Here is a 288,358-nt window from a genome sequence, read left to right as displayed (position 1 = left end):
ATGTTATGCTTCTGTCCGAAAGCAGAATTGTGAAAAGATTTCCATGGCCATTCCAATAGTCAGATATTATTTCCTTGAGTAACTAGGTATGTAATACACTGAATGCGTATACCGTCTGTGCTTAACATCTACAGTATTGCATGTATTCTTAGGGGTGGGTAAACATTTTTTGTGCAGTATTCAATGCTTGTACAGTGTTACAGATGCACAACTAACCAAATCCAATAGGTGTTAAAACTCAGATTTATTCTTCAGCAAAAGTTGGTTAGAAGTCCGGTAACATTTTATAAAACCACAGGCTCAATGATGTAAAGAGAATTCATACTACACGGCTGACTTAAGAATCCCCAAGATTTAAAGTGATGGCTCAAAATGCGCATATCACTCACATAAAAGCTGAGGGCTCTCTCCCTCGAGGAGTTACCTCGGGCGGTGCCCCGACCCGAGGGGGAGTCCCCGACTGCAGACCCGCTGCTCCGAGGAGGACTGCCCACGTGTCCTCCCGCAGGACCCCGTTTATACCCCTGTCGAATCTGACCTGTGGTCATTTAATCCTATTGGCCAGGAGGGTCACCTCGGTGTACCTGGTGCATCTCAATTGGCCAGTTCAAATTTCAGCCTGCAGCTTCCAGGGTTTCCTTCCCCTTCTCCTTTCCTGGAGAAGTTTTGTTTCCTGCCGGACGGATTGGGGGGGGGGGGGCGTGGGGGGGGGGGCGGGGGGGGGGGGCGTGAAATGTACTGCCACATACAGTCCTTTACAGAGTTCTGCCAAAAATATTTTATGTTAACTATCTTATGTTTAACTATAACTACCAAGTAGGTTAACTAAACCTGATACGTAACGTATTGAATTTTGGCTCACACTACAATTAGTAAAGGGCACTTAGATCTAGGAAACATGTGTTGTACTCCTGACTCTGCTTTCAATTCTGTGATTTTGGACAATATTTCTTAACGTTTAGTCTTCATGAGTGACATAATTACAGATATCTAACTGCATATGTAGACCTTAACTTTAAGGGGCAGTGTGCTCAGCTGACTGCAAGTTCTTCTAATTCTAGATGCTCTTGCAGCAGAATCATGTTGCTCCAGAAACTCTCCCACTATATCCCATTAGAGCTAAAATAGTCAGAAAAATAAAATGTCCTGGAGCATCAAGGAGAAATAGTGTCAGCAAAGCGGAGTGGTAAACATACAGGCAGGGCACTTAAAGTTTAGATTTTTATCAGCATAGCACCCTTAAAAGTTGCACAATTTCAGCTAATTTAATAATTTCAGTGCATTTTCTAGTATCTCTAGCTTTCTAAAATCTTTTGCCAATATGTTTCTTTTGGAATCTGTACAGATGAAGAATTAGACTTCTATTTCTTTTTCTTACACATGAAAACTTGCTTGATAGACTTTGTGTTCTTCAAAGAGACTAAGAATAGTAACTTTGTTCTTCCTTCAGTCTCATTGTCTAGATAAACCTTTTTGCAGAAAACTAGCATGAAATCTAAAGCAGCACTAAGTTGTCCAAAGCGCAGGCATTAAGGGCTTATGTGCAAAAAAGCCTGACAACTTTTCCCATGTCTCCCACATACACTGCTTATTTGTATATGGCTCACCAGGAAATTAAGCTTTCTGAAGGTGCTTGAAGTTCTGCTACTGAAGGCAGGCAACAGCTGACAGCAACCAAGCTGACAGATCCTTTGCTTAGAGTGTAAGAGACAGCTTCCCAGCTGAGTGATTTAGGTATCTGGTTCCAAAGTTAGTCTAGGATTCTCTCCACCTCAGCACAATGTTTTAGCTTGACCCTCTGCTGTGACGTAGGAAATCTGATTCCATCCAGGAAATGCAGGAATCAAGCCTACATACTGACAGCCAGAGAATGCCCTAACTACAAAGCTCTTCTGCAAAAAGCAGGCAGCAACTTGTTCTCCCCTACTGCAGACAGAAGACTTTTTACACTCCTGCTCCTGGCTGTAGTGGCATGGAAATCCAGAAGAAAGGTGGCTTATTGGATAGAGCCTTTTCTTTGGCACTCCCTGTTTGTTGGTTTAGCTATTCTCTGCTTAGTCTATCCACTGTTGCAAGCCCCATTCTTCAGCATCCACCTGTCCCCATTCACTGTACTTCAGCTTTGTATGAATTGCATTCTTGAACCTAGGCCACTACACCTTCAGTGCTGTAACACTGACTGCCACAGCAGGTAAGCCCCTCAGGGGGATCTACGCTTAAGCACTTGCATTGCCTGTATTTGTGTGTTCCTCCCTTTTCACCCCAGTATTTTTTCAGTTCACTGACTAGTTTCAACCATACTTCATGGAAAGGTAGACATCTTAAACATATCTGTATATAAAACCCTTGTAGCAGCGATCAAGCAGAGGATCAAGCAGATGTTGAAGCAGAGTAGAGAGAGCCTATAAACATCCCAAGTAAACACTATGGTGCTGCATGAGCTAAAGATGTGATAGATGCTGGAGAACCTAAAGGGGATAAAGTTCCTCCTTCTCCCTCCCCTTTCCTCCAGCATACTAACCATGGGAAAGCTTCACTTGGATATCACATTTTCTTAGACACCAAAATGAATCAGCCATGGGATGCAAATCTGCATTAAGCCAAGATTATTTAGTTTCCTGTACTCAGAATGCTACTTGTAACACCCTACTCCTGATAATGTTTTCACACCAGAACATCAGAAGTGGCCATCACGTAGGTAGAAGGAATAATAGTCAACAGATAGTTTACAGGAAGGGGTTTGAGTCTCTCTGCTCACACACTGTCAATCTACAGCCAGATTCGTACTAATGAAGTTATTCACCAGGTATTTTTCACTCTTTAAGAGCATACAGGACACTCACACATTCATACATTAAGAGATCAAAGGGTTGTACCTGTTATCCCACAGTTAACTGTAGTGACTTGTTCAGGTAGAAGAGAATCAATCCTGATGTGACATGTTTTCACAGTGGCTAAAAAAAGGTTCCCAAACTTGTAGTGAACAACTTGAAAATGCTTCACTGAATATTTTCTCTTTTTCTATCTTAGGGCTAGTGAAGCAGGTTGTTCTGGCAATAGCTGGAAGGATGATGGCCAACACTTGTACCTTTGTGTTCTGGACCCCTAAAAACAGGTGTTCTAAGATGACATATGCAGTTTATAATCCCAGAGATTATCAGAGTGATCGGAAAGCAACAAATGTTGAGAAAAGTTGTAGCATATATAATAACAGCTTCTGTTTTCTCTCTGGAAGAAAAAAGTAGACCTGTTTCTGAATTCAAGAATAAGATCAGAACGGGACTTTTGACAGCAAAAAGTGAGAGAATGTTACCTAGTTCCCACAGGAAAAAAAAACCAAAACCAACCAACAACAAAAAACCAAAACACATTAAGACATAAGAAGCCAGGGTAAGAAATACCAGAGAAACAAAGATGGAACTTAAGTTTGTTGCAGGCATCTTGATTTGTAGATTTTTTGAGGCCAGATATATGGTAGAGGATGAACAAAAAGGACAGTGAGAAACCAAGGAGTTTTCTAGAAGTCATGCAGCTATCCCTAGAAGTCCAGAGGCTTGAACAGAAGTCTTCTTTTTAGGTTGGCCAGATGGGTAAGCTAATGAAAGGAAAAACTGAAGCAACAGATATATATAATGTAAACCCCAACAAACTGGTTTACAAATAAACTGAAAATTTACCTTCAGCCTTGAGTGATAGAAAGTGCAAATTTAATAAAGAATGATGCTTTGTCGTTTTCTAGCTTTGCTCATGAATGTGTGTAGGAATTACTTACTCTACCTCAGATTCTCATGAAACATCTTCGTTTGATTTTCTGAGCCATGCAAATAAATACATATTGAAAAGAAATATAGTGTTTATTTTCAGTACTTGGGATTTTTTCACTTTTATGCAGTAGTTGGTACCGTGTAGGAACTCACCACTGAATCCCTGGAAGACAGGAAACCAGGCCTTAAAATGTCTCATTTCAGCCATTGTCCTTGCCACTATACTGAATTTCCTACAAAGACAGCAGTAGCACAGATGATTTTTCATTTAAATGGAGTAGTATAAAAAATAAAGGAATTACTTAACCCACTGAGGTACTGTCCATGCAGAATAACAGTTGCCTGTAATCTTTTCTTTAAAGATGCATCTTTGCAAATGCTTCCAAACATTCAAAATACAACTAATTTTTTTATTTAAATTGCAGTAGGACATGCAGTGCCATGTTTTCTTCCAAAGTCAGAGGAAAGCATGGTTCTGCCTATAAGAAATCTAAAAAATTCAACAAGACAAGGTTCCTCTGACATTGAATTACATTGCACTGGTGTTATTATTAGTGTTATTTGGAGGAAAAACAGTAGCCTGCTAGTTGGTGTGCTACTTTCAGAGGTCAGAGGCCAGCATCCAGCTCTGCTCTGCCACAGATTCAGGTAAGGCAAATCACTTAATCTCTCTGTCTGTATCTAGTGCCCATCTGAAAAGGTCCAGGCACTGGTTCAGGCCCTGAGGCCAGTGGCTCTAACCAGCTCATCTGAACTTTGCTTAGGGCCTGCCTTCTCTATTTATCTAGGAGCAAAGTAGTTCAAATGGTACAAAACTGGGCCATGGAAAGAGCAAACAATTAAGCAGTACAGCTGATCAGGGTCCCAGTGCTTCAAATAATTTTCTGGCTTGCTTATTTAGCATTATCAGCACACGTCTCTGTGCTTCAGTCCCTGTATGTACAACAGGTATACATTCCTATAGTGGAATGATGACATTAAATATGAGAGAGACAATGAAGCCATCAAGCTATTAGACATAATGGTGTATGGGTCCATATGAATGACTCGAATCAGTAGTCCCTGAGTTACTTTGACCCTGGCATAACAACACCAGACACACTACCATCATGGTCTGTTCTCCCTATCAGCTTCAGCTGTAAACTCCTACAGCTACAGTAAAATAGGAAGATCTTTCAGGCAGCACATTGGTTACGAGCAGGGACTTGAAACAATTGCCTTAGGCAAGAGTCACACCTTTTTCAACATGTATGCTGAGAACCACCTGTGGTCTGCAGGTAAAAGAGCAAGAGCAGATGTGTGACTAGGTACTATTCCTTAATGCTGGGTTATGCCCACCATATTTGCTGGAAGGAAAGACAGCGGGTCTACAAGTCTTTGATAACCAGTGGCCAACTGAGAAGATGGGAAGAAGGGAGAACAACCTGTTTCCAATATCCATTTCATCAATTTACAGCCACTGCTGCAGAATAAAAAGCTGCCTGTTTTCTATATCTATCACCCATAAGTTGTTCCAAAGCTAAGCTCAGTAAACACAAAATGGAGGAAAATATGCACAGGCAGGATTTCAGACTCGTGAGTTTAAGGTGGAAAGTTTGAACCCCATTGTGTTTATGCCCTGGTTTGGGGCCCCACCAAGGTAAAGCTCTGCCAAGGGAAGCTCTGGCTCCCTCAGGAGAGAGGTTGTTCCCTTCACTGAGAGCCCTCACCTCAGTGTTGCTGGAGAAGCCCAGTTCCTTCTCAAGTTCTGCTGTACTGACTGATGACTGAGGTCATCTTGCCTCAGCTCTCCATCTAAAATAACACAGGAGTAACGGTACTACTGTAACTCACAAGGGCAGCAGAAAAAACAGGCACTGTGAAGCATCCAGATCCTATGTCATCATATAGGGAAAGAAGGGGAATAAATTTTGGCCTTTGTTGTCAAAACACTGGAGGGAAGCAGAACTGCTTTTTTTTTTTTTTTGACAAAGCATTTAGGAAAAGATTTGTCCAAATTCTTAGGAAAACAAAGCAAAGGAAAACAGTCTTTCCGAAGCCACAGCTAGACAAGCTCAAACCTAGTAAAAATGTCAACCTGTGTAAAAATCAACTGTCTTTTCTCTATTACAATTTCGCAGTGAAGCAAATCATGCAAGCCATGACCTCACTGAAAAAACACACTTTTTTTGACAGTTGAATATACAGCCTTTGAGCTTTCAGTTTTAAATAGTTTGTTACCACTCTACTATGTTTTTCATGTTGGGGGGGGCACATATTTCCAAAAAAGCTATGGCTGCAGATGGCTGAGGTACTGGAAGAGAGAGTCAGCTGAGCTCAGCTGAACTTGGGGAGAAACAATCCCCTTGTGGGTGTCACCGCATGACTGAAAAATACCACTAGTCTTACAGCTCACATACAGCTTCTCAGCATGCCTTTCTGCCCCTGCACACTAATGTAACAGACCCACTTTTTTCATGCCAGAAGCCCATAGCTCACCCAATAGCTAGTTTCAAATTCTCTACATGGGGTGGAGCAGAGGCACTGAAGTCATGAGTTAATCACTGGAGAGGGGGAAAAAAAAACAACAAAAAAAAACCAAAAAAAAGAAGGGAAGGTTTTATTCAGAGAGTTTTAGGCTGAACAATAAAAGTTTCGGAGAAAGTATTTCTAAATACTTTACAATGACTATCTTACACAGTTTACATTTTATATGATGTGCCACTATGATTAGCTATAACTTCACTGAATTCAAATCAAACCAGAAATTTAGCCCATTGTAACAGAACTTGTGACTCTCATAGGAAACTATCCAACATTTTCAGCAGATTTGATGTCCAAGTTTATTTTGTCATCAACACAGGATGACCTTGGCTACCAGATAACAGGGGACCTTGTCTACTTAATAAAGATGACAAAAGGCACATAAAGAAACTGGACGTATGTAACATGTTAACTATGACTAAATCACACATGGCACAACTTTAAGAAAGAACACTTGTGTTCTCTGATCTTTCATTATGACCGAGGGGTTTTATTTCTTCTACGGGGTCAGAAAAATTGGCATACAAAGCCTCTGTCTCTATGAAGTGTATAAATATAAATGAAGTTTCCCTGATGCACTGAGATTACAACCCAGGAAAAAAATGGAGAAAACAGGCAACTAACATAATGGAAAAGTAAAACATAGACCTACAAGGAAAATGGAGAGTGTAACTCTTGGCAGTATGTGAGAGAAGCTACCTAGAAAGATGTTGTAGAACTTGGACTAGCAGTTGACACTTGGCTGCACCACCAATGCTGGCCCTGCAAAGGCACATATCACTTCTCAGTTCCACCATAATAGGCACAAGAGTACACAACTGAATAAATGTGACATTGAATAATTTTCTTATATGTATACAAGAGGGAAAACAATCCACTTTGTGAAGGGAAGCATTAAAGCATTTCTCTTCCCATTACTCTTCTCCACATTATTTGTCCTGTCAGACCATTACCTGAATAAGTGCACTTGAGTATCTCATGGACTACATTTATGAAGGGAAAATAAGTCTTTCAGATGTCATCCCGAAAAGGGGAAAAAGGGTACAGCAGGCAGTATGTGACCTGGTTTCTGAGTGTAGAATGGGGGATAATAACTCAGAGACACCACAGTCTTTACAACCCACATTGTTATAGCTGAAGAAATGATTTCTGATCATTCAACTGTTGGTACAGCTCCTCTGAGCCCAGTGAGATCCAAAGGAGTCCCAATATGATCTTTTATAATCTGAAAGGCTAAGTATAAGCTCCAGAGGTGCTGATGGTATTATCCAACAGAGCTGCAGAGGCTTGATTTCAGAGAAGAGTGCACAACCAACTGTTTTCCATCTATTTTCTAGATGGAGAGATTTTTCAAGCTTCAGACAAAAAGGGAAGGAAAGTGTTTATTACATCTGGGAAAGAAAATCCCTTTTTATCAGGTGTTCTTTATACTTGTATGCACATATTGCCCCAAAATTAAAGTGAGAAAATACAAATTATTTAAGATGCAGTATAACCAATATAATTTGTTTCCCTTCCCTAAGTTATATTGTCAATACTGGGGAAACCTGAAGCAGGTAAAAAATCAAGTTAATTTTAAAAATGCTGTATTTAAAGTGAAGCTCCTCTAGCCACTGGTAACATAGCAATATATCACCACACACAAGCTGGTTTTAAGGAACGTAACTCCACTGATTTCACTGATTCCAGTGAGTGAGTTATCACATTCTTATAGGCCCAAACTCTCCTCTTTGTAAACAGAATATTTTCTAAATTCTAGTTCCAATTCCATGAAGGCTGATACATAAATAAAAATTAAATAGTTGAACAAGTATTTGCAGGACTAAAACCTAAGATGCAGCCTACATGAAGTTTAACATAACGTTGCATGAGAGCTCTAATTTGCACCCAAAATGACATTGCTGTCAGAATCTTTAAAATGCCTGTTTTGAACAGCCTAGACTTGGATAGTGGTTAAGGCCCTTTTGTAGAGTGAAAGGGAACATTTTCAATGAAGAGTAGATGTTTAGCAAAAACATTTTTTTTAAGTTTCATTCCTATACAAGCCTTACTGTGTAGCATGCTTAGCTATGCACATGCAAACATGGAGGGTTTGTTTCCAGCTTGCTCTTCAAGAGTGGCATAGTTACGGCTTTAACTTCCACCCTTAGATGGACACAAATTGCTTTATCATTACTTTTTTTTTTTTTTTTAACAATCATTCCAACCTAAAATTTCCTCTCAGCAGTGTGGCTTTTTATTAGCCTTTTGAAAACATCAGGTCAGAAAATTCAAACTATAAAGCGGCCATTACTTGGTTATTGATGCTAACCCTTTGATAGGTCTGGGGAAGTCAGGTACATTATGTCTGGGCCTTTGAACATTTTTTCCTTTTCATTTCAGCAAGCAATAACATCAGAGACACCAAGCTAATCCTTTCAGTTTCTAATCAGTATTGTGGACACATTTATTTCAGTGACTGAGCCTCTCTGCAGCTATTGAGAATTTCAAGTTGAAACATTAATGATTATAAAAGTGTCACTGAGATGACAGAGTGCCCATTTCTGCTGCCTACAGTTTTGCAGGAAAACAAGTTAGTGGAAGTAGCACTTGTTCATCCTGGTGAAGTACAACATTACTGCAACCATTTTACATGCATAAAATGACTTTTTATGAAAGAAACTATCCTAAAGTACTACTAGTCATAGTCAGCATAGATCTGTCTGTTCTGGTCAGTTCCCTCTTTCTTCATCCTCCAGAAAGGAGGAGATGGCCTTTCTGGTGTTGGCAGATCTCATATTACCCATTTCCTTCCAGGGTGAGCTTCCCTGATGCAAATGAGAATCTCAGACCTCAAGACTAGACTTTTCCTATGGTCTTATTTTTACCTCCTCTAGAAGATATCTTTGCTGTCCACTGGACAGATCCCACAGAGAAAGCAGAGAGAGTGGAAAGAACAGTTATTTTCTGACTGAACATGTTGAAAGTCAGCATTTATTCTTAAATGATCAAGCTTGACTCAGCTTTCTGTTCCTCCTCTCTTGTGACAGAACATCATGAAATAACAGCAAATAAGTTGCTTTAAATTGCTTTTTGAGCTCCATGGAGCTGTTAAGGATTACTCTTTAAACCACCCCACAGCAAAAAAACAAACAAACAAACAAACAAAAAAAACCCACCCAAAATTCCCTTGGTAAAAGCCAGGATTTTCATGCAAGTCCCTGATTCCCAGAGTTCAGACTCCAAAGAGAATATTAAATCTTGTGATGATTAGAAAACCCCAATAATATATAAAAATCATAAGACCTGACAATACTGGAAATTTTAAAATTGTTGTCCATTACAGGAGTGCACTAAAGAGCTTAAAAGCTCTTCTTCTTTTAGCAGAGAAGAGAACCTCTTTTCTACCTACAAGACAACCTTGATGCAGGGTGAGAGGAAAGACAGCTACTGATGCTTGAGATATTTAAATGAGGCAGAGCAATTATTCAATGTCCCTTCTCCTAAAGGCACAATCACTACTAGAAAGGAAGTAAAAATAATCATTAGTCAAGACTTCTAAAACCTTTAACCAACTTCAACATGTTACCATATTGAAACATTGGTCAAATATTTTTTGCTTACTAGCTCTTTTCTTATATTAACTGCAGACTACTTCAGCACCAGTGGAATTTTTGACCAACTTGTCTGAAAGCATATATCCAAAACAAATGTTTTTTCAAAGATAATGCAGAGTTATGGAAATGTAGATCCCCAAAGCCATTTTACAAGCCAGCATTTTCATCTGTAATCTCTGCTGCTAAAAATATTTTTTAAAAAGTTTTATTAATCACCTCTGTAGTAAAAATCAGCAGCAAAACTATTTTTTACAATGCTAATACAAATTAATTGAGATAACATCTGCAAAGACTTGTTATGGTGATTTATACCCATATTGAGCACTGATAAGCAAAACCAATATCCCTCCGTCACACTTTTATATAAAAATTGCCATGCACCAGAATACAGTCTAAAAGAATGTCCAGCAAAAGCCGAAAAAATAGTGATGGTTATCTGCCATATCACAGCTCATTTTGCTATGCTAATATTAGTTAAACTCTTAAACTAGACCTCATGCTTCAGAGTTTAGAAACTTATAAAGTTTCCAACAGCTTTAATTGAATGATACAAAAGGACTTGGTTATTTAGAAGTATATAATTTTATTATACTTCATGAATAAGTGGGGTTGAAACTCATTATTTCTGGAAGTGCAAGTCAGATACAATTCTATTAAAATCTGTGGGCATTGGTGTTTCATTCCCTTCTGCTCTACACTATATACACTGTACGGTAGAAAATGTCTTCATTTTGCTTCTTATTCTCTTTCTAGATGGGTGGTGTGTTTATTTAGTCACCAAATCTGGCTTTCCCATCATTTCTGTAAAAAGACTTCAGACTTCTCAACAGAATACTCATTTTTATTTCCCAGCCTTTCTTGCAGTAATTGCAAAGAAATATGGGTGCACAAATCTGGGAATTAAATTGATTCTGCCTGGTGACATTTGTCATTGGCAAAAGTCTGCTGTGGATCTAATCACAAGTTCTCCTTCTCTAAGCAGAGACAGGGCTGGTTTCCCAAACGTCCTTGGCAAAGCACAAGACATGCAGACTGGATCTTTCTGGATTCATGCTTGGATCTGTCACTTTTCTGACTTAAAGACAGACATTGTATTTTTCCCCGAGATGGCTACTCTTGGATAGCTTTTTATGCCAGCACCTTGTTCCTGTGTTCTTGAAAGAGTATGTTTCAATTAGGTAAATATATATGCATATAGTGACCAATTTTGTCCCCAAACCATTTTGAGGATATTATTTACAGTCTTTCATTGTTCTAGCTTATGAATTCCAGCCTTTTAAAGCATTAACTTTTTTTTGATGAATATGTGTGCTGGTTTTGGCTGGGATAGAGTTAATTTTCTTCATAGTAGCTAGTATGGGGCTATGTATTGGATTTGTGCTGAAAACAGTGTTGATAACACAGGGATGTTTTCATTACTGCTGAGCAGTGCTTACCCAGAGCCAAGGCCTCTTTTGCTTCTCACCCCACCCCACCAGCAAGGAGGCTGGGGGGGCACAAGGAGTTGGAAGGGGACACAGCTGGGACAGCTGACCCCGACTGACCCAAGGGAGATTCCAGACCATACGACGTCATGCTCAGCATGTAAAGCTGGGGTAAGAAGGAGGAAGGGGGGACATTCGGAGTGATGGCATTTGTCTTCCCAAGTAACCATTACGTGTGATGGAGCCCTGCTTTCCTGGAGATGGCTGAACACCTGCCTGCCCATGGGAAGTGGTGAATGAATTCCTTGTTTTGCTTTGCTTGCATGCATGGCTTTTGCTTTACCTATTAAACTGTTATCTTGGCCCACAAGTTTTCTCACTTTTACCCTTCTGATTCTCTCCCTCATCCCACTGTGAGGGAGGTGAGTAAGTGGCTGCGTGGTGCTTAGTTGCCAGCTGGGGTTAAACCATGACAATATGGAATTCCAGTATTAACATTTGGTTTATTCTTTTCTAAATAAGGAAAAACTTCTTCAACAATCTCTATTGACTAAAGTTTCCAAAATAATGTTTACTTGCTCAACTTTGCAGCGAAATTAAAAGTCAGTACTAGCACAAGAGATAGTTTGCCAATAAATGCAAACTACTTTGGCCTTTCCTAGTCCTTCTAAGACAGCTGACTCCTAGAATAAATGACAGTAGCATTTTCAAAGATGCTAAATTACTCTGATCCTACTGAAGCAGATACTGTCTGGCATGAAGGATCCTAGAACTGGTGAATATGAACATACAGGAATAACTGAGTGAGCAGAATTCACTATTAAAACCATGATAAAAAGCTTAAGATAAAAGGAGAGATTTATATTGAAATAGAAGCTTACAGTAGCAGATCAGTTTAATTTACTCTGCCATATCGTAAGCAAAAAGGCATGTAAAAGGTGGGTAGACAGATTTGACTTGCAGATCGATATCCTGTTGATCTCTGGCCACAAAACAATTCATCTCTGCAGTGCAGGGCAAAAGTAAAGGGGAATTTAATGTTAAATCAGTTAACCACAACCTGAAATTGAAAAAGCATGCAGTATTGATAATGATGGTTAGCACAAGTTCCTCCTATTAAGTGATATCATCCAGTGCATTCATTGCAATGTATTAATTACACAGTGCAGTCAGCTTGATCTCCTAGGCTAACACCATAGCAAACAATTGCAGCAGCATCTCCACCATTCTGTTTAGAACTACATTTTCTTAGCTGAGTCTGAACTTCTTAGAGAAAAATTTAATTTCAGCTATCTACTATAAGCTCTCTTTATCTACACAACTCGCGTTTTGGAGGGAACACAACTGTTCGGGAAATAAAATGTAGGCATAATACCATCATTATGTTAATGTACTTGGAAATTCAATTTGGAAACCATCTTTATTTGTCATGTCTCCAGACAACAATTAGTAGACTTTAAAACACATATGCATTCAGTGTTGTTTTTGTTTTTTTTTTTTTTTTAAAAAAAGGCGTGTGGGGATTGATAGCAAAGGGGAGGATAGTAAAAAGGACAAAAGGAAAGGAAACAGATAATTAACCTCTTCCAAGAACAGGATATTTTTTCAGGAACAGATACAGATACAGCATGCATATTAAATTGACAATGGCAGCTATTAAAAAAACACTATGCAATGGTACTAAAAGAATAACTGTTTGAAATTATAGGAATATTCCAATAGACTAACGTTATTCTTACTTCTGGGTATCCCCTCAAGTAGTTGAAAACTAATCCCTCATTTAACAAAAGTCCGACCTACCCAGTTCTCTCCTGATCCTTTGCAGTTTTACCATGAGTTGCTCACATGACTAGTTCAAAGATTTTTTTGTTCCATATCAGAGCACAAAAACAAGACTTCTCAGTATTCCTCATGAAACTGGGGAGATGAACAGACACACTGGCCACCTGGGACTGGGAATTATCCCACTTAATTTCAGGCAGCTACCTGATCAAGAAGTGTCGCTGAGGTTCCAATACCACCATGGAACAGTGTCGCCTCCCCCTACAGCCGTAAATCAGACCTCATGGCATCAGCTCAGTGCAAGGGAGACCCTCACTAGAGCCACATCCATGTGGATGAATTTGGAACAAAGCACCTTCACTGCATCATAGCCACTGCTCTAAACCTAAGCCAGGTAACATCAAGACTCATGAGGTGGGACACCTCAGTAGATGTCTGCTGTGACGCTAGTCACTCAAGGCTCTCCCTGTAAACACACAGAAAAGGGCATTTTTTAGGGTGCAGTTCATCTGATCTATTTTAGCTGTCTACTTTAGGACAAGACAAGCTAAATCTTAGAAGCTCCTGTTTCTTTCCACTGACTACAAAAGGAGGCTAACCAACTTAGGTGTAAACAGCTGTATAAGAAATATGTATTTGGTCAGATAAATGCACTGCCTCACCATGTGTCACCCTGCATCCTACTGCAACTTCTCAATAAAAGTTTTTCCCTATCATGTATTCTTCTTTTTATTAAAGGACCAGTTACTTAACTGCTACCTCTGTCAGTACTGATCATTAACACTTCTTGAAAAGGACAGGACATGAAAAAATATTTCAGACTGGCTAGGAATTCAGGAAGACTTTTTGCATCAGTTAAATGTATTTCATATTTTGAAACTGCTTCAGATGCATCAGTTAGATCAGTCTTTAGAGATTAATGAAAAGTTCTCAACCCACCTCTAACTTATTGTTTACACCTATAATCCACCTTGAGGAAGAAATGTGAAACAGAGCTACAGATAGAATACTCAAAATTTGCAGTGGAAGACCAGTGGAAAGGAAAAAAAGAAAACAATGTAAGTATATAAAAAAGGTAGTACTATCAATTAGAAATCATTTTTTAATGGACAATTCTTTCAACGTAAATAAAATAGTCACAAGACAAAGGTATACTGCCTCAGCTATTAAAGAGGATATGTACATATATGTAGCTTCACTGGAAGAGGTAGAGAAAGAGAATTATTGAGCCTTCATCATGATCTGCCATTATTGACTGGACAGAATTATTTCATTTTAAGATACTTACCAATTTTGGCAAAACTCTTCCTGAATTAATTACTGTACTAGAAATCAGTGAAGAACTGTTTAATCAAGGCCACTGGCTCAAATGCAGGTAAAACCCCAAATCAGTAATTTCTGAACTGAAGCATATTGATTAGCCAAAAATGAAGTGAATTACTCCTGAATGAATTACTACTGAAATGAAATTAATGTTATTGAGTACCTGCAAGACAGGAATATTCTTAAGTATATCTTGCTAGCACAGCGATAACATAAGACTATTCCCACTTCAGAGGCACTTACAGCTCAGCCCCACAGGGCATCCTTTTCTCCCCAGTTGCCTCAAAATGCCAAAGGAGGTGCCAAATATATGAATACCTCCTCCAAAGTGCCAGAGCAAATGTTACTAGGTGGGTTCTGGAGACAAACAGTGGCAGAATTAATAAAAGAAACAGAAAAATGTATTAGACAAGTAATCAGGTTACTCAGCCAACTCTCAGCAGAAAGCAATGCCAAACAAACTGTTTTACACCAACTCTTGGTGGATATTCAGTGGTCATGAGCTCATCAGTGGTTACAGGCAACATAGTCTTCAAAGCAGCTACTCCCATACCTGCCAAAGGGACTTTTAAGTCAGATATACACAGAGGATGATCTCATCACAGAAGCAGCAGCCAGAGCAAACAGTTCAAATTAAAACCCATCTCCAACATTTCATTTTTAGACTAGATCTCATTGTTTTTATTCCTTCCAGGTTTTTTCCTTTGGGGTCCCAGTGTAAGCTGGAGACATGAGAAAACATGTGGATGGTTCAAATGTTCAATAAAACTAAATGATGGACAATAGATTTCTATTCTCCCAACTGTGTACCAAACTGTTAAAACATTTGGGGTTAGATTCTTAGCTGCTGTAAATCTGAATAGCTGTACTAAATACCACAGAGGTGCACGCACTTATACCTGTAAAACAATCTGACCTCCTTCAGTGATGAGAGTTTGCCTGCATATCACTCAGGTCAGATGCACTTGTCTGCATTTTCTTGGTTTCTACCTTTTAATGGCTGCACTTTGCCCTTTTAGCCAGAGGGAGTTAGCAAGTGAACTCAGAGCAATATATTATTTTTGAATATGAATCATGTTTATGTCCCATCAGTCCAGCAACACTTCCTTTTACACTAATGAGCCATTAAAATCTATGTTAGAGGATCACTCATCTTTCAAGAGGTTAACACGTAGCTCATCCAATTCTAACACTTCCATGACAGAAGTGGAAATCTGGGAGCAGAGCACATTTTATTAAAAAGAAAAGAAAACACACATGCAAAGAGAAATGCATTGTCAAGACTTGGGACTGCGTGTGTTGTTATTTCAGATATTTATACTGGAATAAAAGCTTTCACTCTGACCCCATTCTTTCCACTGTTCTGCCCTGCAATGACATCAGTCTTTTGACATGATTACAGCCTTAAAAATGCACAGTATCATAAGGTCAAAGATGAGACAGAGAAGCAAATGTTAATAGCAGTGATCCATCACAACAGCACCTTGTAAGAGGCATCTGCTGTGTATCTGCCAGGCAAGAGGCATGGGCAGAGAGAGGCCCACTTTGGCAGAATCAGAAAAGCCCGGGTCATCAAGTGACGCCTGGTAGACTTAGGTGGTGATGAAGCTGGTACTCAGGCTCTGTAACCTGAGTCTTAGCCACCAGGGAGAAAAATCTCTCCAGTGCAAACATGAGGCTCAGAGAGGGTATACAGTCCAAAAGTGCAGCAAGGGGAATGCATGTGCTCTCAGCAATTACAGCAGTACAGTGAGAAAATTGAATCCTCTGCAGAGATAAAGGTAGAACGTGCCCTTGCTTTCAGCAGAGGAAAGGGAGGTTTGGTCTTCTGCCTTCCTTTTGCGTTAATACTCATTTGTGCCCTTGGTGACCCCAGCAGGCATGTTTATCAACAGCCAGTGAAAAAACAGCCTCCAGGTCACAGCATCCCACATCAAGTCACATGCACTGAAGCCTCCTGTCTCAATTGCAATCATTCCTGCTTCAGCTATGTCTTGTCCTTTGAGATGGACCTTTACATTCTAGCCCATCTGCGAGACTGACTGGAATTATTCACAGTGTCCAAAAGGGGTTCAGGATACCCAGCCATGCTGCATGTAGTATAAGAAAACCAAAAATCAAATAGGCTTACCAACTCTCTGCTCTCTACAGTAACCTGTCAGCACTGCAGCTCTGCAGCAAGTGACAGCAACAGGAAATAATGGGATGCTGTCTGCTCTGTGCGCTGCTGGGACCCAATAAAATAGTACTGCCTTTGTGGTACCAGAGAAGCTACCTAGACCACAGAGATGAATGCTCTAAAGGGCCTGCAAAACATTAGCAGTGTCTTTCTGAGGCATTTGCAAAAACACTGAAAAATAATTTAGTGATCTCCTGCTGCCTGTAGCTGATATACAATTTGGTGAGCTCTGCAGACCTAAGCAGAACAGAAGCATCTGTATGTTTCCTGCTACTGCTATTCTATCTTGGCTGTATCACTGTAGCAAAGTAACAAAACACATACTGAATAGAAAAATTGACTGTGGCTGTTACAGAGATTACTTTAATATGTTACACATGGTATTCTCCCATAAAATTTCAGCTCATGAATTATCCCTTAGCAGATCATGGTTTTCTCAGTGGTCCAGTCATTACTCAAAGTTCTTTGTAAAAATCACATCCAGTAATCTACTCTGAATAGCAAATTAAGAGTGTTAGGAATAGGAATGGTTTTGACGCCATGGTGAGCACGCCGCCTCAGTTCCCAAACTACCTGAGTGCAACTCATTGCAGGCACTCATCAGAAGGAACTGGATGGTTAACTTCTCAAAACTCTCTGTAATTTTATGGCACAGCCTGATTTATGAAGAAGCAAAATAAACCTCTTTATGTTCTAGAAGAGAGAAAAAAGCATCAGTTCAAAAGCCCCTGCATGAACTTTCCATATGGGCATGGCAGCAAACAGTGAAGTAGAAAGAAACATCTGTCCTGTTGCCGTGTCTCAGTTTCTATGAGTAAGGAAAGGCAAAATACAAGAACAGTAAATAAATCAAAAGTCCCAGAAACTCATGAAGAAGAAAGGTGAGAAGATTTATCTCAGAGAAAGGGAGAAACAAGATGGGGTTATAATAAAGCCTATAAAATCATACTGGGATAAAAGATGGTGGATTATGCTTTCTAGTTCGGAGAACAGTGTAGTCAAACCTGTGGAGAGCACATCTTTCCTCACCGTGCAGCGAGGACACCTGAGAGAACAGACCAGGCCTTCAGAGGCCCCTTTTGGTCCACGCGCAGGATGTGGCAACGGCACACTGCTCTTTGCCTCTGCCTCCAAGTAAAACCACAAGTCATTGTTTCTGCAAGTGTCCTAGCAAAGGGACATTAAATAAATACACATGAATATTGGGAACCAGTCCTTTGCAGTAGCTGCCCAGTTGCTGTGGCTACATAATATTGCTGCTAAACAGCTCTAGTGAATCTTTGCCAGGTGCCCAAAACAATGAAGAGAATTTGAAAAAATCATCAATAAAATAAAATAAACCCTCAACATTAAGCAAGTGCCAAAGCATTATTTTTTTTAAATCTTTTGTAAGAGAAAAACAAGACTATTTTGTAGGCAGAAACACCTTCTGTTTCTTGGTTTCTGCAGAAATATTTTTTTCCATAAAGCAAGCAGGAATTTCAGCCATTTCTTATCAGTAACTGGAGCTGACTGAATCATTCAGAGAACATCTGTTTTAAAAGCATGCTACATCATATTGTAGACTTCAGTGAAAAAAGTATTAAAAAAATTCAGTTACAGCTAGATGTCTAAGACATTATAAAGCTAAGGAGAAACCTATGAGGGGACACAAGAGGCTGTGGTTTAATACTGTAGCTAATTTTGTCAAACCAACTGGCCACTTTGACACACACTCTATTAGATATTGAGATACAGCCTTCCCAGTGTTTAGAATCTGAATATAGTTCTGTTAAGTATTAAAGGATTATTTAAGTGTATTTCACTCAAGATGGCATTACTGTTGGAAGACATTACCTTCAGTGTGACTGCAACAATGATAAATCATTTGACTATCTGATCCTCATTAAGCAATGGTTCAAATGCTATTCTTGCTCCTAGACTTCAAATGCTACCAAAAATTTTAGGAAAAGAATGCCAAAAAAACTTGATAAGTGGGATGTAGGGGGGGGGGGGGGGGGGGGGAAGCCACCTAGGTGTAGTTTGTCTAGAATAAAAACAAATGTCATGAGCTGGTAACAGTTTACAGTGCAACTCCATAAATGGATGGCATAGAGAAGAATAGTATCAATTGTCAAGTGTAAATCTATATGTACTATGTTCATACTGCGGTTAAGGAAATTTAAGATTAACTGTTAAGAATACACTTGTTGCTGCAAAAGTAGCTTTTACTGAAATATAAGCATTGAGACTCCCTTCCCCCACCCCCCATGAAGAAAGAAATCCTGACCCTTATATTACATTTAAGGTGGTTTAGAATGCCTAAAGCAATTTTTTCCTGTGATTCCAGCAAATGGACTAAAGGAGACACACAGCTGCTTCAAGCCCAGACACCTCCATTTACTCATCCACCTCACCTATTGCAGAAGAGGCTGGGGCTGCATTTGATGTATTAGCACAATACAGAAAATACTCCAATTTACAGAAAGTCATTAGATGCTCATCAGAAACATGTGACAAACAGACTTGAGAGGCATACAGTAAATGAGCAGTCATTACACATGAATGGAGTTAAAACCAGAACAAAGTATATGATCACCTAAACCAACCTCCTCTATAACACTTCCTGTAATTCTTCCATTTATCTGAAAAAAACACATCCCCCAAGAAAGCGTCCAGACTCTCAATATCCAAAAAGATGAAGAACCCACCACTCCTCATGGCAGTTTGTCCACTTTTGTGGTCAGAAACACAAACCTTTAAACAAAGCTAGCTTTCACTCATAGCCTCTGGTTCTTGCCTCTTCCCCACATCACTGATATTGATCCTCCTCTGAAAGTGTCTCCTTATCACCGTTTGTTTTGAAACCATGAGTAACATCCTGTCATCACCTGCTTAACTCCTGCAACCTGTTTGAAATTGGAATTTAACAGTGAGCACAGGTGTTCAGTTTTACTCAAGAGCAAGCCACAGGGAGAGAGACATTCAGAGCTGAGGCCACACACACCATCATGGCTCCCTGAAGGAAGGAGTTCTGAAATCCTCAAGCTGTAACCACCAGCGCTAAGGGCTGTGTCCTCAGCAACCAATGGGCAGTAAAGCATCATCACTCCCCACTCACTATCAGAACCAGGACATATGAGACAAATGTGGCTTTGGTCAAGACGGCTAATTGGAAGTATGTAATTTTGTCAAATTCTCCTTCTTTTCACAGAAAAGATACCAACAAGGAACCTAAAGAGATAACAGCAACTGTAGTGTACTGCAGAGGAGCATTAAAAGTGCTAGACAGAGTCTGAAACCATCTACCTTCAAATTCATGATGTTTATACCTTCTTCAATGATAATTATTCTCATAGTTCTCCAATACTCCTACCAAAGCACCATTGGGTTACACTGGTGTTACATCTGGACACTGGTATTCTATCCTACTGTAATTCTTACTTCTTATGCCTTTTTCTAATAATGCAGATAGAGCAGGTGTTCCTAGTTTATAAATTCAGCAAATAACTGCACGGGGGGTGGGGAGAAGAGGGGAGAGAAAAAGACTCACATAATCAGGGGGAGGCACAGGGAAGGGGGGGAGAGAAAACAAATGTTCACTTGTGTAGCAATCTTAAAAAATAAAACAAAGTTTTAAAAAAAAACACTTAAAAGTTTGCAAACTCCTGATCTTGACATCTTAGGGTCTCAATATAACAAATGTTAATAGGTTCAATTGCAGTCAAAAAATAAAGGATTTTCTAAAATACTTTTTGTGTTTTTTAAGAGACTTGTGTATGTCAGGCAGAGGTGGGTGTACTCTGAAATATGTCTGGGTAAAAACAGCATCATTAAATTCAGTGTGAGATGCATTTAAACAAACGAGATAAGGGGTTTCGATGCTTTTGTGTGGTTAACAGTATTTTGATAACACAGCTTGTCTTTTCATGAGATGTATCATGATCTCTTAGCAAGCATAAATAGTCAGTCTCTTGCAGTCACTAAGGCAGACAGATCTGACTTAACAGATATATCACAGCTTTTCTACATACAGCCCAGGAACATGGTGTTGGACACATGCAGCTGACTGTGGAATCGGAAAAAACTTCATTTGACCAAGGTAAAAGCAATATTTGTCATGCCGGGTGTTTATCCCTAGTAAGAAAATAGGAGTCACTATATGAACAGCACACAAAAAGCCTGATGCAAAGCCTATTAAGAAGTAATAGAAAAATTTCTACTGTCATCAAAAAGATTCGGATCACACCTGAAGTGCTTTTAAAGCGCTTGATGAGACTCATCACTGAAATTCTTACAGAAAAAGAGAGAATGAGTACAGCTTTTATAAACATATACAAAACAGCATAAGCTCTTCAAACTTTTTGGCCAAAATGTTCTGATTAGTCTCTTGTGCAAATTGTAGTGCTTCCTTTCCAAAGTGTTTACGAAATATCAGAAATTCTGTCAGAGACTTCTGTAGAGGTCTTCCAAAGTAAAGGCACCATTAATACAAACTGCAACTATACTGATAAGACTATCACTAGGAACAATCATTCTCCATACTTACATGATTCCTGGACTCCTCCAAGGCCTTCAATAAAGAGACATACAATGACATAACTCCCAAAGGGAGGCCATGTAGTCCATCCTCCTGTCCCTGGGCACAATCACTTCTGCCTAAATCACTCCTGACCAATGTTTATTTACCCTGTTTTGAAAAACCCCAGAGATGGAGATTTCACAGCTTCCCCATGCAATCTATTTCAGTGCTCAACTTCCCTCACCATTAAAAACATTTTCTGTTTCCTAAACTAAATCTCTCATATTTCTGTTTCTGCCCGTTCACTTTCTTCTGCCCAAGTCTACTGTGAACCATTTATTTCCAACCTCTTTGCTGCAATATTTCCCATATTTAGGAGTATCACATCTCCCCTCTATTTTAACTTATCTAGACTAAAAGAATACAATTGATGGCTGTTTCTTGGGATTTTTTTTTTTAAATGTCCATATATAGATAATATACTAATTTTAGCTTCTGGATAGTAATTACCACACTTGGTTGTATTGGCTTGATTAGCATGATATTCATATCATGTGTGTCTTATCAATAACTTTTAGAGACATCCAGCATCCAAAAATATTTGAGGAGATTCATTTGTATTTTTGTACTGATAAACAATAATTTAAAAAAACAGCTGCCAGCAACAAAGAAACAGAAACATAGTTTGTTGATGTTAATGGCATCAAACACTCATTTTTAAATTCTTTACAAAGTTTTTCCTATTGAAGAATTATGAGTCATTGTTTTGGAGCAGGAAAGACACAAGGATGCCATATCACCACAGGCACATAATCAGTTTACCACTACATCAGCTCTGCATCAAATGAAGCCATAATAAATCTGGAGAAGGGGGGGAACCCAACCCAAAACACACACATATTTGGGGTGCTAAAGTATAAAATAGGTCACAGAGAAAGTCTGAGCCTATAATTCAATTCAGTTGTACTGTAAAGCTCAAGCAATGAGATATCAGTAAAACACCATAAATGGTGGTTAGACAGCTTGAACTTGACTTTCCACAGCCTTTAAAAAAGTGGATTCAGATTACTATATTGTAAACATATCCGAATACTTCATTCTTCATTTTTTTCCAGCTTCATTATATAAAATTTCCACATATAACAATACTGTATTTTATTTATTAAAAACGTGTCTTCCTATCATGTTGCAATTTTTAAGTTTATTAGACAAATGTCCTAATCCATCTGAAAGAAGATAATTGGTAAGTAAATCTAGTCTGACTGTGTATGAATGTGATATACATGTGTGCATGTATGTGACACTTGTGTATAGGATGTGTTAACTGTGCATTGGTAAGAACAGATTAGCTATAAGTAAACACAAACTCTGGAACTTAGTCCCAGCCTCAGCGAAGGTTGCCTTGCACAACTGCATCACACCAAAGCAGAAATTATGCTCTTTTGTTACAGGAACATATTTGGACACAGGAGAAATCGTCTTGAATGTTGCTGCCCTACATCTTGAAAGCATGGAGTTGGTTTGTGTGGCCCCCTAAGACTAGGCAACTGCTGCACTACCAGTCAGTTGCCTTAACCAGAACTGTTCTGTCAACTCATCACTTGTTGAATACTTGAGATTAAGTGTTCCTGCTGAAATCAAACAGCAGAAGGCTTCACGCATATGCCACACTGTGCAACTTGAAGCTTGTCTTCTTCGCCAGCACTGGCTCAAAGCTTCTTGGCAGCAACTAAATTCATTTTGGCATTTTCCCCAATGATGAAAGACTGGAGCCGAACAAGGGTCAGAGTAGTGAGGGAAAGAGAACAAGAGAGAAAGGATGAAGCTAAGCAAGTCAAGGAAAGAAACCTGGAGAGCCAGACTCACTGCTCTGGATGTGGAGAAGCAGATGGATACAGTGATGCCAGAAACTTCTCCTTTCAGGAAGCATTACAACTCCATGGCCTTTCCAACAGTGGGAAAAGGAAGGTGGTTAACCTGATTTTCATAGCTCTGGCACAAGTTAAGTAAACAGATGTGCTATGGCTGTTATCCCACTCAGGACTGACAACTGCTGTAAGCTACTACCTACTTTGACTGTATTTGGAGCTACTCCCGGCAATTGAAATGCGTATGGTGTTGACGTTCACTCCAGTGAAGAACCAACAGAGCTCTGAGCTGTGTCCCACTTGAATATAAATACAGGCCTTTGCCCTAGGAAAGTTTCAAAGTCTAAAGACTAAAACAGATTGGTTACTTCCCAAGTCTTCCCAAGCCTAAAAAGATACTCTGAGGTCATCAGATGTATCCCTGCCTATTACAAACATCAGAAAACCCTTTTCATATTTGAGGACCATCTCTGGACCAAAAGCAGTTTGGTTCCTTCTCCTCCTCCCCCAATATATTTATATACAGCACTCCCATATCCTCTAAGCTCTTGTTTTACTGGATTAAAAAATATGCTGGTTTAGTAACTTAAAAATTTTGCTGTCTCTGCTGAAGTACTTCCCTCAATGAATCCTACCATCATTTTTTTCTTATTCACAGTTTATTCTTCGATCAATTTATATACGCTAGTCAATCTCCTCTTCAGTTGCTTGAACCTGTGCTTCACTTTTGTAAAGAATACACCAGTAGTATGTGATACTCTACAGTTACAAAAAAAAAAAAAGACACACTGCCCTCGAGCACATGCAATGTCATTCAAAGAGATAATAAAAACAAATTGGAGCCTACCTTCTCCACAAAATAATAGTCTCATTTTAAAATTAATCTGTGATGATGTTTCAGTCATGTCAACTCAAGCACATTTGCATTTTCCAGTTTTGACTTTGCCAGCTAACTTTCCTAGTGACTCTTTACATGCTGGGTCACTACTAAGATTAAAGTCATCTTGACTCAGTAGGTGTGCACACAGATGAAGCATGTAGGGGCACATTGACCATGGTAAGGGATGTTAATAATAGTATGCATTCATAACAAGAACACAAAGCACTGTGGCTCTCTAGCCTATCTTCTAAAGGTGCCACCTAATGGCAAAACCATCCAGAGCAGAAAAATATTCCTGTAGATCTCCCACAAACTTACATCCTTCTCTTTTCTCTTTCTTGAATGACAGGAATAAAATGATCCTATGACAGTAAAGGTTTTGAAGAAGTAAAAAGCTGCATAAGTGAATTTTCCAAAAGAAACTAAGATGCCTAAATTTAACATCATTTCAACCAAAACTATTTTCCTATTATCTTTTGAAAAATCTTACCCATTATCAGTCTACCCAAAGCTGTACAGCAAGGAAATATCTGAACTGTTCCTTAATTTATGCCTCAAATATAAACTATTTTTAACATGGTGAAGAGAGATACTGCTCTTAAAGTCATCCACTAGCTTTCCCATGAGTTCTGCCACTTTTATAAGGGAGCCCAACTGACACAGTAAATATGTTCCTTTTGAAGATGTCCCATAAGCCACATCTTCACTGCTCTCTCTAAGCGATGTTACCTCTGGTGTCACAAGATCTATATACTATTTCAGTAACCTGTGTGTGTAGGTATGCAGAATTTTTTGTTAATATTATGCCAGACAGGTGGCCACAAAAAAATGAGGAAAATCACTCATTTTCTGTTTTCATAACTTGTGGTTCTGTCTCACCTACCCCCAAAAGCAAAGGCGCTTAGACTACAGCCTGAGGGACATCTTGCAATCTGCTGCCAGTCTATACCAACTGCAGATTGGATACATGCCTTGGATACCTTTTGTCTGGAACAGGTTCTCTGAGACACAGGACAGGGTTTCCTGGAAACAACACACACTCTCTGCACTCCTCAAGCTCCTTTTTCTTGCTAGGACTAAAGAAAAGCCTCACTAAACAGCAGTAGCACAATGTGACTAAGGAAAACTTGTTCGCTTCAAATGGAAAAAATTATTTCCTGTGGTAGACACCAAGTGCTCTCATTTGTGCTATGTTCTGGACCAAAACACTGACTGTGCCCAGACTTGAACATTATTATAGGAAGAACTCTGACTTGCAAAATAACTCCTTTATAAAGATTGATTAAATCCTGAGAAGTTATTTTAAATGATTTGGCCGGAGAGGCAAAACTATTTGAGACTAGGTCATGTTTTTGAGAAGCAGATGCCTTCTGGAGCTAACTAAACTTCATGCGTTTCTTCAGGAAGAGCTAATGCAGGCAACACCTTTGTGCCACAGGTGAGGAAAGGAAGGAAATCACAGGTTTATCCTTGGCTGGAGCCATCCTGCTTCCTCAGCCTGGGAGAAAGCCCACGGGGCAGTCAGGTCTCACCTGGCTGTGGATCATTTGCTGAATGCCCAGGACTACATAGAGAATGTCCTCCTGAGTGCAGAAACTTCAGCTGTATCACATTAAAGTATGGGACATTTGACAGCACCAGTACTTGTCTAGCACAGAAAATCCTAAAATCAGTCACGTGCTTCTAGGCACACAAAATGACTGGTACCTAATTTCCACTGAGATGCCAGAGTACTGACTTTGCCTTCTCTTCGAAAGCTAAATTAGTTCAGGAGTGATACTTAAAACATACCAAGGAGTTCCCTAATTTTAGTTTGTTGTGTCTAACTTTCAGAGTTACCACAGGCACATTACACAGCTGTGAACGCTAGAAAGCAAGGGGTTTGCTCCATCCTGACCTGACGTCCTTGAATTGCTCTCTATTGGAGCGCCTCCTGCTCTGGGTAAAAGCCCTATGAAAATCCCTATTAACTAATACCTGCACACAAAGAAATATTGCAAAGGGAAACTACATCATCATCACCAAAGCTTTGAGATAGAGCAGTCCCTCACCTTTCTGTAAACACAAACTCTCTAAAGGGCTTCAGGCCTTAAAAGTCAGGCCTTACTACAATACGTCTTTTACAATAGCAAAACTCAGAGTGACTAGATAAAACAGTACAAGAATAGAGGGCATATAAACAACCCTTACCTCTCATTGATAACATCCTTTCCTCCAGGCTTCTCTCAGCTCAGCAGCTTCCTCACAACAACTGACACAGTCGGTCACCTTCCAAACCCACAGAGAATATGTCTGTCTTCCCATCATGTCTGAGGTCCAGCTCTATTCTTACGCTTGTCCCCTCTGCAAGCTCTCTGTCACCGCTGTATTGCCTGAAGAGGGAAAATGCCTTCCTAGGGCTCCCTCTGCTTGTACTAATTGAGCATGACCCCCTGACCATGCCCAGTTGCTCTCAGGGAAGAACCTCTCCCATCTGAGAATTCATCTGGTTCAGGGAGCAGCAGCCAGGACCAGGTAAATGAGTAGATTTCCTCTCTTTCCCCTAGCTACATCCTAAAAAAAAAAAAAAAAAAAAAAAAAAGAGACTGGCAATAAAGTAATGTATTGGGTTTACATAACAAGGTGTTGGCAGCGGGGGTCTGCAGGGCGGCCTCTGTGAGGAGAGGCCAGGGCTGCCTAGTGCCACAGAGAGCTGTTTCCAGCCAGCTCCAACAGACCCGCCACAGGGCACAGCTGAGCCCCTCAGCCAAGATGGTGGTGCCTCTGGGAAAATGTATTTAAGAAAGGGCAAAACGCCTCATGGCAGTGCGAAGAGAAAAAGTGTGAGAAACAACTGTATGAAGAGCAGGGCCAGAGAAGAAGGGGGGCAGCGGACGTGCTCCAGGTACTGGAGTGGAGATTCCCCTGCAAGCCATGGAGGACCATGGCAGAGCAGATATCCACACTGCAGCCTGTGGAGAGACCATGCTGGCGCAGGTATTCTGCATCACTTTTTGAACACTGCATGTGCAAGGCAATCACAGCAAATTCTGAGCAGCCATTTCTTTTAATGGAGTTAAGTGTTTTGCGTTCATCAATGGCTTTCATTAAGATCAGCTCTAGTTCAACATAAAATGCAAAGTGTTAGTCTGAACCGTAGAAACAGAATAACTAAAGATGGCATAAGCATGTGTGACACAGGGTCCCTTATATCGGTCAGTCTGCGAGGATGGGATTAATTTCACTGAACTTTACCCTTTTATGCTTATAGCGGAGTTATGCCCAAGGCTTACTTCATAGTGAGTAGAGAAGAAAAACCCGTTCTAAGATATGATTCATTTCATCCTAAATCAGTGTCTGAAGCAGGTCAAATGAATGATCCCTAAAAGCACCTGTTTCTCTCCAATGGCTAAAAAGGAAACCTACTTCAGAAGGTGAGAAATTTGCATCGTACATACTGAAAACAGATGAGGTGAGTCTCACCTCTAACTGCTTGGTCCATTCTGTGTTGGTTTACCAATACTTCTAGCAGATGCATAATGCAATACCTCCAGGGTCTCTACCTGAAAGGGGGTTGTAGTGAGGTGGGTGTTGGTCTCTTCTGTCAGGTGGCTGGAGATAGGACAAGAGGAAATGGCCTCAAGTTGAGGCAAGGGAGATTTAGGTTAGATATTAGGAAAAATTTTTTTACTGAGAGGGTTGTCAAACATTGGAATGGGCTGCCCAGGGAAGCGGTTGAGTCACCATCCCTGGAGGTATTCAAAAAGCGAGTGGACAGGGTACTCCAGGGCATGGTTTAGGGGGCGTGGTTAATGGTTGGACTTGATGATCTTGAAGGTCTTTTCCAACCGAAATGATTCTATGATTCTATGATTCTATGATTCTAGCACAACCCACAAAAATAAGCATTTGTACTACGCTACGTCATAAAAGATGTGGTCCACTGAAATGTTTTGCAAAAAACCCCAGACTTCAGAGTTTATCATTTGACTCACAAACTCTCAGTGGCCTGTGAAGATGACCTGCACACCTAGTGCAGCATTTACTACAAGTAGGATAGTAAAATATGAAAACATTGATCGGCAGTAAGGGAAAACATGTTCAGATGTCACACAAGGCTTGGTACCACAGAAATACAAGACATCAGCTTTGCAGACCATACTAGAACTGAAACTGAGTGATCAGGCAGTCCTCATCTGATTAAGTGACCTGATTTCATGGTTTTTAAAAAGTAATCGAGTTGCATCAAAATATGAGTTGGGTGGTTTTGGTACCTTATGCATCACAGGTCAGTAAATCATCACTCATGAGAGGTCCCTTAACCCTGAACTCCACAGGATTTGAGTCAGGTTTCAACTCCGAGGAAGGATTTTGTTTCAAAGCGAATTCAAAACTCTCTCCTTTGCACTCTTTTTGTCCTTGGGCGACAGACTGGGGCAAGGCAGCTTTCTGTTTAGCTTAGTCCAGTCTAATCCACTGAAGCCTGCGCTGCACCTGTCCTAGAGTTACTTCAACACTTCCAAGTGATATGTATTGCAACATGACTAATATTTATTATGATAGATCTTTTTATAACACCCTTCCTGTGTTAAACCAGTATCTTTTCTCAACACGTTCCAAGTACCTAGCTTTGCAAAACATGACTTTTATGCACTTCCTTTACATGCATTGACATTTCTGGGAGAGTTGTGGTCTGAAAAATCAGAGCAGAGGGAAAGAACACCACAGATGTTAAATTGCCAATGAATGTAAGGCTCTGAGTCTCCTCTAGACAGTATTCTATTCCTGTATACTAGTTGCATCATATTACCTGATTAGCAATCTCATTGATTCGAATAATAAAAAGAATCATAGAAAGATGGCAAATGAGATTCCACTACGCAGGAATTAAAAGACCGCTGCCCCAGCTCTTGTGACATAGTTGACGATAGAGACAGCTGATTCACAAAAAATTGGCTTACATATTTTGGCAAAACTTAGATTCTACCATGACTTGGGGAAGTTAACAAGATACCAGTGTTGTCTTAAGATACCAGTGTTGTCTTACCATTATTGACTTAGATTTATGGTTTTCTGAGAATTTGAGGTTTTTTAAAAAAAAATCTTTATAATGAATTATTGGAAAAAATCTTTAGTAATATCTGCTCTGGATTTGATGCAATATATGGTAATATTTCAATCAATAAAATCAGAGTAGCAGAAATATGCATCTTTATGTGAATCTATAGGGAATTCCACGGCTAATGGATGTTTTCTAGGAGACAACAGCTAAGACAGGTAAGACTGCCATATTGGCAGTCACTGCACAGGATGGATTGTATTCAGTTAAAGAACAATGACAAAATTTTGTTCAGTATGCAGCCCAGTGAATTGTTTTTTTGCATGGTACTCTTGTCCTGATGCAAAGCTAGTGTACATATTTTTTCCCCTGGTCTTTCTGTGATGATTGTCAAAATTATACAACTTCACAGACTTTATAACTACCTTCCAAGGTAAGCCAGTACTATTTTTAGTCCCGGGGACAGATGGGATCTTTAGGCACAGAAAGTTAAAGGTGACTGCAAATTGGGGGTGCCCAGCCTGAGAGTCTTAAGGCCTGGTTTTGCAGGTCTCCTAACACAATATTTATCACTCATCTCATACTGACTTTGTTTTTGTAATATTTGTGTACCAACAAAATCCTTAGGGACTGGTATTCGTCTCCTTTCACCACAGGCAATTACACTACAGATACATTTATAGAGATGTCTGTCTCTATAGATACGTAGACAGTTGAGTCAGTGGTGAGTGATCAGTACTTCTGTGGCAGATGACCCCTTCGATTAAGACGAATAGCAACATTAAATGTTCCTGTTTCTCTCCATTGACTGTAACAGGAGTCTAACGTAACTAGTCCTAAGGAGAAAGGACGCCTCTTTAGCATCACAGCGTGGTGGTTGTGGAGCAAGTTCTGTTCCCTCACTGCATGAACTTTGCCACTTCCCAAAGCCTTGATCCTGTAGACTAATGTTTTACACACTCACACAAGAGCAGGAAGTTCTGGGTGTCACCAGGGCTATTTATGAAGTCTGCATGAGACATTTATTGGATAATACATACAAACAGTAGCCTCAAATACCTTGGGTTTTTGTCGGTTTGGGGGTTTGGGTTTTTTTTTGTAATTTATCATTTTGTATTCTGCCCTAACATGACTCTGAGTCCTAAACAGTAAAAACACATCAGTACCATCTTTATAGCTCCCCTGGGTTCTTGTACAATGATGCAACCTTTGTTAGGATAAAATCTGAGCAGGAAGGGAACATGTCAGGACCTTAATATGAACAGATTTCCTCTCTGCACTATTCGGAAAAAAATGTGCTTTCACACAGCAGCAAGGTGAATGCAAACGTCAACAAAAATAAGCAATAGATTGCTTCTCAGACCTGCCAAATCTACTGTTCTCCCCTTATCATACCCTTGCCTTAAAAGAACTTTCCATGAACCTATTCCAGGTTTTTGAAGCCAGATTCCACACACAGAGATTTAACAGAAAGTGTAAGATGTGTGTCAGTGGTTTTTAGCTAGTACTTTTGGTCCCAGAAAATTTGACTTTTTTTTCTATGATCTCTTTTCAAATATCACTATTTTGATTATCCAAATCCAAGTTTCTTAGACTGTCTTACACATGTCAAACAAACATGGGGGGGGGGGGTGTTCCCCAATATGTATAATATGTTATTCCTCAGACACCAAGCAAGTTCAGGATCCCTTCTCTCCTTTACATGGCACAAAGTATGTTACTGTGTATGGTGCAGGTCTTATCTGTTCCCACCTTTCCCATGTATCTTGGCAGAGAGGTCCCTGTAGAGCCTGCTTCCCTGCTGCCTGGCATCTGTTCCCTTGCACAGGAACATCAGGCTAGTAGTCATAGTCTGTAGCCTCTAGCAAAAGAAAGTCTTATCCCAAACAGCTTTTAAGCTAAATACAAAAGACATTGAGAGATGGTGTATGGGAAATAATATCACTCCTACTTTACAGAAGTCCACTTTTTTACTACACCCTACTTGCGTGCAGCTTGACATGGGTCACAAAAATTTCTTGTCCTCTCACTCCCCATAGTTCTTCCTTCCCTTCAGGAAAAACGCCATGTGGTAGGAAGTAGAAAAGGTATGTGAAACCCATAAGATGCTAAAGCCTTCTGTCCTGTGGTAAGCCATTTCCCAACATTTCCGATTAAGAGCTTACCATTTAATTAATATACAACATCAGTAGCACAAAATAGTCCCCTTCACCACTATTACAAACACTTTATGACCAATTACTTGCAACTCATTTCATGCAGGCTTATGACAGGATGTTGGCAGATATAATTGGTAGTAGACCTCAATATGGAGGCTGAAGACACCAAAAATGATGGGAAGGAACACAGGAAAGGGGAATAGAGAGGTCAGCATCAAGTGAGAAAGAAACGTGTGAAGGCAGGTAATATGTAAACCAAGGAAGAAATTAGGGTCATTGCATTTGCAAACCCTTGTCCTCAGATGCATTTCCTTCTTTCTAGGACAATGTAAGACAGTCCATGAAAAGCTTCTAGCAATAGAAATAATTAATAATTTCTACTTTCCTAGTATCTAGTTCCCTATTATTCACTATTCCACCCTATTCCCTAGTGAGCTGGCACATCACTGCAGGCCAGAAATAGAGGCAATCAGAAAGACCGTATTCTCCCTCTATTCATTAAACTCTTTGGGGATACTTAAATTCTCTTTCATTCACTTTCTTACTTTTTCCTGCCAGAAGGTTCTGACTTATTAAGGGGAAAAACAAGACAGCACAATGCTAATTCATTGCATTAGTAAGTGTCATCCAAATACAATTTCTTCTTCTTTAGCAATTAATCTCTACCACTGGAATACTTCTGAAAGTTTTTCTCCTGGTTTTAATATAAGTAGTGTCCTGAAAGGGCGCTACTATATACCAAAAGAAATAGCTGATTAACACCCAGTGGTGTATTCCAGTGTCCCAGTTTCCAGTAAGGAATTAATCCTGTTGTTCTACTGCTTCTGTGTTATCTAGCACCATGAATAACTATGCTCCTGTAAAGTGACTGCAATGTTCTCACTAATCAGAATCTTCCAGTCAACAATTTTGGTTAAGTAAGTAAATCTATAGATATCGTGACCTCTTTTTTATATGTTCACTAATTTCAACAGTATTTCCAGATTCATATGTTGTGTAGAAATCAGCTTTATGGTTATAAAGACTGGAAGAGGAAGGCAGGCTTTCCTGTGACTTTCATTTACCATTTCTCCAGACTGTTTACTCAGTGGCATTGTAAAGAACAGAAGTGATGAGGGTCAGGTGAGATGGAGAGGAGAGAATGCAACTGATTAGTTCTGGCATCTTAGCTTCCAATGGAAAGCTTTTTTAAAAAGATCCAACTAGTTTCATTTTGCTATAGAAATAAGATGGTTTTGTCTTTTGATCTATATTATTGCCTGAGAAGGCATAAATGACCACACTGATATGTATTTTATCTTACTCTTCAGTATTTCATTTCAGAGTAATATCTTTGTTAGTTTTTCAGCATTACTGAAAATCCCCCGAACATGTCTGAAATGGATATTGTTGGGTTTATTTATTTGTTTAGTTGCTTAGAATTTGACTAATTCATTAGTCATACATCTTGCTAGAGCATTACACTGATTTTTAAAGTAAGCAGTTCTACCTGACACAAAACCAATGCTAAGAAAAACATCCCAGTGGAAGTCATTCGCTATTTGGTCAGAGTGATTTCAGTTATGGGAATGTGTACCTTCTGATGAAGACTTCTTTGTAACTTTGCACAAAAAAAGCAAAACAAAAATCAAGTTTCTTAGTTATACAAAAGGCTAAGCTTCTACTAGGGAAGGGACTGGAATCAGCTGATGGAATCAGCCAGCATTCTGTCGTGGTTTAACCCCAGCCAGCAACTAAGCACCACGCAGCTGCTCACTCACTCCCCCCTACCCAGTGGGATGGGGGAGAAAATCAGGAAAAGAAGTAAAACTCGTGGGTTGAGATAAGAACAGTTTAATAGAACAGAAAAGAAGAAACTAATAATTATAATGATAACACTAATAAAATGACAACAGCAATAATAAAAGGATTGGAATGTACAAATGATGCGCAGTGCAATTGCTCACCACCCGCCGACCAACACCCAGTTAGTCCCTAAGCGGCCATTCCCCGCCCCCACTCCCCCCAGTTTATACACATGATAAACATGCATGATAGATGTGACGTCACATGGTATGGAATACACCGTTGGCCAGTTTGGGTCAGCTGCCCTGGCTCCGTCCTGTGCCAACTTCTTGCGCCCCTCCAGCTTTCTCGCTGGCTGGGCATGAGAAGCTGAAAAATCCTTGACTTTAGACTAAACACTACTTAGCAACAACTGAAAACATCAGTGTTATCAACATTCTTCGCATACTGAACTCAAAACATAGCACCGTACCAGCTACTAGGAAGACAATTAACTCTATCCCAGCTGAAACCAGGACACATTCACAGAACTTATTCAGCTGTAATGTCTCCGTAATGTCTCTTTAGCCATCTCACAGCTGGATCCAGTGCCCATCACTGAGGTTTCAAGGTACAACATTAATTATTTTGTGTTTTCACCGTACTTATTGCAAGCACTCTGTCTTTCATTAACACCTCTTCTAACTCAGCATTCACATAGTTTCTGATCTTATATACAAGATTAAGGTATCTCTTATGCCTTACAAATCTTGCCCTTTTTTTCAGGAATCCAGTAACAAGTGGTGTTCCTCAAGGGTCCGTACTTGGGGATACTGGTGGGTAAAAAATTGGACATGAGCTGGCAATGTGCACTTGCAGCCCAGAAAGCCAATAGTACCCTGGGCTGCATCCAAAAAAGTGCGGCCAGCAGGTCAAGGGAGGTGATTCTGCCTCCACGCTCCCTGCTCCCATGAGAACGCACCTGCAGTACTGCGTCCAGCTCTGGGGCCCACAGTACAAGGAAGACATGGACCTATTGGAGTGGGTCCAGAGCTGGGCCATGAAAACGATTAGAGACTGGAACTCCTCTCCTGTGAAGAAAGGCTGAGAGAGTTGGGGTCGTTCAGCCTGGAGAACAGAAGGCTCTGGGGAGATCGTATTGCAGCCCTCCAATATATAAAGGGGGCTTATAAGAAAGATGGAGAGAGACTTTTTACCAGGGCCTGTAGTGACAGGACAAGGGGCAATGGTCTTAAACTGAAAGAGGTTAGGGTTAGACTGGAGATAAGGAAGAAATTTCCTACAATAAGGGTGGTGAGACACTGGAACAGGTTGCCTAGAGAAGTTGTGGCTGCCCAACACTGGAAATGTTGAAAGTCAGGTTGGATGGGGCTTTGAGCAACCTGGTCTAGTGGAAAGTGTCCCTACCTATGGCAGGAGGGTTGGACTAGATGATCTTTGAAGGTCCCTTCCAACCCAAACCATTCTATGATTCTATGATTCTATGACATGAAATCTAGGGCTTGATCACATTTTATGGATGCAGCTGTGCAATGCAAACTACAGTGTGTCAGTGCTAACTTGGTCTGTCTTTGAGCACATGGGATGTGACCACATCCCTATCTGGAGACCCATTTATAAATTTTAGTACAAAATTCTATGTAATGCTGTGTAGCTTCCTCTCAGAAAATGTAAATGTCACTACTGCCATGGCTGGAATGGATTTAGTCTTGAAAGTCCAAAGTAATAGTTTTTAGAGAAAGCCTATGCTTTCTCGGATGCTCAAACTAGGAGTCCTTCTGCTCATCTCAATGTGAGGGTTTGAGCTGGCAGAATTGGGAGGTTCTGAGGACATACATTCTGAACCCAGTTTCACACAAAGTAAAAAAAGTCCCAGAATCTGTAACAGAAATGTTAGAACTGTACCCACCACAAGGATCTGAATTACTGTTCATACTCTGTAATAACTCTTTCAGTAACAAAATAAAACTCTGGCCCTTCTATTGATATTTGAACTTTGTTACCACGAAGCAAAACCCATGGACATTCCAGGTCCTGCCCAGAATTTACCTGCCTATCTCAGACAAAGTGAAGCAGCTTCACTAAAGTAGCTGTTTGAGTGCCCTACCCAGGAATACGTCTAATCTACAGAGGTAAGCCACTGCTACAGTTCCCTCACATGGAGGAATAAACTGGAGCTGGAAGTGTTTTACACATGCCGGATGAGTACAATAATCTCATAATCATTGAATAAATGTATGTTGAGCAGTTCTTCAGCCATGTTTTGTGATAAAAACTTGAGTGAGGCACTTTTAACTTCAGGAGATGTTTTAAGATTTTAAGTCCCTTTCTTCAGTGTGGAGAAACTTTCCTAAATCCTTGGGGAAGAAGGGTATAGTTTAAAACACACTCCCCTTTTCAGGGGGTGGAAATCACATTCTTGCTTTCCATAGACAGATCCCTGATCAGATATAGGCTTTTGCAGATCCCTTTCTTTTCCACCAATCACTACATCTAAGTATTGCTCTTCGATCTACAAAATATATGGAACATACGAACCTGGCAACTGAAATTCATAACTACTGGAGCCACAGACTGAATAGAGACATTGGTTTACAGCCCTTTACAATTTTCCTGCCACTTCTCCCGTCTGCCCCACAGATGCCAACCAACCTTTCCTTTCACACAGTCTGTTTTTTCTCTGGTATACAAATTATATCCATATCAATTGTTCCTAGCTGGAATTTAGCTTGATACTTGCTATGTTTCTCCTAGAGAAAGGCTTGTTCCTCTGAAAGCTTGTCTGCTTTTAGCTATATATATACATATGTATATACACACAAGCTAGGCAAATAAAAATATTGCTTGTTCCCACAAACTTTCTTTTTTGTATGGGAATCCATATATCTAATCTAGGTTTTTGCTAAGTTTTCCTGTGCAAAAAGGTATGTGCTTCAGCCTCTTTTCACTAGAGAATTAAAACAAAGGCTATATTACTTTATGCAGTGGTGTTTTCAGGTCATGGTTCTCAGCATGATTCATTTTCAAGCTGACCCCATATCAGGGTGTATTTTTGTTTACTTGGAGTTCTGGTTTCTGCACAAAGGGAAACTGTGTGGTGCAGACAGGAGCCCTCTGTGCTCTGGATGTTCTGTGGATTCAGTATGTGGGTGACCCATGAATTTATACACTGACATAGTTTTGTTTTCTGTTTTGTTCTCAAATAATTTCCTAATAAGTCCTAGGATTTGATCTGTTGGGTTTTTTTGGTTGGTTGGTTGTTCATTTTGCCATCTGGCAGGTACTGAGCACATTTTTCCATTGATCTATCTCTTATAAACCCAAGTCTCACCAGTGTAGCATTAAATGGTCACCTCAGAGCCTGTCATTTTATACAGGAAGCTGAGCGAGCATCTTTCTCCTCACATATATCACTTGATATTTATCTATGCTGAATTTAATCTTTCATTTTATTGCCCAGTTAGTCAGTCTCATAAGTTCCCTATGTAGTTCTTCACAGTGATCTCCTGTCTTTTTTACTTTGAATAACTTCATATAATCAGCAGACTTTATCACCTCAGAGCTCACTCTCTTTTCCAGGTCATTTATGAATATGCTGTCTGGAGAACAAATGTATGCTGTATAGAGAACAGCTCTTGTGGAAGGCACTGTGAATCCTTCAATACTTTGACTTTAGTACAAAAGCATCCACCTGAGAATTTTGTGGTAGAAGTGCCTGTCGAATGCTAACGGATGGAGAACTTTGCAAGCCTTCATTTGGATGTTCCCTATGGAGACAGGTGCAGTGGGCTGCGATGATCCAGGCAAGAGAAAGGGATTCCACAAAGACACATCAGAGGAGATAAGGAAATAGTCATTCCTGGATAATGTGGGAAGGATTGCTCAATATTATGACTGCATACAGCTTTCTTTAAATGCTGTGCCTATAATTTGTTAGGGTGAGGAAGACACTCTGGCCACTACTCTAAAGGCCAGAGTCATATGCATTATGAACTCATTCCAGATGTTTGTTTGAAAGTAGATTTCTCCATTCTTTGAACTATTTTCATTGGGTATTAGTTTGGGTTTGGTGTTGTTATCCTGCTATCCCATTGCTTTAAATCAAATAATACAAATCTGGAAGCAAAGAGCATGTATCATACTGAAATGGAGTTATTATTGGATGGAATTATTACAAAAGGGCACCTTCCTCATCATCAGGGTGATGGAATGTCTTTGGAAGAAAACATCAGTCATCAACTGAATGTGTAACCCCAAAGCAGAGCTGCAGCAGCTAACTGGGCAAATGTAAACTTTGTCTCTTTAAGCAAGACAGTAGCAAGTAAGAAGGTGATTTTCCCTCTCTGTCTGGAGATGACAGGACTACTTGTGAAAAGCCACTAATGTCTTCATTTAAAAACATATGTTGGAAAATTGAAAAGTATCAAAGGTCACAAGAATGTTACGAAAACCTGCATTACAATAAAAGAAGAAACTCAGTCTATTTATGGAAAAAAAAAAAGAAAGAGTAAGAAGTAATTTGAAAATGACAATACGCAGAATCTGAAAAAAAAAAAAAAAAGCAGAGAAATCCAGTGACTGGAAGCTCAAGCAAGACAAAATTAAATCAAAACTAGAATTGATGCTTGAAGTGAAGTAATTGTTCGGTCAAATGGATGTGATGGACTCTATTACTTCATATATTTCAGTTGTGAGTATGTATTTTTGTACAAGGATGATCTAACTGAAACAGAAGTTACATTCTTGTTATGCAAGCTGTATTGTAGTTGACACTGCCTTTGCCATGCTTAGGGCTTTAAAATATACAGATATATAAACTCAGCTTCAGACATGGGAGTAACTGTGTCTGAGCTAATGTTTATGGAGAGGAGTTCAATTGGTCAGAATATATGTTTCTTAAAATTAATTTTAGCAGCAAAAAGATAATTATACTGCAAATACAGGCTCTATAAAGTGGCAAGGTATTCACAGTCCTTTATTTCTACATCTCTGTGATCAAACTGCAAAGTCTTCCTCTCACAACAGCATGAAGCTCTCTACCCATTTCAATCACCTGTTTGAGAAATGGTTTCACATTAGTATGAGCCTTCATGCCAGAATTTTAATATCTAAGAATAATTTTCTGCACGGTGTTAACTCTCAGGTGTACTCCAAGTCAGAAATACCTTAGGCATAACAGAGAAGCAATCATTAGTGGGGTTTTACTACTTTTGCTCTCAACTCAAGCACCAGTATTTTCATATTCTGATCAGATGGCAAGATACAGTTGTTTCTAAAGAACTAGATTTAAAGGACTGTAATTGGTCTTAGTGTAATGACTTATCTAAACAGTAACTGAGAGCTTCATCTCCCATGATTCCTTATTTCTTCAGTATTTCATAGATATAAGTAATCCTCTTCCTGATGGCTGAGTTTGAATGCAACAGCCCCAGAACCAACACTGCAGTATCTTTCCCAGCTAATCTGATTTAAAAGACTTGTTCCACCTAACTGCTTTATCATTGTATCTTTAAATATTTTGGTACAGTTTCATAATTTCATAATTAATCCATTAACTTTTGTGTTGTATGATGTATTTCTCCTAAGAAAACTCTTATCCTGAGGGATTTTGATATTTGTGTTAACATAATTGAAGTATTATGTGTAAGTTTTCCTTGATCTTTAGAATTTCACTGAAAAATGCCATTTGGGAATGCATTGATTAGTTTTAATCACAGAGTTGGATCACTAAATAACATGTAACTAGCATAAACAATTATTTTACCCCTTGACTATTTTATGCAGCTTATCAATAATGAATAATTTGGTACTAAAAAATAATTAGGACACCAAAGGTAATGTATTTACCACACAAAGACAACTGACTACATTTTGCATGGCTGCTATTAGTGCCTGCAATAACACTTCAGCTCTTACTTTTGCTTGTAAGTTTTAATGTATGTAATATCTACTGTGCTAGGTCATCATCATGGCTCTCTTTTTGATTCCACAAAGCAATCATGCACATGATTAAAGCTGTGTGCTTAATGTTTCAGGACATCCAAGGGCTGTCACTGTTACACATATTACAGTATTACATTTCAGTGACTCCATTTACTTGCAGGCTTATGTGTTGCCAAATCACAGCCTTTTCTTCCTATATGCAATATTGGCTTCCTAGAGCTAGAACCAGTTGAAGTAAACTAGCATAGCTCCATTTATTTCAGTGCAAAACTTCTTTTTATATGTAACTGATTTTTATTACCTGATCCACTCGTTCTTACGGTTAAGACTTAGAAAGGTCATATAGTAAAAAAGATCCCATACAGGAATCAATTCTCTAGTACAGTTATCAAAAACTAAGGAGAAAAACCCAACCATGTAAAAGAACACTGGTAGACTCCAGCTGTTCAGAAAACCATTTGTTACCATTTGATTATGTGTTATTCCCAGGTTTCATTTATCAGCCTAATGCTTCTTTTTAATGTCTGTAATAACCTAACAGAAAGTCCACCCAACTGTATTCCTCACTGCATTGAGATGATGTTGCTTTCTGGGAAAATTGTACCATTCCATGATTTTCCTCATAGTTTAAGAATTTTTTTCTGATGTCTGACTTTTCCATTTTCTAACTCTAAATACTCACAGATACCTGTGAACTTTCTGCCTTTTGTTCCACCCTGCATATCTTTTCTCTGCTACTTTTGTGCACTGGATCACAAAGCCAATGGTACAAAGAAGACCACTGCATTGTTAATTGTGCTTTGGGGAAGGCTGTCAGCTCTCAGGGGCAATGATCAAACGCTTACTTTTCAAATATTCTTTTTTCCACCCGCTCTGTGGAATCCAGTCTAGTCAGGATATGATTCAGTAATGGGTGGTGTTACAGTAAAAGAAAGGCTTTTTTCCTTCTTCTTTGGATGTGAATTCTTCTCCTAAAATTTATCTGTTTTCCAATGAATCCAACAGCTTAAACAGACATTCTTAAGGGCAGCTAAAACCATGTCTTGCTCCTCTTAAGTCAATGTAATTTTTGATCTAAAGAGAAGAAAGAGAATGTTTGCTATGAAACATATATCACACTAATGAAAAGAAGCAATTAGTTCAGTGGATATAAGAGGATTGGTTTATTTATCCATTGGTTCTTCAGGACTGTGCACCCAAAGTACCCTAAAACAGTGCCTTTTAAATACTGAGATCCTATGTCAGTTATTCCCAACAAGTTATGCAGCTAGTAGTAATAAAAATAAGATCCAAAATACATATAACAATATGATTTCATGGGAAAATATTGGTGTTTAAAAATAACCCCTCAAGCTCAGTGTCCATCAATAAACGCAGTGAAACTCCCATTATTATTGTGACAATTAAGAATTTTCAGGGGGGTTTATTTTTATTATGAGGGTAAACCTAATTAAAGAAAGCAACTTCGTGATTTAAAACTGCTTAAAAATGACTGACTGGATGTTTTGCCCCAGAATCTGCGCTGTGGACTGGTGTCTTAGTGAAGCACTAGGCATGGATTCCATTTTCTAGAGGTAGGTATCTGGTGCCATTTGAAATGCCTTTGGTATCCTGCTAGGCCTTCAGATGCTACTACAGAAGGGCGCAGCTCTTCTGCAAGTCCTGAATGGTACCAGTCAGCAGTAATGGATTCTTTAGAACATTTCCAATCTTAGATACATCTAGATAACTGAAGCATACCACATATGCTCCAAATAATTAAAAAAATTTGTGTGACATCCAGAACAGTTTCTGCATCACTGCCATTTCTGTGCTGCTGAGCTGTTAAGAGCATGAGGTCAGCACACCTCTTCAGCAAACTCCTCCAGCCTCTGTTGCCCCATCTACTCCCAGGTGTATAAAAGAGATGCTCCAATGATTCCTCTGTCACTGGAGCAAGTTGCAGCTTTGGGAGCTAAAGAATTGCACAGAATGCTCCATCCTATAGAATCATAGAATGGTTTGGGTTGGAAGGGACCTTCAAAGATCATCTAGTCCAACCCTCCTGCCATAGGTAGGGACACTTTCCACTAGACCAGGTTGCTCAAAGCCCCATCCAACCTGACTTTCAACATTTCCAGTGTTGGGCAGCCACAACTTCTCTAGGCAACCTGTTCCAGTGTCTCACCACCCTTATTGTAGGAAATTTCTTCCTTATCTCCAGTCTAACCCTAACCTCTTTCAGTTTAAGACCATTGCCCCTTGTCCTGTCACTACAGGCCCTGGTAAAAAGTCTCTCTCCATCTTTCTTATAAGCCCCCTTTATATATTGGAGGGCTGCAATACGATCTCCCCAGAGCCTTCTGTTCTCCAGGCTGAACGACCCCAACTCTCTCAGCCTTTCTTCACAGGAGAGGAGTTCCAGTCTCTAATCGTTTTCATGGCCCAGCTCTGGACCCACTCCAATAGGTCCATGTCTTCCTTGTACTGTGGGCCCCAGAGCTGGACGCAGTACTGCAGGTGCGTTCTCATGGGAGCAGGGAGCGTGGAGGCAGAATCACCTCCCTTGACCTGCTGGCCGCACTTTTTTGGATGCAGCCCAGGGTACTATTGGCTTTCTGGGCTGCAAGTGCACATTGCCGGCTCATGTCCAATTTTTTACCCACCAGTATCCCCAAGTTCTTCTCTGCAGGCCTGCTCTCAATCCATTCATCCCCCAGCCTGTATTGATAATGGGGGTTGCCCCAACCCATGTGCAGGACCTTGCACTCAGCCTTGGCATGCATTGGGCTGCAGAGAAAATGCTCTACTGCTGTCACTGCTCTGCTAGTGATTATGCTTAACAAGAGAGCAAACTAGATAGATAGATGAACATGATGATGCTGAAAAAAATTGGACACAGTTAAATAGAAAGTAACAAGCTATCACGATATTTTAATTTAAAAATGCCTATAAAAGAAATTATTGGACTTAGTTATCTTACTTGTCTTCATTATTCATCTTACTACCTTTTTTAACTATTTTGTAATAGATATTGGCTAAGTATAAAGATTATGTATCTGCAAAATACTGTGCATCACCTGATTACTTTTTCATGCACATGGAAAAGGGTGTTTTTTTCTCCTCACTGGAAGTCTTTTGGATTTGAAGAGATGATAGTTAAAATTCTGCACATGCTCTGTCTTCCCTTTCCGCAGCAGTCGCAATGAAGAAATTGTTCTGTAAAACACTTTCCACTGTTTAGAAAACTTCTCTTTTGTACTTTGTTTGATAACTTTTCCTTTCCTATGAAATCCTTGTTCTTTTGCTTGTAAAGCATGATAATGCAAAATTATTCAGTAATTACAAAACCAACATCTTTATTTTCTAAGTCCTGTCTTATTTTTGTATTTTAGAGGGAATAGGGTACCTTTTTAAATATAGCTAACTCAATGGATAAAATCTGTTATGACCCATGTTGTGACCTGCATTTGATATGTTTCTGGGAAATGCTTTAACCACCATGCTCTTACACAAAAGGAAAACTAGTACTTCCTCTTCTCAAGTTCTGTTGTATGAATACAGTGATCACTGGGTTTGATGCTGTGCATGATTCTGTAGGTCCTCTTAAGATAAGCTAAAAGCACCCCTGCTGGGCTGGGCCACTGGGCACTTACGAGTATCGACTGTGGGAATGCCTGTTCTCTGGAAAACTTTTCTTAATGAGTCAAAAGTCAAACCTTTCAGCCCCCATGAAAGATTGACATGTGTCTGGTCTTGCCCAGGATGAGAACACAAAGTATCTGCCGAACGTTACTGTTAAAAGGGATGGGATTAGGGTCTGCATTTCTGCACTTGAATGTCTAAATTCCACCCAGCTCTGGAGAGATGTCTGAACCTTTCATGGATTTGAGCATTAATATTCCCATATATCAGTTCCACCTGAAAAATAATGTAATCAGGTTCTTCTCCTAGAACCCCCATAATGCATCAGAACCCCTTAAAACCAGTGGCCAAAAATTGTACATGAGGTACAATACTGACCTGATGCAATTCATAAAAAAATGACAACAGGGATGGATTTCTAACAGCAGTGAGGCAGCTTGGATCTTGACAGTGGCATCAATCAACCATGAAAAAAATGGAAGTTATTGCTTTTTACCACTTAGCAAATTTTGTAAAAAATCTATGGAAAGAGTAAAAGGAAAAAGAGCAGAGAGGTATACTTGGCACATCTAAAAGAGCTCCTGGTAGATTTTCAGAGGAATTTGGAGTTGGCTTAGCTCTTTGAAAATAATCCATTTTTAGTCACTGCAGCTTTTTTTTTTTGGTATAGCACTCTAAATACATTTTCAAAAACTTCATGTTCTTTAAGACAATTATATTAGTTTAACCTTTTAAAATTTACTGTTTTCTGTTCTTACCCAATTGCAGGCAGCAAACCTCTAGCAAATCTATTGCCTGCCACTTTGGTTTAGGTTAGTGCTCAAACAAGACAGGTAGAAAAATATTCAGCATCATTCATGAATTTTGATGTTTCCCATTTAATACTCAGCAACTTAAATCCAATGGATAAGAAACTGACAAAAATAACTAAAATGAATAGACAAATCACCTGGTCCAATCACTAATAATAAACAATGATAAAGTTTGAAAAACTGTTTGAAAGTCCACTGAAACATGGCTTTTTACAAGCCACTGAGTAAATGGCTTTGCATACTTATGGTAACAAAAAATAATAATAGCTTACAGGCTACAATGAAAAAATGCACTGTGGCATTATAGGTTGTCATGGTGAATGTCAAAATTCATGTTTCTCTTCACACGACAGTACAACATGTATCTGAAGAAGAGGAAGTATTTATTTATACATATTTTTTAACATTTTTCTCTAGTAGAGATTGCTCAAAATGATTTTTTTCTTTATTTATTTTTACCCGCAATTGTTTTTGGTTTTTTTTGTTTTGGTTTGGATTTTTTATGTTGATTTACACCATTGGTGTTACAATATCCTGAGAAGTTGGGACACAAAGCAAAGCACATTTAAAACCTTTTAGTAAGGTTTCCTTCTCTTATGCCACTGTGGCTCATCAGCATTCTAAGTCAGCAAAGTAAGTGAGTGAGTGCCTAAACTTAGGCTTGTAAGGGGGTTCAATTTGGAGATGGATGCTGCAGGGTTTAAAATAAGGCTTAAGACATTTTTCAGATTCAGGGCCTCATTATTTTCACCATATTTGAGGTATGCTGTATAAAAGTGCCACAGACAAGTGCCCAGCAGTAACGTAATCACAGCTGCCTGAGAACATACACAAGGAAAAGTCTGTATATAATGGCAATTAGTCCAAATAGTATAGCTGAAAAAGTAGGAAAGGTGAAGGGCCTTTTCATACAATGCTTTATAATTTTACAGCCTGCCAGTGTTGCAGAATTTGCCTGCCTTGAATAGATATGTAGTGAGAAAACTGAGGTGACTTGCATATCGCTTAAGAGGATGCAAGATACTACAGCCCAGGAGCTAATGTTAGGTGAGCAATATGTATGAGTTCCTTTAAAAACTACATTTGGCTTTTCTTTGCCTATGCAGAAAGTTTCAAAATTTGTATTATAAAATTGTCTTATGCATCTTGTAGAATTTATACTATTATGAATGCCATTTAGCATTCAATGATAAGACACTTTGCAACTGAGGTGATTTGTAATATCCATTGTAAAGCTACAAATAGAAACAGATTTTAGTATCTTTCCTATTTCTATTTTGCTGCGAATGAAGTGAATTTTGCCATCTCTAACCTTTGGCACTGTCTTCCTACTGTCATCCATAAAGCAAAGAAAGCTGCATAGGACAGCTCCATGTTCTCTAACACTAAAGATTACCAAATAATTGCACAAAAGACTGAAAAATAACCCCCACAACTAACAGGTCACAATAAACTCTAGCAGCAAGATGAGCTTTGGAAAAATCCTACTTACACCTTAAGAACTGGGATCGCAACTATTTATACATCATTTGTCTTGACTTCTAGGAGACCATCCATGTACTGAATCTCTGGGAGAGCACAAAAAACATTATTAAATTGCACTTTGTTGGGGCTTTATAAGATATACAGGCAACTTTATAAAGAAATGTTGAATGTAGAGGACTAGAATTTAAGTCTGCTAGGTACTTGACACAGCTTTTCTACTGATGTGCCTTATCATCCATTTAGCACCTTTGAACTTGCATGTACCAGTCTATAAAATGGCTGTCCTGAAGTCTGCCTAACTCACAGGGCCCTGAGAATTTAATAAATAATATTTGCAAAGTAGATTCCTAACTTAGGATAGCAAGTGCTTGATAGATGAATGTGACTTGATTAGGAAAGGTACTAGAGCACACAAGGCTAAGAATTAGGTGCTCAAGTGCCTTTAAAAATCTGTCCCCTGCCCTATATGTGTATTTAAATTTACATACTTGTTTATATACTGAGACTGGGACAATGATGGTTTTGCTAAGTGTGGCAATGTCATTTCCAAAAAAACCAGCCATGCTAAACTGTATAGAAGGGGGGAGTAAGAAACCTCTACTTCATGAACAGCAATTAATTTTTAGTTTCTCACATTATTCTACTTTTCATTATACATGCCATTTGATACTAAACCTGAGCTACTTCTAAACAGAAATATTATCTAAAACACTGGTTCCAACCACTAAGTTTTTTATCCTGTTTCATGGCAGGAATTCAGTCTAACTGATCTTCTGCAGTCCTTTTGCCCTATTTTTTTGGACACCTACTCTATCTTCAAAGAATTTTCACTTCAGTTTTGCATACTAATAGCAGATGGATTGATTCATGAACTAAATCAACCATCTTGAGCACAAGTCTTATGAGGAGCGGCTGAGGGATCTGGGTTTGTTCAGTCTAGAAAAGAGGAAGCTGAGGGGAGACCTTATCGCTCTCTACAACTACCTGAAAGGGGGTTGTAGTGAGGTGGGTGTTGGTCTCTTCTGTCAGGTGGCTGGAGACAGGACAAGAGGAAATGGCCTCAAGTTGAGGCAAGGGAGATTTAGGTTAGATATTAGGAAAAATTTTTTTACTGAGAGGGTTGTCAGGCATTGGAACAGGCTGCCCAGGGAAGTGGTTGAGTCACCATCCCTGGAGGTATTCAAAAAGCGAGTGGACAGGGTACTCCAGGGCATGGTTTAGGGGGCATGGTTAATGGTTGGACTTGATGATCTTGAAGGTCTTTTCCAACCGAAATGATTCTATGATTCTGTGATTCTATCTTTGAGTCAAAAGAGAGCCAAATTCATCACCCTTTTAAATCCTGAATAGAAAACTAAGTGCACAGCAAATTTCTTCATGGAAAATACTGTAGAAGCTATGTTGTGAGAAAGAAATAACATTTATGCTCAGTGGGTCTTACAGAACTTGCAATGACAGCCTTTTTCTGTGCTAGCGGGAAAAGTTTGAGATGATACTATGCATTAAACTTTGAAGACTTCCTGGTGCATCAGGCTGCTGCTCTGTCACTTATAAGTCAAGAATCATAGAATCATAGAACCGTCTAGGTTACAAAAAAGACCCTTAAGATCATCGAGTCCAATTGTTAACCTAGCACTGCCAAGTCTACCACTAAACCATGTCCCTAAGCACCACATCTACACGTCTTTTAAATAACTCCAGGGGTGGTGACTCAACCGCTTCCCCCAGCAGCCTGTTCCAATGCTTGACAACGCTTTCAGTGAAGAAATTTTTCCCAGTTTCCAATCTAAACCTCCCCTGATGCAACTTGAGGCCATTTCCTCTTGCCTTATCACTTGATACTTGGGAGACCGACCCCCACCTCACTACAGCCTCCTTTCAGGTAGTTGTAGAGAGCGATAAGGTCTCCCCTCAGCCTCCTTTTCTCCAGACTAAACAACCCCAGTTCCCTCAGCCACTACTCATAAGACTTGTGCTCTAGACCCCTCACCAGCTTGGTTGCCCTTCTCTGGACACGCTCCAGCACCTCCATGTCTTTCTTGTAGTGAGGGGCCCAAAACTGAACACAGTATTCAAGGTGCAGCCTTGCCAGTGCTGAGCACAGGAGGATGATCACTGCCCTAGTCCTGCTGGCCACACTATAGGTCATAAGAAGAATTTAAGAAATTTTAAGAAATTTTAAGAAATTGTCATGATGGGAGAAGTTCACACTTTGGTATTTATTACTGGTTTTTCTTCCAAATATGGAAGCATGCCAATACATTTATTATTTTTGCTCCAGTCCAAACTGTTTCACTATTTGCTCATTTCAGATACAAATAAGGGCAGAAGTAAATGTAATCCCAAAGTCCCCAAACCAGGTATCAATTCACTGTAACTACGACTGAACACACTGCAGATCTCATAACTTTCAGTCTGATTACTAGACTATTAGGCAACATTTCCCATTATGTAATTAATTTCATTTTGCTTTATATTTCCCAATCAGAAAAAAGAAAGTAAGAATATTTTTGACAAAGAATATTTCACACTTATACATACTAGAAATTACCACAGGAAAAAATCACAGTATGATTACCGTTAGGTTTTGTCTAAAGTTCCTCGTACAGCAGATAAAAGGCTGTAGTTGTAATACTTGCTGCTATGCAAGTATGAAAGATTGATTTCATGCCACAATAGTCCTTACCTCTCACTTACACAATAAGCACCATCTCCTGATCATACTGTCTCACCCTTCTCCTATAGCCATGAAATAATTTAACACAGTGATATTCTCGTTCCCATCATTCTGTGGGAATATACCCTGAGTAATTCCAATTAATTATGCTTTTGGTTTGGGTTTGGTTTAAATTCTGTTTTAAACCTTGATACTCTCATTACTCATCAATCATCCAATGCTTTCTGTTTGCTCCTGAATTCTTAGATTCAATACATTTTGTGGCAATGAGTTATACTGGTAGTTCACCTTCCTATCTACTTTTTTTAATATCAGCTTTACTGTTCACATGTCTGCAGGTATGCTTCCTCTGGCATCTCTGAAAGTCCTGCAAATTTGGAGTCAAACTCTGAAAATTCTCCCCAGAGCATGAGATTAGGCATTGACAGGTTACTGACAGAATAAATTATACACAAGAACATTATATTCGTCTCCTGTACATAATAATGCTACAAGCATGAGAGAGAAAGTAGCTTATTAATGTCACCTGAAGTCTAAGAGTTTTAAGAGATAGTCCTATTCCTCTTTTATGCTGAACAGACTGTCTTCTCTGATGTAATGCTGCCAATCTGCCCTTTCCATTTTCTCTTACAGCCAGACTAATTTTTATGTATCTCATGCCCTTTGGGTCTAAATCTGCTTAGTAGTACTTAGAAGCCAAGTTTCTAGGTGCCTTTGAAATGCTAGAGAAGAGAAAGCCAGATTGTCCAGGGTTCCATTTACCTTGTATCTATTTTAAAGGAACATTAAATCAAGGATTTAAAGCACTCTTGTTAATTACTACCTGCTATAGTTAATTATAGGACAAGATGGCAAAATAGCCTACTGAGTCATTTGGATAGACCTTGCAAAGACTTGATCTTCTGCGATGCTATGTCTTGAATTTCAAGTTGAACAGAAAATTCAAATCTATGATCTGCATTAGTTAAACACTGCAGCCTTTCGATTCAGGGCTAATACCTGTGTACACATGATAATCATCTTCAGCCTTCTAATAATTTTGTGAACACTAACTGGCAAGTTATAAGATAGAAGGCCCAATAGCTACAGTATTACTGTGGGATATGGAAATAGAGAATTTAATTCCCTACTTTATCACATACCCCCTGTGTGATACAAGGCAAGTTACCTAGTCTCAGTGATGGCATCTATACTGAACCTTAGCTGCCTGGTCACAGCAATGGCACATGCTCATATACTCTGGAGACCTGGTTCCAGGTACCAACCTTGTCCTTGTAAGCAACCAGAATGAGGACTGACTAAAAATCCCACTTTACCTTGTAAATGGTAAATCAGTCCCTTCTAAGAAGAATTTTGGTCTCTCTTGCATGCATGATATTAGTCCTATGATGTCACTGGAAAGGCAGACAAGAAATATGTAAATGGCCAGACACATGCTGCTGGGGTGGATCTGCTGTCACTGCAGATAACGGTGCCTTTGGATGCACTTTACAATGCAGAAGGTACTAGAGATTTTCCTACTGTGTGAAGCAGCTGGCTTACCCTAAACCTGGCCCTTGCATCACTCCTTGTGAATAACATGGCCAATTGGTGAATCTGCTTTCAAAAAACAGTGTACACAGAGCCTATGTTTTCAGTTCTCCTTCTGTAAAACCATGGCAGGTTATAATTAATAATCCCTAACAGAGGTATTATGGAGATGAACATATTCTGAAAACAGCTCAGATACTATTTCAGATGGGGACTATAAGTATATATTACTGATTGTAATTGCATCCGTTCCACATAGTATATTACATAAAATATACTAAATGCATGATAATTCATTATTATTTTTAGTACTAATAAAAAAATAACTATAGACAGTTACAATGTGTTATCTGTAAATATAAATATTTGCATAATGATCCAAGAGGAAATCTAATACTTCTGAAATGCATCCAGATGGTGTAATCTCTAAAGCATTTGGATAATAATCCTTATAGTTAGTAGAATCAGATCTCCAACTTCTATATGTATGTTCTCCAGTACTTACAACCCTAAAAACATAAGACACCAAAATCATAATCTTGATTACAAAAAGAATATAATAAACTGTCTTCTTCCATTCACTTAGACAGCTAGGGTCCAGCTGGGTTCATCCATGAAAGCTTTTCCATATGCAAAAAGATTAGGTCTTACAGTAATAAAAGATGAGTCACTGATGATTTCATGAACTGAAAACAGGAGAGGATGGCTACAAGGTCTTCATTAAGTTGGCGATAGGCATCTGGCTAATCAAATAATAAATCCACAAAAACAAAGTTTGCAAGGCCCTGTTCTTTAGAAAATACTTAATTTATCAAAGTTAACCTGACACAGGGGGTTATTACTAATCACAGTAGTTTGACCGACTGAATTAGCCACACATTTTTGGCTAAGGGAATGGTAATGCATTGTGCTGAATATGGTTGCTCTATTATCCAAGGATTAACGGCCTGACTGACAGACCACTGAAATGAGCAAAAAAAAAAAACCCTTTGGTTTGGTTGGGATTTGGATTAAATACTAAGAAAATATGTATTCGGGAAATCAGTTATAAGTGATTTTGTTGTGGTCCATAATTAAATTGGATTTTATATTTCTTCCTCTGTAGATCACTGCTGATAATTTATAGCAAGATACCAAAGAACTAACTACTTTGCTCCTATATTTTTTAGAGCAGAGCTCATTTTGCAGCTGATGACACATGAAGAAAGAGCTGGACTGTGTAAAGGCAATCAAATATAACCACAACACAGGAATTTTCAGTTGTCTAGGGATAGCTTTTTTCCTTTAATCTAAAAGAAGTGATATACATTATGAGCCTTGTAATGAAGATGAAAACATAACGATCCCCAGTATAAAACCAAGTTGCTTTTCAATTACATTAAAGCTCATTATAAATTAATCTCTTTTACAACACGTTTTACAGAAATCAAAAAGCTTCATGAGAAAGCTTTATGGGAACATGATGATGGCACGGTGTTCTGATTCTGAATCACATCCTTTTCTTTAATGAATGAGTAGAGTGGAAAATACAAAGTAAAATACCAAGAAAAAATTAAGGCACTAAAAATAAGTTCACCAAAGTACTAAATGGGAATAAAATGAATCAAACCTTTAAATGTCATCTTATTAAGTAGAAGAATGCCATGCAACAACTGCCTTAACCAAAAAGAGTAGAGAAAATATCAGAAAGGCCAAGCATGGAGATCTCAATATTTGGAAGGTTTGCGCTTTGTACCTTTTAACACTGCAAACGTGAGGGAAGATGGGGCAACACTCAACGGCTAAGAATATGGTCTCTCAGCACAAAAAGAGCAAAGGGATAAAAAGAATGCAAAAGATGACAGCTTTGGATAAAAGCCAGTCATATAAAGATATCAGCACAGAATAATAGAAGAGACTGGCAGACATCCCAAATCAATTAAGGAAGATTACTACAGCACAGGCCAATGTACTTGCCTTCAAAAAGCCTAAGATGTGGATAACAAAGTTCAAGAGTAGCTACAAAAAAAGGAAGAAAATGTGAATTTGGGGAGGTAGGAGGAAAATTAAGGCAATGTTAATTATAAATCAAAGGAAGGCACAAATGTATTGTGATTCCACTGACTGACACCTCTGTATGACCTACACAAGGTCTCAAATTACTGATTATAGACTGTACTTAAGACAGTAATTCAGTGGGGGTGGAACATATTGAGACACCTCATCCTGCAACCAGGTAGACTGTCACTTGAGGTTCAGTACTTCTGAAAAGATACAAATTGCTGCAAGCTCCCAAGAGCTTAATCTACTCAAACTGTGAGGTATTCTTACCAAACCAGGCATGTCTAACATGGTGGATTTCCATTTTTTAAATGAATAATGTTTAATGGACACTAACAAAAAACTACAAATAAATTCGTGCTCATACAGCAGTTCCAGTTGTAAATAAGCCCAAGACTATTTCCATAACTCCCTCAGGAAGGGAAAAATGATCACCATGGGTAAAACTCAGGATGAAGGTGAAGTAACCCATAAATGCTGTGCATGGTAGTTCAACATACATTAATTAATGGTTACTTGCGCTACAGATAATAATTACTTAGACTACAGCTGATGGCTGGCCATTGCATTGAGACTGTATCTGAAAATACACATCAATTGACAGGAAGTAAAGCTATTAAAATCATCTACTGTTCAACTTTTATGAATAACAAACTAACATTCCTGATTCAGTTCTTTAAACCATAGCTCCCTCCACTGCAATTATGGACTGAATTCTAAACTAAGAAAGCACATCTTCCTTGGGTTCAATTTTTTCTTTGTGCTTCTCAAATATCTAATATAAAAGCAATGCTTCTCATTTTTAATCTAAATCTCTGTTTACACTATTTAAAGTGTAAAAGACTTAGAAGGGAATTGTCAGGCAAACAGAAATTGTCCCTTACAATTAATTTGCTTTTTCTTCTCTGCCTTCTGCAACAGAATTTAGAAGAATGCATTATTACTCCTTCTGTAGAGTTATTATCCTCATTTTGTTTATGAAAACACTAAGAAAATATGATAGAAAAAAGGTCATACTGTAAATCATAGGCTGGCTACCTGCCTCAGAGTCACAGAGCTAGGTTACTGGAACTGAGTTCCTTTTCATCACTGACTAGATCTGATGATGAACATAAAATAGGGTCTCTCTTCTGCAAATATATTAGAAGACAGTGTGCGTGTGTGCAGGTGCGTACAGCAAATTACTCTAACAAACAGTAAATAACCAGTACTATGTGGATAGGTAAAAGTGTCAGCTGTAAGAATACAGCCAAGATAAGCACATAACTTCCAATACAGAATCTTACACAAACGCCACTGTTTTCAGTTACTTAAATAAATTCCTTCTCTGTTAAAACTGTGAGGTTTGATCAGAAAACATTGTTCAAATGCTTTCATAAAATCTGTAGTAAACCTCTTTTAATCCAAGAAACAGACCAACCATTTTGCGCTCTGCAAATTGTTCTTTTCAGATCTCCGTGACGCAGCTGATTTTGTTCCGGATTAGTTTACTTTGACAACTGACTGAAGACCAGAGCAGCAGATTCTGTAGTCCTGAAGTTTTGAGCAAGAATATTTCTTTCATAGGTAAATATCTGTAAGGTTTTTTATTGGAGTTTTTGCTTGGTGTCTTAGATTTGCACCAACATCACAATGGGCTCAGTCTAAAACAGCTGTCTCTGTATAGCAGTCACTGTGTGACATGTCACTTTTCAGCCATACAGATTTGCACAGGGTAAATTCAGATGTCAGATTGCTAAATACAATTCACTCCCACCTCCACTGACTTTTGATATAGGGCAGCTGCCAGTATAGCCATACAAATAGCAGATCTCTCCAAAACATCTTTCTAACACAGTGAGTAGTCCCACAGTCCTTATTTAAACTGAGGGTGGGGAATGATAGTAATGCAAATATGCCTAATTATGTGCTGAATTGGTCAGTGTTAATGAAATGACTAAAAAGTTCATGGTCCATTTCTCCTCTCCCTTCCCAAGTAAATTTGCAACTGCAATAGACATGCATTTGTAATGCCTGGGTATCTACTGTGGCTGCAGATGATGCACTCTTCCGAAAATCAGGTTTCCAAAATTAGTAGGCAATTTTGGAAATACAGGTCTAAATCAGTTTTCTGGCGTCCTGCAGTAAACTAAATCAAGTCAGGCTTAGAATTCTTGTCTCCAAGGCCCATTTCCAATATGTTAGATGTTAATGCCCTGCCTAGGAAGGTCACCAAATTGTCATACACTGTTCAGTGGCTTCATAATGGCTAATAAGAGGCTCACATGATCTACCCCTGCTTAATGAAAGTTTCCATTGTGATACAGCCAGAGTGAGACTACACCAGAGCCTCTAACACCTAATCCTGCTGACCTCCACCATCCAGAGCAGCTTCCGAGCAAGCAAAGTGCAGATGAAAGGAAGTTAGGAAGGAAAGGCAATGGTAGCTAATGCTGTTTGGTGAGTCTGAAGGACTTCTTGTTGCTCATACAATATCCCTGAGACTTACACCAGGAGGACACATGAAAGATCCCTTGTCCTGCCAGACACTGCAATCCTTAGGATGTTTTAAGTGACAATATCTCATAAACAGTTTTAAGTGCTTAGTCAAGGTCCTTTTCCTTTTACACAAGGCTGTAACATCAGCATGCAAAGTCATTGCCCTACATGAAATGGTACAGTGCAGCTTTGCCAGGAAGCATCAGAGAGAAAATTTTGTTAGACATTTTAGCCTAATGAGTTAAACACTGACTTGGACTGCCATTTTTTACTTGATAATTTTGTTGTCCTGGTTTCAGCTGGGATAGAGTTAACTGTCTTCCTAGTAGCTGGTACAGTGCTATGTTTTGAGTTCAGAGCGAAGAATGTTGATAACACTGATGTTTTCAGTTGTTGCTCAGTAGTGTTTGGACTAATGTCAGGGATTTTTCAGCTTCTCATGCCCAGCCAGTGAGAAAGCTGGAGGGGCACAAGAAGTTGGCACAGGACACAGCCAGGGCACCTGACCCAAACTGGCCAACGGTGTATTCCATACCATGTGACGTCCCATCCAGTACAGAAACGGGGAAGTGGGGGGCAGGGATTCGCCGCTCGGGGGACTGGCTGGGTGTCGGTCGGCGGGTGGTGAGCAATTGCACTGCGTATCATTTGTACATTCCAATCCTTTCATTATTGCTGTTGTCATTTTATTAGTGTTATCATTATCATTATTAGTTTCTTCTTTTCTGTTCTATTAAACCGTTCTTATCTCAACCCACGGGTTTTGCTTCTTCTCCCGATTTTCTCCCCCATCCCACTGGGTGGGGGGGAGTGAGTGAGCGGCTGCGTGGTGTTTAGTTGCTGGCTGGGGTTAAACCACGACATTTGTGCAATGTGACATTGGACAAATAATTTTAACCAATATTTTCCCTATCTCTACAGTGTGAATGTTAATAAACATCTAGCTAGTTTCCAGAGAAAAGCTCTGATGATTGGGCCACTTTTGTAAAAACTTTTGAAAGTGCCATGTCCTTACTAACTCCTGAGGAATGCTGAACAAAGAACTAGAGTTGAGAATGCACAGGCTTACAGGGCTGCCATACAAGCTCTGTTGCCTCCCACAGAACTGAGAAAGGCTGAAAGTTTCTCAGGGAGACCTGGTAAAACCACCTATTATTAATTTGCCCTCCTTTCCTACTATAAGACTCTCTTTTCAAACTTCAACTGTTTGAACTGAAATGCAACATTCCAAGTGTCTGCCTCAGGCTGATGTCTTTTCATTCCCAAGAATAACTATTAAACTGCTATTAAGATTGCCATGCCAAGCTTTCAAAAGGCATTCTGCGCAACCTTAATTTCATCCCTTGTGCATAGTTACGAAGCCAACTAACAAATAACATGATTGGAGACTATTTTTTCTTACACAGTCTCTGCCTCATTCAGTGCCCAAAATGGAGGTCATCACAGAAGGCAGGATTCACCTGCCCTGCCTTCAGATATCTGCAGCCCTGATGTCTACACCTGAACTAGTCACTTTGGCCTTCCCTTAGTGAAAAAAGAAACGGGTACTTCTAGGGTACAACTCAGCTTACTCTTAGACATCTAAATCACGTGAACCCTGTTCAAAAACTGTCTATTTTTGTCTATGTTACAGACACATCTATGGTTAGATGCAATATTTTGTTTGGCAGAATATATACCACGCATTTAATTTAGGTGCTACAGTGTATAGCGAAGTATGTCTCATCCCCTTTCTCAAATGGGATTGGGGTGCAGAATGATTAAGGTAAATTGTTTCCACTAGTTTTAGATACTAAGATTTATAATGCTTGGCATTATATACCACCACACATATTCAAAAAACAACTTCTGTTAACTTCAAATATAGTTATGCATGCTCTGCACTTCAAGTCAGACCCTACTGTCTCCAGCTGGGCATCCAGAAAATGAGAAACATAGCACTAGAGACCAGCTGTGAGAAATCTGGTTTACGTCATCCTTGTAGCAGCACAAACGGGGGGTGTAGAAACCCTTTCACAGCACTCAATAGCCTTAGGGATTCAGTTTTCTTTTCCATCCACCTCCTGCCCCACTCACTTCATAACTTTCAACTCTGCTACAAATGAAGCAAAGGTTCTACAGACTACCTCCCTTTGTACCGTAAAATCATGATTCATCTCCTCCATTGTGTTTACTGAATCCTCTGAAAAAAGTAGTTTGCACACCTAATAATTAAAGCATATGTCCTACATATGTAAGAGGAGGCTGAATTAAGATTCACAAAGCATTTTATCTCTGAAATTTTCTAACTCCTGATTGCTATGATTGTTTGGGCTGAAATTCATCTGCCCTAACTTATGTTTCCTTAAGTTAGACATCTATAGTCTGTGCTAATCACCCATAGTTGTCTTACAGTCACTGGGGAAAGAAAAAGCCCTTGGGGGGGGGGGGGGGGGGCAAGGGGAATTCAACACTTCCTAAGATAATTATGAAAATGGCATGTTACATTAAGCACCTTCTGGTGGCACCTGTTTCTCTCACAGACTGTAAAGGGAGCCTATGGTTTCTACATCACATTTAGCCTTCTACATTTTGTTTACCTTTCTAAGTTTCCTTTTCTAAGTCTAGGTTTAGTGCAGATTATTCCAACACTTGTTAATACAATACATCAGTACTTTAAAATGCCCACAATGACTGTAGGTGTGCACAAATCTTTCTTTTGTTTGTCTTTTTTCAGTGCATGTTTTTTTCTCATTCTGCCATTCTAGAGGCCTCTGGAGACACCTCGGTATTTAATGTAGAAAGTACTTTTGAATGAAAATGGAGCTAGATAAATGACAAAATGTATTTTACTGTACATGCTACTTCCTAGGAATGCATTGAATTAGTATGCTTTGTTGGGTTCTCCCCCACGAGACTGATTTAGTTTAATGATAGTGCAAGGTCATTAGCACAGTATCAGCATAAATTCTGCTTAACCAATGCCAGGTGGTTAACTAGTTTATGTTAATGTGTTGTGCGCATAAAACTGTGAACTCAATTCCTCTGTATGACAACGTGATCTGAAGAAAGAGTTGGGCAGCCTGAATGTATTCCCACTAATTTGGAACCAGAGATAAATCATTCTCACTGCTGCCCTTAAGGTAAGATGAAGACTCTCATGCATTGCCATCTAAAGCAGATTGACAAGAATTTTTTCTTAACAAGCTGATTTACAAACTGTGCATATTTAAAGGAAACAAATTTAAATATGCTTAATGTGCCTTCTCCAATACTTACAAATAAACTCAATTTGAAAATCTTGTTGCTTATATATTGTAGTCTGTTGTATATGGGTTCTATTTTTGGTATGATGTAAAATTACTTTCCCTGAAAAAAGACGGACTATAAGCACAGAGTACATTTTAAGATATACAACACTGAGTGCAAGGTCCTGCACATACGTCAGGGCAATCCCCAGTATCAATACAGACTGGAGGGATGAATGGATTGAGAGCAGCCCTGTGGAGAAGGACTTGGGGGTGCTGGTGGATGAACAGCTGGACATGAGTGAGCAATGTGTGCTCGCAGCCCAGAAAGCCAACCGTATCCTGGTCTGCATCAAAAGAAGTGTGGCCAGCAGGTTGAGGGAGGTGATTCTGCCCCGCTGCTCCACGCTGATGAGACCCCACCTGCAGCACTGCATTCAGCTCTGGAGTCCTCAGCACAGGAAAGACATGGACCTGTTGGAGTGGGTCCAGAGGAGGGCCATGAAAATGATCAGAGGGATGGAACACCTCTCCTATCAGGAAAGGCTGAGAAAGTTGAGGTTGTTCAGCCTGGAGAAGAGAAGGCTCTGGGGAGACCTTATTGTGGCCCTTCAATATATAAAGGGGGCTTATAGGAAAGATGGAGAGAGACTTTTTACCAGGGTCTGTAGTGACAGGTTAAGGGGCAATGGTTTTAAACTGAAAAGAATAGGTTTGGATTGGATGCAAGGAAGATTTTTTTTTACAGTGAGGGTGGTGAGATGCTGGAACAGGTTTCCCCAGGGAGTTGTGGATGCCCTATCATCGGAAATGTTCAAGGTCACATTGGACGGGGCTTTGAGCAACCTGATCTAGTGAAAGATATCCTTCCCATGGCCTGGGGATTGGACTAGATGATCTTTGAAGGTCCCTTCCAACACAAAACATTGTATGATTATATGATATAAGCTCCAGGAGGCAGAGTTTTGAACCTCAGAGTTTTGAATTTCTGACTTATGTTCTGGATTTGTCCATTTAATGGTGTCTACTTATTGATTCTGAAATGACTGAAAAGGCCTCATTTTGCTATATCTGTGAAATATAGGCATGTCAAGAGGAAGTATGACAAATTTGCTTTCCAAGCACAAAACTACACACAATACTAAGATGGTGAGCAATGGAAAAGTGGTTCTCTGTTTTGCATTGCACATTTCTTACTGCAAGCCAGAAATTTCCCTCTTTGTAAAATGGTGTTGGAAAATTCTTGAGTGGGAAAGAAGAACAGAAAAAAACAAGGCTGAGGTTTTTGGTCAATCAGATTTAGTAAGTATCTCCATTGCACATGTGCACCCAAACCTCAAAGAGGAATGAAATTACCCATGAAGGAAAGAAAAAAAAAAAGCCCGGAGTCATGGCTCAGCAGTTTTGAAACACTGTTGACAAGATGAGTAAGTGGTGTTCTGTAAAACTGAAGACAAAGGATGAAATGCAAGCTGTAACTCAGGAGGATGTAACTCAGGAGGACAAGGAAAAATTTTACGTAACTAGAAGGTTCAGTCCTTATAAAATCCTGAAAATATTACATAAACTTCTGATGATCTAGATAGCTGAATAGAGGACTTTGTATAGGACACACGAGTGTGATGGGTGATCAGAACTTCAACTCCCGGGAAATTGAGGGGGAACCTTTAATCGACAAAGGAACACATTTGATCTCTTACATATTTTCTCATTGAGCACAAACTGCAAAATAGTAGATTGCAAGAAATTCATGTGCCATCTTTGTGGTGCCAAGACCCAAGTTACTCTGCCCTGAGGGTTCGGCACCGAGGTGCATTTCAGTCTTTACAACATTGTTCAGATGGTATGCTTTAAGTTGTTCACAAGATAATAATTTACAGAATTTTAGAGTGTTCCCATGCTGAAAATGTGCTGGAGAAGGAAAATGCTGAAGACAAGAGAATGAAAATGCTTCCTGTCCCAGAGGAGAGAAGAGAGCAGTTCAGAGGGAGTGTCTGGGCAGGATTACACACAGAGGAACCTACACCATACTGTTCTCTGTCATACTAAAACTGGATGCTTTATTTCTTAAGTAATATCTACAATGTGCAGACAGAAAGCATGAATTATCATGGGAAATTTCAGTCTGAAACCTCTGATTCTAGAGATCTCAGGCTACCAGTAATAAAACATTCCTAGAATTTCTCTAAAATTCTAGGTGACAGTTTTCTAACTTGAATATATTATATCCAAGACAAACAAAATCTGACCTCATTTTGACAGGTGCAAAGTAATTGATCGCAGAAATAACAAGAGTGGTTAGGTAGAAGTTACTGTGGTTTGAGGACAGCTGTTTTGCAAAGTCCAGAGTAGTAGGTTCAGATTCCTTGTATCCAAATATTTTGAAAGACGAAGCAGAGGATCCTGATAAACAGTTACTGTTCATACACAGTACAGGTTCCAAAGGGAAAAAACCCCCATATCTGTAAAATTGTCATTAATCACTTTAATTACTTAACATTGATGTTGGGGGATTCTCTGCTTCAAGATACTGTAAAATCGAGTTTTCTCCTATTTTAAAATCAAGTTTTGATCTTTTTTTCTAAAAGATACCGTGCTAACTATTGAGAAATCAAAGCAGGAGGTCACACAGCAAAATGCTGTGGCTTATTTATGCAAGAAGTCAAACTATATCATGTCAGAAAGGTCTCTTCTATCCTTTAAATTGAGGAACCTGGGAATTGGGATACAGAAGAAATGTAGTCTTATGGAAGGTATTATTTTCTTATTAAGAAAAACTTATGAGAAAGCATAGTCCATTATTTTTAAACCTGAATTTAAATCTAAATGCTGGTTCTACTTATATAGATGGGGAAAACAAATCCTACTTAACCTCAGGAAGGCAACATTTCTTTTTTCATTTATACTCATTTTTTGGAAGCATGACTCTGAATATTGCATGCACACTACACGTCAGTTGGCCCTGACACTAGGTACCAGTGGGAGAGTCAGAGTGATTATAGCAGTTTCTCAAAATGTAATAAATGAACGTGTTCAGCTTGGGACATCCTTTTTCTCTCCCTCCCTACGTGCATGTCAGTGGTGCGATATTTGTCTCTAACACTTTGTGGTGTGGAAAAGTGGACAATTTACAATTAATCCACCCCTCATCCCTTCACCACAATTACAACAACAGAAATTCCCCACGATCACTCCACTTCTCACTCTCTAGCTGTGTTCAGTCCATGTTTTGCCCGCTACCTCTACAATTACTATCCTTATCTTGAATTCCTTATGCCCCACATTGGGTACCAAAAAAGGACTGTGGTGGGTTGACCCTGGCTGGATGCCAGGTGCCCACCAAAGCTGCTCTATCACTCCCCTTCTCAGCTGGACAGGAGAGAGAAAAAATATAACAAAAAGGTCGTGGGTCGAGATAAGGACAGGGAGAGATCATTCACCAATGACCATCATGGGCAAAACAGACTTGACTTGGAGAAAAAATTAATTTAATTTATTACCAATCAAATCAGAGTAGGGTAATGAGAAATAAAACCAAATCTTAAAAACACTTTCCCCCCACCCCTCCCTTCTTCCCAGGCTTAGCTTTACTCCCAGTTTTCTCTACCTCTTTCCCCCGCAGCAGTGCAGGGGGACAGGGAATGGGGGTTGGGGTCAGTTCATCACACATTGTCTCTGCTGCTCCTTCCTCCTCAGGGGCAGGACTCCTCACTCTTCCCCTGCTCCAGCGTGCTGTCCCTCCCACAGGAGACAGTTCTGCATGAACTTCTCCAATGTGAGTCCTTCCCATGGGCTGCAGTTCTTCACGAGCTGCTCCAGCATGGGTCCCTTCCACGACTGCAGTCCTTCCCGCACAGACTGCTCCAGCATGGGTCCCCTGCGGGGTCACAAGTCCTGCCAGCAAGCCTGCTCCAGCCTGGGCTCCTCTCTCCACAGGTCCTGCCAGGAGCCTGCTCCAGCGCGGGGTTCCCACGGGGTCACAGCCTCCTTCAGGCACCCACCTGCTCCAGCGTGGGGTCCTCCCCGGGCTGCAGGTGGATATTTGCTCCACTGTGGTCCTCCCTGGGCTGCAGGGGGACAGCCTGCCTCACTGTGGTCTTCCCCACGGGCTACAGGGGAATCTGCTCCGGCGTCTGGAGCACCTCCTCCCCCTTCTTCTTCACTGACCTTGGTGTCCGCAGAGTTGTTTCTCTCACATATTCTCACTCCTCTCTTCTGCTGCAGTTGCCATTGCGTAGGTTTTTTTCCCCTTCTTAAATCTGTTATCCCAAAGGCACTACCACCGTCGCTGATGGACTCGGCCTTGGCCAGCAGCGGGTCCATCTTGGAGTTGGCTGGCATTGGCTCTGTCGGACACAGGGGAAGCTTCCAGCAGCTTCTCACAGAAGCCACCCCTGTAGCCACCCCACTACCAAAACCTTGCCACACAAACCCAATACACGCTTGCAGTGGAGAACTAGCCAAAAGTTACATACAGCCAGCAAAAGTCATTTAACAGTTGGGAAGGTAAGCAGGTGTACGTTGAAAGGGAGAAGGGCACAGCATCCTGTAGCAGTGCAGACACAAGAGGGAAAACTGAAAGACTGGATAAATCAGAGCTGCCTGCAGCTGTTTTCAAGAATGGGCGAGACAAGAGAGCATGTACAGCTGGCTGTTGGAGGAGGACAAACAGCAGCACCAGTTGCAGGTCTGTGGCCCAGATCTAATGTTCAGAGTGTTTTAACATGAGTTCCCATGAATCAATGCCAAGTTTGTAGTGATACCAGGCAGCAGTTCTTGAACTTGTGTTTGATAATCTTAACACCTGAAGTGATCAGGTTCACTGGGGATTTTCTTCGTATGTTGTTGAACTGCTGCCTGTAGCTCAGATAGTAAATCTGGGCCATGGATCACTGTGTGGCTCTTCTTTTCTTGGTGTCTTGCTTCCTGTGGGGTATTGTGATTTTCTTAGCAACACACAACTCTGCCCCTATTTTCTAATTCCAGACATATAATGGCTTTGGTCTACCTTTTCCTTGCATTGTTTTGGTCTGCCATCATTGTTACATTCATTTACTTAAGACATATATTTTAGCAATTGTGAGATGTTTCTCCATCCTCTCTATGCACCTCTGCTCATTTTCACATCATTCACAGATTATAAACTTGGGGACGGGGCTGTTGCCATCACTTGCTTGCCCGCCTATATAACAGAAATCACAGTGCTGCCCTGAATTAATCCCTGGAGGTACATTTTATTAGTTGTCATTTTCCAATAAACTGCAGAACCACTTAGAAATTTCATCTGTGGCTTGTAGTATGGTACATGTGAACATGCTTTTCTCTGTCACCTTTACAGACCTTTTAGAAGAGATCAATAGACCCCACGAGTTCCTAAGTACAGCTTGAAACCACTTGATTCATTTTAGGAAAACATCAAATCTTGCCTTTCAAGTTTTCAGTGATGAAGAATATACAACTTTGATACTTCCATAGCTTTCCATACTGAAAAGTATGCCTGTTACTTCTAATTTTAATTTGTCTTACTGGAACTTTCACCTTGATATGTCATTGTCCACTAGACAGAATAGCCTTCTCGAATCAATATCCTACCTCCAGGAGGTAGCTGTGACCCCTCTGATTTTCTCCTTGACAAGCTAAACATCTTGTGATTTTTAAGCTCTTCCCTGAATAGCATGTTTCTCAAACTCTAACCAATCCTGTGGTTTTCCTCTCAGTGTTTTTCACTTTATTATGGTCCTTTTTTAGACTATATTCACAGGAACTTGATGCAGCAGTCTAATAACAGAAGAAAGCATAATGTCCCTACTCTAATTGATATTCCCCTCTTTAAGCAAATATCCAAGGATCCCAGTGGTAACGCACAAAGGTCTTTGGTTTTGCTACTTGACCACCATATTTCCAATGTTCTGAGGGGTGGACACACATCACATCTGTGCTCCACAGACAAACTACATGACACTGGAGTATCTCCCAGCCAACAAATTATAACAGAGAGGGCTACAGCCCATTGACTTCCTTGATAATCCACCCCTGTAATTTTTTCTGCATCAGTGCTTTCTAGGATTAACTACTTTATCTAGTAACTATAAATGTATTTGTTCCCTATGCTCTCTCCATAGCCAGTGGAGAGCAAGTGGACCTTCCAGAAAACAACTTATCCCATCCCAGCACAACTGCCTAAAACCGCTGGGCTAGAGTGCCCTCTGATGGGTATCCAATTCTCTCAATGAACAATGAGAACCTGTGTGACTGGCTTACACCAGCCACTTTCAAAGGACTAAAATGCAGTGATTTGGATGCCACAAAAACTCGGTAGTGCTGCCATTGGCTATTTTAAAGCATAAGCTATGCCAGGGCTCAGCTTTACAGTTCTACCCGGTATCTACATGTCTATCTCCATATAACACCATTACTATAAATCAGCCTATTACTCCCCCAAGATTTTTGTCATCTACAAATGTCATGAGTAATGACTGAATTTTTCCCAGGTCATTGTTGGAAATGCAAATCAATGCAGAAGCAAAAATTAGCTAAAGTGGCACGCCCTCGAAAAGAATCCATTTAATAATGTTTCCCTTTTTAGTAAACATTTTTAAACCTGTCATTTAATGAGTTTTGAAAACATTTAGTATGCATGACTTTCATTTCGTATGATTTAAATTGTGTGGTACCAAGTCGAATGTCTTATGAAAGCTGTAATTTGATGCTATTCTGTTTGTCAACCAGATTTACAAGTTAGCATGACAAGATTTTCCAGGTTGATTAGCATTAATTATATTATTTTCCTTTTAATTGGTATTAATTGAGTCTTATATCAACTGTTACATTATTTTATCAAGATCTCAGTCAGGCTGACAGATTTGTAATTACCTAGGTCATCACACTTATACATCAGTATGTCCTTTTATGCAGTAACCATGATTTGCTGTAGGTCTTCATGTAGAAATCACCTGATGCTTTAAATTGTCCCAGACCCTTAGAATACAGATTAGCCAATGTACTAGAATGTTCTCCAGAAACTGAAGATCCAGTCATCTGCTCATAAAACCATCTGAGCGTAATCCAAACTTCTCACGCTTTGACATGGGGTTCTATGACACCTTATTATAAAGATACTGTTTTGTTTTGTAGTAGGTTTAGTGCTTTTTAAAGTGAATTGAAAAGCTGCAGCAACAGCCATTGGAATGCAGACCTTTTCTACAAAGGTCTACCAATGCATGTCAGTCTTGGTGCTCTATCCCAAAATCTTTCTGTACACCTGTACATCAAATGGAAAAATCTGGGATTTTTTGATATTGGGGCTAAAGTAAATACCTGATAATTGATAGAGTGAGGCCTGTGTTTGGAACCCCACAGTAATATTCCCTGGTTGTTTTCTGACCTGAGAAAAAGACTCATCCCTTCTGCTACAAGAATATTTTTGGCTTTAGAACAAAGATGGCAGCTTCTCATGCTTTGTACTGGGAGGAATAGAAATGTACCATAACCATATGATAGGAGTTATACAGAGTTCCTCTTGATATATATCAAAGCCACAGGTGGTGGAATCCACTTTCCTGTTTTCATCACTGTCTAATTTATGAGGCCCCATGCTGTTTTGCTTTAGAGTTCTCTAAGCAACAAGTACCTCTGCTCCAGAAACAGGAATTTCATCTTATGCATCGCAAGCAGTATGTACTTCTTTAAAAGAAAAAAAAAAATGCTGCGAAAAACCTCAGTTCTGTAGCTGGGTCAGCTTGAGGAAGTTTAAATTTATAGTCTATATCAAGCCAGGGAGCACATCAGCCAAACAGCTGTGGAGTGTTTTAGGTGAAAGCCTGTTCCACTCTTGTGTCAAAGCTGGACCTGTGCAGCCAGGCAGGCATGGGGCCAGAAAGACACCGCATGACTCTAGCTCCAGACTCAGCTCTTGGGAAGGTGTATGAATTTTATATAAGAAAATTTATACAGGTGAAGCTGGGTACAGAAACAGTCTTGGAAACAGTGCCCTTTCTTGACTGAATTATATAACTGCTCAGATACTGTCAAAACACCTTTTGTCTGCCTTCTGGATGGAAGATAATCTGTCCTTCCTTCTCTTCCTCCTCCACCGCCTTAAAACGGCCACTGCACGCCCCCAAGGGGAAGCAATTATGGGTTCTAGCTCCCTAAATGTAAGAGTGAATGAGGGCCTCAGGACACTGAGAAAGGGAAGACTTCACCACGGGGGTTGTGGTAAGGCCAGGGTATTGACCACCTCCTTTTATCTTACAAGGTACCTGCACTCAGAAGAGAGCTAGGTAGCTGGGATCCTATTGACATTTTCTGCCACTTCCTTGTAATGCAGTTGGAAAGAGACAGACACATTGACTGGATGAACAGAACACATCTTCACAGCTCCCCCTGTCTTCATTTGCTGTATGTCCTCTGTTTGACTTTCTGCTTCTATTAGGATGATTGGGTTGGCCACCTTCCCTCCGTTTGCCCAGTTTCCCCCGAAATGGGCACGTAAAATATAGGCACATCTGCTCACAAATGAAGCACTGTTGGAGCCTTTCCATTATCTACCACATGGGAGCAGGATTAGGTTCGCTGTCGGTTTGGGGGAACATGAAAGGGATAAAGAACCATGAATTATGCATAACAGAATTGCACCCTACTGGTTCCTTAAGACATACAAGATGTTTCAGTCCCATTGTCATCCTAACATGCTCTTGGAGAAAATGTTTCATACAGCCAGAGGCAGTCTTCTGAGTGTAGCAGGACTCATCCAATATTCCTCATATAGCACTATATTGACATTTTTCTTCTGCTAGTGAGGTGTTGTTTCATGTTGTTAAAGGTCCGGCAGCATGTTACAATTTGTCAGACTGGCTAAGACTATATAAAATGCCTTAAGAAATAAACTGAGTAGGTAAGAATTTATTAGAGAACTGTTAAAACCTGATTGTTTTTTCTACGTCTTCACTTGATTATTTTCATTGCAGCTAATGGAAGGAAAGAGTATTAAAAGAGCAATCTGATCACAATCCTCACATGCCTTTGGTTTAGACCTGAACTCTCCCAGGCAGCAATAAAATCTTTTAATACCAGACCCAACTTAATGAGGGTCTAAATTAGCAGGAATTAACTTTTTATGAGAAGCTTTGGACAGTGCTTGGCATGACAGAAGAGCCCATATATTTCTCCCAGGGACAGCTGCCGGCTTGCTTCAGCCAATGTGTTTTCACCAGTTATTCCACTAAGTCTCCACACCCGCCCTGGTGCAACTCAGTGATTTGAGTCATTCCAGCCCAACGGATAACCTTTACGTGGCCACTGCGGGCCCGAGGGTGACGGGTGCGTGGCTTCTTTGCTGGCGGGGAGCCCCCGGCACACGGCTCCCACCGCACCCACCCGCCGGGTGCCCCGCGGTCCCGGCAGGGCAAGTTCACTCCGCACCGGGGCCAGCCCCCCCCGCACCACCCCTCCTGCCACTTTCTGCCCGGGCTGGAGACGGCGCGGCCGGTAGCTCACGGAGGACGCGGGCACCGCTCCCTGCCTCCCCGGCGCCGGCCGCTCCCGCCCGCCTCCCTCCCTGCCCCCGGGCCGCCCCCTTCCCCCGGGCCGCCTCTCCCCCCCGGCCCCCTTTCCGCGGAGCGCGGGGCGCTCCCGCCGCTCCAGACCCCAGCGGCGGCTCCTGCCGAGCGGAGCGGCGCGGCGGCGGTGCGAGGCGGCGGGCGCAGCCCGGCAGCGGGGCGCGGAGCTGCGCCGCGGCGGCCGCAGGGGAGCGCGGCTGCGGCAGCGGCAGCCCCCCCGCCTGCGACGTGGGGCACGGCGCTGCCGGCCGAGGGGAGGGGGCGGCGGTCCCGGCCCGAGGATTTCTCACCTTTGCCGGGTTTGGCCGGCCCCAGAAAGGCAGCAGAAAGTTCAGCATGCAGGAAGTTTGGGGGCAGCTCGGAGGGTAACTCGGCAGCCGTGACTGCTGTTTCGGGTGGTGTGGTTTTTTTGTTTTTCGGGGTTTTTGTGTGCTTTTTTTTTTTTTCTTCCCTTCATACAACTCCCCCAAACACGCAAGCAACCCGCAACAACAACAACCAAAAAGTCCGGGAAGGGGGAGAGAACACGAGAGAGGGAAGCACCCTGGGTGGGGAGAGCCGGGTTTCTTTGCAGAGACACGGTCCCGTTCACAGCGGATCCCAATGCAACTGCTCATCCTCCTCCTCCTCTACGCTGTCGTCTGTGCGAACTTTTGCAGCCGTCAGGGCACCACTGCCCCTGCCCAGAGCGGATCTATAAAAGCCTTGCGGTCCTCGAATATCAGGCGAGATGGTAAGCGTCTCTCTGTCTTCTTTATTGCCAGGGGCTGCACTTGCAGAGGGAGCCCCGAGCCCGGAGCGCGCCCCGGGGGCTGCCGTCCCCCCCCTTCCCCAGAGGCCGGCGGCGTTCTGTCCGGGCGGGGGTCCCGTCCCTGAGAGGCCGGCGGGGTCAGCCGGGGCGCGGGGGCCGGTCCCCGGAGGCCGGCGGGGGTCGGCCCGGGAGCGTGCGGCCAGGTGGAGGGAGGGAGGTGTGGGCTGAGGGGGCGGCTCTGCCCGGCGGCTGCTCCTCCGGGCGGTCCCAAACTTCTCAGGGCAACTTCGGGGAGGCTTCCTGGGAGCCGGCGGCGCTCCCCGCGTGTCCCCTCCGGGCTGCGGGCGGCACCTCGCCCCTGACGGCGCGGGGCGCCCGGTCCCAGCTGCCGCGGAGGGCCCCGCCCGGCGCCCCTCGGCACCCGCGGGCCCCGTCTCGTCTGTGTCCCTTTGCGGTGCCGACGCCGGGGGCAGTGCGGGGAGGGCGGCGAGTAGGTGGCGGCTCCGGCCTGAGCGGGGCCGCCGCCGTGTCCCCCCGGGGGCGGCGTGTGGTGGGCGAGGGAGGACGCGCGGGCGGCGGCCGTTGGGCCTCGGGGCGGGGCGCGGGCGGCGCCGCCGTCGCCTCAGGGGTGCTCGGCGGGAGCGCGGCTCCTCTGCCGGCCGCGCTGCGGCCTTTGGCCGCTTTCGGCTCCTGTAACGGCTCTCGGGGAGCCGTCCTCCGGGTGGAGGGCCGCCTTGGCAGGAGGGTCTGGGCCCAGGGCTGGGCGTTCGCCCGGGTCTGCTGGGCAATGCCCCGCGAGGACTGGCCTCGTCCCTTGTGCCTGCCGCACCGTTGGCAGGAGGAGGATGCCCAGTGATGGTGGGCACCAGGGAGGGTGGCTGCGGGCTTTCAGACACAGCCCAAAGAGCGGCTTCAGTCTTCGTGTTTGAGCTCTGGTGCGTTTCCCGCTGCGAGCGGCCGGCAGGGGATATCCTCGACAGCTGAGGTGCTGTCGACGGTCTGCAGCACAGCTGCGTGGGGCGCAAGTGCCTCAAGCGGGCGGTCAGGGTGGCCGTGTGCTGTGGCCCTGTGGTGAATGAATGTGGAGGCTGCATGAAAATAGGACCGCTGAAATTCGCCTTTGGAATCCACTTGTGATTAAAGATAACCAGGTCTTTTGGTTTGGGAAGGGCGATGAGCCTCTGGTTGGGGAGCAACCTGTTGGGTTCCAACTTCATGTGGGAGGACCTGCTTTTGCATGTTGCAGTGTACCCTCTTGCAGAGTGAAATGCAAGATATTCTCCCTGGAAATGAACAGGGTTAAGTTCAGTCTTCAAGTTAACGTCTTCCAGTTGCCAGGATTTATGTATTTTATAAACCCTTTTCAAAAACCCAGTCACTTGAGCCATTTCCAAGATTGTACTCTGTATTTGCCAGTGTTTATTTTTCAGCATGTATACAATGTGTATAATGGGTATACAGTTGTTTTAGGAAGATGTTTTTGTTTCAGCTTTGGAGCCATATTGAACTTAATTCTCTGCCTTTCCTGGTCACTGAAAGAAGGCATAGAGAAGGTGAAGAGGCCTTTTCTTAGAATTGAGATAGTGAGTCTGGAAACAAGACAGAACTGGAGTTCCTTCTGTCTCAGAAGCCAAATTTAATGTGATAAAAATATATGTGTTCGTAATAAAAGCATACATGCATTATTTCTGTTTCATCCTTTAAAACTATTCTGTATTTTATCAAGCCTCATGACTTGTTAGCCTGTCATCTTAAACTTCATAGAAGAACTGACACCATCACTGAACTAAGCTAAGCCAGCTTCCTTCCAAGTCAAACACCAAACACACTTTTAGGAAGACCGCATGCAAACCCTTAGCACGCTGCAGCCTTGCTCCCTCCTTGTGCTTGGGAATCCTCTTGCTTTTTGGCTGTAAAGGATGGCGTGTTCTGGTATGGTCAGTGGAGCTGGCCATCGGGTCACAACATCTGAAGCAGATAAGCTGCTGATGGTCCTGATTTTAGTCAAAGGAACCAAACTGTTGCTTGAGTTTGTTGACTAAAGGTCTATATTTGTGCAGCCAAAGGTTATGAGCTGTATTCCAAATGTTGCATGCATGTGATGAGCTCACAAGCAAAGTGCTTAGACCATAGTTGGCTGTAGGCCACTATAAGTATTTCTGTCTAATTTTCAGTGGTGTTTGTGTCTTGTTTTGGTTTGCAGCACTGATACAGAATAGCATTAAAGACATGTGGGTTGCATTGCTGAGTGAGACAGTATTTTTTGCATTGTAAATATTTGCAGATATGATAATATGGAAGAGGATCTAAGAGCACACAATACACTGGGGCTAATATGTTCCAACAGTCTCTCTCAAAGCGCGCAGCAGGGATAAAAACTAATTTAATATTATGTCCTGGGTTGATGATCATGATTATTATGTTGTGAAATTAAGAGAGATACTGAAGAGGAAGCAAGGTCTGTTCAGCTCTTTAAAAAAATACTGTATCTTGCCAAGTCCAAGACCACCTGCACATTTCATTAAAAAAGAAAGCAATCCTTTGGATTCCAGTTTTCTGTTACCTCCAAGCAGGATAAACTAGTGATACTGCATACACAGAGCTTTAATATGGAGGCTTGGTATTGCTTCCAGCCAAAACAAACCTTTGCACTGTGCACGATTCGAGATTATCTTTCTTCTTTTAGGCTAAAAGAGATTGGCCTATTTGTAATTGCTCTTACTTAAGACTGAGGTTGCTCTGGGAAGAAATCTATAGATGAAGGGCAGCACATACAAAAGAAGTGCCATGTAATGTCTACCAAACCTAACCAGCCTGTACTTCCTGCTGAAGATATTAAGAATATAAATAACCTGCTTACAAGACATCCTCTTGTCCTAGTGGAAGGACGGGCATTGATGACTCAGCTGTCCAGTGTAGCACTAATCAATTTTTTAAAAGTGTCCTGGAGATGCCAGCCATATTTATAGCACATGTAGTAGTATTTACTTAAAGTGTTTATTAATGCCATTACCTGTTAAGTCATTTGAAGTTTGTCAGAATAACACATAGAGAGAGCTTCCAGATGCTTCCATTGTTCTCTTTGCCTCAGTTTCCCAATTTGCAGTATACAGGTAATACCGCCTAATTAGAAGAAGTCTGATATTTTGTTTCTGCTATTTTGGTTGTTTATGTGTACTTGGAGATCAAAAGTGGACATGAAAAATGCTAAGTAATATTATTTACTGTATGGTGTCTAACTGAAACATCAATTGCTCATTCTTATCTGTTATTGAACAAACATCTGTATGAATGCGCAATCTAGGAAAGTATGCCTAGTCTGTATACTCAGACTAAGCATCACTATACGTGTTTTAAACTTTAAAATCCGAAGTTTAAAGAAAAGGCAGAACAGAACAGACAGCATAGTGTCAAATCATTTCAGTATGTAAACAACAGAACGCCATGGAATCAGTATCTTCTGATGTGGGTTTGAAACCATAACATCAGACGACTTGAGATAAGATTCCAGGCTCTTGTGGTTTTCATTATCAATCAAAATAAATATGGAATTTCTAAACTTTGGTTTGCTTGTTAACCACCAAAATACAAAGAAAAATTGTACTTTACCATTCTTGGGAAACGGTAACAGCTTTTGGCTCTTTGATGGCCTGTCCAAAGGGATGTGTGCCATTAACTCTACCCTCCCCTTCCCTGTGTTGGCCTGTGCCTAAGCACAGGGAAGAGCATTTGATGATTTGGGCAGTATTCTCTCACCAAACAGGTGTTAACTGTCTGCTTTTGGGGTGTTTTTCATACCACTTTGAAATGGCTGTTGTATCAGTAGTGGTATAAGAACCTCAGGTTTGGAATGCACTTCTTGAGTTATTTTATAGTAGGCTTGTATACATGGTTTTTTAAAGGACTCTAGTAACATAAAATTGTGTCAACTGGAAAATAGCTAAAATAAATTTGCTTTTATAAGCTTATTTTCCTGATTGTTTTTGGAGGTTTTGTAAAAAAAAAAGTGTATTTCAGTCTTCATCAGATAAAAAAAAAAAACCTTAGTAATTTACCTGTAGTAATGCACTTTGGTCTACAATTGTTTAACTTTGATGATTCTCTTATCTGTATAATTAACTATTTGGACTGAAGTATCAAAGGATATTGCACGAGAATTCCAACCCTGACTCAGCAGCAAGCAGCATGGAATAATTCTCCAAAGGAGCTTTGAAACGTGTTTTATGAGGCAGATGTATATCATTTAGTGGAAGTCACTATAAATTCTCCAGCCAGTCTCTCAACACTTCTTGTTTCTTTTTTTTTAAATGTATTCGAATGAAACTTAATTAGGCCAGCTAATTCTTAAAAGGCTTGCAGAGAAAACTTGATAATTGTTTTGCTTTGATTCTTAGAAACTGAACACTGCTGAAAATTCTAAAATAATGTATTTTTTTTCACTGTGATCCCACAGAAAGGCTGTGTTTTATAAAACACCTAGGAATAGGCATAAATAGGAAACTTACAGGGAATCATTAGTGCAATAACATTCTCCATGTCCTTAACTTTCAGCATCTCTGTAATTCCATTAAAGTCAAGGGACTCAGTCCTACAGGATAAAATATATTTATATAAGCTCGAATAGCTTATATATAAGTGAGATGATGCCGAGTAAAACTAACTATAGCTTACGATGAACCAAAAGTACAAGTATTTGCAAAATTTAGAATCATTGAATCATAGAATTTTTTAGGTTGGAAAAGAACTTTAGATCATTCAGTGCAACCATACACCTAACACTGCCAAGTCCACCACTAAACCATGTCCCTAAGCACCACATCTACACTTCTTTCAAATACCTCCAGGGGTGGTGACTCAACTCAGCTGCCGCTTCCCCCAGCAGCCTGTTCCAACGCTTGACAACCCTTTCAGTGAAGAAATTTTTCCCAGTTTCCAATCTAAACCTCCCCTGGTGCAACTTGAGGCCGTTTCCTCTTGCCCTATCACTTGATACTTGGGAGAAGAGACCAACCCCCACCTCGCTACAACCTCCTTTCAGGTAGTTGTAGAGTGATAAGGTCTCCCTTCAGCCTCCTTTTCTCCAGGCTAAACAACCCCAGTTCCCTCAGACGCTCCTCATAAGACTTGTGCTCTAGACCCTTCACCAGCTTGGTTGCCCTTCTCTGGACACACTCCAGCACCTCAATGTCTTTCTCATAGTGAGGGGCCCAAAACCCAACACAGTATTCGAGGTGCGGCCTCACCAGTGTTGAGCACAGGGGGACGATCACTTCCCTAGTCCTGCTGGCCACACTATTTCTGACACAAGCCAGGATGCCGTTGGCCTTCTTGGCCACCTGGGCACACTACTGGCTCATATTCAGCTGGTTGTTGACCAACACCCCCAGGTCCTTTATCTGCTGGGCAGCTTTCCAGCCACTCTTCCCCAAGGCTGTAGCATTGCATGGGGTTGTTGTGACCCAAGTGTGGGACCCAGCACTTGGTCTTGTTGAACCTCATACAATTGGCCTCGGCCCATCGACCCAGCCTGTCCAGATCCCTCTGTAGAGCCTCCCTACCCTCCAGCCGACCAACGCTCCCACCCAACTTGGTGTTGTCTGCAAACTTACTGAGGGTGCACTTGATCCCCTCATCCAGATCATTGATAAAGATACTAAACAGAACTGGTCCCAATACTGAGCCCTAGGGACACCACCTGTGACCGGCCGCCAGCTGGATTTAACTCCATTCACCTCCACTCTTTGGGCTCAATCATCCAGCCAGTTTTTTACCCAGCAAAGAGTATGCCCGTCCAAGCCATGAGCAGCCAGTTTCTCCAGGAGAATGCTGTGGGAAACAGTGTCAAAGCCTTTACTAAATCCAGGTAGACAACATCCACAGCCTTTCCCTAATCCACAAAGTGGGTCACCTTGTCATAGAAGGAGAGAGATCAGGACCTGCCTTTCATAAACGCATACTGACTGGGCCTGATCACCTGGTTGTCCTGCATGTGCCGTGTGATGGCACTCAAGATGATCTGCTCCATAATCTTCCCCAGCACCGAGGTCAGACTGACAGGCCTGTAGTTCCCTGGATCTTCCTTCAGGCCCTTCTTGTACACGGGCATCACATTTGCTAACTTCCAGTCAACTGGGACCTCCCCGGTTAGTCAGGACTGCTGACAAATGATGGAAAGTAGCTTGGTGAGCACTTCTGCCAGCTCCCTCAGTACGCTTGGGTGGATCCCATCTGGCCCCATAGACCTGTGTGTGTGTCTAAGTGGTGTAGCAGGTCACTCACCATTTCCCCTTGGATTATGGGGGCTTCATTCTGCTCCCCGTCCCTGTCTTCCAGTTCAGGGGGCTGGGTACCCAAAGAACAACTGGTCTTACTATTGAAGATTGAGGCAAAGGCGGCATTAAGTACCTCAGCCTTTTCCTCATCCTTTGTCACTATGTTTTCGTCAAATATATTTGTCAAATATTCTGTTAAAATAAAAATATAATGCATATGTATCATAGGCATGAATATTATGTACATGGATATGTAGAATAAATATATATTGCATCTTTTACATATTATTTCATGTAGGATATTATATATGCACATAAATCAGAGGACATAAGCACAGGGAAATGAGTATAAGTACACTTAATATAATTGTTTCCAAATTAGCATTCAAATCATAAAAATATTGTACCAGGGAATTTTTTTTTAGAATACTAATCCCCCTCCCCCCCAGGTTTAATGTAACTTTTTGAAGTCCTGGTTGAACAATGAACTGTTAGACAAATATTTGAGCCTAACTATTCAAGGTAGTTAAAATCCTCTTTACATGATGTTGTTAGCTATGTAATTTATGGAATTTGGGTTGAAAGCAAGTTGTGTTTAAAAATGTTTGTCAGTTTTCCAGGTTGTGAGTGGAAGTTCTGAAAGTAATTTACATGTTATTATAATTTTTATTAAGTAAAAAGGAACTTATAGGGAAAAGGATTATTGAAGGCAGAAATTCTTTCAAAAAAATAATATACAAATTCACTGCATTACTTTTCTGGTACTCCTTCTTTAGACTGGGTGTAAATATTGCATAAAAGGAACAGATCTGCAAAATGTGTATTATTTATACAGCAAAAAACTTCTTTGAGGAACAGTAAATTAGAAGGACAGGGAATGGCTTTCATTTCATACCTCTAATGATAGTATATATAGAAAAGGTGCAGCAGAAGTTTACGTATTTTATGCTGCAGTCTTTTCGTATGGATAGTCTTGCTTGTATTAAAATATATCTGCAGCAAATTACAGACTGATCTCTTTAACAGCAAATAAAATATCTTACAGGACTGGCTCTGAAAACAGAAAAAGTAGGCAGCTGCCTGCGATATCAGACTCCAAAAGGCTTCAAAATGTCCAGCTCCTTGTTGCCTCCAGAGCAGTAATGATGACCTCCAGAGTTCCCTTCCAGCCTCAACCATTCTGTAATGGCACCTACTGCAGCTGACGGGTGGCGATGGGTGGAACACATCCTGCCTCAGAAGCAGTGGTCGCTTTGCCTGTCTCTTCTGTCCTGCTCTCCCTCTTGCCCACTCTCACCCCTTTTCCCACGTGCAGCACTAGCAGGAACATGAAGTCTGGTTCTCCTACATCTCTGGGCCCAGCTGTGTCCCTTCTCCTTGCCTTCCTCCTCTGTTCCTTGTGTAGCAACGTTCAGTTTTGCCTACCCAGCTGAGAAAGCTTGAGTTAGCTCTCAATGTTCATAGCATGTTCCCAACCCTAGAGAAGGTCTGTTTGCCCCTGCCTGCTCTGGCTTTTGTGGACCTGCAGGGATTTGACACTGGGATATTAAATGAGTCCTAAGAAATACCATGAAGGCTCTGTGTTGGCATTCTCTGTAGTAAGAATTTGCCCACTAATGCAGGAAAATTTAGTAGTACTCCTTTTAGTTAGTTGATTCAAGCTGTATTCGAGAATTGCCTCCAAAAATCCTGCTATTATATTTATAAGGTTGATTATATTATACCACATTTTGGATAAAAGAGACCACTTGTATCACTGCTTCTGGAGAGGATCTCTTGGCTAAAATACTGGATTGTGTTAGGTTACTTGGCAGTTTGTTTCAAATCAATCTCCTGTTTACAAAGCTAAGGAAATGTCCTGTTTATGGTGTCAAACTGGCTAGATATTCTTTTGGGAGTTTGGGTTTGGCTCTTATATTTTTGGTAGTGAATAAATCCTACATGATCTCAGGCTTCCTATTGTACTTGAGTAATCTTCAGTTTCATGCTTCCTTTTTGATCTGTGTCCCATGCTGTGAAGGCCAACATCCCATATTTCTGCTTTGGCATTCAGAGCTCTGCATATTTGAAGATGGTGCAGGAGGACGCACTTTTATCTCCTGTACAAACTTCCTGCCAGTGTATTTTAGCCCTGCTGTGCATTGGGACTCGATGATGTTAGACTGTGTAAAAATATTTATTAAACACTAGGTCCATGAAAAACTTGAAAAACAGCTGTCTTGCCTTTCGTTGCACTGAAATCAATGACAAAACTTCCATCAGCTCCTACTGCAGCAGGGTCTGGCTCACAGTTTACATGAATTAATACAGGATAAAAGAAAATGCTTAGGAATTCAGTGACGAGTTTGTTACAGAATCGTAGAGTCATTTAGGTCGGAAGAGACCCTTAAGATCATCGAGTCCAACCTTAAAGCTAGCACAGCAAGTCCACCACTGAACCATGTCCCTAAGCACCACATCTACACGTCTTTTAAATAACTCCAGGGGTGGTGACTCAACTGCTTCCCCCAGCAGCCTGTTCCAATGCTTGACAACGCTTTCAGTGAAGAAATTTTTCCCAGTTTCCAACCTAAACCTCCCCTGATGCAACTTGAGGCAGTTTCCTCTTGCCCTATCACTTGCTACTTGGGAGACCGACCCCCACCTCACTACAGACTCCTTTCAGGTAGTTGTAGAGAGTGATAAGGTCTCCCCTCAGCCTCCTTTTCTCCAGGCTAAACAACCCCAGTTCCCTCAGGCGCTCCTCATAAGACTTGTGCTCTAGACCCCTCACCAGCTTGGTTGCCCTTCTCTGGACACACTCCAGCACCTCAATGTCTTTTTTGTAGTGAGGGGCTTATGTAGGTAAGCTTTACAATACTCATAGTTAAGATACTCAGTTAGTGTCCATTCACTGAAAAAAAATTCAAATCAATTGCACTTCTAGAGATGAAGGCGTAACTGATGTAGTACAGATGGTTTAGCAAAAGTACAGAACTAAGCCTCATGGGGTCAATGGGTCCGGCTGCTTTTTATCCTATACTGACAATCTTATGTGTCATCCACAGGATATCCTACAAGAGACTTCAGCTCCAGTACATTTCTAAACAAGACCTTAATGAAATCTGTCAGTATTTTTCAGTGTCTTGCATTGTTTCTGTTTGTTTTTTAGTTTTAAAGAGGCTCCATGTGTAATATGTGTGGGTTTTTATTATTGTTTCTTCTTGGATCAGTTGCAGAAGATTTTTCTCATAGTTGAATGTATTTCTAATCTGATGTGACTTACAATAAAAGTGGATTGAGGATAAAGCAGAGACCCAGACTGTTAGAGAGAAGGAATAAAAATAGGTACACAGAATGTCGATTACCAGAAGTACTGTGGAATTTGGAAACCCTTCATGTACCGTTGTGCTCGTAATTTTTCAACCAGAAATTTGCTTGAAAGATAAATCCTGTGCTTTAGCAAACCAGTGACAGTAGTGTTGCATGAAAACAACAAGTAGGTGGTAATAATGCCTTGAGATTTTTTGTGGAAATGGACCAACACAGCTTCTTAATCACTATGTCTCAGCAGGGATAAACACTGATAGGAATGATTTCACTAACACATCCAGATGTCAGTAAAAGGGTTTAAGACCTCATCATAGAGAATTTCCTGCTTTGAAATCAACAGAAAGACCCAAAGTTACGGTACTTTTCCTGGATCAGGTTGTAGGCCTGTTCCCTTGCCTCTGTAAGTCGCTTTCACATTGCTGTGTTAGGTTGCTGGATGTTTTGAAGTCAGCACAGGGGGATGCTGGTTTGCTTCATCGCTGTCCATATGGTGTGACCTGGGCCTCCCAAACCCCCATGCCTGCATGTATCACTGTTGTTCTGGTAGGATGGCTATGTGGTTGTGAGAAGTGGAAAGATATTCTTTGCTCCTTCGATCCTCATAATGGCAGAGAACAGTTCTTTGCCTGGGTAGGCTTGGTTTTATTTTTGTTTGTAATTAATGCTTGTCACCCAGGAGAGCTTAATGACATCGTATGCATTTCTCACCAATTCTCGTCATTCATTAGATCCTGGAAAGTGGGAGCCAAAGTTAACCTCTTCAAGAGATAAAATTTTTGTATCGTATAGTAGTGATCTAGCTGCTCCTAGTATATATGTGATCTGCTTTTACATAATTAGCATGTACAAATGTGAACTTCCAAAGTCAGTTCTCTGACAGTGCACACCACGTTTACTGCACAGTGCACTAAGGGTGTCTTGAGTGGTGCCTCTGAGAAATGGACACAATAACAACCCCACCATTGCAGCACCCTTGAGTAATGCTGAGGTGTCTTCGGTCTGTTTTTTGACCTGCATGGCAGAGCCAGGTTTTGACGTTACATCTCCATTTCCATACATACAGCCTGCCTCCCGACAGACTTCAAGAAACAAGTAATTCCCTTGCCCACATGACAACATGGAAACAAGCATCGCTCCAGAAAATAAATTTGTTTGTACCACAGAGGAACCTCATGCCATACTCCAGTGCACACCTGAGGACTGATCCTGGACCTCTGTCACTTCCACAGTGGCAAGCAGAGGAGGATGAGAAGCAGATCAGTGTGGCTGTTCAGCCTGCTCTTTCCCCTGTCCCCTAACCAGTCACAGCACACGTAGTAAGCCTTTGCTGGGCAGTGTTCACACATTTGATGACATTTTTCTGTGAGCAGTAACACTATATGGTAATACCTTCTCTTCACTGTAGGGGTCAAGCCCTGGCAGCTTGGAGAGGCAGAAGTGCCACCCACAGCAGTCATTACATGTGGGCAAAGACTGGAGATCCTTACCAGGGCGCAGCCATCCTTAAAATGCTGTGGCCGTGCTGCCTGTGCTGTCCCACCTCCTGTCCACTTTCCTGCTCAGAGTTGCCAGTGTTTTTGCAGGCGCAAAGCTATGTGACGTACTGAGGTAAAATAACAGGGCATGTGGATAGATGTTTTTGGGGAACTGAGAATCATACAAAACAACAGTATGATGTCCTGCATAAAAATCAAATATCTTGGCTCTCACATGCTTACCTCCTGTGGTGTGGGAGTTAAATAGCAGTCTCCCCTCCAAAGAAACCCCAGACCAAAACAGGGAAAGCTGTTATCCTGGTTTTGTTTCTTTGCACGTTCCTTGGGTTTGGTTTCATCTCGTGCATAAGGAAATAGAGGAAGGCCGTGAAGAAGAAATCATAATGACTTGCTATGTCAGTTCAGTTTATTTTTTAGAAGAATGACTTTAAAGGCTTTTTTATCAATATGTGCAGGATATTTTTCAAGACTTGCCAGTGCTGCCTTTTATTTTTGTGCAGGGATCTTGTCTCAGGATTTCTCTCTGCAGCCTTATGATAATGCCATTTCCTGATGCTACTGCTATTTTTTGTTTCATCACCAACCCTTTCAGGACCTAAAGTTAAGTCTTCTCAGGCAGATTGCTTTTCAGCTTACCTTAGGCAAGCCATTAGTCAAAATATTGACTGAAGAAAAAAAGTGTCACCTGTTTTTCTTATCAGAAGAGAGAATGTATTTCTATATATGCTTTTGCAATGAAGTGATTTCAAATTTAAGTACACATCGTTGTAGTTTTGACAATGAATTTCTAGCACTTAATTTTCAAAAAGGTCTTCAAAGATGATTGGCCAAACCAGAACAGAAATACCCAGGGCTGCCTTGTTTCTTTCTAGAGAGGATAGCCAGCCTGGTCACCTAATGTGGCTTCTGCTTCCCTTCTGTTTCACTGGGTAGGATTTCCTTTGCTTATTTATTATAAGTCAGTGTTGTCAATTTTTTATTTTTATTTTACATTTACTGTAGCTAAAGCAAAGCCTATACTTCAGACACAAACCAGCATGAACTGCACAGTATTATCGTGATTTTGTTGGCTTGATGTTTCTGCCAGTTTAAAATTTCTTAGAATTACCAGATAAAATAGAGGATCCAATGCTAGCACGTGAATATAGGCAGTTCTGTAAATTGGTTTAACCCCAGTTGGCAACTGCGCACCATGCAGCCGCTCGCTCACCTCCCTCAAAGTGGGATGGGGGAGAGAATCAGAAGGGTAAAAGTGAGAAAACTCATGGGCTGAGATAAAGACAGTTTAAAGCCATGCATGCAAGCAAAGCAAAGCAAAACAAGGAATGCCTTCACCACTTCCCATGGGCAGGCAGGTGTTCAGCCATCTCCAGGAAAGCAGGGCTCCATCACACGTAACAGTTACTTGGGAAGACAAACGCCATCACTCTGAATGTCCCCCCTTCCTCCTTCTTCCCCCAGCTTTACATGCTGAGCATGACGTCGTATGGTCTGGAATATCCCTTGGGTCAGTTGGGGTCAGCTGTCCCAGCTGTGTCCCCTCCCAACTCCTTGTGCCCCCCCAGCCTGCTCGCTGGTGGGGTGGGGTGAGAAGCAGAAAAGGCCTTGGCTCTGGGTAAGCACTGCTCAGCAGTAATGAAAACATCCCTGTGTTATCAACACTGTTTTCATCACAAATCCAGTACATAGCCCCATACCAGCTACTATGAAGAAATTTAACTCTATCGCAGCCAAAACCAGCACAACTATGCTTGCCTATGATGGATACTAATAAAGAGTTCATACCCATAATGGTTGCTGAATGATTTCACATGAAATGTCCATTTTTTTTCCTGCACGCATGCACCATTTCTGTTAAAAATTTGGTAAATTTTGACTTTTTGATGCTGACGTCTGAGGCCCAGAAAAACAAGGTTGAGAATAGACTGACAATACTGGAAGCTGAAGATTTCTAGTACCTGTCAAATCCCCACATGTACTATATTGAAAACAAAGCACTGCCCTCACAAACCTTTTGCCAAATATTTGCTCTTATAATAAGGCAAAGGAAAGCAACCAAAAAGAAAGTAAGAAAAAAATATTTTAGCAGCCAAGAAATTTTCATTTCTGTTCTTGCCAGGACAAAAAAAAACATTGCCAGATGACTAAACATGTGGGATTAACCTGAAACATATTTTTAAAATGAAATTCAAAATCACATTAGGTACGAAGTGTAATTGACTACACAGCCTTGTTAAATGTACAAAATAAAGAAAACAGAAGAACTAAAAATGCTATCTTTCTTTTTGTTGGGTTCATTGTAGGGCCAGATATAGCAGGACTAAAGGGTAAAATCATGCACGTTGAGCATGTGCATTACCAGCCACGTACTGAGTGTCAGAGGGAAGATGGGGAAGGAGCTGCAGCCCTGCTTCAGTTTCCCAGTTAATCTTCCCCTCGGGTGTACAAACACAGTGCAATAGAAAGGGTGTCGTTATGAATAATGACTAAGGCAGAGAGGCTGGAAGAAGTTGCATAGTGTGTTAAGACTGCTTCTTACTCCCTGCTGAAGTACCTGCTCCATGTCTTGCTGATGAACATGGAAGGGCATCCCCTTGGTTCAGTGTGCGCTGGATGGGGCTCCCTCCTGTCTCCTCCCCTCTGCCGAAAGAACTGAAGCCACAGCTTAGCCCTGTGCCAGCAATCAATCTGATACGTGGCTAAATTTGACTTTTTGCAGTTCCTCCATGTGGTACTGCAGCTTTTGCTAAGAAAAGCAGATGATGTGTTCAGTCTCCATATTCCTCACTGAGCCGCATGGGAGAGACTGTCCATGTGCACCTCACGTGAGGCATATATACCTTTTGTGTCATTTTGTGTCAGTGCATGCCATTTTCACTTCCTGTGGAAAACGGATACTAGGTATAGATCCTGTTTTCACCTTGCTCCCAAGACTGGCAATAATGCAGTTTTAAATACTGTGTGATTGTGCTCAATTTGTATAAAAGTAATTTACTGTAATTGTGACCTTATTAACGTAGTGTGATTTCAGCTGTTGTTCACCTCTTATTAATGACTGGTAAATAATATGCTAATCTATTTTATAGCTTTTGTGTTGCAAAAGTTCAGGTATTCGGATAACTTAATTAGCATCTAATTTCCACACTACACTGAATAGTTGCTCTAATCTGACAATTTTTAGACACCTTTGCTGAGAGGAATCAAACTGTAATGAAGCTGTTAGTGCCACTGTGGTTTGAGTGAGGTGCATGTTTCCACTATTAAGTGGCATCCTTACATTCACACTCTACAGATCCATATTTGACTTTTAGTAGAGGAGAGAAGGAATAGAACTGGTTAAACTATGTATAAAACAATTATGGCTTTTCTCCCTTGTGGTTGGCAGAGGAGAAAGGAATATTACAGAAAACATGAGAGGCAGCATCTTCATGTGCTCTTTCCTCTAGGTCTGGTGGCCGGAGACCATCCTGTATGCAAAGAAACATATGCCTGAGGAATCTTGGGAGAAAACAGTTTGTAGCATTGCGTCTCATAAATCCATCAGGATCGCTCAGTCAACACTGGGGCAGCAGCTGATACCATCTAATTTTAAGCATGTAAATTATGAGTTATTATTTTGTAAGCTGTATTATCCTCTAGTGGTTACTGTCTCTCCTTGTGATTATTCTAGCAGCTTCTAAACTAAAATGTAGTGAATACACCTCAGACAGCTTCGGTTGCCCTCCCCATGGAGAAATCCTCTGCTGCAAAGGTGGTTCAGGCTTACATTCATGCTGTCACTGATGGGGGTCTTAGGGCTTCTTTGGAGAGATTTCTCGTTTCCAGTGCTCTCCAGGATGTAGTTTTGAGACAGGAACCACATTCTGTAACCTTCTCCTGCATCCTGTTTTTCTAACAGAGAAACGGTGGTTCCTGGTCTGTGTGATTCTGTATGTGTTTGTACCTGAGCGTGTAGCAGCTAGTCTATCTATGGAAAGGTAATCAAATGCCATGCAGTATTACTTGATTCTAGTGTAAATATCTGTGTTTCCACAGAGCATTCTAAAGATAATATGCAGCCTCTATGCTGTTACATTTGTGTTTCATTCCTTTGGCTCTTCCTGCCAGAATAGTTTCAGAATAATCCATTTCTATTTGCCTCTGTTTTAAGAACAGAAAAAGAATCCCTGCTATGGACCAAACGACATTATCAGCCAGTGAGAAGGTTCTTATGTCACTTACAGTTAGGCTTTCTCTTCAGTAAGTGCAAAGTGTTATACATTTATTTAGTTCACTATCCCTGGTAGTATGCATGGGATCTAAGCTGATGCTCATCTCTGAGTATCTGGGACCTAACTCCAAATTCAGGTGTCCAAATGATACAATTTTGTTAAGAGGCCCTACAACCTTCTATGTAAAGTCCATATGGGACTTTTTATTGTTCTGATAGACACAGAAAAGCAGGTCATGCTTTTTTTGCTTCTACAGTTTTGGAGCTGTCTGGACATAAAACTTTTATACTACAGTAATAAATGTATTGTTCTCAGCTATAATAATGTTTTATATTTCAATGAAAATCTTTCTAATCCTATGTTGTTTTGAAGAATTGATGTTGTATGATCTTGATGAAATTAATAGCATTGTGAAGGTCTATTTACTTTTTGTATTGTTTACATCTATTGCATTGCAAACAATGCTGGTGGGGCAGCTATGCTCTGGAGACTATTCTGCACAAATCTTCATAAAATCTGCACATTTTTCTTTATGATTAATTATAAATATATTTTTTCTTAAATACAGGGCTACATTGTTAATCAAAATAAATAAAAACATTATTAATAAAAAATGCATGCTTTCTAGTTTGAAAAAGAAACCCATTTGAAATCATGACAGCTTATTTGAAGTTGTGAGCAAAATGTAATACTTTGCAAGATATAACACATGGTGTTGGGTAACTGCAAAATGCCATTTCATTGAGATCTGTCAAATTCTACTACTTGAAATATTGCTGTTTTCTTAATTATGTATGGAATTGAAGAACTATTTTTATCTCTTGAGGTCAGCTGAAGTTTTGCAACCATATCACAGTGGGATGTGGTTTATTAAATACCTGTATTTTCTATATTTACAGTAGATTGAATGCTGGTGTTGGCATTTATTTCAAAATCTGAGACATCAATTGCTGCTGTACAGAAATTTTGCTTTCATTATTCCTGGTTTCAATTTACATGGCAAGTGTAGAGTGAATATTCTTCTTTCATTTTTTTTAGTTCACTCAAAATTGAGAAATCAGTTTGGGCTTACAAAAACTCCCAAACCAAACAGAACACAAACAGAATGATTCATTTTCTCTTTCAGTCCGTAAGTAAAAAACAACTACAAGTGTATGAAGTCAGCATTGCAGAGAAAAACATCCGGAATTCCAATAGGAACATACCTGCACAAATGTTTTCAAAAAGATTTAAATTTTCACCGCATTTTATTTTGGGGCCCATGATTCATTTCAGAAATAAGGCTGCTATTGTGTGAATAGGAGCAATGGGAGTTCATTAATAGGCAGTATTTCCTTTATTTACTAAGTCAAACTTGAATGCAAAACATGTTATGGTACTTCTTTTTCTGATGCTTTCAAGACAATTAAGGTACTTTATTTAACTAAGAGCTATTTAAAATGCTGGGATATGCACATTTTAATTGAATTCTGATTTCTATCCAAATGCAGCTTGATGCAAATCACAGTCAAAACAATCATTTTCATTATTATGAAATGTTCCCTGACATCTTAAAAAAATCATAAAATTCAGGATGTGCAATAAATATATAGTGAGGTAAAGTAGCTTTACATATTATTAGACATAGCTCATCTTCCTAGGGAGCAGAAAGAATTACTTCGTCTTGTGCTAAGTTATATTTAATTGCAGACAAATATGTTCTTAATGGTTGTGTCTTTAAATATTCTTTTAAAACAAACAAGCCTGAACAATAAAAATGAAAACTCGGATTAAAATTAAAGATATAAGGCTAGGTTTCCTACTAGTAGCTTTAAATCCCAGCTGAAATCTCAGACGTGAATCAATCTATCTTCCCAACCCCACAGTAGACTAGAAAATATGTCCTGATGTCAGTCACTTTATCTCAGGTCCTGGCTGCAGGCCTTTGAAAAGTGTGTGTGTGTGTGTGTGTATGCATATGTTACCTACAGATGTATATACATATGTTGTGGTGGGTTGACCCTGGCTGGATGCCAGGTGCCCACCAGAGCTGTTCTATCACTCCCCCTCCTTCTCAACTGGACAGGGGAGAGAAAATATAACAAAGAGCTTGTGGGTCGAGATAAGGACAGGAGAGATCACTCACCAATTACCGTCATGGGCAAAACAGACTCAGCTTGGGGAAAATTAACTCAGTTGATTACAAATCAACCAGAGTAGGGTAATGAGAAATAAAACCAAATCTCAGAACACCTTCCCTCCACCCCTCCCTTCTTCCCGGGCACAACTTCACTCCCGGATTCTCTACCAACCCCCCAGCGGCACAGGGGGACGGGGATGGGGTTTACGGTCAGTTCATCACACGTTATTTTCTGCCGCTTCATCCTCCTCAGGGGGAGGACTCATCACACTCTTCCCCTGCTCCAGCGTGGGGTCCCACCCACGGGAGACAGTCCTCCACGAACATCTCCAACGTGAGTCCTTCCCACGGGCTGCAGTTCTTCACGAACTGCTCCAGCATGGGTCCCTTCCACGGCGTGCAGTCCTTCAGGCACAGACTGCTCCAGCATGGGCCCCCCACGGGGTCACAAGTCCTGCCAGAAAACCTGCTCCGTGGGCTCCTCTCTCCACAGATCCGCAGGTCCTGCCAGGAGCCTGCTCCAGCGTGGCGTTCCCACGGGGTCACAGCCTCCTTCGGGAACCCACCTGCTCCAGCGTGGGGTCCTCCCCAGGCTGCAGGTGGAGATCTGCTCCCCCGTGGACCTCCCTGGGCTGCAGGGGGACAGCCTGCCTCACCATGGTCTTCCCCACGGGCTGCAGGGGAATCTCTGCTCCGGCGCCTGGAGCATCTCCTCCCCCTCCTTCTTCACTGACCTTGGTGTCCGCAGGGTTGTTTCTCTTACATGTTCTCACTCCTCTCTCCAGCTGCCGTTTCCCGTCTGTCCCAACTTTTTTTTCCCTTCTTAAAAATGTTATCACAGAGGCATTACCACTATCGCTGATTGGCTCGGCCTTGGCTGGTGGCAGGTCCATCTCGGAGCCAGCTGGTATGGGCTCTCTCGAACACAGGGGAAGCTTCCAGCAGCTTCTTACAGAAGCCACCCCTGTACCCCCCCCACTACCAAAACCTTGCCACACAAAGCCAATACATATGTATATGTATGTATGTATGTATGTATGTATGTGTTTGCCTTGTGCTTAAGGGATTCTTATTCATTCACATTTAGATTCAGTCTGCCTTACTGTGTGTTTAAATGAGGCAGAAATGTAACTGGTAGAGAAAAAAACTTTATTTTACCAAACTTTGGTGGTTTGAAAATTGGGGCATCTTGTTAAAGGTTCCCCTGTAATTGAGGGGGAGAGAAAGGCACCTGCAGAGAACTGTTTGTACTATTTGTTTTAGATGTCCGTCTTTAAGTGGGATGAATTACCTTCTGCATGTGCCTTCTTTCTGCAGTCAGTATAAAGCAAGTCTAGGGCAACTAGGTCACTAGAACAGCAAGCTCAGAGAAGTATCTAAAAATATTCCAATTTTTATCACTCTCTGAGAAATGTGAGTTGGGTCTTCTTGATCTTTTCAAAATGGTGCATCTTTAGCATAAAATTAAAGATTTCTTTAGAGTGATGAACAATGACATTATACTAGTTACTTCTGACTAGCAAGTGATATTAGTACGTCACTCTGGGAATGTGAGCTTCAAGAATAACATTTGCTACCACAGCTTTTGGGATAAAATGTGGAGGGTTGACACTACTGTTGGAATAAGAGCAGGTTTAGGATTAGAATTGGCTCCCCTTTTTTTTCAGGATCACAGGCAGTTATTAAATAGATTTAGACCAGCATATATTTGCGCAAGATCTTGTGTTAACAATTTCTTATATGTATAGAGGTCAACTGAGATTAATATGTATCACCCCTGCCGGCTATTTTAGACCTCATAATGGCACTAGGCTCTGACTTACGGAGAACAAATTTGTCAGAGGTTTCTGGCAGGGTCTGAAATCACTGCTTGTAAGGAAGCAGCTCTCAGCTGCAGCTGGTTGAAGGTACACAGTCATGAGAGTTGAGCCAGAGGTTGCTGCAGAGTTGTAAGTACTGGAGGGAAGAGGGGTTGGTTGAATGCCGACTCCCAAACTGCAAAGAACGTCATGAATCTTGTTGTGGTAGCGTTCCTAGGAAGATACCTTAGGGTGTGAGCTGGCTGTATGAACATGTAAGTGCAAATATGAATCTATACTTTTTGAGCCCATTACCTCTCTACCTTCTGAATCTTTGCAGTTGTGTTTGTCTCACTGCTCAACTGAGGCCTCTTCCCCCTTTCCCTCTCTTCCCTCATCCCGACCGAACTCACTCAGACATAATGCTGACAGAGACCTGTGCCTGCAGATCTCCCTGGACCTGCAGCTGTAGCCCATATAGTCATTGACTTCTACATGTGTTCCTGCACCTCGGACTGTGTAATGGGAGATTTGGTGGCTGTCTATCACTCACATGTTGTAAGACACCATTTTCCCTTGTTGATCAGCAGATGTAAAAGCAAAGAAAAAAGAAATAATCCCACGCGTATTTAGAATTTGTTTTAAAATGTATTTTCTTGCTTAAAATAAACCTATCTAAATGCAGATATAAAATGTCTACATCTCACTGTGTTAAGGCCTAACCTTTATTTAATATATTGAAGTCAAATAAAATGTAATTCTTTGCACAGTAGAAGTAATGCAACCTGATCTCTTAAGGCTTTGTACCTCATTGGTAGGCTGTGCTGTGAAATGTGAGCTGCATTTGAAACTTTTCCCAGTGTTCAGGCGTACAGTAATGTTCTCCCTCTGGATTGCCTGCTGACCAATGGGGATGAGGCTCATGCTGCTTCCCTGCTCCCAGGGAGGCATTAATACAGCCTCTCTTCTCTCTGTTTTCCTGCCTGTCTTCAGAAAACAAACTGAAATACCTTTGAGGCTTTTATCCTCATTAGCCAACAGGTTCAATAGTTATTAGGGAAGCTCACAAATGGGAATGTAGGCATAGAGCAAATTCACACTGGTGATGTTACTGAATGCTTAAGTATTAAAAACCAGGTTTTGTGTATGCCTAGAAGTCCATTGATGGAAGCACTACAACATGGAATCAGGCCTCTGCCTGAGCTCTCATCCCACTGGAGTGTGGGATAAAGCTAGCAGGGACTTCAATGAGAACAGAGTATTGAGAGCTTTCAGAAGGCCCCATCCAGTCATATTTTTATTTTTCAGAGAGTTATGAGCATTTCAGATAGTAGAATTTAAACACATAAAGGAAGAAAGAGTCATAGGAAGTAGGGAATTTCTCTTCTTGAAAAAGAAGAGAAAAGGAATGTCTCTTCTTGAAAATGATGGTAGTCAAAAGAAGTTAATGAAAGCAAGAGTCCGGAGAGATTCTGTGCCATTAAGAATGGACATAAGGTGTGTATATTGAAACTTGCCAGTAAGGTAGTTAATGTGTTATTCCCATCTGAAAGTAGAACATACGTATAACACATATCATAGATGACAGACTGCGTGGGAGAAGTAGAGAGTTAAATCACATTTTGGATATTAGACTGAGATTTATATCTCGGTAGGAACACCATGAGTCTACAAGGTTTGTTTAGCATTGTGCAATGACTCTGAATCCAAAACAATTGCAACTAGAAACAGTATTTTCTGGACAGCCATGTACTGTTTCTGGTTCACACGTACTGCATTTACAACACAAATAAAACATCATAGCTCAGCATGCCCCATTTCATCCTTTTCAAGAAAAGATCCCAGCCCATTCTTATTCAGCCCTTTATATTATTTCCTTCCAACTACTGGTGTTAAAAAAAGTATTTGCAAGCTTGGACTTTTGTCCCCACAAGTAACTTGTAGTTTAAATGTTATTATTATTAATCAGTTGTCTTTTCAAAGTTAAGCTTGAAAAGCTTTACATTCTGAGACACCAAAAATCCAAACCTGTGGAAATACAGACATGTCCTGTGAGGACTTTTAAGTCTTGCTTCTTTGTCTTGCAGCTGTGAGGCATCTTTTATTTAGGTAAACAAACTGCACAAAAAAGAGATGTAAGAGTTAGTGAACAGAAATGCAGAAGTGAGAGGTTGTATAAATAACACAGTACAGAAAAGCTAAGATGGAATTCTTTCTTTGACCCTCTTTGGGAATAGAGGACGGAACCCAATTTAACTGAACAACAGTGTTTCTGTAGAAGTTGTGTAAGGATTTATTTACACAATAAATTCACTTGCGAAAGTTCAAGTGGTAGAAGGCCTGGTTCAGAATATTTCTAAAGGGTATTTGATTGCATCTAATGTGAGACAAATGGTTTAATAAGTTTTGAGCAATGCTAAGACACTTCTGGATTTGACTGTATGCCCTGGAAGATAATGACATTGCTACCATTGTTTCCAATGTGCAGAACTTGGTCCTGAATGAAACCGAATAGAAACTATCATTAAATTAACTGAATGTTTCTAAGGCTATGAATCCAGAAAAGCAAAGGCAGATGTGTAGAATATGTTGGAGATGATGATTTGGACAAGCAGTAGCTTTTTGTCCTCTCCTCTGATTATTATCTGTTGACACACTGGAAAAACTCACTTGGATGTGATCTGAACCAAAGGATCTTGGCATCAGTAATCTCTTGGTTTGAATAGCAGTCCACTGGGGGAAAGGCTGGTTCAGAATGAAGGAACTGAAGCTAATAATAGCATTTTGTATCTTAATTTTAGTCTGCACCTTGAAGGCTTTTAACAGGCATTAAAAATAAAGCTAAGGTCCTCATTTCTCTTGCTGCATCTCTCCATCTTTTCACTTGATGTTTTCATGAGGTTCACAACTGTTAGATGGCTTTCTTCTCCTTACTGGCTTGATCGTAAAAAATGCTGAGAATTGTGGCTCAGATATAGCAACAAATGTAAATGTGTTTAATCCTGGGAGTAGATTACTCAGTGTCCTTAACATTTTGCAAGCCTGTGGTCTCTCTACTCTAAGCTATAGTCCACTTTCAAAGGCTTCTTTTGCCATATGCCTGGAGGCTTCTCAGCTTGATTGTCCTCTCCCATTCTTCAACTAAATTATTTTTGTCCTTCATTTCTCTGTGCAGCTCATTCCCCTTTTTAGCCTTCAGTAGGATAAGTCGTGCCTCACGCTACCCACAGTTTGTCTTTTGTCTTTCATGTCTCATGCCTTTTTTTTATATGCTATATTATGCTAAATCAGCATTTTTTCTGAGGCCTGAATCTTTTCCCATTAACAGAGCTATATCTGTCTTCCTACTAGGCAATATTCCTAACGTAATTTACTGCTCTTCATATTTCCTATGAAATCCTTTGTTAAAATTCACATATTTTTAATTATAAAATATGTGCTGGTGCTTCACCTCTGTCTTTTTTAGCTTACACTCAGTTGGGAGGGCTGTCTCAGTCCAAGTCCCTGTATACAGGTAAAGGGAGCTCTGTCTTAAAAATAGCATATTCTGTGCTACCGCTGGTACTACTTGGGGGCTGTACCAAAGCTGCTTAGCAACCTTCCTATAATTCTGGCCATGATTTGGCTGTGCCAAGTTTATGTCTGTTTGCTCCCAGGTGAACTCTGTCCTCTAGCTTGGGTGGTTCTCTTTCTTTGGTATTAACTCCTTGGTGTATTTATAGAAAATGATCATGTTATGTGATGATAAACTGACCCTTGCTAGTAGGAAGATGTTCCGAGTCATTTTGTTTCCTCTTTCCTTCTGGAATGCAGAACTACCACGCTGGCCTCCAGTTTTAGCACATGAATGCTATACTGCTGTACGAGCAGTGGCAGTGTATTAAGAGTGGTTGAAAATACTAGTTTTTATTATTAGTTAGAGAGGACAGGTAAATTAGGTTTTGGGTGCTAAGTTATTAAAATGCTTTTCTGAGTGACAAGAAGTTGTTTTGTGAGCAGTGAACCAACAAAGATTAGTTTAAGGGTTTTCAGTCTTTATGGTGAGAGCCAGTATGGATTCCCTGATGCCTGATAAGGGTGCTCCCATTCTGCAGCCTTTTTCTGAGTGGTGTCATTAACAGAGTCCCTTTTTCTAGCTGGCCTCCTTTTTCCTTTAACTTGTAGAAATACTATATATTGCAACCTCTTTTCCTATCTCATATTGGCTTGAAGGTTAAAAATCCAGTAGTGGGGATTGACAAGCAGACATGTAGACTTAAGTGTGTTCACATGGGAAACCAGCTCTAAAACTCTGTTTGCCTGTAAATGTGCTGACTCAATTTAAGATCCTTTTGTATATTGAATGTTATTGTGCACACTTCAAGCATAGTATAATTATTAAATTATAGCTCACCACGTACAAGTCTCACATGCTTAAAAATACTAAGTTTGATGAAAAATATGTATGACTGAAGAATTTATGTGCAACCAGTTTAAAGGCCAGTCTTATGCCTGTATAAAGGACTAGCTCTGTTTACCATGGTCCTTTGCAGAAAGTGGAGATAATGTTGATGTTCTTGAAATATTAGTCATATACAACCCATTGAGGTGGTTAAGTGTCAGAGCTCTAAAGCTTTGCACCTCTTCAATTTTATGTTGGCCTAAGTGGAAGAAAGTGGGCAAAAGCATTTGACTCTCATGATTTATTGGCTATTAAATACTTAGCAGAATTCTCTATCAGAGTGTGTCCCACCTTCCAATGCCCATTTTTGAACCTCTTCAAGAGCCTTACTTTTTGGCCCTGAATCAAGACAACGCTCAAGCACGTACTTCCACCCCATTGACTGCAGTAGCATTAAGCTTCTTATTGTCCATGCATGTACATTGTAAACAAAGGTCTGATTGCAAAAGTTATGTGAACTAGTTGCCTAAAAGTGAAAATCTGCTTCCAAGATGCACTGTCAAATCTTCATACTTAGGAGATCACAGAGTGTGCTGCTATGTGCCAGCAACTAGAGCTAAGGGCGCTCTTGGCAAAAGTTTCATGTCACTGCAGGGTGAAATGGGTGAAATGTGACCAATACTTGCATTTGTTCAGAATAACCTAATATATTTGGTATTATTAATGTTTGGGGGGGGGGTTTCTACTGAGAAGGGTGTTGTGGTTTAAGAATGAATAAGGCTAACATAAACAGTAGAATAAAAGAAGCATGAATACTTTTTTAGGGTGGAAAGACTTTGAGGAATCTTTGTCTTATGCTGAAGCCTATTTACGCTCCATCTGTGTATTACTATTCCCATTGTGGTTGCTGATCACCATGTGGATATTGAGTTGAAAGACTGATCTCACCATCTCTCTCAGCTCTGAACAAAGGCTCCATTTTTTGAGTCTTCAAGACCTTTCTCTTGTTTCATGCCACTGTAGCTTGAATGATTTCAGCCGAAGTAGGATACTACTAAGGAATGGCCTAATGCATTAGAGCTGTGATGCTGATAGTGGCCTTTCAAATAATGCCATTGTGGTAGACTTACAATATTGTTATAAATACAGATTCATCCTAGGGTAGTTATTCTGCAAGAGGAGTTCCTGCAGAACTTGTAAGCAAGTTTTAGACCAGATGAAACAACTAGATTTATTCTGGCATTCTTCATTAAGCAGACTATAATATTTCACCAAATGATTACTTCATTGCAGTGACACATTTCTGATTAAGTTTAGAGCAAATTTTTGTTTCATTACTTAAAAATCCTATTTTTAAACACTTAAACTTGCTAGAATCCACTGTTAAGTTATTCCACTGGTTCAGAGTTTAATTTGATCTCATTTTCAGTCAGAATTTGTCTAGACTTGTCTGAACTGTAGCAGCTTGCTGTGCCTCAAATGTAAATATTTGCAATAATGGCAACGGGAACAGAAGATGTGTACTGGCTAAGAAAATTTTCAATATGTGAATTTGCTCTAGTGTAAAAGACTACCCCCAGCTTTTTAAGGCAATAAGACCAGCTTGTTCTTTATGTCAGTTTTATACAGTTTTGCCACCTATAAGACTGACTAGAATTCAGATTTTTCAAGATAACTCTGCACTTCATTGCTAAGCTTTAAAATAAGATGTGACATGAAGTCAAATAGCCCTGCTATCCCTAGGTGAGGTATATCCCAGGATGATTTCCAGACTCAGAGCAGCTTATGATCTACTGGTGAGAAGCATGGTCATGCTTTGCCAAAAGTACATACTTTGTTTTATATCTTGGACCCTCCAGTGAAGGTTGTTGTTATGAACAAAATTTCTTCCCCCGCCACTTTGTTGGGTCTGTTCCTTTCCATTTGGGAGAACTGTGGAATTAGCTATTTTCCAGCTGGTAAAAGGGGACATGTATCTCCTGTCTTCCACCTGCTAAGGCGTGTTGTGTTCCCTCTGACTTCTATTCCCTTCTGTCCTCCTCACTGCTGAAGAAAGTCTCACATAAAACTTTGGAAGTGTGGACCCTTATGATTCATGCTTATCAGTCTCCAGAAACCTGGATTGCTGTGGGACAGTGGCAGATCTACAGTTGTTTAAGCCACGGGCTCTGGAGGACATGATTTTATGTGTAAAGTCTTTTTTTTTTTTCCTCCTATTATGAACAGAGCTCTTTAAGTTTGGTTTGAGGAGTATCCACATAGGACCTCTCTCTGCAGCGTGGTTATCCTTCAGATTTGGTGTGGCTTCATGAGTCATGGTTAGCCCCACGTGTAACTACTCTCTGAGCTGTTAGCTCTTGCTTAACAGAAGATTGGGGTTGTGGTAGACTATAGGATGTCATTCTGGAAAAAGGACATTGTGAACTTAACTGGGACTTGTATTACTCTATTAATTGTTTTAATGAAGCTTTCAAAGATCAAGATAATACTCCAGAAAGCTTGAGATTTCTGCAGATTCTGGAAAGAGTGAATATCAAATAGTTTCTCGAAAAAAAAGAGTAGATTGTGGAGGTGGCAAGCTTTCTGGTGGGAGAACATTTCCAGTCTTGCCTAACATGCCAGTGACACAGTGAAACTTTGGCAGAGATTTCTCTGTATGCAATGTTAAATATTATGCTGGAAAATGCTAACATGTGTTGTCAGTTAGTGATTACAGGAGAAATGCTGATGAAATAGTGTGCCAGAAAGGATGAAAAATAGAAAGTGATATCATCTTGTTTACAGTGAGATTCAGTAGAACACAGACTTGCAGAGGTTTCAAAGGCACATACATGCACAGATGTTCCCTGAAGCCGCCTTACAGCTATTTTTTTTTTGTCCTCGATGAAGAATGTCCTACTGAAATGAAGAAGAGTTGGTAACACCTTTGGGTTCATCTCACTCAATGATTTAAGCAGTGTGTATGTGAAGCTGGTCATCTGGGTTCTGTCTGTAGGCAATGAGCAATGACAGGCTCATCCTGAGACGGCTTTACCCCATCTCAGACTGATGTTAAGGCAAGGTGATATTAATCCCCTCTGCTTTCCTGTTTTTTTCAGCTAATTTTCTGACTGTCCTGTGGGACTGGTTTTGCGCAACGGAAGTCTGCATCCCCCTAACTATTAGCATTTCAGAGCATTCTTAGGCACTATAAATTTCAGAGCATGCTAGCTGTTTCTTAATTTCCATTCAATTAAAAACTTTGGTTAGGGCATTTCCTTGATCTATGACCTGTCTTCTTCCTTCTTTTCCTTATTTTATTTGCCATAGTCCCTAGGGAGAATATATTAGTTTACATTACTTTTTTGACTTAATTTCTGCCTCTTTGTAAATTAATATGCTAGGTCATGTGTTGCTCTAAAGAGCATGTAGCACATGCTGAGTGTTGCACAACTGGGAGCAAAAATGGCCAAGATGGAGGACAGCATGGAAAAGCTGAAAGCTACCATAAGCTGCCAATTTCTGTGTTTGTGTCCTGTTGCTAGAGAGAAGTTAATATATTTAATATATGATAGAAAAGCCTGTGAAAGGACAGAGTGTAGAGGATGCATGAGAAATGAAAAAGAAATGGGAATCCAAAATATTTACTGAGAGCCTGCTTCTCCCCCCCAAATAATTTTAATAGCCTAGATTAAATTTTTGTAATTTAGTAGAAGTGACTCCAGTGCCTTAACGCTTGCACAGGACAGGCCAGAGAAAATCATGCAGCAAAAATGGGTTAATGTGAGTGGTAGCAGAAGCTGCACAGTGGAATGAAGGGACTCAGGTAGGTGTGCTCACAAGTGACCTCACCACCTTTTTTCTTTAAAAGTTCTAGTTCCTGGTTGTGCAGTCGTGCAACTTCCTCAAATAGATGATAATTTCTGTGTGGCAGTAGATAAGAATATGAGAGATGGGTATTGTCAAATAAAATTTATCTAACTGAATTTGGTGCACTGCTTACTTGAGGTTAAACAAAAAGTGAAGCTATCCTGAAGACTATAATGTTTTCTTTCTGTAATAGCATTAAACATTCTGTGTATGTCATATGTATTTTAGAGATATTCTGAGAGAGTTTGAAAGAGTCCAGTGTCATTTTTTATGTATTCCTACTTGTAAAAACAACATCATTCAGCTGAATGAATAATGGAGGGGGAAAAAAACCAAAACACCATCATCACTTTTCAATAATCCATTACTGTCATTTCATTAATCAGATGCATCAGTTGAGAAATGTTAACTGGCCATTTCTCTTCTGTTCCAATGTTGTCATGAGGATACTGAAATACAAGATAGGAGCAAAGCAATGGACAAAGCACATGTCAATATAAGGCTTAGACTTCAACATCATGGATTTTTTTTTTATACTACATATTTATACAAAAGCTGATCTTAGGAATTTTATAGATGTCTTGGGAAAAAATGAACCAGTTCTATTTTCTGTATTCTTAGGCACTATAAATAGGTTGGACTAATTTATGAGTCATAGCAAATAAATGAAGAACTTTTTCATTGATAAAGCATAAAGAAGATGTACTTATAATGACTAAGCAAATAAATAGAAGTAGTTTTGGAGAGCATATGATGAAAAGTAAGAACAACCCTCAGATCTGGAGGTTCAGCAACTGGAGCCTTTTCTTACTTAATAGCATCGCCATCATGTTTTTTGGGGTTTTTTTGGTTTTTTTGTTTTTTTTTTTCTTCCAACTCTAATTTAGATCTCCCTTTTACTCCATTCAGTTTATGGCTTCCCTTGTCCTCACTGTCCTCATCCATTCATTCCTTGTGTCCATTTCTCACCTGCTCCTCTATTTCTCTTCTGTTCGCTTCCTCACAAGAGCTACACTGCAATGTCAGTGGATGCAACACAGTTGCATAGAAGTCATTCTTAATATCTTTTTTTTTCCCCAAGGAGAATGAACTGACCTTTCATTTAAACGTGCCTGCCTTAGTTGCTGGTCGACTACCATTCTGTAGTAGATGTATTTCTTTCCAAGGACTAATGATAATAGCAAGTGGCAACATTCAGCAGAAGGTCCCGGAGGTCAGGAGGCAATGAGCTGGGGAGGGAGGAACAGCCTGTGCCGCAGCTGGGCTTGGCGAGAGAAAAGCAGCGTCAGGAACAGAGCAGGAGTGGAGGGGAGCTCCTTTACATGCAGTTGCATGGGAGATGTACGTTAGACCTGTCAATCGGCAGCTTGAGATACCAGCTCCAGTCAGCATCAGGGCTGGGGGGATCTCTGCTGGGCAGAGGATTTGCTTCCACACCTCATTTCCTACAGTCTGATATTTGTGTGCTAGGAAATTCAGTGAAGGTAGGTTTGGTTTAAAATACTCGAAGTTCACTAAATGGCTGCTGTAGCAGCACTTGTACTGTGAGTAATAGACGTGCCTTTTGACATCATTCAGTGACATTGCAGTTGTTCAATTCTCTTATTTCCCTTTGCATAAAGGAGGGGAGATTTCAGTGCCTCGGGGATGAATGTGAACGTTTCTCTGTCTTATCCTTATTGATTTCCTGTTATAACTTGTAGCATAATAGTGATAATAGCCTGAGCGCAATGTTTTTCTCAGCAATAAACCATGTGATAAACTACTGGTCCTTTTGTCTCTTAATTTGCCCTGTTGGCAGCCACATTAAGGCTTTTTACATAGCACAGTTATAGTTTTATTACTTTATTCAATTAAAACAGCAGACAACCTGAGTGAAGGATGGAAGTACAAATGTAATTCACATCTGATGCCTAGAAAATCTGGTGTCTGGAACTGGATATTGATTCTTACACACACAGCATCAGCTTTGGGTCTGTGCTTGGTCATTCCAGCTCTTGTGACTACAGAGGAAACCCAGACATTTAATTTAGACTGGGTAGGCAGCTTCAGAGGGATTATCCCAGCTAGTAAGCCCATTTCTCCTTCACTGCAGGGGCTGCATTTACATACACCCAATGTAATTTTGAACTGCCTTGATTACGCATTGCCACTAGTGCGTATAGAGCTCAGGACAGGTGGGTAAGCTTTCCCAAGGAGCTGTGTAAATGCTTTGGTAGTTAGTTCATCCTAAGCCTTATGCTGCTGCACCTGTACTGTTACAGCTATCCAGATTTAGGTAGTTTAAAGATAATGCAGCATTTTCTACGAGCTGCGGTTGCTGCAGACCATGGTATAGTCACGTTCACATTCTTCAGTCTCTGAGGTGAGATCCATCTGGAAGATACTGCATATGTAATATCTCATCTCGGGGAGTTTGTGACACCTGGCTTGTATCCATGTAAACTTAATATCGTGACTTTGAAGCTAGTACTATGTAAAAGCTGGGTAGAATTGGCTATGTCATCAGTTATTCCATCTCACCCTCAAGGCTGTACTGTTTTAATATGGTATTTTAATACAGAGATTTTTTTTAAAATGTCAGGTTGCTGTGCTAGAAGCTGTAACAGCTACCTCTTTGTACAAGTTCCTAAAGAAATAGGGGTTTTAATAAATTTTTCTTTTGGATTTGTTAAATGAGACTAATTGATGATATGTAGCATATTTCATGTTTAAGACATATATAACATTAGCTAATTAGTTGCCCTCAAACTGCTTGCAAGTTGGTGACTGCAGAAAGAGAACAGAGGCCAAATGCCTTGGCCAGGGCCATAAAGGGAGTCAGTGCCTAACACAAAGTAGTTCCTGGCCTTCCTGCTGTAGTCTCTTGCACGCAGAGAGGTTATTTTCAGATGTGCAAGGACTGCAATAACACAAAGGTTGGACCAAATATAAAAATCAGAGGAAATCTAGAGGCATTTGCTCTGCTACAGTCTTCCAACTTTCAGTAATCAATACTCTAGAGACTTGCTGAGCCATAGTTTGCATCCAAACCATCATATTTTACAGCTCGTGATGAATCCGTCCTCTACAAATGTGTAGTCCTTTTTTGAACTCATTTAAACTGTTAAGCCTCTTCCATATCCTGTGACAGTGAGCTCCATGAGGTAGTTACATGCTGTATGGAAACTATTTGATTTTGCTGTCTGTAAACGTGCTGCTTATATTCCACAGTATCCGTTTCCTTCACTGTGATGCGAATTCCATCCTGTCTCTGTGCAGAGGGTATGAGGTGTCGGAGACTGGGGCTCGGGGTACCTGGCTGTGCTTGTGCACGTGGTGACCGCCCTTCTGCCTCTCATGAGCCAAACAGCACACGACTGGAGTGACTGGCCTCTCTACTTGTGATTCCCTGGCTATAGGAAAGTAAAGGAATATCCTTTTCATTTTAACCTCAACCCAACCATTTTTTGGCCTGCTTTCTTTTGGCAGAAAAAGCCGTCCGTGGCACTTTTGCTGACTTTCTGGAAAGAGACTGTATTGAGTGAAGTGTCTGACCTTCCCCACAACCTCTGTGTTGCAAACATGCTGCACGCTTTTCAGCGTAGGAATTGAAAAGCATTTAATTCTTAAAACCGTCAGACAGTTATTTCAGTTAGTTTTAATTAAAACCTCTAAACCTACTTACTCCTGCTAATGAAAAAAGAGAAAATTAAAGTCACATTTAAACAATCTTTAATACACAACCGATTGTGCTTTTTATGTTGGATAGCAATGGTACACAAGGCGAGGATTAATATCCGTTGAGATCTGAATGGTTTCTATGGTTTCTTTTTAAATACCAGATAATGGGGTGTGTGTCTGGTATTGTGTTTTAATGCTGGACCGGTTTCTTTCCCTTACCCTCCACGAGACAAAGAAATGGGGAGAAGGCTGCGTTCTTTGTTAAACCCACTGTGACTTTGGTGTGTCCTGCAGAGCTGGTGCAGGTCCTCGTGTGGTAGTGGGTCCCTCCAGCAGGAGAGGGACCTTGCAAGTGCAGCAGCACTGTCTCTGCAGGTCAGTGTCTTCCCAGGTCTGCCAGCATTGCTTTGTATTGCTCAAGAGCACTAGAAGCAAATTTTCAAGTTCTTTCCTTGTTGTTCAGTTTCTAGGTGGAGTTTCATTTTCTCCGAGGATGACATTTTTCCTGATTCCTCCTGACTGTTCATTGGAGACATTCCCCCATGCCTTCCCACAGCAGTTGTACACAATAGCGTGTCCATGCAGCTCAGCTCATGCTTTTCAGGATAGAAGATTTCCCTTTTCTCTCTTGCTTATAGAAATAGGAGGGGAGGTGGCAGGTGCTTCATCTCTTCACTGTGCCAGGCAGCTAGCCAGCCATTCATGGAGAATGTTTCACCTTTTGAAAGGATCTAACAGTGGAGGGAAAAATGTCATTGTGAGACCTTTCAAGTGTTTTTGGACCACCACTGGCCTAACAGACGAGGATCTCAAATTCTATAGGCTTAAAATGCCTGCTGAAAACTCATGTAACTTCTAATAGGAAATAAGAAAAAAAAATATGTCGTATCTGGAAAATGCTTTACACTAAAAAGCTGCATGCCTGTTGTATTTTATATGGATAGGTCAAAATGCTAATAGAAAGTTTAGCACTGTCTAATAAATCCTGTGGCTTTTTAGAGTAATTCCTCTTGAACTCCTAACATTTCTATAAATCCTAGATATGGAATACCTGTTCTGTAGAACTGCTGTGTTACAGCCTGGCTTGCTTTGTAGTGTTTTAATTATGGTGCACTGATTATCTATGGTGCTATCTCATGGCATCTCCCCCAGTGACTTTTTCCCTACCCCAAAGACTAAATTCTGCCTTGAGTTGACTATTCTTAATGAGATAATTGCTGATCTTGCCATGGGATAGAGCTTGGCCCCGGGAGATATGCTTTGTCAAGCTCCCAGCCAGGAGGAGCAGCTTGGGTGTTGGTGAGGGATGGCTCCACACCCACCAGAAACAGCAGCAAAGGCCCAGGAATGTTGTTTGTGTCTGTAAAACTCTTTGTGCTCAAGACACACAGGGCCACCCTGGAAGAAGCAAACAGGATAAACAAACCAGCTAACTTCTGCTTCACCTTGGGAAGCCAAGATGATTCAGTGGCTTCTGTTTCCTCAGTGAGGACCTGGGAATTAATTAAGGTTCCTTCAGTTCAGACCTCCTGCGACACGTGGCTAGCGCTGCAGCCGTCGTGATGCTCAAGCTCAGGAGAGCCATGAGCAGGTCCGTATCAGGTACCCCGCACTGCTGGGTACCAGTCCCCTGCGGAGGCAGCGTGGGGAGGCTGGGAGGGGTTGGGACTGCCCAAGGTGCCCAGTTTGGGGGTTTTGACCGTCTCTCTGAATGGGAAGCCGGGGGGTACAATGAACCACTTGTCCTCCTTCTGACCGCCGAAACTGAGGTGGGCACCCGAGTGCACGGGGAGCAGTGGGGTGCCCGGGCACCGCTCCTCTCCTCTCCAGCATCTTGGGAATAGCAAAGTCTCGCTGTAGTCGTATGCTGTGGAGTAAAACCTCGTTTCACTTATTTGGCATGAAGCATTGAAGTACAGAAGGTTGTTTATACAAGTAAGGTCCTGAATATCTTCCATTTTATGCTAGTGGAAATAAAGCATGCCAGTCCTGTTTGAGCATTTGTGTCCCACCACTGACAGCAGTAACTCTCGCTGCTGTTTCTTTCCCTGTAGTACAGAAAGGGGTCGGAATTTTCTAGTGCCAAACCACGCAATTCAGGCAGACTTTCTGTCTGTCACAGCGGTAGTCTTTTTCTTGTGCCTGAACAATGTTTGACATGATGAAACTTCATTTATATATTGAAGTTTTTATGAAGTGGCATCTTTGAAGAAAACTGTTTAGAGTACCTCCAGACATTGAATCGCTGCAGATAGCGGCCAGGGACTCTGGTGAGGGAGTCTGCCAGCCCTTCATTTCCAGCACAATGTTCAGAGAAAGCTGGTGCAGTGAGTGAAATGCAGCTCTGTTTGAGGAAATGTGCCCAGGAGGCTGTTAGCTACATCACAGCATTCAAAGCTTCCCCAGTGATGGTACTTTATCTCTCTTGTGCAGTAATACAGCAGAGCTAAAAAATGACTGCATAACTGAGTGTCAGGTGAATCTTTTTTTTTTTCTTTTTTTCTTCTGGATACAAATTAAGCAGCATAAATTTGTCTTCTCAGACTAATAAAGGGTATTTTAAATTTACAGCTTGAAGAATTTTAACAGAAAGCAAATATTGCAGTAACCTGATCTCTAAAAGAGGAATTCTTCACACTGACTTTCCTCACTTTCTTCTTTTTTGCCTAGGTGGGGTTGTTTGTTTGTAGTCGTAGTGATCAGATTTGAATCTGCTTGTAAGAGAGCAAGAAGCAGTCTTGAACACCTCCTCCTGCCTCCTTTACCTGTTGATTTTCATACTAACTTCTCGGTCAACTTCATTTAAGTATGTGGCATTTTCTGCAGTCAGATGTGCCCCCAAACCTCAACTCAAGCACTTTTCTTGCATGCCTGCAAGGAAGGTAGGGAAACATTGCTCCCCTCACTTCAAAAAGAAAAATCAAGATAAAAAGTCTCCTGGCCAATGTGCACGTCTTAGAAATCCTGTGGCTTTGCTAGAGTTAAGGTTGGTGGCGAAGCAGGGCTTTGATGTCAGAAGTACTAATGTGTTGAGCATGAGGTCTACACAGCTGACTCATGGCTTGCACTTTGCAATAGCTAAACCCGCTCCTCGTGTATTTGCCGTGCAGAGCTATGGCCTCTGTCCCTTGCCAGGACTCTGTTGGTCAAACGCAGTTTGATCTGCGGTCTCTGCACCTAGCTCTCCCTGCTCGAAGACTAAGGAAAGAGGTTGTAGGGTTGTGCTGCAGTTACCCTCTCTTCATACAAGGCACTATCCCCAGCAGCAGTTTAGCTCCATGAGCAAAGCCCTCTGCTTCTACAAGCTGTCAAGTGGCATCCTGCAGTAAGCATCTCTTTTGCGACCCAGAAACATCGGGTTCACTCAGAATCTTGATCTATATGTCTTAATAAAACAAACAAGTAAAAAAGAATAATGCAGCTCTCCCTGGATAGTAATTATAATTTTTTCTTACTTGTTGAGTTCCCAACTTGTGTAAGGATAAAACATCAGATTTACTGAAAAATGTTCAAAAGCAGCATTCTTACAATGTTGTTAAAGAGTCAGAACTATGTTATATATGTGGAATATATTTTGCCTTTCAATATTTTTTTCTGCAAGTTTTATGATTTAAAACAAAGCGATTAATTAAACAAAAGATCTTTGTAGTTAATGACTTGATCTGTTTATTTCTGATAACTGCCTTCAAGGTTTTAGAGCTGCAGTGCTCATCCTCTCACCTTGTGCTTTTATTCACAAGGTGAAATTAGAAAGCATGCTGTCTCTGAAGTGTTCTGGTTTGGGTTTTTTTTTTCCTCAACTCTTAGTTGGTTTCAACTTGGAATGAATTATTCAGTGAACCAAAAATATTTAAATAAACTGTCAAGAAAGATACATTATCTGTATTTGCAGAAGAGACTAGTGCTGTCAGAATCTGTTCTAACACTTCTTATTCTAGGTGCTTAACCACTGTCTTCCATTTAACTTGTTACTAATAAACCACTTTAGATATTTGACTTGTTTTAAAACTTTGACAACAAGCATGTACTGTTTTAATTATTCAGTGTAAGTAAAACAGTATTAATATTTTAAGTTTTAATAGATATAATTGTTTTCAATTTGACTTTAAATAGGTTTATTAGAGACAGATGCATTCAAATGCAACAGCATGATTTAAACAAATAGTGATTAGGTTCTATTTGGTCTTTTCTTAATTGATTCTTACTCACCTGTAGTCAGCCAAGAGGCATTCTGGAGAGCCAAGGTCCATCAGTTTCTAGTTCTTAGGCCACAGACAGCTGAAGCTTGTGCAGAGGCATGAGATCCCTAAGCACCCATTCAGTTGCCAGTGGTCTTTTTTTATCAGTTAGTCTTTTTTTTTTAGCTCTGGTCTTCACTGGAGACTTTCCTACGATGAGATTAGGAGGGCAATAGATAGAAATAGCGTGTTCTTGGCTGTCTGCCCCATGCGTGTCCATGTTATCATCTCCTGCATTGCAATATCCACAAGTAACTTCAGCCAACCTTTACGAGGCTTTAAAATTGTTCTGTTTCAGGGATTCCGTAGCAACTCCAGCTCAGTTTTTCTTACGGCACATGAAAGCTGCTCCTCTGAAACTGTAGGTATTCTACAAAGCAGTCTGCAGGGTAGTGCTTGTTCAAGGTAGCTTTTTTAGCCTTTCTTCTTCATTCATGAGCATGGAAAAGAGTTTCTCTGTCTTGTGGTCTACAGTCTGGATGTCCCCATTTCTTCTGCCATTTCTTCCTCTTTTGTTTTGTACTGTGTGGCATTCTTTCTTCTGCAATATGTTGTTGGAATGATGTTCGTAAGGAATGGCTATGTTTTCAGAGCCTCTGCAAAACAGCTGAGCTGGGAAAACAATAGCTGAATAAATTTGATGGATTGAGCAAACATTTAATGAGGATCAAGGGAGCAGAGGAGTGAGGCTATAAGGAGCTCCTAAAGTACTGCATTTCCCCTCTGGCTCTCATCTCCATTGCTTTGCTTGGTACAAAAGAGCTGAAGCTGGCTGCCTTCTCGCATTTGAACACAGCAAGTTACAGCAGCTGATTCTCATCCCTGACACAGTCTGCATATGCTCTCCTGGCAGCATAGAAGTGCCACAAACACGCTGCAGTGGGGCAAGGAGAGCAACCCCCTGACACAGGAATGACACGGTACAGGAATTCAGTAGCTTTGTCACATCCCAACCACAGACCCCACCATGAAATTCAGAGTGCGAGCTCCCATTCACTGCTACAGGAATTGCTGACCTCAGCTAAAGCCAGGGATTGCCCTGAACTGATGCAGACCATTTTTATTTTACCTTTGTTTTGCCAGATATTTTGCTCCTTGCAAGTGTCTTGAACTTGTGTAGGAAAGAAGGTACATGAAAAATGACACACTCTGGTGGGAATTTATGTCATCCAACTTTGTTCATTTAAAAGTAAACACATCCCATTCTAAGATGCACAGAGGGTGAACTCCTTTCCAGGGCAGCCTGTCTTTGCTGGCTACAGAAAAAGCCTTGAGGTGACAGAGATACCTCTGCTTTAGATCGCTGTACTTGGATGAAACCCACCTTGGGTAACACAACATGTATTTATTTTCTACTTCTTTGGAGGAGAGAGGAGAGAAAATGCCCTGCGTGGGTTCGAGCTGGTACCTATCTTGGACCCAAAGTGGGAAGAGAGGGCCGAAATGGTCCATTCCCCTCAGTGAGAGTTTTGGGTCAGGGTAGTTGCATGATGCAAATAAGACAGTTTAACCTTTCTGATCAGAAAGCATCAGCAACCAAGTAAGTGTCAGCTTTGCCTTCTTTTCTGGAGTTTGTTACTTAGAAAACCTGGATCTTTCCAAGAGCCTGCATTCCTCTCTATTGCTGTGTTGATTTCATTGTGGCTTTACTTGTTGAGAAACTTTATTGATGATCTTTCTGTTTCCAAACCTATGAGCAAACAGTGGCCAAAATATCTGTGTCAAATCTTGTTTAGCCACAGAACTGCCAGCTTTCTCATCCCACTTGTTCTGGAAGCTCCAACCTTTCCACCTCTGTCATCCGTCCCAGCCGTCACGCCTGCTGCTGAGGTCTCTGCTGGGGTCTGTGCCAGACCTGAGCCTTGCCGGGAGACGGCAGTTTCTCCTCTGACACGTGGAGCCAATCTCTGCCTCCCGACTCGAGCCCAGTGAGACTGAGAATGAGGAGAGCTCAGCTTTAGGGCAGGAGGTGAATTTCCTTTGGCCTGAAGGAGGCTTTGGGGGATTTTTTTTACAAGCAGCATACCACTTGCACATTTTGGTCCCTGGATGATACTGGATAGTTGCAGCGAGTGAAACTACAGAAGTGGCCAGAGTTACGAGAAGCCTGTTGAAAACAAAACAGTATCAGGTTGTGGTATTTTGCCAAAATGCATTAGGCACAGATTTTATAAAGCCACCTTGTCTGCTAAGCCAATATAAAAGATGAAAGTGGGGGTGACCACAAGGTCAGGCACCAGGCTGGAGGTTTGCTCCAGCTGAGAGGCAGCAATTATAGCATGTCCGTAGGCAGAAAGGACTGCCAGACCATTCAAAAGCTTTATGAACAACCATGGCTTGTTCTCAGAATAGTGTATGTTACAACTCTTGTTTATTTTTCGTTACGTTCATGAAGCGAGAGATTCTTCACATCTTGGTGAGTAGTTGGAGCAAATAGAGTGTATTTGGTTTTTCTTCTTGCTTAAATATATAGAGCTAAATATGTATATATTCAGATATAAGAAAGTTCGCGCTGATGCAAGGCACTTTCCAGTCCTCTAATAACCTGATCATAGGGCTCTTACAGCCTGAGATGGCTGGAATAGCTCTGCTAGTCTTATAGGCACCTTCTTTTGCATTTGGGGTCAAGTAAGTGACCTTTATTCATATGAACAGCTCCTACTGTAAGGGAATGGCTTCACTGTCATCATGTGAATTAAGGTTGTTTGGAGGAAACAACAGAGGAAACTGCAGGATTGTATTGGTGCCATTGACAGCCTTTACCTACGGTACAAAAATACTGGTGTTGGTAGCAGAGTGGATCAGGTGGGTCACAGTCTGTTGTTCAGACACCTCTCACATTAGCAGCTGGGAGAAGAAAGAGATTGCAGAGAGGAAACACAGTAAAGCGATTTTGGATGAGCAGGGAAGGATGAAACTCACTTGAGGTGTAAGGGTTACTTTTGAGGACCATGCAAACCCTCTTTATTGAGTGTCTGTTGTATCCCACCTCCCTCCATGGCTTCCCTTAAGCAGTTATGGAGTTGTTGCTGAACGACCTGTATTTCTAAGAAGTCAGAGCTGTAATGCTCCCATAGGGCTGGTCCGTTCCCCATGGAAGTGTGGCCCAGTGACCATCCCGGGACTCCCACCGGCCAGCCCTAGGTGGCTGCTCTGCTTCAGCATTACTTTGTGACGTGCCAGATCTCTCTCCTGGTCAGACTGGGATCCCTCTGGCTCTGGAGATTTTAAAATTAAGCATCTAACCCAGGGAAAGCTGCTGTAATCTTTCCTCACAGCCGATGGAAAGCGCTACCCGCCTCTGTAAGGTAGTTCATCGAGTCCTAGAGGCCGTATCTCCGGTAGGTAGGTGGTGTGAACCATCCACTGGGTATTTCTGGTGCTCTGGTGACAGCAAGGGAAGCTTCAGCTTGATTTCATAGGGCTAAAGTTGAGCCTCGATTCTCTGTGAAATGGCAAGAATAAAGCTGGGTTCTGGCAAGGGCATGAGGGCGTGGCTGTGTGGATGGTGTAGAACAATGGCTTAGATACTTCCTTGCATGGAGAGAAAACAAAGCACAGTCATGTTTAAGAGCTGCTGGTTCCAGGGGTAGATAAAGGGGTTTCCATTGCATTTCATCAAGTGCTAAGTGAACTAATGTTAAATATATTCAATTTTCTTTCCTTTTTTGAACCCCATAAGATTTTCATTGTTTAAGGAATTAAATGCTTAAATGGTTTAATTTGTAATTTAGTCTGCTAATAGGGTTAGGGAGAGATGTTATCATTAAGTTTTGTTTGCTTCAAGATTTTTTTTGTCCTGTTTTTACATAGGAAATATTCATAAGTGCCTTACTATTTTTGTAGTAAAAGTTAATGTTACTTTAATGGTTAGCTGTGCTCAAGAAGAAATTGCACCTACTGTGCAAAATTGGTATTCTGAAGCAAAAGCCCAGGGTACTTAGTACCTAATCTGTGGAATTTACACATTTAGCAGGCAGTTTGTTTACATGATATTTTATAAAAAGAAGTATTCTGCACTTATTAGAAAAAAAAAAACAACTTGTTTTTATCATGAGGTAAAGAAGAGTTAAAGTTTATAAATATACATTGATCTTCTTTTGAAGGCAAAGCTGTATTAGACATAGGGTAGTAAGAATTGACTCTTTTATTGGAGTCTGAAATTCTATAGCTGCCTGTAAAAACGTGTGCTAGAACTGTCTCACTTCCCCGAGCGGGGACATCCCCCTGCCCCATGATGGATGAACCTCCTCTTTGCCTGCCCCATCCTATCCCTCTGCCCCATAAACACAGTGCATCAATGCAGTGGATTTTCAAAAGTATTGTGATTGTACAAAAATTCTAAATGTTTGAAATATTTGAAATATCTGCATTATATTATAGTGGCAGTAACTTGCGTGTTATAACTGAGATTCTGCCACTGTCTCCTCTGCAAGAGTGTTCTGGTTTACATTCCCAAGCACATGCCAGACTTCAACTACAATACATTTTTCTTTTATCCTTAACATACAACCACGCTATTCAAATATGTAGATTTTTTTTAAAATGAGCTAGCTTTTGCCATAGCTTTTGACACTTCAGACAAAGTGCCCATCTCAGTCAGCATTTAGGCCGTAGACTGTAACTAAGGTGAGACCTTTTTTTTCTCTCATAGTGTAGATTCAGTCATTATAAGGCAAAAGATGCCAGACATAGACTGGAAATCAAAATATGGTTCCATATTAATTTCCTGCGAGTTCTTTCTCCTTCCTCAACAAAAACTTCAAGAGGCTTGAATTCCTGATATGAGTTCCTCTTTCTCATCTTAAACTGATAATTATGGGGGAATCAAGCCAGCACTAGTTCTGTAATAATAGTTCGCTGTTAAGTCCTATGCAGATGGCAAATAAAGCCCAGAGGAGGTTTGAAGGTGGTAAATATTAGGTCTGAATAAGAAGAGTGGAAGAAGAGTCTAATGACTGCTTGGAAAAAAACATTTTAAACGCCTGCTTCCCCAACAACTTCCATTGCAATCCTTATTGACCAATTCTCCATACAGTGAGAGGTATTTCGGGGACTATTGAAGGATTGTCTTCTCTCATTAGTATAAACCAATGCAATCTGATGTGGTAACATCCCTCTTGTAGCACAGACCTGAATCTTCTGTTGCAATAATACTTCCTTGCCTTACAGAGTTTTGTGAGTATACATGCGTTAAAGATTTTACAATACTGTGGTAGTGCTGGGCACAGGAGTACCATGGATATGTCCTTACAAAAATGTATTGGGACTGAAATTTCAGGTCAGGATGTTCTTGTTCAGTTGTTGCTCTTATATGGAATATGTTCCTGCACAGATAGCATTATAAAATGCATTAAATATGTAATTTGATATTCAGCTTTTGGGGGGATTTGGAGATGGTGGGATTTTGTCCTTTGAAGAAGTTGAGTCCATCTGGGTTGTACAGCAAGTAGCTTGGAGGCAGTCATATCCCTGGGTTAGGATTCTCCTATTTTTTCTCATTCTTAATTCACTAAAAGGGATTTTGTATAGGTCAATTTACTCTGAAAGTGGTGGGGTTTTTTCTGCATATCCGTAGTCAGTTTTTAAAAGGCCACTCCTAGGTATCCACTAATATGTTTTCTTTCTTCTGGAACAGGGTGATTTTTGTCTTCTCTGCTGAGAATATGGGGCACTGCTGGTACAAAGGCAGGGTGAGCCAAAATTCTCAGACCATGCTCCTATCCCTCACCCAGTCATTTAGAAAACGTCATCAGGGATAAGTTTCTTAGGATTGAATTAATAGCAAATGTCATCCGGTTTCACTTGTAGGAAGCTTCAGATGAAGCAAGTATTTTCTGGCCTGTTCGTACTTTTTCCTGCCAAAATATCTGCTGAATCCACCAAAATTAGGCTCTTGACTGGGCCTCCATGCTTTGTTTGATGTCAGATCTTCTAAAGAGAGAGTTAAGATTTATTTTGCTGTAGTTTTACACAATGACCCAACCACAGCAATCCTTTAAAAACAAATACTGTGTTTGGTGTCAAGAGTAAATGTATCTTTTAGGTTGAGATAATCTCAGTGCCTGACCTATGGTGTATTGTTGCTGTGTAACAGAATGCATTGCAACAGGTCCAGACTGGTTTTATGCTATCAAAGTAACTTGACTGATACGTTTATCTGCAAGGTTTTGGTGTGAACTAAGGAAATCATAGTAGGAGGCCATGAAATTCAGAAGCTCTAAGTTAGGTTTCTGTTTGAAGCTTGAGAGCAGATGAAGTTCAAGCAAGCAAAAGCATTCCTGTGTTGTAGTTTGTCATGCCATTGATCTTGGTTTAGTTGGTAATTGCTTTTAATGCACTGAAGGTTCCCTCATTTTCTTCTTCAGTCTCATATAATGTTCAATATTACAGTGTTCATCACACAAAATTTCACTGATATTCTTGTGGGGCATCATAGCTGAGCATTGTATTGAACTAGTATATCATTTCCTCGTTGGTGATATTTTTTAGAAGGTGAAGCTGTTATGTGAGAGAAGATAATTCAGTTTTCTCCGATCACAATCACAAAACATTTAGCAATTTTAAAAATGTCTTGAAACCAATAGATATTATGGCTTTTATTTCAGAAGAAGCTTTTGCAATGTTAAAGGGACAATGCCAGCTTAAAGTTGCTGTTTCAGTAAGGTCATTCATCTTTTACTGCTGGTAGCAATATACATTTTAATCCCGTAAGAATGTGGTTTGTAAGTTGGGTACATTCTGCAAATGTACTGAGACTGAAAGGGTCAAAGAAAAGGATCAATCCCCAGTCACAGGTCCGGTCTCTGCTTTCTGCACAGGAGAATAATGTAGCTGTGCTCATGTTCCTGATACAATAGACAGCAGGTTAATAGGGTGCAAAATTCCTCAATAAGAAAAAGTAAAAGCTGTTTTGCTGAGGTGTGTGAAACAAGCTGACATGAAAATGTACACAGGTTTTATTAGACCTCCTCAACTTCAAATATACCTACAAACAGACCTTCTAGTTTTACTATGGCAAGCGAGTGCTTCTGGGCTCTGATTTGTATACTACATGACATGTCTGGAGGAGTTACAAGCTCTTGAAATGTGAATGGTTTGGTCTTTGTTATGTGTGCATGTATTGAGGGGTGGAGGTAATGAAATTGCAGGTTGACCTTTTGATACAGCAGCCCTAGCTGCTATAATAATCATCTTCCTTTCCATTCCATGGGAGAATGGAAATTACAGTTCTACAGATTGCTTCTAATTTTATGCATTAGCTTGTTTAGAGCTGTCTATCACTGAAGAGCATGTTGTCTCCTCATTGTGGCTTTTAAACAGCTTGTAGCATGCACTATATTTGATGGCGTATGATGCTGGATGCAAGCTGACCAGATCAAGCCATCGTCAGATGTGCGTCCTTGCATCAGCCAAACTGAGTTGCTTTATTCCTCTGTCTGCAATGAGAGGTGGTGGTGAACGCTGCTGCTTTTCCCAGTGGGGATGAGCGATGGCCCTGCCCCAAGTGCTGGCCAGGGATGGAGTGGGGCTGCCTTCTGTAAGGATTGTTCACTACCACCCTCTTAAAAGCACCATGGTGACCTGAAATTAATTAGCTGCTGCTGATACGATGTGGCTCTGTGTCGCTCAAAGGCACAATGGTACCTTTAGGGGCACAGGTGTCTTTGAGAACACCTTCTGACCTGTCATGGTTTTGGTTTGGTTTGGTTTGGTTGGGTTTTAGTTGGGTCTGGCTGAGTTGAGTTTTTTTCTTTGTTTGGGTTTTGGGTTTGGAGTAAGGAGAGAGCATGTGCTTGTTGTTTACGGTGACAACACAAGTCAGTGTCCCTCTGTGACACTAATTCAAGAAATACCTTTTATCCACATATGAGGTTTAGTGTCTTGGTGCCTTGCCTGAATTCATGAACTGGTTTCCTCTGGAAGTGTATAATCTCAGTGAGCCAAATCTGGGGCTTTTTGCAAAGCCCTTATTCAAGCAATAGTCCCATGGCCTTTCTGTGAATGTTTTGCCTGAGTGAAGTTGTGCTAAACCAGTGTAATAACTCCAGGAAGAATCAAAGTGCCAGTGGGCAGGCATGGGCGCCCACGGGGCTGAAGGAGGGCTCAGGGCTGTGCTCTGACTGGGACTGCGCTATATGGAAATGTGAAGGCAGAATCGTTAACACGATGGGGTCAGGGAACAGAAAGCTGTGAGCAGATTTTGAGAGGGGTCAAAGACAAGGTCAGAGAGTAAGCCATGGGAGAGGACTTCCAGGAAAACTTAGTGGTAGGATAGAAAAAAAGTAATGAATATTTTATAAGACTGAAAATAACAGGAGTGATGCTGCATCATGCTCAAGGCATAGTGGTGCTGACATTACCATGTGCCTCACCTCAGAGGCCTCAACCTGAATGATTATGGGCATTGAATTATCTTTGTGCTCCTAGAACTGATCCCAGTGGATCCAGGAGATAGTGTGATCGGAAGATATCATGGAGAAAGGTTGCATTGCTACCCATGCACATTGCCAGTTTAAATAGAAGCAAAAGCAGTTAATCACTTTTTGCAGGTTATTATTTTAAATTTCAGGTTATTTTCCTTCTCAGCTTCTCACAGTGTTCATCTTTCTCTATATCCACCTTAGGACTCCTGAATTCAAAAGTACAGAACTGGTTGTTGTTTCCCTGGTATGTAGCGAGCGTGTTTGTAACAAAGAGATGGGCATTGCTAAGAGCAATCCTAGGGAATAGCTCTTCCCACACCGTAAAAAAAACCAAAAGCAAATTCATACCAAAAAAGAGGCTGAAAGGAATGTACAGGAGTCAGAAGATCTGAGTGAAATTTGGCTTCAGTGACATTAGTGGTGAAACTTTGTGGATTACCATGAAGCCAGGGTTGCAGCTTTGGATTTCATTTACATCATTGCCATTAGGTGTGCTGCCAGTTCTCCCCATGTAAAATGAACACCATGACACTTTCCCATCGTTGGACAGCACTGCAGGGGTCACTGGAAGGAACGTCCACACTAAATCCGGGTACTTACTTGGTTTACAAAGTATTGTTTTATTGCTGGCTTATCGTGGGGTAGAAAGTGTGGGGAGGTTTCCCAGCTGTTTCCAGACACCTCCTGCGTGGCCTCGCCCCTTCCTGACAGCTGAGGCCGCATCACCCTGTCTGCCGTGCCGGTTGTCCTGCCAAACAAGACAGATAGCCACAAAAAGCTGAGTGTCTTTAGTGTGTGGCCTTAATTCCCCATCTGTCTAGCATCCTGCAGCTTTTAGAGATGGATAATTTCCCTGTGGCATAGAAAATACTCTCTGGAGCTGTGGATCCTAGGGGATTAGGGGTGCTAATATGAGGCCACTAGCTGGAGAGGGTATTTACATCTCAGGCAGGCCTTTTGGTTTGTTACCAGAAATGCACAGGTTTTGAAGTGACTTTCCTGATATAGCTTGTCTTCATTTATATTGTTCTAAGTTATTGTCTCTCAAAGTTTTTCAAGCAGCTGTTTATCATTGTGGAAATATATCTCTAGTTGAGAAGAGCAGATGGGCACCTCACTTCAGACTCGGTGGGGAATTAGCCTTGTGTCTTATAAGCAAGCTAGATTTAGGCCCTGGTGTTTGCATTTGTTCTGGAAACAATATTATGCATTCAGCCAGAGTACTACCCTGTCTAGGAGTGGTAAGGATAGCACAGTAGTTTCTATACATGTGGGCAGTTATGGTAGAGTGATTGCGTAGAATCTGTGCATACAATACATTTTCCTCTGATTGTCAGCATCCACCACATTCTCTCTTGGGTCACTCAAGTTACTAACTACATTTTAATATAAATTCTGATGCTGTGTCTCTTCTGTCTAATATTGCATATGTCTGTGCATATAGGCATATTTGCATATTTCTGTGAAAAACTACATCATAATTTTGCATAGATAAAGAACATAGTAAAGTAAAATTAACCTGAAAAATTGACTTGAGGGGACAGGAGACTGCCAGTAAAAGTTATTAACAGTCTATTGGTAGACAAAAAGTTAATGCCTCTTCTTCCTATTTATAGGATTCAGTTAAAGCACTGGTGGTGCTTAAACAGTATCATATGTCAAAGCAGAGAGTATGTAAGGAAGGAATATGCAGGTTTGGAAGAGCCTTGCCAGACTGGGAGCTGCGTCCGTGCAGTCTCCCTGCATGCGTGATTGCACTGCTGCAGCTATGCACGTACCGGAGAAGCTGGGCATCGCACCTGGGCAGGGAGGAGGTGTGCTTACAGCTGGAGGGGGAAGGTGGGGAATTAGGTAACATAGGACTGCAATACTAGAAACAAGGCATTTAATTACTAATGCTGTTAGGACGGATTCGTGGAGATGCACTTGTGCAGAGTGATCTTGGCAGCTGGATCCATTCTGTGTTATCCCAGAGAGGACTACCCCCTGTCCCTCCACCTTAAACACCACTCGCTACTCTAACAGCATCTGCCTATCTTCACCCTCCCTACACAAGCAGATGCCTTCCCCACCACCTCAGGGCAGCAGCAACCCACTCCCACCTTTTCCCTCCTTAAGTAAGCTTCTCACCCCACTGGCAACCACAGGTTATTCCCTCCCTCCCCCAGAAATAGCAACCTCTTCCCATCTGCTCCCTCAGAGGCAGCCAGCAGAGCCCAGAGGTCCGTGAGCCGGTGTGGGAGGAGGGGTTTGGCTGCTCAGCCAGCCATTCTTTGTGCTGCCCAGGGAAAATGCAGCAGGCTGAATGGAGGCACTGGGTTTGACTCGCTGGCTGCAAATTGGGCCAAACTGCTTTAGCACATTCCAGCCAGGAACACTGTAAAATGATATACCAGGAGTACAGATGTGGTTTGCTCGCTGGCACTTTGCTTCCCAACATTCCTGATCCATGCAGCATGCACATCACTCATTTATTCTTTTGCTTTGTTTGAAAAGCGATGAATAAGGGATAACTGCTTTTCTGCTACATAGGGACTTGGGTCAATTCTCTCTCTCGGCCAAAGAACAGAGGTTGTGGTACAACTTCCACTCCGTCAGAAATGCACAGTATTGCATGCCTGTAAAGGCATCTGCTACTCTACTGGTGTAGACTGCTTGTGTATATGCAAGCATGTATGCATTTTTTGCTGTTGTGGTCTTAAAATGCCGTGTGCTTTCACACTGTAGGAAGCCAAGTATCAGGATACGAGGAAAAACAGAATCACAGAATCACAGAATAGTTGAGGTCAGAAGGCACCTCTGCAGATCATCTAGTCCAAACCCCCTGCTGAAAGCAGAGTCAACTAGAGCAGGTTGCCCAGGGCCGTGTCCAGTTGCATTTTGAATACCTCTTAAGGATGAAACTCCACAATCTCTGTGGGCAGCCCTTTCCAGCATTTGACCGTCCTTAAGAGTGAAAAATGATTTTTATGATATTTAAATGAAATTCCATGCATTTCAGTTTGTGCCCATTACTTCTTTTTCTTTGACTCTGCACCACTAAGAAGACCCTGGCTCCATCTTCTTTACACACCCATCAGGTATTTATATACATTGATAAGATCCCCCAGAGGCTTCTCTTCTCCAGGCTGAACAGTCCCAGCTCTCACAGCGTCTCCTCACATGACAGATGCTTCAAGACTTTAATCATATTTGTGGCCCTTTGCTGGTCTGTCTCCAGTATGTCATAGAATCACAGAATGGTTTGGGTTGGAAGGGACCTTAAAGATCATCTAGTTCCAACCCCCCTGCCATGGGCAGGGACACCTTCCACTAGACCAGGTTGCTCAAAGCCCCATCCAACCTGGCCTTGAACACTTCCAGGGATGGGGCAGCCACAGCCTCTCTGGGCAACCTGTTCCAGTGCCTCACCACCCTCACAGTGAAGAACTTCTTCCTTACGTCTCATCTAAATCTACCCTCTTTCAGTTTCAAGCCATTACCCCTTGCCCTGTCACTACATGCCCTTGTAAAAAGTCCTTCTCCAGCTTTCTTGTAGGCCCCCTTTAGGTACTGGAAGGCTGCTATAAGGTCTCCCCAGAGCCTTCTCTTCTCCAGGCTGAACAACCCCAACTCTCTCAGCCTGTCTTCACAGGAGAGGGGCTCCAGCCCTCTGGTCATCTTCATGACCCTCCTCTGGACTTGCTCCAACAGGTCCATGTCCTTCTTGTACTGTGGGCCCCAGAGCTGGACGCAGTACTCCAGGTGGGATCTCACAAGAGTGGAGTAGAGGGGGAGAATCACCTCCCTCAACCTGCTGGTCACACTTCTTTTGATGCAGCCCAGGGTATGGCTGGCTTTCTGGGCTGCAGGTGCACATTGCCAACATGTCCATGTCTCTGTGGTACTGAGGAGCCCAGAACTGGACACAGCATTCCAGGTGTGGCCTCACTAGGGCTGAGGAGGGATCACCTCCCTCCACTTGCTGGCAATGCTCTGCCTATCACAGGAGACTGTTGGCCGCCTTTGCCACAGGGACACATTGCTGCCTTATATTCAACTTGTTGTTCAGCAGGACCCCCAGGTCCTTCTCTGCAGAGCTGCTTTTCAGCTGTTTGATCCCAGCCTGTCCTGGTGCTTGGGGTTATTCCTTCCTAGGTGCAGGATTTGTAATTTCCCTTTGTTGAACTTCATGAGGTCCTTGTCAGCCTGTTTCTCCATCCTCTTGAGGTCCCTGTGAATGGCAGCACATCCATCTGGTCAGCCACTCCTCCCAGTTTTGTATCATCTGCAAACTTGCTGAGGGTGCACTCTGTCCCATCATCCAGGTAATTAATGAGGATGCTAAACAGTATTTAGTAGGTCCCAGTATCACCTCTGGGGTGCACCACTAGTGACTGGCCTTCCAAATGGATTTCATGCCACTGACCACAACACTGTGAGCCTGACAGTTTTCAGTCCAACTCACTGTCCACTTATCTAGTCTATATTTCATCAGTTTGTCAATACAAAATGCAATGAATACCTCAGTTGTTTCCATGTCCTTTGTCAGCAGGTCCCCATTCCCATTCAGCAGCAGGTTTGCATTTCCCCTAGTCTGTCTTTTGCTGCAAATATACTTGTGGAATTGTTGCCTATCACATCCCTCACCAGGTTAAACTCCAGATGGGCTTTGGTTTCCCCAACCTCATCCCTGCATGCTCAGACTGTTTCTACATTTCTCCTGTCCCTGCTTCCACCTCTTGTACGCTTCCTTTTTATGTTTGAGTTCAGTCAGCAGCTCCTTATTCATCCATGAAGGCTGCAGGCCACCTGTGCTTGACTTCCTGCTTTTAGGGATAGACTAATCTTGAGCTTGGAGGAGGTGATCCTTGAAAATCAACCAGCTCTTGGACCCCTCTATGCTCCAGGATGGTATCATGGTTCTTCCAGGCAGATCCCCAAACAGGTCAGAGTCTGTTATCCTGAAGTCCAGGGCTGTGATCCTACTGTTTGCCTTGTTCCATCCTCTCAGGAACCTGACCTCCGCCATTTCATGGTCCTGCAGACAAGTCTGCCCCCAGCCTTCACATCCCTGATCAGTCCTTTCTTGCTGATGAATATCAGGTCCAGCAGAGCTGGACATAACTGAAAAATTCAAATATAGGAGTTCTAAAGCTTACCTGTAAAATAAATTAAATTTTCTTGAGTCATTGGTAGCTTTTATTTATTATATTAATTTTTTTTCTTTCTTGAATGAAAGTTCACATCACCATTCCCCGCAAGTCTTGGTCCAGGAGGTTTGTATGGTGACTTGCTCTGCTTTTGCAGGTGCCATTGCATGAGCACTCCTTCTCTGATCCACTATTTACCTATAATTCTATGCAGTGGCATCTACAGTAGCAAAGCCACAGTTTAGTTACTCCTGGCCAAAATTTTTAACATAATTTGGAGATGGTGTAGCTTTGAATGCAGAGCATGCAAGCACCATTCTTTCTGAAAAGCCTTTTTAAAGATAGACCAAAATTAAGGACATAATGAAAATAATATTTTTGTTCCATCATGTTGCAGGGAGGTTAGGTTGGTTCTGTTGACTTCAGTGTGTGCTTGTCATGTTGATCTCATTCTGGCCTGTTACTTGTACCAGTATGGGCATGTGTCTTCCTGAAATTTGGCTTTCGGAAGAGACATCAGTACAGAAATGCCTCAAGTCTTTCATCTGATGCTACTTTTACCAGGTTTAGTTCCACTTTCTCTGTAGAGCTGCATTCTTTCCCAAGGACGAGCCGGTATTTGGCTCTTAGCTTTTTCAGAAAATGCTGGTGGTGATATAATCAGTTCCTTACTGTCAGTGTGTCAATTCGCAGTTGGCTAGCACAGCAATAGATTAAAAACTTAAGTGGGTGGAAAAACAGCTTTAATTAATTAAGATGGCTCATAATTATTTCTAATGTTACTGTTCTCTGAGGACATAGATAGTCACCCATGAATATGCTGCATTAGTTTGAAAAAGACTAATTTCTCCAAAAGGGAAAGATAATTTTATATAAAAAGTTAAACAGTAACAGCCTATTTAGGTATTTCCATATATTTCTTTTATTGCAAGTGAATGTTGTGAACATGGTTCATAAATGATGGGTTACACTAAATAACATAATCCTGCCTTTTTCTGCATCTGTCTGAATTCATGGACCTCAGTTGAGTGGCCTTAGTGAAGCTGGGGACAATATTTGTCCCAGGATATGTTCAGGTAAGTAAATTTTTTATTGATAAGAAGCTGTGCAGACCATAGTACAACACTAAACGTTTGTGTTACTCAATATTATCCCTTTCCCCCTGAGCATTTTTATGACTATCCAAGCTTGTCATCATAGTCTTTTTACATGATCGAATTCACTTTCTGTCTCTTGAGGCTACAGAGACTAAAAATCTGGTATCTCTTAGAAAATTAAGCTTCAGCATTCATCTTTAGTATCTCTTCCTAGATCTGTGGCACTCCCTCTGGTGAGTACTTGCCAGGAATGCTTTTCGTGGGTATTTATAGCACTATTTCTTTTGTAAACTAAATCTTTTTGGATAGACTTTGGCTTTTGGGATAATTTTTATTCCATATCTCTACTTGGGTTGTACAAGGCCTCTGACATGCAGTAATCCACTGGAATGAGAGAAGAGAGTTCAGTTTACTATAGGTTTACACAAGTTTTGGGGCTTTATGCAAGTTTGGGGATGTAATTCAAATAACTTTTTTTCAGTATCATTATTGTTCAAGTCTTCCAGATCTTTTGTAATATGTTCTGGTAATTCTTGCCTTCATAATATATTGATCATATAAATTATCTGACTAAGCAAACCATCTGGGTGAAGATTAAGTGCATGAAATATTGAAAATGCATCAGTAGGAATGTTTCTTTAAGCTGTGTAGATAGATCATAAGTCTCAAAACAGGAGGAGAAGGAACTGACAGCTCATCTATCTATGTATACTCCCTTGTGTGAAGATCTCTGATCCAGAACATTGGGTTGCTCAGATAATGGTTTAAGTCAACCAAGGCTGACAAGTAAGAGAGTTCAAAGTTTGTTTTGTAAGTCGTGTTGTCCTTTTGCTGATCTTCTTTCTGTTCTGTACATGATGCCTGATGTGACTTTCCAAATGTGGGCCATGTCCCAGCACTAATTATTTGGAAATGTCCTTATCTTGAAGAAATAAATAGGAATGTTAGATGTTGCTTGTGCATCATACCTGAGCACCTTCCCCTATCCATCCATCCTACTGACCAGGACTATATCCCTCTCTCACCCCAAATTAAGCATATGCTTTCTTACTTTCCTGTGAGAAAATTTCAACAAATGTGTAAGATCCCACTACACAACTGCAAATGTAGCTTCTTTCAGCCTGTTTTTTGTTTTCCTCCTTCAGCTGATTCATGTTGTTTTTCATCCCTCTCTCTTTTTCTCTATTTCATTATCCTCCATACTTGATTTCTGAACTTGTGATAGTTACAATAACTATGCAAAAAAAGAGCCCCTCATTGCAAATGCTGCTGAGATTGCAGCTCTCTTAGAAATACCTGTGGTAACTTTCAAGCAGCTGCAATATTCGGCATGCTGTGCTGTGCTCTGTGTTATGATAGCTACTCTGCTATCAATACTGAGATAGCTAATTTAAAGATAGCTCAAATATGTTCCCTTGAGCGCTAGTGACTGGAGTGTTGACTGTGAATAAGTACTCTGATTACACGGTGAATAAGTATTCTATGTAATATATGGGGTATACCCAAGAAGATAATGGAAAATGGAAAAGGAAGACTGCTTTTCTTCATTTGCAGGTATTCGGTTTGACTGCAGGAAATGAAAAAGGTGAGGAAAATGATGGGAGGGAGGGGGAGGGCAGCATCATGATAAGGATCACTGTGTTTGTTTCTTCTTGGGATAGGGCAGCATTAAAATTCTGAGCATCACAGCAGCACGCGTGGCATCGGTGCCTTCCAGGAGCAAGCAAATAGAATTCAACAGTGCCTACGTTTCTCAGCAGATTGTGCCATTGGGAAGGAAGGGGGGGTCCACATTAAAGCTGTTAGCATTTCTGCACTGACTTAAGGTTCCAGAATAGCATATTGTCTTGCAATTATTTCCTTTAGAGTCGATCCAGTGAACTTTCCTCCACTTCTGCTGTCCCACATCTGTTTTGTTAGACAGCTGTAACTGGTTTAGAGTCATCATAATAAAAAAGAAACCTTTTTTCTTTCAAAGCAATCTGTAGTTTGGCAGGGAATAAAATGGCCACTTCAGCACTGGTGACAGAAAAATCTGCCTTTAATTGGCAGAAATATCTTTCTCCAGACTCTCGTTTAGGCACACTATCTGAGAATATGTATGCCCTGAAATACCCTGGGGGTTAGCATGTAGCATAGAAATACAGTTTAATCTTTTATACTTTGTAGTCGTCTTTGCTGTGTTTCTCTGTGAATTCTCGTCCCTTTTCTGCTGTAACACTTCATTCAAGTTCATGCATTGCTATGCTGCAATGCTGTATTGCGTTTTCTCTTCCTCTCCTTTATCTTTTGCAAGAAAGCACTAAATTTTTTTTAGAAATCATTTGAGTTTCTCTGCTAGTATTTTTTCCAGGACCCTTGTCTCCTATTATGAATGTAAACTCTGTGGCATAGGGTGCTTTTACAATCCAAGAAATTCCAGAGGCTCAGATCTGACCTGCAGCAACTTCAGGTCTACTGAAATAACTTTGGAGAGCAAAATGTTATTTGATGAACTAAATATGGTCAGCACAACCTCTGAATGCTCTCTTCCTACTCTCAAACCAATGTGGAAAACACAGGCAAAACACATTTCACCATTTTTGTCATGCATGATGAAATATTTTTCAAATCTCTTCCGAAGCTGCAGACTCAGCCTTTAGTAAGAGAGAGTGTGGAGTTGTCTCTGGGCAGTGGGGATGGCAGATTTCTGCAGCAATCTTCCTCTACAGCCATTCCGCCTCCCTCTGTTTTCCACGAGTTCACATCAAACCATTCAGCAGGGAATTTACAAGCCATAAAACTGCATTATTCAGTTATGAAGTAACAACCTCATCACCATGACTTCAGCAAGGGCTCATAAAAGCCAGCATCAGATTTATAAGCAGAGGAATTGCCAGCTATGTCTAACATATGGTTCACAGTGACAGACTTGCTGGTCTGTCACCTGATAAGGTAAAATTCTGGTTAGGTATATTGTGGATAGTCTTTCTTTGTAAATGATTAAATGGGTTAAAAACAAAGTCAAGCATTTCATATGGAGCACTTTGCTTGGGGAGATAGTATTGTCCCCTTGGATGTGGTTTTCTACATTGCAAATGAACTTTCAGGTTCTTTGTTGTTTTCCCTGAAAGCAGTCCTGATGCAGAAAGCTGATGTTCTTCCATGTCACAGTTTGGTCACTGTCCGTTGGGTAGTTTAGCAATTTTCTCCTCCTTTGATACTCTGTCAATGCAACACCCAAGTGGTATGTTCACCCTCTGGGTAAAGTAGAGGACTAGGGACTCAGCTGGCCTGCCTTTGGAAGGGCTAGAGGCACATTGCTTTGCTTTTCAGGTAATTGTTATCTCTATTTTTTGAAAGACAGAGACCACCTTTTCCTTTTTCTGTTTCTTCAGGAGCTTACCAGATCTACATGATCTTTCAAAACTAATTGCCAGTGGCTCAGAAAGTTCATTTATTCCCCTCCCACTTGAGGCTCCATTTCATAGCATGTATTAGTGGCCTGCAAAATATTAATGAAGACATCAAGCTGTTTTTTCCTCGCAGGAGTATGAAAAAGAGTGAAAGACACTGAGATCCCACGTATCACTCACACATATATAGCTGGAGAGTAATCACACTGATTATTTTTAATATTTTAAGAACTGCTCTGAGGCAAAAAAATTGTTAGTGTAGTCTGGAGCCCGTTATTGTGAGCGAGGTGTAACAGAGATGTTGAGAGGTTTTTCACATTACTTCATAATAGCTGTTGCCCATTAACTGTGCTGGGACCCTCTGATGTTGCAGAAGATTTTAAAAGGCATTTAAAGATCATTAAAAGATTAGGCATTTAAAGATCGTTTAGAAGGCGTTGAAAGTCACCTGCATGACCCTGGAGATCTTGCTTAGGTCCATGGCTGCCTGCGTGGACACTTCTGTTTTACAAATTAGCCCTGTGCTATTTCAGTAGTCATGAAATTATGATGTCTGTAATTGAAAACATTGAGACTTCATGTTAATATTGGCATAATTCCTATCATTTAGTTTGGTTACATGAAATCCCGTAGCTCATGGAGTAGTGGGATGTTGTCTCATTCTTTACTGAAGCAGTGATCTGGTGACACGAGTCAGAAACAGTTTAAACAGAGACTGTATCTGCTTCTGTTTGCTGTGATTGCTCATCTGTTTCTTCTCTATTATTTGCAAGGAAATTAAGAAAATATAAATACGGCTGTTCTGGTTTTGTAATAATGTTGTTCAAAGTCTGATTCCACACCATTATGAAAATCATATAATCCTGAGCATAACATTATACAACACAAGATTACAAACGAGAATATTTCCAAGAAAAACACTCAATACATAATAAACTTAGCAAAGTTAATAGTTCCTGACATTAATGTTTGCCTGAAGGTCAGAGTGACGTAAGTCTGGTTTGAGTGTGGACGTTTTGTGTTTCATCAGACTCCTGGTGTTTCGTGGGCACGTTGATGCTGCCAGCATGTTTATGTATTGCAAATAATTTTATTCTGAGGTTGCACAGAGCATTGCAGTGTGGGAGTGATGCTGAATTATGTTTCAAAATGAAACAAGATGTGGAACATAAAAGGGGGAGTGGAAGCAACTCTTCAGCAGGCAGCTTCAGAGGCGGGACCTGTGAGACAAGGACAGGGCAGTGCTCTGTACTTCTCAGGAGCTTTGTGAGCATTGCCCATGGTCCCTTGGAAGTGGTCTGAGTATTTGTTTCGTTCTTGTCTTCGTGGATGCTGGGAAAAAATGGCACAACCGTCTCTTCTTCTGACTGCTTCTAACCATCCCTCCAAGGAGTGCCTTTTGAGTAGCAATCTCACAGAGATGCTTTAACACATAAAAAATTATCGTATTAAAAAAAAAAAAGAAAAAAAGAACTGTGTGAAAACGTATTAAGGCAGTGACATGCATAAAAAGTATCAGGTTAAGTCAAAAACATTTCTTACCAATGCAACATGAAAATGTGGTGATATTTGAAGCAGCTAAAACATTACTTTGATGCTTATGAATATCCTGTAAGTGCTACAATAGCCCTGGAAACAGGGGAAGATGTTGCTGAACATCTGAAGAGAAATGGTGAGCTGTACGCCTTTCATTGCACATTGTAACTTAGCAATTTTTATTTAAGAAAGGATGACAAAGTCTTTTGCAACCCTATTAGGCAGTATTATCATTTGGTGGTTCCAAATTACTCTAGTAGTCTGCGTGAGCTTTGTGATTATTAATCATTGATTAGGATTCATTGGGATTATATAATTCCGTACATATCAGAGCACTCCAGTGAAGCATAGAATAAATACATAAGGAGGTCGTTGGTGCAGAGTGGGTCTGTGGCAGGTACATGGTGTGCATTTGCAAGGGTGGAAGCTAATGCTTGTTGCCTTTTGTACAAATTGATGAATGCAGTGTGGGCAAGGGCCCTGCTGGATTTGAGTACAATAAAGGATAAAGATGCATGCTATTAAAAACTGAAATTAATTAAGCGCAGACAGACTTCTATGTCTGCTGCACCAGACTGCTCTGGGCTTGGGTGTGCCCTCTCCTGTGGGATGCGTGTGATCTTCCTAAGCCACACCAGCCTCGGTGGGACCGCAGGGGAGGCTGCAGGCACTACCGGCAGACCTCTTCAAACTCTCCAAGAAAATTGGTAGGATCCTGGGAACTGGGAGCTCAAATCCCTCTTTCCCCCATCCAAAATTACAGGTAGATGTTGAACACATACCTCACTGAATTCAAGCATTTGGCTCTGTCATTAGTTTTTTAAAATGTTTACTGCATTTGTTTATTTTTGTTAGCCTCTCAAAGCATTTATCTAAAAGATGGTATAAGTTTTCTGTTGATTTTATCGTGGCCTCCGTTTCAAGTAAGACAATTCTTACTTATTTCTTTCTGTAAAAATTGCTCAGAAGTCAGTTTTATGCTGGCACGTAAGAAAATGAGACCAGTTGTACTTCAGAACAACGCTTCAAAGATTTTATTGATTTTTGTTATTTCAGAGGAATGTTTCATCAAGGGCTTTCAGTGAAATTCTTTCTTCAACACTTCTTGTGATATATAGTGCTCTCAAAAGGCAAAATGTTGTCTTCTTAAATGATTGACCTTCTAGGGCAAAGGCATCAGTGACTGAAGAGTTTCAAAAACATAGAATAAGTTGAGACTGAAGTATATTAGTAATGCAGATTTTTCTGCTTATAGCATTTAGAAGTATATCCTTGCAGGAAGCAAAATATGAAGGCAGTTTTCACTTGGAGATGTCTTCTCTGAGAGTATCTGTGTTCACCTTCTCTTTTCTCTGTGTGTGTGTATGTGTGCACATTTTAATCAATTTTAACCAGAGAAATTTGAATGTCGTAATGTGATAAGCATTTCATGTTGGTCTTATTTTTTAAAAACAAAACTTAGGTAATTTATTTTGTGAGATTATTTTTTCAGGTGTATTTAGTATAATGTGTATATTTTATGCAAGATTACACTCATGAGTATGTGGAAATACTCTCAAAGTTGTATGTCTTTATGGGTAGAGAGAAGGATGAGCGGGAGCAAGGAAGGTTGAGGGGTAAAAACAGTGTACTGTGAGATATGAGGTAAGGGTTTTATTGTGAGTCTTTCAGGGTCTGGCTGTATTACTGGAGATGAGGCATGACACAGTTATGCACTTTTCCTGGAGGAGTGCTGATAAACCCTTGTGTCACACCAAAGCAGAGAGGGTCCATGGTAGAGACGGATCAGGGAAGCTCCTTGAGAAACATTTATAGTGCTCTTAAAAGAAATCTGTAGGATTATTAATCAAATCCATCTGCCTTTAAAGCTAGACTCAATTCACTGCCATGGCTTGGAGTTTATCCTTTTAATTCTGTGCTTGGAGTGAGAGCTCACATGCTGACCACCATGCCCCCAGGGAGGAGAGGTGGCAGCCGCCGCTCAGCACCCTTTGGGGCTGGCCTGGCACGCCACCAACCATGTCGTGGGACATGTTTTGGGAGGAAGGATCAGTTCAGCTCAGCTCCGTTCACAGTCCTACTGAGGACCCTTAGGAATAACATCTCTTATGAAGACCTCATTCATTTACTCCTTTTTTTTTAAGATTAATGACTGTGCTACACTTTGAGAGCTTCGGATGAGTTTTTCCAAGATGGATATCTGCCCTAAGCCATATTATTTTAATTATTTTCTTTGGGAAAATGGTGACCAGAAAATTTCAGGCATTTCTGGGAATAAAACAGGGAAAGAAAATGTTTGTTTTCTGATCTTGATAAATGCGTTGACTTTCTTTGAGTAGCTGTAACTCCTCTGTATTTTGGTGGAGACCTGAAATTTGTCAGGGTATGGTTGGTGGTGGGAATGAGGGGCTCAATTTCAGATAAGATAGCGCTTTTTGATGTGCCCCTCCTACACATATCTGAGAGAAAAGCTGTGTTTGTCCATGCTCAGTGGATACTCCCCGGAGCTCGTGGAAGTGCAGCCACGCGGAGCATCTCCTGGTCGCGGCTGAGGAAGACTTTCCTTGTGGTGGCACCAGGGCTTCCATGGGAAACACAGGGCTGCATGTGCTTTCCATGACATCCCTGCTGACTGAGTGGCATAGGGGATCACTGATTTGTGTAAGGGAGGCACCACATTTACCAGTGCACACGAGGAGGAAGGGACTGCTCAGGAGAGAGCCCTACTCTGCTCCTGCATCTCGAAGCAGTGGGTGACGTGCAGCCTCACGTGAGGTATGTTGTCTCCGACACGTGAACTGGAGCATGCACCCATGCATCAATGGCTGCTACAGCATTTGGGGTCTCTGGTTCATTCCTCGCAGATTCCTGGCTCCTGAGTCATAGTACTCAGAATAATACCCAAAATTGGCAGCATGAAGTTGGAAATCACACTCCTGCCATTAAAGCCAGCCAGCAGTGGTCACTAACGGCGGGGGTCCTCTTTTTGTGTGTGCCCCGTTTAGGTCTGTTTCTGACCTGTGTAAGTGCTTAGTGACTTTATCTACAGCTGGATGTTTGAGGGGGAGGTAACTCTGATACATGCCCCTGAAGAGATTTTAGATGAACTAGGCACTTTGTCTCATGAAATTGAAATGTATGCAGATGGCGTTTTTTTCTTCATAAAGGGTGATCACATGGCGTGGGGACTGGCAGTCGCATTTATTCTTATTAAAAAAGGGACAAAGAGCAAAGGTTTGTTGTGGTCCTGCAGCAGCACCAAATGGTGGCAGAGGAAAAAAAAATAAATCAAGTCCTACTCTTTTTAACCTCTTTGTTCCTCTTAAGCTGTGCTAGTTTGGGGAGGGTTTGTGTAAGGAACAAGGAGACAGAAATACCTGCAAAATCCAAGGTTGTGCTGATAGGTGAGAACAAGCAGTCAAGCCTTCTGGTTTTCAAAAAGGAGGCAGAAACAATGCATTCCTACAAAATCAGGTAAAGTTGTCAGCATTGTCAAGTCTTGCAGCCTGTAACAACTGATGTCAAGTCTGTTGGAGGCACATGAGTCCTCTGTCTCTGATTTTGAGTCAGCCAAGGGGAAGAAAAAAAGGCAAAGCATGCGGTCTTGTCCAGAAGAAAAAGAAGAACAGTGAATCATTTTTAACCACCCCCCACAGTTAGGGGAGACCAAAGTACTCCTGAGCCAGTTTAGCTCTCTGCCTCTCACTAAAACTATTTGCTTCAAGTCATGTATGAGAAAGCCCCGTTACTCCAGTGCGGGCAGCATATTGATGGCAGGGCAGGCAGACCAGGAGGCTGTTCCATTTTTCCTTAAATCCGACTTGCTGTCATTACAGAGGTGATGTTAAATTCCAGTAGCTGGTTAAAACTTGTGTCAGCGGTCCCCGAGATCCTCAGCCCTCTCAGTGAGACCAGATGCTGTCATGGTCTCGGTCAAGGTACCTGGCTGTGGTGAGGGGGACTGAAGTTAGTAAGTTACTGCAGGTTGTTGGACCTTGCCCAGGTGTGATCAGGTCCTCAGTGGACCAAGACAGGTGGTCCTCAGAGTCCTGAGAGAGGAGCTGGTGAAACCAACAGCCCTGTGCCCCCGCCTGCTGCCTCCTACTCCAAGGTAGGCATTACCATACCAAATGACGGGCATCCTAAAGTGAGACAATTCAGCTGTGCAGGCCAGCAGATAAACATCTTAATTCTGAATCCACTGATTGTAAATGGGGCCTATGTGACACGTTTAGTAAGATGCCTTACTTTCAGGCAGCTGAAAATCAAAGACATGACCCTCTTCAGCATGTTCACATCCCAGTCCTGAATTTGTTTAGGTCACATGTCCCAAAGAAAAAACAGCCATCAATACAGTTGGGCATCTTCTTTGTCCTGAGTGCTGCGTGAATGAAAAAGAAGAGGAGGTTACCCTGACCAGATGGAGTCCAACACAAGCAATGGCAGGCTATATTTACAGACCGTTGAGAGCAGGCCTACGGAGAAGGACTTGGGGGTACTGGTGGATGAATAATTGAACATGATCCGACAATGTGCGCTCGCAGCCCAGAAAGCCAACCGTACCCTGGGCTGCATCAAAAGAAGTGTGACCAGCAGGTCGAGGGAGTTGATTCTCCCCCTCTACTCTGCTCTTAGGAGACTCCACCTGCAGTACTGCGTCCAGCTCTGGGGCCCACAGTACAAGAAGGACATGGACCTGTTGGAGCAGGTCCAGAGGAGGGCCCTGAAAATGAGCAGAGGGCTGGAGCACCTCTCCTGTGAAGAAAGGCTGAGAGAGTTGGGGTTGTTCAGTCTGGAAAACAGAAGGCTCCAGGGTGACCTTACTGCAGCCTTTCAATATATAAAGGGGGCTTATAAGAAAGATGGAGAGAGACTTTTTACCAGGGCCTGTAGTGACGGGTTAAGGGATAATGGTTTTAAACTGAAAGAGGGGAGGTTCAGGTTGGATGTAAGGAAGGAATTTCCTACAATGAGGGTGGTGAGACACTGGAACAGGTTCCCCAGAAAAGTTGTATGTCCCATCATTGGAAGCATTCAAGGTCAGGTTGGAAGGGGCTTTGAGAAACCTGATCCAATGAGAGATGTCCCTGCCCATGGCGTGGGGTTGGACTAGATGATCTTTGAAGGTCCCTTCCAACCCAAACCATTCTATGTTTCTATGATTCTAAAACAAGTTAGCATAACACCCAGCAGCTGGACTGCCCTGGCCATTGTAAAGTCTTCATAGGTATTATATGCAGGATAGCGTAAGGAAACAAAAATGAGTTCCTCAGGGGCTGATAGGAAGATGCATCTTTGAAAATCAGGTAGCAGACCAACTATGGTGGTCATGGACTGCAGATCATAGGTTATAGTTTGCCACTATAGTCATCAACAGTTTGCTAGCATAAAAGTTAGGAGTGAGCCATAATAAATTATACAGGCTTTGGAAGTCAGGACAAGTACCTTATATTTGATACAGCAGACCAGGTCAGTAAGAGAATTGATACAGCTTATGCATGGCATGACAAATATAGGATCTGGAGTGAGAAAATGGTGCCAACACTATAGGCCAGAAATACGGTAACAGGACTCCAGTAAATGAGATGGAAGGGACTACCTGTTTCTTTTTCTCCATATCAGTACATCTTTTGTCATAGATATCTGACTTCACTGGATACAACGAAGGTCAGCATTTGTCAGCTATTAATTGAAATTAATTATCCCAGGTTTGGAGTATTAAGCAAAGCTTTGATGTCTCACTGCCTGGCAGTGACAGTTTCTTAATGTCTGCTGTTGGGTTGTGTGGAAAAGTATGCAGAGAAGTATGTGAGCATTGTGACAAGATCAGGTTTGGTGCTTTACTCCATTTTCTTCCTGTTTAGTATTGGAGAATATCAATGTTTTCAGTCCTCAGAAATGTGACATTTGTACAAGGTTTGTGGCTGTCACATCAGTAAGGAGCTTGGCACTCTGTTGGCTTGGCACACTGTTGATGCTGCAACTTACTCTTGAACAAAGGAAAGCAGGCACACAAGTAATTTCAAACTCTTGCCCCTGAAGACCATTAGCATGGCCTTTTAAAATAAATGATTTTCACATGTTTCGTTTTAAGCCACCTCTAAAGGACTACCATGAGTAATAAAGTCATTTTTATGAGAGTTGTACCTTTGGAACAAAAAAGGCTTCTATAAAGGTCGTATTTGTTCCTGAAATCAGAAAACCAAATCCCCTTCTTTGGGTTGTTTCTTACCTTGGAAAAGCTTTTTCTTGTGTTGTAGCTCTGAATAACTCTTTTAAAGCTGCTCTTTTTGTCCTGACTATAGTATATCTGAGCTCCCTAACCTGAAGCCAACACTTCAGGTCCACTATGGAGTCTTGTTTGCTTTATGTGTGGATGGACATGGGTGTGCAGGACCGCATACTTCCACCAAGACTGCTTTGTCAGATTAGCATCCTGACCGGGGTTCTGGACCTCAGGACCCAGAGCAAACCAAATGAGTTGTGAGTGACAGAGTGCTGTCATCCCTTGGTCCACCGCAGGGCTGGCAGAGCTACACACAGCCCTTGCACAGGGCACAAGCTACAATTACAGTATAGCTCATTACCTTGTTTCTGACAACCAAATGCACACAACCTTATCTTGGCTAGGACACATAATTCTGAGAGGGGAGGGAGTGAATTTTGCATATATTATTCATGCTTGTTAGAAAACAAAGATATTACAGTGACACTTGTCTTCTTCCGGGCATTTAGGTCCATATGTAACTTCAAAGACATGCTGTTGAGGGACTTCAGATCCCTTCTGCAAATGGCAGGAACTCCCTTCACCTCAGTCTCTGCCTGAGGATAGATGAAGCCCTATAAATAGCTGCCTCTCAAGGTGAAAAATGCTGCTTATTGAATATGAACTTCTGAAAACATCCATTTAAAATAAAAATATCTTCCATGCTATATTCCCGACTAAGTGTGATCTGAATGTCTTCAGAATCTCAAGGAGTAGCTGCGGGGTCCCATAGCAGTTTTCTCTGACACACGTAGTAAAGCCAAGGTGCTGCTGTGAATGAAAAATTCTGCAAGGTCCCTGGAATTCTTCTTTTATAGGGTAACGGAAAACTATCTCCCCTATAATTGAACTGTACATATCTGTCTTCTAAATTCGCAATTTTTGATTTATTTATTTAAAATGGAGGGTTTGGAGAAAAATAAAACCTCACAAAAAAAATCCAACCCCCAAACAAAACCTTCCTCACCTTACAGTAACGGATATCTTTATTGCATGTCTGCTGCTACTACTGCTGTTTTAAGACATTTTCTGGATTGCACAAACCTTTACAATGTTGCCACCAAAACTGGTAGTCAGGTTATTCATTCCAACCCTCCTTTCTTTACCTAGTATTGCAATTGCCTTGTTACATTAAGTTGACCCTTCCATTTTTGTAAATGTAGGTTCCATGTGAAGGGTACCTTAAAACTACCTATGACAGAAAGATTAGATAATATTATGTTAGCAACTGTTTCTTCTATACATGTCGACCTTTTCCATCAACTGAATGAGCATTGACAAACATGCTCCTTCCAATGCTTAGGATTCAGAGTGGAATAAATTGATATAATTGCTCATCTATTTTTCTGCTTTTTCGATATGTGCGTACTTTCAGAGCAGGGTGTGGGAAATGTGGTTGGGATCCATAATGAATGGTGACAAGTAATGATCGTCATATCTGTCAAATACATAAATATGCTGTCACCCTGGATGAAGCTGAAGGAAAGATCTTGACCGCTTTGCTATATAATAATTTCTGGGAAAAGACAGGGTTAGAAATTAATGCATCTGATAACTCCTTTCTCCGCATTCCTTTTCCATTCAGTATTTTGCTGATTTGAAAGATTGCTAGTTTAAATACCATGTACAGTCCCTGAGGTCTGGTTACATCCTATGCAGCCAACAAGAGCTGCTAGTCCTCAGAGTGCAGCTTTGACACAGCACTTGGAGAATTAAATTTGTGCCTGAATTTAGTGGGGAAAGAATGCCATTACCTTTTTGATGGCCTTTTAATTAGTTTTGCTCATTATCCCTAGAGGCATCTAGAAGAAATCTGATTCATGAACATATACTTCATGTTGCTGCTGGAGTCAAGCTGGGAGACACCTCTGTGTTTAGTTAGTAAGCAGCCAAAGTACCATATCCCTTTCCCATACATAGGTATTGGTTACCACAAATATATGTGTATACACACACGTGTATATATACATATACACGTTATCAGTTATCTCCTGATCTCTGGTCTTCACATTTAAGGTTTAGAAAATGCAATTTTGGCATCATCTAGTTCCCACAGATCTCCCCGATCCCTCTTACTAAGACAGTCTGAAACTGAGAATTGGGCTGGCCTTGGAAAATGCTCAACATGAGCTCTTCTTGCCCTGTCTGAAGGTCAGGTGCTTGCTGTTCATGTTAGGTTATTCAACCCATTCTGCCAGTGTCTTACGGCATGATCCTGAACAGGTCAGTTAAATTCTGCAGCCATAACATCTCTGGGACCTGTTTGCTGGAGTGGTCTATGGCATGCTGCCAAACACTGTGGGGTAGGGTTTTAAGGAGAAAGGCAGAGATAACAGAATATCTCAGTATGATTCAGCTCAGAAGTTGAGCAAGCAAGAGAGAGACAGTAGGAAACCAATCTTCATTTGTTCTGCTGTTCACAGAACCGTTGTTTCTAACCTAATACATTTTGGCTTTGGGCTATAGCCTGTATCCTGCTGCAAGTTATAATGGATGTTCATGATGCTCCCTTCTGGTTTTATCATCTGTGAACTGTTTGTCTGACAGTAATGTATCTGTTGATTCTTGGATACATATCAAGATCTATCCCTTGTCCCCATTTTTCTTTTAATTTCCTTTTTTTTCTTTTTATGACATTGTCAATGTGACCTGTTGATCATGGATGTAGACAATGATTAGGGTTTGGTGTGATTAGGTTATTGAATAATTTATTTATTAGGTAGCTAGCTGTGGCCTGTTATCTCAAAACTGCTCTGAAAACACCTCTTCAGTGAGGTTTGAGAAGAGGGGATCCCAAACTTTACTTCTCTTTCTCAAGCTATTTTATTCCATTTTCAGCCACGGACTTTCTGAATGAGGATAGTCCTGCGTCCCCCCGAGTCCTGTCTAGGTGTTACTGTAGTGTGCATTAGCACCTTTAAGTACAACTAAGAGACATGAACAGTAAGTCTCATTTTCTCTCCATCTGTTATGCAGTTTCCTTTTCACAGTAGTATTCACCAGCTTTTGCATCAGTGATGCATATGAAACATAGGTAAACAACTTAATACTGGTCTAAGTTTTGTTTGCTGCTAGATTGTTCTCTACAGAAGTCCTTTCTCTTTCAGAAATTTGTCGTCTTAGTACTCCATAAAGCTGGTTGATTGTCACAAAAAGAATTTTTAATCAATCACAATTGTTAACTTTTATTTCTGGAAATTTAGTATTCTGCAAAGACTTTGCTGAAGCAAACTGTGTGGGAGAGAGTGCACTCAGGTTTGGATCTTGAGATCTTGGGTCCCTAGCCAGTTCTGAGTCTCTTTCTCTAATATAATTGCAATATCCAGACATGGAAAAGGTCATAAAATTGTTGCAGAAGAGCATGATTGTTATCAGAAAAATGCTCTGAATCATTTGAATCCAGTCGCAGAATGTAAATACACATAAGGCAATGCTATGCATACGATTCTCACATTTTGGTCATGGAGTTAAGACGACCAAAATAGTATTGCCCATGGTTTTTCCCTAGCAGTAATGAATGAGTATTGTGTAAACCATTGCATCCTGAAGAGTAGCAGGTCCTTGCTCTTAGATTGTGCATAATGCTTACACAGAATCAGTAATTTTTGATAATATGAGTTCTGTCCACTGCTTCTTTGCTTTTGTTTCTTTGCCTGTATTTTATGTATATTTTTTTTTAAGAAAACTTTGGAAGTTTTTAAAGAAAAGCAGTTTCAGAGATTAATACAGGTTTTTAACAACTACTTTCTAGTGGTAAACCCTCCACAAAAATGGAAAAAATGGTGAAAAACAAGTGATTGATGATTAATGCTGGAGGAGTTTGTTCTTTTATGGGTTTGATGAAAAGATCTATTGAAAACACAACTTTATAAATAATAATTGAATCTTTACGTTCGAGTTCAAATGTCACATTATAAGAAAGGCTTTAGCATTTTTTCTCCCTCCCTTTCTCCAACTACATTTGCACTTATTTTGCCATAAATACAGCCCCATATTTTAGCCTTTTTCCTTCAAAGGAATCAGTCAAAAGTCGATTGCATCCGTACTGTTGCCACTGCTGGAATGGGGTTTTTTTTCAACATTTTAAGCACGTGCTGCTACCTCTGAACGGACACAGATTATTGAACAATAATAAGATAATGCAGAGAAATCTTCAATCTCTCAGCGTATTGAAAATACTACCTTTCTTCTGCCTTTAAAGATTAATAGTTTTGCTGGGTTATGTTCACCTCCTTTGATGTTTAAATATTAGATGCTACAGCTCTTTCAGACAACATTAAACAGAAGTGGTATTTCAGTTAAAATCTTGATGGTTGGCAAAATTCGCTCGCTAATATGTATGCCAGCTGAAGGGACCTTGTGCACCTTTGCCTGATTCTCACACTAAAACGTTGGGTCCAGAGAACACTGAAATACTGGGTCCAGAGAATATGAGCTGTATATTGCTTGCATTTTAAATGTGCTTCACGGTCAAGGTTTTGGGTCTCTATTTGATTTTTTTGGGGGGGAGGGGGGTATCATTTTTTGATTCTATCAAAACCCTAAGGGAGTTTTTGCATTGACTTCAGTAGCATTTGAACTGGGCACATAGGAATATGAAAACCACAGTTACTTTGCCAAGGAGTTGTTTTCCTTGATCTGTTTGGCCAAACACTGATTTTGCTCCCCCGTGTGCTCTGAATGCAATTTGGAATTAATGTCTGCTTTTATTAGACAGCAGCTTTTAAGGCAGGGAGCAGTGTCATGTCTTTCCTAAGCATCTTTACAAAACAGCAGCATCACAGCTGCTAGAAGAGCTTTGCAATCTGTGTGTGTTAATTACTGCTAAAAAGTGCTCAGAATAAAGTAGGCATGATTCTATTTATGGGTTTCCTTAAAAAATGGGGTCCAGCCCCGACATTTCATTTGCATGCAGGAAGGAAGCCCGTTGTTTAAGTCGGGAGTGTTTTGGCCCTTCTCCATTTTTCTCAAGGTGTTCACTTCCAGGAGACCAGCTCTGGTCCCAGTAGTCTGGAGAGTGTATTTCATCTGCACTTCCCGCACTCCTAAGTCCCTCATTAGAAGGAGTGAAGCCTTGAAAAATCCACTTCTGAACCTCACCAATGAGACTCAGCCACAAAGAAGAGAGGACGGATGAAAATACTTTGTGCTCAAAGGTGTTTTGATTTTTTAAGACAATTCAGCTGGTCTAATTAAAAAATTTTACCTTTTCTTGCAAATTTTCTTTTCTATCCGCAGACCACATAGCGTTTTTCTACTGGCAAACACTAGACATATAATTAGTAATGAATGTGAATGTGCAGTGACTGTTGCTTTTTATATATTCTCCTATCACTTATCATTGTTGCAGTGATCTGGTTTTGTGCTCCTTCTCCACTTCTTCTCCTATCCTGCTGTTGTCATCACGTCAGCTTTTGCAGAAGGGTTTTGCATAACCATATGGTGCCTAGCTCAGGAAACACCTTGAATCTGAGGACTACAAGTCACTGCCATAATACATTTTAAGAGCAACAGCCATGTTATAAAGAGACATCTCGTCACTGAAGGGGTCCCCGGGCAGTTGTGGCATGCTCCTTTGCCAGCCCTGAAGGAAGACTTCCAAGAAGCTGTGGGCACATATGTCCTAGATCTTACACTGCACAGCAGAAACCGTCACCAGGGTTTTTTTCTGAGCATTGTGTATCTATGGTTAAGTTAAGTTAGGTGCAAAAACCTTGTGTAGACCTTTATATGTTCGAAGCAGGGAGCAAACTGAGAAATGTGTTGCCTATCATTGGACCAATGATATACAAACAGTCTGGTGGTTTTCTTTGTGTGTTTGTGGAAGGAGTGGAGGGAAGGGAAGGATGGCTCACACAGCAGATGATGTGATTGATCAATATGTTAACTAGTGTAGCAAAATCCCATCTGTTTATGCCGTTTACATCTTTCCCAACCATGAAAAAGGGATGGGGAGAAAAGAAGCACAGAGACAAAATCCAGCATGAATGAAAAATGGAAGCCCAATCCTGTTACTGACGAAACTAATGCAGCTTCAAGGAGAGTAAGATCATGTCCTAAGAGAAAGGCTACATGAACATCCACAAATACCATCCTCCCCTAATTCTGCTTGGCAAGAACAGTGGGGGCTTTTCTCTCCAGATTTCTATTTTTCATTCAAAATGTGCTTAAGCCCCTGGGTGTCTTCTGTAATAATCAGTTCCCTTTTTAATGACAAGCAGGATCTAGAATAAAGGATATTATAACAAGTGAGCCTTTCATAATAACTAATTGCAACTTGATTGTGGTTTGAGTTTTTTCAGTTTCTGTCTGCTTGGTTTCTTTTATTCATGCTGGCAATGGCAGTGAGGGGGATAAAACATTTGGAGATCCAGGCCTATTCTGTTAATTTTATTACTTCCTGCAAAAATATGAAGACACTTAAAAAATACTTGCGTTGTGAGCAGATTCTGTGCAATAACAACAACCTGTCTGCCTTGCTTCTTTCTGTACTTTTTACGAAAGACGTAACTGAAGTCACTTTAATTCTGAGTGAAGCAATGTTTATGGTTTCTTTAATCACTATTTACTTTCAGTAAGAGAGCTTTTTCAAGTAATGGGAATAAAACATATTCTTCTATCAATCAGTCTAAACATTAAGAAAGCTATGTAGAAAACTATTATAATTTAATCATAGATGTGCTCATTTAGGGGGAAAAAAAGCACCAGAGGCAAGCATGCAGAAATGTCTTAGCTGTGTATGCAGATTCTCAAAGAAATGGCTGTGAATATATAGTTCTGCATGCACAGAAATTCGAACTATCAACATTTTGACTTCTATCACAGTATGCAGTGCTCCATGGCATGCCTGATGAAAAGCTGTTGTAATCTGCGAGAAAGTACCTATTAACTCTTACAAACATGGGATCAGGAGTAATTTGTGCCCAGTCAGCCTGTGTTTGGGACCTCCTGGATGTGGGCTGTGGCAGAATGTGGAGGGTAAAGCCCTGCAGAAGGTGCGGTGTTCCCAGGTGCCTAAGAAGAGAGGCGGAAGTTCTACAGAGTGCACTGGTGGAATTCAGAAGTATAATTCTGCCAGAATTGTAGTATAAATATGATGCCTAAGTGGTATTTTTGGATCTAGCCACAATTTGGGGTACAAAGAATATGAGTAATGACAAATGTATTGATTCTCCTGATAAAGCAATCATCTGGTGTCCAGTCCCTCTGAATTGTAAATTTTGTCTGAATCCTGATAATTTAGATTCCCTTAGTGATATCTATTCAATACATAGCCTCCTAGGACTACAGTCTGTTTCCCATTATATTTGTCAACACCTGCCATAACAGAGCCTTGGTTTTAGTCTGCTGGAAGTTACTGTATATTAACAATATTGCTGCTACTACGGTAATGCTAATAATTTATAGCTCTAACATGTCTCTTGTCTTTTCCAGCAGCCAAGAAAACTCCCTTTTCTTATCTGCCACTGTTGAATTTGGAGAGTAATACTACCTTTAATGTCCTTCCACTAACCTTAGATATTTATGGTAATGTCAAATGCTTTGACAGTCTTTGCCTCTTGCTCCTTTAGTTTCTGAGAGAAAATACAGTCTGCAGGTTTCCTCGTAATCAGCCATGCATTATGTTCTGGCAGAAAGTCATTCTCTGCAAACTTTTTTGCTCTCTAATAGTTGGTCCAGCTTGTGAGTTCTTGTCTTTTTAGGGGAGAAAAAAATAAATCCCTACATCCAAGCTGTACATTCTCAACTAAGAAAATAAATCCCCAGGTTTTTTTAATTTCTCTTTTCATTGTTTATCTTGTTTCAAGCCTGCAGTTGGCTTGAGGTTTTGTTCTTTAATATTCCTTTTAACAAAGTGCTGTTGCCAATGTGCTTTTTTGGAACCAGCTCATCCAAACTTTTTTTTTTTTTTTTTTCTGAGCTGACTCCTTCTGCCATTGGATTTCTTGACTAATTGTTATAGTACACAAAGACTGATAATTCTGCATCTTGACATAAACAGCAACCTGTATTTGGAGAACGTGAAGAACTCGGCACGTATCTGATTCATAGGCTTTTAATGACTAGTTGGCATTTCTTTCAGGACTTGCTTCTTAAAAGCAGTCTTTTTATGGCCATATGGATTGCAGATGATTCAAGAAGGGGAGAAAACAAAAACAAAGTCAAATACCTTGCCTAGGAATCTGCTATTGACAAAATTTTAGGTGAATTTTGAATTAAGGGCCTGAAACTATCTATGTGTTTATGTCAGTAACACAATGTTAAAGGGATTACATTAGTTTTAAAAAATTCACAAATGGTGTAGCATCTGAGTAATTTTATAAATGGTAAACTAGGCATTTTAATGTCAAACTCAGACTTCAACATCTGTGTTCTAGCTCTGTGTGCAGTCGTGGAAATTTTGTTCAAAAGGTGTGACCAGTAAAGGAAAAAACATAACAGGAATTATGTTACCTGGGTGAAGGCATTGATCGTTGCATTCTGGTAAAGGGCTGAGTGTTTTCCTTTGCTCTCTCCTGCCAGCTGAAGAGCAGCTGGCTTCACTGCATGCTTGCTGCTCAGCCCCAGCTCCAGGACCGTAAATCAGACCAGCTCCTTTTTAGTCATCTGAACAATACTGATCTGCACCTGTTGATGAGCTGATGTTCTCTTGAGTCATACAAGAGTCCCCAGTGCAGGTGGCTGAGACTTTCAAGGGTGCCTCACTGGCCCCAGCAAGTTATAACTCCACTAAAAATGTGAAAAGTAGTGAAGGAAATTCACAAATTTGGCTGAATTCAGACGTTACTTTTATGTCCAGAAGATAATTCAGAAATGAAAAAAAAAATTGATATATTATCTTTTAAAATTTGTTTAGAAATACATGAAAATAAAATGTTTTCCTTTGGATCAAACAACTCATACCATGTTGATATAAATAGGAGTCTTCCCCTCCCCACTTCAACCTGTGTATGAAAAACATCCATTATTTCTTCAACTCTAATTAATACGTCAGAGAGGCACACCTTGGATTTTCCCTGATATCACTATGAGCTGATTTAGTTCAATTTCTCATGAGCTCACTGTATCACTGCGCTGGGCATTTACTGCTCCTGCTCCTTCTCAGATTCTGCATCCTGCTCTTACAGTTTTCTCTTCCGCTTTTCATCTGCTGCTCTGGTCAGATCCTCAGCTGGTGTAAATAGCTGTGATCACTATAAGGATGCTGCTGATTTACACAAGCAAGTGATCTGGTTGCAGGTTGTCTTACTGCTTTATGGAAATGGATTTGGCGAGAGAGCTTCGTCTGTAAATGTCTGATCTGAGTTTATTAGCATCCTAATATGCCTCAGACAAGTGTTTTTTAAGTGTTTTCATTTTATTTCTTAGGAGAATTTTATGTTTATTCTTTCTTTATTACTTAAATGCTGCATTGAAGAAACAAATTGTCCATTGAGATGAGTTTAGTGGAGTATTTGTTTCTTTCTTGACAGAATGGTTCTCTGCATCCATTAAAAAGTAAGAACAAAAAAGAAAGGCATTTTATTTAAAGCTTTATGTATGAAATAACCAAGTAAATGTGTATATGGGTAGACTTGAATTGGCAGGTGGGGGATTACCAGTCCCTTAATTAAAGTGAATGAATCGGGAAGACTCATGGCCTTTACCTTGCAGCTGTGTATCAAACCCTCGGCAGGCTGCAACCTGCAGGTCTGCTGGGATTTCAGGTTTTCCTGCTGCTTTTGGGGAATGCCACTGCCTTCTGCCAGTGGGTGCCAGCACTGACCCTGCTGCACCAGGGCAGGGAGGGAGGGAGGGCCGCCTTCTCCTTGCCAAATATTTGCTGCACAAATCTTGGTAGTGTTTGCTCATGTCAGTGTGGATTTGAAAAGTACTCCCTCCTGTAATTGGGAGAGGGAGCGTGGATGTGGGCAGCTGCCATAGCATGCTCCATCCCATCCGTAGCCCTCAGGGAGCTCTCAGGGAGCGCAGCGAGGGCGACAGCTCCGAAACACTGGCCCACGTCTTGTGCACGGAAAGGGCAAGGACTGCATTGGCAAATCTGGTCTGTGGGAATGAGCTGGGGTGAAACATCTCAGTGCGATTCCCCCAGTGCTTCTGCAGCTTCCCTGAGCTGGTGTCTGCTACCCACCAGTACCACCATAGCCGAGTCCACTATCTCAGCGGTCCTTGCAGCTGCCCTGCTTCAGCTGCAAGCAGAGAGGACAAATGGCTGAGCATGGAGCAAATCAGTGTTCCTAACAGCTCATGAGGTTTATGATGTAGGAAATTTGTCTTAGTAATGAATCAGAAGTGAAGGTCTGAGAAAGATGGAGCTGTTGTGAGACGAGGAGCGCCCTGAGAATGCAAAAAAAATAACCACTTTAAATCAAGTAAATCAATACAGAGGCCAGCAACTGATAGGACAGTAGTGCAGAGCTGTCTGAATAAAACACTACTGACACTACTCACAAATGATTTTAGTAACACACAGTGCAGCAGTTTTTTACCAAAGATGTCAGTTATTTAATTATAGTTTATACTAGAAGATATTCAAGGTCATAGTTGTGGTATTTTCTTAATTACAGTCTAAGCTATAAAAAAACCCCAGAACATTTCACCTTAGGGAACCCAAAAATGGTTGTTGCCCTTCCATCTTATTGACTACTCTTGGGTGTCTGCTGTAACATAGGACTTCTGAAGTCTTTAAATCAAGAAAGATTTAAAATTTTCTCTTTTGATGAACTGTTCTTCCATGGTTTCCATGGAAAAGACTAAGATAAACGCAGCAGGAATGACTGAGGCAGGTTGGAAGTGCAAACAAACAATGAAAAATAAAGTCTCTGGAATTCTTTCCAACAAGTAGAAACCAGAAAAATACAGTTTCGACACCAAATTTGTCATTAATCCTGTTTTCATATCTGCTCTGCCAAGCTGAATTTTTTGCTTTTCTTTCTTGTGTCAAACACATGAACTTTAACATTTTTCCTCTTTTGGGCAAGGGTTCAACCTGGCAAGAGTGAAGTGGCTTGTAACTGTTATTTTCTGAGCTTTAAATGCAATAAAGGAACATTTATTTTTCCTCTTTTTTTTTTCCTGGAAGCTGACCAAAGCATAGTTTTAGGCATTACTATGGTGAATTTATTTTTCTTTTCTTGGTGCCATACCTGGTAATATCTGGCTCAAGATTGCTGAAGCTAATAAACTCCACCCCCCGCATCATATATTCTGTTCTTGTTAGGAGTAGAGATGGACTGATGCTAAAATTTTTGTCTTACTGGACTGTAATCCTAGATGCCATGAAAATATGCAAAGCTAACTGAGTAAAAGTCACTTGTTTGGGTAGTCCAAAGAGTGCCAAGGTAGCCTTCTGCATTTCAAGCATTAGTGTGAAAAAAAGTTTTCCTAGAAAATGGTGCAATATGACCCTGTCTCCATTCAATAGCTCTGATACAGGGTGTTCACAAAATGAAATGATGTGAGAGTACTGTGTTTATTGGACTTTCTCACCCTTTGTATCTCAGTCACATAAGCCTCTTATCAGGCTCCTTTCTGGCCAAACAGCTGCTCAGAGCTGTGTTAAGTAGTGAACATGCAGCTGTGCCTTTCTAGTGGACAGGACCTCAGCACATGACATTCGTCTAGACGTGCAACATCAATACCAGCACAGAGCTGGGGTGAGACAGCAGTGAAATATAGTCTCCTTTGACTTCTCCAGCCAACAAAGATGGAGGGTGGACCTTCTCACATAGGGTTACGCACAGGCTGCAAGCCTTGGTGGCCTGGCATTGGTCTCCACGTGCTGGGTCCCACGTGCTCCCAGGGACCTACTCCGGCCACGGCTGAGCCAAGCATGAAAGTCCCAACTGGTGTCCAGCCACATGCATACCACCGTTGTGTGCTTCTCCGCTTTTTTGATATGCAATCTAGGTCAAGAGGAGTAAGGCACAGCCTGAGATTTATTCCTTATATCCTCTGCCCTGATATCTACAGGCGTTTCTGCACAGCATTAGGCTTTCAGCAAGGTAGGGGCAAACTGAGTTTCGTTGGTTCACCATGTTTCTCTGGAAGCTTTAAAGTGAGGGGGTGCTGATGGTGTCTGCTGGTTAATGTTACATCATCTCTTGTGTCTTCTGAAAGCTGGAGGAGTGCAATGTGCTGCTTCGTGTTCCTGCTGGAGAGATCTAGAGCCGAAGCTGGCTGAATTTATCATTGTAACTGCTCAATTCTTCTTCTGTCAAATGTTTCACTGAATCCACAGTCAAAGGACAACTTTGAAGTTTGGCTTTGCCTCCAGTGTGATTACACGGGGGACTCCAGTTTTCCATTTAAAAGTGAGAGTTCATCGAAGGCCCGTTAAAGTGAAGGATTATTTAATTAATTCTTGATTTGCCAACAGTATATTCAGCCCTGTTCAGAACATAAAGATACATAATGTCTGCTCCCCATGGAGTCTTAGCAGAGTCCTGAATATCATTTCCTCCACACAGGTTTCAATGTGTTTTCATCTGCTCATGCAGTATCTGTTGTGGCTCTAACTTAACAAACTTAAGAGTAGGGAGACATATTATAAAAGGTTTGGGAACATGTGCAGCAGAAAGTCCCAGTCCTGCTCTGACCACATGTTTTTCGGCTGAAAATGTGTGAGGTGGAATTTATTTAATGGGAGAAATGGACAGAAAACCTTTCTTTCAGGAAGAAAACCTCCAGGCACATCTTCATTTTATTGTGACCTAATTTGTTAGAAAAGGAGAAAGTAACCTACTGATTTTTTTTTTAATTACTATTCTTCTTTATAGTTTTCCCATCCCATTTAGGAAGCTTCTGGGTAAAGAACAAAACCTGGTTTTCTAAGGGCATTGCCCAATAAGGGCTTTGGAATAGAAATCTGGAAATATAAATTTAATTCTTTGTCCCTTCCCCTGTTTGCTGAAAGATATAAATAATGTTTCTCTGGACTTTCTAGTTCTTCCATCCTTTATCTTGTAAACTGTAAACTTTTCAGAGGAGAGGTTTTCTCTCACTTTGTTTCCATAGTGCAAAACAACGTTGATCGGAAACTCCAACCACCACAAAACTGATGATGAACATATTAGGTTCATGTCAGGTTAGACAGGGAGCAAAACCAGTGAGACATCCACTGTTAAGCAGAGAACTGTAATGCAATAGTCTTCTGACCTCGGAATTACCTTTACCTGTATGTATCTTTACACTGCTTATTTTACATTTTTTTTAGTTTACATTACATTACACTTTACATTGCCCCTCCAGTGTTGGGCACTGCGATGAGGACACAGTAAGAGAACAAAGTTTTGCACTAGATGGCTCGACTCATGCAGTAAGTATCACAAATGACTGGTAAATTCCACAATCAGAACTAAAAATGATGTGATTCTCCTGACTTGACATCCTTACCCTCACTGCAGAGCTGTGACCAGCCAGTCATACGCAAAGCCCTGTACCACTGGGGCTGAGTGCAGGTGGGATGGCTGCAGCAGGGTCTGCATGGGGCAGCAATATGAGCAGAGCCTGAATGATGGCTTAGCTCCACAACTTCTTAAGCTCTTCTTTTTTTGTCAGACACCCACACACAGCCTAGAAGGAATGTTTCCAATCACTTCCTCTTGGTAACCAGCCAAACAGCTGTTTTTCCAGAAAGGACTTGGGAACCTGGGATGTGTAAATTAAACCTTTGGAGCCAACTCCATTTCCAATTTTGGTTTCAGCTTATAGTGATCAGGATGTGGCTGTGCTGGTGTGAGGGATCGTTGCTGCATGTGGCACAGCAGCACCTGAGCTTGTGGGCTGTGCTGATGTACACGAGCATCATCTTCCCAGCCACTGGTTCCTAGATATTGGCAGTGAATGAGCTCTCCTGCTCTTTCACCACATGTAGTTTTGTTCTTTGGTGCAGGACTAAGGAAATCTCTAGATGATCCTTTGGTGCAAGATCATAACTATAAAAGAAGGCCACAGCCAAGAATTTTATGAATGTGCCTGGAAACTTTGTTAAATTGCAGTATCTACCCACATGACAGCTCTGCAGCATACTGATGCCAAACCTCCAGAGAAAACCCTAAGCAATTACAGGAAAGATCCTCTGCACTTAAAGTACTCAGCACATTCAGTATGTACAACTTAAATTGCTTTCCAGACTGGGGAAATGTTGTTTCTCAACACAGGGGTTTTACCTAAATGATGGAAAGCCATCCCTGTGGACCTACTTGTGTTCTGCCTCCATGCTGGGAAAAGACCAGTGTCTACTGCCCTCTTTGCCCCAGCACTGTGGTTTCTAGCAGAAGAAAGCTGAGGCATGGGGACAAAAAGGGATCCGTGGTGTGCTCTGGTCTAAAGTGTCAGAGACCCAGGACAGCGTGCCTTGGAGTAGAAAGTAGAAAAGCTGCTGAATCTTTACTTTGTGGCTAAGTCTTGGGTTCTGGTCCCTGCTCCAAGAACTGCCTCTGCATTTTACCCCTAACCGTTTCTTGGAAAAAGGACAACCCATCTTTGAAGCAGCATCCAGAACCATCCATCCCCTGAGAGGAGACAGAAGTAGTCTGAATTCTCTCAAGCAAATAGAAGAATCACAGCACAGGCTCCTATTTCCTTGGAAGAGATTTAGCTGTTAGGCTATTAGAGAAAAAGGAAAGGACTACCGGCAATCATACTTTAATACAGTGAGATCTGCCTATGGTTGGGGGTTTTTTTAAAGATCTAGGTAACTTTAAGGTACTTAGGTCTTTAACACACCTGCCCTAAAGGGACTGAAATACCCCTACAAGCTTTTATCTTTCTTTGTGCAATCAGTTGATATATGGACCTTAAAAGACTAAAAGCATGCCCATGGCAAATTCAGTCCAAGCAAATGATCTCTGCTAGAATACTGTTGCCAGACTTTCTATTCTAAGAACCAACCTTGCACTGCCTTCCAGAGATTTCAGATCTTCAATACTGACATAGAAGGTAAGGAAACTCACGTTACAAGAGAAAATTTCCTCGATTGTCTTTTGAAAGAACTTCTCCTTTTACTGCCTAATGTTCTAACATAGGACCTTCCACTCAGAAGTTGCTTGTCTATCTGCTACAATATGTTTAACATGAGAAGCCTTCCCCCTTTGACTGGATTTTCTTTTTCCTTTTATCAACATTTTTCTTTCTTTAAGGAAATTCCACATCTTGTTGAATCTTAGGAGTGCTTGACTGAAACAGTTTCTAAAACAATATCTTAAAACAAATTCTCTTTTAAGACTTGAGCCATGCCAGACTTCTGAGGCAAAAAGTCCTTGCTTGGTCATAAAAAGTTGAAAAATAATGAAGGGAAAATGAAAAAGGAGTATATTTTCATTGCACCAGGAGGATTTGAAGGAAGCGTCCCATAAAGATCTGCTTACTTGAAGCCACTGCCTAAACAGGAAAATTTGGAGTGCCTAAGTCCACAATGTGCTAGTCCTTTGCAAAACAATGTGAGCCAAAGTCCGGTGTTGATATTCATGCTTAACAGCAATTGCGTCTATAATTGGCATCATCTTGTCTGAGGCACTACACAAGTTTGTTATGTACCAGCCTTCTCATGGAGGTGTCAGCACTCACTGAAAAATTCTGCTTCAGTTACCAGGTTTCCCTTAAGCTCTTTGCGGCAACAGGAGACTCATTTCCCTCTTTATTTTTTCTCACGGTTTCTCAAGGGTTTATGTATTTTTATTCTCATGATTGTGGGGTTATTTACATTAGTCTTACTCCACATCATTAGAGCTACACATTCTTGATATGTACTTTTTCATACTTAATTATGGAATCCCAAGAGAAAAATACATTCAGTTTGCTGTTGGTTTAAGAGTACAACAGAGGGATGCATTGCAACACTACCACCCATGAAAGAACTAGCAGTTAAAGATTTTTTATATGATGGCCTAACATATGTTACTTTTCTGTAGACACTTTTGCTTTAATATAAGACATTCAGCATGTTCTTTCATGTAGAACAAAATCTCTATCAAGAAGTCAAATAAAGGCAAGTAACACAAGTCACTGCAAAAAGCAAACATCACAGAGTTTGATATCCCCATAAAAATAAGTAAGGAATTGTTTTCTTGGTGTTCATCTGTGGAAGTCTGAGCAAGGCACCCACCAAAGGGGACAAAGGAGATTCACAGCCTTCATCCCACCAAAATGCAGTCCAGCCTGTTCTTCATTTTGCGACTGTTTCTTTAGTACCGCATTCAAAATGCAGTTATGATGGTGCCCATTCCACAGTACAAATAATATTATTAAATGCAGATAAAATAATGCTTATTATAGTGAGAAGCGTTGTAACAGTCTGTCCCTATGAATTATAAGCCTGGACTTCCTTATCAATTGCCCACTTAATATTCTCATGTGTGGCCTTTGCTGAGGTCCTGTTCAACCGTAGATTGACTATCTAATGCGAAGAGTTGTGAGGTTGCTCTGCACAGAAGCACAGGCAGACTACTAACCATTCTGTTATAAAATGGATGATGGCTCTGAATTGAATGTTAGACAGCTGGGGTTTTTTCATTGTCTGATACCTTCTGTACTGATATTCTGGACTGGCTAATTTTGCTTCTTTCAACTACAGCTCAATTTTTCATTGCTTTTATATATCCTATACAGATATAAAACATATTCTTCTAGCAAAGATTTCCACACAGCTCAGAGATTCGGAGGGTGCTGAGTGAGTGCACGTGAGGTCTGAATTTGGCTTGAACACAGCATCTTTTGATACTGCCTCAGTGACAGAACAGGTCATGCATTGGATCTGAACTCTGATGGTGCCTGGAGTATCTTTCATGCTCCTGATAAAAAGAAAGGGCCTGTTGATAAGAGAAGGAAGAGATGCCTGGAGCTGCTTCTCTGAAGTTCAGAGGCAAGTCAACCAAACTGAAAGTCTGTCATCAGCTCCAGTAGGGTTTGGGTCCAATTCCTAATGCCTGGGTTGCTGGGTGACAAGTAACACGTAGCATGGTGTTAAAATGCTGCTTCCTTATTTAGGTCTTGATCCAGCAAACTCCTTAAGTATGAGCTTAACTATGAGTTAGTTTGTAGTCTCCTTGAAATAAACGGGAGTATTGAAGTTGTATAAAGCTGAAAGCAACCTGAAGTAATGCTTTGGACTGGATCCACTGGCCCAATATACTCTTACATATGCATCCTTATACCAGAATGACTGTATTATCAGCTTAGTGCCTCTATAAGAGACAATTTACAATTCTTAGCCTGGCCAGGGTTGTGCTATTCCTGTTTCATAACTGGTGATCCCAACCCTTTCCCTCCCTTGGTCTGCCTTCTTGGAGAACTGCTGGTGAATTGTGGTGGGAGCAAAACTGACCTAGGGGTGTTAGGCTTCTGTCCTTAAAAGGACAGAGATGTCTAAGATAGGTACTACCATATAGTATTATTTTCTTCATTAGAGAGCAGAAATGTGATGTGTTCACTTGCTAGGATTCATTTTATTGTTTATATTCACTAAAAAAAAAAAAATCATTTTTGACAAGGTAAATGACCTTACAGTTTTATACCTTCCCAACAAGCCGTGACCAGCTATGGAATACGCTATTTCGACCTCTGTCATCTTTTCCTCTGATTTACACAGAACCATATGGATAACAAATAAAGTTTCTCCTTATTGCAGGAGGGTGGGGGAATAAAAAAAAGCCAATGACTATCTGAACAGGCTGCCATAAATACAGCTTGCTTGGCATGCCTGTCCCTGAGATGAACTGATTTGTGGCCTGGATTCAAAAATATTTTACTGTTCTTTGCTTCTCACTCTGTGGATTCAGCTATTTAGATCAGGCCAATTTTCAACTGAAGAAACTGAAGAGCTATTATTCTCCCTGAAGGTTATCTCATTTGTTTAAAAACTGGTGGCCAACCATTGACCGCTGTATTTGTTTCAAAGAGAGCAGCCGTGGGGGAGGAGGGTTCTATCTGGAAAACTCCCATGTGCAAACTCCCAAGGTCCTTTCCTGAAATAACAAATAGTTTCACGAGTGGTAGAATGAGCTTCACATGGTTTCCAGCAACTCTCTCCTCAGCTGTAGCAGAGGATGAGCTCATTGGGTTACACTCCATGGGATTTAAGAGGGTATATTTTTTGTCATAAAACATGTCAGAATATGGTATCTTTTCAGCCTCTACCACTACACCAAAGTTGTTGAGGTTGGCCAACCACTTCTACAAGACAGAAGCAAACTTATACACAGGCCAACACCTTAGGAAGTGAGGCTAAAATTCCAGAAACCTTAGAAAAGTGGAACAAAATATTCCATATTACTGGTTAGGACCTTAGACAAGGTCATTCTCTGACCTATTCTTTCTGAAGGAACTGACACTTACGGACTCTCCTTGCTCAATAGATATCTAAGAACAGATGCCAGATTAGCTATTAGCAAGCAGTAATTGCCTTTTGGTTTGGTGGTTGTTGTTGTTGTTGTTATTGTTTTTTAATTTTAGTGAAGGAATTCATTGTCTGTTGAATGATAATAAAAGCGAAATTCTTTCTGTAGTAAGTATTTCATGACTGGGAGTAGCTTTAACAAGAATGTGTCGATACATTGCTAAAGCTTGCAAGGAAATGCAGGTATCTAGAGCAAATGCAGGATGAAATTTGTGTTTCTGAATCTTGCTGCTCGTGCAGCATGGCATTAGGAGAACATGCTCTAGCTGGGAAGGAGAAACACTGGGTGTGCTGGGCACCCATGGTGGTGAAAGTCTTGAGACAAGCACAGTTTTCTGAATATTGAGCTGAACTTCCCAGTTCCCAGTTTGACACCCAGCTACCCTCCATGCAGGGAGAGGAGGGCAAGCACTTCTGAAAATGCAGCTGCTTTGAGAACTTAAATGGGAGCTCCTCTAACTTGGACAGCTGGACTACCCTGTATAACATTATGTTTAAAATTACTGGCTGGGAAAGAATTAAGAGGAAAAGAGACATTAGTTCAGATAAATAAAATATAGAGCAAGCTGCTTCCCAGTCAGTTCAGACTCTCTGCAGGGAATTGCCTCACTGCAAAAGATGTCTCCCAGCTTCCTTCCCACTCATCTTCCTTATGAGATAGTTCCCTCCCCCAGTACAAAGATGTCTTTGTAGCTCCTGCCATCTAGAATATCCTCCTTCTGTGTACTGCCTAAATGGCCTTTTTGCTTTATGACTTAACACCTACTTTTATTCATTGTGAAATGATTTTATATGCTTTTTAGTAAATGTGACAGGCAGCGTATTACCCACTGTCATCTTTTATTTACTTCCATAAAGCATTATGGAATAAAGTTAGTATGTGACATTCAGGACACTGTATAATACTGCAATGTATTGCATTGCAACATGGGACGGTTCAGTGCCTTGAAAGAGGCACTGCCTTTTCCTTTGCCTACATCTTTTCTAGAGTGGTTTTTTTTCCTTACTTTCTGCATGGCCAGTGTCTGGTTTCCATGAGTTCCCCCAGTGTTTCTGATGAGGATAATACTTGTGTCCTTGGAAAGGTCTTGTCATTTTAGTCTCATATCTTAGCTGCTACAAGAAGTACAGGAGTTGCTCACATCTCCTCAAGCTGTTTCCCAAGTGCTTAATGATTCATGAGGGGCCAACCTCCAGAGACCAAGTTTGGGTTGACTCTGTTCCCATGTCTATCTAAACCAGTTAACTCTGCAAAATCCTACTGAAAACCTCCTTAGAAAACTCTAGTGCTTCTGGTTCCAGTCCTGGCTACACCACTTCAGGTTGTAATTTAGTGTGTGGGGAGACAGGTAAGAGGGAATCAAGCTGTTTCAGAGCTCCTGAAGAGTCTACCCCAGTTTCAGGTGAAGGCTCTGAGTGGCTCTGCATTTCATCCCATGTGAGTTATAGAAATGGTATTTATGGCCATTCACATCAAACAGACTTTCTTCCTTTGTGAAAAAGGCATATCTTCATATGGTAATATTTTTATATCTCCTATTTTAATGTACTGAGCATTGTCTCCCATGCTTCTCTCCAGCCTTTCCTCTATAATGACTTTATAATTACTGCATTTACCATAATAAAAATAACAAGTCACCGTACTTTGATTTTTAAGCTTTTTAACATGTGCAGCTTTATTTCTCCATTTACCTGTTCAACTTGGATACTACAGAGCTGCACCAGCCATTACATTTGATCACTGATCTTGATCAGATGTGATTGACTTGCTGCAGAGCACCCCGGTCTGTGGGATTCAGAGTTTAAGTTAAATGAAAAGTTGTGACAGAGCCTATCTTCTTGGGGTACAGGAACGCTGGTAACATACTTTGTCGGCTGGTGTGCTGAGTAAAGTGCACAGATTTGGGGGGGGGGGATATTTATATAAGCACATTTAAAAGATACTGTCCCTAGCACTCTAATCTCAGCAGCTGACAACTCCAGAGTAAAGCCTGTACTAGGACTGGCTGGGAAAAGGGAACCTTTCTCTCAGAAGCATGAACCATGTTGAACCACACAGTGAAATTCATGCTGATAGTGGGAAAATGGCAAGAATTTGCTGTCCAAGAAAGATGAGCAAAGTACTCTCAGGTATAGGATGAGTTCTGCCATGTTTTACTGCAGTAACTTTTGTTCTGACTTAGGGAATTTTTTTTTATTCAAAAGTGCAGAATTTGCTTTCATCAAAGCTGTTTTATTTTTATCCCTTTTCTTGGATATTTTGGACATAGTCCTGTGAAGTATCTTGTCCTCTTGGGTGTACTGGGCGTTTTCAGCCTCCAAAGATCCTCAGCATTTCAGTAGGAACTCAGTAGTTTTGGCTGGACATTTTGTTTCATTCCAGATTAGGGGAAAAAAAGAGAAGCATCTTCCCCCCCCCCCCCCCCAAAAAAAAAAAAATATTACTCAGAATAAAATAAAATAGAAAACAGACTTGAGTGTAGATGTTCCTGATGAAAATTGCAGCAAAACTGATAGGTGGGTGGTCTTTATTTTCACTGAATTGTCACTTTTCCAATGTAAATTGTTTGGTCAAAACAAAACAAAACAAAACTGGTTAGTTCTCCACTTTGTGAGCTATGGAGTCAGGGCCTTATTTCCTTAGAAAGGGTGGCTCAGGGTGTGAGAACATTGCGTCTTGAATGAAAGTATCTCAGAAGATGTCACAAATAGATCTTTGGAGATAGTTTTTACAGGAAACCCAGACTTCTCTCTTCTAAGTTTCAGGTTGTTTGGAAGCGAGAATTATTACCCTGTCAGAAGGGTACGATGAATTGTTGACAGACAACCATGCTTTGCTTACAGCTACGTGTGGGGAGGTATTTACAGCCAGGAACCAGTAAAAAGCAACCTGAAAAGTAGATGTACTTACCATGAAGTTTGTACTATTTTTCTGGGTTCCTGTTTTCTATGAGCATTTATGAAACAAATATATTTCTTTTATATAAAGAGCTTATATAAAAAGCTTCAGTCAAACATTAGATTTTATTTTAAGAGAGAAAACTTTGATTCCTGCGTGTGACAAATGGCTGTGGCTGGTTGCTTACTTTGGGTTTGTATTTCCAATGATCATAGAGTGGCTTGGTGGGGGAAATTTTCCCACCATTTGCTTTTCCTCAGTAGCCAAATTCAGGAGAAGGCACTGGTTTTATATTTCTGTTGCTTGTAGTGGAACTGGACGTTGACCAGACATTCAGCAGAGTACTGGGGGTGATATTCAGTTTAAGATTAGGACACTGGAGTTCAGATGTTTATATGAAAGCAAATGTCCAAGTTCCTGTAGTAAGTAGAAATTTGGTCAATGCAGTTGGGTGACTGACTCAGGACCTGTCCGGGTGTAGCTCCCACCAGCTATTTGAGAAGGGGCTCAGCTTACCCACACGTGGGTGGCCCCACGAGACAGCACAGCTTCCACGGGACTTTGGCTGGGGGCTGCTTGATGTGCTGCTGGACCTCGCTGTCCTCACGGAGACCAGGCAGGAAACTGTGCTATGTCTTAAATGGTGTTAGAAATCTGTGTGAGTAACTGAACTGTGCCTGAGATCCCCACACACCACATGGGGAACACAGATAGCTGTCTCACGGGTGGAAGATCAGATCTGAGTGTCTTAAGTGGGAACTGAACTCTGCCGTGATCTGCATGTTGCCTTGGAGCCTTCTTATCCTCAAAATTTCGCCATACTAAAGTTGTCAATGCACAAAAAAATAGTTGTTTGGTGCTGGGAGCCAAATTCCAGTATCAGTAACAGCTGGACAATGCAAGTGCATGGTGCAACTGAGAAGACATTTTGACTTTAAGAGAGCTGGGTCTTGCCACAGTTCCTGTTATCCTTGGAGACGGGGATTTACAGCAGCTGAGGCTTTACCTCTGTATAAGTAAACTTCAGGAACAATTGAGTATTTGCTCAGGTAGAAGTTGTGGAATTTTAATTAAGTAAAGACTTGGCTATTTGTCTTGAAGTTACCCAATAAGACAGTTGATGGGAGAGTTTCTAACTTCAGTTACATTGGTGTAAGCGTGGAATAGCTATTTGTGTTAATGATCCATTGACAGCAAATGATTCACACCATATAAATAAAATCAAAATGTGACCTAACACATGCTTCTGAGAGAAAATACTTAAGCACAATAAACAAACTTAGACTCACTCACACGCACTTTCCTGCAGCCTTTTGTTGCTGCTTTTGTTCTGAGGGCATCGCTCCCCAGAGCCCCAAATTTGGGAAGCAGGGCTGTTTACCTTTTACTTCACTCTGTCTCACTTCACTGTTCTCAAGCTTGCAGCTTTTATTAAGGTTTAAATTCTGTTTTAAAACCAAAATGGTGAGAATGAAATTATGTAATCTATATAAATGTAAAAGTAATGATACATTTAGCATAAAATAAAGAGTCTCTATAGTTGAGTACTGTTTTTCTTATTGTTTATAGGTGATTGAGTTAAGAGAAAATACACTGTATTTCCTAATTAATAATAACTGCTTCTAGGCCCAACTTTTTATAGACTTTAAATGCAAATAATTTGTGCTGTGTTATAAACTGTTGTGTTTTTTGCCTTCCTGTAACTGGAACAACACACTAATTTCTACAAGTTGTGACTACTAACAGAGAGCAATCACCTCACAGACTTGTACCGAAAAGAAGAGAGAATCAGCGTGGCAGGGAACGGCTGCATCCACAGTCCTCGCTTCCCCAGCAGTTACCCCAGGAACCTCTTGCTGACGTGGCGGCTCCACTCCCCGGAGAGCACCAGGATCCAGCTGGCTTTTGATAATCAGTTTGGACTGGAGGAGCCCGAAAATGATATCTGCAGGTGAGTGGCGAGCCATCTTGTGTCAAAGTTTGCTAAGGGCTCCTTAACACGACCTTCAAACTTAAGGGTTTGGCCATTGGCATGAGACTGCAAACCAGAACCTGCATATCTCTGGCCGGGTCTGGGATGGCCCTACCTGGAGGACAGACCTTCCAATCCAAAGTGGTCTTTGAGTTTATAAATAAACTGAGCCGTCCTGGACTTGAAGCAGTTCTGGCAGGTTTTAGTCCTTCTATAATATTTTAAGCACAAGGCACTTGTATGCTCAAATCTAGCTACCTAACAACTCAGGTACTACTTTAATAGGATTTTGACCTCTATCAGCTCTGTCAAGGTTCAGCTGGGCAAAACCCATCTTTTTCAGTAGGTGGAAGGCTCTGGGAGATGTGAGTGAGTAGGTATGTGTTTACATTGCAGTATGAGGGACAGATAAACAGGCATTGAAAAACATAATTATGTTCTTCAAATTGTTTGTCTTTACTGTTATTCTTCACTGGTACAGTTTCTTTTAAAACCTTTAAATATATGTCTACATACATCAGTGTACTCTGCATGCTAATATATCTAATAAACTGTAATTACTATATCCTGGTTGCTTTGGTTTCCCCTTTCAAGCAAAAGCAACCATAACCTCAGTTGATCTAGCTGATTAACCCAGGTGGAAAACTGCTTTGCATTAGCAGAGCACCGAGGTGAATCTTGCCAGCATTCACTAAAACAGTGTAAATCCGGGGGGGGGGGGGGGGAGGTGTTCATATTTCTTTTATTCAGCTATCTGGTCTGTGGGAGAGAGCAGGCTCAAGATTCCCTTGCACTCCAAAAGGCAGATTGCTGTGATGCTACTTACATAAAATGCTCAAGTCTCAGCTTCCAGCTCTCTGCCTGGTCATGTTGTTACTTACACCTTATCTATGCAGAGAACTGGGTTGTTAGGATTTCTGCACACCCAGCCTCTGCTTATCTCCTTTGTCAATTAATTTGCATTTATAGGGTTTGGCAGCTCTGCGGGGGTTTTACAGTGTGGATTTTTTTTTCTTGTTTTGCTTTGTTAATTTTCTACATTACCAATAGAGAAAACCATTTCTGCAGGTTTACTTTCCATTTAGTAATAAAAGAATGAAGCCTGAAACTGGGTCTCCTTGCCTGCGCCTTGATGGTCTTGGCAGCTGCTGCTCTGGTGCTGTTGGTGGGAGATCAGCAGCAGAGTCAGTAATGACAAGTTACCTCCTAGCACTGCAAACGCTTTCCCAGATTGAGAGCCTAATGCATACAGAAGCAGCCTGTTAATATTTACAGAGTGGATAAACTGTGGCTGACCTTAAAGCATTGCAACTTTGAAGCAGAGGGCTAATTTACTGTGGAAAAAAAGATGAAGTATTCTCTGTCAAGAGCCCTTAAAGGTTGTGGCATGATGAGGGGATGTCAGGCCGTTACTGGCATTATGGGTTTGGACAGTCTTGGAAGACAGTCTACCTGCTTCTTCCAGAGCAGCTAATTTAGGATGCAGAGAGAAGCAAAGACTTCCATCATCCATAGTGTCTATAGAAGCTAGAGAAATACCACATTCTTTTCTGCAATAAAGCTTTCCCTGGAGTTCCTGGAAGACCTTTATTTGTGTAGTATTATTTCCAGAGTGAGGAATTTCTCAGGCAGACAGCTCGTGATGGCTTTAAGCCTGTTAAGTACTGTGTGCATAGTTAGATTTTTTGCTAATGCTCAATATGTTTTTCAAAACTAGGTCCTTTCTGCAACTTTAGTCCCTGACAATCCCTGCAGTGCTGCTTTAGAGAGACAGCCAGGCATGATTTAATTGAAATGAATGCTGAGAGCTGAGCATGTGCTTGAATGCTGTGCATGTTGGACAAGTAATTCAGGACCTCTGCACCTTACCTTCCTTTTGTACTTGCTTTTGACCTTATGCTTTTTTTCCAGAAACTTCCTAGTGTTTTCTTTCAATTTTTCATTAATGCTAATTACTGTAATTTACATACTATTAAGACTGAACTGATAGAAATTCATTCATGCCAAGGAATGAAAAGGTATACTTTAGCAGAGCTGTTTCAGAAGGAAGGGAAATATTCGAGGTTTTACAGAATTTTCTAGAAGGGCTGTTAGCATTTCCACAGGCACTTGGTAAGAGAGGATTCTGAAAAGCAATTAAATTACTCAGCCACTAAGGCTTCTTGAATGCACAGAAACAATCGAGATTGCACCTACCTCCATGATTGTTGCAGCAAAGCCTCTGCTATTGAAAGCAGAAATACTCTCTGAAAGCCCATAGATTTGCCCCATTTTTGCTAGCAGTTAGTCTGGCTCCTGGCCTCAAAAAGTGGGGACGTCAGTCAGGACAATTTTCACCAAAGCCTACAAGGTTATCTTACGCTGAGAACTATGCAACCCCTTGTGTTACAATAAGCATTCACTGGCTGTCGTGCTACCCGGGGGCAGTGGCGGATGCTCGCGCGGGCAGCGCAGAGCTCTGCTCGGGTACCGCCTCCATCACCATGAGGGAGTGGGACCAGAGGACAGTGGAAAGAGCCTGAGACACATTTACCTCTGTCTGAAACTAAACTTTGTAGCGTTACAAAAAAAATGTATGTTTCAGCAGAGTCTGGGCAGATTTAAGTGATTTGGTTATGGCAAATCTGTTATTTTCTGTTCTGTGCAATTTGGGGTTGGTGAATATAAAAGCAGCAGTGCTGATATTCTCAAGCCGCATAGTCCTCGCCTTTTTTTCACATGGGCTCTCAGCAGAAAAAGAAAAGCAGATCTGTTATTTACAGAGCTATTCAGCTCCCACAACTGGGCAGGGAGGCGGGCGCCTGGCCCGCAGACCTGGGGGGGAGTCGCACATTGCTAGTACGAATCGGTTAACAGTCTTAAACTCCCTCTTTGGAGGGAGCACATGCTTTGATAATAAAAACCTTTTCTGGTAAAGACCTCCAAAGTTCTAAGGCTTAACTGTACGGAAGGATGTGAGGATGGCAGCTCTCCCTGTCTCTCGCTGCCTGCACTCAACCTGCCCCTCTTGTCATCACCTCTCCCTCGCTGGCCGCAATGTGTGGGGCCTAACTCTGGCTCCACAGATACCGAGGGACTGTTTTTCTCATAGACATAGTGAGATCAGGACTTTATTCTCTGCCTTCTTTATTCTCCAGCTCAATAAATGACCCAAGCCAGCGAATACGCAGGCCGTGGCAGCGAGTGCTGTCGCTGTGTTCCCTCATCCCTGGGGTTTAGTGTCTGCTGCTCCTGGCAGAGCCCTCTTGGGGCTCAGAGCACCACGACTGTGGCACGGGTGCCTGGCCAAGTTGTGACCTTGCACAGGGCAAGACGTGCTGTTACTTTGCCCCTGGTGACGGCACCCAGGCGAACAGCGAAGGAGTCCCCGCCATGGCACACAGAGTGCCAGCCTGCCCTTTCCAGCTTGAAATGAGTCTTTCCAAACCATCTAGCAGGAGCACCGTGCCAACTACAAGGAAGGTCCTAAAAAGCACCTTTCAGCAGCATGTGTGTCCCTCCAGCATCTCCCTTTGCTCCTGGCACGGCGGCAGCCCGGCTCCAGCCCTCCGGCAGGCAGAGCGTGCAGGAGCTGGTGGCTGCTGCTGCAGGGAGTTGGGGGACCACCAGAAAGTGCGCAAGTGCTTGCAGCTGCTCAGCTTGAGCAGCCTGCCGTAAATAATATTTTATCAGGTCTCTAAATTATTTATCAACTACATGAAACACAGTGCATATGCTTACTGTGTACTAAGCATGTGCAAGTGTCTCTCATTGCTATTTTAACATGGTAGAAAATACTGCCTGTCATTTTCCAGGAGCCCAAAAATCAGCCATTTGAGCACTCAGGCAGTAGCTTGCAGCTTAGCGTATTTTGTGCTACACAAGCATGTCCACCGTTTGTAATATTTAGTCTGATGTTTTGCAGCAGAGAATGGGGGACAGTTGTCTTTGTGTCTCCAGCTGTGCTCCTGTCTATTAGCAGCCATCTTCTGTAACCAGAATTAGCAAAAACTAATCCTTCAAACTGGGTCGCAGGTATGACTTTGTGGAAGTGGAAGATGTATCAGAGACCAGCACGGTTATACGAGGACGGTGGTGTGGACACAAGGAAGTACCTCCAAGAATAACATCAAGAACAAATCAGATAAAGATAACCTTCAAATCCGATGACTACTTTGTGGCTAAACCTGGATTCAAGATTTGTTACTCCCTTGTGGTAAGTCACCTAGCTGTGTCATGGGTGAGAGACAGATTGTAGTATAAAAGAGCATCAGTACTTGAAGTCTGGATGATGTAGCTAACTGCATTGGATCAAAACACTGATTGACTGAAAGTATTTCCATTCCAGCAACTACATTAATACAGATCAAAGTATATTTGACATCATCGCATTAAATATAGAATAAAGTCAAGTCCAGGCCAAGATTTACATTAGTAACATGTTTCAGAAGTACTAACACTTTCTACACTGGGGCTGCACTGCCAGTGCCTTGACAGATACTGCAGAAATAGCAAAGAAATGGCTGTGCTACAAACTCCTTTTTTATGTTCATTTGAGGTCAAATAAAAATACCTTGAGGGGTTATGGCTGTGATTCTGAGTTAGTTGCAGAGTAGTTTATTCTACATGCAATAAAATTCTACATGTAAGACAACGTGCTAAGGCTCAGGCTGTATTTTTAACCACATATAAACATGCCTCTTTGTATATGCAGTGGCATTAGCAGTGTAATATGTACTGTTTCAATGAGATGAAAACCTCCTCTTTTTTTATTTTGGTTTTGTCTTTAGGGAGCAGGAATGCTTATTGCTCTAAGTAAATTTTGATACAAATACATATTCCTTTGTATTGTCCTGATTAATATTATAATGCTTTTGGTGCAGTGTAGCTCGAAAGAGGCAGATTTTGCAAACACTCAGGAAATGGTAAGCATTAATTTATTATACTGTCATCATTATATTTTCATATCCATCACACTTCTTATTCCTTTTTTATTCAATCCACTGTTATTTAACAAGAATAAGAAAGCCTAGAATAGCAATAATGTTGATGCTGTAACAGGAGAGATCCACTGTTTGAGTCATTTCATTTCAACCTCTCGGGTTTGCATGCGTTTATGCCTATGTATGCTAAGAAGAGTCCATAAACAGCATATTGTCAAGACAAGTCTAAAGCTATAAAGATTGTGCTCCCGTGCATTTAAATTGTTAGTCTTCTAGTGGAGTAAGGCATTGCACTATGAGTAAATCCTGAGCTCTAATTTACTCTAATTTGAAGGTAATCTACTAAAACTAAAATTTAGGCAGAACAGTCTATGAAAGACCACCGGGCATAAAAATGAGACAGTGAAGCAGCCTGTCCCTACACTGCTCGTATTTCAGTGCAGCCACAAAAACTCTGCTGCATTTAGCAAGCTTTATTCCAGAACACGTACAGCTAGTCTGATAGTATTATGCTTTCCAAAAATGAATGTTACCACTCAAAACACAGGACTCTCTGCACTAGAAAGCTCAAAAAAGACTACTGTATTTATCTAATTTCAAAACTATGAGTAAACAGAGAATTTTACAGTCTAGCAAATTCAGAAGAATACTGTCCAAGTGCACCCTCTGAATGAAATACTATTTTATTTCTGAGAAGAGAACTGTACAGGTGATTAGTGGCATTTGCGAGATGGGGGATGATATGTACTTAGCTGGTCTTCAGATTCCAAACTGTCCAACCTAAAACTGCAGGATTAATATTTAGCAGAGTCAGCCCTTATTCCATAGTCCCCACAGTCACTTAGAGCACAGTTCATAGATATGCTGAGCACTGCTGACCCCTGAAGGTTGAACTCATTGTGCATTTCTAGGCAGCAAAGGAGAGAGCATTAATGAAGCATGCAAAAACGTATGGTATTTTGTATCAGATGAAATGAAAGACCTTTACATTGCTTTTTTTCTTTTGTTTGTAACCTTCTCCAAGACAAGGCTACTTCTGGGGGCTTTCTTGGAAAATGGTTCACAAGATATGTGCAAATCTTTAACTCCCCTGTTTTTTCTTATATTTGGAGTTTGGATCTGCAATGGCAGTTGTTTATTTGTATACCAGACTCTGACTGATAATTTTCCAGAGAAAATTGAAGCAAGCAATTTGGAGAGTTCACCTGAGTTTATTGATCAGCCACATCTCCTGAGCGTGGTGCCAGAATGGCTGGATGAATTTCTCCCCGTTACGCATGCAGCCAAACAACCTCGCAGCCTTGCTCTCTGGCCTTCTCATTTATGAATCTTCAAGGAAGTCAGTTAAGATCACTTCATTTGATGCAGATCAAATTTTTACTTAGTTCAGCACTCTGCATGAGGCACAAATGAGGCACTGCAGAGCTTGGCAGAAACATACTTCATTATCTTCATGTACTTGTGTTTTTGCATTAACTTCACATTTCAGTACCATTTAGAGAAACAAAAAGGGATTCTTTTTCTAGAGAAGACATAAGTTAGACTTGTATCCATGAAAATCACGTTTGCCCTTGTAAAACAAGGCGTGCAAAGCAAGCAACTCATATAAGATGAAGAGGCTCAAGTCACTCAGGACAGTGGGATTAGAATTCAAAGTAACTCTGGAAAATTAGACTGAAAAAAATACAAGGATGTATTTAACAGGGCAACCTTGAAAGCCATACAGATGCGTGGGAGTAATTAGCTGTCCCAATATAGGAGAAGGGACAATGGGCAAGGGAGCAGATCTGTGAAATAGTCTGACCATCTAAACGCAGCATTCAGCAACTTTTGCTTGCCAAGGCTGGCTCCCTCCACCTTCTTCCTCCTCCTCTCCTCGCATCCCCTGCCCTGTGGTACCTCTGCCTTTGCCCTCCCCTCTGCGGATCTGAGGGACTAGGAAGGCTGGAGGGGGAGCAGTGAGGGTGGTTTTGGAAGGAAGGGGGAGATGAACATGCTGCTGCCTGTTGCCTGTCCCTGATCTGCTCTTTCCCCATGAAGCCTTAGGACTCCCTGGGGTGAGAGCTCCAGGGTGGACCTAACTCCAGGAGTTGAGCTGAGTGTGCCCCACTGCTTATCCCAACATGAATAAGAGTCAAAAGTGTCCTAAGGTGGCTGGAAAAAGTCACTCCTACCCTGTGCTGTCTGTGATGGTGCAGAAGTAGGTGAATATGTGCAGCTGGTGGCTGGTGTCTACAGACACTTCACATTCAAAGCCCCCAGTTGTAGCTGTGCAGTTTGTTGGCTTAGCCTGGGTATCCACACAGAGAAATGTCTCCCTTGAACCTCTTTAAAAATTGTCTTCCCCTTCAAGCTTCACAGACCTAGAGCAAAAATGGTCTGGAGCAAGCCCTGGACAGCTATTAGGCATGAACCTGACTTAGCTGCGAATTTGTTTGAAATTCTTCCCTGCCTTTATCACTTACAGTGCTTATTTCTAAACATTTTTTTTTCGCTTTTCCTGATTGAGTTGCCTTAGAAACATCAATTTGCAGTATAGAAGGCACTGAGGTATTCCAGGTGTTTTTTTCTCACACGTTATATATTTTCTTACTCTAAGGACATAGTGTTTCACAGCAAACACTGTAGAAATATGTGATACAGAGGAAGATAAGTAATCTTAGGTTACTTGCACAGTTGCTAGAGGGGAGGTAGGCACTGTCATGAGAAAGGCCCCTGGGTTGCACACCTTAAAGTAGCTGATGTGAATATTCCGCATTGCCACAAATATAAAATTTCATTCCACCGCTGCTTGCAGTGCAGTCACCTCAACTGAGGGATCTTGCATGTAGCAAGTAAGTATTCAATAATTACTAAAAATACTGCATCAATTATTTTGAGATGTAGGAATGTAAATTAAGTTATACTGTTACACATGGAAATAATCTTTGCTTGATTGAAGTAATTTTATACAATTCCCTTTTTCCTTCTGAAGTGAAATTCTTCCAATGTCCTAATTCTGGAAGGGAATGTTAACAAGACTGGATTCCATGTTTTATAAGTACATTAGCATGGACATTTACTAAAATAATCTAGGAACTCGTTCAGGAACATGTTCCAACAATAAAGGTGAATGCTTTGAATTAAAATTCCTGCATCTAATTTCATTTTAATGAGACAACTTGAAAATGTTGGATTCCATTTGCTAATTAAAAACATTATTTTGAGTTTATTGTAAAAGGCGTATATTTGTTATACGTTTATAACAGTAAATTGTTATTGCCTTACTAATTGTTTTGTTAATCCTAAATGAAATCTGTATGTTGGAACTTTGATGAAAATCATTATTGGAAACAAGGGCTACAAAAAAGCTAGGAACATATGTGTATGTATATGTACAAACATACATATATACAAAGATGTAAGGTTAAAAAATACGTATTTATATATACATCTTTTTACATATATACACATATGTATGTGCTTTTACCTTTCTTTTCTTTATAATATAATTCATGACTAGGAAACATCACATGGCATTAAGAGCAATCTTTACTTATTTGGGAATTGTAAACCAACAGTGGTGGACAGGTGGTGCTAAAGAAGAGAACATAAGTGCGTTTGTCCCAGGATAAACTTATATGTCAAAATGTGTATCAGTGTGTTAGATCATTGCGTAATTTTTGCTTGTTTTAAATGACATTTTTTGAATGAAGGAGCCGTAAAGAAATTAATGGAATGGAGGGGGGACACAGACTTTGGGGTTTGATCCATCATGTGGAATTTATAGAGAAGTAGCTTTCTGCTAAACACCCAGGCCATAGGTCACCACTCATATGATCAAAAAAAGAGCATTGGTCACAAAGTGGGGTAAGACACCACAGTCTAATATAATTTAGTTTCCCATGCAAAAAATATTGACCAGTCAAAGTTAGTTCAAATACTAAACTTAAACTCTTTGATACTTGCCTGTTAAGCTCACAAGAAAACAACACAAATTCAAAGCACAATCAGGAAATGAAAATGGGCAGAATAAGAACCCAATCTTGATACTTGTACTCACAGTCACTCTGAATTAAGTGACCGGCTGCCTGTATTTTACCAGATTTGTTTGCACAAGTAGTGCAGCATCAGACTGCAGTTTTTTTAAATAAGTCAATAAATAAACTCCCTTGTAAGAGTTAACGTGATCACAAAAAGATTCAGCCACTAGTGTGAATACAGATTCCTAAAGACCATAAAGGATGTTTAATTCTTTATCACCAGCCACAGAGCTGAATCCAGCCCGGAAGCTGCAGGAGTCTTTGCTGCTGTGCTTCTGTTTCAGCTTGTCACTTCTTTCACAGAATAGACTTTTCATTTCTGTCTCCAAGACAAAATATGCTGCCTGAAAACCCATATAATATATCTCATGTGACAACAGGCACGATAATGGTGCATGAATACCTTCCCTGCTTTTAGATAATCCACAGAAGGAATCCCAGTAAATTGCTGGGGGTACAAAAGGGGAGGAATGGGGTGGGGGGGAATGTCTTGGTTAATAAAGTGGTTGAACATGAAATAGATCTCACGATGAAGAAGCAAGAGCTTACACGTGGAAGCTTTATCAGTTGTTCTGCTACTCGTTCTCTGATTTCAGTTTTGATTGTCTGTCTATGCTAGACAGCAAAGATTTTTTATAAATACAACCCATGTACAAAACTCCTAACAATCTATATGATGAAACTTCTATTTTCTTAAGTTCTGGCAGAAAAGTATTATTTTCTGTGTTTTTGCTCAAGGCGTACCATCTTCATAAAGTTATCAGCCAGAGGCTCAACTTTCAGGAGAGAAGTAATTAAGTCCTTTCTAATTAGATAAAACTTGCTCAAAATCTTTAACATTCCTTCCCCAACTTTACATAACCAGAGTATTTAAGAGATTATCTATGCACAATTTTTCATATATAATGTTTTAAAAAGCAATATAAAGTAGCAGCATGTTAAAAAGAGAGATTGTGCCTCAGTGCATCTTGAGACATGGAGCATCTCAGAGTAATTTTATATGGGGAAGAGGAGTGCTTTCCATTTAATGAAGGTTCCTGAGAATCCAGCAAGCCTCAATCTGCTGCTCAATTCATCTCACAGGACCTAACCTGTCCTTCAGCAGGGGTTGATGAAGAAAGGAGAGTGGTGTGGTAGACAAGCCAGGCAGTGTGGTAGGCAGGGATGTTCCAGTTCTCCCAGCACTCAGAGCAGAATAAAAGATAGTGAGGGATACAAAGAAGCAAAACTGGGAATCAGATAGCTTGGCAATAAGGAAACGGCATTCTTGGGTTGAGAAGGCACGTCTGGACGAGAAGTTTCACAGGCAGCATTGGCTGTTCCAGGGGCAGCCGAAGTTCCTAATTAAAAGTTTCATTCCAACATTTGCATCTAACCAAGAACTATTTCTCCCTCCAACGTCCTATTGCACCTTCCAAAACCCCAAACCTTTACTGCCTAACTGCCTTGCCCGCCCCATCTCCTCAGGTGGAAAACCTTGCAGGTTTTTCAAGCCTGAGACCCACCAGCTGAATGCAGCGTATGAGTCGGAGGGAGCCTAGGGGCTGCAGCCAAAGCTATGACCTGACCCAACACTTCACAGTCAGTTGTCCCAGACTGCATCTTCTCCCAGTTTTCCCTAGACTGTGTTCTAATGTAGTCCTTCTCTTGGCCAGTCTTTTCTGAAGGTCTAATGCTCCTTCCACATTTACTCTTGTCTCAGACACAAAGATTGGTCCCAATCCTTCTACTATCTGACTCTGATTTTTAAGTTTCATTAGGAGTCTCCCTGTCTTGTGTCCTAATTTCTAAAGCTATTTGTAAGTCAGAGATGACACTGATAAGAGAGTGGTGAACAAAAGTAGGTTTCAGAGAGAAGAGGAATCACCTACCAGCTTGGCATCAGAGGATGCTACAAGTACTAGAGGGAAGGACTGACATAGGATCATCCAGGAATGGCAATGAAACAGCGGCAACAGCAAGGACAAGGGAGGAGAGTTAAGTATAGTCCAAGTTCAGAAATAAAGGTAATTGTGGATAAGGCAAGCACACACAATGGAAGAGGCAAGTCCACAGAGAGAGAGAAGGCAGCAGAAATGCCAAAATGTAATGGGCAGAGGAGGCAGAAGAAGCCCCAAACAAGCAAAGGTTCTTGAAAGCTGAAAGGAAAAATAAAAAAGCCAAAGGACAGAGAGGGTATGACTGATGATATCAAACTTAGCAAATGCATCATGAAAGATGAGGAAGAAGAAGCCTTCCCTCTTTACCAGGAAGATGTCCACATGTCACTTGTTCATTACAGTAATATGAAAGCAGTTCCAGTTGGACTGAAGAAGGCTGAATGGCAATTAAGGAAACATTTTTAACAAGGGAATGAAGGGGAGGAGGGATTTGTGTAAACCAAAGGAGTTGTGGTGGCATAGTTAGGAAGGAAAGGAGGCAAATGAATCGGAGATTTTAAACAGGCAGTGGACCTGAAATAGGAAAGACTGGGTCTGGGAGAGGAGGGAGGGCAGGTGTGGATTGGGTAGAAAGCAGGGCAAAAGTAGGGCTATTTCACTAGATCAGCCTCTTTTGGCAAAACCTGTGACTGTGAACTTCAGGAGTAGTAAGGCTGGGTTTGGGTATGTTTCAAAAGTGAAAAGAGTCAGCCAGGAGCATGGGTGAGGAATTGAGTTATGGCCAGGGAAGTACAGACCTTCTGGCAAGGAAGATACCAAAACCAGAAGCAGCAGGACCCAGTAAGCACACAGAAGCTCCTGGAAGCTGTCAGACTTCAACTGATAAAACAATTGTTTTAATCAGAAAGGAAAACAGACCTTAGTGTCTGTGTTTTCCCAGCTGCAAGCATGTGTGCCTGAAAGTTTTGTTGTTTCAACAGCATGGTGGAGAACTGGCCATTTGCTCTCCTCCACCCTTGATTTGTTGCCAGCTCAAATTGTGGTCCTTTGCAGGACGTTGTCATCGATCTGTCTTAAACCAACAGCAATCCTGTTGATGTCCCATTCCTGTTGAAAATACTACATCTTTAATCCAGTAGTGTGTTATGCACTGTTTGAGAATTCAACAAACTCGTGGCAGCGGCCAAGGACAAGAAAATGTAGTGCTTTACATCTTCAAAGGATTATACAAACACAAGCATGTTATTTTCAAATCCAGTATCCTGTCCCAAATAGTTGACTCTAACAAGACTTAGAAGCATTGTTCATTTAGGACAGCTTTAGATTTTGAAGGACTGCATTTCCTGCTGGCAGTACCTACCTGTTTTAAGAATTCCTGAGGAAGTCAGTGACCCAGAGGAAATTCCTACTTTTCCAAGGTAAGTTAGAGATACAAAGACAAAAACAGAAAAAGACCATCACGTGCAATACTAACAAGGTTACCCATGTTAGACAAAAAATATCATAGTTTATTCTTTGTAGAAGCTCAAAAGCCTTATTCAACATCAATAAGATTTCTTGCAAAATACAGCAGAAACAAATTGGAAGATGCAAATTCCAAGCAGCACACCGCCATATTAGTAATGAGATCAAACAACTACATAGTGTATAAGAATAGTGGATAAGGGCCACAGGAATGTTGCAGTTGTTGGGAAGTGTGTAATACTGGCAGAATAGTGACTTTGGTTTTTTAATTCAATGAAGGGGACCCCAGTCTCATAGCAACTGGCCATGATCTTGCCACTGTATGGCTAAGTGAGGGGACGTGTGAAGATGCATGGTGAGTTGTCTGTGCCTTCAGCTTGTATGCCCATACTGCTTCCTAGTTTATAATCAGTTTCTAGTCCTAACATACCCGGATACATAAAATTCTAGATGAAAGCTAATCTTTTCCCCGTTCTTCAAATGTCAGCTAGGGCCAAGCAATCTCTGTTAAATAAAAATACAGAGTACACTACAAGTAGACTTTCAGCGAGCCAGAGTTCATGAATTACTGGTCAGTGGCAAAACTGTCCTATTGGACAAGTAGGAAATGAAACCCATCCCCAGACTGGTTGGAAAGCTCTTAAGTAACCATTGATAATTAGAGAAATAAATCAATGATTTGTAACAGTCTGGAAGTCCTGTGAATGAGTGGTGGTTAAAAAATGCATGGAGGATATTCAAGATATTTTTGTATTAAAACTATTCTGGGCAAATCTAGTTTTAAAAAGGATTTATTATGTCAGGCTTTTTTTATAGCTTGCCAGTCTTAAAATCAGTAATTCTACTTATCACGTATGTTGGACAGCTTTTTCAGGGTATTCATAAAGCAATATTCTTAATTAACATTAAACATGCATTTGTAGCAGAAAGTAAGGATGGATCCAGCACTGAAAATTGTAATGCGTGAAATGAAAGGGTACATTTTCTGTGCCATAATGAGCATAACATAGGAGAGGACAAAGCCCATCCTGTTCCCTGACTTTGCTTCCCATATCTGTGTAACCAAACAGAAAATATCAATAGCTTGGACATGGTATTTTGACACTGCAATAGGGACAGACCAATAGCAGTCTTAATACAGCTCCTGTTAGAAGACATGGAAAGACCTTGTAGCTAATTCATCTGCTTAGAGTTGACCATTAGGAGGGCACAAGAAGGAGAGATGGGAAATACAGCAGCAAACTGGACGTGCCACAAACACCCCATCGGTGCTGCTGGTACATGTGTGGATGTCTCTGTGTCTACACTGAAGAGGAAGGTTAAATCCAACCATTCTCACCTTAGCTTACCCTGAACCACACATCAGTGTGTATGAATATGAGGTGAGTTTACACTGTCAGACTTTTTTAACAACACTCATCAACCTGTCCATCACATTAGCTGTTTGGTTGAAAAGTGGGACTATTAGATTGTTGACTTGAGGACATAATGCTGTCTCTGTAAATCCATATTCTGTCCCTTAATTTCACTTTAGCAACAGTTGAAGAATATTAGCATGTGAAATGATGATAATATATGAAGAACTTACCTTTTATTTTGTTTTGGTAACTCTGGAGGGTGTTTTATAGAAATCTAGTTATAGATGACGGATTTGTAGGGGGAACAGAGATGCCATGTTTGATTCTGTGAAAAGATTAATTAGGCACTAAGATTGTATTACAGTGCTGCAAAGAGGTGTTAATTAACTCCTTGTGCTTCAGTGTGTAAAGGCTGGTCCCTCCTACCACCGTGGCCACAAGGGAAGAGCAAGTGGTCTGTTCTTCCCACGCTCTGTTCCTGTTGAGCAGCCTCTGCTCTAGATTTTTCCACAAAAGGCAAAGGTGCAGCTTAACTTTAATGTGTGCCAACTGTGTTGGAGAAGAGTAGGAAGTCAGTCTCCTTTCAGAATTTCCTCCTGACAGACTTCCAGAGGAAGTGACTAGTGAATTGGAACACGCTAGACCTCCAACCTGCACTGAGGAATTTGTGAAAACCCATCACAGCAGGTGTTGGTTGCAAGTTGTCTTTTAAATCAAAACAAGAATTGCATGTCTTCACTCTCTTGTGGAGAGGTGGGCTCCTAGGCTGAAATTCATGTTTTGTATTCCACCAATACTATTTATTTGACTTTGTGTCAATGTTATCTTACAAAGCCTGGCAACACAATCCTGTTCTTGTACTGTTCTAGCCCAAGTTTGGCTTGCAGGGTCTTTTGCAATCTTAGCACTGTTCGATGAGTTTTGCCTTGTTTGTTGCAACAGCTGTAACTGCTGGAAAATACTTAGAGCCCTGGACCAAATGATACTGATTGTTTTAAGATTTCTGAGTCTAAATTTAGGGGGGTTGTAGGCTTTTTTTTTGTTCAGTAATGTGTGATGCAGCCAAACCTAGAATCTGTTAATTTAAAGATATGAGGTCATTCAGCCCATTTTTCTCTAAGGACAAGAATTTTCTGTATTGTAAATTCATTGGTTGTTCATCTAGTATCATTTTTAAGTATAACAAGCACAGGAGCATACCTCATGGGAGATTAAACCATAGACTAATAAATCACTGTTGGAAACACATTTTTTCTTTGATAATCAGTTTTAATTTTCCTTTTTTTAATGCCATACCATTGCCTGCAATTATATTCCTTCCTAATTTACGATAACAAAGTCTGTTCTCTTTGTCATGGGTGTTTATCTCCTTCAGATATTTGCAGAGTGCTCTCACATTTCTTTGCTTATTACTTAGTCAAGCATTGATGTCCGTATTTAGCTTTTAATCTTTCCCAAAAATTCAGGCTATCCAATCCCCTCAGAGTTTTTGATGTTCTTTTCAAAACTCCCCCAGATTTTCCCAGCTTTTTACAAAGTCTCTGTGGTATTGAAGGGAGCTGAATCTGGTGGTTCAGGCATCACCAGGGCTGTGTTATGGGTGAAGTGTCACCTGCCACAGTACTGGGCTTAGGCAGATCTATATGGCAGTGGCCAGTTCGGCTGCCCTAACACTGGGAATGTGTCTTTTAATGTGTTTTCCTCTGTCAGCTCAGTCCGTCTTTGAGTTCCCAAGTTTCCTAGGTTCCTCCTTCTGCTCAGCATGTAATTTAGGAACACATTAGGGTTGCATTTTTCCAGGGTGAACTTTCTCCTTGCTGGGTTGTGATAATATTTGTGATTTTGCCATGTCCTCAGTGAAGTTGGCTGTGCCTGCTGTTGCATTGTCTGCAGGTTTGGATGCAGCATCATGGCCTCGGGGAGGGTGCTAGCCTCACAGCTGCAGCTCCGGGCCAGGCTCCACCGCTGCTTGGCCTGACACCTTCTCACAGCCTCAGGTCTTCCCACCTCAAAGACAGGCACAACAAGCCTTTGTAAAATGCCACAAGATTACCTTCTAAAAGACGCTACAGAGGCACACTGTGTTGTTCCTGCTTGCAGTCTGGGACACTGTGCCAGTTGGGTGGGCTGCATGGCCAAACTGAGACTGATGAATAAAGGGATTTGTCTGCTACGCTCTTTTATTTGGATGCTTGCTTTTTCTGTGCCTGCCAGACTTACCTGAGGTCATCTCTAGTTTAAGAAATCATATGATTACAAAACAGATAACAGCAATCCCAGATTCCAAACCAGGAAGATGAAACAGCAAAAACTGGCTTCAGACCACGCCGAGCCACTTGCAACTGGTTTGGTGGGTGAGAGAAGGCTGGTAGCTGTTGTCATCCCTCTCCTCCTCCTTGGGCTGTATCATAACTGGAGCTCTTGGGATCTCTACACTTCTTTTTAAAAATTCGTAGTCTTATTCTGGCTCTGCAGTTCCAGGCACAGGTCATCAGAGAAGGTCCTTCCTCCATGCTGGAGAAGCTGGTGTGCTTGCAAGCTGGCACTGTTCTTTGCTCAGCACATTGCTTCTAGCTTCAATGACCTTCATGCTATACACCATATTTCCAAAGACAGTCATGGCGCTGTATAAATCTGATTTGTATTTTCTATGCATACATCTTTATTAAATTTACAGCCTTCTGTTTTGCTCTGAGCACTTGATAAAGTCCATGCTTGTCTTCGTAATAACACAGATGACAGATATGTCACAGAGTGTTTCTGTTTTTCCCTTACACATGCATATTCACACACACATCTTTCATTAGTTGCAGGGTTCCTGTCACTTTAGACTTGATAGGATAAATCTTACTAGAAAATTTTTGGCTAAATGACACTGTTACATAAAATAAGCCCCTGCCTGGTGCTGAGCTTTGTGCTACTGAACTGAACACCTCCTCAAACCCCGTGCCTGTGTTGTTACCATAATCCTTTGCCTACAACCCCCTCTCTATTTTTCAACCCACACATTTCTCGCCATGCTGAACTGATTTTGAACATACATGCCATGCCAAAACACAGATCTATCACGTTTCCCATCTCTTGTAATACCAAGAAAAATGCAGTTCTGTTTTCCTTGATTGTCAGTTTGATGACTAGTCAGTGCTTAATTAGAGAAGGTCTGAGCCTGTAACTACACAGGGTCAGATTTTGCAACTCATCTGCAGCACTGGAAGCTAAAAATAATTTTTAGATCTGTGGAATTTGTGTATCTTGTCAGATCATTTTCAGCAGAAGCAAACAACATCCAATTTTTCTGTGACCCTTAACAACAGGGGTTTTTTTTCATTTTAATAATTTTTGTTTGGGGAAATATTTTAATTGTACAAATTGATGTTTTGTGGCAGACAAAACTTATTTTCCAGGTCCACTTCTTTTCTTAATCTGCAGAAGACTTTTTTTTTTAATAATACTTCTGATCTTGGCAGCTATAAAAATGCTTCCTTTTAATAAATATTTGTGTCCTGATGTATTTCTTAGGTGACGTGTGGTAAAAAATACTCTGTAATGCAAGTTTTCCTCAGACTGTAGGAATCAGGCACCATGTTGTCTCACTGCATGTTCTTGATTCTAGCCACCATTGTTGTCCAACCATCAGTCATATAATGAATCATAAATACAAGCTCTTGCAGGATCAGACCCTCTAATAAAGAACTCTGTGTATCCCAAATTGTCAGCAAAGATTATTAAACAGGCTGGATGTGAGCCAAAGCATAGGCACAAGGTTGCTTGCACTCTCATATTTTTAGCACGGCTAGTTTGGGGCCAGCATGGGCTGTTTCCAATATGAGTTTGTTGTGGCCACTCTGTTTTGCAGGGTAATAGTTATGTCCTAGGACATGAGTCATACCACATCTCTGCCTCATTTTATTTACTAATACAGAAGTAGCCTAAAAATTCTTACATGGAGGTCAGTCTTTTCTTTCATTTTCTCATCACTGCTTGACAGCATCATAAGTGATAGAGTTAACAGCATCTGTGAGCCCTGGGGTTCAATGTTTGCAGACTTATGGGTAATTTTAAAAGAGAAACTTATCTTTAAGAAAAAAAATAAAAAGAACAAACAAACCCTTAAACTTGGGAAAATGGCCTAGAAAAAATGAGGCTAATTTTTCAACTGCTGTAAGGCAGGGTAAAGCAACCACCTTTCGGCCACAAAAATTTATCTCACACCAAGGTCTGGCCAATAAAGTTGAAACAAAAAAAAAATGCTTGGAAGAACCTGGACACTATGAGGACAGGTAGTCTGACTGCTCTGTATGGTTTGTGTTGCATGCTGAAGAGGCTGCTGGTGATGGAAATAGGCTGCTGAAAACTTTGCTTTCTCAGAAGTGAACAGAAATTGGGAATACTGTGTAGGTGTGGGTACCTAAACCAAACAGAAAGCAATTGCTGTTTTTACAGATGAGGTGAAACTTTTACACCTGACTGGAAATGCAATCCTTATTTCAAAATGTGCATTGTACTACGTGTCTGTATTGGCTCTGAGCCACCTGTCCTCTAGGCAGGTATGATGAATACAAGGTCTTATGTGCTTATCTTAAACTCATGGTTAGCAAAGAGCCTGGATCTATCGGTCATATTCTTATTCAGGCCTTCCACCCCTTTTCTGCATATGCATGGATACAGAAAAATTGGTATTATTAAGCTCTGAAGGGAAAAAAAAAAAGCAGTCAGGGCAGATAAAATAAGGCAGCAGAAAATAGGACACTCTGCTCCCTATATATGTAATTTATCTCCATCAGAAATATGTGAAAGTAAACACTCTGCTTTCCCACCTTAGCAGCAACTTTGTGTTCTGGCATTGCTAGCTCAGTGCTGGTTCAGGTACATTTTCCATGTGCATTAAGAAATAGATTAAAAGCAGAGAAAATGCTTGTAATGCCAGCAGCTGAAATCTGGAAGATTGCATGGCTTCTGGTCTTCTGGTGGTGCACTGGCTGTCCAGGAGGGTTTCTCATCCTGAACAAAAATGGACAGGGTGGCCAGGAGGGCTGTACTAAAACCAGCAGTAAAAACTCAACAGACTTTAGGTTTGGTGTTCAGGAAGGACTCAGAGTTTTTGAACCACAGAGCAAAGTTTTTCTGCTGGAGGGTGCAAGAGCACTCTCCCCCTGTTTTCTCCCCATAAGCCTGCGTTGCTTATGGAGGTGAACAGCCTGAAAACCTGGCCTGCTCAGACTAGCACTGCAAGGCCAGGATGGCATGGGTTTGGTGCCTCCTTGGTGTCTTCATAGATGCAGTATGAAGCTACCTCCTGCAATTTTTATTGATACTGATACCACCCCCAAGTAGGTTAAAACTAACTGGCTGTGCCTGCTGTCTGGAGCATACCCATCTTCGGTTTCCAGAGAAGCCGCTTGCACCTACAGACCTCACGCTCTTCTGAGCACGACCCTGTCCTGCACCTGTGGGAAGGTGGTGAAGACATGCAGATGTTCATGCAGTGAGGAGAGGCCCCACCTCTGCCCATGGTCCGCTGGGAGGTGGTGGTCTGTGGTGGTGTGGTGTCCATCCCTTTGGTATGGGGAGAGCATCTCCCTGTGCCCTGGAGGAGATCTCTGTGTGTGCAGGCATAAGTCACCCTGCGTGCTGTGCCACCATGTCACACTGCAGGTTAGTTTCATGTTTTTCTTCTTTGCTCAGCCCAGGCTTTTGGCACGAGTTATGAGTCCATGGTGCCACCAAATAGAGTTTATGGCTTGTACCTTTTTCTCCATTTGCATTCTTCTAAATGAAAGCTTATTTTTCTTTTCTGCCTCTGCTTCTGACCTCTGGTAGTCCCAGCGTATTTCTTTGTATTAAATGGTGTTTACAACTTCTTTTTATTTTCTTTTCCCAACTTTTTTTTTCCCCCAGCTTCAACTTCTGTGACATTTTCCAGGTCATTAGTACAAAACTGAAAAAACCTGTTCCTCTTGATTTTTATTGCTTGAAAAATATTTAGCCTATTGTAATTCTACAGCCATCCTTAGTCTATTTGGTTATGCTTTTATTTAGTCAGAATTTAAATAAAATGTGTCACATACTAATTCTGACCCAGTACACACCTTCCTGGTCCTGAGATAATGGTCTCACTTTGGTGTTTAGAAGGGTTTCCCAGGCTGGCTTTTGGTAAAATAATCCCAAAACTGATAACATGGTTTAGTGAGATTGTTTACAAAAATGTGGCAAATGTAAGGTGTTTTCTTTTTACCTAGTCTTTGTTCATAGTGTTACTTATAATTGATATTTGTAAGAATAATGCATAAGAGAAATGAGAATGAGTGACTGTTCCTAAGGTACTTGTATTTAGTTTTAATAGCAATGGCATTTTTTTAGGAATAGATCTGGGGCTGGAAGTCTAGTCTGAATAGGTTTTTTTCCTTACTCTAGCTGTTTGATGAAACTCAAGTTAAAACTAACCAGTACCCTGTTTGCAATAAATCAACTGCTTTTGATCCCATCAAAAACCTGGAAAAGCTAAGAGAAAATGGTTCTTGTATTCTTCAGAGATTATGTATTCTTTCTATTTTTATGATTATTGTTATCATCTTAGAAAGTTTGTATAGTAGTCCTTTTTTGTTGTCCTAGAAAACGCAATGCCTTCCAGTCAAAGCAGGAGGGTGAACAAATTGTTTTGCTTTGCATTATCTGTGAAACATAACACATGCTCCTGCTGCATGCTTGCTGCAGAATTAAACGGCATCCTCCGGGAGAGAGCTCAAAAACAAATGGATCCTTCACAAAAAATCAATAGGCTGAGATTGCTGCTAGGACAGCTAATGTCCCTTACTGGTACCTTTTTACATTGTGTCCTCAGCTTTGGAATTAAATTTGCTTAGCTCCATTAGAGTTTTTCATTATTATTATTATTCCTCCCATGTTTCTCCTAAATCACATCTGAAAATGTGAGCGTGCGTGTCAGAGCACTTAGCAGATCCTCCTGGTAGAACAATGGAAAACTTGGAATATTAAATGAAATTAGGCTGTATTTGTTAATGATTATTTTCCACTGATTATAGAGTGTGCTTAAATCTATAAAAAATAGGTAAAAACCGAAGTGGAAAGAAGACAGAAAATTAATAGCTTGCTCCTAGGAGGTTTTCTTTCATTAATATTTTTCCTTCTAACCCTAGTACTGGGGCCTCTCAGTACATTCCCGCTTGGTATGAGTCACACCAAGAAGGAGGGCCTGAAATAACCAGCTGTCGCTGCCTTCTGTTAACTCTGAAAGACTTTTCTGCCCACCTGGACACTGCCGGGCAAGTGAAGTGTCAGCTTTTTCAGTTTTGCTCAGGGCAGATTCATCTATTACCAGGGAGGCTGCTTCCAAAAACCTGTCAGTCAGCGTGGCAGAAGTTCACCAAAGTCCTCTCAAGGGCACTGGACTCTGACCTGGGAGCGATTTTTTGGCTCCTGGGGTCACTCCTCCCAAGCTCTTTTCCACCTGGCAGCTCCCCAACACCATTCTGATGCGCAGCATCGCACTGACCAGGACCCCTCTTGCTGTCTGCTCCCCACTGCCCTGGAAGAGCTAGCATGGGGCATCACAGGGGGACCAGCAAGCTCTGCAAAATGGGCTGGCACCGTGGCCCAGGTGTGCTTAAACACTGAACCAAGGTGAGCAAGGAGCCCAATTGCCTTCAGCACCCTCCACTGTCACTGCCAAGAGATGGGCACTGCAGACCATAAGGCACGAAGAGTCACTGCTGAAAGCAAGTCTGTCTCTCTATACAATAGTAACATAAAGGGAGCAGCCACAGTCTTAGCTTAATGCACCTGGCTTACATCCCTGGGTGCGATAAGGTGAGCCAGTGCTCACAGGGAAACAGTAAATGCAGTGGTAGCCTATAACATCAACGGCAGGAGAGTGGCCAGGGCAAGTGCCTGCTCATTAGTCTGCCCTAGAAAGCTTACGGGGCACTTATCAGCAGAGAAGGTGGTGAAAGATACAGGAAACTAGAAAAAAACTCCACACGTCTTTATCAAAGAAGTTCATGCCAGACTGGAGGATAGGCTAGAGGGGAAGGAAATGCTGTATAGCAAATCTAATTGGACTTCAGAGGAGCATCTCACCCAGTGCCATGCAGGAAACAATCACTTACCCTGGAGGAGATGGCAATTAATAAAAGAGCCACGAGGCAGTCAAAGGGGAGACAGTGTGCTGTAATGCAAAAGGGAGTATCCAGCCAGGGAGAGCTCGCTAATGAGAGTTTCTAAAGGATTGGTCTTATGATCGGTTTTATTTTCAGGGTTTTTTAGGGACCAGAGCACAGCCTCTCAGAGTAGCATTTTAATGGCTTTTGCAGTGCACACATAACTGAAGTGTGTTGCTCATGAATGAGAAAATCAGAGTATTGGAGAGGAGAACTGGGTGACCTTGAGCACTGGAGAATTGATTTGCAGTGAAAAGCAACAGCCCAAAAAGAGCAAAGAAGTCACTCATGTAGAGACTAATAACAAAAACATTTGCTGTTACATGACATCTCACTGGTTAGCAAAGAGGGGAGAAGAAAGTTTCTGGGTGTACTAGGCATAGGACCAATGAGGCGGTAGTTGCATCTTTTCTGGAATACTTTGTACAGTTTTGGTCCCCATAGTACAGAGCAACCACATCTTTCTTGGACTGGGTTCAGGGAACAGCTACAGGACAGTTGGGGGAAAAGAGGACATTTCTTACTGAGGGCCAAGACAACTTGGCTTACTTAGTGTAATAAAATGGATGCTGAGAGGAGATATAACATCTCTTCAGAAGTACTGCAGGAAGCAAACTTGGGAGAGGAAGAAAAGGACAAAGCTGGCACTTACATAACTACAATTAAGATAAATTTAGCTTGGAAACAGCCAACCAGTCTGAGTGTTTTGGAAGTGACGACCTGGAAGAGCCTCTCAAGTTTTGTGTCCCAGTGTTTAATTGCAGAAGTAAAATTTGCCATTCACGTAAAAATGGCAAAGGAGGGATTGCAGAGTATTTACAATGAATGTTATTTGATTTATATTTTGTTTACAATTGCTTAAGTGCAGTATGTACCAGAGTCGGTATTAGCAAATGAAATCCCTTGCACATGGAGATATAAGGACAGGCCTCTGTGATAAATAGAAGAATTAAAGGTAATGCACAATTTGCACAGGATGGCAGTGAAGCCCTGTGCACTCTCTTGCAGGTATGTGCATCAAAGGGGGTGTTCATGGGCAGTGTAGTGTTAGATGACATCTGATTTTTCAAAGGCATAGCTATTGTCTCGTTTGAACAAGTATTATCTGGCTTTTTAGAGAGATCATTTAAATGTCAATGTCTTGGGCACTCTAATAACACACACCCAGCAATGCCTAATTCCAAAACTAGGTGAAGGATGAAGAGAACTATTGACCAAACGTAACTGTTATTAAATATATTTTTCTGCTTCAGTTTTACTTCAATTTTCATAAATAAATGTATCAAACTGCAGTTAACCTAAAATATTATTACAACTTTAAACTTTTGAAATTTTAAGTATCTTGTTCTTCCCCCTCAATTATAGCTAGTAAATGTGTCAGAACAAATCAAGAGTGATTTTATATGTCATTTTGCACTAGTAATAACTTAGTCATAACTGATAAGGTTGTAGCTACTGATATGTAGTGGCAACTGGGCTTCAGAAGCTCAATTTATGTCTATTTTTAAAGGGCAAGAATCTTACTATCACATTTTGGATCAGACACTTTGGTGGCTGTCTCACCTTTTGTTACTGACTTTAAAATAGTGGTGTCATGGATGGCCTGCCTTTTAGGATGACACCAAAACATAGAAAACAAAATTCAGTATGGGTAAAGTTATTTGTTCATTTCTTATCTGTTCCAGTAATAGTTGCCTTCAGTGGTAAAATTTGCTTGTACTTCCAGTTTGAATATTACTGCCTTCAGATTACAGCCACCTGATTTTGTTAAATGTTTGCACTGCTAGATAAAAGAGCTTGCTGACGTTGGTAACGGCCTCTTGTAGCTAACTACAGGTTATTATCTGGAGAGACAAGGTTAAGTTACCTCTAATCTTCTTGAAAGACACTGGCCTCCATTTAGTGTTTCATTGCAAGGCATGATTTCCAGATTATGAATAATCATTGTTGCATGCTTTCCAAATTCAGCATCTTTTATTTTAAAGCCTTGTCACCAGAATTGAACAGCGTAGTGGTTTGGCCATTACTGTAGGTAAGAAGAATGCAGCCTCTGACTTCCTAGTGAGTAGCCTTTTGTAGGAAAATAGGTATCTTTCAGCATCCTTAGGAGAAGTGGTAATAAATACCATTCTGATAAGAATATGAAAATGAAACCTAGCAATGTGATGGATTGAAAGTATGGTAAAAGAAAAGATATTTCAAAGTGTATGTCTCTATGCTTTTATTTATCTTTAACAATAGAAATTGGAGTGTACTAAAATGCTACATGAGAAATTATAAATAATCAGTGGAAGTATACAAGCTTGAGTATTTATCACAGCATTTTTTGGAATGGAACTGACTTTTCTTTTGCCTCTTACTTACTTACCTAACACGTTTGCTGTTACACAGTGTGTTCTGTGTTTGGGGTGTATTTGCTTGCTATACCTGTCACTTTGTATATAAAATGTAATATTTATAAATTCAATGATCAGAGAAAATATTGGTACTATTGCTTTTTACAGGGAAAAAAAGAAAGACCTTATTTCTAGATTATTATTACTAACTACAAGTGCAAGTTTATCTGCTTATCAGCTACCTGTCTGCAAACAACACTGAATGCAATAGATGCATGTTGACTATTGTTCAAAAATAGTTATCACTGAGTTTCCTTTTCTTAATTTAAATGTTAGGATAATTTCATCTCTTCTTCTTCAAGTTGTAATTTACCCTAGATTTTCCTTAGAGGCCTTCCACTGTCCTACTCCCTAAAGCTTACATTCCAGTGAGAGATCCCGACTTCTTTTTGTTTCTGTACTGGACCTCTTTGAACATGCCCCATTTCACCTCTGATTTGCTTTTGCAGAATCTGCTCTGTGCCTCAGTACATCCCTTAGCCCTGTTCTTCTGCAAATTTCTAGAAGCTGCTTCTCTTTTATAGCTATGGCATCTAAATACCACAATTGAGGTGACCACAGACAGAGTCCAACACTTTCAGCTTTTCTGTGTTAATTTTTCCTTAGTTTGTTTCTTTCTTCCTCTTTCTCATGTTTACTTGCCCCAAGGACATGCCTGCATTTTTACCTTCCCCTCCCTCACTTCTCTCCTACTCCCATGACAAGGTCACAGTAGAGAAGGTTGCTCCTTCAAGGGAGGACCTTATTAAACCGGTAGGCCCTAAACATCAGTCTAGGATGCTGTCTGGGCTTTTCTTAACCACAACTCTTTTGTGAACCTTTCCCACACCCTGAAGTGGAGAGCGTCACCTCAGCTTTTATTAGCCATAGCTTATAGTTGTTTTGGCAGATAAACAATCTTTGACCAAACCTAATCCAATCACCCCAGAGACCTGCAGATTAGGAGAAACAGTTTAGAGAGGAGCTTATAGACATATGGAGCTGCTTCTTTTCACTGGAGAGAGCTGCCTGTGTGTTGTGCCCATCCTGTGGCGATTATTGCCTCTCCCAGGCATCATGCCTCATAGATGTCAAGCACCAAACTGACAAAAGACTGGCCTACAGTGAGAAAGTATGTAAGAAATGAAGAATCACAGAAATGTTAGAAAGTGCTTCTTGCTTTTAATTTGAGGACCAGGCAGTAATTCAGCATGGCTGGGAGGACTAACATGTTTGCTGTATTTGTGGTACAGCAAAGTGAGTCATGGACAACATGCTTCTCAAACTGGCGAGCTTCCCAGCCTCATCCCTGGTGTGTCTTCCTGATGCCTCCCTGTTCCTACTGACCCTGCCAAACCCCATGGCTTGAGCTCAGCAGAGCCTGTGCTGCTGCAGGTCATGGAGCCCCAGGCTGCAAACCATCTTCCTCAGCAACCAGTGCTATCGGGCTCTGCAGTCTCATATATCCTTGATAGCAGTGATTTTGCCTCATGATCTCCACTCATGAAAGCCCTAGGTGAAACAAAGAGTATTCCCCATGACTCTGTGTCACTTATTGGAGGTGAGTGGTGCGAGACAGGCTATAGACAAAGTCAGTCTGTGAAGGAAAGAGTAGTTTATCTTTGTCTGAAACAGAGCCAAGAACAATATATCCATGTCCTTACATATCTAACTCTAAGGACTGACTCAGGATTTGTCTTGCTGAAGTGTAATTTTGGAAGTTGAGGTATGGAAGTCGATTTTCTTCAATAAAAGTAGCTGCTATCAGAAGGTGATGGGTAGCCCTGTTGTTTTGCCTGTATTTTTGCTGCTTGTAGAACAGTTAATGCAATACTTTGCCGAAGTCTTACGCGATGTTGTTATGTTACCATGACACACATACGAAAATAAAAGCACTGTTGTCAGGGTGATGTAGCCAGATTATTACCACCCTGTTTTTCCAGTTTTCAGCTAAAAAACATGTAATATTTTTTTATGTTTTAACTAAAAGTTTTAATGTCATTTTAAGTAATGAAGAAAACAATAGCCAAGTGGTCATATGCAAATTCACATAAACAAGGTAGTATGAATTGAACAGATAGCACTGAAAATAGATTTGTCCTTCAGGTTCTGCTAGGGACAATGGTGAGAATGGAGGAGAGGGTTTTGTAATGATGAGAACCACTTTGATATTATTACTTGAAATAGCTGCAAGCAGAAGCCATAGATAATAATAATCTTCAAACTGTAGAGGTTGAAAGCTCCAAGAAGCCAAGAATGACTGCAGCTGCCTTGAGTAATGGTGGAACAAAGCCATATAGTTGTGAATAGTTTATGCAGATGAAATATAATCAGAGTCAAAATGTGCAGTCATCAGGTTTGAGATCCAAGAAGCAGGTGGTACACATGTCTTTCTCAGGGTTTTGGAGGGGTTCCCTGGCATCAACCATCTCAAAGAATCATAGACTAAAGATACAGTTTTGATATCTACAATTAGATAACACAAGGGACCGCCACTTCAAACACAAAATTATTCCTTGTCTACAGTCTTCTCCAGACATTCAATGAGGCAGATGATTGTTTCTGTTTTAAAATAATGCCTTAGAACTCAATGCCACTTTTTTTGGAAGTGCTAAATGGAAGCTAATGACAGAGAGGAAATTATTTCCAAGTTTTGCAACTGGCAACTGTTACCAGAGGATCCATGAGCTTTTCAAATCCATTTTTATGTACTTTAAATCATGACTTGTCAAGAACTGGGCAACCAAATGTGTAGAGAATGTGGCCAAGGTAGCCCACTGCTCCTGAATTATTTATGACCTGATCATAGCATTTGCAGATCTCTTTACTGTTTATAAAAAAAATCTGCATTAAAAATTTCACTAATAACGTTTTGCTTCTGTATTCCTAGAAGAAAATGACTACTTCAATTATTAGTTTTTTAATAGCCCTGCAGTTTCAGTGGTCACTTAGGGACACTACAGAGTGATAGCGTTTCTTAAGTTCTACTAATCTTAAGTACTGAAGAAATCACTAAAGTTTTGCTTCCTGAAATTTGAGAGAAAATAACATTTTAAGGAAGAAAAAACAGTAACAATATTGAATAAACAATTTTGTGACTTTTGAGACACTTGACTATTTTTCTGTAGCAAATGAAAAACATTAAATTACCATGTATATTGAGTCTGGATCTGAAAGCGGCTCTGTTCCTTCTTGACTAAAGGAGAATTTTACTGACGAATTAGCATATTATGTGATCAATTTTCTCTTTTCCATTCCTAAGAAATAATTGAATATATGCATATATGTACGGTCCAATGCAGCATGGACTCTAGAGAGCATCAGCTGAGCAGCTACCCTTCCATTTTCACTTTCAGTTGCCAACTTAAAAAATGTATAGCAGATACTGAGTCAGTGTAAATGGTGAGCCCAGGCATTAATCCATCTTCTTCAAATCCTTTCATTATAAATTCTGTTATTAGAAATTAAAAACTTGGTATGATGTCACTTCAGTCCACTTTCCTTACCTGCCTATTCATGCTGTTCATTAGCTATTCACTGCATGTGTGTGTTTATTAACCATTCTGTAATGCTGCCTTTTTTTCCATTTTTCATGGTTTAATTATTCCAGTTGGAAATTAGTAAAACTGCCAAAAGATTAAAGAAATGGCTTCTTCATTATTTAAGTAATGATTGCCCATCACTGGTCAGACGTGTGGATTGGGATTTGGGTGACCACATATCAATAGCTACAATTTTGACATCTGTGTCTAAGCTAGTCCTCGCAGGCTCACTTTATAGACAACGGAGAGAAAAAAGCATTTTTAGGATGCAATGTCATCCCAAATTAAGCTTCTAAAATAGATGAGATGATTTGCACCCTAAAATTGCTAGTTTTAGTTGACTGTAAATGGAAAAAAGAGCGACTAGCTTAGATGTTTGCTTTGTAGATGTCCAAAGGTAGATGAGATGAATCCCATCCCTGTGCTCAAATTAATCATAAATGCCCAGAGGTTTTGTGCAATGACACTTCTAATGTGAATGTACTGTGCCTGCATTTTTTGATGTAAAGGACATAGTGCCATTCAATGCTCTGCACAGATGATCAAGTCCTGTTCAGCACAAGCACCAAAAGCAGTACAGTCATGTTAGGACTACATTTCAAATGGATTAGATTTACCCTGCTTTTCACCTTGGCTAAGTAGTACCAGGGTATTAGCATGTCCACGTTCTTTCCAGAATGGATCAGTTTTGGGGACAGCATTAATACTCCGATTGTAGACATACAGAATTGGTGTTTAATGTTTATGTTGGAAGATAAATGTAATGGCCTTGACCAGATTAGGTCCTGCTATGCAAAGCAGCGTATATCATATTACAAGTAATAATAATACCTATTCTTGCCCCAGCAAGCTCACAAGGAGCTAGTTTATAAACAGTGAAAAGGGAGGAACCTGAATGGAAGTAGTATTATTTAGGAATGACACATGGCAATGGCCTCTCGCATTAAAGAGGGTTGAAAAAGGTGACAGGTGTTGAATGCTGAAACATAATTTAGATTCTGCAGTTAATTTAGGACATTGCCTTAATGGTGATTTTTACTGTGGGTTTTTCCCCTTAGGATGATTTCCAACATGCAGCCTCAGAAACCAACTGGGAGTCAGTCACAAGCTCTGTCTCAGTAAGTAATTTGTTACTATTTTGCCCATGGATGGGTTGATAGGATGGCTTGAATCCAACTCACTGAAATGGCACCTGCACAGAGGAACCATGTATTCACCTTTGGCAGAGGATGAAATAAGTGTTTATCCAACCCATACTGGAGTCAACCACTGTGTTTTTTAAGGATAAAAGTTTCGGGATATGCCATCAGCTGTTGTAACCACATGAGATAGCCATTGGGAAACTTTTCTTGCTTTCAAACTCATCCTGCCAAGATGAAAATACAAGATATAAACTCCTTACAATCTTCGGTTGTAAAATATCTTGATGTAAATAGAAGACTATACTTAAAACAGGCTGGCAGGAAAATGGATCTAGCTTTTCATTGTCAATACTGAGATTTTTTTTTAAGTGTTTGTAATAAAATCTTCTATCTGAAGTCTCCATATTCAGCAGTGAAATGTGACGGGGAAAAAAAAATAAGGAAAACAAGTAATCCAGTATAAAATTCAGTTTTTCTCTTCATTACATTTGATTTGTGTCATTGGCCAAAAATCCGTCCCCTCTTTCATTTCCGAAGTTAAATGCTGGGGAGTGGCAATGTAGCATCAGAATTTGTAATATGGGCAGTCCTCTTCTGTGCACTCTGCTGGCTGGTCAGCACCATGTCACAGCTCTTGTAAACTCTTAAAACACATGAGATGAGGACAAGTGCTCAAAGCAGACTTGAGACCAATGTTTGGAGCATTCATGGAAGAGGGTTTAGTGATGGCATATTTGTTAAAGTAGCTGCCAGGAGCTGCCAGTGGAGGAGCAGTAAATAAAGTACGGGTAAATTCTACTGATTAGTGTCCAAGCCAGGCAGTGAGAGAAAATTCTGTATTGCCAAAATTGGAAGAAGTTAAGCCAATGTCACTCGTGTTTGCCTCTGAGTTTTCAAATGACACTTTTCCTTCATGATACAATGCATTGGTAGCCTTGAACTAATTGTGCTGGAAGTCCTGAGTAGTAATATTAGCAGGGCTGAAATCCACTGGATATGCCAAGCAGGAGATGCTAAAACACTGTTTTACTGAAAGACATAAACTCATTTTTCATTCTAATATGGTGTTGCAAAAAAAAATCTATGCGATAGAATATTTTGTTTAAAAATATGGTAGGCTGATGTTTAAAAATGTAAGCCTAGGGCTCCCTCATCAGGTAACTATGAAAATGAGATCTAGTATGTGGTAAACGCCATGTTAGTTATCCTCCTTAATATTTTAAGATACACAATACACCAAACAATAATCCAGTATTCTTTTTGTATTGAGAAAAAAAAGTATATTTATCTTTCACATCTATTTGTTTCTGAAAAGTTGTTGTTAATGTGTTACAGGTAGGGAAGTTCAGTACAAATATTACAGGTAGCAAGCTGATGCCCAAGGTCACATGGAGACCTACAGCTAAACCAGAAGGAGAACCCCAGTTTCATTGGGTTTTGCCATGCCATCCTGTCTAATAAAACATACCTTCTTCCACCGGGCATGCATTGCACCCACTAGCCCTCTCTTATCCTCAGGGAAAATAAGGTGGAGAGGTTGAGTAATTTTTCCCAAAGGCACCAAGGAAAAAGTCTGAGGACATTCAAATTCTTCAGGAGAGAAAGGTTCAGGGATCCTGCTATGGTCCTGAGGGACAGAAGGACAAACTCAGACCTGTCAGTTGCCGACAAGCTGGCATACTGTTCTGCTGATACTCAGTTAACATGGCAGATCTAAGTTTTGCCCCGCAAACCCACAGGCAACCCAAAGATTCATTTTAGGATCTGGATACATTACAACTCTCAGAATGAAAATTTGAGAGTGAGCAAATTCTTTCTTCCATGTCTGAGATCATATCACAGAGTCATATTTTGGGTTTTTTTTCTCAGAAAGCAAAGACCAATATTTCTGCCCTTAACCCAGCATGACAAACCCAGAAAAAAAGGAAACAAAATTCATGCCTTATTAGGTTAGTTTCCATTAGTTGTGAAGTACTGGTATGACCAACAAACAACTGTGATGCATAGTGAACTCCCTGTCAGCTTCACAATACAGATAGAAAATAGAAAAGAACAGGGGAACAGAAATTAAGGGTAAAAGCACTGACAAAAAAAAGATACCTTTGTATCCCATGAAATGAAAAATGCGTTCAGAGCTTTTAAGAAACGCAGAAGAGGTACATAACATGGAAGATCTTTGCTCTTCATTGCTTCTTGCATTTCACTCTTCCTCTTGCCCTCTCTTTGGATGCGATCTCAGAAGCCAGATTACGCCAAGCGCAAGCTCTTCTAAAGCTAGCACCTTGTTCCTGGCAGGTCAAAAGAGAAGCAGTTGGGTTGGCAGCTTTGAAGTTGCTTTTGGGCCTGTCACATGATGTCCCTGCCAGCAGGTTATCTGAGCTGTTGAAATAATTCCTCCTGACTTGGCTGTCACTGAGAAAAAGTTAAGCTTTCTTCTGTGTGTGAACGAGGTTGCACAAATCTCTTGAGTAGGAACTTTTATATGAAAAGAAAATGGGGAATCCCTGCTGCTTGTATGAGTTTGAAATGCCCTGCAAATTCACAACCTGACCTGCAGTTCTGTAATGAAATGCACAGTTGAACACATGAAGAAAAATTTTGCATCATCTAAGCCTGATTTTTATGCTGCTGTTTCTTCAGCATCCTTGTACCATCTCCCTCACTTTTGAAAGGCAGTCGGGGACTGACATTTCCCTGTTGGGCTGCAGTCACAGATGACTCCTCAGTAAGCAAGTAGCATTTGGGTGCATTTTTCTTTTGTAACCTCGAAGACTGTGTTAGCACACTGCACAATACCCACCCACAGCACAGTCGCTCCTGCAGCATTGTTTTAGATAACAATGCTGTGTTCACTTTGCTGGTGTGAGCTTTTCAACTCCTGCCACTCCCATCTCTCTGATGGTCTCTATTCCAAGCCACTTAGAAGTCAGGAGAGATGCTTTGAGGTACGCCTTCTCTCTTAGTGGGTCATGAATTTTTACAGCCATCTGCACTATGTCTTATTTAGCACTGCATTGTAGAGGCATTGCAGTCACAAGTGGGCCCTCTGAAACTTCTTGCGCTGTTCGCTATAAGCAATAAAGCACAGCTATGCTTTCTTCACCGCACTATTGTAATGTTTTCTATTTCTCCTCTTTCTTGTTTTGAGTAATTTGGATTGTTAATACTTTCAGCAAACATATGCAGTAAAATATCAAGGATTGTTACTTTTGTGATATAACTTACTGTTAAAGACAACTGTTTTATTTTAAAAGACATACAGGCTTTAAAACTATTTTGGTAAGCACTGTAGGACACAATCCTGCAAACAAGTGAGTAACTTTACTCAAATGAGTTGACCTTCCCATTACTACCCAACCAAGTGAAGTTAATCACAAAGGTTAATAGTTTAACATATGCATTTACTTGGGAGATGAGGCAAAAAAAATTATTTTGGGGAGCCATTAATTTTAAATGGCATATTTCTGCTACATTACTTCTGAACTGGGTTTCATGAGAGAAGAGGATTTCTAGGGTTTTTCCTCCAATGTTTTAACTTCTAAGACCAAAATCCAAACAACTCTTGTGCTATATTATGCTTCTCATTGGACAAAATCAGGTATTTTGATTGTGGTCCTTTATAAAGTAACAGATCTGCATTAATAGTTTTTCTTGCACATATTTTACACATACTATTAGCCTTTGTGCTTGGACAAGGGAAAAATTGTGATACTAAATAATTATTATTAAAAATGTTTAAAGTCCTCTCCAGTAAAAATGAAATTTCTACAAACTTTCTGTCAAAGTCCAGTTGTGCCACAAGTTCAGTGGGAACCATATATGCTCAGAGAACAGTACCTGGCCCTTCCTGGTGGGAAATAATATTCCATTTGATATTATGATATAATTGTGAGGATATCACTATGTTGGTAATCCCAATATTCATTGTTACATTGCTGAGATCCAAATATCACATTTTTTCTTGTTTGCTTAGTAACTTGTATTTTTGGTAAAAGAGCAGGACAATTGGCATTCATCGGTGTTTCACAATACATTGAATTCTTGGGAATAAAGGGCCATCTTTTCAAGTCTTTAACCAAGCCAAATTTGTTGTCCAAATTGACAGGGAAAGAAAGACAGTCTAGTGGACTTGTTGCCTTTGTCTTTCTCTGCTGTGGTTTCTGATCTGCCTATTATGGATTTACCAGCAGAGCTGGCAGAGCTGTGAAGGCACCAGCCCAGCACTACAAGGCACCTCTGTTCTATGGTCATGTCCATCACAGTCATTTCAAAAGACATTTCCATTACATCTTTGTATATGTGCACACCGTCATCCCCTTTGAAGAGTGGGTGTGCATGTTGACAGTCCAGCAGTGGCAGTGCTTCCACTCCCTGCACCTCCTCCAGGATTTGCTTGGGAGTTCCTTGGTGTTTCTTCTCCTTGCAAAAAGAAAACACAGGCATAACAAAGCCTGGCCCAGCTAAGGACTTCAAAAGATGGCCCAAAGTAGCTGTTTCAGTCAATAATGAGACAAGTTTCTCAGTAACTGTTTTCAGTTGTTCTAAGTGGTGCTGTAACTTATTCCAAGTACACTGAGATGTATGTCACTCTTAGGGGGTATCCTATCCCTCTCCATCAGTGACTGACCCTACGCTCACAGCGGAAGCACTGGATCAGACCATTGCTGCATTTGACACGGTGGAGGATCTGCTCAAACACTTTAACCCAGACTCCTGGCAAGAAGATCTCGAGAATTTGTACACAGACAGTGGCCACCATTATCGAGGCAGGAGCTACCATGACAGGAAGTCCAAAGGTAGGAAAAGACGCTATATACATACTTTGGTGCAAGACCAGGATATTCCTTCACTCCTCATAGAAATGTCCATTGGTCAGGTATTAGATTCTGGTGCCCGTGTTCCTGTTGGAGTCACAGGGCAAGGTACCACCTATTAAAACCAGGGATAAGTCATTTAATCCTTAACCATTTTCTGACTGAGTAGAATCTCGCCTGAGAAATCAGACTGAAAACTGCCCATTGTCATGATGAATTCACAAATAAAAACATAGGCCCATGTGTAAAGGACAGATGGTTCTCAGCTTCACTCTCTTAAAGCCCTTGCTTTGTGTGTAAGGCATGGGGCTCCTAATTACCTGCACTATCATCCTCCTTTAAATACCCTGCTTAGGGATTGTTCTCTGTTGAGTGAGGAATAATCACTTTTATCACATTGTGCTTAGGGAAGCATCTGGTGCAGACACCTGTATGTGCAGCTGGTTTTTTAGGATGTGAACATCTCACTTTTTCATTATGTTGGTGGGGAACATTATTATGGTTTAACATCGTTGTCTGTAATTGAGCAAAGCACATATTTCTGGGTTATGTTTCTTGTTTCCTTCTGTTAGTTCAAATCATCCACCAAATGGTAAAGCAAAGGGATGTTAAGTTAGCAGTACAAACCCATAATGATAAAGAAACACTATTTAAAAGAGACAGTCATGCTCTGGGGTAACCATGCACTGAAGGGCCTGATAAAATTGCCCTTTGTGTGCAAGTACAGATCTAGGAGGTGTGTTGGGGTTCTCCAGGATGACAATAGCTGTAGTTTTCACAGAAGATCTGAAGTGAAATATTTTATTTGAGTTGTCTTGCTAATATTGTCTTCCATTTCCAACTTATGTATTCATGTGCATTCTTCTTTATAACTTTAAAATCGTAATGCCCAAATCATAGTTCTGATTCTGTGCAATCTACCATTTATTTGCATCTCAAATCCCATCCCCCCCTATGTTAAGCATGGGAGAGAGGATTTTAATTCTGTGTTTGTAACTTACTTGCTATCAAATGATGAGGCTTTGATCTTAAAAAGGATATATAGGCTGTATCTGTATGAGGGCAAATAGTGTCAAGGAGTGTTCCCTTGACAAAGGCCCTGAAATCCAATCACCATATTGCTAAATTGTCAGCCTGGTCTCTGCTTAGTTTTGGCCTAGGCCAAATGTCATTCTCCCAGGTCATTGCTGGGCATGAACCAGGAGTTGGCAGAGTCCAGCTGCCATTCCTGGTGGGTAGTTTACATGTGGCCACCTTGTCTTGGAGAGTAAGAGATAAATGGTAGGGATGTGGGCTCTCCCATGGCTGTTGACCTTTGTGCAGGAGAATAACCTCAGGCACATACAATGTATTAGTAAATGCGCAGCCAACTTGGCATACATTTTCCAAGACATGTTGGCTGTCTCTGATTTTGGGCTCAGCACTTCAAAGGAATCTGCGATAAAGCCCTGAGCACCCATCCAGTGAAAACTGAACCCCTTTTCTTTGTTCCCTTTTGGCACATCAGAAATTTCAGGCAACCACAACAGCCCATGTTTTGTGAAAAACATCACCTAACTGCCACTGCGTCACTTCTGAGATCAGTTTGATCTCATTTAGGGGTCTGTGAAATGTGATCTGTGTGTCCCTTATTCCCAGGCTGGATTGGGCACCAATAGACATGTATACAAAAGAAATAAAGGGTCTGTTTTGATTTTAATAGAAGCTGATTAGAAACCTGGATCCTGTACTGGTTCTGCTCTCCAGTTTTCATTTGATTCTCAGATCATATTTGGCCTAGTACCCCATATATTTAAATGACCATGTATATATAAAATAGCATTTGCTTCTTTATTGATGCTGATCATGTAGGCTAGAGGTATCAGTCTGATCTGGTAGTGCTTGGAAAATTCAGATGCATAAAGGTTTCTCCATTTCATGTAAATGTAATTCAGCTTCTTGTGTAACAAAACACTATAAAAAAACATAAAGAGTTTTCCCATTATTATTTTAACACTTGATTTATTTTAAGAGGATTTTTTTATTGTTCTGGTTACAGGAATAAGAAAAAAAGTTTTATAACAGTTTTGCTTTTGTCTTCAAACTAAAGGCCAAATTCCCTGACTGTTAGCAGCCCTCTGGACAAAAGTACCTCACCACAATCAAATCCTTAAAAAAATTCAGTTAAGAATTTTTATTTAGTCATAAACTTCTGACAAGATTAAAGGCTTGTTCTTGGATGATGTCAGGAGTAGGGAATAACTTTAACAAGTACTTAAATTAGAAATGCTTGGTGGCTTTTAAACACAGACTCTGTGGATCTCTGAAGAATGTTTAGAGGCACTGGGATGACCTTGTAGCAAAGAGAGCAATAGATTATATCATCATTTATTTCAGATATCTATCTGTTTCTGCTTCCAGCTTGGGTTTATTTTTTATCCTTAGTTAGAACAGCCCTGAGGCAGATAAGAACAATTTGATGTAATCTCTGCCTATCTTTCACAGCATTTTCAGAACATGTCATATAAATGGTATAAATGAATCACTAATGATTTCACTCCTATCCAACTCTCTGCCCATACCAAATTGTGCCACAAAATTGAGCTTAAGAGGCAGTGTTGCTGAATACCAATTCTGATAACAGGGATATGTGATAAATGATATTTAAATGGTATGTTTTCTTAATTTGACAATCAATAATCTACAAAGATAAGGAACAGGGTCAAGGAAATAAGAAGTACAGTATTATAGCATAGCTGAAACTCACAGAATCACAGAATAGATGAAGTGGGAAGGCTTCTCAGGAGTTTGTCTAGTCCAATCCCCCTGCTCAAGGCAGGGTCACCAACAGCAGGTTACTTGGGACCATGTCCAGTCAGGTTTTGAATATCTCCAAGGATGGAGACTGCACAACCTCTCTGGACAACCTGTGTTTGACCACTCCCTGGACAAACAAAAAAAAAGTTGTGGGGGTTTTTTTAATGTTTAAGTAGGTTTTCCTGTGTTACAATTTGAGTCCAGTACCTCTTGTCCTTTCAATGAAGACTCTGGCTCCACCTTTTTTACTCCCTCCCATCATGTATTTATACACATCAATATACACATATACAGATCAATCCCTACCTGGATACCTCCTGCAAGAACCTTAAAGATGAAGAGTGTGTTCATTAAATCTATATGTATGATAACTCCATTCCATCTACAAAATCTGATCTCACACCTCAACAACACTGATGCAACTCATTGAGTTAAATGCATTTCTATTTACACTGTTGAAGTGAGATACTGGTATGAGGTGTGTCTCGCTAATAACCACATGAAGTTTGAAATTTAATTCTACATAGGTTTAGTGAGGTTTGCTGTTAACCACTCCAGTAAAAGTTAACTATAGAATTGCAGTGAAACCCAGACTGGCAGAAAAGGGCAGAAAAGAAGGGGGAGGACACGCATTCACATTTTCAAAATCCTTAAATGAGAGGCCTTGTATAAGGTATAAACTGCGGTGTACACCTCCTACATGGAAATATGACAAGTAGATGTTTCAAATAACCTTTGCAGCAGTTGTAAATATACTCAAAAAAGTTTGCTAGCCATTGGTGCATTTTAGAAACTCTGAAAGTATTCAGCCTTAAGCTTATCCTAGACTCTTAGGAAAAAAGCAGGTCATACCAAATAAAGTATATCCTTTAAAATAATTCCTTTTGCATTGCTGTAATGTTGTAGTGTCATAATAATTTGGCTATTACAAATATAAAACATCTCTAAAAGGATATCACTGGTTATTGGGTTATTTAATACTGTTCTTAGCAAGAACACAGGTAGATATAAAAAAGAAAACAGCCATACTCTACAATTATGTTGAACTTCTACACAAATAGGTTTCTCTCTAAAAGAATAATAAGGAGCTTTCAGACATGTTTGAAGGAAACCTCTTCATTCTACAGTTTAAATTTTTGAAAGCATCAATGTATCTGCTTGATAATATTAGAAGAGCTCCTCAGAGATCCTGTTGTAAACAGTTCCAACCATCAGTTAAACATTAACTTTTCCCACATGCTTGTTTGCATTTATCTTTTGTTGTTCACTCTAAAGTTTTACATCCTATTGAAAAAGGCTTTATAATTTTAAAAAGACCTCTGCCTGTGAATTGGCTTGTGTACAAATGAAGAAAAAAAGGAGGAAGAAAAAGTTCACTGTTTCTCATCATAGAAGTAGATCCAAATGTCTAGGGCATGGTACCTACAGAAAGGGGTCATCTTTGAAAAGGAATGGGGTTTGGGTTTGGGGGGTTTTTGTACACATGTAGATAGATACATTCTGGTAATTAACAAGACTACACATGCCTCTAAGCTCATTTTCTTTTTTGGAAATGGTATGCAAGAAGCCTTTGGCTATCGGAAGAAATTAATCAGGTGGGTCATTCTTGCAATAACATCTGTCTGCAATGACAGCTTTACAAGTTAAATAAATAAACACTTGCTGGCATAGCCACACTGCTCTCTAGGAGAGTAGCGAGATGAGACCACAAGTCTTCATGGAATGTTTCTGCTGTCTATTGCCAAACAGGTTTCCAAGATCAGGCAAGTTTTGCCATGTCCTTAACAATAGTTCTTAATTGTCACTACTTACAATGGTCTAGCAAGAAGTTAAAATTTTAACTCAGGAATGTAATTTCTCAGGGGTTTGCAAACAGTGGCAAATAAATTACTGCAAACGTCCATGTACTCTTCCTTGAAAGGTCCTGGGATGGCTGCCAGCAAGTTTCAGTGCACCAGACAGGGAGGGAGTGCAGGCATCACAAATGCTGAATGCCTGCTCGTTCGTGGCAAATGTGAGTATTCCAAGTATATGGAATACCTTCTCAAATAGCTGCTAATTTAAAGTGTTCCCTGTGCTTAAAAAACAGGGTATTTCTTCCACCCTTCTTCAGTGTGGAACCAAGTTGCCTGTTGCATGCAAACTACACACATTCATTCATTTCACAGTCTAATTCAGATCTATATCCGTACTCTTCCACCTCTGTGACAAATGAGATTTTCCCTCATGCTTTACGTGACATTATTGTCGGTCACTGCAGTGAAAGCTTTTCTTATTAAACCTTTCTTTAAAATGCTAGTGAAACTTGCAGCATATTATTTATCACTGGAATAAGCTGTTCAATTCCATTGATTTCAATGAAGCTATGTCCATTTATGACACTGATAGTTTGGCCTGCTTTTGCTACTTGACCCATACCACAGCTGATAATTGGTTTGCCTATATATTGTGAACCTTGCTTCATGCGGACAGTTATAATCCCACTGAAATTCTGATCTCTCATTCCTCTAAAATAATAGTTGCTGTATTGAGGAGGTTTGTCTTGGCATTGTGATTCTGTAGTAAATCCAAATTGCAGCATCTTCTCCCCAGCTCCCATGAGAAAGACTTGGACAGCTCCCAAAGTTTTTAGGTGTATTTAACAAAGTGCTTATTGTGGTATCATTAAGCATGTGCAGTGGAACAGTGAAAACCATCAACCATGTGTGTTGAAGTCTAAAAGCCACAGGGTTTGGTTAACATTTGGTATGGAGAAGAATAATTTCATCAGTGTCGGTGCATTTAGGTGATTTAGCCAGTGGGAGATGTGACTTTGTCATATGTATGGGACTGCATTTTCCAACTCAAGTTCAACCACACCATAGCTTCAGTCAGCTACAGCACTGCTCTGAATCTTTGACTGCTTGTACAGTACCTCTACTCTACCTGACACAGCCCTGGCACACACCTTTCTGCTAGTGGGACATGAATCCTGGGGAGATAGGGTTCAATACATTCATAGGTCTCTGAGAAATTCCATGCTCTATACGAGGAATTTTTTAAAGCCAAGAGTCAAAATTAAAATGGCAGCACAACATCTTTGTTAAAAGCTGTAAGCCACACATGAAAGGGATGAGAGTCAAACTAGAACTGAGCTCTGGATCCCCACTTGGTACTCGATACTCCAACCACACTGCAGTTCCATCCCTTGCTGATGCACAAAATATGAACAGGGGCAAGCAAACAAGTGCAGGCCCCTTTCACGAGTACATCTCTTTAGCTGCCAAAAAGAGCACAAGAGTTAGAAATTTTAGCAGAATTGGCACTGGTTTGCATGCCTTTGGCAGGAGGCTCAAGGAGATGCAGATTTGTGCTTGACATCCAGGGGAGGATGGTCAGTGGCTGGGAAGTCTCTGCACACATTCCCTGCATAGTCCCTTCAGTGAGAGTTAGGTATTTTAACATCTCTGAGGATCTAAGCTTTATAGTTTGTCTACATACAGATGATTCTTAATGTGGCCTGTCATCAGCATAGTCTGGTGCTGAGTGTCTTGCTGAAATCTGGTTCCACACATCCACACTGCCTTCATAACAGACAAAAATCAAACTTTTAAACCTTATCTGTCCATATGGATAGTGATGTCAATACCCTTTTAGGAAGGACAGCAGACATATAGGCATTGTGGCAGCTTAGTATCAATCATGGATTAACAGAATAATTTTGGTTACAAGGGCACTCTGTGGATCATCTCATCCAAAACTCTGCTCAGTGCAGGACTGACCTTGAAGTTAATTCAGGTTACTTAGGGCCTTCTCCAGTTAAGTTTTGAATATCTCCAACTGGAGCAATTCCACAAGCTTTTGGGTAACTTGTCCCAGTGTTTGACCACCCTCATCGTGATTAGTTTTTCTTTAGAGCTTACTGAAATGTCCCTTGCTGCAACTTGTGATTTTTGCCCCTTGTATTTTTGCTGTGCACATCCAAGAAGAGACTGGCTCCATCCTCCCTGTAGCCCCTTTTAGATAGCTGGAGATGATTATTAGAACCCCTCTTAGTCTTCTTTCCAGACTAAACAAATCTGGTTCCCTTAGCCTCACTGTGGCTGTTTTGGACCAGCACCTTAACCGTCGTGGTCACCCTTCACTGAACTCCTAGTTTGTTCATCATTCTCTTCTGCTGGAGGGGGCTCAAAATTGGACACAGTACTCCAGATGCAGGTTCACAGGAGCTGAAAGAAGGGGAGTATTCATCTCCCTCAACCTGCTGCCACATTCTTCCTAATGCAGCTCAGTGTGCAGCCTCTGTCACTGCAAGGCAAGCAGCTGACTCATATTTAACCTGCTGTCTACTAGGATGCCAAGGCTTTTTCTGCAAAGCTTCTGCTTAGCCAGTGCGTGCCCAGTCTGGACTGATGCATGGGGTTATTCCATGTCAGGTGCAAGAATTTCCATTTGTCATCACTGAACCTCATGAGGTTCTTGGCAGCACATTTCTCCAGCCTGCTGAGGTCCTTCTGAAAGGCAGCCCTGCAGTACGTGGACAAATTTCACTAATGTAATGTCACTGACAAACTTGCTGAGGGTTCACATCATTCCATTGTTCAGATCATTAGTGAAGATCTTTAGCAGTATTGACCCCAGAGTTACCCCCTGGGGAACACTGCTAGTAACCAGCCACCAGCTGTACTTGGAATTGCTGACCATTTTGCTCAAGCCTCTTGGACCTTCCAGTTATCTACCAAATTTGTAGTCCACCTATCCCATTATATATCTCAGCAGTATGGTTGCAAGGATGCTATGGATCACTGTCAAAATCAGCAGATGCCTCTGCTGTTTTCACCTCATCCAGCAAGACCATTGTCTCATCATAGCAGACTCTCAGCTTGGTCCATCACAATTTGCCCTTGGTAGATCTATTCCTAGTCACCCTCCTGTCTTTCATGTGCTTGGACATTGCTTCCAGGAGGATTTACCCCTTAATTTTACAATGGGCTGAGGTTAGGCTGACTGTTCCGCACCTGCCTGAATCCTTCTTGCCTTACTTATAGATGGCCTTGACATGTGGTATAGGAATACCGTGGCAAGGTGGCTACCATCTCTTATGCCTCAGCTCTGGTCTGTGGCTGATACATGAAAAAAAGTGTAAACTGTTCAGATATGACAATTAGGGCCATGTATGAATTTGGAACAGATAAAGTGTTAAAAGAAATCCTAACAGACTGCCTGTCTTTTTAAAATTAGTCAGTGACCAGCAGCACAGGTTTTCTCTCCAATCTTTAAGGCTGTCCCTTCTGAATAAGACATGGTATTAGCTGCAGTGCCTAATTTCAGTGCTTACCTCTGATTAAGATCAATGTTTCAAGGTAAGCACATGCCATAGCACTATGTGAAATGAGGATGGATTTAAGCATAGGATTTAAGGGGGAGGAGGGGGCAAACACTGTACCTCAAGTATCCAGCTTACTGCTCCAGTGCATCTTTTATGTCTGCCTTGCCTTCAAATTGAATCTCTGATGCAGACATTCTGTAATAATACTTTGAAGTTATTTGCATCCAGTCTACAGAACCTTTTAGTTCTAGTTTTAAATTAAGGACTCCAGTGGTTTCAGTCCTTGATAAGTAAAGCAGCAGGATTTCACACCAATCACACCAAGGCTCGGTTACATTTTAGTCACAGCAGTGAAGTGATGCATGAAACTGACTGTACTGTAAAATCTCATTGTTATACGGATGAGGAAATGGACTGGCTCCAGACACTAAAACAATCCCAAGACAGGGAAAAATGCATGTCAAAGCTTTCAGCAGAGAGAGTTGTTCAGAGCAAAATGTGTTCTTTGGTTAGGGGGCTGCAAACCATGGTCTAAAGCTAAATAGGCAATGGGAACTGTTCTTGGGTGTCAGTGTGATGCTACCAAAGTACAGTATACACTGTTCACAGAAGACATTGTGCGCTCACCCTATCCCACCAAGCACTGGATTTCTGTAGAGGAGAGTCAAAAAGAGTGTAGGTGTTTACCTCCAGATGAATTTTTATGGAGGATAACTTGTGTATCTCTTAAACCCTTTATTTAGTCTCTCCTGCTCTGCTTGAAGTTATTTGTTTTCATGATTTCAGCATCACTAAAATAAGACCTTTCTGCTATTGTATTTGTCCATTTCAACCTGGACTCTGATACCTGAGATACGGTGAAGTGCAGAGAATTCACATCTTAACTGATAACTCTGGGATTTGGGGTCCTGAAAGCTGCTAATAAGTCAGGATCAGAATGCCTTGAGTATGATACCAAGGAGAATTAATGGAATTTTCCATTTGAAAATTTCCTATAGGTTTTTCAAATATAGTTCATCACAGAAAAATACACTAAATAAATGTAGTTTGCTACTGGTTGATTTCAGAATTCCTGAAGAATGCATCTGGAGAAAGTTTTGACCCCTTACTGAAAACAGCTGAGTCCCTCATACTGCACAGAGAAAAAAATCATCCTAATTATCTGGTTATTCCCTCCTATGCTTCGAGCAAGTCAACAGCTCTCTGTACTGATTCAGCTACAGCCTAAAAGACCCTGCAAAGACTTCTGAAAGTCATCAAAACTAGGCTTTTGAAGGCTAGTAAGCAAAGCCTTCCCTCCAGTGAAAGCCCTTTGCCAGGTCACCCCTTGCCATTTAAATTGAGCAGCTTAAGTACTGAAGCTAATATGTGTAACACTGTGATGGATATAATATGCTCTCTGCAGGAAAGCGCCCCCCCCCCCCCCCCCGGTCCTTTAAATGCTGGTGCTTTCCCTCTCTGCCAGTCTCATTACAAAGACACATTTCTGCATTGATAACGCAGCAGTGATAATAGGTATCATCTCAATGCAGGAAGAAGGACTGTTGAGCCTCAGGGGAAATTTCATCTGTGATAGAGCAAATTTTGTTCAGCCTCCTGGACATCTCCTGGGCACAGATGTCAGTTCATGTGACCTGGGTCTGGGCCCTCTTTAATGACCAGTTTGTTACTGGAAGCCTTGTTTCCTATGTTATCTCAGCTGAATTAAGGCTGAATTAAGCCTTTGAGTATTTTATTCTAACTCTTTCTAGAGATGCACCTTCAGCAAATGCCATTCTAGTCCACAGCCAGCTTGTCCCAGTAGGAGCCTTCTCATATCAGTATCTATTCCCCTGGACTGCTGCAGTGCCAGAGTGTGGAAGATCCAAGCTTTCCCCTCAAGAAATCTCATTAATCATGAAGGCAGAATATTTTCTGCCCTCTTCTTCCTTTGGTTAATTATTCCTTCACATGAACTGGCTGAAATGAATAGTAGCCACATACCTCTTTGCTTTATCAGTAAGCAAAGCTGGTGGCAAAGGTCCTGATGAGAACATTTAGAGGAGTGGGAAACACTTCCCTGCAAGAAGAATTACCGTGAGAGCCTGCAATGAGAAGGGGTGGCTTTGGATAATGACAGCAGAGAAGAAAATATCATCTGTTAAAACAAAGAAATCAATATTCTCTGGACTTCTAAGTCCTGGCTGTGGACATCTGGAGTGTATTTTTCTCCCAATGCATGAGTATACCAGCAGCCCCATTGATTTTGTGCTTATACCAGGAGGATGATCTATACCTCTTTTGGAGAGATGCTAGCTCTCTGGAGAGAACCACTGAGATTTCATGGTGAGATGTATCACAATTGCTATAAAATTGCAATTTATCTGCTAAATTCTCATTGACTGAGATAACACCTTGCCAGAAAAGTGAAGCTGCTATGATTTTCTATAATAGCACTTGTGACATTTACGTACCCTTGCCTCTTGCATATCTGCCTTGTGAATATCTCCAGGCCAGAATGTAAAGGTGCATGATATTTACAAATCACAGGTTTTTCCACAAATTACTTCGTGATGTTGACAAGGACTGAGTCACAGAAGGTATGAAGTGTCTTTGTTATGGGTTTTCTCATGTTTTTAGTAAAGCATAAGTATAGGTGCACTCAGGACCAGAGATGGTGTTGAGCTATTAAACATGCCCCTGAAAATCTGATATGTTCACAAACAGTACGCTGTTATCTCAGTTCTCCTTTGAGCCGTTCCTATTTTCCTGTTGATGTTTCCATTAGCAAATACTGTTTCGGGTGGGAACTCAACACAAGTTCACATGTCCTTCAGTCCTGAATGAATTACTGAGCTTTTGAAACTTAGTTGGACAGAATCCTAAGGAAAAGAAGAAAGCAGAAAAAGAAATTAGAAAACTTCTATAGAAATAAAACTCATTATATTTGTTACTTTTATCTGTGTTACAATTGTGGAAAATGTATTTCTGGAAGGGTATTTTTGTTTTGTTTTAGCCTTACAAGCTAAAGCTAGAAACAGCACTTAAACTCACAGTTAATAGTCTATAAGTTATTTTTATGGTTGGCTTTACTACTTGTTTACATGACACATCTCACAGAGATACCAGGCATTTAAACATCAACCAACTACTGGCATTCAATGAAGCTCATTAGTTTTAATTGTATTTATTTGTATGCCTATTATAGTAGCATTTACCAGCTGAAATTAATATTGCTTAGATTGATTTCTCCATCTAAAAGAGAGTTATTGAGACCCTATCCATAAACAATACAGATAGACAACTTGAGAAAGCAAGTCATGCCACCTGTCCTAAATGCCCTTGTGAGGAAGGGATGAATCACTCTCCAAAGATGTTTCTCTACTGACCACAGGAAGAGCCTTGTTTGAAGTCTTTGCCTTTTGTATGCCTGCAGCTAGGCAAAAGGAGTTACACCCATAATAACAAAAAAGAGGTCATCATCTAAGTAAGCCAGGTATAAGCAGAGGAGGGAAGAGAGTAGCAGAGGTGGAATCTCTTACCCAAGGATCCAACAGATAGTGACAAAGCAAATAACTAGTCTTCAACTTTCAGGCCAATATTTTACTGCAAGCCTACCCTTCACCTTTATAGTCAGTGTGAGCTCTGCTATGGGAGTCAGTGGGAGCAGGATGAGAGCCTGGATGGCCACCTGTAATGATGTAAAATGGTGGGTTTATATTTATCTGTTCAGAAATCACTGCTATACTTCACATACTTTCCAACCAGTGTCACATCACTTTGTGTTATTGACTGCCTGGGGAGCAGTATAAACCAGAGGAATGTCCCACTCAAACCTTACTAATGAAAATTCTTTTGCATTGCAGTTGACCTGGACAGGTTGAATGATGATGTGAAACGTTACAGCTGCACTCCAAGAAACTACTCTGTCAATTTAAGGGAGGAACTGAAGCTGACAAATGTAGTTTTCTTCCCCCGCTGCCTCCTTGTCCAGCGCTGTGGAGGAAACTGTGGCTGTGGGACTTCAAACTGGAAGTCCTGCACTTGCATGTCAGGGAAAACAGTGAAAAAATATCATGAGGTATTTTCACTCTTTTTCTTTTCTTTGGTAGTTCTTTTGGGTATTTATTGCTTACATGGATTCTGAAGGCTTTTCTCAGAGCCCTGTGTGCTGCTTATATTGATTATCATGTTATATTGATCATGTTTTATTATGTTATATTATCAGAAGGCTATATCATGTTATATTATCATTATCACGTTACATTATCATGCTTGTTTTGATTATCATGTTGGATCTGCAGTGCAAAAATCAATGGGCAAAAATCACTGACCACAGTGAAGTGTCATAGGCAAAGATGCTACCATTTGAGAGAGACCAGAGTATTTAAGTGAATGCCCCCTGTGGTCACCACTCTTCCTGAGGTGAACGATCTGCTTAGGCTTCCAGACAGGTTTAGGTAGCCTTAGAGTGGAGCCTCGAATTAGATAATGGCATTGCTTTTGTTGTCCATGCTAGATACCAGCTTGGTACCTCGTGGAGTAACATTCATACCTTCGACTGCAGTAAGCCATAGAGAGATGCACACCCACGCAGTCAACCTGCAGGAAGGCCTGATTTTAAATAAGTTTAATATTACTGTCTTTAATGCCACAGCATCGCCCAACCATTTACGTTTGGAAGTGGTGAATGAGCAGAGTGGAAGGAGGTTATATATGTGTTAGAACGGGGTGTTAACGGGTATTTATGGGTAAGTTAATTTAGAAGAAGTTGGAGAGAACATTTGCCACCTCTCTGTGTGGATGCTACTGCAGCATCCTAGTGAACTTTATTGCAAGAATGAGGCTTACGTTGGACTGATTTTTCCTAGCGAAGGACTGATACAACATGAATGTATATACCACTGGAAATGTTCTTTCTAGTAACACAGAGACATGTGTTCCTTGAGACATTTGACTGCACTTCCTCTTGTGTTGTGCTATATCTTTTAAACTTATGACCATGCTTGGAAATGACAATTAAGTCACTTGTAAACTCTCTTCCCTTCCTGATTTATTACCTGTAGGAAGCAGTTGAGTCTTTCAGCCTTAGCTTTTTTCCCACTCAGCAAATTTTAGGAAGGCAAAATTTCTGCATAAGAACAAAGTCCATTATATTTATTTTTAATCCATTCAGAACACATTTAGAGAGGAAAAAAACAAGGAAAGAGCATTTTATATTCTTGCTTCTAAATCAGTATTTTCAGAATCAGACATGAACAATGTTCACTAAAGTGAACATATCTAGGAAGGTTACTTGGTATTATCCTTTCAATTGTCTGAAAGTAGGTAGCTGCATGCCATGCTGACTTAATTTCTGACACATATCTCTTGTAAGAGCCTGATTTACCACTTAGCTGAAGTCTCAAGTGAAAATGAACTTTATGGACTTTAAATCTGGATGTGATGTGGGCTCATACCATAAAGGCATTAACTTTGGAGACCCTAGGGCTGCAATAGCAGAAGGCCATTGAAGGTCAGACCTTTGCCTTGCTGTGAGCAGAGTGGTTACTCTTTTCCAAGGTAAGAGATTTTTTTCTCACAATTAACTGCAGAATACAGCATAGTCCACATCAGCTGGGACTAGAGAATAGTTAATATTTTATCTAATTTTAAACAAGATGCAGGGGATGACTCTGGTAATTACAGAGTGGAAAGCCTTATCGCAGTGGTAAAAAAGTTAATTGGAAAAAAAATTAATAGGTATAAAACACCTAGATGAATATGAGCTGATAAAATGAACTCGGAATGCCTTATGTATGAATAAATATTTATACAGCACCACAACATTGTACAAGAATGCTAAAAGACCTGGCACCTCCTTCAGAGAGTGAACAGTCAAGCAGACAAGATCAGACATGGAGTAGAAGCTGGTTAAGAGATAAAGTCAAAGAGGTGGAAGAGATGAGCAATTTTCTACATAGGAAGTGGCTATCTGTAGGTGCCCCCAGCGCGTGGATTAAGTGTTATTTCATGTATGATCAGTCTGGAGGGAGGTGAACAGAGAGGTGGCAAAAAAGACAGCTAGCACAGGAGATAACATACTTTAACAGCAGAGAAGGCTGAGAGGGATTTCAGAAGGCCTATGTAACTAATAAATGCAGTTTAGAAAAGCAGTGAGCATTAGGATGAGTAGTCTCAACTATTTATTCATCTAACACCGGGTATCTGAGGAGAGGAAGGAGAAACAAGGGGTGGAAGTTGGACTAAAGGTTGGGTAGTGAATAACTGTGAAAAACTTCTCAGGAAAACAGTTATTTAGTGCAGTGGTGATAGGAAAAAAAACAAGTTACAGTCTTCTGCAGGAATAGAGGTGAACAGGTAATAACACAGCAAATATTATGGCCTGGATAAATTGGTGGGGTACTTTTATACTGAATTTTGACCGTTAAAAGGATATAGGCAGGAGTAGAAAAGATATATAGAAGCAGAAAACATACATCAAGAGAGATACAGGAGAAGATACACATCAAAAACATTTGTAAGGAAAGTAGCTAAAAAGTTTTGGATCATTTCATTTAGAAAAAACTGGGAATAAGAGACGACACAGTGAAAGAAAGAAAATAGTGAAGAGTACCTAAAGGAAAATTAGGTCTTCCTAAATAAACTTTTCCTTAAGAAAAGAACAAGAGAGAGATTGAAAGGGAACTAATTTAAAATGATAAAAAGGTTTTTGATTTTTTTTTTTTACACAGTAAATCTATATGGAATTTCAACCCTTAAATACGAGTAGTGCATAATTCAGAAGGATGCTGAGAGAACTAGAAGTAAAATATAAACTAAAGAACCCTGGGTCACATCTGCGTCAGAACTTAAGCCAACTATTGACAGTAGCTAGAAAAAAATGCTGATTATAAACATGTTATCAAGCACTTATTTTTTATCAAGTGTTTGAGAGCATCTGGTGCTGGGACAGCAGAATGTCACACTAACCAAGTATTGGTCAGAACCAGGATGTCACGACTTATGACCACCCCAAATTAATCACTAAAATCAGGAAATTCAATATTCATACTAATACATCACTGCTAATTTATTTCACTACTCCTTTGTTCTCTGAAAACTGTATGAATTTAAGACAGTGTTTCAGCTTTAACATTAAATGACTTTTGTAAGTTTAAATTTAAACTTAATCCCTTAGGGATGAATTAAAAGCTCACTGAGCAGAAATTTAGCCAAGTAGCTCCCATTAATAGGAGTGGCAGTCATGCAGATAAATTCACCTATGACATACTAAAGATGTGTCCATTACTTTTAGTCCAAAATATTTTCCACTTTATTATTATTATTAGCCATGCATAGCTAATCAGTTTTATTCTTTATTCTCCTTCGACACTTAACTCGAATTTTATTTAAATGCCTGTCAGTAAAGGCACTGAGGAGGGGCCTCTCAACATGCCAGTTTTAGAGCCATGGAGCTGGTGTACTCTTTTCAAAGCCAATTTGAAACCCACTAACCTTAACCAAAAAGCCTTTAGTTGTATAACGAAGGACAGAGTTTCACATTTTATGAAATCCTCAGTGCTGTTAATTTGGTTAAAAATCTCTACCTCTGCTGCAGGAGAACATAGGCCAGATTCAAACACAAATCTCAATTACTTTGATTTACTTGCAAAAGACACCAGAAGGAAGTATAAGGTAGTGGAGCAAAGAAGGTGCTTGTAGCAGCTGAAACTGAATCCTGCAGGCCCCAGACCGCTTCTCTTACAAGGCTGATTTTGCCTAACAGATATCCTGGAGCTTCTTCTGCTGAGCTCCTTGGATCCACCAGAGCTATTTGTCCTGCATATGGAAATGCTTGTCCTCAACAGTAAAAATGCAACTGGAAATCACTTAAAAGTTGTTTGGCATTTCTGAGCGACCCAGTATTTCTGGGTGAGAAAGACAGGCAGGCAAATTTTCCAGAAGTGATAGGCTCCTTTTTGGCTTTGTAGCCAGTGCCTTGCAGTGCCGGCGTAGCTGCATGCCAGCAGCTGTGGGGACACTAAAGCCCAGAGTGTTTGTTGAGAGAGAGGCTTCTAGTCCAGAGAGATTTCAAGGTTATTTTCTCCTTATGCTCTTAATGTTTTTCAGTTCCCCCTTAGTTCCTATTCAAAGCCTCACACTGTACTCATCACCGAGTGCTCCTTCCTAGTATCGCAGGACTAATAGCTATCACGTGTAGCCTTTAATTTCCCCGAGCTGTGAGTGCTGCTCCAGTTCCCTGAACAGGCTGTACAGTGCTTTCCTATCACATCCAATTGTAAGAAGTAATGCAACAGCAGGGAAAATAAGAAAATGAGAATGCCACAGTAAGGGATATCTTTTTTTTTATTGCCCTAGGAAATGCTAATAATGAGATCTCGGGTCTTTTTTATAACCTGGAAGTTTGCCATAACTTTACCAAAATACTCAGCAGTTTCCAGAAGTAAATAGATTCGTAATTTGAGCAAACAGCTAGTTTTATGGGTGGGGGTTTTTTGCAGGAGTCTTGTGATGCTCTGTGGTTTTCCATGGCTTCTGGGTTTGCTTAAGACCAGAGCTCATAGACAAATACTCATGACTTACCACATAGTGTCATGAACCCTGCAAACCAAACAGGCCAAGTGCTGGCAGTGTCTCAAATCATCTCTCAGGCAACAGTCTACTATAAGTGATACTGAGTTATGTTGCAGGGCTCCGTGCAAGGGAAAGACAAAGCAATACATGGAAATGGATGCAGCACGCCTCTAATCAAACGGTCACATCTACTGCTGTCTAACTTGCTGAAGAGGAGCTGAAATGAAAGCGTGTTTTCCATTGCAGTGCATTTCTTTGGAAATGCCTGGAGCTGCTCTTTAAAGAGAGCACTAAACCTGGAGATCACCCAGCCCAGAGGAGGTGTGGGGGAACTCAGGCCAGGACTCATTTTAGCTTGGGCTGTGGCTGTGCCATCCGCCCAGCATGCACATACCTCAGAGAAACAAGAAATCAGTTTCCCCATCTCATTGCTGTAACTGATGAGATGTGAAATGAGTTTCCGTGAGGAGTAAATGCTCTTAAGGTAGCAACCAGAATTTGTCAGAGTGTATAAACCTCCACGAACACAGTGCTGAGCAACACAGATAAAAGGCATGTAAGGAAAAAAGCGAAGTGGTGAGAGCTGATTGCATCTTTTACCTACTTGTCTCTTCTGTAAAGACTGATGCATTTTTCATTGTCTATATGGTGCTTCCCTCCCTGCCCCCCCGCCCACCCCCATCTCCCCCTTTGTGAAGTGTTATACCTCCATTCAAGTTTCATATTGACTGGAGCTTGTCTGGTGCCTTCACAGGACATATATGCAATTAGTTCTCAATGACAGGGTTTAGATCAGTGTTAGGATGGCTACTTCATAGCCTCTTGCTGCCCCGAGAGAGGTAGCAGGCACCTCAAAGTACCTACACAATACTAAGTCTTTGCATTGGTATTATGGGGGCTTTTTTTCTCTTTCTGTTTTTCAGAGAAATGAGAAGCAAACCTTAAGGAGGCATTTGAGAGAGCAGATAATAATTCTTACCCTGTCTTTACACAGAGAAACATAAGATAACCGGACAAAAATTACACAAATGCTGCTGATACAACAAAGGAAATTTGCTAAGGGATTAAAAAGAGCTAGTATCATCAAACCAGTATGCAAGGAATATGGTCTGATTGTCGTATGTCCTGGACTTGATAGTACATGTATAAAGGAGATAAAAGGTTGTTATGGTAATAAAGGCACAGAATTAACCTGACAAAAGAGTTAATGCATAGAAATATTATACAAGAAGCAGCAATGGGATTTATTTGGAATGCAAATACAAGGAAACAGAATGAGTCAGATATGACTGCTAGGTCACAGGATGAGCAGAGAGAGCATGGAGGTGCAGTGAGAGAAAAAAGGTTCATTTTTTATTAGGTGAAAATGAAAGTTCTTGGGATGACATCTGGAAGTTAAGCAAGTGAGACATCCTGGGACATGTCTGGGCAGAGAGGGAGTTTGGGAAGGGGGAACACCTGTATTTGGTCAGTGAAAAAGCAATAGCTGGAGCCATAATGCATGACAAGATCACCCAAAGTGAGGGTCTTGTTAATGTCACGTATGTCAAAAACATCATAGCTTTAGTGACTGTTTCAGATGCCTGAGTTTTAAGCCAATTAAAATTTTTTCCCATGTTTGCTGTGTTAAACCCAGGTGTTTCTTATTCATACAAATAGAAAAATAGAATCAGTAATCCCAATCTACATTTAATACCTTAGTTTGAATGCTACCACTGATCAGCAAACAAACTCTTTTTTCTTGTTCCTGATAACGTATAATTACCACTATTAAGAAAGAATATAGCTTTGGGTCTGTGTCATTATTTTAGGCTATTTTCCTACTAGAATAAGGGTCCTTATGCAAAATTATGAACCACATTCCCATAATGCTTGGTTTCTTATGCTCAGAGCACAGCTCAACTGTGTGTGACCTTTGGATTAGATAACTTTCATAAATTGCAGAGCAAGATTTTTCATCTGTATCAGAACTTGGATCTGTGTTGAATGTTTTGCACTTATGATGCTTCCTCTTTCATGAATCTCAGACAAATATAATTTGGTTTGCATGCTAGAATGATAGTATTTTTAGATGAGCAGAAGGAGATTAGATAATGCTGCATAGCAGGATTTTAAAATAAGTTCTGCAAAGTGCAAATTTCACTATCTAAAATAGCATCCAGAGTTGCTCTCCATCCTCTGTCACTGGAATATGAAGCTAACCAGATGTTTGGTAAGCCATAGTCATGTTATTGATTATCTGTGGACTTAAGCTAATCAGGAAAAAAAAAAAAAAAGAGATTATTTTGGACTGAAGCTTCAGATTTCTATTGGTGTTCAAACTACCGCTCAAGAATTTAACAAAGAATGTTCATAGAATCATAGACTGTTTGGGTTGGAAGGGACCTTAAAGACTATCCAGTTCCAACCCTCCTGCCATGGGCAGGGACACCTTCCACTGGACCAGGTTGCTCAAAGCCCCGACCAACCTGGCCTTGAACACTTCCAGGGATGGGGCATCCACAGCCTCTCTGGGCAACCTGTTCCAGTGCCTCACCACCCTCACAGTGAAGAACTTCTTCCTTATGTCTCATCTAAATCTACCCTCTTTCAGTTTCAAGCCATTACCCCTTGCCCTGTCACTACATGCCCTTGTAAAAAGTCCTTCTCCAGCTTTCTTGTAGGCCCCCTTTAGGTACTGGAAGGCTGCTATAAGGTCTCCCCAGAGCCTTCTCTTCTCGAGGCTGAACAACCCCAACTCTCTCAGCCCGTCTTCACAGGAGAGCTGCTCCATCCCTCTGATCATCTTCGTGGCCCTCCTCTGGACTCGCTCCAACAGGTCCATGTCCTTATGTTGGGGGCCCTAGAGCTGAACGCAGTACTCCAGGTGGGGTCTCATGAGAGTGGAGTGGAGTGGAGGGGGAGAATCACCTCCCTCGACCTGCTGGTCGTGCTTCTTTTGATGCTGCCCAGAATGTGATTGGCTTTCTGGGCTGCAAGTGCACATTGCTGGCTCATATTCAGTTTTTCATCCACTAATACCCCCAAGTCCTTCTCCTCAGGGCTGCTCTCAGTCCACTCATCGCCCAGCCTGTATTTGTGCTTGGATTGCCCCGACCCATGTGCAGGACTTTGCACTTGGCCTTGTTGAACTTCATGAGGTTCACACGGGCCCACCCCTCAAGCCTGTCAAGGTCCCTCTGGATGGCATCCCTTCCCTCCCTCATGTCGACCGCACCACACAGCTTGGTGTCATCAACAAACTTGCTGAGGGTGCACTCAATCCCTTTGTCGCCAACAAAGATGTTGAACAGTGCTGGTCCCAATACCGACCCCTGAGGAATGCCACTCGTCACTGGACTCCACTTGGCCATCGAGCTGTTGACTGTAACTCTTTGAGCGCGACCATCCAGCCAATTCCTTATCCACTGAGTGGTCCATCCATGAAATCCATGTCTCTCCAGATCAGAGACAAGGATGTCAGGCAGGACAGTGTCAAAAGCTTTGCACAAGTCCAGGTAGATGATGTCCATTGCTCTTTCCTTATCCACCAACACTGTAACCCTGTCGTAAAAGACCACCAAATTTGTCAGGCACAATTTGCCCTTAGTGAAGTCACGTTGGCTGTCACCAATCACCTCCTTATTTTCCATGTGCATTAGTATAGTTTCCAGGAGGATCTGCTCCATGATCTTGCTGGGCACAGAGGTGAGACTGTCTGGCCTGTAGTTCCCCAGGTCTTCCTTTTTTCGCTTTTTAAAAACAGGGGTTATGTTTCCCCTTTTCTAGTCAGTGGGAACTTCCTGGGCTGTCACGACTTCTCAGATGTGGTGGATAGTGGCTTCATCCACCAGTTCCCTCGAGACTCATGGATACATCTCATCAGGTCCCATGGACTTGCGCACCTTCAGTTTTCTTAGATGGTCTTAAATCTGGTCTTCTCCTACAGGTTATTATTTCTCCTAATAAATAAAGTAAATGATAATAGGTAAAAAATGGCTATAAGCAACTGGATACCCCTTTTTTTAATTATTTTTAAGAAGTGTTGACTAGGTTTCCTATTACTCTTTGCTTTTTATTAAAACAGAAATCAGCCATCATGGACTGTCATGGCTAAATGTTGCCTGACTTCAAAGGTAAATGATACATGGCTAGAACCATCAGTGAATGCTGGAGGGAGTGATTCACCTCATCTGGCTCTACCCATCTAAAGCTGCAAGTCCAGCCTTTGGGCTCCTTTCCTAGTTATCATCAGAGCTAGCCCCACCAGAGGTGGGTGTTTCAGGTGAATCATTCTCTGGAGTCACCTCTTTGTTGCTGCTTCTACTGGAGAAATGCTGGGTATGGGTCAGGGTGAACAGGTTATCTCCAGCTGGGTCTTTTCCCTAGCAGTCAACACTGCTTTGCTCTCCTCAGCCTCTGATCACGAAGTTCTCTTACAGATCTGCTGAAATTAGCGGGGCTGCCGGGCCATCAGCCCTGACTTCGTGTCCTTCACAGGCCATTGGAGAGCACCCTGTTGCTCCCAAAGCAAGACCCAAACTTGTACTGTATACCTTCTGAAAAGGCAGCCATTTTCTGATGTCTTCAAACAGGCTGGAATCCCCACAGTTCCTCGTAGACCTGTCCAGGTGATGAGTTGGCCTGACTTAAACAAGTGTGCCCTAATTCCAGTTTGAGTTTTTCTGGCTTCAGCTTCCAGATACTGTTTTTTGTGATAGCTTTGCTCTCTCATTTAAAGAGTCCTTCAAAAGCTGACATATAAATTCAATGCATGATCAATAAGCAAGATTCCTGGCAGGGAAACACATGTAATCATTTTCTTTAGATTTCCCTCACCACTGCCCCCAAAGGAAAGCTATGCAGTGGCCACAGTCACCTCACCTTGAAACCACTCAGATGCTCAGACATTATCTACAAAGTAAAATGCCATCCAGCATATTGGTGTGCTCCTGTGGAGCTATCTGCACAAGAAATGCTACAAGGCCCTGACACCCTTTTTTGTATTACCTAGAAACACCAAATCCAGCTCAGAAGCTAAGTCATCTGTCTTGATTTTTTTGTTGTTGTTGCTTTAATAGGTTTATGACCATAGTTAACTCAGTGTTTGATGAGGGGGATATGGCTGTAGTTATATGCTCTTTGTGAGGCAATGATCTGAACTGATGAGGCACCACATTTTGATTAGTAGTGACAGACATTGCTCCTTTAATTTGAAAACAGCAAAGTTATTCTTTTTTGCCCACACAAAACAAACCTTCTGAGCATTCCAGACCTTCCTCACATCCATATTTTCTTACAGCTATTGATCCCATCGAAAAAAAGAGCAATAAAGTGTCCTGAACAAAATTTCTTTGAACTGTTTTCATTAATTCAGTGGTTCCTCGCCTTTAAGGACCTGACCATGTAATGAATAAACAGCAGCTTTTTCAGAATAAAGGGTTTTCTTTCAACTACTGTGGTCACCAGAAATGGCCTTACTTCCTGATTCTTTTCAATTCCCTTGTATTTAGCTGAAACTAAAACTATTAGATGAAGCTAGATGAAGAGCTTTGAACATCAGTTCCGAGATCAGCTGTTAAAGCAGTCCTGTGGAGGGATCTGGACAGGCTGGATCGATGGGCTGAGACCAATTGTATGAGGTTCAACAAGGCCAAGTGCCGGGTCCTGCACTTTGGTCACAACAACCCCATGCAGCGATACAGGCTTGGGGAAGAGTGGCTGGAAAGCTGCCTGGCGGAAAAAGACCTGGGGGTGTTGGTCGACAGCCGGCTGAATATATGAGCCAACAGTGTTGCCAGTTGGCCAAGAAGGCCAATAGTATCCTGGCTTGTATCAGAAATAGTGTGGCTAGCAGGTGCAGAGCAGTGATCGTCCCCCTGTGCTCAGCACTGGTGAGGCCGCACCTCGAATACTGTGTTGGGTTTTGGGCCCCTCACTACAAGAAAGACGCTGAGGTGCTGGAGCGTGTCCAGAGAAGGGCAACGAAGCTGGTGAGGGGCCTGGAGCACAAGTCCTATGAGGAGCGTCTGAGGGAACTGGGGTTGTTTAGCCTGGAGAAAAGGAGGCTGAGGGGAGACCTTATCGCTCTCTACAGCTACCTGAAAGGAGGGTGTAGCGAGGTGGGGGTCGGTCTTTCCTCCCAAGTAACAAGCGATAGGAGAAGAGGAGATGGCCTCAGGTTGCACCAGGGGAGGTTTAGCTTGGATGTTAAGAAAAATTTCTTCACTGAAGGGGTCGTCAAGCGTTGGAACAGGCTGCTGGGGGAAGTGGTTGAGTCACCATCCCTGGAGGTATTTGAAAGACGTGAAGATGTGGCACTTAGGGACATGGTTTAGTGGTGGACTTGGCAGTGTTAAGTTTATGGTTGGACTCGATGATCTTAAAGGTCTTTTCCAACCTAAACGTTTCTATGACTCTCTGATTCTATAATTTCAGCTGTGTTCAAACACTGCTTTCCTGTCTCGTCTGGGGAAGTGCCTGCCAATTCATTTTTCTACTCTTATCAGCAAAGCCCGTATACTGTGCTCATGTTTCTTAATATAAAACACAGGGAAAAACCCCAAGCTGTCAGGAAGTCTGTTAGCTTAAATACAGACCACATCTTTGCTCTCATCCTGTTGCATACTTTCATTTGCTCTCAATTGAAAAAAGCAGATCTACCTACCCATGATCTTGCAAAGTGCCAATCATCTGTATTTGTCAGATTTTGATGAAAGACTTCTTTAAATAAAAAATTTTATCATAGGTTCAGCATCAGCAGCTGTACTTGATTTTAAAAGTATGTTTTCTTAAAGAAAGCATCTTTGAAGATGCGGTCTATTTTCAGCTCTGTAATAATCGCAGCAACCTGATTGGGTTCAGTTCCTCTGTGTTTTGGATGAGTGTGGTACAGTGAATTGTCCTGGTGTCCATCAGGATTTATTGCATATATTGAAGCAGTCCACTTTTGAAATCAATTCAAATCCATTATAATTTTGTTGCTTTAAAAAAAAATACAAAATGACATGTCTCTGCATTTCTAACAGGGAAAAGTAATTATATATTTCCAACATATTAAAGCAGCATGTCTGCACCTTGCTTAGGCACAGTCCTTCCTCTCAGTATTACCTAGGTTAAACATAAATTTTATCACAAAATATAGATTGTGTTCTGTGCTTATCACTTTTGTTACATCCCATGGCCTTCCTGCCCTCCAGGCATTAATCGTAGAGAACAAATGGTCTCATCCTGAAGGCTGCTCACCTGCCTGCCCTTCCCCACCTGCTCTGCACAGCATCTGTGGTTAACCTTTGGCAAGTCATTCACACTTACTTTTTGGGATTTTCTAATTCTGCTGAAATTGCTAGTACTCTGTTGATCTGGTATGTAGCTGCTTATTCCCTCTCCTTCCCAAGACCATCTCAATTCTTGTATGGTGTTGTGATGTCAAAGTACAGAAAGTACTTTGTAAAAAAAAAGAGGTTTATTAATTGAGTAACAGTATGATCTGTTAGTTAGGGGACCTGTTATTCAGGGCAGAAGTGTGGGTATTTCTGTGGCTTTGACACTAAAGATGTTTAGGTCCCACTTCCCACTTGACCAGTGGCTTTGGCAGGTTATAGACAAGACAGACTTCTCTCTATCTTTTGAACAAGTAAGACAAATATAGCTGAACTAGCAGTCATTTCGCCAAGCTAGCATGAGTCACAACAGTCTGCCAAGACATAAGATGTGTTAGTTTTAGTACCGTACTGGTGCATGGTTTCTGGACTCAAGTGCTTGAGGCCACAGAGAGCAGAACTGGCCCACCTGCCTACCGCCAGCTGTGGAGCTGCAGCCTTGCTTTCTCCGTGTCCTGCTCCCCATCAGTAAATACGTGATTTCAAAAGGGAAAGGACCATATAATGCTGCTGGTAGTTTTTCTACTGATGTGTTGCAGAGCCTTGAGCAAATCAGTTTCAGATTCTCTGTCTATACAAGTTTGACAATGATGCATATCTTTCTGTGCAATGCACTGTGAGATTTGGGAAGAAAAATGCTGTAGGAGAGTTAAAGTGTTCTTAGTCTTAACTCATTTGTTGTACCTAATCCAAACTAGTATTTGAGCTTCAGGGCAGAAATTGGAAATTAATATCTCTTTTGTTAAACTACTGGATGCCCATCAACAGCAAACTAATGAAACAAAACAGATTTCTCCCCCTCAACCTGCACCACCATGGTAGTGGGAGTATGAGCTCTTACAGAGCAACTCAACCTCCAGTGGTGGGCTCGCAAAGCATGCCCCTGCAGCCCGCCATCCTCCTCAGCATTTTCCAGTCCATGGTTTACATACTTACACTATCGCAGATTAGATAGGATGCAACATTATGGCTGTTTTCCACATATCCACAGACTATTTTCAGGGAATCATAGATTCATATAATAATATGGGTTGGAAAGCAGCTCTGGGGGTCATCTAGCCCAATCTCGCATTCAAAGCAGGGAGAATGTTGAAGTTAGATGAGGTTGCTCAGGGCCTTGTCCTGTTAATTTTGACTATCTTCAAGGTTTCTGCAACCTCTCTGGGCAACCTGCTCCAGTGTTTAACCACTCTCAGTATTTTCCTCCATATACCCAAATAGGATTTCTTTTGTTACAACTTATGTTTGTTGCCTCATTTTCATCTCCTTTATAACCTTCAACCCTCCTTTTTAGGAGGCTTGGGGTTATCTTGCCTAGACAAAATTTTTTCAGAAGCCTCCTATATGATGTATATTTCCCTAGGAAATAATTGTTTGTTTGTTTGTTTGTTTCACATTATTCACAGTAAATTCTTAAGAAATTATTTAAATTGAAGGAGAGATTTTTAAGATAAGCCAACAGAAGTCAGATTCCAGAGAAACTCGATAGGATCCGGCACATATTTTGCACAAGCTCCATTCATCTCCTTCTGCCTCCCACAGGCATTTCATTTTTGGACCAATTCTAATGATATGTGCTTCAGAAATTTCAAATTGCATAAAAAAATGTTCCTTGTTATTTAGAGCAGAAATATTATACAAGTGAGAGAAGGGGCAGAGCAATTCAAATATGTATGGGACTGCAAAGATGAGCCAAAGGAAACATGCTTGATAATTTGCATGCAAAGGAGCAACTCTGGACATGGTTAGAGAACTGCACGATATAAAGATACCTGATGTAGGAAATAATCCAATCTGTCAAAGCTCCAGGACAAACAGTACAGCAGGATGTCACAGAGTGGAAAGAAAAAGCTGGAAGTAAAACAAAAATGTGTCCAAGTTAATGCCGGTCAGGGCCATTAAGGGCTGTTTGTGCCCTCAGGGTCCCAACACTCTCCTCAAATCTCTAACAGCGTTTTCTAATCAATGCATTTCTATTGATCCTCCCAGGTGCTGAAATTCGTCCCTGAGGCTGGGCATACCAGAAGAAAAGGCAGAACCAGGAACAACATGGCCTTAGTAGATATACAGCTGGATCACCATGAGCGTTGTGATTGTATCTGCAGTTCAAGACCACCCCGATAAAAAAAAAAAAAGGAAAAACCAAGACACACTAATTGCAGCTTACCAGACGTTTACTTTCAAGCAGGATTGCTCTGCGGACCTTTGCTCACTAATCATTTGAACTTTGCTACTAGCCTGCCTTTGCAATTAGCAAAAATGATCTCTGAGTTTCAGCATAGCTGTGCTGATTAGTGCCATGGCAGCTAAACAAGTATATCATAGATTTATGTATCAGCATCCAAGAATATAGAATTATGGTTATCTGTAGCTAGATTCTGAGGGTTAAGATTTTCAAAGCTCACTTACAGTCCTTACGCACACAATGCCCACTGAAATTAAACACCAGTTGTGTAGATATTTGTGGTAGCTGGCAATGAAATAGCGTTGTGTTTCTGTTTCTCACTCACCAGTTCCTACACTCAAATTCTGCTGCCATTTCTACCTGCTCCACTCTCTTGACAGTCAGTAGGGTTTTGTGTGTACAAATGAAGAGAGAATTTGAGCCTGTAAGAGGGAACTTCCCAGCATTCCAGCCCAATAGAGTGAGATATAATGAGGAATATCCATCACTACATGAAATAACACACCAGTAAAGTCAACTCTCACTGTTTGTACTCAAGCAGATCGTGTGCTGAAATTAGTAGATGCTTTGCATAAGCCGGGACACTGGTGATGGTAGGGGGGTGTGGAGGCTGGTACTTTTGCCATGGTGACTCCATGGGAGCCATCACCCAGGCGCTTCTGCTAGAGGGGGCTCCTGCCAGGTCCCCAGGTAAATCCCTGGGGGCTGGGGTTGATTCTGGTCTCTACCTACCTGGGCTGAAGTCCTGCCCCTTGCCCAGAGCTGCTGACAGTTGCCCAGGAGGAGCCCCCTCTACATGAAAAGGGAGAGACAGCCCACCCCTTGTATCCTCCTCACTGCAGTTTGAGGAGTGCCATGTTTCCCCACGCAGGCGATGAAGATAGGGCACTTGTTTGTTGAAAATATTGATTTGTTTTGCAGTTGTGTTATTGGAAACAAAACTGTGCTTGAGATTTAATTATCGTTATTTGCTTTGGGGTTTGTTTGTTTGTTTGTTCGTTTTAAATATGGATTATTATAACTTTGTCATATATGCATTAATCTTAGTTATCTGAGGTTAGTTGTCTCATTTCAGCTCTGTGTATTGCCATGGTTAAACTGTTGACAGTGAATTTCTTTTGACTGCATTTTGCTGAGGCATATTAACTCATTAAGCAATGTCTGTCTGTCATGGAAAATGTGCATCATTTATTAACTTCCAGAAGATTATTATTAAACACCATCTCATAATAAAATAAGCACTTTAAAAGCTACAGCATAGCTTGCTATGCCTTTTAAAATATTATGAAAGTGCTCTAGGTGAAAAAGGAAGAAAAAAAAATCCTTCCAAACTAGCTTTAAAGGTTTTTAAATGCTGCTCCAAAAGTGTAAAATACAGGCAGATTTAAGTCTGGCAAAGAATTGGAGTTTTGATCATGAATGTAACAGAGGGAATGGGGCGGCACGTTTAATGGCTAAGGTTTTATATTTAATAGCAGCTGCATCAATTCATCTTGTTTGTGTTGCCTATTGTGTTTCTGTCTCTCTGAAAGAGTAAAGTAGTTTGACAATAGTGTGTTACAATTAGTAGAAACTGGCATGTGCTATCATATAGTATTCAGAGCCTTCAAGCCAGTATGTTTTAGCAATCTACAGTTTTGTTACAAAAGCACCCTAATGTTCTGACTTATCCTCTTTATCAGCTCAAGTATTTTATAAATGCTCTTTTATAATTTTAGCAAAACTTTACTGAAACAGCCCTTAGAAATGTTGTGTTACTTTCTTCCCTGTACTTCAACCTTTGAGATTCAAAAAGTGTGGGTTTTTTATTATTTATATTAATTTTTCCTCTCTGGCTCCCAGATGTCTATTTAAAAATGCTCCTGAATGCTGACTTGGGAAGTGATTCATCATTTTTCAAAGCAATTCACATTAAAAGAACAGCACTGTAACCAAAGATTGCCAGCTTTGTTTCGTAGTTCAGGAGTGTTTAAAGAAGACTTCATTCTTTTTCTGTCTCTAGCTTAATAACAAGATTGATCCAGCCCTTCCGTAATTTTTAGCTAATTTTGGAAGAATTTTGCATGCGAGACCTTGGCAGTATTGATTGTTTTTGAGACAGTGCACTCCAGTGTATATTCCTGACTGAATTATGCCCAAATGATGCCTAAGCGCTCTGGCCTCATAGTTAGCATTGGTTGTAGGAAACATCAGTTTCATATGGCTTCGTGCTTTAAGTGGTCCTTTAATTCCCACCCCCCAGGGGAAAATGTGCACCAGGCATCCACTGTGCCTGGTGCCTCCCACTCACCTCTGCCTGCTGGTCCAGTCTCCACCCCAACAGCCCTGTGTTGGGAGGGGTATTTACATCTCCTAATTTGGGGGATCCAGCCTTGTGTGGAAGCCTGAGTTACTGCTAAAGGCAATTGGGTGAGAGAGGCTCTTCCAAAGTGTGCCTTAGCCCCCAGGTTGAAATAGGCCAATGTGGGAGCTTTTCTTTCTCTCTTTTGACTATATAGAGAGATCAGAAATCTGATCTGGGCATCTAAGTGAGATATACACAAAGGTGGATGGTATGAATACTTATTTTAAAGATTGAACAGCTAATAGTTTAACTAACTGAATTAGATAGAGGCAGCAGTGGCTGCCAGGGTCCAGCAGAAAAATTCAGCTGTAAAGTGGTATAACAGGGATTACCCTCTTGCTTAATGTTGGATTCGCTTTCTTAAATACAGGCTAAACTTGTCACAAAACTTAAAGCATTACTCCTGGGACACTTAATAATGAATGGAACCAACCACTGCTTCATGATGCCATCTGCCATACAGATAGAATGCTCCTGGCCAGTGCAGGAGAGTCAAGGGTGGGCTTTATGTTGCAGTGTGGGGATGATAACATACATGTGAACTAAGAAAAACTCCCCAAACCCCAAGCCCCATGCTGCAAGGACCCTGGTGAAACCAAATACCAGCAAAACTTTTCCTTTCTATTTATTAGCAGAAATTGCAGAGATGTTTTTCCATACCTTTACTGTCTCTTTTGTCTATGTAATAATTATTATGTTGTTTACATACTATTTTAACTTAAAAAGCAAAGCTATTTAAAAAACCTAATCTGGTTCATTTTTATTGGTGGAATTGGAACCTCCCAAAATAAATACATTTTCAAAGGAAATTCAGAAAGATTCCTAATTTCGAACTGCTCACTAGCTTTTTATTTACTGTGTTCTTCTGGGATAGAGCCTACTTTCTCAAGTGCAATCTATATATTTTTTTTTGTTATCTCAGTTAAATGCAGCTTTCCTAGCAGTATTTTTTACTTTATGCAGTATGTAATGTGTCTTATCTTGATGAAAAAATAAATACTGCTTTTGAAAGAAGATACTCTGAGTGATTATTCAGAATTCAGATGAACTAAACCCCCTGATTTACTGGAAGACATTTCCACACTATGACACCATCCGTGCTAGGTCTCCTGGTGAATTTTAGCAGTCATTCACAGGAGCATCAGGGAAGTACCAGAGTGCGATTTTGGGATAATCGACTTTGAACCCCCAAGCTGGAAGAGCTGACAGCTTCCTTGTGAAGCAGTAGCAGTGTGACAGCAGCACAGGATTTTGGATAGCCGGATTAGGGCACTCCCCCAGACTCAGTGCTGGTCTCAGCCCCGGTAGGCTTGGCTTGGCTCCAGCAGAGATGTCCTCGCTTGCCCTACTGAAGTTGCTCCTTACTGGCAAAGGAATCTCCTGCTGAAGCTCCACATCTCACCTGAACCAGGACAGAGCTAAGCATCCAATTGCTGTGCTCAGGGCAGATGGAGGAACATAAAGCCTCTCAAGATGGGGAAATTTAATCTACGCTTGTGAGTTCAGGCATTTCCCCCAGCTTTGGCAGAAGAAAATTTTGTTGTGTTGCATCTGGAACATAACTTTCATAGCTTTGATAACTTAACTTTCAGTTTAAGGTTCTTCTGTTAAGCTAAAGCTGCCTTAGGCCTTCACTGGATCTTGGACTGAATAAGGTCATGAAATTTTTGCCAAATTAATTCTTCACTAGCTAGATGCCCTGTCTGATGAGGGAAATACAGATAGCTTACAGTCTGGCGACCCAGCTTTGCAGCCTGTCCTCATGCATGTGCACCTTGCTTTGTACAGTAGTGCCACCGACCTGGAACAATCAGTCAGCTGTTCAGATGAGCTTATTTGCCCCCTTTGGTTTGGTCCTTGTTACTCAAAGAATTTACATATCTTTTTTTTTTTTTTTCCTTAAAAAGGCGGTCAGAAGAGACATTTCCTAACAAAAGAAGTGGTTCTCTTGTGTGCAGTGAACAAGGACATACTTAATGGGTGGAGGAGAAATTTTTTGCCCTTCAGACATGCACTGTATACCCTGTGTAGACAGCAGCTCAGCAATTGCTAAGTATTCAAGGATGGCATAAAGCTCCTCCCATCTGGCATTGCTATGTGCCTATATAACTAATGGCTAGCTAACATTATCAGTTCGTCCTTGTGCTCACATGAGTGAAAGCTTTTATATATCTGCAATATGAAAAGTAGCTCTGTGTCTCTTCAGCTGAAGAAGTATATGGTTCCTGAGGTCATACAGGAACTTGTCATCACCTTTTTATAAAAACAAATGTATTTTTTAAACATTCTTCCTATTTTTGAAGAACACAGAATCTTCTTCTAGCTGACTTTAAGATCTGTAACAGCTGTAAAAATACTTCCCTCCAAATTAATTTAAAATTTCCCCTGCTCTTTTCTGGAGTGCATTGCCCAGTCACATGCTGTAATGCAAATTTAACAGATGTCCAATTTCTAGTTATTCTCCCAGGGACTCCAGTGCAGCAGCTAATGAAAATGCAGAAATTAGTATTCTGGTTTCTCATTCTAGGAACTTTAACTTTGCTTATTGATAGTCTTGGTCAAATATCCTGAAATACATAACATTCATTATTTATCTGGTCATTCATTGATGGGCTTTGAAAATCTGCCTTAAGTGTTGAAAGTGCAAATTCGATTTTGCATTTCTTTTCAAAGACTTCCTCAAGAAATGGGATTTCCAAACCAGCAAGTATTCTGCCATGAACAGTAGAAAGGAAGTATTCTAGGTTTTAGACTATCTTCTAAAATTGATTTGACTTGAGACTTGGTCTGAAATTTCTTTATAGGTAGTGAAAATGATATGTTAAAACTGAATTTATAAAACCTGATTTTTGAAATCGAGTTTCCAAACGTGATTTATGTATTGCATGTAGAAAGTTGCTGTGGCACAGGCATGCTTTAATAAAAATGGAACTAGTTATGTAATAACAGTTACTGTACTGAATGCTTCATTTTCAAGCTGACAAAGGATTTCTGCTTCAGTTGAAAGAATTTCAGTTTCAGAATCAGTGGCAAGAGAACAGAGTAAAAAGAACTAGGTACCTTTCAAATATTTTGATATAAAGGGTGATGACATAAGAAAAAAACCTTAACTTTTATTCCTTGCATTGTATTAGATAAGTAATAAGAGCAGACATCTTAACCTTTTTGTTCCGTGTTTGAGTTTGGAGAGTATCATCTCAAGTAGAGGGTGCACTGAGATGAGCTCTCTCAGCTCAGTCTGAAATGAATTTACCCTCTCCAAGGTGAAGGTGGTCTGGAGAACCACCCTTTGTAACAATACAATTCTGTCAAATCTTTCTATCCACTGTCATAGTCATCACCTTTTACCAAACAAAGAATAAACAAATCAATATTTGGTTTGATAGTATGGTATTTCCACTTGGACCTAGTATATGAAGAAAGAGGATTCCCTCCCTCAAAATGATAAACTATTATGCATTGAAGAATCACAGACTGGCTGAGGTGGGAAGGGACCTCTGGAGATGGTCTTGTCCAACCCTCTGCTAAAAGCAGTCACCTATGGCACGTTGCTCAGTCATGTCCAGTTGGCTTTTGAATTTCTCCAAGGATGGAGACTCCACTCTATTACTAGACTTTATGTAGAGCAAGGGGAAGGCATTAGTTTGTTTTGACAAACTGTGTGGAACAAGAGACAAAGAAAAGTCTGAAAAAAGCTTGGACCTCCACTGAGGGCTGTGGCTCAGGGAAGACTCTCCAGTCCTTGGTGACCAGGCCCTTCTCCCTGCCAAGGTAGGCAGGATTTTGAGCTCCTAGCCCGACACTTACCCAACAGCGTCAGTGGTGTAATAATTCAAGGACCAAGACAGAGCCACATATCTTAGGTGGTGTGAGGAGAAGGGCCAAACATCCCTGCAGGAGGATTTTTTCCCCCCAAGGTGTTGTAAATGTCTGGTTCGTTAATAACACAGACACAACTTGTTAGCTTACATGACTGACGAAAGGCTTGTCCCCACCCACAAGAAGGAGCAGAGGGGCACACCAGCACAGGAGGGAGCCGCAGTCACCTCATCAGACCAATGGAGCCCTCAACCCCATCACCCTCCCCGGGCTGCCCTGGGGACCCTCAGCCCCTGGGCCGGGGGACACCCATCATCATAACCCAACAGGAGGGGGTCCCCATCACCCCACAGACTGAGGGGTGGTCACTGCCAGGGGCATGGGGACCAACATGGGAGGGCAGGGGAGGGGTATTTCAGGTTTGCACAGGACTTCTTATGGGATGTTCCGGGAAGGATGGGTGAAGGGAGGATCGCGGTGTTTTGGGGAGGAGAGAGTGGGAAAACAGCAGGATAAGGGGACAAAAAGGGCCAGTCATGTGCAAGCTGGGGCTGGTCAGTGCACCTGCCTGGCCGTGCCCTGTGCGTGACCAGTGCAGTCTGTCCTGGCCTCTCACTAAACCCCATTTCTAGCCATTTTCCCAGGCGAGGGGCTCTGTCCTGTGTGCGGGGGTGTGTGTGGGGGGGAGTGTCTCAGTGACAGCCTGTGGGGTGGGACCAGGGGCTGGGGGCATGTGTCTTCATGGTGCCAATGACTGGAGAGACCAAGCTGGCTGCTGGAGGGACCAGAGGGTCCAGGTCTGAAAGACTGTGGGGTCTGGGGGTCAACTGAGACCCACCTCTGTGTGTGTGTGTGTGTGTGTGTCTATGGGAAGACGTGCTTGGCCCCACTGCTGGCTGGATGTGGGTGTATGGAGCTGCAGCAGCCTTCGCCTCCATCAGGCCGCCAGACTCAGCAGCCGCTAACACCGTTCAGCAAGCCATCACAAGGGAATCTTTCATAAATTGTGAAAAGATTGGAGACTGCTGTATTTCACAGCTTCCAGATAGATTTTCTCATTAAGTCATAGGAAGGCAAATTGTCCAGCTTTACTGCAATATACAGGCTGGGCTACAGCACAGCCCCCAGAGCATCCTCCTGAACTCAGAGAGCACCTGATGTAAAAGAGGCCTTCATTAAACCATTCTGATACCCGACAGATGGCATTCATTGCAACCTTTACATCAAAATACCAACCCTTGGATTCTGTTGCTAATTTATTTCAAAAGGTCAGGCAAGGATTTGTGTGCCCTCAAGGAATCGATTGCTTTATAGGAAGCTGCAGTTTCAGTATTCAAATAACCCCACATAGGCAAAATGCTGCAATTTTCCCAGTTAAACTGTATCTGAACACCAATTACACAACTGATTATTAAATGAAGATAAGCCATGTAGGCTTCCATGAAGAAGACTAATTGTTTTCTTTCAATTAAAATGAAGACACTTGGGTCCAAATTAAGACCTTGACAAGAAGAGGTAAGCAAATTAGTTTCGCTGAGAAATGCAGCTACTGCATACCTGACATCTTCAGGATTGAACAATGCGGGCTAAGTCAGCAATTTTAATAACCAAAATGGAAGTATCCCTTAAAAAGTCCTTCTACATAAAGCTAATTCAAGGAGCAAATGAAAACTAGTCCTTGCATTTTAGTATCACTAGCTGATTGCACTGAGCTCTAGCCATCATCAAGTGCTTTTTATTTTATCTGAATATATAAGTTCTTTTGTTTGATAAGCATTTTAACAAGCTATGCAAGTTTCATCAAATACTAAACTGCTGTTCTTTCCCTTCACAGCAGTGCTTATTGAAAAATAGAGACCAAAGAGTATAAAGCAGAGCTCACATGGACATGCAAATGTCTACATTAAAAAAAAAACAACCCCCCCCCCCCCAAAACCCAACACATGTTTAGAATGATTTGTATATGTGCTGAAGGAGTTTTCTTGTTGCTGGCATGTGTTTAAAGACAGCAATTTGCTTTTAAACTCTGAAATACAATGTTGTATATTCATGTAGGACCCTACTGAATAATCAACATTGGCTATAAGTTGGCAAAGTGATAACCCACCTATAAACTAAGTTTGTGAGGCATTTGCTAAGTGAACTCCCACTGACACCTCCTGCCTTTTCCACTGCATTATGACCCTCTAAACTACAGTGCCTGATACCCAGTGACATTGGCCTTCGGAGGCATACAAGCAGACACTCTACAACTGGTTTGACCAAAGAAGCAACCTGACATTTGTTTAGCTTATCAAAGTGAAGGCTGACACAAAATATTGTTATTTGCTCTCTATAAAACCTGTGTAAGCTATTTGATTATGTGGGTGCAGCATAAAATAGGCAAAAAGCTGCCTATAGATAAATGCTGGACATTTAAAAAGACCATGGTAAGGCCTTTAACTTGGAGAAAACTCACAGAGACTGCACAGTCCAGGAAAACCAAATAATTGGGATGGTCCTTGAAAACTGCCAAGGACCTTATGAACCGTCGTGAGTGTAGAATATCTGATTTGGTACTGAATAACTGAGAAACTTGCTGTACAATAGTGTATAATATATTACACTGAAGTTGCGGGGTTTTTTTCCTAGTCTCAGAAAGTTTGCTGAGTAATTTCTTTAACTGCATTTGGTTTCAAGCAGTTGCTCCTCCTCCATTTAATCCAAAATGGAACAATCCTCTGACCAAATGCAGGGCAGCTTCCCTGACCATAACACAAGCATCTTAACCAGGTCAGGGAAGGAGAACAGAGAGGAACAAGCGGTCCCTTGACAATATCATCCAACAGCCCAGTTCAGTGCAAGTGCTATGGCTGACCCATCCCAGGTTCAGTTCCTGATACATACAGCTAATTAGCAAGTGGTACCACAAGGAGTAGGGACTGGTGATGCACAGGGAGAGCAGCACGTACAAGGCAATACAGAAAGGTTAGTTTAAGTCTTGCTTTTGTTGAAGGTTGAAGGCTGGTCCCAGGAGACACATTTGAAGATGGAGAGCTGAATAATTGGGCTAAGGAGTCACTGGTAACTAAACACACCACTCCCTGAGCTTTGAAGAAAGGTCATCTACATTTACTGTTCCTACTTGGTTATGTAAAGATTCCCCACCTCTTCCTTCTAACACAGTGTTTTAACATGCTATAGTTACACAGGTTTGAACTTAAGTATGATGTTAAATACAGTTATACATCTTAAATATGGTGTTGATATAGCATTTGTAAGACCAGAATGCAGAGATACTGGCAAGCTTTGTAGATAGTAAGGTAAATTTAAGCACAAGCATGCTATTGCACTGCAAATAAATAATTTTCCTCCTTGAAGAAAGTGAGTGATACAATGCTATTTATTCACACTGCCTATTTCAAGGCAGTCTTTGCCAACTATACTGACTACAATGATTACATCATCCATTACTTCATGCTAAAATCTGGTGAAACTAAAAATAAATGATAGATCACTGCAAAGTCCTCTCCCCTGTCTATTAGCAAACAATACTCTCCATTCACTTCCCAGTGAAGACTGAATGGCAGGATGCAAGGTAACAAAAAAGTCATGAAAACTGCAGAAAATATAAACTTCCTGTCTATTAATTCTGAACTGCTAGGACAGGCTGAAGCAATGGGCAGTTGTAAAGTACATTCCAACTAATAGCAGGAAGACTGAGTTCCCATAAAAGAGTTATTACAAGAGAATATACAAGTGGCTGGGAAACCTACCATGCCCGAGCATTGTTTGGAATTCAGCTGAAATGAATGGAGTGAAGCAGAGGAAACTATAGGAGTTCCTTTTTCCTTCGGGATGGGTGGCAGATGAATTTATCACGCTTGTAGAGTACTAATTCTTTTCAGGCATACAATGTCATATATCATGTCATTCGTGGCATGGATCATTACAATTGTTTCTAGAGATAGTTCTAAAGCAAAACCCCAGCTCCAAGCTTAGTTTGGGTACATGCTCAGAACTCACAGCTTGATATTTCTAGCTGTTATTTCTAATCCAACACAACTGTTTTGCTCCCCTTTTTTTCAGGTCCCTCCATATCATGCAGTGTGTAGGAGCAAGATTTCATTTCAGCCCCATCTCCTTTTTTTTTTTTTTTCCATTGGATTCACAAGTTAACTGATTCTGGTCCACAAAGAAACATTAACTCTTTCTGTTGTAGTCCTGCTGAATATTTTACATTAGATCTTGAAAGCAAAAAAAATATTTTGGTGAAATGACAGGGCAAACCTCTCTGTGCAATTCAGAACAGCCATGCTTCACCTAAGCCAAAGTTTTCAGTCTGTGCTGAGTATTTATTTACATGCACCAATGTGATATCACCACAAGCTAGAAAAACAGTCTAAGAGGCCGCATCCGAAAATGAATACAAATCAGGGTTTCAGCTTCCACAGCTTTCCTGATGTGTGATATTAATTGGAAGAATAGTGAAACTTAAAAACTGTTGTGATACCCTCCCCACAAATATTTATATTCTGTAGAGGTTTTCCTGAGAGGATGAAGATAAAATCTCACCCAAAACCATTTGTCTGAGAAAAAGAGCTGAATTTTAAACAGCTTCTTTTCCAATCTGTGTACAGCAGGTAATTTGCAAGCCCTGACCACGCCTACTGTCCCCACAGCGACCTTGCTCAGTCAAACCTTATGGGCATTGGCCAGTGCTCACTCATGAGCAATGGGTGCCAATAAAAACTGCTGGAAAAGGCTGAACTGCGGAGCACCCAGGGAAACTGTAGATATTGCAGATGTAATGACAGACAGCTAGCATTCACAAGATTTTTAATTTTTTTTTTTTTAAGTGACATAGAAGTTCTGATTCTGGTTTCAGAAAATTAAAATATATATAAATTTATTTATTTATGTATTTATTTATCTGGAAGCTGTCTAGTCTAGCTGATTACAAATTCCCAGTCACATTAATGGGCAAAATGGATATTGAAAATCACCTTTGAAAATCTGAATTTTTGTAGACTCCTAATATGTTAATTTACTCAATGTTGGGCCCACCGGAGTGTGTGATTCATCACTACGAAGCCAAAAGAAGTAATTCAGCAGGATAACATGGAGACGATGAGCAATATGAATTTGAGAAGAGATACTAGGTTGAGGGAACCCATGGTGCAGTAAGCCTCATGGGAACTGTGTAAAGACCGAAAGCTCTGATGATTAACTCCCCATGACATTCAGGTATCACAGAGGGTAGAATTGATCTTATTAGTTGAGGAATGGGTCAAGTAGCATGTTATAAATTATCCTTTTGCTCTCTCAAAAATCTTCTCTGTGCTTCTTACTGTGCTAAAAAAATCTTAGATTGCAGAGCAACAAATGCTAGAAGCCTTGCAGGAATTAAACTGCAAAAGAGTTACTGCGGCATCTTATTTCTAATGCTGTATTTCTTAGCAGCACTGGCAGCGTGATAGAGAAGATAGCATTTAATTTAGTGCTGCTTTCAAACTGTTGAGAAACTCTGGATTAATTTTGTTTTGATCTAGTAAACAGAGACAGTTTCTAAAACCTAAAACCAGTTTGTGCTATAATTTATTTCTCAAACCTTTTTTTTAAGTACACATTATTGTAAGTGAGCTTAAGAATATTACCTGTGCAATTTTTGAGACAGAAAACAACATTAGCCAGAAAGACCGCTTGCCAGAACTGTTCCACAATGAGATAGAAATAGCAGTACACTATTTATATACAGAGTATATAAAGCATCAAGGTTCTGCAGTTAAAAGGATTTGGTATTTAAGGTATAGCTTTAAAGAAAAAGAGAAGGTCCAGAAGGGTAGAAGGGTACAAAAGCTGGAAGCTGAGAAGAAAATTCATCATAAGCTGGAAAACAGGTTAATTTGAGTGCTGTTCATTCTGGTTTGGTTTCAAGGAACTGAGAATGTCTAGAGGCTACAACTTCAATCTCTGAATCTCAAGAAGACTTTTTGATGACTGAAATTCAGCAAAGCTTGTGTGTGCATTCTTAAGTTAATTTCTTGAAGGTGATGAGGTTTGGTGATGTTGTTACTTTGACTTAGGACAGTCTGTGCTTCATCCAAAATGCTAAGTTCCAGTATCTTTGATATCACTCCACTGGACATTAGTTTCTTCTGCTTCACCTCCACTGTTGTTAACACTTACATAGTCATGCAGTGAGATAGACCATGGAAGTATCTGGATAAAAATTAACCAAAAAGAAAAAAAAAATCAGAATCAGCTCTCTGAGCTGGTAGGAAAAGCTGGCTGGGAGAAGGCAGGACCACCCTCTTCCCTGACAGCATTGTGCTGAACTTGTTCAACTTTATATTCTTGCATTTGGAAGAATATTCTTTATCACAAATTTGTTAATTTTAATAACTAATTGTTTTAGCTAACTGAACTCAAGTCTATTGTTTACTGTTTACAGAAGGGAAGGAAGGAAGGAAGGAAGGAAGGAAGGAAGGAAGGAAGGAAGGAAGGAAGGAAGGAAACTTGGTTAGAGGGAGAGGGACACACGTAACAAAAGAAATCCAGTGCCTAAGAAAAGAGCTGCAACTGCATGGAATTATGCAATTGCATGAAATTGCAATGGCACGAAGTAACACAATTTTGAACAACTGTAAAAATCCAGCAAATTGAAAAAAGTAAGTGTTCAGAAAATTATCACTTTGGCTTTAATACCCTTTTGATTACAGCTTTGTGATCCAAGCAATACCACCTGCCATGAGGAACAATAGCCAGACCGGGCATTAGTGTTATTAATAAAATGTGATATTCTTTCTTGTTTGAGTGTTCATAGCAAAACATGCAGGCATTTAAATATGTAATTAAATGTTACCTGCCACCCCTGCTGACTGCACTGTAAATAGTGCCAATTCCTCAACAAATTTTCTTTGAGTAATGCTGTGCTGCAGTCAGCAAACAATTCTTAAAGCTCTGCGGTCAAAAGAAATATGCTGTGAGCTTTACACAGTCTTTACAAGAGGTAGAAACTTTAACCACCTTATTAGCTGCCAAAAGTATACATTACCACTTTGGATTTTGAAGCAGGACTCTGAACAGCTTGCCAGAGAAGAAATACTATCTGAGCAACCCACACCAGAGACCTCCATAGAACCTACAGAACTTTACTACACGCAGGAGGGGTGTGTTTTATTGCCAATAAAAACATGATTTCATTAAGGGGCTTTATCATATGCAACATTACATAAACTATCTTTTTTTCACTGCACAAATTCCCATTGAGATCAATTGGGCAAGTGTCCAATTCCCGGACTAGGGATTCTCTGTAATAAACAGCAGAAAATAGTTGTATTTCAAACAAATTATGATTTCTAGCTAGTGTCTGGCATTGCCTCATGAAGGATCTCGTTTCCCCGCTAAAGTCCGAAGTCATGGTTCCATAGTCCAAAAAGGCCTCTGAGTGCTCTCAGGAATGTCTCAGGGCTCTTCCGCCCCAGAACAGTGCTAGGATTGCAAAAGAAGTTCCACATCTAGCAGAAGGGAATTTTTCAGGGTAGCAGATCCCAAGTAATAGGAAATATCTTTTCTGGTCATACTCCCTGAGCAAAAAGTAAGAGACTGTAGTTAGTTAATGCTACTAATGGTACTGTGTTGTATTATTTTTATATGCATCCTATTATTCTTTCCATATGTTATATTTGATGCAGTACTAGTAGGTATCTATCTAAATCCTATTAATATTAGTGATTCAGGCTCTCTATTGAGTTCTGTAGAATTATGAGAAATTAAAATACTGTGCATATGTTCTAATACTAAAATGACAGCTATGTAAGTGTCTTACTTACTCTGATGGAGTCAGTCTTGCCCAGCTGAGTAGAAGCTAAGTTCATTTAATTTTCTATATGGATGCTGTATTTTATTGAGTTCTGTCATCCCTCTAAATGTTCTTCCTGACTCCTTTCCTCTCTGATTCTATCAAAGGTTTTTCTTTTTATCACCTGCAGTTTCAACTACTATTAGCTCTCTCTTTATTTTATAGTCTGGATAACAGCGCTGCATGTCTTTCTGGGCTGCATTTTGATAATCTCCTGAGGTGTCCTCTCATCATGGCTGTACAGGAGGAGGGATAGCTCTGATGATTGCAGACACTCTTATTCTTACAATGACCAAAGTGAAGAACAGAGGTGAGTACAGCAAAGATGAATCTTCTAAATGGCTGCAAAGCATTAAGATGAGAAGCAACAGGTGAAGTTTACTTGTTCTGAGGTTAAGGAAATCAGTAAAAGACAGTTTCCATTTCTGCATTCCATTCTGCAAAGCACAAAGAAGGAACATATTTATTCAAATTACATTTAGGCATGGAGGTTTGGAATTTGTGTAAACCACAGGATCCTTCTATAGTCAACAAGGGTGAGATTCAGTTGACGAGGTGTAGATGTCCATAACGTAAGCATCCACAATAAAATCAATGATAAGAATGTCCCATATATAACAAAGGGAGAGGAACAGGCAACCTAAAGTGGATTTCTACATTTAGTCAGACAAATTATGCCCCCAAAATGCTTATTTCCCTATATCAATTTTAACAGGATCCTTAGTATCTGCACTGTAGACCTCTAACAATAGGTGAAATGAATCCAACTGTAAAAGTCCTAGGTGCCTCTGAGGTGGGATGAAGTACCTGCTGGATGAAGGTGTGTGTGGCTGGAGGTGTGTTTCTCTGCTCCTGTCTTCCTTTACTGAATTTAGTAGTAAAATATGGCTTCTGCCTTGGACACTTATGTCAAGTATCTGACTCTAGAAATTAGTGCATTATCTGGAGACTGTACAAGCCATAAATTTCATAAATAATATGACAATCACAAAAAAATTAGTACCTAAGTCCATATTTAAATTATTGCTTTCTCTATTCTTTCAAAGTTACTGAGTTCACCCAGCTGTCTTTGTTTTCTGTTGAAAGCATATGTTCTCAGCACTTATATCCAAACTGTCTGTATTTTGTTTTTAAGAGGTCCACTGAGGTTAAGAATATGCAGTGCCAGTGTAATCTGATACATGTGAACAAACTATTGAAAAGGAAATAATGTAAACCAGATGATACAGTGGTGAATTCTTTGTAAGACTGTAAACATGGTGCCTTACCCAGAGGTCAGTACTAAGGCAGTCTTGTTTAGTGTCTTCATCGTTGACCTGTATGCGGAGAAAAAGTAAAATCTTAGCAAATCTGTGAATGGCACTAAATTGGAGACAGAAAAAAAGGAAGGGACTGTGTAAGACAGTGCATTATAGACTCTCAGTCCAGAAGGACCCTGACAGCTTTGAGAACTGGGCCAGCAGAAATCGCATGGAGTTCAGCAATGGGAAGTGCAAACATCTGTGCCCAGGTGGACTAACCCTGTCCACCAGTACAAGCTAGGAAATGACTGGCTGAGTAGCAGCCATGCCTAAAAGGACAGGGAGTTACTGTCAGTACCAGGCTAAACATCAGCCAACTATGTGCTCTCAGTGCAAAACTGCATTCTGGGATACCTTAGGGTGACTGTCATCAGCAGAAGAGAAGGTGGTGGTGTCTCCCCACATCTACCACTGATGAGGCAACAGCAGGAAACCTGTGCCCAGTTTTAGCCCCCCCCCCCCCCAGTTCAAGAAAAATATTGAGAAACTGGAGAGATTCCAGCAGAGGACTACCAAGATGGTGAGGGACCTACAGCTCATGGCCCATAGGGAAAGGCTGAGGAAGATGGGCTTGTTTAGTCTGGTGAAGGGAAGACTGAAGGAAAATCTAATAGTTGTCAGCAGCTGCTTGAAGGAGACTTACAGAAGCAGCAGAGTGAAACTCTTCTTGGTAACAAGAGATGGTGTGACAAGGAGCAACAGTCACAGTTCTTGGCTTGAGTCATTCTGCCTGGACATGAGGAAAATCTGTTTCACTATCACTGCAGTGCAGCCCTGGCACAGGCTGCCCACAGAGGCTGTCAAATGTCCATCCTTGGAGGCTTTCAAGGCTCAGCTCTGTAAAGCCATGCAGCCATCATCTAGTGTCAGCAATATTCCTACTTTTAGCGGAAGGATGGACAAGAGGACTCCAAAACTTCCTCCCAACTATTTAAGTGACTCTCTAAGACTTTCACATAGTCCTGATGCATAGAAGCAGGAATGACTGAGGACTTAAATTTCAGAAGTTAGGCAAGTAATTTCAAAACCTTTTAAAATTATACCTGTTATGAAAATGGGAACTGATTTGTATCCTCGTCCTCTTTTTCTACCTTCCTTCCCCCAGGACAGATCAACTGACAGATAAGACACAGAAGGAGTGGAGTTCAGTTGCCTGAACACTGGTGTTCAGGACCACATTCCTCAGATGCTCCGCGGTATCTGAGACACCCAGCTGGGACCAGCAGATGTGAAACAAGGTCTACAGAGTCCCAAGCCCTACTGGGGAGGCAGCTTGAAACCTGTATTTAGAAGACTGCATCCCACCCTATTAGTCAAATAATTTATTGTAAATCTGAGCAAGCACAGTGCCAGAATGGCTAGAATAACATTTCGGTCAAGCTTTTTTGTTTAAATGTGTCAGTTGTGACAAACATTTAATGCTAGCAATAATTTGCTACTGCTGATTAAAACATAAAACTGTAATATCTCATTAAAAACCATTTGCAGGGTCTTAGGACGCTTCCTTCAAGTATTTGTCATCAAATACAGACTAAAAAGGATTTATTAATGTCCTGGAGAGCACTACTACATTTTAACCACTATTTTCCTTTAACCTTGTAATCTGTGTATTCAAGACTGACACCAGTGATTATAAATAACAGTCATCCAAATTAATAATTGTAATACGACAAATTTGGGAAGAAGAGGAAGATACAGGATTATCTGGGCAGGGTTATAATTTGCTGGTGTGTAACTCACAGAATTTGAAGGAGAAGTTAAACAGCCAAAGAAAAACAGAAGACAAGCATAGCTTTTTGTTTTCAAGATACTGTGTTGACAGTATGCTTCAACAATTTTGAGTGTTAAGAAGACTGGAGTTGCAACAGTTAAGACATAAAAAAAATATTTATTATGAAAGCCTCAAATTCACAATGAATTATACAAATAGCTGTTATTATGCCTACACTCCAGAGGGAAAAGGGATTCGAGAGTTGTGAAAGACACTGAAGTAATATAGCTAAGATGTAGGGACTGCTAGAATTTTTCATAATTAATTCCATGTTTAAACACCTGTACTGGTTTTTCTTCCTTTGGGTGTTTTTGTTTTTTTTTAATTTTTCTAAAATATGAATCATCCAAAGACCAACAAAGACACAAAGATTTAACTCAATCACTCCTTATTATACCCAGCAGAAAGCACAAATGCAGATATGCTGATACACTTATGCACTACCTAGTTGTCAGTTGTGCTTATTTACCTTGTTTTTTTCCCAGGCTGTTCCAATTCTGAGTCTGATTTGGTTCAATTAAATAAAAGAAGGTATTCTCACTAAATTCAGGTCTTTGGTTTGACCAAGTCTTCACAGAGTAATTTATTGGACCAAAATAATGTGAACATCAGTCCCGCTGAGTTTCATTGCCTGGACTCTGGAATGAGAACCCACAGAACACACAACTCTATGGATGACTCCCAAAGACATTAAAAAGCTTAGGAAAGGTAAAGATGACAGTGTACAAAGAGAAGAGATGTCCTCAGATGGGGATACCAAAAATTAAACGTCACAGTTGAAACAGCAACACAAACACCTGAACCTGCGTACAATCACCAAACCATTGTTTGCTTTTTAAAACTTCTTTTCAAGACTCCAGCAGTGAAAAGCAGCTGCTAACTTTCAGTGACCTTTAGCGACAGCACTCCCATCTTTAGGGAATTGAGATTGATTTTCCACAGCTACCAGTGTAAAGACCTTTTGCCTGGGAGCGTACAATGATACCAAGGTCAGAGGATTTGAAAGCAGCAACTTTTACAGGGTTAGACTTAGCTGTGTGGTGTTTACAGCTACCAATTAATGTCTGCCATTTTACGCCCTGGAGTCACCTGCAGTTTCAAAACAGATTAAGCAAAGTGGTCCCCTCAAGCTCATGGGGGCAATTCTCTAAAGTGAAGTATCAGACTCAAAAGAGTCTGGCAGGAGGCAATACATAAATCAAAGCTAATAATGAATTACCAGTGCATTTAGTGCTGGATCTGAAGTCTTTGCATGGTACAGCCAAAGTATGTACTGTTCTCTTTCTTCCTAATACTGATGCTTTTGGGGGAAAGTGAGCTTATGCAAAGGAGGAAAAGAAGTTGAACTGGCTGATGGATGGGCTTTCAGAGGGGGCCCAGCTGTATTTCCCCTTTTAAGAATAATTTAGAGTCCCATTTCTCATTTTTTCTCAGGGTCCCACACTGTCTGAATCAATTCTTGCTCTTAGGTAGACAGTTTAAACATACCATGTACCTCCTCTCCACCACCTTTTTTTTCTACATATCTTTGAAATTCTGAGCCTATTCTACTCTGAAACTAGAGTATCATTCAGCCACACAAGAAGGAGATAGCAGAAGAAAAATCTCATATTGCACTGTACAAACCAATGCAGAGGAAGTGCTGCTCATACACAATATAATGAAACATCCAAGAACACACAGAAGCAGTTTACTCCAGTAACACCCCTGTATTGAAGAATAACCCTTTGCGTCTGATATAAAGCTGAGAACATGGTTACTGTAACACACTTTGGAAATTTAGCCCCATCTTTCCTTCACCTTCTTTCCATCCTGTGCTGTGCAGCAGGCTATCTGAAGGGGTGCATTGCATCACACCTGATAGCAAACATTGAGACCTTTCTATGTACTTTTAGGTGCTGAAGTCAAAATAGGACTAAATACCTTCAGGTTCTCTATATTGTCAATGGAAAGAAATTCTATTGAAAGAGATTTGGGAAGTAATTTATTGTAAACCACTGTAGATGCAGCACTTATGTGACTGAATATAAATGAATAAATTAATTTACATATGAAACATGGCTTCTGTAATTTTGTGAAGGGGCTCTAACTTAATGCCTTTAATAGTTTCCTGAAGATGTTGCACTGGGTAAGATGTTCATCCAAAGTGATCGACTGCCCAGTAGAAGCCTTTGAATTCAAAAGTGTTAAAGTGGGACACAAATCCATGTAGATATATTTTTTAAATGAGTGTGCCAACTGGAAAAAAGATGTAAATGGAGAGGCTGAGAACTGCTAATTATTTGAACCACTTAAATAGTGGGAAGTGCTGGGCAGCGTATTTAACAGTTTTGCATTGTGCTAATCTCTGCTGGCAGCAGAGTCAATAAAAGCTCTACAGGGAGTCTGAACACAATGTGATTTTCCTAGCCAGATAAATCTTCCCCATCCCCACTATCCTTATTATCCTCCTGACAATGCATCTAACAATTGGAATAAATGTGTAATCGAGATCTATGGTGCAGAGTGTATTTGCTCTGAAAACATTATGCAGGAAACAGCCACAAGTGAAGGCTCAAGTTTTGTATGAGTTGCATGCAGTTCTCATTGCTCTGGGGGAAGGGAGTCTCATCTAGAAAATGGGAATGTGCATTAGTCAGGAAACTGTTTGACTTCCAAATGCATTTCTGATTCCAATTCAGTAGCTGTAAGACTTTCCTGAAGAAAAAAAGAAATCCAATTGCTAACAGCTGTGGGATTATGTCAGGTGTTTATTGCCTGTGTTCATCCTGATTGAAAACAAGAACAACAAAACCTGATCACAGGTATCACTTTGGATGAGAAGCAGAAATGAAATGGCAGAAACAAGAGGTAAGATAGACTGGATGAAAAATAGCAATTTCCTCATAATCTTTCCATGTAGGCTGCCAAATCTTATCCCAAATGCACTTGGTAAAATGATGACTATGAGAATATAAACCAAAAAAGGCCTTCCTGAATCACTCAGCCCAGTCTCTTGACGTTACATTCAGCCATGTTATAAGTTTCTTCTCATCATCTTTAACAAACTTTACCTTAAACTGAGTTAGGTTTCTCTCCCCAGTTGGAGGAGCTTTGGAAAGCTCTATCAGAGCCTCAATCTTTAGATGTTTAGAAAATTTCTTGTAAATTTTGGCCTATTTTTATTTATAACTGATTTATACCAAATTGTTTTCCTGCCAGAAAAGTCTTACCCACCTTGGAGAAATATCATCCTATGTTTTTAGAATGAGCCAGCATCAGTCCCATTTGTTTGCAGCCTACCTTTAAACCATTATTCTAACTTATTGAAGTTTATCACAAACAGTGGTTGCCTTTTCTATGCACTACACACACCAGTGAAGCAATTGGAGAAGGATTTGTTATAACCTACTTTAAAGTCCCAACCCTTAACAAAGGAGTCTTTTCTGGATATCTTCTGAATATATTTCTGCTGACAATCTCATTTCCAAGTAATACAACTGTCAGTTTATCTTACTGAATCTAATACTTTAGGTATGATGATCTGTATTCAGGAAGGAGGTGGATATGAAAAAAACTTCAGTGGCTCTACTAATCATCAGTGGTAGAGAAGACATGTTTGTTATGCTCTTCCTCTACCTTTCCACAGTGCTCAGCATGGCTGACATAGGTTACAGTGAGAGAAAATGGTCTGCCCTTAAGGTAAGCCTGCTCCTTATGGATATCCAAAGTCATAAGAACTTGTCTTTTTCAGAAACTAGAAATAAAAATTAGGTGAACTAGTGATGAAAAAATGTACTAGACAGATCAAACATAGTAGATAGTAGAAACACGCAGATGACTCACACTGCCCATCCTTCATCAAGTACAGTCAAACCATTACAGCCCTGTGCTTGGATAAGACTAACTTATGAATGAAGACATCTGCACCAAAAAGCCCATAACACCAATGGAGCAGAAGTGAAGCTTCCAGTTGGCCAAGCTGAGAACTGCTCTTTGATCCTTATTACAGGTAGGTTTATGCATCATTGCATCTACAGTGTTACCCATCTTAAGTTCATTAGAAGCCTTTGCCTGACTTAGATCAGCAGTGAGCTTATTTTCATTATTTATTCCCATGTTACTTCCTTGCTAGACAATAGCAAAACATAGGCATGAACTTTCAGCATGTAGGAAATTCTAGCTAGTAGAAACACACGTAGTGTGTCTTAGCCATGCATGCTAACACAGCTACATCTGTCTGGCTTTGTAGTCTGCATTCTGGTTTCCTACTAAATTTCAAATCACTTTCAAGGTCTCTGTGTATTTCTAGGACACATCATGGCCTGAGCTCACAAAGCATGCATAACAAACAAACAAACAAACAAACAAACAAACAAAAAGCTATGTATAAGCCTTGCTATAAAACTCAGAATAAAGCATTTTTTGATAATTGTGTTCAGTGGGTACTATGGAATTCTATAATCAGGTTAAATCTCAGACATGCCAGAGACTGAACTGTTTTGGAATTTGTCCTGAGACTTGACATTCTTTTCAGTTTGTCCTAACATACATAAGTAAGTGGGAACCTGCACAGTAAAAATACAAACAAAAAGCAAATGTTAAGAATTACTCAGAAACAAAGCAAACACAAATTACTTGAAAAAAACCCAAGTTATGCATTTGAATAAAATTGTTTCAACCACATCTAGACTGCTGGGTGCAGTTCTGGATCCTACAGCCCAAAAGGGATGCTGCAGAATTATTAAAGGTTCAGAGGACAATCTGGATGATGAGCAATGTGTTACTCTAGAGGACAAACGAAAGCTCCTGCCTTCTGGCTGGAGTTGTCTGTCCAGAAAACCTATGTCTAAGTAGGCGACTGATCCTGGGCAGCACAGCAGCACCTTTGATGTGGTTTATCCCCAGCCAGCAACTAAGTACCACACCCCCACTCACTTGCTTCCCCCCCACCCAGTGGGATGGGGGAGAGAATTGGAAGGAAAAAGGTAAAACTCGTGGATTGAGATAAGAACAGTTTAATAGAACAGAAAGGAAGAAACTAATAATGATAAAAATAACAATAATAAAAGGATTGGAATATACAAAACAAGTGATGCACAATGCAATTGCTCACCACTCGCTGACCAATGCCCAGTTAGTTCCCGAGCAGCGATCCCCCCCAGGCCAACTCCACCCAGTTTATATACTAGGCATGACATCACATGGTATGGAATACCCCGTTGGCCAGTTTGGGTCAGCTGCCCTGGCTGTGTCCCCTCCCAACTTCTTGTGCCCCTCCAGCCTTCTTGCTGGCTGGGCATGAGAAGCTGAAAAATCCTTGACTTCGTCTAAACACTACTTAGCAACAACTGAAAACATCAGTGTGTTATCAACATTCTTCTCATACTGAATCCAAAACATACCACTATACCAGCTACTAGAAAGAAAATTAACTCTATCCCAGCCAAAACCAGGACACATTCAAAATCCCCTCAGAAGAGGTCTGCTTTGGAAGACTACTTATCAGTCAGGTTGCTGCCCAGAAAAAAAGGAGAACTTTATTTTCTATTCCTCAGGCTTTGGGTGTTTGAATCCCTAGTTCTTGATTCTTCCCTTCCCTTTCCCTTTCCCTTTCCCTTTCCCTTTCCCCTTCCCCTTCCCCTTCCCCTTCCCCTTCCCCTTCCCCTTCCCTTCCCAGAATGTGCCCTAAGTTCACAAAAAAAGCCACAGCACTAGCAGAACTGGGGGTATCCTGCAAGAGGGCAAGTCAGATTCCTGCTGACAGAGCAGAAGATGTCCAGGAGGGAGCCTGACTGCTGCTTGTGCCTGTATCCAGTGACTTGAACACCAGCCTTTCCCTTCCCCCTTGACAGAGGAGACTTCTGCACAGTCAGGACAACCATCTGTATTTAACAGTAGCTGTAAAGAATTAATACCCCACTGCCCTCTCTCCCTTCTCTTTGAAGGCCAGTGCAGTGCTATGACTGACATCCCATGCGTTGGGTAAGTGTGAGAAGACCACTTCAGCAGAGGTTTGTGAGTAGCAGTGTGCGGAAAAGCATGTCAGCCTCAGAACTTCTCTGCAAAACATATTTCTCTGCTGTTGATGCAGGTACTAAGGGGTACCCTTGTTACTGTCCTAGCTCTCTGGGAAGACAGCCAGTTGTTTCATTAGTACTACAGAGGGGATTTCTACATTTTTTGTTAAAATGGGAGGGTCTATTCTTCTGTCTCTGCCTTTTGGAAATACTACAAGTAATGGGAAAAATGTGCAAGCAGAGATAAGTGAGTGCAAAGGAATAAGCTATGCTGGTCAGTGGAGGCAGAGGTCCTTTTCCTTGTGGGAAACTGGAATTCTTCTGTTGAATGATTTATAAACTAGGTTTCTCCACCACAAATATTGGCCAGTCATACTCTACTCACCTGCTTTTGATTCCTTCAGTTGGATTAATTACCATGTATGCAACGAGAATAAAGAATCAAATTTGGTCTGTACATTCCCCCTCCTAGCCGCCTGGCCCCCACTCTATTTCCGACGTTTATGTAGGAAGATCCTGTCAATAACAAAGGTCTGCATCAAAGGTCACGATATTTCTGTGCACCAGCTGTAATGGTGCACTGCAAGCTATCTCATTTGGTGAAATCACAGTACAATTAATTGGTACATTAAAATAGAATTTGCATAGGGGTACTTATGACATTTCCATTAAAATCACATTAGTTCATCATGATTAACACTCTTTTACTGAGCACGGAACAAATTAAGCTGCGGATGCTTTGTTATACCTGTGCCCAGAAAAGCAACTTGCAGAAGTAGATAGGAGACATGCATTGTTTCTGTTGTAAGATAACTATTCAGCATCTGTTTCAAACCAGAGCAGGCAGGAAGGGAACCATGTCAAGGCTCTGTAAACAAGACCACAAGCAATTCGTAATTCACAAGAATGGCCAAGCGACTCAAAACCACACTTACTTTCTCTGTGGCCAAAAGAGTAAAAGCCAGGACCATTTCCAAAAATAGTTGCATGAGATTTTTTTTTAAAAGCAGTGACGCTAATTATTTTGAATTCACTGAAAATCTTACTGTTCAGGCCAGTGACAGCAGAGATCAATTGATGCTGAACACACAGATCCTTCACTTCTTCAGCCAATGTTTAGATATGATCCATTGGTGTGATAGTTTTGACTAAGCTTTGCAGAGTGCAACTCTTGAAAGTGAGAGGAAATGCAAAAAAATATAAGTTCTTTGCTGACTTCAGTTCCCACAGATCAAAAGTGGCCTCAGCCTATGGGGAAGGGAAGGGAATACTGCTGTGATGTTAAGAATTACTGGTACAAGAAGGGTTTTCCCCAGTACAAGAGAGACATGGACATACTGGGGTGAGTCAAGCAAAGGGCCATAAAGCTGATTTATGGCTTGCAGTATCTGTCATACAAGGAGAGTCTGAGTGAGCTGGGACTGTTCAGCCTGGAGAAGGGCATGGAGAGCAGGAGACCTTATTGCTGTCTACAGTTACCTGATGTGAGGTTACATAGAAGATGGAGCCAGACTATTCTCAGAGCAGCATGGTATCTCATGCTCCAGATAGACATTAGTTGGTTAAGCCTGAGCCAAAACTGACCCTAAAACAGCGCAAAACCTCTGCTAGCAGCTAGCCAGCCCAGAATCCCATCATCCTCTACAGAAACTGTTTCTTTGATGCCATTCCTTTGTCCAAATAGCTTTGAAGAAAGATAATGTTGTCTCAGTATTTTTTTATTTTGTACCTATTTGGTGAAAAAATGTTCAAGGCTGCTGGTGGGAAAGTGGTGTTTCCTAGCTGAGCTATATTGTTTTCTCTCCAAAACAAAATCCTAAAGATTAATTAAAAGAAAAAAAAAAAAAAAGCTCACTATGAGGCTAAACTAAGAAGGAGTACAGATCTCTACAGCTCAACACTGCCAGAAATCAATAACATTAAATAAAGGATTTTTTAGTTACCTTAGTATTTCCTCACACATATACTTTACAGCAGATTTTTGAACTGGTCAGCAATTGGGATCCTGAAGATTAACTTCCTGACCATGGAGAAGAATATATTTTGATTAATATGTTGACATGTTAACAAAATGAAAGAATTAGAGATGAGATATTCATAGATGCTACAAAAGCCCATTGCAAAAATGCAAATGGCAGCAGTAGGATCGAAAGCAAGTTTAAACTTCTCTCTGATCATACTTTGAGACATACTGCTGGGGAAATCATGTTCAATTTATTCATGGCAGGTAAAATAATTTGCATTGCTTCTTTGTATAGAATTAATTTCACCTTCTGTCTTCTCTGTAGTGAAACAAGCATCATGTTGGCTTATAACTGTCACACAGTGGAAGAAATAGTGAAGAAAACCACTTGCAAATGACCCATAACCTAAAATCTGCTTGGAAAAATACTAATCAACTTAAGTAAACACCTTAATAAAAATATCATTATGTCCATAGAAGTTATGAATGCAAAGTCAAATCTGTATTCCTGAAATAAAAAATTCACAATTTCTTTAAAAAAACCCACTATATTTAAGGTTATGAACTTGGGCAAATTATTATCATATACCTCTCATTTTTCTCAAAAAGCTGTCTTTGAACCTGGAGTTTCTGACAAGAGGAGGATTTGGGGAGAGTTTGATATAAATCCCTTCAAGGCCATTAAATGGTTAAATAAAACCTTTGTGGTTTGCTGTCGCTCTTTGTTTAATATTAACATTTTCCATTCATATAGACCACTTTTAAAGTGATCAAACTTTCTATGCTTGATGCTTCATTTGTTTTATGATAAAGTTTAAAAGCCACAGACCAGTTAAATTCCCCTCCATGATAATACCCTTTTGAGTCAGCAGTAAATTCAGAAGCCCATGAGGCAGATATTGTCTTTTTTCTATGTTTCCACTGGAACTTGGTATACACAGTTTGTATATATAATGTAACAATATATTGGTATATATCATACAGTAAGATACTTTCCTTTCTTGGTTTTCTTGGTTAGTTATTCTTGTGTACAGTAAGTGAGGGTGGTTTTGCTATCTATGTCCTTGTGAATTTGCTAATCCTTGGCTGCACTGTTCCTGCTAAAATTTTCTGATTCTCTTCCTTTGGATCACTATACAGTTTATGTGAGTTCTTCAAAAGCAGTTTCAGAATTTCAGTGCAAATTCTGAAAGCTGTTTTATTTACTTGCCATAATAAAATCAAATCTTGAAAAAATCTACAACCTAATTCACTTTCCATTTAAAAAAAAGGCATCTTCTATTAATATTTCTGAAGGTATTTTGAATATTTTTCTCCAAGTATTCATAGAAAACTAGCAGATTTGTCTCCCAAGTGATACCAAGCACATTTTGCTGTTCAGCTATATAGTCAAGCAATGTTCACACTTTGTTTAATCTTACCTAGCAGTGCATTCCTAGATGATTTGGATGGACTGTATGTGCTTCTTTGGGAAACCTGTGCATAGAAAGTGGAAGGACAGTTGTTCAGGACAGATTTTTAAGGACAGGCTAAGGGTTTTTTCAGCTGAGAACAGTTTATTAGCCAGTCCTTTTGTACTCATAGCTACTAATAGGCAGCAATGACATGCCCTAGGGAGGGAAAACCTCCACTTCTTGGGATTGGCCCACATTGCTGGGTAAGGAAATGGTGCAAATCAAAAGGTGCAGGCGCAGGTCAACTCACAGTCTGGTGAGTGCTGCAAACTGTGATTACTGTGCATAGGTCTGCACCCGTGCTTGAGCATCCACCAGGCTTGACTTTCACCTTTCTTCCCGCCACCCCCTTATTATGCACTGGCCAGTGGGAAAGTCCAGGACAGCTCAAGTGAAGCCAGGGAGTTACAGGGAGTTCCTGAATCACCTGCAAAGAGATGGAAAAGTGTAGTGTGGTCTTCAGTTTTTTACTCATAGGAGTAGGTTTAGCTCTGATATTTTCTACGCTGCTTGTATCCCCAATTATGAGGCAAACCAGTGACAACCATTACAAAGACAGCTATCCAGTGAAATTACCATTTGTTCCAAAGGCACAGTTGATTTTTAAGTGCCAAACTTCTTCTGAAATTCACTGGGAAAACAAATGTCTAACTCTGTTTTGTGTGACTGAAAATATCCTCACAGAAAAGGTATTATCATTCTAAAATATTGTGGCTCTATAACTCTTGCTGCTGGATTTTGTTTTAAACCAGGGTATAGTTACTGCAACAGGCTTGTCACATTATTCTCTGTTCCCTATGGGATGTGCCATCAGACAAACAGTGCACTCTAACAGATAGAGAATTGTCTCACCAACATCTACAAATACCAGAGTGATAATATTTTACAAATAACCAGAGTGAAAGAAATGCATTTGACTGCTCATTATATTAGCATCCCTGTTAGAAATATGCCTCAGCTCTTAAAAAAAAAATCCCCCAATGTAAGCATGATTACAAAATATGACATGGTATCAAGTCTATTCTCCACAGCGTAGTGTATTGCCTGACAGCTAATGTGCTTTGCTGCACTGTTATTAGCTGTCTTGCTGCAATGCAGTATGTTACATGGAGTTACTCTGGTGTATGCGACTCTGCGCTGCTCAGCCTCTAAATTCGCAGAGTAAATGCTGATTATCTTGAAATGGTAATAACATGATTTTCCAGTACGAGCCACAACAGCGATCATCTAGTTAACAAAAGCTGTGACTGGCAGCCAAATTGCATACTGAGCACAATTATTTGAGCCATTAATTAGAGTATAGCATTTCCTCTTGAGATAACAATGATTAAAATTTATGCTGATAGATAACTTTAGGGTAGGATTGAAAACAGAGATTTTTAAATGCACATGCAAGTCACACCTTCGAGGAGAACTTGCTGATAAGCCTGACAGTTTATCACTGCTGTAATAAGGAAATGTAAAGCAGCGTCGATGTAAAACAGCAGCATCCAATGGACTGAAAACCAACACTGCGTTTTCTAGGCAGCTCCTGTAAGATTTGTGCTGCTGTCCACCTGCAGATGGTCTGAGCACCTTTTATGTAAAATCAGCGGGCATAATGAGGCGTTATTAGACGCTCAGCGGGAGCCTCTGTCCTTGTTTTTCAGATGAAAAGCTCCACTTGCTGAGCTGATGAAGCATTAGAGTACATTGGCCCAGATCTTCAGAGGTGCTCAGATAACTAACAGGTATTGATTTCAACGAGCACTATGCATCTGGACACCAAGCTACTAAATCACTGTCACTATATAGTCTCTCTGTCTGTAAGGGTTGTATACCAATCTCATCGTAATAATGAATCTGATCATGCCCATCACCCTAACGTCAGTACCAGGAGCTAAGATTTTGTGACTACATAAGCTTCGTCCCCGTCAGCCACTGGTGCAGAGCAGCCCTTGCCTCTCCATAAAAGATGAGCAAAACCCAAGAATGTCACAATTTGCATTTGCTCAGCTTGCCCTGCTCTCAACGAGCCGTGAGTGCGGCTGTGCCGGTGCAAGCTCAGCAGCGGAGGCCTCATCTGTGCCGGCAGTGTGCACTGCCCCTGCTGCTGGGTGCGGGTGCCCAAACCGTGGGGCTGGAGGCAGCGCGGTGGGGGCTGGACGAGCTGGCTGGGGGCCACAAAGGGGAGCCCTCCTAATCTGAAATACTGAGATCATCACGGAAACTCCCCAAATTAACAAAGCTGCAGAATTAACAAGTCACCGTGCCATTGCCAAACTGCACACGCATACATAGAAAAATGCAGACATGCATGGACCAGTGCAAGTTACAGCAGTCAGCAGTACTCAGCACAGTTGGTCTCCATTACTCTACTGCAGGATGAGGATCGGGAGGTTAACCTTGTGCCACTTTTGCTAACCCATTTTAACCTTCTAAACTCTCAAAAATCTGGCAGACATGAGCAGTCATCACAAGGAAAGAAACTGCTGAAATTCAGTTCACGTTCCCCTTTGAAAAAGAAAAAAAAAAAATGTCCAAAGACTCTGAGACTGATGTGTTCTATCATATTTTTTTGAGCGACCTTTTGGACCCAAACCCTTATCCTGTAACACAGTTCTGCATGAATGCAAATACCCAAGACCTTTACTTTAGGTGCTGTAATCCGTATATTGTTCTTAGGTTTGAGTAGCCAATGCCAGGAGACAAGACAGACACCACGCTGGCAGAGCAGAGAAAGCTTTCGTGACCAGCTCCCGTGGAATGTGTAGATGCTGGGAAGTCAGGGCAAGGACCTAGAGCAGGACTGTGCTCTGCATCAAAGGGTTTGTTCTTAAAGACATGTCAAAAACCTGCAGGGTGGTAATAAATTATTCTAACTTGTAAATGTTAAAGTCCATCTTATAAAGTGTGATGACTACATGAGGATACTTGGCTCCTGAGGATTCCCTTGCCTCTGCACATAACTGTCTGAGCACTGCAGTATTGCACCACTATATGGTAAGGTCACTAAGTGCATAAAAGACTTGCACCCACACACACATCTCTTCTATTTTTTTGCTTGTCCAAGCAGCATGTGGCATCTTCCTGAGGCAGGAAAGACAGTCCCATTTTTATTGTGCTGCACAGAAAGCCAGAGTGCCTCTCCCGGGTGCGATATTCTACTTACCAATAAGCTGAATATATTGCTTACCTGACCATTGCTGCATTTGTCTTCAGGAGGATCTATCGATCAGCCCCTTCAGCTTGCTTTTTAGTTTGTAGTTTAGATTGAAGAACAGAAGTTTCAAGACATGGGTCTGGATTTCTCCAGGCTCTGTAATTAAATAAGGCAAACCACAACAGAATAATCAAACAGCATGTCTAAGGGTCTTGTTACCAGTTTGAAAAATAGTGCCCGGGAGAGATACAGGGCAATAATTGTGAATATGGCATATCAAAGAGATGCTGTAGGGTCAGGATTTTCTCGTTGTGGGGGACAGAAATTATCATTGTGTTCTGTGGGAAACCTGAGGAATGCAAAGATAGGGCAATATACCCACAGCATTGTGAGACCCAGAGAAACAGAAAACCACTTGACCTTTGTTTTTAACACTTATTCTCACATCACTGTATGTCCACTGCTTGTTAGACACCAATTACTAAATTAAACCAGAATCCATGGGCCAAATCTCACATGTAACTGCTTGCGAGCTTTTTGTGCAATCTGGCCTCACTGGAAAAGAGATGTGGTGAGTCTCTGAACAAGCACCAAACAATGCATAAAATGTGTGTATAAAATGACCCTCTTGAGCTTCTCTTCGGTGCTTGACAAAGGTTTCTTACAGAGGTGCATCCCAGCGGTCTGCTGGTTCCTGCTCTATTTATTTTCTCTCTCTGTGTAGATTGTTCTTATTCTCCCCACATTAACTCTGTCGCTGAAGTAATCCATCACAGCTATCCATCTCGCATGTCATTAATGTTGTTGCCATTCAGGCAGCAAGACCTGGGTAGAAATATGAAATATAAAATGTCCCTCTTCTCTCAATGAAAAAAGAAATTGAAAATTGGCCGTTGTGTAAGTGGTGTTTTCAGTCCCAGGAATCATTCCCTATTGTCTGGTGCAGAGGAAGTTGTCACATCTGTGGTACAGGATAGAAAAAAATCTTTGATAAATGTCAAAGCTATGTAAAGGGCTTGACCCCAGAGTCACCCTCTAGGATTTCAGCTTTGTTCTCCAGTAATTACTGTCATTCTCAAGACAATTATTTGCACTGACTCACAGAACAAAAGCAGAACACAGATAAAGGAATTACCATGACTTGGGTTTTCAATTTGTATACAAAAGGCTAGAGTCAAATAGCCATAGCTTTCTCAAGATTCAGTGTGAGGACTGCTAGCACAGCCTCCTGCAGAGGCACCTCCTCCATGTGGGGTGCCCAGTGACTTCACTGAGAATGGCTGTGTGCTCCAGCTCCTGGAGACCGGGCATTTTCCTTATTCACCTAAGCTGCCTGGCCTCACATCTCGGTTCAGATCATAGACCAGTTTGATTCCTCTGAATACCAGATTTCTGCTCTCAGTAAAAAATTGCTTAAGGGCAACTTCATTAATTTAAACTTTGATTTTTTTTTTTTTTTAATGAGGGAAGCAGAGTACTGCCTTGTTGTTGGCGTTTACAGGCAGATGAAGCCACACATGATGTTAGGGGGTTGCTAAATCCTGTGGCCCAACAGAGCCCAGTCTGCCACATCTCCATACCCCAGGTCCAGCCAGCAGCGAGGCTGAACCAGTGTTCCCAGAAGGCACATGTGCACAGAGCACACATAAACACCACATATATACATATATATCTAGCTGGCCACACAGATAAACACAGCACTCCAAAAGACACAAACAGCACCAATAGCCTCATCCTGTCCTCCCATCTGGCAGTTCAGGCTAAAGGTGCAAGGTCCTGCACATGAGTCAGGGCAATCCCAAGCACAAATACAGGCTGGGCAATCAGTGGATTGAGAGCAGCCCTGAGGAGAAGGACTTGGGGATGTCGGTTGACGAGAAGCTCAACATGACCTGGCCAGCAATGTGCGCTCGCAGCCCAGAAAACCAACCATATCCTGGGCTGCATCAAAAGAAGTGTGACCAGCAGGTCGAGGGAGGTGATTCTGCCCCTCTACTCCGCTTTGGTGAGACCCCACCTTGGAGTACTATGTTCAGCTCTGGGGCCCCCAACATAAGAAGGACATGGACCTGTTGGATTGAGTCCAGAGGAGGGCCACGAAGATGATCAGAGGGATGGAGCAGCTCTCCTATGAGGAGAGGCTGAGAGAGTTGGGGTTGTTCAGCCTGGAGAGGAGAAGGCTCTGGGGAGACCTTATAGCAGCCTTCCAGTACCTAAAGGGGGCCTACAAGAAAGCTGGAGAAGGACTTTTTACAAGGGCATGTAGTGACAGGGCAAGGGGTAATGGCTTGAAACTGAAAGAGGGTAGATTTAGATGAGACATAAGGAAGAAGTTCTTCACTGTGAGGGTGGTGAGGCACTGGAACAGGTTGCCCAGAGAGGCTGTGGATGCCCCATCCCTGGAAGTGTTCAAGGCCAGGTTGGTCGGGGCTTTGAGCAACCTGGTCTAGTGGAAGGTGTCCCTGCCCATGGCAAGGGGGGTTGGAACTAGATGATCTTTAAGGTCCCTTCCAACCCAAACAATTCTATGATTCTATGATTAATTCTATAAGGTCCCTTACTGGGCAATATAATCATGCAAGGTGGACCCCTCCACCAGCTGGTCTCAGACACTCAGTTCACCCAGTAGCTGCCCCAGGATCCCAGTATCCCCGAATGCTAGCACCTGGACATATGAGCCCCTGAGGCTGCAGCCCTACTCCAGCTGCTGGTATGGATGTCTCTCTGGTGTGCAAACACATACACACACACACACACACACACACACACACACAGAGGTGGGTCTCAGTTGACCCCCAGACCCCACAGTCTTTCAGACCTGGACCCTCTGGTCCCTCCAGCAGCCAGCTTGGTCTCTCCAGTCATTGGCACCATGAAGACACATGCCCCCAGCCCCTGGTCCCACCCCACAGGCTGTCACTGAGACACTCCCCCCCACACACACCCCCGCACACAGGACAGAGCCCCTCGCCTGGGAAAATGGCTAGAAATGGGGTTTAGTGAGAGGCCAGGACAGACTGCACTGGTCACGCACAGGGCACGGCCAGGCAGGTGCACTGACCAGCCCCAGCTTGCACATGACTGGCCCTTTTTGTCCCCTTATCCTGCTGTTTTCCCACTCTCTCCTCCCCAAAACACCGCGATCCTCCCTTCACCCATCCTTCCCGGAACATCCCATAAGAAGTCCTGTGCAAACCTGAAATACCCCTCCCCTGCCCTCCCATGTTGGTCCCCATGCCCCTGGCAGTGACCACCCCTCAGTCTGTGGGGTGATGGGGACCCCCTCCTGTTGGGTTATGATGATGGGTGTCCCCCGGCCCAGGGGCTGAGGGTCCCCAGGGCAGCCCAGGGGGGCAAGTTGGGGCTTGTGTCTGTGATGGGGTCACTGGGGGTCTCCCTGTGCTTGTGCCTCAGTGTCCTTCATGGTGGGGGATGAGCCTTTGGGGGGCTGGTCACTCTCCTTCGATGCCTCAGGAGCAACTGTTTGGCGTGTAATTGGGGTCCCCCCCCTCCACTGATCATGGGGGCTCCTCTGTGTGTGGGGACCAGCTTCTTACCGCATAACCTAACTCAAAAACTATTAAATGATTTGCCTAAGGCTACACATTTACAGTGGATCAATCGCTTCTCTGAAAGCTTTCTGGTGTTTAGCTGGTTTTGAAAATTTACTCCATTTTTAGTTACTGAAACCCTGATTGAAAAATCTAGACTTGAAAATACTCACCTGAAGAAAGTAATTTAAGTACTCGTTTCCTAAAATGTGCTCTCATGTTTAAGTGGGTTTCTTTGTAAAAATGCTACTCCAGAGGATGTGTCTTTCCTGTGATATCATGAGTGTTTCTACCCACGGGACTGACGTGAAGTACCTAGGTGACTGCAAACTTCACCTATGCGTGAGCCCTCTAAAAAGCCAAACTAACTGTTTGGGAACAAGTTGGCAAAACCGAATCCATTCTGATGTAGCTGAACTCCTAAGTAAACCATATTTTTATATTCTTTTAAGCTTATTTTGATAGGAAGTTATTCTTTTTATAATAATAAAATAGAACAGGGAGCTGCTAGCAGAATCATACTTTAGTTACAGAAAAAGCTTTTTTACAATGATCCAGTGAAGAAAGCTTTTTACTTAAACTGAAATGCTGTACTCCACAGCTTATATCATAGTACATGATGCCACCAGAGAGAAATAAAAGACATCTTAGCCTTGCAAAGGAGAATGATTACAATGTGTGAATTGATCATATAAAAAGTGATAGGCTGTCTATGGTCTGAGGACCTTAAGTTGCTTTGCTGAACAGCTAGGCTATTTTTAGAAACTAAGATATATATTTTTATAATGTAAAGAATAATTCTGAAAAGTTACTGATCCAGGACATATCTAAGTCACAGATGAGAAATCACAATTTGATAAGGCAGTATGACTTTAAAAAACACTTGGTCTTAGGAGCTTGTTTAGCTAATGAAATGTCCACAGCACAGGTATAAAAAATAACATTACTTTCACATACTTCACCTCTTCTTCTTTTTCTTATTTGGGGGCTTAGGTTTTTTTTTTTCGTTGGAAGTCCTTTTACTTTATGCTTTCATCCTGGTAATTTCTATAATTGTGCAAATTTAGTTTGTTGTAATATTTAGGCAGAGAACTGTTACAAGCTCCAAGAGGACCCTCAGTTTTTAAGTGCTATCATCTCCTCTATTCTGCTCTGTGCCTTGAATTTTTCCTGGCACTATCATATTTTCTTTCACGTTTCTTACCATTTCTGAAACTAATCCATGCAGCTTATGGGAAGACCATCCTCTTACCTTCTGTTATGCTCAAAATTTTACTATGGGCAGAGAGGAGAACAACTTACATGTGAAGACAAGAATTTCACAGTTAGTAGAGTTAATGTTTTAACAGGCTAATAATCCCATTTATTAGTTTAGTAACAACACTGTACGCTAACAACCTAAATTAATAAAGAAAAAACTCAGTATCTGTTAAATATTTTATATAGAAAAACCTTCTTAGTATTTCCTCCTTTTCTTCAGTGTTATGCTCCCCCTTCCCGTGGTATTCTGGGTGCTAACACTGACAGTCACTGTGTGGCAGTGTCAGCATCCTGGGGTCTTTGTGTGAAGAAGGGCTGGGAGCAGAGGTGTCTTCCTCCTCTTCTCCAGGAGAGGCTGGATGGTTATCTTGATTGTCTTGGGGTCCGCTTGGGGTTATTTTTAAATATTTTCTTATCCTTTTCTCTTAATTAATTCCAAGTTATTAATTTTTTTTCTGTTCTCTTTGTGACCTCTAAAACTAGTTTTTCCTGAACAAGACCTTTAGAGCAAGCCAGAAGTTTTCCCTCACTCCATGTTGTCCATATGATAAGTTGTCCAGATGCTACTTTTTTAGTGAAACCAAACATCTTTATACTTACCTTTGTGAAAAAAAGTATGGATTGTGGGATGTATGCTTTCTTTCCAGCCCCAAATCATTGTTGGAGTTACATTTACGTTCAGATGTCACCTACTCTGCCCTTTTCCCTTTTCTTGTCCCACCTCAGTTTTCTTAATTTAATGAGGCAATAAATTAAATCATAATATCATAAAACTACTAGATGTACTAACATTTAAGTAAATTATTAACACGTTGTTTGACACTCTGAAGAAAACACGTGGGCAATACAATGTTCCACTACTAGGAACTTGCATGGCACTATACACCTTGTAATTGGCAACCATACTTGAAACAGGCAAGATTTTTGGCTTAGGCCTGGAAGGGTAACAGCCATTACTTTTAAGTCTGCTTAAATTTTAATATTATTTTAAAATTTATTTTTAAATTTAAATTTGCAGTTGGTTTTAAATCAATAAGGATAAATGTTCCTTATTTGTAGTTGAGGGATACATAAAGGAGCCCTACAGCACAGTAACCTTGTTTAAAATAGAAGTAGTTTTTACCCAGCCTTTTCATTTGCATTCAGGTATTTATTTAAACTCCTGTGCCTCCATGCTAGACCATTTTAACAGTCCTATACAGGAATAAAATGAGTAATCAGAAATCCATTATATATGGTCAGCAGACTGCACAGTCTTGCCTAAACTGGAGGGTGTCTGGGTCAGGATTTGTTTTACATAGTGTCTGTATAGTGGAAACCCAATTCCTGGCTAACTAACATTACATGGCTGTAAAGTACACCGCATCATCTGGTATAGTCTCATTTAATGAATTTTGCACACACCAAGGAAGTTGCAGATATTTATGTTATGAAAGTTTAAGGATGTTTAAAAATTATTTTGACTTGCCTTCACATCCTTTTGGTATTGAAGTCATGTGTCCTCATCACAAGTTCAATAAAGCCAGACTCAGAGGAAGCCATAAAACTTCCTGTAAATGATATGAAATACCTTTTGGTTCCACAAAATGTCATCTCTTAGTGCCCTGGCTAGAAATGAAGAACGTGTATATCTCATAGAAAACTGGGAATCACTCCTACAATTTCATGAAATAGCTGGGTTTAGCTCCATAAAAATGGGAACTGCAGGGCCTTTACATTATGATTTTTTATACACTGGCTGTTACCATAGGACTGAATTTGATCCATCTTGCGTCTCAGACAGGAATATGTTTGCGGACATAACAACACCATAGAGGGGGCAAATACCTGCCGTCTTTCTTGTTACTTATTATTTTACAATGAGATGAAGATCTGTCACTACAGTTACGTAGTGACCACAACCTTTCTATATGAGGCATGCTACAAACACAGAATGGAACAACCATCTCTACCAATTACCTACCCAATATATCTATTCTAGTAAAAAAAAAAGAGATGCAGGTCTAAGCCCTCCTCTGCAGCTAGCCAGGGTTTGGTCATAAGCATGTTCCCTGCAATAGTTTTGGCTCAGACCTGCTAGTCCTCTCCATGACCATGTTTAGGCACAGTTTGGAGATGGCAAGTGCCAGGAAGTGTATCCCAATGAATGGATGGGTGGATGGATGGATGAGGCCACCCTGTTCTGATAGAGGAGAGAGTTTAGCCATGCAGAGATGAACCACACCATGTCCCCTGTCCTCTGGCCAAAGAACAGTCCCTGGCCCATTTCATTCAGTAGCATAGAGACAGCCAGAGAGGTTGATGCCTCTTTTATTTAAATAAATAGCAGCCCCTAACCACTTAATGTAGTTGAAAACCTTATTTCATGATTCTGCTCCACAAAAGAATAGATGTATTGCTAGTAGATACAGTCAGGTCAGACTCACACACCCCCCTGCCTTTTCATGCTCCCCTTCTGTGTCTCACACATCTCCAGTATGGCAACGTTACTTCTGTTTTCCTCCTACCATCCTTCATGTAAGACATGGCTGCAGATGGGTTCCCAGAGCAGGAGCGCAGAAGGAGCACACTGCGACTGGTGCTGTGCGAAAGCTGTCCTGGGCAGCAGCCTGCATCTGCCAGACCTGCCCAGTGATTCGGCCTCACTTAAGCTTCCCAGGAAGGTGACAAGCTGGGGGAATGCTCAACTTGCTCACTTTTTTTGCCAGTGAGTAATGACTGAGATCGTGCAGGGAGAATATCCTGAATTACTTTCCCTTCTTTATTGTGAAGATGTGTATGTTCAGAGCGATTCCTATAAAGAATGTACACAACATATACATCTGTGTGTTGAGGTGATGTGTGTAATATCAGATTTGTTACAGTGTAATTCAGCAGAAAACCATTGTCTGTATTTAGATTCTCCCCATTTATTTTTGTCAAGACCAATTCCCAGTCTGAGTCTCTCAACAGGTTACATCTATCTATGTATGTGCTTTCAATCACTATCATGCCTGTGGTGTCTCATAATCATTAAAAGGCTTTATCCTGACAGCATTTTCTAAAACATAGAGGCACTGCTATCCATATTTTATAAATGAGGTGCAGTAGCTGGCATAGGCCACTTAGATGTCCATGAGGAAGCTGTAAAGTGACCCAGGTCCTGTAAGTCCCAGCTGGCGTCCCAAGCCGTGGGAACACTCACTCCACCAGCACTATGTTGTCCACCCTTGTGAGGATACAGGGAACAGTCCAGAGTGAAAAATACTGCTATCAGCATTTTAATTTGTATCAGAGCAATAAGCAAAACAGAGATAAATTCCTTGAACAATGCTCTTTTGGCAAAACCTGTACATGGCAAAACATGCACTAAGGTTGGCAAAACTTGCATTAAATCCACTTGCAGATTTATTTTGATTCTGTTGAATCATTCTTGTTGAAGAACAAAACTCTTGCTTTTCCCATTGCTTGCCTGCATTTTGAGCTGTCATTGCTCTGTTGTCACAAAAGCTTTGAAGCATGGTCTCTGTGAACCCAGAATGGATTCAGCAAAGCTTTTAAATACTTGCCTGAAGTCAGTGGGATAACTTGAGGTGCAAAGCTGGTCAAGGTGAGTACCCTGAGGAGCTGTAGGTTTCAGGGCCACTGTCCAACATCCACTGAAATCTGCAGGAATCCATTCACTGACCTCAGTGGAATTTGGTTCAAGTTCATTTTCACTTTAACTTGCGAAAGACATGAAATACAAGCAGTAGTAAACAAGGGAAATAATTCAACCCCTTTTGCTCAAGCCAGTCAGCTCAGAAGGTCCATGCTTGCAGTGCATGGACATCCATTAGCACATGAAGCCATTCCTGTGCTAAGGGGAAGCCTGCACTTTCTGAGAAGCAGTGAAAATGCATGAATCAGAAGTTAAGCTCAGGGACTGCCGGCAGCTGCAGAGGCAGCAAAGGCACTGCAGGGTCTGGACTGCTGCAATGGAGGTCCCTGCTCCAAGCTGGGCTTCAAGGAGCCTTAGCAGGCTTGAAATGATAAAGTGAGCTGTCGTTTAAGAAGATATATCATATCAATTATAGCAGAGCAAAAGGCTTGGCCCGGACCAGCAAAATATAAGACAAAATAAAAGAAGGAAAATGTGTGTCTGGTTCAAAGGAATATGAATGATCAAATGAAGACAGCTGCCACTTTACAGCTCCCAGACTTATACTAATTAATCAGAAATTACCCCAGGTGTTCTGATTTTGGCTGCGATAGAGTTGAGTTTCTTCACAGTAGCTAGTATGGGGCTATGTATTGGATTTGTGATGAAAACAGTGTTGATAACACAGGGATGTTTTCGTTACTGCTGAGCAGTGCTTACCCAGAGCCAAGGCCTCTTTTGCTTCTCACCCCACCCCACCAGCGAGGAGGCTGGGGGGGCACAAGGAGTTGGAAGGGGACACAGCTGGGACAGCTGACCCCGACTGACCCAAGGGAGATTCCAGACCATACGACGTCATGCTCAGCATATAAAGCTGGGGAGAAGAAGGAGGAAGGGGAGGACGTTTGGAGGGATGGTGTTTGTCTTCCCAAGTAACTGTTCTGCATGATGGAGCCCTGCTTTCCTGGAGATGGCTGAACACCTGCCTGCCCATGGGAAGTGGTGAATGAATTCCTTGTTTTGTTTTGCTTGTGCGCATGGCTTTTGCTTTACTTATTAAACTGTCTTTATCTCAGCCCATGAGTTTTCTCACTTTTCTGATTCTCGTCCCCATCCCACTGGGGTGGGGGGCATAGGGGAGTTGAGCGAGCGGCTGTGTGGTGCTTAGTTGCCAGCTGAGTTAAACCACAACATCAGTTAACAAGATCTCTTTCTCTTCATCACCCATGCATCTTGCTTTGCTCATATAAGTGTGAGAGAAAAAAAGGAAAGCCTAGCAAAGCTTTTATTTGCTTAACTAAAACTAAAGGTCTGTTGCCCAGGGAAGTGGTTGAGTCACCATCCCTGGACGTATTTAAAAGACTGTAGATGTGGTGCTTAGGGACATGGTTTAGTGGTGGACTTGGCAGTGCTAGGTTTACGGTTGGACTCGATGATCTTAAAGGTCTTTTCCAACCTAAACGATTCTGTGACTCTATGATTCTATGAAGCAATCACCTTTCAGTTGCTGTTAGCACACTTTCCCACGCTGCTCCATGCTGAGCAGGTTGCTCTGTGGCAGTACACGGAGGAGCAGCACGGCAGTTGCCCGTGTCCGTGGCAGAGCACGGAGGGGAAGCTGTGGAGACAAGGGAAGCAGCACAGACAGTGTTAGTCACGCTGGGAGGCAGGCAGAGGAAACGGAGCAGCAATGGAAACAAACAAGCAAACCCAGCTCAAGGCTGAGCTGTGCCCAGAACAAAGGCCCAACTACCAAGCAATTTATAGCACTGTAAACAAGAAAGGAAAAAATTCTGCACACAGAATGAGGAAAACAGCTGTGTCCATTGCTGTGTTCTCACACCCTCCCAGACAGCGACATGAACTCCATTTAACAAGCATGCATTGAATTCCCCTGGGAGGAAGGCAGTGACCAGGACCGAGGCTGCATTACTTCCAAACCTGTGTCAGGACCTGTGCAAAACCTGGCACAGGTCCACATGCATTGATGCACTTGGCATGCATTTCAGCAACCGTGCCAGGCTGGCTTGGGGCTCTGCACCCTCTGTATTTCACATTCCAACTCACATGCTAAATGCTAAATGGAAAGAAGCAAACTTCACAGCACTCTGGGTATCCTGTGGGTTTTGGTGATGAGTTATTGGGGTTTGGAAGGCAAAAGTTGTTTAGCTCAAAAGGCATAAGACAAAACTGTAGTCTGGACCATAAAAAAATGTATTACCTTCCAAAGAGTACACAAAGTATCACCTGAATCCCAGTGAAAAACAGGCTAAAATGTGAAATTGTTTTGTCTCCAAGGCTGAGGACATGGCTTTTCTGTGTCTGAAGAATCCATGTAATATCTCATATAATGAGATAAACGTATCTAAAAATTTAAAACCATGGTTAAGGACAAAAGGCAATGACTTAATGTCTTGGCTACAAGATACTGCCCTAGGAATTTGAGTATTTTACACTTAGAATATTCTTCCAAAGCACCTGTAACTCAGCACTGTCAGAGATTCAGCAGCAAACAGGACAGCCAGGAGACCTCATCCTGTTCACCGGTTCCCATGTTCAAGGCTGCTCACCTTCTGGGGTCACTGAAGTTTTCCCACTGGCTTCATGGCAGCCAGGTGTCACTACCAGGCCACAAGCAGTGCTGCTTTGCTGCAGAACCCACCTCAGGTCCAAGAATAAACCTGTAACATGTAGAGTCATGCAATCTTCACACCACCAACAAAGTTCTTTGTAGGACCTACTTGGCTATTGTGTTACAGTATTTTTGAAAAAAAATGAGGTCGTTTCAATTTCTTGCATCAATGTAAATCCCCCTTCTCTCTCAAATGACATATTTTTCTTTCTGCTCTAGAAAAGTTTGTCTCAGTTCTGGGAAACCAGACACCCGTGAGATGGCAGATATAGGTTTCAGGTCTCTCGAAACGCATTGGACTGTCTAAGCACCATTTCAGTTCTCAGATCCTCTGCCCAGCTACAGCTGAACTTTATAGTAGCCTAGACCCTAAACAGACAGCAACACCCGTTAGGTGCTTATGTTCATGTCTGTGCAGTTCAACCCACCAATGATTTGTCCCTGCTGAGCTGCTCAGAGCTCACATCGCAGGCTCAATGCCCAGCTACTGACCCCGTTTGCCCCTAGGCAAAGAGCAAGCCATAGATTATTCAAGTATGCCCCAGCAGAGATGATGGGAAAGGAGGGAGGGCACAGGCTGCATCTATGGGTCACATCAGCAATAGCCTTTGAGGTTCTTCATGGTAAAGGGTTGACCCGGATCAAGCTCCAGCAGCCAAAGAGGATGCATTTACTGGGAATGCCAAGTGCAGCTGGGTATCTACTACTTTTAAATGGTAGGGATTCATGAGGGGTCTTCTCCTATTAGTGACATAATGTTTAACTCAGTGTTTTCTCTGAAAATTCCCTCCTTACATGCCTATATGTCTCCTTGCATTGCACAGTGCAGTCCACATGCTGTACTGAAGGTAAAGGGGTTTCCTGGCTGGCAATAATAGCTGGTCACTGCAGCAGCTAAGGGCCTGATCGATTCTGTCAAAGGAAATGCATTAGAAATGATTATAATTTAACCCAAAAGGCTCAAAAATCAAGAAAAAGACAACTAAGTGTCAGAAGTGCAAGAGACTATACCTCAGTGCTGATGATTGTAAGAACATTTTGCATTAATTTGGAGGGTAAGGGAGAGACAAAAAAAAGGGAAAAATAGACTGAATCTCAACCTGAAGTTTTAGTGTGATTTTTCCTTGTAGTGAGGCCTACCAGACTGTGAAAAGCTTCCCAAGGGAAGGGATGGCAGCTACATAATTGCTACATTTTGTGCCTTTGGTAAAGCCTGAGAACCTGTCTCTGAACTGAGTCCAATCTAGGATTTGCCTTTCTAGAGAAAGCAGAATGCTTAATAAAGCTGCCAGAATATTTACTTAATTTTTGCAGATTTAATGCCTTTAAATTGAACCAGCATGCCATATGTTTGTAAGCCAAAGCATCCTTTTTATGTTTTGAACTAGAGCTATTCCCTGGAGCATGGGCAAACTTGTAAAACTCTTTCTTTATTTTCACCCCCATAGCTGTTTTATTCTTCCTCTCTCCAGCCCCTCATTTAATTAGGTGTTGGACTCCTAAGGAAATCTTTGCTACGCTTGTTCTTCCCATGTCGGGGATCATGGCAGCCAGGGCTCACCACTCAGCTTCTGATTTATACATTCAAGGTGGGGATGAACCAAATCATGCACAATGGTTGCTAATTTTGATCATACAAATATTGTAGTCAACATCTGGCACCTGCCTATTCACATGTGCATTACACAGGAAAATTAAGTCAGAAACATTCAAAAGTAATCTACTGAGTTATTTCAGCAAACCTCTTGGGGGATTAAAGAGTAACGGTGAGGATAATCATACCTGGATCTTAGCTAGCATATTTAATCCATAGAGCTTAAAGTGTTTTACAAAGTATAGAAAGTAGGTATCAGAAGCTCACAATTTAAAATGGAGAAACAAATGCATAGACTATTCTGTCATGTGCAGGGAATGTGAAGAGGGTGTACTGTGGGCCTTGTAGAAAAGCTGCTTGTGTGAAAACAGATTTTATATTTAGGATCTGTTTTTCAGATCTCCTTTTCCAGAAATTAGCAATTTCCACCAGCTATGGTAAACTATAAGCACAATGGCTTTACCATCCCCGCTGAAGACAGCACTGACTCACTAATGTTGAACACCAACCAGCTTGTAGGAGCCTGAGCAGATTGACTTCCAGGTGGCTGTGGAAACCTGCTTCTGAATTGGCAGACCTGTCTCACTCCAGGCTGACGTTGAGAGCTAGCTTGTCCTGCATCCACTCTCACAGAAATCCTCGAGGTCCTGATGATAGCTGGAAGCCTGGTGTGGCCCCCCTGCTCTGGTGAGTGCCCCTGACCCTCTGGTGAGCACAGGGGCATTCACAACCATCCTAACCTCAGTCAGGCACCTCATACATAAAGATGGCGGGTTATATGGAGCTGGATATGCTGCAAAATTTGAGGACCGTGAGCTGCTGTCAACACTCCCTTCACTTCATTATAAACTCTGAATTTAAATTCTGCTACTGGTACACAGTTTGCCTTGCTGCTGATACCTGGATGTGCTGTCAGTTGTGATGGAAACAGTGGTGAAAAAAACATTTCTGTCTTTGAGTGGTTTGGGAACACTCCTGCTTAGGGCTTGTGAAAGCTTTTATGATTCAAAGCAGGACAATTCACCTCAGAGTACACTTGAGGACCCTGCAGCATGCCCCCAGCCCAGAAGTCGGAGCAACTCACAGTGTGAGAAGAGTGCAAAGCATGCAGGCGATTGCGAAGAATTTGAGCAGTGTGTAGCTTGCAAGTGCAGACGGTTCTGCCTCATTCAGGCTAATGCACTTCTCAAAGTACAATTTCTAAATTGAACTTTACTCTTCAGTGAATGAATACACCACATTTAATCTTCAGACATACTGCATACGCTGGCATAATATTGTCCTCTGTGTTGTGCTCCAAAACCTACCTCAAATTCAGGGGTTTTTTTCAGTTAAATCTCCTACATAATCAGTTTACACTAGTCAGGGTTAACTACCTTTCTGTTTACCTGCCTGGCTCACCCTGGGATATGTCCCTGTGTAACTATGGGTGGGATCATTTCTACACACAATACAGCAAATCAGAAAAGCCCATTCTGCCCGTACTTGTATGTTGATGACAAATTATGATACCTGTTTGACTGGCAAGATTCTGGCATTCTTTGTGTTACTAAAGACAGGACTTAGCTAATTTCATGCATCTTGAGTTGGGTGTCTAGTCCAAGCTGGTTGTCTGAGCTTCTTTATAGTCAGTGGAAGAAGATAAGTGCATCCAGAGAGCTATTTGTGGTCTTTTGAATTGTCCTCCCTCTCTGTCTGTACAGTGACTCCAAAGAAAACTGAGATTACCTGAAACAAGATGCTTTGGACACCTTGAGCTGACTTCCACGCACCTAGCTGTCAACACAATTTGTTCATACCTGCCCAATTCTTTGCTTGTTACCAGATCTAGGCTGAGAAAGCCCGTTACATTTCCCAGCTTATTTTGCTTTTACAGAACAAAGCCTCAAAACTTCATTTATTTCTGAACAACAGGAGGGCACTTGGTTTCTGTACCATGTTTGGTTCATTTCCCCACAACCACCCATGCTGAAGCTTCCTTACTGCACTTGAGCCAGTCAGGATCCTGCCCACTCTGGTCAGATTTTTGAAGGCATTCCAGTTCATTTCTGAAGCATGAGGGAGAAAATTAATTTCTTTCACTGTCAGCATTTTGAATCCTGACCTCTGTCCCCTGACCTCTAGTTAGCTTAATCCACAGATGAAAGCAGCTGACCACATTATGTAAAGAGAACATCTCTTCACAGATGAAATCTAGTTCCGCCTTGGGAAAATCACAAAGTCTTTCTTTGTGTTTTATCATTCTTCCCCAGACAGTTTATTCCTTGCTGCCATCAGAGGTCCAGATTCTGCTTATATAAATGGAGGTAAGGAAGGACTGCCCATGACCTGAGAAGACTACCTTGACCTTATCTCTGTTTACATGTAAAGTAAACATGAATATGAGCAGAACTGAACAGGGAAAACAAATAGGAGAATCAGATATTGTTTCTTTTGGTATCTTTCAGTACTTGGGAGAGTTTATAATTCTTTTTTCTGATTAACACTACAGTATCAGGCTACAATTTTGCTGCATCAAAGCTTCTTCACTTACTACTCCACTGCATTTCTTTGTCTTTACTCATAGACCCACACAAAAGTAATAAATTATTTTCTCTCCGAGAACTGCAGCAGCTCAGGACAATTGATTTAATCACAGCTCCTGGTTCTTACTGTGTTACTCTGGCTCTACACCAGCACTCCTGTGCTGATGACTTAGACACAACTTTCTATGTCCCCAACTTGTTTTGTTTTTTGACTTAATTTAATATTCAATGCACAGTTATGACAAAGACAAATACATGGCTGTGCTCATTGTCAGCTGTGTCTGCACTATGCTATTAATTTGAAGCAATATATTTTGTGTGCACAAACTATTCTGTTTACCTGTTTTTGTTTACTGTTATGTTACCCCTGAACCAAACTCAGAATGTTTTTCTCCATATTTTACATCACTGGCATTTCATGTCCTTCCACACACCTGTTCTTTTCCTAGGTAAATAAAATTCTGAGCACTAGATGTGCCCATTTCGGTGGAAGCAGAATCGTTGTTAATGCACTTGTTTTGGGTGCCCAGTCTTAGCTCCATAAAACATACCCAGTTAATTGCATGCAGTATAAATTCCCTCAACACTGATATCTTGAAAAAAGGCCTTCAGAGTTGACAATTCTTTATAATGTTAGAGGCAACTACATCACATTTTTAAAAGCTCTCCTTTTGCCAATTTCCAGATGCCAGAAACACCCAGATGCTGGAGAAACTATTTCAATGGAGAGAGTGAAACTCATCTGGGAGAATGGGGAGTGACCAGGAGGACATATTAAAAAGAGAAACAAACAAAATGGAAGAAAGTGCAGATGACTGAGAATAGATAGGTCCAGCAGTAGCATGCAGAAATGGCCTTGCAGCTCACTGACAGCCACATGAGCTGGAAGAGCAGTGAGCAAAGATAAATTAAAAATTAAGATTCAGCTAGTATTCACATTGCTGAAGAGATTGGCTTGTCTCAGATGCACTCACATATTATGATTTAGATCAGCATGGATCAGCAAGTGTTAGCACAAAGAATATTTTATTCTGCTTTTGAATGGTAAAACTCTGTTGGAAGAATCATCCTTTGGCCTGTGTTAGTACACAGCCTGGCACTGTGGGGTGTTGATATATGGCAGGTATTCTTTGAAGTTACTGCAATAACAGCAATTCCAATAGCAATGGTATGCTACACTTTGTGGACTTTCTCAGTGCCCACCTCTGACAGTGGTGGTAGACTACAAGTCAGTCCTTTCTACGTGGACTATATAAATAAACCCTCTCACCACACTCTTTCTCCTGCCCTTGTTGCAGGACAGAAAGGAATAACTGCTGCCTGCTTTTCTTCCTGCTTACAGCAAAAGTAGCAAGAAATTTTGTAGCTATATGTAACCTTCATTAGGAAAAGGCCCTGTTTTTTTTTTTAACATGTGCCGGGAGTCCATCACTTGTTTTTAGAAATCTGTGAATTTAGAATCTAATGTAAGTTAATTACCTAGGACCCATGTAAGAGATAGAAAGAACTTCATCCTTTAAACGGACTATCCTCAGGCTTGATCTTGACTTACTTAATGGGTCGTGCCACGATACCACAAGGTTCCCAGATCATCCTCAGATCAGGGATCTATGGGAGTCCAAATGAACAAATTGCAATGGAAAATTATACTTGTAGGTAGAATCATAGAATCATTTAGGTTGGAAAAGACCTTCAAGATCATCAAGTTCAACCATCATCCAGCCCCACTAAACCATGTTATGGAGTATCCCGACTATGCACTTTTTGAATACCTCCAGGGATGGTGACTCAACCACTTCCCCTGGCAGCCTGTTCCAATGTCTGACAACCCTCTCAGTAAAGAAATTTTTCCTAACATCTAACCTAAATCTCCCTTGCTGCAACTTGAGGCCATTTCCTCTCGTCCTATCACCAGCCACCTGACAGAAGAGACCAACACCCACCTTCACTACAACCCCCTTTCAGGTAGTTGTAGAGAGCAATAAGGTCTCCCCTCAGCCTCCTCTTCTCCAGACTAAACAGCCCCAGCTCCCTCAGCCGCTCCTCATAAGACTTGTGCTCCAGGCCCCTCACCAACCTCGTTGCCCTTCTCTGGACACGCTCCAGCAGCTCAATGTCTTTCCTGTAGTGAGGGGCCCAAAACTGAACACAGGACTTGAGGTGCGGCCTCACCAGTGCCCAGGACAGGGGAACAACCACCTCCCTGCTCCTGCTGGCCACACTGTTCCTGATACAGGCCAGGATGCCGTTGGCCTTCTTGGCCACCTGGGCACACTGCTGGCTCATATTCAGCCAGCTGTCAACCAGCACCCCCAGGTCTTTCTCTGCCGGGCAGCTTTCCAGCCACTCTTCCCCAAGCCTGTAGCGCTGCATGGGGTTGCCGTGACCCAAGTGCGGGACCCGGCACTTGGCCTTGTTGAACCTCATACAATTGGCCTCGGCCCATCGATCCAGCCTGTCCAGATCTCTCTGTAGAGTCTTCCTACCCTCAAGCAGATTGACCCTGCCTCCCAGCTTGGTGTTGTCTGCAAACTTGCTGAGGGTGCACTCAATCCCCTCATCCAAATCATTGATAAAGATATTAAATAGAACAGGGCCCAATACTGAGCCCTGGGGAACACCACTTGTGACCCGCCACCAACTGGATTTCACCCCATTCACCACTACCCTCTGGGCTCAGCCATCCAGCCAGTTTTTCACCCAGTGAAGAGTACACTTGTCCAAGCCATGAGACACCAGCTTCTCAAGGAGTATGCCATGAGAGACAGTGTCAAAGGCCTTGCTGAAGTCAAGGAAGATAACATCCACAGCGTTTCCCTCATCCACTAGGCGGGTCACCTGGTCATAGAAGGAGATCAGGTTGGTCAAGCAGGACCTGCCTTTCGTAAACCCATGCTGACTGGGCCTGATCCCCTGCTTGTCCTGCACATGCCATGGGAGTGCTCTCAAGACAAACCATTCCATAATCTTCCCCGGTACCGAGGTCAGGCTGACAGGCCTGTAGTTCCCCGGATCCTCCCTCCGACCCTTCTTATAAATGGGAGTCACACTGGCAAGCCTCCAGTCCTCTGAGACCTCCCCTGTTGACCAGGATCACTGATAGACGATAGAGAGTGGCTTGGCAAGGACCTCCGCCAGTTCCCTCAGTACTCTTGGATGGATCAATGATCTTGTAGAGTACAGATAGTTTATAATTAGTATTATTTAGCATGTATAGGGTATCCTGGGTTAAACAGACTTGAGTTCACAACATTATCCTATCAAGTTTATTTCCTAAATATCACATGTACAGGCAGAATGGAAACTTTAAAACAAGCAGGAAAATGACTTGTTGGACTAGGATTGTAAATAGGTACTTATTTGCGATGTTGTACTGAGTTAATGGGTCTTAGGTTTTGCTATTTGATTGGTCTTAGATTTTGTTATTTGGTTGTTCAAGAAAAAATCTGAGCATAAAAATACCATCTTGCTGTTTCTGAATGGTGACAAGTTTCCTTGGTATTGAGATCCTCCCACTAATCACTGTAGGAATACTTTGTGGTGTTCACCTCTAGACATCAATTTACTTTATACCTTTGTGCTTTTACAAATCTTGAAACTGGAGATGCCTAGGGGACTGTCCATGCACTGAGGCCCTGATGAAACTGTGAACTGAAGTAATCTGGTCCTCCCCTGGTTGGCTGCCTCTGCTACCCCCACTCTGGCTCTGCTGGAAGGGACAGCAGTAGCAGCAGTGTTGTCCACCTCCATCCTCCCAGTCTGGCGCAATGCTGTGCTGTGGCACAGTGCCCCATTCAACATCACACCTGCATTCACTTCTGCACTTCCTCAGCTACATGATTTTGATGCTATATGGGTATCTTGGCATAACAGTGTGGCATTTTGCCCCTCGGCTTCCCTCATCTGGAATCACGTCATGTACACCTGGCTTTGCACTTCTTTCCAAAAATTTGTATCTTATTGCCCCTTTAGCAAAATTAATGCATTCAATATCATCTTTCACAAAATATTTTGCTCACCAGCTTTTCATTGATTGTGTTAGTTTGGTGATGGTCAGGAGCTTTGTTCTCTCCTTTGCATCCATTACTCTGCCAGGACCCAGACTGGACAGACCAGGGAGTCATGTTTAATTCGAAATTCCCTCGGGCTAAATTAAGGTGAAGGCGAAACGACACCAAACATCAGTTAAAGATTTTATTCATGACAGAAGCAAACTGAACTGGGGAGGCGTGGTAGTAGGTGGCAGGGTTTCTCACAACAGGAACTGGCATAAGACTACTTCTGTAAACTGTGTAACCATATACATCAATTCAGGGAATAAGGAGATCCCTCCCGTTGAGTCACGAGGTTCAGAGCAGACCCCCTTGCTTTCCAGACTCCTCCTCAGAGAAGGGCCCAGGGGCGGCTGGATCTACTCTTAGTCTCAGACTTGGTCAACGGTTTATATCTTGAAACGAATGAGGTGTAGGGATTATGGAAAAGGAAAGAGAGAAGAAGACAGAGAGAGAAAAAGGAAGAGAGAAAGAAACTGCCATTGTTTGATCTTTGTATCAGAACAGCTGATCAGAACAGGGAGCTGCGCACCCTCCAGCACGCCCTCCCCCTCCTGTTGCTGATGTCTGAGCTGATGGGCTTTTCACCTTGGCTCCTTGCTGTGCAGGGTTTGTCTTTAAGCAGAACTTGCCCCATCAGAATGGTTGAGACATTAACTCTTTCAGTCTCTCACATACTCTTACACAATCGTGTCTTAACAGTGGGACTGACAAGAACAACAATCCCTAATGAGAGTGTGAAGAGCAAAAAGCATATAGGGGACCCTACTAACAGGTCAATTAAGCTCCTGTGCCTATGAACATTTTTTCATTACTGTTTAATCCACAATCATCTGTAGTGGACAAAGGGAAGGGGAGAGGCATCTGCTAAATTTTTGCACTTCCCATTATACTGGAGCTTCCTTTATCTTTACCCTGGAAGCAGCAGGCCTTGTGGTGTCTTTGCAACAGGTATTTCCCTGTGGAAGCTCTTAGGGAGAAGTGAACTCCTACACATAGCCCAGCTACGTTGAAAAATGCTGAAAGCCATTTCCATCCCCACCTGCTCCCTCTCTCAATCTCCTGAGTTAACTCATACCCCGTGTGTTAGCCAGTGCTGCATTAGTCCTGCCTGTGGCTGTGGAGGACTCTGCAAAGCCTTGTGTGAGACGTGTGCCATGCTCAGCAGCAGTAAGCTCTGGTGGTGTGAGTCCGTCTGGGCCTAGGAACAGGTTGGGCAATATTCACTTTCAGAGGCAGCTGCCTGACTTTGCCTCACAGCAAATCATGTGTGTGTCCCTACAAATCATGTTGAAGGGAAGAATTTAATACAGTCTTTAATAAGTAGCACTATCCCTTTCTATTTACTTCCAGCGTGCAGGGAATGAGACCTTCTTTTTAAACCTGTGTCAGTCTCACCTTTTTGCCTTCTGTTTCAGGCTGGAAGGGTGCAGTACTGGCCTTTAATCCCTGAAGAAAATGTAAGTAGGAAATATTTCATATTTTGCAATCATAATAGAATTCTTTATTGTTCAGATTCTGTGAACAAATCTGGAAGGACTTGAGGATCTAACTCCCCAAAACACTTGCTACACAATAGAGGTGAATCACAGTTTCCAGGCTCCAGGAGCTAATGCCTGTTCAGGCTAATCCATTGATTTTGTGCATTGCTCACAAATAAAGCCTCTTTTTACCCCTCTCCCCTCAGAGCTTTTAAATCAGGCTTCTACATATGAAAAGCTTTTCTGATTCCTGTAATTTGTATGAGAGAGATTCAGTGGGATTGTTTTTTCCTGTCTTTAATTACTTCCTCATCAGCTCAGTTCACAATGCTCCAAAAACACAGCAATAGTATCCTTCAGCATTTTACTTTATCTTCCTGTGAAAAGAAAAACTCTGATCTGATTCTACCCATGTCTGAAAAAGATGGTGGCTTATTTTACTGCTGCAGAACGACAGCATATGAATATAGAGACTTATAAAATAGTATTCACACATGAACAAGCAACTGCAAGTATTGGCACTGTCAAAGGAATGCTGTCAGGGAAAGATCACGTTGTCATAAACCACGAGAAGCTACAAATCAAATTAGATGCTGAGCATATTGAACACACAACCAAGAACTAAATGGTTCTTTCCTTTTAAGAAACCTGAATCTCTATTTTTCATATGCTAAACCCCACACATCATTCAAATATTACATTTATAAATGATTTTAAATGATTAATAGATATTAAGAGCATGCTACAGGTCTAAGCTGTACATGTACCAGGTGGTTATAAGTACATCACGTACATAAGTACTATGATAACTGGCAAACTATTGACCTGATGAAGTCTATAATAATTCATTATTTATTGAAATATCTATTAATCATCCATTAAGCCCTTATACATTAATTTATATATGAAGGTTTAATAAAAAGCATGAAAAAACCGCCTCCTTTCCTACATGTATAGTAATGATTCAGAACATAGCTTGCAATGCTATTTAATAACTTTTACTATGGAACAGTGTAGTACATGTTATGAGATGATCTGAGAAGAATATAATATTAAGTATTTGTTTTGCAGAACTGAAAAGGAAAACACAACATGGTGGTATTCATGTTGATTTTTCATTACTAAGAACTACACTGTGAGATTGGAGGAAAACTAGGGAAAAGAGAGACTTTCTCCTTTATGGGTAATTCTATCACCTATTAGCAGAAATAACAAAAGATCTGGTCACCCTGTTGTTCCTCACACCTGTACAAGGAACTTTAAAGCAATAAAAGTCTCCTGGAAAACACAAATAGAAATGTGTATGTGGAGGCACTATGCAGTCTCCAGCAGGGTGCTTTCCCTTACATGTTTTGATATACCATTCAACTTTAAAGCCATCATAATATTTTGTGTTTGCTAGCAGCTTTTATTCCAGAAGCTCAAAGCCTGTTACAAACAGAACTACCCTTTCACAGTAGGATGGATAATTATATATTGTCATTGCTATTTCACAGACCGGCAAAGGAAACCAGCACCTTGCTCAAAGTCACACAGATAGTTGAGACAGGAGGGTTGCCCTGGGTATTTTGAGCAGTGATTCAGAGCAAAGCTTCACCAGATGCTTCAGCTGCCGAATGTGCTTTGTGCCAGTGAAGGTCGGTAAGACGCACCCCTGCTTGCTGAGCCTCCTGCCCAGCCTCAGGACTGTCATGCCTCCTTCTTTTCTCAGATGTGATGCAGATGTCAAAAGAAAGCAGTTTCATCTCTCAGCTGCTGTTCCTGCTGCATATTATTGCCCTTAATGATATGTCAGGCACAGTTACATCCTGAGGTCCCCAGACAACACCCGGCATGCCACTCACAGCCACACAAATGAGGGAGAAAGGCTACATGTCTATAGATAGACAGATGATTAACTACCGTAATTTACATATCACCCCTACACCCAACAGACTACAAATAAGATAATGTAATTTAAAAATGTGTTTGTATGGTTTAAGAAAAAGCAAATATACAAGAGCTGCCTAATTAGGCAAGAAGCTAGGGCTGCGCAGATGCTTTCATCTGCTCTCATGCCATCAGAAAACATTGAACAACCTCATCACGGAAACTGGGAGGTCATTTTTTAGTGTTCTTTATAATTATGTAACAGATAGCTCTTTGGAAAACAGCCCTTATTAATGAGCCATAAATAGACACCTCCCTGAGGGCATGTTAAAGCACATCGTACTCATTGTGAATAGGACACTGGTCAGATGGGATTCAAAAATTCTCATATAAGCTAATAAAAAAAAGCTCATAAAATGCATGTTTATGATTCAGCCTTTATTATAGCAATGCTTATGAGGGATGCATTGAGATACTTGTAATCTATTAAGTAAACCGGTATTCTAGGCCTGTGCAAGATTCTAGTCTAGATTCTGTGCAAGACAATGGGTCTGCAAAATGCAGGTGAAAGACAGATGTTAATCATTTGCATTTTTTAAAGTTTTGTATTAGTCCAGGAAAGCTCTTAAATTATTTTTGTCAAACTTCAGGTTAGTGTTATTATTTATTAGATTTATTTTTTGAAAGTACGTTACCTTAGGATACCACAGGCACTGTATACTTTGCAGTTCCATGGTTAAAGCTCTTATGGATTCTTAGTTCTGCTCTTAGACACCTACATGCTGAAATAGCTGAATAGTAGTTTCCACTGTCAAAAGGCTAGTTAGCTGCCAAAGTGTCTCTGAAACCCCTGGATTTCTGCATCAGTTCTGATTATGGCCACTTAATATCTCTCATCCGAGATAGATATATTAGTTTAGAAATGCTACAGATTCTTGTGGCCCAGACTCTGCCTTCAGTGCCTAAAATTAGTTCTTAAACCTCTCATTTGCTTGGCTATTGGAGACTCTGGCTAACAAGTCCCATTGAATTGTAAAGGAGCTTTAGGTGCTTGGCATATTTCAAAATATCAGGCTGCTTTTACCTATATATTAATTAGATATTTCAGACTAGATAATTGAAACTCACAGCACTCTGAAAAATATGATTATCCTTATTTTGGGTTACTGAAGAATATACAAAGCCAAGCAAAAAGTATGGATAGCTGACAGTTTTCTCAGACATATAGCTAAAAATGACATTTGCATCTTTTCCTTAACCACTCTTCCAAACTATATCCTTCTCACAGCCTTCTTTGTCAGTCAAACCAAATCCATCTATTACTCTGAAAGACTAGTGTTATGTGCTGTGTAGGAGGTTTGCCTGTGTGCTGGAGAGGTTCATACTGAGTACCACTTTGCTCCACCCTAAGCAGTAGCACAAATTCTCTGCTGACAATATACGCTGAGGGACTAATAAGTCATCTGAGTAAATGCCAATATTTTGAATTCACATATGTAGTGGCCTTAAGCTCTTCTCATAATCAGTGAAGAAATTAGCATCTCTAGTGTTTCTGTGATGGATTTTATCCTGAGTAGATGTCTAGAATGGACCAGCTGATGCACACCACAGATTACCATTTGCCTCCAGTCATTATGAACATACTAGAGAGACCAACTCAGCTATAGCTGTTAATAGTAGAGATGTCTACAATCAGGTAGAATGAATCCCTCCTGTGCTTCTGATGAATGATGTAGAAAAGCCCAGGCAGCTCTCCTACAATGAATCAAAGCCTTGCAAGACAGAGCTCAGCTGTCTAAGAAGGACATCCTTTGATCTTCTGCCTTTTAATAGATAGCAATGAATATTCAGTTAAAAGAAGGCAGAAGACTCTTATGTATAGCAATGTTATACATACATGCAAGAATATGCTGGAGCACTGCAGAATAGGAAGACCATCATCAGTACATATTTTGGGTAGTGCTGCAAATTTTGTTGGAAAATGTGATCATCACAGACACTTGACTAAGTAACCTACCTCTTCCTCAGATCACAAAATATTTACAATGAGGAGCTCCTGCATTAAGTAGTCTGGGAATTGCAAGTCAGGATAAATGTTTTGTATGATTCTCTCTTAATAGTCTCAAACACCCCAGTGTTTAAAAAGTATGACTTAAGCCTACATATTCTGAGGCAACTCTTTGAAGAAACAAATATGTCTTTTGACTATTTGAGACTACATTTGGATCTTGAGTTTATATCTTTGCAATAATAAAATCTAAGAAAAGTTTTATATGAAAAATTAAATTCATATGCGATCACTTAATTCCATCAACTGGTTCTTTTTACAGCAATGCAGAATTATTTCAAATCCTCAGGTCTAAATAGCTGAACGACCCTTTTTGTCTTGGAATCAGAAAGACCATGAACTCAGGCATTTTGGAAAACATCTAATATGCTTTTCAGTGCTATAAGATCATAAATGTAACACATCCAACACTGTGAGAGCAGCCAAGTCAGGAAGTGTAAAAGAAATTTTTGGCATGAACCTTTTTACTATATTCATATAAACATTATTTTTCGGTGGCCACAACCTCTCTGTGCAATATGAGAACTTGTTTTCTTTATTTTGAAGCTGATGGGAAACTTAGTCAATGAAGTAACAGCCAATGGCAATATGAGAACATTCCACAGACCTTGAAGACATCTCAAAAACTAGCCTTTACCTTGTTATGACTACAGCAGGATCTTAACATATTTAGCAATATGATACAAGTAAACATAATACAAATGAGTACATGCAAATGAAACTTTTCTTATATAATAAACTGGTTAGGTCTTGCCAATATTTATTGGAGAGAACATTTGGGAATATGCTATCCATTAACGTGTACGAAGCTTACACAGCTGGTTCCCAAACACATTATTTATATATATTCTATGTAGGCCTTCCTTGAAAAAATTCCGCAGGTGTATGGATTTTACTTACTGGTAGTGACTGAAACAAGGGTGGTAAAAAAGAATTTCAAAGCTGAGTGTGGTTTACAGGCTCTATTTAGAGTGCCTGATGTGGCTTGCTGAAATAATCAAAACTATCTGCTGAGTTGGATCTTCCAAAATCCTTGTCAGTGTTGTGTAAGAGCCAATGTGGGCTCAAAACAGTTTTAATGAAAGACAAGAAAATATAGAAAGGATTTTGAACACTCTCAAACTGGATTTTAGTACTAGAAAACAATCCACAATAATTTCTATATCTTCATATAATGAACTGAATTATTTTAATTACTGTTGGGTTATTATTATAGGAAATATAATAATATAGTGTTATTATTATATTATTCCATATATACCACCACAGAGCTGTCCATCTCAAGGCTGAACAAAATTTTCTGGGCTAGGACAGTCTTACCATGATGCTCTTAAATCCAGGATGGCTCACTATGTCAAATGTTATCATCAAACCCATAAAAAATGCTCAGATCTTTAGACATTGCCTTGGGTACACTTCCAGGAGTTTTCAAGCCATAAAAATGGTGCTTGTTTTTCTGCACTTTATCCAGTGTGACATTGCAATTCCAGAAGTTTCTTTTCCACAAAAGCAGCACTCAGCCCAGGATAACTAAGAGAAGACCAAACCAGCTACTGTCAGGTTCTCCTTTCCCTTAAATTGGTGTGACTAAAGCTTATAAAGTCCAGAGACACCACATTCATCAACATCAATCAGACAGAGAAGTTAATGCAGTCATGTGGTTGGGAGGTTGCTGCCCGGATCAAATATCTGGCCATCTTTCAGGTTATCACAAAGATGCTGAACCCCATTTGTCGTAGCTTGTCTAAAATGGCAACAGGCTCCTCAAATCATGTGCCTGTTTGACGATCACTTCAACATAAAGATACTGAACATGTAAATCTAAGAATTGACATATGTCTTCACAGTCTTTGATCTGTGGTCTTGACTAGTTCCCTATAACCAGTGCTTTTCCAGAAACTGCCTCCACCTGTGCATGTATGGTTATTGTCAGGCTATGCATGCAATTCATCAGCCTGGACACAAAACTATGGATTTTTCATATAAAGTAGCCTGATTTGGGCTCAACAACAAATTTCTGTAAGATCCATCTTGCCACTGATTGCGTCTATGATACCTAACACAATCTATGCTTCTTATTTAAGCAACTGTTAATCAAAATGACTTTTGTATCACTTAAACTAGGAATTTGACCAGGGCAAGAGGAGAACACCATATAAAGTTTCTCGTTCTTCCTAATATGATCATTCTTGGAAAGAGTTTCAGAAACAAATGCAGCAGCTGTCAGCTTCAGACCAGCTCTTTATGATTTCCTGCGATGTAATTTTTTTCCAAAACTAGCCTCAACATTTGCTTTGCAGCTGTTAGACAATATTTGGGTTGACTTTTGGATGCAACTTTGTGTTAAGTCCTGCAGTGACCCATCTAACAGTAATAATCACACATGCCAGAGGTTATTCCAACATAGTTCATACTGCTAAAGTAGCTTTGAAAAAAAACTTAGATGCATTCAAGACCCCTTCTGGTGTTCAGCTGTTGGAAAACACAACCAAGTTCACAATGGGCCATACAGTGCTGCTGTTGGTACTGTCCATCCCATGAGGTCAGGGAGTTGTATCCCAACTTATATGTGCATCCAAATATAAAAGTCTAACAGACTTTCAGGATACAGCTGATGAGGTCACTGAGCTCAGGGTAGTAGCTTTTGATTTCTTCTGAGAAGTCCATCACAAATGACATCTAAAAGCTTATGATGGTTGCACAATGTTCTTATAGAAAGAAGGAAGCATATGCATCAGGCAATTATTTCTGCTTCTCAGTAGGTTGCCCAGTTTAGCAGGAATCTCAGTATGTATGACAAAGCTAACATCAACTGGATGCCATTTCTCAGCAGAACAGATTTTTCATGAGATAGTTATATACCACACCACACTACAGTACACCATATTGTACTCTACTTTTTGCCCTTTTGAGTATGTACAGTCAGTCAAAAGTTCTTTTACATTTTCTGCTCTCAATTCTGTTCCATCTTTATAGTTCATTTTAAATTATCCCTCATTCTCCTAAGCATAAAAAATAAGGAATGCAGTTTTTTATTAAAGGTCTAAAAGCAAGGAAGCTTTTTCAGAAAAATGGGACATATATAAGTTGATGATACCTGACAAGACTTTAGGAATAAGTATGGCTTACTGCAATCTTCAACCAAGAGAGATTTTATCAGTACAGTCATGTGAAAATTTTTGCAAGTAATAGTCCATGAAATAAATGTAGTGAAAGAAAAGGAAAATTGCAAAACGTGTATCAGTGAAATTTAAGACTATAAAGATCACAGAGGAAAAAGAAAAAACAGTGGAATGAGAAATAAGCAGCTGGAGATTCAGAGTTAACACCAGCTGATAGAGACAAACTAATAAAGGACAAGGCCAGTAATGACCAATAACGCAACGTTAATCAGGAAAATTTCCTAATGAAGTTTCACCAAGAGCTCTCAGATCAACTTAAAATCAGTAGTGGGGGTCAAAGGGTCAGTAGCTGACCTTGCATGACATTTTTAGAATAGAATAGAATAGAATAGAATAGAATAGAATAGAATAGAATAGATTAGAATAATTTCAGTTGAAGGGGACCTACAATGATCATCTAGTCCAACTACCTGACCACTTCAGGGCTGACAAAAAGTTAAAGCATGTTATTAAAGGCATTGTCCAAATGTCTCTTAAACACTGACAGGCTTGGGGCATTGACCGCCTCTCTAGGAAGCCTGTTCCAGTGTTTGACCACCCACTTGGTAAAGAAATGCTTTCTAATGTCAATTCTGAACCTCCCCTTATTTTGTTGGGCTTTGTTTTGTTGTTTTCTTTTTTTATATAAGGTCCAATAACTATGCTTAATTTTTAAGGTTTTCAAGTCAATATGCATAATGATGACACTGCATACGAAAGTTTACTGATGAAGAAAATCTTAAAACAGCACTGTGCAGTACAAACAGAAAACAACATGCAGGTATTTTCAGACAGGAAAGCTGAGTTACTTGCTATGTGTTTCTCAATATATCAGTGAAAGAGATTTAGATACCAAAATCCTTATGATTTCCTGCTTTAAGTCCAATTTGACACTTCCAGGCTCTCAGAAACAAGGTAGAGAGAGGATACATTGGACAGGTACAGAAAATTATATTCTCACACAAGAGATAATAGATGAGACAGTTTACAGAAGATATAGGGGCATACTCAACACAGGTTGATGTCCCATCAAATCCTATTGACTCAACCTGGGTTACAGACGATGCCTGTCAGCACTGAGTGTGTTTCCTAGTTTCCACAGGCACACTAGACTTCCTTTGAGTGAAGGATAAAGGAGGATGAAAGGGTCTCTGTTAATGGAATACAAGTTTTACTTCTGATGCTTAAGACTTTCTAGCCACAGCCTCCTTTCAAACCATCACTGCAGGTATTAACCAGTCAACAGTTTTCATTTGCATTGATCAGTTGACACAGACTATTCTCAGGAGAATTAATCATTAAATTACATCCTAAGAGATACAGGAACAGCAAGTTTTGTGTTAATTTTATGCCATTCTTAATTTTTCATATCTCCTAGGTGCTACAGACTGTGCACATGAGAGTATTCATGCATCACTTAGTAATGAGACCTGTTTGAGTTGCAGAAACCTCTTGTATTCTGTATTCAAGTAGTGTGAGAGCTGCAAAATGCCAGATGATTGCTGCACAGCCAATTCTGCCTATGAATATATAAGCATGTCACATCAAAATCGAAGAAAATCTCTTTGGTTCATAAAAACTTTGGGCTCATTCTGATTTCCTTTTTCACCAGTTTAAATTGAGAGTAATTCCAGTGAAATTGGCAGGCCATGAAATCAAAATTCACACCCCAAAAGACCATGTCAAGCTATATTAATAATCATTCACTGGCAGATTAAACTGATTTATGTAATAAAAATAATTAAAATAGTGTAGAAAATAATGGACATAGGCTGGCTGTTCAGGTTCTTTGATAATAACAAACATTTCTGAAGTGTTACCATCAAAGAAACTCTGATCATTTCATAAAAGCTAATATATCTGAGTCCCCTTTCCATGAAAGTTCAAAAGACACTTCTAAAGTCAGCAGAAAGACTTTCCAAGGCGCATGATCAACCCCTCAGGTCTGTTTTATATATATACTACATTGGACTCTACAAGTATTGCCCAGACTCTTTTAAGTTCCTAAGAGTTTTATGAACCAAAATACATTTGAGATACTGGGCTACACTAATGTATTTATATATATATAAAAATATATATATATATATAAAAAATACAGTCTCATTTTTTAGAAAACCTACAGAAGGGAGTCATCCATGATGGAGTTGCAGAGGAATTAAAGATGGTAGAGAAACTGTATGGATGAGGAAAAGAGGATACAGGGAGCATGTGGAATAGAGTTCTCGGTCCTATATCATGCTGCTGAGCCGCTGTATGGCCATTGCGCAACTTGGAGAGATTCACAAACACAAATAGTGGCTAGTCATCTACTGAGCTTCTTTTAATAGGAGTAGATCTCTCATGAATCTCTCTTGAAAATTCAGTAACTGAGTAACTCAGTTAACTGAGTGGCTGAGTAACCGTACAAACGGAGAGCCTTTGCCTGTGATAAACGCTATTCAGAAGCATTGAATTTTGCAGCTTAAAAACAAATAGCATGGGGTTGTGTAACTCCGTGTTACTGGTGCACAAACTTTTCATTGCCATTAACCATAAACAGGCTCTTTACATCAACCTGACTAAACTTTTTCTATCAAGCTGGTCAGGTACTTCAACCCAAACCCATCACATAACAGGTTGAGTGTTCATCACATGGCCACAGCATGAGAGTCCATGCTTTACCCATGTCTGAGGGCTTCTGAAGAAAAAAGGCATGAGGGAACAGGCTTATGCAGATGAATTTTTCTGGAAGGCTGTATCCAGTATCCTGAACAGAGGTTGACAGCTACTCCTGTATGCACTAAGTATTTGAACAATGGCTTTGTGGGTACAGTTTTGTGGGTGTTCTATATGAAAACATTTGAAATTGAGATCACGGGATATAAGCATGAAATATATAAGAGATATTATAAATGTCAAAATGTAGGATTGGCATTTTTGCCTTTTCCTGATTAGTCCAGTGATAATTTCTTATGGTTTTCTTTGTAAGCAGCCAACATAAAGATCAGAGGGAGAGGAATGCAAATTATGCAAAGCTTTGAAGTAATGTCCTTTCATGCAAAAATTCCATTGCTACAAATACATTTTTAAATAAGAAACTGACGGTGAGGAAAGTAGTCTAAAAACACACATCTAAAGCTAAGCCCAGTCTGCTCACCTTCCCTCCTTTGCTAGCTCCACTTTTGCAAATTCATGGCTTAAGGCAGTTCTCTGTTCCAAAATTGTGTTTGTACCTTCAAGTTTTGAGCTGTCAGAGCACAACAGATTAGCCTGGGCAAAGGAATAACCTTGGTATTTTTTTGATAGACTTTGTTTCTGTTTGATAAGTTCCCAGGAAGCATATGGCTGCAACTTTTGCCCTTCTTAGCTTTCCTTTCTGTGAATAACTCTGCATAATCTTAGCATGCTCAAGCACAGTTTAAAGTGGGTTGTTGGTGGTGTGTAAATCCTAAAGGTATATATGCTAGTTAAAGAATATTCAGTTGTAGCTAGCCTGGCTATTAATTAAAAGTCAATTATCAGTTTCCATAGCATCCAAACAAAACCAAAGAGTAATAATTACATTCTGAAGTCAGAAGGAAAAGCTACAATAATTGTTTCAGATGATAGGTCTCTTTCACATTTCAGCAAAGAAGGACAATACAAAATTAGCAGAGAAAAAAATGTACTGAACAATCTGCAAGGCAGGGGGCTATAACTAGCTGGAAGAATGAGTTCCAGGTGAATATCTTAGCAGAATGAATAAGAAAAAAAGTGTTAAAATGTTGCCTGCAATAGCTGCTTTGAAAAAGGTACATTAACTCTTTGGGCACTTTCCAACATGCAGTATGGAGAAAATGTAAGTTGGTGCAACTCCAGTTAGTTAAGAGGTATTTTTTTCATTCTCAGGTTTAATTTTATCCTCACTTTTCCTAATAAGAGCTGTTGAAAAGTTTCATTCTCCATATGACAAACCTTTGTTCAGCCATCCTGAAAGACCCACTGAAGAGTGAGCCATCCATCCCAGTATCACCTTTTCAGGCTTTCTGACCCCAACCATCAGCCAGAAGTAAAGTCATGACATGAGTGGAAGAAAAAGTGAAAGACTGTCTCAGGGGTAAGCACTTAATTAGCCTAACTGATATTTTTAATTGTTCAGGGGCTCAAACATAATACAGATTCTGCCATATTTCTACCCACCACTATTTCTTTTCCACTGAAGAGGAGGGGCTCCAACCCATTTCTTGTTGCTGTACTGGCTCACTTGGTTTGGGAAGAGAAATAGACTTCAGAGCAAGCCTCAGCATGGATTTACTTGCCTTTAAGTTTGATATCATAGCACAAGTGTTTTAGATGACTGGCATCAATGGGAAACCCAAAGGTCGCTGTTATTACGGAGAGAATACCTCAGAAAAATAATCTGCAAAACCCAGGTAGTCATCAGAAGCCACATACTAAGCAATAGGAATTGCTTCACACAGGAATGTATCTGAATTTCCCTATTTCTTTAGGGATACAAGACAGGTATCTCTTCATATAGGATCCAGTACCCCAAACTCATTCCTACATTAAACACTTGCATATTGTATGTGAATGGTTCAATGGCTTTCACAGTTTTCTAAATATAGCTGGCAGGAGGTAGGGCTTATGATGGCTGCCTGTATGTAAACATGTAGTGATTGGAAAGCTTAGGAAGCAGATTAAAAGGAAGAAATTTAGCAAGTCTAGGTGGATCATGGGCAAAGTTTTCTTGGATGCCAGTTCTGGATTTCAGGAACTAAGATTCACCCCAGTCCCAGTGCAGTGGTCTATTCTGGTTGCATACCTAGCCTTTCACCCCTAGAATAGAGGGCAGACAGAACTCACTGCCCAACCCCACTGAAAGAAACTCTTCCACCGAGTGTCCAACAGCCAATTGCTTCTAGTCCTTACTGGTCCCTTACTGTCTTTGTAGACTTTGCTACAGTCCCTGCTGAGTCAGCTGTGCAATTATAACAGCTGAACAATTTTAAAGTGATAGATGAGCCATAGGTTCCTTCCTAAGTAACCATTAAGAGTGTCTGGGACACAGCCGATAATGTCTGAATGACAGCAAGTTTGGCCATTACTGCTGTCAGTTCCTATTGACAGTGGCAGAGCTGAAAAGATGCATAAAAGCTGCTCAGTGGCTCATTGAAAGGAGTCCCGTGGCTTCACTTTACAGAAGCTACCAGTAAAACTAGCCTTTATTGGAAAACTAACTGCCAGACTTAACACAGAGAACCAGTCAAGGAGCTTCTCAGAAAGGCTCATAGCAGGGTGGAGGGATTTCCACCAGTGCTCCCCATGCTGTTTCATAGCCAGCAAGATGTTCTTGTCTTGAAGTTGCTGCCAGTCAAGCAACTTCAACTAATTTTTAATTTATGTAAAAATAAGAATAAAAGGTGCAAAAGAACATTTGTGTGTTCTTTGGGCAAGGGGAAGTAGTGCTATGCTGCTTACCTGGGAAGGGAAGGAAAGAAAGTGCTATTGTCCCTCTGTGACACAAAAGCTTTAGGGTACACACATCCTCTGGCTGGATGACCTGCAGTCTTCAGATGTCACCTGTGCCCACTCAGCCAAAGGGAAATTCAGTTTGATAGTTTGATTCCAGATAGATAAGCTGAGAAGAAAAAATTTAAACAAAATACATCAAAACAAAATTGGCTTTGGATATATTTTAGGAACAAGGAAACTCACTTTGGCAGAGTCTTTCACTTTGCAGTTAGCATTTCCTGTATCTGATTATCAGAAGACTCCATTTGAACCTGAAAAATGCATACAGAAATTTCTCACCAAGTAAGCCAGACCATAATTGTCTACCTACCTGGTTTGCCTCTCATTTTCCTTTTTTTTAGCTTACTTCTCTGCACATGAGAAATTAAAACTAACTCCACTGGAGTTAATTTCAGCATCACTTAATAAACTAAACCATTAGGATGCCAGGCACTGATCTCTGTTAGTTTTCTGCTAATGTGAAATGTTTTGTGCATGAGGCCTGGGGAACATTTAGTTTAAACAGGTTCAGATCTTTAAAAAGCAGATGACAGAGCTCTTAATTTCTTTCCAATCAGACCCGGTGGACTAAGATTCAAGAAAACAGGGGAAGTGGATGAGAGAGGAGAGAAACTTCTTTTATTTATTCTTTTCCCAGGCATATGAAAGATAGAAGCAGAGGATTTGAGGCTGATTGACATGTTTATTCAGACACAGGAAGCTAGGAAACAAACCAAAGAAGTGATTTTACAGTTTCAGGTCTCTTTTTGAAATTCAACTTTAAAAAAGGAGGAAACACTGATAAAACAAAGGTAGCCTGTGGCTACTTTCCATATTCCAAAACAAGAAACATTTCGCGACAGTTTTGCTTTTGTGGAGAACTTACCCTTTTGCATCCACGCATTGTGAACTAGTGAGTGCAAGAACTGTGATTAAAAAGCGACTGCACAGAAGAAGTCTCCCTCCTTGACACTTTTTTCTAGCATTATGAGCAAGATTCACAGAAAGACTCACATAGAAAAGTGACAAATGCAGAAGTTTTAGAACACAATAGTGTCTCTGTGGCATCATATTAACTTGAGAACAGCCACAAAAAATTACCAAAATCAAGAGTTTAATAAGATTATTTTTTTTAATAGCAGGTAAAAAGAATTAAAAAAAATAAATCCCTGAGTTGCACTAGGACAGTGTAAAATTTATGAGTGTACATAAACTTCCATGCTTCAAATATAAAATACAAACTATCTCAGGTTAGAAAAGACATTCCTCTGTGCAACAACTATCCTATTATTCTTTATTATGGGCTTGTTGCTTCCTGTGAAGTATCTAGGTCTGGCCACTGGCAATGAAAGAAAGAAATTGTTTTGCTTCGTGTCTTCCAGCCCAAATACCCGTGAGTATTCATGAGCCTCTTCCCAAACATTGTTAGCACTCACTGACCTCCTGTGGCACACCCTGTAACACCTCCTCAGTAAGTTCCCTGTCCTCTGTTGTTTTCATGAAACCCTTGAGCATCTCAGGTGGGAGGGGACGAGGCAGATCCAATAAATCAGGAAATGCTGCAGTAGGGAGTGTTACTTTAGAATACCACCACATGCCTGGGGCACCCACAGTAACAGAAATAAAAATCTTAACAACCTTTTCAGAAATACCATGAGGCATTTCAACATTTAATAAAGTAGGCATCACCGTTAATATTGCTGTAGGCTACCCTCCCCTCCTGGCTGTAATGCAGGCAGGTATGGCTTGAGAATAAGAATTTGCAAGTGCAGAAAGGTCTGTAAGCTGGTTTGTTTAAGTTCAGAGTGTAAGCTTTTATAAAAGAAACAGGAGCCATTTTGCTGTCACTTCCCTCAATTCCACCACACTGCATTGCAGAAACCCTCAGACACAGCAAGGATGACACTTAGAAATTTCGCCTGCAGACGTCAGATACCTGAAATACTGTAGTGGCTGCTAGCAGTATTCTGAGGTATAGTTTCTGCAGCCCAATATGAACTGTGAGACTGTTTTCAAGCTCCCACATCCAGTTGAACACACTGGCTGCATCCCTACTCCAAACTTTTGCCAGCCATCATATATACGCTTGTTTCCCATCCTCATGTCCTTGCATGTTTGTCCCTACAGAAAGGAAAATCAGGCACTCAGTAGATGCAGCATGCTTTCACTGGCCTGAGAAATAGAAAAACAGGTCCTCAGCAGGCTGCAGGGTATACATGTATAGCTTAATTTAAACACAACCTATATCAAGAAGTATAAGAGAGGGATGAGAAACCCTTGACAAGCCTGTACTAGATTTCACTTCTCAGGCTGCCTATCCTCAGCTGGGCTTTTTGCCTGGCCAATTCCAGCTACTGCTAACTCATTTCACAGTTTCTCCATTCCCACTGATGCTCAACAATCTTCATATGCACCAAGCCTTGCCTGCCTGTTCTTTTCCCAACCAGAGTATCCATTTTTTACACATTGAAGATGGTACCATTGTTTTCTCTTTGCTCCCAGGTCCCTGTGCCACTAGTGACTTTTTCTCCAGCAAAAACTTAGAGCTGTGGGGCTTCTTTGATAATGTGTCAGTATCCCATCGATGCCCACCCTGAGGCACCATTTTTATATCCATTGAGTAAACAGAAAGTCATCCCAATTATGTGATCCACAGCTTAAGCTTCACACATAAGGTTTCCATTCATTGGAGAAGTCTGAGTTTTCTTGCACTGAAGTATCCTTTTCTTATCTCCCAGTCTGGCTTGTGTCCTTGCTCTTTTTGAGACTGATGAATTCTTCTTTCACACCACCCAAACACAAGCTGGAAGTCACTAACTGTACATTTATAGGAGTAGGTAAAAGATGGATAGGTAGTAATATCTTGATCTGGAGCTGGATGGCATAGAATGAGAAAAGATTAAGTTGGGAGGGTTCTGTGGAGACCACATGGTCCAAACTCCTGTTCAAGGCAGGGCCAACTTCAAAGTCAGATTAGGCTGCTCAGGGTCTTTTCCAGACCAGTTTTGAATATTTCCAGATATAGAGATTTCACAGTCTCTGTGAGCTTTGTCACATTCAGTCTGAATATTTTTTTCCTTGTGCCTAGTGGGAATTTCCTTTATTATAACTTGCAGCTGTTGGTTCTTGTCTTTTCAGCATGTACCACTGAGAAGAGTCTGGCTCCATCTTTGCTATAATTCTCTTCAGACAGATGAAGAGAGCAATCAGATCCCCTCCCTAGTCTTTTTCTCCAGGCTGAGCAAACCCAGCTCCCTTTTTTCATACATCTTGTGGTTCAGGTCCCTGAACGTGTAGTGGGGTCCCAAAACTGGACGTATGTGAAATAGAGGACAAAAAGATATCTAATAATTATTTTCTCTCAACCTTTGTTGTTGCTAAAGGAGCCCAATATAGGCCTGGCATTAATCACTGCAAGAATCACTGCAAACGCTTCTTCTTTGGTAGCCTGATTTTCCATCTCCTGGCAAAGTTTCCACCTGAGCTTCCTTTTTGCATTTGAACTCCATCAGGAACCCCTGTTCAGCCAAGCTGACCTCCTGCAGTGCCTGCCTGTTTTCCTGCTGATTAGGATAGAGGAAAGAGGCTTTACGGAGAGAGGCTATATTCAGACTCTTCCACTGACAGCACAGAACTGTCACATCCATACTACATAGTACTTGGTTTGTGGTCTCCTCTGGACCTCCTGTGGCTATACAGCAGAATTATTGTTCTGTGTTTAAGCTTCATTTCTTTTTTTTCTTTCCCAGTTCAAATAATCTGAAATAGTGTGAGGTTTGTACACAACAGTGGGGGAATTTTGCTTGAAATTAAGAGTATATATAACATTCACTGGGTGAAGGTATTCCTCATGGAATTTGAGAGTGCAAAGTCTTTTGGGACACTCTTGGAAGACAGGAAAACCTGGTACAGACCCATTCCTACTACCTTATAGAAACAGTCCCTGAAATGAGTGGTTTACTGAATCTCCCAGCCTATTACCTTGAAACAAGTTAAATAGAGCAGTCCAAACCGGAGGCAGCAGAATTTACAATAAAGCGATATGGATGACCAAAGCTATAGGGCTCAAATTCCTTCTCTAAGACTTTTATTTAGCAGAAAAATACAGAAGAGCAAGTTTCTTGGGTTGTTCTGGTATGTAGCAGCACCCTGGCACAGAGCAAAAGGAAGCAGCAGTAATGAGAAGGTCCAACTTTGCTCCTGAAGTATATTTAGGGGTGATAACAGCTTCATCATCTAGAGAGACAAAGTGGATGAAGGATGTTTAAAGTTGTCTGAAATGCACTGAGAGTACAGCTGATAACAGGCATCACTGGGGAACATGTGGGAACTGAATGTTTTGTGAAGGCTTGTAATTCTGCTGCCACTGAAGCAATTTCCACAGGAGTAAAATAGTCATCTCTAGCATAAATGTTGTTCCTGACAAATGTGAAGCCTTTTCTCCAAAACAAGGGGGCTAATTCCAAGGAATGTTTGAAGTTCTAAACATAAGAGGGCTGATGCATTTTTCCCTGAGTCATAGGGACTGCTTATCTTGGATGAATCAGGAAATTTTGGACAGAATGGTTAGAATTTAGCTTTGCTCTAATTTTGCTTTAGCTTTGCCAAATTCTTATAGTATGTTTCTGGTCATGCTTATCTTGCTAAGTACCTTTTCCCATGAGTCATATTTCCCATAATTGTATTTCTTTCATGATCATTGTATCTTTTCCAGTAAGTAAAGTCCCAGAAAATATGGATATAGAGAAATTAATAAAGAAAATAAATCAAAAAGTAATGGTAAATCCCACATATAAATACAAATTATTGTGAAATATTTAGTATTATTACACATATGAAGCATATCTCTTGACTAGCTGAAACCAGCTGACACTATTTGTATTCTTTCAGCTCATGAGTAATGGTCAATAATAGGTCCCGGAAATACATTTTTCCAGTCATGGTATTTCACTCAATCCTAATACACAACAGTGAACTTTATCAAATTTACTGCTGACTTTACAGGAGAGAAGTGCCGATTTTTCTTTTTATATGGTTTTAATTTCATGTCTTCTTCAGAATTTTCATTTAGAAAAATAAGTAAAGTGACTCATTAATCCAGTTAGGAAGTCCAAATCAGATGCATCAACACAAAAATATGAATATGGTGATCAATATATGTAGCAAGGCACAACAGATCAGATTTTTACCTTTAAATGCACACAGATATAGTGAATTTCAGTGATAGCTGGACATATACCATGGCAAACCTTCTATTTTTACTTCTTGTTTTGGTGCATAGCAAAATTTGTTGTTCCTTAATGTTTGCATTGATTTTGAACTCATCAATATTTAATTTCTTAGTTAATATATATTGATTTCTGACAGCAGAGATCAACTTCTGCTTCTTACTTGATATCTGGCTTCAAATGAGGGTTCCCAGAAAAGGAAAGAACAAGCTGAAAAAATAATAGGTACAAAATCATTATGGTATAATATTAAGCAGAAAAAGCTATTTACAGTAGATCCCTGGAGAAAAAGAAGCTTGTATAAGTCTTAGGAAGAGAGACAGAATCCACTTAGATCATGTAAGACACCGTACAGAAGAAAGCAGAAGACAATTTTTTAAATTTTAAAATTTTTGGAACCTGGAATATTCACTTTCTGGAAGAATTACTTAAGATGATGACATTAATGACAACTGAGCTGAAGTGGGAAGGCCCTGGTTAGGATTCATCTTCTGTATCCATGTATCCATCTTAGACACTTAAGGGATGAAACACTGTTTTATGGTGCCCACTTTCTCCCCATTAATCATAGAAGGAAAATAGTTTTAAATTTGTTGCCTGTAGTTAGCTGGGATTAATCCCAATCTGTGGTTACCCAGGCAGTAAATTTTAATTAAAAAACCAGTGTAAGAAAGCAATGGAACCCAAATTTTCCTGTCCAGTGGTTTCGATCATATTAAAAACCTATTTGTGTTATGTGTGTTTTGTGTGTTTATATATATATGTATGCACATATACTCGCTGTTTATCTTCAAATTGCTTTGAACTGCCAGTGACTGACTAGTTGCCTCATCTTCAAATGAACCCATGCCTGTAATGACCAAAAAAAAAAAAAAAAAATGCTGGTTTCATCCTCCTGCTCTTAAATTTCAGCCAGGGTGGTAGGCTGTGGGTGATTGATGATTGATCACCATCAGACCCCGAAAAGTCTTACAAGCCTAGTAAAGACTTCTATAGGCAGTGAATATGAAAAATATAGACAAAAGGGTCATATATTGATATTTTTCTTCAGCTGCAAAGTAGAAGCATTATATATGATTTTGCTCCCTCTTAAATGCTTAGAATAAAAAACTACCCTATTATTTGTGAGTGGTGGCTGTGACTAGTACTGACTACTGAATATTGATCACTGCATAGAAGCCCATAGAACTGTAGGGGTTCACACAGTGCCAAGAAGCAAAGCTTTAATTCCCATAACTGTGCTCTGTTCCATTTTGCTTGTGCAGTCCAGAACAGGCCTTTTTGGAAATGCTACTGTTCAGTGCAGACAGCATCACAAGGACTGAGAGTTGAGTTTTCTGGTTTGTATTTACGACTATGCCATTGACTCTCTCACGAATCGCCACTTCCTGACTTAACCTCTCTAGTTGTAGATAAATAAGAAGGTAGAGCCCAGAGGAAGCAGACAAAAGCTAGTAAGAAGCTGAATACACGGTAAACCCGAATGAATCAGAGCAATAAGAATCCCCAAAATCAACCTCGCTGTTCACAGATGGGTCGCTGGGTTGACATAATGCATAGTCAGCTAAAACACTGACAATGCATTGCTGGTTTCTGCCAGATTACCCATAACAGATATCCAGAATGGGAAGATTTCATAGAATCATAGTCAACTCAGTTGTAAGGAACATCATGAGGCCACTTAGTCCAATGTCTCACTCAAAGTGGGTCTGTTGCCAACATGAGAACAGATCAATCATGGCTACGTCTAGCCTACTCCTGAAAACCTCCAAGGACGGAAATTGTGCAATCTCCCTGGGTAATTTCTTGCTGTGTTGTGCTATCCTCCTAATAAAAATGTTTTCCTAGAAGTGGAAGATTTGATTTGTTACATTTACTTAGTCTCAATGTGCCAGATCCAGAAAAGTCTAGTATTACTGTAAGTGGGATGTGGGTGAACTTTAGCTACCTAAATCCAAAATTACACTTACTCTTGCAAGAGAACTAACAATGAAAAGAAGGGCAGCATTTTCTCCCTCTACAGTGCCTGCATTTAGAAGTATATTTCAAATGATGGTGCAGACCTATTTTCCAGCACAAACTTAGAACTATGAATCCCACATGGAGGGAATATGTCCTGCACCTTTAAACAAGGGGCTTAAGATCCAAGATCTCAAGACTTGTTCTTTGCCTCAGTAATTCCTGGAATTATTTTAGATTGTTCCATATTCAGGATTTTTTTTTACTGAGTCCTAAAATATGGTTTGGGATTCCATTCTAAGTGCCACCACACCTAAAATGTTTATCAGCCTTTACTGACTGTCATGTGGTCACTTCACTGAGGTACAACCAAGGAAAGCAAAATTCATAGCATATTCAGCTCAGCATTTTCCATGGGAAGGCAATGGTGAAAAGGGATGCCAAGATTTTAATGAATATAATAAAAGTTTAAATGATAATGCTAGGCATGTCTTCCACAGGGACAGGTCATGAAATTTAATTAACAGTCATATGCTTTGAGATCCTTTGATACCAAGCACTGTGTAACTGCAAATTAGAATGATTTCTTTACAAAACGTAATCAGTGAAATTCATTCCTTACCTAATTTTGGTAGGGTTATTCAGGGAATAAATTCTGCTGAATGTAAACTTGAATAATTACTTCACTGGCATTAGAAGATAAATAAACTTTCACTTGCAAGCTTCAAACAACACTACAGTCTAAGTACCCTTGACAAAGACTGTACAAGAACTATCACCCATAATTTTTACATGTTATTCACAGATTTTCCATCTTAAAATACATGATAAATAAATTGGCATGACCTTTTAATGATTTTTTTTTCCATTTGGTAGTATCCTTTCCATAGTATTCAAACAGCTGAGAAGGAATGTAGCACATGGATACCTGTAAAGTATACTGGACTTCACTGAGTAATCTTCTGTCTTGCTCCTATTTGAATTAGTTATAACTTTCTTATTATCTTAAATAGGCATCCTATGTGTATCCTATGTACTGTTAAATTGGGGGGGTATAGATTGGGTAAGAACTAGTGCATATGAGTTTCAAATTTTCTTTTGAAAATACTTAACAGTTTACTTGGAATTTTGTTGAATTCTGTTCCTGTAAAATCTGTTTATCATGAAAAGCAACCTTTATCTGATCAGAATAAGCAAGAATATCTTTGTTGTTTCTGCTAAAGTGAATATTTAAAAGACATTCTGAGAGAATAAAAATACACAAGAACTATGAGCACAGGGAAAAAAAGTCACTAATGATTACACTGAGCATGGTTTGAGAATACAGTAAATTATAGGATCTTGAGTTATGGAAGTCTCTTTACCCCAGGCAGTAACTACCTTTCTACTCTTTCCCATTCTCCCCTCCTTCCAACTCCACAAGTACCAACTGCTCTCTCATTTGGATACTACTCATCTAGTGCATATCTCAGTAAACTCTCAGGCTTGGTTTTTAAATTCCCTATTTCTACTGCATATCTGGAAAGGGACTTGTCCATCTGAAAGTCTGCCACATTCTTCCAGTTATACAAGATTGTCTAATGAAAATATTACCTCTGCCTACAAATATTACTCTGATATTCTCCTAAGTATCTGTAAAGATGCAAATGTATGCGCTTGCATATTCAGCAAATGCACAAGAAGATCCCTATTTTTGGCAAACACCACTTCACAACTCCATGTATCACTTTAACTTAATAAAGTAATCATGGAAAAAAGAAATCTACCAGAAACCCTTAAAATAAAGTTAAGCATTGTGTTATACTGAAGCAAGGAGCAAGGGTTAACTGTGTAAATCCCTTATTGAACAGTAACCTTGAGACTCCTTCCTGCATAGCAGAGACTAAGAGAAGCAGGTTACATGTTTTTTATTTCTGTAATTAATCATTTGTAGGAGTCACTTATATGTAGTAGATTTTCATTGAGGGAATCTTAACTGTTGTCCAACGCTGTTCAATAATTGTTGACTTAATTTCATATTATTGTTAATTCATCAGTTCATTGATTTGACTTCAGTTATCTTAGTCTGGAGGAATGCATTATTCAAATTTAGTTAGTTTAATTAAAGTGATAGAATTTTAATCTGATTTTGATAGAATTTGATTTTTTATTATTTAGCTATTAAATCCATAAAAAGGATGAGAGTTTTTATGGGTTTTTTTTCATTTCAAATTTTAATAAGGATGACCAAACCAAGAAAATATAATGTGAAGATGGACAATAATTTTTCACTCTCCTTCGTTTTGCTTCAAAGCCTCCATACTCACATGCCAGAAATTGAAAGTTGTATCCTCAGATAAAGAAATCATATCATATCATTTACTACTTGAGTTTAAAAAAACCCCTAGAACATGCAAACATCCATGATTGGATTCATCACAATTAATTCCTTTTGGCTAAGAGTTAGATGTCTAATGGGAGTTATCATCTAACCTATATCAGCAGAGAGAAATAAGAATCTTCATATAGCATTTTGTCTTGCACTATGAAAGCTGTCTCATACAGGCAAAGGTCTTAGTTCTAACATGAAGGTGTCCTTACCTCCAACAGTTGTCAAGGGAGACCACATACTGAGTTCAGACTAGGCATTTAACTTTTTTACAGAAGCTGGGCAAGGTGGAGTCCATGCCTAATATACAAAATTCCCTAGAATTTTTAACCTTTGTACATTCATGGAAGTTGGATTGAAATCTTAGAAAAGCAGTCTCTTTCATAAGTTTTCAGTATTTCTAGTTTCAAACCCAGATCAAAATCTTGTTAGATAGATAATGAAATTAAATGTCTATTTCTACCTACTTACATATTCCAAGAAAAATGCAGGGCACTTTAAAAGTAGTCACCAAGCAGCATGAGAAATCTTAAGATACCAGTTCAGTGGGAACTAAGACCTGACTAAAACCAGAAAAACCTGATCCTTGAGCTGAACTTCTGATTAAGAAGACTCTCATATGCATATGGTGCAAACACTTTCCACTGGACTTTTTCACATTGCAGAAAAGCCTAGAACTATCAATAAGTGGAACACAGCACTTTTTGCTATGGCTGGTCCGGGTCACAATAAGCAGAAGGACTGCCAGGAGTTTCAGTGGGAGCAGGAACCCACTCCAATTGCTGTCTTCCCTTGCCCAGGACTGGAGACTTTTCATGGATTCCACTTAACTGGTTTTGTAATGAGCCACAACTGCATATCTGGAACCAGCAGAAACTGCAAAACAGAATAAAAAGTTACCTGGATTTCTTTTTAACCTTTGGATTAAGACAAAGGTTCAGGCAGTTTCATCTGGGCTAATTTATCTGCAAGCAAATAAAAACTGATTACTATCCAAATTGTTCTTGATATTCTATAAATAACTCCTGTTCAGAGGCAGTTTCCTTGAAAAAAGTAACTTACATTATTTCTTTCCTAGTAAGAAAAAGTATTTTTAACCAAAAATCCTGAGCAGAGCTTTTGCTATGTGCAAATATTAACATGCTTTTACATTGGTTTGTGAAGGATTAGGGTCACTTGTTGAAGTCGTGGAGGGAAGAAGATCAAATTCGAATTGGTTGAAATCACTGAAACTTCTGTAATACATAAAAAGCAAGCAAAACTATAGTATATGCTAGTTACAAGGAATATTAACTGTGTTCTTGTGTTGGCAGAAATATAACTAATACATTAACTTACAAGCTAGAACACAAATTCATGGCAGCTGCAATTAGAGTCAGGAGCAACAACAGAGCAGTATTTCACTATCTGACAACTTATGCTAATATACACTTTGCATTTAAATGCTGTTGCTGCTTGCCTGCCTGCTCTTCCCTCCCTGTCAGGATGCAGGTAACTTTTCCTGGCAAGCAGCAGTGATGGTAAAGGCTATGGCCCACAGCAAGCCATCTTAAGAAAGCTCTTCCAACCATTGAGCTGAGATGCTCAGACCACGGTCTTTCCTCCTTTACCAATTCCAATCCATTTCTTTCCTGCAGGCATGTAGCAGAGAGCAGCTGCTGTCTTCATATTCATCTGGAGACCATGAATAGTTTCTTCTGGATTGTATTTAATCTGTCACTGATCCATTCATCTATGTAGCAGAAGTCCTGCCTACATCCCAGGCCATCTTTGCACTGGTAGATCATACTAGCAGAAACCACAGGGACGGACTGTATTTTACTTTTTAATAAGTCCTGAAAGCAGTCAGATGGCTGAAGGTGCAGAATCAATTTTATATGCTTGTCAGATAATGCAAACCTTTTGTCTAGCATGTAGATCACCAGAAGACCTACATTTTTAACAGCTTTCGCAGTGCCAGTGAAACTTCTATGAGATTTTTGGTAATGTTATTAGTTTGGAAAATATCATCATGGACAGCCAATGTTTAGAAATCCAGGAATATTCCTATAGGGGAGAGCAGGATTACCTAGTAACCATGCTTTATGTCTCCCCCTTCCCCCCATCTAATTCCACAAATTCTCAGTTCCTCAGCTCTGACTTTGCAGGGCACATAATACCCTTAGCTAACAGTTATAGAGGGGGGTACCCAGATGGGGTTTGATATCCAGTGAGCCTCTGGACCTCCAGACATATTATCTTGTGGAGATTGCCCCTTGGGTCCAGTTGCGGTCCAGTTGCAGTCCAGTTGTTTCTCTGGAAACAGGTGTTTGTATAATAGCTGCTACCTCATCTGATATACCAGTACCTTCACAGCTAAAATACAACTGCCTTTAATCTGCACCACGGGGGCTGTGACCCTCAAATTATCTGTGGATCCAGCACTAAAAAAAGAGCATAACACACTGACTAGGAAGCTGAATTTGGTGATATAAGTAGGTTAGTGTTAGGAAAATACAAGGACAGAAGCTAGACAAAAATGAACATGGCAATTAAATACCTGTGAAGTGTTAGTTACTTTTTACCTTCTTTGGAGTGAGGGGTTTACATTCAGCTTTCTACCTTTCACTGGACATAAACCCTATGTCCAGTGACTGATAGGCAGTTTCCCCTCATTTTCAGCAGCCTATGTCACCGTAATGCAAGATATTTTGAAAGCAGCTTCAGACTTGCTTCAAATCCAAATTCCAAACACTGGTTTTCTCATTCCCTTCCTCTGCAAAGGCATTAGAAATTTTGCCAATCAGTAGTCCACAACAAATGAAGCAATAGCAGAAGGCACTGAGACAAGAGGTGAAAAGGGATTTCTTGCATGAGTATAGATCAAAACCACTCTCAAGCCAGCCCTGCCTTTCCCTCTCCACTCCCTAACCTTAGGGATGACAACTCATGCCTCCAGTCCACCTTTCCTCAGGCCACAAGTGCTCCAAGCCCTTCTTCCCCACCTCCACCCGCAGCTGAGCCCTGATGCTTTCCATTCTCCTCCCTGCCCCTTCCTCCAAAATACATCCTTCTTCTGCTGCAAAGTGCCATTTAACCACCATGCATGCAGGAGTCATGGGCTGAGGATAATCCACAAGCCACCCTGGCTGTTATCTCTGTCCTCAGTCTAAGCAGGCTATGAAGCTTAGTCTGCACCTCCACAAGAGATGGTGTACAATTTTGTGGCAGAGGACCTGCAGCCTACAGTCATACTGGAGAGATTATCAAGCTTTAACAGTCAATAAACACAGTTTTTCTGAGATTAATTTGCAGCTACAGAGGAGCTTGGGTTCATGTGAGTATGTTCTGTGAAACACATCTAAAGAGAGTGGGTTTCTTCAAGGTTCCTTGTAGGCTTGTGCACAGATATAAAGGACAGTGTCTTAAAGAAAACAGAACCACTAGAGTAAAAAATAAACTATAATCCACAACAAATAAATCACTACACATGTATATTCATATATGCAAAATAAATAGAGGTTTAAAAAAAGGAATAAATATGTAACCTGTGCAGCTAATTGCAGTATATATTTTCCCTCTGATGGATGGACTGTCAAGTCTTTGGTGAACGGGATGAGTGTGTGCAATTGAAGACATAATTTGTCCCTTAGGGTAATAGCTGTTGTATGAAGACAGAATCAGGCAGTGCTCTGATTAGACATATTTCAAACTGGCCATGTTTGTGCCCATTAACAGCTGGAGAAAGAAGGGAGTCCTAATTAGCGAGTGCTGGCGGTTTTTAAAAACAAAGGTTGGAAAACTTAGTGGCTGACTGAATAAATTGGGAATTAAAATCATGTTGTGTTCTGCTGCTGTCTACTTTTGAATAACCCATGTCATGGGAAAGACACTGAAAGAGCCCTGTAGAAGAGCTGGAGTTTGGACCATGGTTAAGTATAAACTAGAGCAGATGTTTTTTTCCCATTCCCTTCACCAGCTCCCATGAGATTTGATCCCAAATATTGGGATTATCACAGAAGCAGATAAAACTATCAGATGAACATTGTCTTGAGTGTCAGGAACCTTCAAGATACAGAACTTAGAAAATTGCCTCTACCAGGTGCTGAAACTACACGAGAACTGAGTTCCCATGAGATTTTAGCAGCATCCAAGTTGTGGTGATTCTTCCTGCTTGGGATTCAGCTCAGAAACAGTGCAGTGCCTGTGGGGTTAGGTCAGTAGACAAAAACACAACCTCCTTCTTCCTCCAGGGTTCAAGTCCAAAAATAGCTCATCGTAGACTAGTAGGTACCCAAGATGCAGAAGTCAAACAGGACTTCAAAAAGGTAGAGGAAGAACTGATAAAAGATTTATAAATTTTTGTCTTCCTTTTGCCACCCCCTTCTCTATTACATTTTCTCCCAATTACGTTCTAAAAAAGGGCTATAAAACTCTTTTATTTCTAACCTTAGCAAAGAAGTTAGAGTTAGAATGTTTCCCTAATAGCATTCTAATTTATTTCTCGATTACCTGCAAGCATCCTGCTCTAGGAGATACTCAGGCTTGACTGGTGATCTAAGCAATAAGACCTTCCAACATCAGGTATTGG

General features: G+C 40.9%; 1 protein-coding gene across 5 annotated transcripts; it reads left to right on the top strand.

The window, feature by feature from the left end:
* Nucleotides 1-66,297: 66,297 nt before the first annotated feature.
* PDGFD (platelet derived growth factor D) lies at nucleotides 66,298-211,275 on the top strand. Of its 5 annotated transcripts, none has more exons than XM_052812811.1 (8): nucleotides 66,298-66,931; nucleotides 151,201-151,387; nucleotides 155,423-155,603; nucleotides 156,271-156,312; nucleotides 180,207-180,266; nucleotides 184,885-185,086; nucleotides 197,054-197,268; nucleotides 211,115-211,275. In XM_052812811.1, the coding sequence occupies exons 1-8, from the start codon at nucleotides 66,802-66,804 to the stop codon at nucleotides 211,247-211,249; spliced, it is 1,152 nt and encodes a 383-aa protein (XP_052668771.1). In that variant the 5' UTR covers nucleotides 66,298-66,801; the 3' UTR covers nucleotides 211,250-211,275. The 5 variants fall into 5 exon arrangements, with proteins under 5 accessions (XP_052668771.1, XP_052668770.1, XP_052668774.1 ...); XM_052812810.1 differs by having other exon boundaries at nucleotides 66,301-66,931; nucleotides 151,183-151,387; XM_052812813.1 differs by lacking the exon at nucleotides 156,271-156,312 and having other exon boundaries at nucleotides 66,304-66,931.
* The last annotated feature ends 77,083 nt before the right edge of the window (nucleotides 211,276-288,358 follow it).

The sequence above is a fragment of the Harpia harpyja genome, chromosome 17 (genome assembly GCF_026419915.1).
Source record: "Harpia harpyja isolate bHarHar1 chromosome 17, bHarHar1 primary haplotype, whole genome shotgun sequence".
In the NCBI taxonomy this organism is placed as follows: Eukaryota; Metazoa; Chordata; class Aves; order Accipitriformes; family Accipitridae; genus Harpia; species Harpia harpyja.
This window is presented reverse-complemented; position numbering and strand designations above follow the sequence as displayed.

Bases quoted from the DNA above. Each gene is read 5' to 3' on its own strand.
- PDGFD (XM_052812810.1), top strand. From the start codon at position 66,802: ATGCAACTGCTCATCCTCCTCCTCCTCTACGCTGTCGTCTGTGCGAAC. The intron at 151,388-155,422 runs GTGAGTGGCGAG...ACTGGGTCGCAG, and splicing joins CCCGAAAATGATATCTGCAG to GTATGACTTTGTGGAAGTGG. The intron at 155,604-156,270 runs GTAAGTCACCTA...CTTTTGGTGCAG, and splicing joins AGATTTGTTACTCCCTTGTG to TGTAGCTCGAAAGAGGCAGA.